The following is a 287,319-nucleotide window of genomic DNA, read 5'->3' on the forward strand; positions in this document are numbered from 1 at the left end:
GTTTTTTGTGTGTAAAGTGTGTTGTGTTGCATTACATGTCAGGTAAACTTTAAGTTAGACAGGGACCTACATGTGTGTAGTCAGAGCATGTGAGCTAGGTTTTTGTTTGTTTGTTGTGTGTTTTGAATAAAAGTGTGCAGAAGTGCTTAAAAATCTAAGTTATTATCTCTGGGTCACGTTTTTAAAGGGGCATGAACCCGAACTACAGCCAAGCTTGGTCACAATATATTTTCTCCTTTTGTTGCCTTATAGCCTGGAATTAAAATGCATTAAAAATATATTTTATCTACACATCCTACCCCACAACTTCCAAGTGAAAAAAATATCCTACAAATTTGTAGAAAATGAATTAAAAATAAAAACTGAAATAGCTTGGTTGGATATGTATTCAACGCCCCTTGTAATAGCAATCCTAAATTAGCTCAGGTGTAACCAATCGCCTTCAAAATCACGCACCGTTAAATGGTATCCACCTGTGTTAAATTGTAGTGATTCACATGATTTCAAGATAAATTCAGCAGTTCCTGTAGGTTCCCTCTGCTGGGTAGTGTATTTCAAAGCAAAGACTCAACCATGAGCACCAAGGCGATTCCAAAAGAACTCTGGGACAAAGCTGTTGAAAGGCACAGATCAGGTGATGGGTATAAAAAAAAAATATCAAAGGCCTTGAATATCCCTTGCTGCATGGTCAAGACGATTATTAAGAAGTGGAAGGTGTATGGCACCACCAAGACCCTGCATAGAACAGGCTGTCACTCCAAACTGGATGACTGAGCAAGAAGGAGACTTATCAGAGAGGCTACGAAGAGGCCAACTTTGCAAGAGCTACAGACTTCTCTGGCCAAGACTGTCAAAGTCTGCATGTGACAAAAATAGCCCAAGAACTGCACAAATCTGGCCTGTATGGGAGGGTGGCAAAAAGGAAGCCATTACTCAAGAAAGCCCGCCTTAAATCCTGTTTGAAGTATGCAAAAAAACACTCTGGAGATTTTATTGACATGTGGCAAAATGTTTTGTGGTCTGACGAAACTGAAATGGAACTTTTTGGCCTTTTTGGCACAAACCCAACACAGCACATCATCCAAAGAACACCATCCCTACTGTGAAGCATGGTGGTGGCAGCATCATGTTATGGGGATGTTTCTCATTGGCAGGGATTGGGGCACATGTCAGGATAGAAGGGGAAATGAATGGAACAAAGTGGAGAAAAGTCCTTGAGGAAAACCTGCTGCCCTCTGCAAGAAATCTCAAACTGGGACGGAAGTTCACCTTTCAGCATGACAATGACCGAAAGCACACAGCCAAAGCTACACTGGAGTGGCTAAGGAACAAAAAGATAAATGTCCTTGAGTGGCCCAGTGAGAGCCTGGACCTAAATCCAATCAAAAATTTGTGGCATGACTTGAAGTTTGCTGTCCATCAACGCTCCCAAGGACCTAGACAGAGCTTGAACAGTTTTATAAAGAAGAATGGTCAAATATAGCCAATTCTAGGTGTGCAGTTGGTAGACCTATCTCAACAGACTCACATCTGTAATTGCTGCCAAATATGCTTCCACTAAGTATTAACTCAGGGGGGGTGAAGACTTATCCAATTATGATCTTTCAGTTTTGTATTTTTAATACATACTTTTTTTTCTCAGTAAAACCCTTTTTCCCCTTAACAGTGTGGAGTATGGTGTGTAGACAAGTGGAACAAATCATCATTTAAATGCATGAAAATCTGAAGCACTGACACAACAAAATGTGACAAAAAGTTCAAGGGGGTGTAGAGACTCTGCAGTGGCTTGCAAAAGTATTGACCCCCCTTGGCATTTTTCCTATTTTGTTGCCTTACAACCTGGAATTAAAATTGATTTTTATTTGGATTTCATGTAATGGACATACACAAAATAGTCCAAATTGGTGAAGTGAAATGAAAAAAATAAATTGTTTCAAAAGATTCTAAAAAATAAATAACAGAAAAGTGGTACGCGTATTCACCCCCTTTGCTATTAAGCCTCTAAATAAGATCTGGTGCAACCAATTACCTTCAGAAGTCACATAATTAGTTAAATAAAGTCCACCTGTGTGCAATCTAAGTGTCACATGATCTCAGTATATATACACCTGTTCTGAAAGGCCCCAGAGTCTGCAACACCACTAAGCAAGGGGCAACACCAAGCAAGCGGCACTATGAAGACCAAGGAGCTCTCCAAACAGGTCAGGAACAAAGTTGTGGAGAAGTACAGATCAGGGTTGGGTTATAAAAAAAATATCCGAAACTTTGAACATCCCACGGAGCACCATTAAAGCCATTATTAAAAAATGGAAAGAATATGGCACCACAACAAACCTGGCAAAAATCCCAGTGGTTAGATGTGCCAAGCTTATAAATACATACCCCAAGAGACTTGCAGCTGTAATTGCTTCAAAAGGTGGCTCTACAAAGTATTGACTTTGGGGGGGTGAATACTTATGCACGCTCAAGTTTTCTGTTTTTTTGTCTTATTTCTTGTTTGTTTCACAATAAAAAATATTTTGCATCTTCAAAGTGGTAGGCATGTTGTGTAAATCAAATGATACAAACCCCCAAAAAATCCATTTTAATTCCAGGTTGTAAGGCAACAAAATAGGAAAAATGCTAAGGGGGGGTCAGTACTTTCGCAAGCCACTGTATAGGCACTCTGTGTGTGTGTGTGTGTGTGTGTGTGTGTGTGTGTGTGTGTGTGTGTGTGTGTGTGTGTGTGTGTTATGTATATATATATATATATATATATATATATATATATATATATATATATAATGTGTGTGTGTGTGTGTGTGTGTGTGTGTGCAAGTAGTTTTTGTAAGCACTCCAAGCTTTCTCTGAGCTTGGTAAAACTGTGCACTTTATGTTTATAAATAAGAAAGACTACATTGGAAGAAGAAGAGTGGAGCTACAGGATTAGCTATGGATTTACACTTTCAGGGAGAATAGTGTGGGAGTGTGTTTATCACAAACAAAGTGCAGGGAAATAATCATTTTGAAAGAATGACAAAAATAAATAAATAAATAAAACACATTTTAAAATGTTCTGCTTGAGGGGCCCATTGTCACTAACTGGCCCATGGGAGTTGAAATCCCTTTTGAACATTAAACACCACAGCAGAATTAATACACAGCAAACAATTAAACTGATATATTAATATGCCAACTGTTTCCCCACATAGTTTCTGCTAAATCCTATTATAGTAGCACTACAGTAAGCAACTGAAATTGAACACACAGGCAAGGTTGGAATAACCCTAAACCTGACAACATCTGGCTTGCCTTTCTCCCTTAGGACATGCTGCAAGAAAAATAGGGTCCTTTCAGAAAAATAAGACAGCAAAAAACAGGCAACAGCCGTCTGCTTTGAATTACCACTGTGTGTTTTGTTTTCTTGTTACCATTTGTCTGTGGAATAATAAGGTAATAGACCACAGTCAGATGTCAAATTTAACCTGTTATTCCAGTCCCCTCCTGTTAAGACTGCTTTATACAATAAAGCAGAAAGACCAGAGCAACGCATTGTAAAATTAATAATAATAATAATATCTGTATTTTTATATGGCACCTTTGATAGTGGACCACCATCACAAAGTACTTTACAGAGGTAGAACTGTGCAGTATATGCAGAGTCACTTATAACATTGATTTAACATCTCATCCGCAGGACCTGAACTGGTGACCATCAGTGGCAAAGGTGGGATTTGAACCGGTGACCTTCTAGTTACAAGCCCTGAACTTTAACCACTGGACATTGTGTTACTAAAACAAGCATCACAATAATCATCTGCTGTAAAACAATTGGATTTACAGTAATAGTTTTTGAGACTGCTCCTCATGAACCCTGACTCATTTGATTAATTTGGCTTCTAGCAAATCTGCTATCTTGCCCCTTGTGACTGAAACTAAACTGTAACAGGCAGTGGTATTTTTAATGTGAAGATTGATTCAGAAGCAGAGGAGAGAAAGTATATATTATTATAGAATGTGTGTCTTTGACACCTACCTAGACAACCCAAGCCATTGGATAGGTTGCAGAGAAGAGGCCTCCAGACTTGATGCCCTTGTGGGGCCCCCCTGTCCTGAAGCCAGTAGGCCAGAACCATTGTCCAATTGCAAACATCACTCCTGACATTCTAGAAATATCCCAGACAAATGACTGCACTCCATTTAATGGTCTTTATTAGTTATTTATTTTTCTTCTGATATGGTGTATTATCATGAATCACCCAGTATTACAGAATGCATGTTAGTGACTGCCCTTTAAAAAAATGTTTTTGTCTAACCATGTGAACAGGAAACTGTAACCTGTGAAAGAGTCACACCTATATTACAGAACGAAAAATTGTGCAACTTCAGTTAATTTGGTAAGGAGTGTAAATAACATACTATACAGCACTGTAGAATTGTAATAGTTTTCTTCATTACATGCAGGATGCCAGTCTTGCAGTTTGCCAAACTATTCTGTTCCTATTTTCCTATTCCAATAGAAAGGTTGTCTGGAAGCACCAAGATCCTCTGTACTAATTTTCTAGAAGCTCCTAGCAATTCAAACAATTAAATCTAATTTACCAATTCAGAATGTAATAACAAATAAAGACCAACAAACCAGTCCTCATAAATCAATTATAAAATAAACACAAATGCAAATTAAACGAAATAACCCCCAAAACCAAACTAGGAGATACACTCTTTATGATTAATTTAATTTAATTTGCAAAGACCCTGAAATTATTTTAATTTGGTTGGCCAGTATTTGTTAATTTCCTGAGTTGCTACATTTCTTCTGTTTTATTGCAACATACAATCTCCTAGAGATTTTAAATACAGTACTGTACTGTTAATAACTGCAAAGTTAATAATAATAATAATAATAATAATAATAATAATAATAATAATAATAATAATAATAATAATAATTTTAAAAAGTGTAGTGGGATGCCTTTTGAAGTATGCGATTAAAATTGTACACGGAACATTAATAACAATAGTAGCCTTTCTGTACATGGTAAAAATGCACACTTTACAGCTGACCTTTGAAGAGAGACCACCTCTTACAAGCAACTACTACTGCTTACTCCCAGAGTGGTCTCTCTTGGCAGGTTTTACTGTAAGTACACACTTGTATCAGAAAAAGGTTATGGTTAGGTTTAGGATTAGGTTGAGAGTTAGGGTTAGGGTTTAGGGATACAGTTAGGATTGGGATTAGGAGTATGGTTATATCATGCAAAAAAAAAAATATATATATATGCATAAATTACATTGCAATTATGTGTAAGTACAGATGTATTTACTAAGTAACTATAGCGTTGCCTCTTTTTAAACGCAACCTGTTATAGTCCGGAATTGATAATAACATGGTAAGGTGATGGTTCTCATTTCCTCCCATAATGCAATTTGATTTGTGAACGTTCCAGATACTTCAAATGATCCTGGTAATGTTATCATGAATTATGCTGGGATAAATTGTAATATAAACTTATTAAAAAAAAGAAAAGAAAACCGACAACACTGTGATTTTGTGTTATTGTTTTTACATTACCATAATGAAATGTATTTAAGTTGAAACTGGGACATATAGTACTGATGAAGCTCCTGTGCTTGCACTGTATTTGTTTTGTTTCTAAAAATACAAACTGTCCGTTAATGTTACAAAACAAGTTTGAAACAATACAAGTGTGTATAAATGTCCTTGGATTCTGTGTTATTTATTTGCAGTTTACAACATTTATTATACAAAATATACAATTTAAATTAGAGTGGTGGAAACTTTAAACTGGTGGAACAGCAGTTTCTATTATACTGTATATATTGTAATGACCCAGGATTTATACTGTTGCAGGACTGGTCTATGGACTCTCTTGTTTGTGTGTGTGTGTGTGTGTGTGTGTGTGGGGTGTGTGGGGGGGGGGGGGGGGGGGTATTTGTATTCGAGTACCTGCAAATTGTGTGTCTCCTTCCTTCATTTTCCATTGTACACTACAATATTAATTTGGCTTGTGGACATTGCAAATCATTTCAGGAACAAAAATGCTAATATGCGTTATAAGGCGAAAAACAAGTAATGCAGTCTCTTAATTTTGGACCCCGACCACCGCATTATATCAGGGTAGGATTGTATTATGTAAATACACAGTAATTAGAGACATTTAATGTGAAGTGTTACCGTAAACTCTTACCTGAACTGCATGGTGGGGGGGGGGGGGGGGGTACTAATTGTATTAATACTGACAAAATATACACTTACTTGTTTACAAATAGCTGTGCTGCAATTTGATGACAGTGCTATTGAATACCTCAGTGTTGCTTCAGTATAGTTTTACATTGACACCAATTATTGAAGCAGAAAATCCACATACATTCAGCTACCAGTCTCTTTCCTGTTCTCTCTCCCTCAGTCAGACCACCTAGTTTCTGGTGTATAGTGATTGCACTGGTCCCAGACACGATGGGGAGTAAGGTGGAGGTGCCACAGGGACACTCGACCCCTTTGGAAACTCTGCAGCTCACTGTCCTGCAGAGGGCTTTAGAAAACAGGCTGGATTTTGGGGGTCCAGCTGTGTAAATGTTTTTGGTTTCTCTGCCTGGGCCTTGATTTTGATCAGCTGCCAAAACAAGCCTTGCTTTAGTTGTTTTTGGCAGGCTCCACGGACTGAAGAATGTCAGCATGACTTTAAAAATCTGACGGTTTGTAATTTGGACCACAGAATGAAAGCTGAGCCTCTGGTACATTTTGTGATCATCTAATTACCAGGTCCTTTAATACAACTCCAGGAATGAGGCTTCAGAGCCGAATGCACAGGAAGGCTATTTTCATTTTAATGGCTTGTGTGTTGTGGTGAATTCCTTTGAAGAAGCTACAATTCGCTGGCCAGAGGAGCTGTATTAAAGCTACATTTACCGAGCACAACAGCATATAATATTAATGCTTCAAATCATCCTGACACATTATATATATATAGAGTACATGTGAGTCAAATTGTAATCACCCGCAGAAATCAAAAAGCATGAAGCTGCATATTCGATTTAACTGCTGCTTACTCTTTACACATTACACTCTGATTACACACTTTAGGGGATCACTCTGTTTATCAGTAACTACTTCGATAATAATATTGTGACATGTATGTATCTATTTTCCTCTGGAAACTATCTGTTCTATATTTCTTTCCTTCTCGAATACAAGGCGATTTACAAAGCCATTTTCTCTTGAATAAAAAAAAAAAAAAAAAAAAAAAAAAAAAAAACATTAATGCAGAGCAATCCATTTACTGTGGAATACTTATCAAATGATAGTAAATGCTTTTCATGGTACACATAGTAGCTGCTGTGTAAAATTATTTAGCATTAACTGCTTATAATGTTTGTATTTGCATGTGTGTGATAAGCATTTTTGTTCCCAAATTTGCTTTCAAATTTTGAAATTTGATTTTTATACAGTGATGTCTTACCTTTACACAGACGCATGTTGGGGGTCTATGATTTAGCAGGGGAAAGAATTATGGCAACATTTTAGTTTAGGTATCCGTTATAAGTGATTATAAACAATCTATAAACATGTAATTAATTATGCTGTTAACAATTATAGAATATGATTAGAGATAATACAAATATTATTATACACGTTTGCCATTTTTTTTTGTGTTTTTTTTTGTTTATAATCAGTTATAAGAGATATAGTCTGTTTGTCTTTCTATCCCTGCCTGTCTGCCTGTCTTGTCAGGCTCACCAATTGTATGGGGCTGCTTCACTTTTGCAGTGCAGGTATTATACTCTCTCTCTCTCTCTCTCTCTCTCTCTCTCTCTCTCTCTCTCTCTCTCTCTCTCTCTCTCTCTCTCTCTCTCTCTCTCTCTATATATATATATATATATATATATATATATATATATATATAATTTGTTTTTGCTATTATTTATAATCACTTATAACAGATACCTAAATAAAGTTTTACCAGAGTTATAGGGTGCCAGATAAGGATTTGTTGCTGTGTAGAGCAATAAAATAGTGCTCACTGCGGATAACCCTCTGGTATATAATCATCTTGAGCCAGGGCTGGTCACTAGATGCTTCTCTCTTCCCAGGCTTCTCCAATAACAACATAGTGTACCATAGCTTATTGCACCTGGAGAGATCAGATTAGAGGAAAATGATTACCTCCATGAGTTTATTAAGCCTTAACTCGATCCTGGTATTTGCACAGTTATTTCTGTTTGTCTAAGGATATGTTGCTATTTAATCACACAGACTTGACATATTAAAGATAAATGACAGACAGAACACTTAGCACTTTCTCTCATCCTGTCTGTGTGGAAGGAAAGAATCTTTTTTTTTTTTTATTGGCTAATATTTTCCTATTCCGACAGGAAGTGTCGGAATATACTGATGTGGTCACATGACCCGGCGACCTCTGGCACTACTGCTCAACTGTCAAGTTGTCGGACAGTTTAAGATGAGTAATTTGCCATGGATATGGGTTCTGGGGTCCACATTGATTTAGTGATTTGGTTCATACACAGATATTTTTTAATTTTGAAGTACAGCTATGACTGTCAGTGGGGCACTGTAGGCCTTTTTCTTTAGTTTTTTTCTCCAAGACAGGTGAGGGGTGTTGACTGGAGTAACCATTAAAGTTTTCCAATCATCAAAGCCAGTTATAAATCCATCGAATAGTCAATTGATTGACAGCTTCTTAATATAGTATGTATGGGAGGCTTTGTGTGCTGCAAGAAAATAGATCTTAGCCAAGATCCTTGGCTCTTTCTGCAATGCCATTGACTTGATATGCTTGGGAGGGAGTTGTTGTTTACATAATTATTACAATCATACTACTTGTAATGCTGTCAGGGACTTTATTCTAGCAATAGACCCTGATTGGAAGGCACCTGGATGTTTGGCCATCTTTTATTGTGTGCTAGTGCGCAATAATGGAGTTTTTTGGTGGATTAAAGTTCTGTGAGGGACAGCTGATTTAAACAAAAGTGTATGCTTTTACTGCATTCTTCAGTGGCGCTTGGAGTGGAATACTGGTCACAGCACTGACTATTTACCAATTAGCAGGTGCTGTAAAGCATCACTCTGCAGAGGAGCTCACTACTGTATTTCCCATTTGCATTACAGGGTGTTGAGGTCATGTAACAGGTTAACCCTTCTGGGCTGTTTGCTTTTCAGCCTACATGTGTAAAAGAAGCCCTGGGAAAAAAAAAAAAAAAAAAAAAAACAACTGTCCCCGCGATATAGCATGTTATCGTAAGTATCAGATCAAACTCGGGATCACTACACGAACTTTATCTTGCGTATTGTGGTAATGGTTTTAGGTTACCAAAATCCAATCTACCTTGTTAGATTTTAACTACCAAAATTGGTTTTGAACTCGTACACTTGTATTTGATAGTGGGGTTAAGGTCCTGAAAAGTTTTCACGTTGAATTGAAAACTTTCCATTTTCCAAAGGTAGATGCTATATGCTTTTTTTTTTTTTTTTTAGTGCTTTGGAAAGGTCACTATAATGAACTGCCACACTCCGCTTGCATACTATTACATGGGAGACTCAAGCCCATCATCTGATTGTAATAAACGGCTTCACGTGTGAGTCCAGTTTAATTCCGGTCTAGTTTCCACCAAAAATCCACCAAACAGCAGAGGCTCTAAATGTGGACTTTTGCTGCAGAGACCGGACATGCCTTATTTGCAAGAATGACTTGCTGTGGGATTAGTTGTGTGGTCTGATTATATTGAGGATCAGTTACAGTGACAGGCTTGGGCACCCATGACGGGTATTAAAATTCAGAAAGCAGGAGACTTATTTCCAGGCTCTGATGGCAACAAATCGCACCTTGTGCGTAATCTGAAGTCATTTAGGTACAGCACGCCACAGCAAACAAGAACCCAACAGTCTAATAAAAGCTGCAGTTTACAGCTGAACTGGGAGATCTGGCAAGCAGCCCAAGTATTGGCCAGTGAGGCATATGTTGGCAGCTACGCTGGTGGAGGATACATTTTTGTTTTAAAACACTTGATACTTCACTTAATGGCACCCACTTCATTTAGTTCCCATTCTATAGTCCTGGGATTGTCCAGAAATGCCCCCCTCATCTGTCTGTAGCACCGCCCCACCAAACTGGAAGCAAAGGTTGCTGGGATAGCCTGTTCTGTACAATCTCTCCAATAGCTATCACTACCTGATTAGCATATTTATTGCTTAATTTGCATTAGAGTATGCAAATTTATGCAAACAGAAATTCAGAGAGTCAAAAATAGCACTGAGCTTTCAAACTGCTCCTCTCTTTAATATGCCAAAAAGAATGAACACAAGCGTGTCGTTTATTGAAACAGCAGCAATGTCAGCATATTGCTTCTTTACTCACTGTACAATTTTAGCTTATTCCTCCTATACACATAATGCTCCAAAGCTAAGGAGGGAATTGAAAATGAAGCTGTTTATATGAATAAAAGAGTGTGTATAATTCTATTAATTTTATAAACTGCCAAAGGAGCTTGTATTTCCCTGCCTGAACAAGAAATACATAAACAGCAATTTAGTGCTGATACAAAATACAGTAGAATGGCCCATTAAAATCTACAGTTTTAATATGTCCTTCCTAATCTTTTATGAATTCATTTGACAACAGGTGTAGGCTGAATTGTGTTATTTTGGGATGTGCAGTTTTAGACTGGACAAGTAGGAGAAAGCCTTTTATTGGACCCTTTTCAAAACTTTTGACAAACTTTTGTTAAAGTACGTTTTGCTTAATGAAATTGTCTGTTTCAGAAAGGGTTATGCTTTTCTCATTTTTCACATCTATTGGACAGCAAATATTAAACAATGACACAATTGCTCCAAATTTATTTTGTTATCCACCAAAACCAGCCAATCAATACTTTGCACCAACGGAAGCAACCAATCCTGTACCTACAACCACCGAGTCAGCCAATCACAGCCTGTCAGCTCAACTGGATCTCAGAAATATCGCTCCATTCAGATATCTGGCACTGTCCAAATAAACTACAAGCACCTCTGACAAGTAAAAAGTTATTTGTTTTTTCTCTAATTATGTATGTGATTGTTCATTAATATTTTCTGGACTATTTTCCTAAAACTCAGCAGAAGGGCAAGAAATCATTACAAGTTCAAGGAAAATCTTGATTTTAAAGTATTGTTTTAAATAATGAGAAGACTAGACTGTTTATTATAGTCAGTTGCAATTAAGTACAAGCACTAAATCCTGCAATCATCTGCATAATAAATAGACCATCAAACTTGTATTATATAAATCTATTATCTGAACCAGTGGGTGTTTGTAACAAATTGAACTGTAAAGTGTATTGCATACTTAATTCCCAATGGAAAAATCTCCATCTATAATTACAATGCAACTAATTTTCTGTGATAGCAGATGAACATTGTAAGCAGCATGACAGGCTACGAGGGAGCTGTCTGAATAACCAAGGTATTCATAAAAGCAATTTAGGAACACTCAAGGTGTGGTCGGGTTGCAGCGCATGATTGCATGGTTATCGCATCATTATTGCATGGTGTAATCAGGCTTGATCGGATTGCATCCTATCGCAAGCTATTGAGCCAGGCTCTATTTTCATGCAATCAGATGCGATCTCCCTGGACAAGTATCCAATCAGTGTGCAAGGAGGAGTCACATGACAACATCTACTCTGACAAGAAAGAACTTGAACTTGACAGGAGAGAGCCAGAGAAGCAATTTTCCACTCTGCTCTTGTACTCATATTCATACACATGAAACTGTGCTAAACTGGGGAAAGTTTTTAAACTTTTCTATGAATGGACAAGTTTACAAGCACCTGGTCAATTTAAACATTTTAATAAAAATAATGGAATGGGCAATAAAACTACAAAGTAATCAATCAATTTAAGTAGGTAACCAAGAAAATGTTAGCAAATTAATACAAGCAAAGTATGAAAGGTACGTTATTTGTGGGGTTTAATAAAGTGTGTACGTGTTGAGTGTTTAATGTTTTAAACTTAAACCCCCACAAATTTCACATTTCGTACTTCGGTAATATATAAAATAACAATGAAAATAATATGTCCATCAATAAATGAGATGATTACTCCTGTTTAGTACGAATAATATGCTTATATATGATTTATATACGATATATATATATATATATATATATATATATATATATATATATATATATATATATATATATATATATATATACACATACAGTACTGCGCAAAAGTTTTAGGCAGGTGTGAAAAAATGCTGTAAAGTAAGAATGCTTTCAAAAATAGACATGTTAATAGATTATATTTATCAATTAACTAAATGCAAAGTGAGTGAACAGAAGAAAAATCTAAATCAAATCCATGTTTGGTGTGACCACCCTTTGCCTTCAAAACAGCATCAGTTCTTCTAGGTACACTTCCACAAAGTCAGGGATTTTGTAGGCATATAGTCAGGTGTATGATTAAACAATTATACAGGTGCTAATGATCATCAATTCAATATGTAGGTTGAAACACAATCATTAACTGAAACAGAAACAGCAGTGTAGGAGGAATAAAACTGGGTGAGGAACAGACAAACTCAGCTAACAAGGTGAGGTTGCTGAAGATAGTTTACTGTCAAAAGTCATACACCATGGCAAGACTGAGCACAGCAACAAGACACAAGGTAGTTATACTGCATCAGCAAGGTCTCTCCCAGGCAGAAATTTCAAGGCAGACAGGGGTTTCCAGATGTGCTGTCCAAGTTCTTTTGAAGAAGCACAAAGAAACGGGCAATGTTGAGGACCGTAGACCCAGTGGTCGGCCAAGAAAACTTACTGCAGCAGATGAAAGACACATCATGCTTACTTCCTGTCGCAATCGGAAGATGTACAGCAATGCCATCAGATCAGAATTGGCAGAAAACAGTGGGACCCTGGTACACCCATCTACTCTTCCGAGAAGTCTGGTCAGAAGTGGCCTTCATGGAAGACTTGCGGCCAAAAAGCCATACCTCCGATGTGGAAACAAGGCCAAGCGACTCAACTATGCACGAAAACACAAAAACTGGGGTGCAGAAAAATGGCAGTAGGTGCTCTGGACTGATGAATCAAAATTTGAAATATTTGGCCGTAGCAGAAGGCAATTTGTTCGCCTAAGGGCTGGAAAGCGGTACACGAATGAATGTCTGCAGGCAACAGTGAAGCATGGTGGAGGTTCCTTGCAAGTTTGGGCTGCATTTCTTCAAATGGAGTTGGGGATTTGGTCAGAATTAATGGTCTCCTTAATGCTGAGAAGTACAGGCAGATACTTATCCATCATGCAATACCATCAAGGAGGTATCTGATTGGCCCCAAATTTATTCTGCAGCATGACAATGACCCCAAACATACAACGAAAGTCATTAAGAACGATCTTCAGAGTAAAGAAGAACAAGGAGTCCTGGAAGTGATGGTATGGCCCCCACATAGTCCTGATCTCAACATCATCGAGTCTGTCTGGGATTACTTGAAGACAGAGAAGCAACTGAGGCTGCCTAAATCCACAGAAGAACTGTGGTTAGTTCTCCAAGATGTTTGGTCCAACCTACCCTCTGAGTTCCTTCAAAAACTGTGTGCAAGTGTACCTAGAAGAATTGATGCTGTTTTGAAGGCAAAAGGTGGTCACACCAAATATTGATTTGATGTAGATTTTTTTTCTGTTCACTCACATTTTGTTAATTGATAAATATAAACTATTAACATGTATATATATATATATATATATATATATATATATATATATATATATATATATATATCTATAATTATATGCAAATGACGTTTACACGGTTTTATTCTTCCATAATAGGACCAATAGGACCACAATTACCTGCAGTAGCCTATATTACTTTTTTGTAAGGGATATACCGAAACAGTCCTAAACTGAAAGTATGAATGCTCTGGATGATTAAATATATGCAAAAATAACAATTAATTATTATTATTTTTTTTTAATGTATTTACTAAAAACAAAAAAATAAACCCTTAATACATTCTGTAAAATAAACACATTCAGACATGTTTACCAACACAAAAGTACACATGCTGTATGTTCTATGCGCATAGCAACATCAAAATACAAAATAGGTGTATACAAACACTCTCATTTCCACTTCCAAACACACACCATGTGTGTGCATCACATCCGACTGCACCCAGACCGATCAGCCGCGACTGCATGCAATCACGCAATTGGATTGCATGCGATCGGAGAGCACCGAAATTGCATAGTGTATTGTGGCTTTTAGGTCTTGGTTCTAACAATGGTATTTTACCCTCATCAACATTATAAACAATGTAGCCTCGTAGCCTCGTTGTGGATTTGTTTCCTATCCCTTTCTACAAGATTGAATGTAAATATTTGTTTGCTTACATTTTAATGATTTTTTTTTTTTTTTTTTTTCAAGTAAGAAACGTATACCAGTCAGGTTCAGAACACAATCAATATTTCTTAAATGTTGTATTAACTTGTTTTTTACATTCAGTTTTTTTTTTTTTTAATGTACACAGCAATGTTGTGTTGGATTTGAAAATCAACCCGGCGACCATGAACCTCTTCAAATGAACCCTGTATAGCCTCATGGCACTACAGGCTGGAATCCTAATTGTATCTCTTCTCCTCTACATTGCATTCTGTTAAACCCCAACCAAGTTCCATGTGTGTCTATTTCTCTTCAGAGCAGATGCTAACAATTTTGCATGAAGAAGATGTTGAAGAGTTAAAAGTAAAATATTTATTCTCAGGTAGCCCTCAGAAAAAAAAAAAAAAAATTTTTATTTTGAAATGAAAAACCTATCGCATTGGTAGTGGAACAGACAGATTTGCTCATTACAACAGAACATGTAAGTACTGTTATCACAGAATAGATTAATATCTAACGACATGCTTCTGAAGCACACTAGTAGTTACTTTTTGATAAGCTATTGATGTTAACTTCACACCCCATGCATTTAAAAATAAAACTTTAAAAACTCAAACTTTCTGAAAAGAAAAGCAACAGGAACAGGCATCTGTACCTTTAAAATTATTATTCATTTATCTACTGCTTTAAATTATACTGCAAACATAAAATGGTATGTTCATTGACTCATATTTTCAATAGTAGTTATAACATCTATTCTATTTTGGTCTGCCGTTTATTCAATTTTCCGTATGTGGGGGTAATTTACTCTATTAGGCAGGCTAATTGGTCCAGTCGGGTCATGGTTTGAACTTTGTTTTGACAACAATTAAGTGCAGGTTAATCTCAGATGGGGAAAAAAGACTCTGCATCTATGCAGATTCACCAAAACATGTTGCATAAGACTAAACCTGGCATAGCCTCAGAGAAGGACAAGGGGATAAACTGATTAGATTTACTGTGCAAAGTTACAGTATCGTCATTTCTTTTCAAAAAGGAAAAGATCAATGTTAATGGTACAGACTGTTTTCAGTCCATTTAAGCGAATGTTATACAAACTAGTGCACATGTTGCACAAGAATAAAAGAAACACTTAGTGAACCTGGTAGTTTATTGAAAGGAACCTGGGGTGCCTCATCATATTTGCAAAATGTAAAGGCTAATCCTATATGTAAAGCATGCATCCACTGGGTGATGTTACAACATACAGTGACGACAAGTCCAACGTAAAACTTTTTTGTTGTTTTTTTGTTGTTTTTTTGTTTTTGTCAAATATCGGTGCTGAAAACTATGAACCACGTGAACTATCTAATAAAATCTAAAGATTCATTTTATAGTTCTGTGTGGGTCATTTGGTTACTTGATCAAGAATCCGAGGCAGGAGGCAGTAGGGTAAGTTGGTTTTGTAGTTTCCTCTCTCTCTGTCTCTTAGCGCTATGAATGAGACACTAGCAGGCTGCCTTGGTGGTTAGTGATGAGGTTAAAGTTTATGAGGCCTCCCCCAGTGAGTTTGCAACATGCTGTCTAGCAAAAGGTCAAGGGTCTCTTCTATTTTTGTTTTGATCTTGTATTAATGGCAACTAATTTAAAAGCCAACCAGTGCATGCACATACAGAGGGTCCTCATTATGGCATCTTAATCATATAATACCTGATAAGTTTAATATGTCTGTTTAAAATCAAGTTGATGAGATTATAGCCAAATGCAACCCAAAATACCTATCAGTGTCCAGGAGTGTGTAATAAAAGTTTGGTGGAAATCGGTGAAAAATCAAGGAATATTGTGTTCACCATGTAAGAGGTGACAGACTGATGGCAGACGGACATGAATACTGCATAAGGGTCTCCATTTTTCTTTTTAATCTAGTCAGCAGATAATTTAATTGGGCAGCATGCTGCAGTTTGTCTGTGTTGTGTTTTAAACAGGATATGCTTTTTTTGTTTTTGAAGATTCACATGGGTTAAGTTTGAAATATGAAAAATTAGAACAAAACAAATTATTGCTAACCTTTCCGACAACACATTTTGATCAAAGACACAGTGAAAAATGCATTGCCTGCATTGTTATTTCTGAAAACATACAGCTGGCATTTGTTTTGTTTGATCTTGATTGGGGTGCCTAGCATCCAGACTCATTTCACTTTACTGGCTTGTTTTCTAGGGAATATAATATTTGCTTCTACTTTGGAAAAAATGTCAAGAGAAACAGTAAAACTTTTTGGTAAGTTAATGGTTTCTATACAGGGTTATTTTACAAAAATTAAGTGAATACCAAAAAGCTTAGATATTATCACAAATCAACATTCAAGGCTTAAATGTTTTTTTTTGTTGTTGTTGTTTGTTTTTTTTTACTTTCATCTTAACATGCTGCTGTATAATAATGTAAATATATAAAAATCTGAACAAATATATAAAGAGCTCTTTGACTTGATCACAGGCACATAGGCTTATATTTAAAACCAAACTGTTCTTTCGAAGACAGTGTTGTTTTCACCCATGCATCTAATTGTGCAATTCTTCTATAAATAAGCAAGGCCAGGCGATTTACAGTTGAACGCATTCCTATTATTAAATAAGTGCTACAGATAATGGAGCATTAGAAAAGGGGCTGCTGTCTCTTTAAGTTGGGTTTTTAGTGATCAGAATTGCATGGAAGGTTGCCATTTGTGGTATAATGTTACGCTTCCAGGGTTTGTTAATGGGTCACATGTGTGGAAGCAAGGCGGTGTGGAGGGCTGTGAAGGCCTGGCTGTGGAGAGGAGTGCAGTAGTGTGGAGCAGTGAAACCTCTCTGGGGATTGCAGAGGGCCGCCATATGAGATTACAACATTCCTCAGAAATGTGTCTGCTCGGGACACTTTCTATATTTTGGGAAGCTCTCCAATTTTTCCACAGACAGCTTATTACATTGCAGCTTGGATACAGCCATGTTGAGTCAAAATGGAAAAAAAGTTTTTAAACCCTCCCCCACAACCACCACAAAAAAAAAAAAAAATACATTGATATTCTTTACAGCATGTGTATTAAGCTGTTTATGTGCACGATATTGAATTCATCACAAATGACAATTGCTTCATTGGAATATGGAAAAATAATACTAAAATGTTCATAAAATGAAGCATTCAGCATTGTTTGAGATAATTGATTCCTGTATTCAGCAGTTAATGCAATATCACTTAAAACAGTCAGCTACAATGCCTTTATATGACCATTTGTGGTCTCACTTGCCAAGTTTCATTGCACACAACAGCAGCACAAAGTGGCTAATTGACTTGATTTTCACCAATGGTTATACGTGTTATAACATTAATACCGTGAAACATCTTTATTAAAGCCAGTCAAGGGACCAATAAAATGAGCACTTACTATCAAAGGAAAACAGTAAAATGTTATAATGTTTTTTTTAGTATTTCTACACAGAATGTAACAACTGTTTATGACTTTATGAAAACATTTAACGATTGTAGACATTGGTAGTTTGCAGCACGTAGTTCTTATTAGAGAGGTAATTTAACAGAAGCTTAGGACTGCTGATGGTGGGCTTAATATTAAAGGTGATTTTTCACGATATCTCTTTAAAAAGGTGGCCTTAATTGTGAAATTGTCTTTGTACTGAGGTGGTCTTAAAGCTAGGGTTTACTAGTTTAATTCAATTCAAATGTAGGGCTATATTTAATTATGGTGGCTCTATCCTACCAAATAACAAAAAAAAAAAAAAAAAAACTGTGATATATATATTGCTATATTAAATGCACAAAACAACTGTTGTTTTTTATAACAGTTGTTTTTTTGTTGTGTTATTTTGTACTTTAAAAATAAAACCACACTAAAAACAGCGCTAGGGTAATTTAGCTCAAAAGCACTGGGTGTTGACCCGCCACACAGGCATGCAGATTTAACACTAGAACAGCCATGGCAGTCATTTTGATGTTTTTCACTTTTAAAATGTATATTACTCTGCGTGTGTGAAAGATACATACATGGTTGCCCGTTCTTGACTTTTCCTAAATACATGTATTAAATACCCTGATGGCATTTGAAAGGCAGGATCACAATATATAAGCCACGCTACCTAGAACCACCAGAGCAGTCATTTTGACTGCCTTTTACAATAAATGTTTTTTATTTTGAATATAACCTGCAATATTCTATTTTATTTTTATATACAAGCCTGTTGTTATCTTTACTGGACCTAGCAGCCATCAATTCTTTCATTTTGTACAAGGAATGCACTGGGGAAAATATCAGTAGGAGAGAATTCATCTTGAAGCTAGCCACAGCACTTCGGCAGAAACATTTCAATCATAAAACTGTAAAGCAGCAGAGTGCAACAGCTCAGCTTGCATTCTGTGTTGCACCGAGTGACACACACAAGAAAAAACATATTACTTTCGTTTTAAAATTAAAAACTACTTTTGTTTTTACAGTTTGGTATATACATATACCTGTTTACATACTAGTTTCTTTTGAAATGTTTATTTTATTATAGTTTTTTATGAGTTAGGAAAAAACTTTTATGTTTAATTGTTCATTTAACTACGGTGTTTCGGCTGTACAGATGTTTGATTTGGTGTGCTTGAATAAAACTTTTGAGTTGTATCTAATAGTTGTCTTTCATTTTAATATTGATGTTGTTTAAAATGTAGCCGTCATAATGACTGGCGGCGGTTTTAGGTTTGAGTAAAACTGCGGTGGTTCTAGTGTTAATAAACACAAGTGCCAACACTAGGGTAACTCCAATGATAGTCCTAGTGTCCCATTTAATAAAGAAAACAAAACTAATTCTCTCGACTCCTGCCTCTTCACACGGCCTCAGCTGTGCAATGCCTTCACGAGCATCGTCTTGCAGTTGAAGGGTTCCATAGTAGTTAATCCTGCAGAGCGGACAATCTCCTGGGTTGTGGACGTGTGCAGGGGTAAAGGCCCCTGGAGTTAGTACTAGCTCCATAGCTTCAGCTCCCGGGTTGATACGAATCTGCAACACAGCATAAAACAAAACAAAGCAATCTTTCGCTCAGTAGTAGCCTCGAGCTGTATCTCAGGTGCCTTTTGAGTGCTGCACAGCTTCCCCGGGCTCGCCCCACAGCCAATCCAGACCTTCCGATCAGCTCAGTGCCGGGCAAGCCTACCTGCTCAATTATCTCCTTAGCAACGCGTCTCCTATTGTGTGTCCCAGCTGCTTCCATAAAGGAACACTTGCACTCCAGAACCAGTGACAGGATCTCCTTGTCACACAGATGTAAGAAAATTGGATTGAATAATGCTGTAGACAGGATGTAACACACACCAGAAAACAATGCTGTATTTATTTATTTTTTTAATTAAATCTCCCTGTAAAATGTATTGCTACTACTTAAAATGTTTTTATTTAGTTAGTTATTTCATGTTCATTTCAGTGAATTAACATGTTTGCCAAACTTTGTTGAAATAAGAATATGTGTCTTTTTACCACCACATTGGAAAAGTGCTGCCTGTAACGCTGATGGACAGAGCTGCCCATTCTTATTATTTAATCTGTTACAGAGAATTGACCCTTTTCCTTATAAAATCTTATCTCCCTTCCTTGCACATGGACCAGATTGCACTGAGCCTTGCTCTGGGAGATCATTATCAGCTTTTATGGACACAGATTTGAAGTATCAATGGTGTCCCTAACATGCAGCCCACACATAATAAATCCTATTACTTTCATCCTTAACTAATACAGGACCTATTGGTGCTGCAAGGCGCAAGTCACTGGCAATAGACAGAGTTTGTTTTTTAAGCTGTTCAGTTTCTGTCTATAATTATCTCTTTCAAATAGAAATAACAACAGTAATTGTAGGTTCCACCAAATATCAATATTAAAACGGTTTAGTACATGCAACTGTTTGTACTGTATTATATGAGTTGACAGCTCTTAGCTGTCTTGTGGTGCAGAAGTGCAGGAGCTGTTGGTTGACAATAGTACAACAACTATGTCTTGTATTTCTGTTGTAAACTATCCACCGTACGATCACATATTCATTTGTACATTCAAACTAGTGTAAAGCTGTAAATGCTCACTTGCACAGTGGACTAATTCACTTGCCTTTCATTCCTTTTATCTATAAAGACCCATAGTCAGATATGGCTTAGGTCCCAAGTGAAATGAGTTTGGGGGTCTCAACTTTGACCAAACCAGAAAAGCACATGATTCAGTACAATTGACATTCTTTGAATGGCTGGGAGTGTTCAGGTCAATATTGAGATGCACCCTTTAACTCTATATTAATCCCATTGGTGCTTTACCCCTGGGATGGATAATTGACCCTTGTTGACATTACTAAATACTATACAAATACACTAGAAACCAGTCCAGCTAAGACTGCTTTGGATCCTTATCTCCATTAAATTGCTCTCAAGTCCTAACAAGCTTTAAGTTTTAAATGCTGTATGATAGAAAGCCCAACAAACAGTATGCAATGCATAAGGTATAATGGGGATAAGCTGAAGGAACTGAGCATGTCTCAGGGTTGAATGAGTTATTAGGAACCTGAAGAGCATTAATATGCCTCTGAATGGCCTCCTCTTGTTTGTAAGTTTTATCATGTTCATTTCTCATTGGAGTAAGCAAATACTCATCAATATGCTTTTAAGGAAATGATAACTTGCCTTAGTATAACTGCTTGTAATGCTGTAAAGTGAGTGTTGCCATTCAAAAGGAGAAAACAACAACTGATAAAATAATTTTTTTTTGTATTTTTCCTGAAACAAGTAGTTAAAAAACAGAAGCCAACAGGTCCAAAAAAGAACAGGCTTGTGGTGAAAAGGCCAATGTTAACTGCAGCAAAACTGCACCAAACCTCGGAACCCTCAAATAAATGTTAAGAGACACATCTAAATGGAAACAGTATTATCGAAAATTGCCTCCTCTCCATTTCTCTAATCTGTGTTGGCTTTCTCTGAAGGATTTCTGGGCAGCGCTGGGAGACTAGCTTCACCACAGCCAGTGGAAACACAAGGGATGCTGTCTCATTTGGGTTGTTTCACAGCATTAACATGTGTGGTTTTGAAAAAATGACAGCTCATTTGAAAGTATTTTTCTTGGTGGCGTTAAAGCGTGCAAACCATTTCCCATTTTATTCCAAACCTTTGCTAACTCCCTTGTGTGATTTAGCTGGAGGTGAACACAGATGTAACACTTTTTCTTGTATCGTTTTATGGCAAGAATCCCCCAAGTTTTGACACCAAAAGCGAAAATCACTTGTTTGGTGTATTTATGGAAATTATATTTTTTTATGTAAGGTTTTTAAAATATTGAATTTCACAAAGACTTTAACCTAATTATTTTAAATGCTGGTCTAAATAATACAAAACCACTAAGGAGCACATATACCAGAGCATGTACCAGAAAAAAAGAACAAAATAAATGTAAGATTATTCATAAATAACTTGATTACATTAAACAAATTAGCTCTTTGATGTTGATGACTTGTTTAATGAATGTTACCAAGGTACTTTCTTGATATAGGATCAAAAAACATGTTTGTACTGTGAACTATTTAAGTATCATAATCATGCCTATTTAATTAAATCAAATCCTAACAGCTCCAGTGGACCATTTCGGTTTTTTTTGTTGGAAAGCCCTTGAAACAAGCTTTAAATTATATAAATGGTATTTGTCCTCTACATTGAGAATAATGGAGTTTAGGGTTATCAAATGGGGATAAAAAATGTGCAGTTCGCGTATCATCAACCACTGTTACTCTAATATTTTTAACATGCTTGTCGAAAAGTGCAAAAGATTGCTTGTCTTAAAATCATTAGTATTTTTTTTTCTGTATATGTTGTATGGTCTGGTGAAACAACTGAAGATGTATTACTTGGAAAAATTATGTTCAATTTTACATTGAAAGTTTACTGCAATGAGAATGGTTTCACTAGCCCTACATTTCTTCTCTCGTCTTTGCAGCTGGCTGACTGTGACCTTGTTTCAGGGGTGGAAATAGCTGGTGGACAGAACGTATGTAAAATCAGCATTGTCACTTTGTAAATTTAGAGATAGCCTGGCTAGTAATAGCAATTTGCAATGCAATACCATGATAAATGCAATGCACATGTATGTATTTGTGGCATAGCAGAGCTCTGTCCTATATAGATTGGCAGGGATGGGGTTAAATTCCCCTACCTGCCTGGGTTTATTGTGTTCAGGTGGCTGGGGTTGATTAGTTTAATTAACGGTCAATCAGCGCCCAGCCACCTGACATAAAAGGAGGCCTCTGCTTCCCATTAGAGAGGAGGGAGCTGAGGAAGTAAGTTGGTGGTTTTTCTCATCCAGTGAAGGCATCGCCCAGCCTGGAAGTCTTTATTTTTGAAGGTTTTGCTTTTTGTTTGGTTATTTGTGTTTAAAAATCTTTATTTTTGCCCTTGTGCAGAACTGCAGTCTGTCTCTGGGCCTCTATCCACTCAACAGCCTGTCACAGTATGGCTTGCTAAAAAGTGAAGCAGCTATTTCAGTTTATCTGCTTTGAATCACATGTAAAATAAAGTACTGTGGATAATGCAGCAGTACTTTTTTTTGTTTTCTTTTGTCTGAAAGAGTAGGGTGCCAATGATTTGTTTTAATTCAATTCAATAATACTTGTTTGTGATTGGAGAATAAATGTTTTATTGATATGCACTGCAAACAATCTCGCTTACCACGCTGCCAGTGAACTTCGGTGCCAGTTTAAAAGACCAGACGAGAGACGCGCGTTTACGTTAAAAACAGAATTGTTTTTTTTTTTTTAAATACCAATTGAAGTTGAAAATGGCAAGCGGTGGCAATTGTCTTCGGGTTTGTACTATTAAAAATTGGATTTCAGAACTCGATGCCGGAAATTTCTGGCTGAAGTACAAAAGCACTGATGGGAAGTATGTTGACTCAATTTTTCACAAAATATGAAGGTAAATTAAGGAGCTTGCGGAATTTTAATGATTCTTTTATTAGAGGAATCCAAGACTGTGCTCTTAAAAAAGGACAACATCTTAAAGCACTTGTGGCAAAGCAGCTGGTAAGGGGAACAAGTGTAGCGGTGATGCGATGCAGGAGTGACAGGCAGACAACGGTATTTCAGTGAGAAAAAGGGTGCTTTAATTATAATCCAGGTCTGGTGACTGTAAAATAATAAATCCCTGTCTATACACAACAATGTGTAAAGCACGGGGATAACAAAAACAGGGCACAGTCCCGAACCAAAACACAAGACGCGGTCACCAGTCCTGGGTGCGTGAAGACGTGCAGGTGCTCGGTGCAGCCACACTTGTGTGGTGTGTAGTGGTGCTCCGGATCATGCTGACCCTGGCGACAGCTCCGGAGGTGTGCTTAACTGTCTAGTGCTGAATACAAAAAAACAGACAGTTACCCGGACAGACACAACAATACAAAACACGAACACGATCCACTCTGAGAGCTCCTCTCTCAGTCCTTCTCTCTCTCCAATCGTTTAACCCAAACAAAGGAGAAGATCAGCGTTACCCTGGCCCCTATATGCAATCCCGCATGATATCTAGGTAAACGGCTGCAGCTGCCTTATTACTTGCAGCTGCTTCTCGTTTACCTTTCAAATTAATAAGGTCTTACAACAGAGTCACGCTTCTTTCCAGGCTGACTCACTTCCCTGACCCGGAAACGAACTGTCAGGCCAGCCCTTCCAGATACTTCTCCTCCCGTTCTTTAGCGCCCTCACAGGTTGGGAGGAAGATTCATCACCAGAACTCATCTTTCCATCACAGCACTCTAAATCAGACTGCCATATTCAGGCAGGGAAGTTAGAGAATAAGCCACAGTCTAGCGAAGAAATTTTTAAGACCACACCATTAGGCCGTGCATGGCGTACCGGGGAGCTGCAGGACAGGCAGCGAGTTTTTCATTTGATTGACTTAGTTTACATGCTTGCAAAAGAACAACCTCCCTTTGAAAAATTCGAAAAATTTGTGGATATGGGTACAGCCTACAGCAACAGACAAGGGTGCAAAACATTTTCCCAAGCAATCGGTGAGGTTCTGGAGTAAAATCTTGTAGACAAACTAAAAGAAATAGACTTTTTCTGTTTGCTGCTTGATGGAGCAACAGATGCTGGAAACACAGAGAAGGAGTTGTTTTTTGTGAAGTATATATAGCATTGGATGGGTGTGTGAAAACCAGGTTATTGGGGTATGTTTACTTTAATTTAAAAAAAATTACAATATCGAATTATGTATTGCATGTAGTCTATTATAAGGGGGATTGTGTAATATTTAAGTTTAATAATTAAGTACTGTATGATGTGACTGATAAGACTTATATACCGTTTTACAGATTTAAGGATAGAAAATCTGCATCTGCGGAAGGGTTACACATGGCAGTTCTCGAAACATTTAGAGAATTAGGATTACAAGGGCAGTTGGAGAGCAAGTTAGTTGGCTTGTGCGCTGATGGTGCGGCAGTGAATCTGGGTGTGAAGAAAGTTCTTGCTGCTTGTCTAAGAGAGGAGAATCCGTGGCTTGTGGCAATCCATTGTCTTAATCATTGATAAGTGTTTTTAAGACAACACAGATGAGATAGTACAAATGCTGGTATTTGGAAACTCTTCACAGCCATTTTAATTTGTGTTTTACAGACTAGACAGTGCTGTTAAAGATGCACTGAAGGTAACGTACTTTGATGAAGTGATCAACGTTTTGACAGACCTCTTCTATCTGTACCAGAGGAGCCACAGAAAACTGAGAGAGCTGAAAGAATTAGCTGACATTTTAGAAACAGATGTTGAAAAACCCAGGCATGTTGATGGTATGCGATGGCTGGAACATAAACGCAGAGCAACTGAAGTTCTGTCGCGGCCTTAGTGTCATAGTGCAGCACTTCGAAAACGAGGTTAAACTGGAAGCAGAAAGGAAAGTTCAAAATCCAAAGGGATTTTGAAAACATTAACATCTGCAAAGTTTATTTTGCATTTAATGTTCTTTGAAATTCTTTCTCCACTAGCCAGGCTATCTCTAAATTTACAAAGTGACAATGCTGATTTTACATACGTTCTGTCCTATGTTGAAGAAACGCTTGCACAACTCAATCGTAGTCGTGGTGATAAACGTGCATGCAAAGAACTACGTTTGCTGTTGGAAAATGTGAGATGAGATTAGAGAGTTGGAATTCAAAGCAGTTACTCTTACAAATGTCAGAAAGGGTATTGATTTTTTTTAATTGCACAAGGACTTTTATGTAGACGAAATAAAAAAATGTATCACAGACAGATTTGTGGAATTACTAAAAACTAGACATCCAATTCTGAGCTGCTTGAAGTTGCTGGACCTGTCAGCATGGCCTAGTAATACAGAGCAATTGCAAATGTTAGGTAATGAGGAGCTGAGCACTTTACTTGATCAGTGTGCAGAACTTTTAGGTGTGCATAAAACAGGCTAGGGGGGAAAGATTCTAGAACATCTGCTCAGAATCAAATTGGAAGGTCCAGACCCTAAAGAGTTTGATCCCACTCCAGTCACCGAGTGATTTTTTGCACTCTCAGTTAGGCGACCTTCTGCAAAGCCTTCTAGGTCTGAAAAAAATCCTCAAAAGAGACCATCAGCAGAGGTTTTACACTTTGATAGTTCAGATGAGTGAGAAGCTATTAGTCTAAATGGAAATTTACCTGGAAAGAGTTTGCCCACAAGCAGTGATGTATAAAAACTTCTTTTCAACTTAAAATTAAGTTCGGCTTAGTTAAAAAGAGTTGAGTTGTTTAAAAAAAAGAACACAGGTAATAAATTAAAAAATTCAAATAAATGACAATTTAAAACAAATTTTAAGTGTCATCATTGAGTCTGTTGCCATTACAATCAGCAGTGATGGAACTAAGACTCCCACTGCATAGCTGTTGGATGTATTTTGGGTTTTCTGACCTGCAGACTCAAACCTGAAATGTACCAAACTGCTATGCATTAGGAGTCTTATTTCAAGCCTGCAATGAATAAACAACATCATGAAAAAATAAAATAAAAATAAATAATTGCTACACAAATCCCAAGTTTTGCTACTCAAATATATTTTGAGTCGTAGAATTGCTGTACGTACAAAAAAGTTATTTCCATCCCTGTTGTTTACACGAGAGAAGAAATGTTTAAAGTGTGCTAAATGGCAGCAATTATGGTACTAATTCCTATTAATTTTCCACAGATAATTTCAGTCTTATTTCCATGGTAATAATGCCTACATACTTTTATAGCCAAAGGATCTGATACTGCTGACATATTTCAGGATGCTTCAGTCCCCTGCTTTGAAACAAATTCCTGACCCAGTTGACAAGAGGCCTACTTTTTTTTTTTTAGTCAAGACCTGTTGTTGTTTATTCAGGGCCTTCCACTGCTTCTTTGACCTTTTTGAACTGGCACATTCCTTTTAATTGTGATTGGCAGCTTATGCAAAGGCATCGCAATGATTGGCAGCCAAAGCAGTTGTCCACCTTCCCACAATTCACCGGGTTCCTCCCCATCAATAGACGCAAAGTTGGCTACTTTGCTGGGATAAATAGCAACCTTTGACCTCTTTCTTTGTGCAGCCGAAACCATCTTGCCTCGCTCTTTTGAAAACGTGTTCTGGAATGTCTCTGAAAGAGGCTAAGTAAAGGAGGCATTTTTCTTGTTTTTAGAGGACAAGGTGGGAGGAAAGCTTTTGTTTGGTTTGTAGACAAAGGCTCATTAGTATCACTTCTGGTTTTTATTACAAAATAAATGTATCACTCCTGGGTAAAATAAACTAATTTCTCTCTTGTTTCTTTGTTGCACGCCTCCTCAAGAAACATTCCCTCCAGGCAAAATCTAAACTCAGCACTCTGCCAACCTAGACCCAATGAATTCAATGCAACAATGTGTCAGCTTCTAAAGTTCTGCATATTTCAGATTCTTTTTTTTGTTGTTGTTGTTTTTGCTTTTATTGATAGGAAATGTTCCAAAATAGGTCGCATTGAAATGTAAAGTGTTCACAGTTATTTTTTATTTACATATTTGGATGAAATCAAAGGTGTTTTAATTAACAGTTACAATGCACCATTTTCTGATATTAACTGCAAGCACCTACATGTAGAATCAATTCTGTCATTACCAAGTTATGCAAATAAATATGTACTGGAAACAACATGTACTGTATGAAACAAATATGTACAGTAACTAACAATTTGTTGTGTTGTAGTTTATTTATTAGCATGTGTTTGAATTGTAGTATTTGATTTACTTATTTATAATGTTAGCTGGCATTGCCAAATGGTTCTTCACTTCTCTTGATTCTAGCTCAGGTTGAAGTAATTACACGTTTGTCATTTCTTTTCAAAAAAAGAAAAGTCTTCTGTTTGTAAAATGTGATCTGATAGATGCCCACATCATAAAATAAACACAGTCTCAACTCAAATGACACTAACTGAGGCATTTGTTGGCAGTTTGTCAGGATTAAATAGGAATAGTTGTACTTTTTTTTTTTTTTTTACCTCCCCTTGGAAGTTAATAGAGTTCAACAGTAGAGACCAGCTGCAACCTTTAGAAACCAGATGTAGGTTCACCTGGAATTTACCGACATTTTTGAAGTAATTTCTCCTCTTACAGTTTGGCTATTATTACTGCTTGTGCAGTATATTAAGCTTACTTTTCAGGGCTGACGAATGTACTACTTAAAAATGTATACCCCTTCTGCTGGCTTCCTGTTTTTCTGCAATGCTAACACCCCATAATAACAGCAATGAAAACAAATCTTGTTGCTAAGTATTTGCTGTTGTGTTTACTTTGGCCCTCCTTCTGTAATACTGATATTGAATTGTGAAACTGCGGGACACCGACCTCCAGTAGGACATTGTATTCCAGAAACGAGTTAATGAATTACTATAATGTTTAAAAAAAAGTGTTAGATTGAGAACTAGGAGACAGAGAAGGCTGCCTCCCCCTTACCAGGATAGACATAACAAATAACGTTACTCGAGTAACTAAGAGTTAGAAGTGCACTATAGCCCTGCACGGGTTCTGGTTTTCAGAGCTCCCCATATTAGATATATTATTGAAGTCATTCATGCGTTTGATCTTTTCAGTTATATCCCCTGTAGTAGGATCCCAAGCAACTTGACTTGACAAACAATTTTCTGTTATAAGACTTTCCAGTGTCTTCAACTTAATTTGACCAAGTTTCTTTCAGTGCATTTTAATAACATACTGAATTGAGGAATGAGAACAGGAAAAGTGTTTCAAACCCAGCTTACAGGTAGCCAGTTTTAAAGTGTAGATTTGTAAGTAAAGCTTTCACTGCTGCTTGCCTTCTTTAAATCTGTATCCTGATGTGTTGCTAGTGGTTCAGTGCTTTTGGCCAGCGTTGTTCTACTTATCATTTGGCAGCAAGACACTCTAAAACAGTCTGTTGTGACGAATCACTAGGCAACCAGTGCGAAGTGGCATCTTAAGCCAAAGACATTCATATGGTGTGCTCATGTCTGCCACATGGGCACATGCCACCGATGGAAGAAAAACTCCCTATGGCAACCCACAGAGGGAAAGAGTTCATCAGCACACCACGTGGTACAATGCATTCATCAGGGTCTGCAGCTAGCCTTCCTTTTACTTGAATCTGTCTATGATGGAGGACAGTCATTAAAGCTAAAGTGACAGAATAGGATGACACCTATTAAACCCAGTATAACATAATGCATGCAATGTTATGTACACAATCTAAAATATATACTGTGTAAATACTTTAGGAAGGATACTGGAAATAAATAATATTGGGAATGTAAAAAAAAAGAAGATTTTATAAAACACAGTTTACTTGGAACCAGCAAACCTATATATTATGAACACAGACAATGTATTTATTATCTGTCTACACTGTTTAGAAAGGTCGATCAAGGGACTGTTTAAAAAGAGATTTCTTCACAAGGTGGCCTTTAATAGAGGTTTGCATAATGAACCAATCCTAATTTCTTTATGGATATATATGAAAAAAAATACTCAAACTTTACAAAGTAACCAATTTAGAAATGTTTGTCAAAAAGCAACACAGCATATGTAAAGAAATAAAATCTATAAAAAATAGATTTATACAATAAATGTATACTGCATGGCAATATTGCTGGGACAGTGTCGTCTACTACTTAAGTGTGGAAAGAATAGGAAAATGGTTCACAGCTGTACTGTTTATATAATGTGGACTGTGTTTTTTTTATGTTTTAACAAAACTAGGTGATGAGAAAATGGATCTGAAAGGTAAGGCTTAGTAGTTGACAGGATATTATGACAAAATACATCCCCTGAATCAAATGTGTCCACTGATGAGATTGCTCACTGAACTAAGGTCAGGACATTGTAATGTGTTCATGTATACACACGTTACAATGTCCTGATTACAATGGGCCGGTTTACAAGTTTGTTTGTTTTTCATTGAAGTGGCCATGTGTGTGCATGTTTGGAAGAAGAAAGTGCCTGTGATTGGGTAACCCACTCCCCTGGCTGTATTTTGGGTTAGTTTGTATAGTGTGGGTTATGTAACACAAGTGATTTAAAATGTATGTTGGTATGTAAGCATGGGGAAGTCACAATTAGTTCACATGCAGACTGTGCCAGGATTCAATTGAATGATTAATTAGCAATTGAGTCCCGGCACAGCTGTAGATAAAAGCAGCACGAATTTCTCACTTGGAGTTGGGTGTTCAGAGTGGAGAGAATGGGAGAGACAGTCAGGATAACAAGAATAATAACAATTGCTACTTGTGCTGGTTCTACACCAGCCCACAGATGATGTGTGAAAAGCAGTGTGGGCAACAACACTAAAACAAAGTATTAAAAAACAGGCACAATCCATCAGCAAATCAGAGCTTTATAACCATTTACTTCAAACACAACGTCACATGGAGTTTCCTGCTAAACTGCACGAGAATCGAACTTATGCATGGCTAATTTAAATATCAATCCCTCCCTCTTCCCCATTCATTTGCATAACATTGGGGTGGAAGTGGCCTTTCCCAGGAAAATGAAAGGGTTCACATGGAAACTCAAAAGGTACCTAGGCCATGTCTATTTCACGAGACAGCAATGTCTTGAGTAAGAGTAAACACATATACAAACTAAGCCAATGATAACATTCAAACAGGTTTTTGTGAGTACTCAGTTCAGCCTAGATTTTATGGATTATGATCCTAATGACGTGGACATGAAAGTGGAATAGTATACCGACACTTAATATTAAATATTTGTCACAGAGAAACAAGAAAAACAACTAGAAGAACATTGTTAATGACAGAACATTTGTTAAGCTTTGATCCCTGGTGAATTAATATGCTGTGTATGCTTTATTTTATATATGCAGTATATCATTTTTTTTAAATTATATTTAAAAGGATAGCTGTGCATACTACTATTGTAAAACCTTTATGGTTACCAACCAGTTTTATGATTACGGTCAGTCTGTCTATTGTATCTCTGTATCTATCTGTCTTTCTTTACATTAATTACATTACCACATGGCTTTAATATTATCTTCTGTGAGAGGCAAAGAATAGTCTCTCACATAATGCACCACAAAACACAGACGCGTCGTCTCCATGGGGACATGTGAAGCTTCTAACTACTTCAGTAAATGAAGGTCTCCCCAGCACTCTGAAAGACCAAGCAGACTGGTCCTGTGGAGACACATTGCTAAACGTTCCCAGGTGTTACTGTAATGGGACTCCCTTTTCCCACACTGTTCCCTTCTTGTTTTCACCATCCAGCCCTCCCTCCCCTCCTTTCACCCAGCCCAGAGAAAAAATACTACAGCTCAATGGTATCCCCAAATGGTAATTGTTACAGAACGTCTTCTTGTGGAATTGGAATACTGGGAAGGGAGGGGAAAGGGGGGGGGGGGGTGCTTTCACAAAGAATAACTAAAAAGAACTATTCTTTCCTTTCTTGGCTGTTGCATATTCACAAATTTCTCACAACTACTGGGTGGCATGGAGAAGAAAAAAACATTCCAGAATCTGAACGCAAAGCTAAGAAAAACACAATTTCAAAAACTGACCTTTCAGTGTTAAAGGTGACTCCTTGCCTCTTACGTTAATAAAATGGACTACTTAGTTTGGTTCAGATATTAATAAAAATGGTAGTAAATCAGAAGTGACATAATATAAAACATAAGATGGTAAGCATTTTACAACCAAATTAGTGGTCAAATTGGATTAACTAGTATAGAAAGAAATGGTCTCATCTGGTAAAAGAGAGGTTTAGCAGGGCATTTTTACAACAATGTGTTTGGCAAACATATGTTTGAAGATGCATTTAAAGATGCCTGCATGGTTTGAATGTCTGGTACTGTGTTTTGAACAAAATAGGTAACTTGTATTGTATTAGGCTACTTCATTTATAACAGATAAATCAAGCACCAAACAAAAGGAGTCTAGAATTTTAATGCTGTAAAAAAAAAACATTTCTTCATTGCAGCAGCAATTTTATTATACCCTGTACCCTGTAAGAATGTGGATGTATGACTCCTGGGTTCAATATGTAGAAAGACTACTTTGGTTCTTTTCCAAACATAAAGGAGGGTGGCTCAACACCAGAATCATGCCAAATAAATTAATAATCAACCCCAGCTTTGATCATAAACTGCACTGCATTTCCAAAATACTTTGCATAACCACTAGAAATAGCTGCTGGAATTAACTGCATACAGTGCAGATTTTAAACACAGGCATGGGTTAATGTATCAGACAATGATATTTCAGATGAGACTGATGTCATACAATCCTAAACATGTTCATTTATCAAGAATATTGCACAGCAAGGAGTACTCAAAGGGGCAATTTCCAAAGAAAAAGAAAAATCAGTCTCACCTTTTTCTCAGTCTATTTTGGTAGTACTTTCAGGTTGTGTGTGTTTCCATGTAGTTTTCTTTTAGCCTGAGAAATTCTTGTCCCAAATGAAAATAACCTTGTGCAACTTATTGAGAGCGTACGTGCTTTCTTAAACTGGGTTTCCATGAAGTTTTTAGGTTGTCTTAAAACACAGCATGCCTCATTTGGCCAAAATAAATAAACCCAGACATTACACAAAATAATGATTGTACTAATTGCTAAACATTTTTTGACGGCAAATGTATTTATTACAAACTCATTATACACATACATATAAAAATATGTGCAGTTTTCCTACAGAACTGTAGCTTCAGCAATTCTGATCAAACAGAGCTCACCAGCATTTATGTTAATGATATAAAAACGATCTAGTCCAGATGTTTATTACAGTACTTTTTTTTTTTTTTTTTTTTATAGTCGTCATATAGATCTAGAATATGGGTCTACGAACCAGATGCTTGTATTTCCCTATAAAGATAAATAATATTATTAATAATAATAATAATAATAATAATAATAATAATAATAATAATAATAATACATACAGGAATCCAAATTTCACAGGGATGGTCCATAGATTAATGTTTCTGAACACTTGAGATTTTGAGAGATTAGACAATAAAAAATAGACATGCTCTCTCAAAACTCTACATTTTTCAATTTTGTAAAAGTTTAAATATATATTTTTTTTAAATATTTGTTCTCGAATTAGTTAAGTATTCCATCTGAATGTTAGGAAATTGTGGGCACGTTTTTCTTTTAAAAATGTTGATTAGAAAACGCTTTTTGCATTTTTAATATGCTCTTTGATCATTTAATTAATGCCACCAAAGCTCTGAATGACTTCTATCGAATGCTGGCTGCAAACTTCAGGAAAGGCATCACAAACCCCTACCCCTTGAGGGTAGGTCATCCGTTGAGTTTGATATTTCTTCTTTCTTTCTTTTTTACCTAATATTGATAAATTCATTTTTGTCTTTCTTTTATGAACAAACAAATATATTTACCCTTGAAGGGAAGGTTAATTAAAATTAAGGTTTTACTTTTGACAGATGCATAAACCTACAATGCTAATCTACAAAACTTTACACTAATAGGCAGGAAATTAAATTACTTCTGGACTAAAATAAACTTTTAAAAATAATGTTTATGATCAATTATTCATATTTGGTTTAAAAATACATGTTCTTACCACTTATTACCAATATTACCCCACATTTTGTATATATGTTGAGATAGATAGAGAGAGAGAGAGAGAAAGACAACTACTTGCAACTGGCTTTTGGGTGTATCATAATTTGGGAGTATATGGAAGCTATCTTTCTGTCTGTCTCTACGATTCTCTGCATGTCTCAGTTAAATTTATATATACTGAATATCTAGAGGAACACTTGTCCAATTGTCATGATAAAGTCTAAGGACATTCTTTAACTTACCCAGTTAACATGCAGTTCTACACAAGTTATTATTTATAGTATCCAAATATTGTGGATAATTGAGGCTAGATTTAAATTGAAGATGTAAATTGATGTTTATATAATCTAGAGAACTGTGTAGTCAATTGTGAAGTAAGCTGTTCTGGACATACTTTAGAAGAAGATTAACAATATATTGTGGCAGCAGGCGTCTGACTATTCCAATTCACAGAAGCCTTCTACACTGGATAAGACACTTGTTTCCATCTGAATAATATGCTGGGAGATACACAGTGCTGAAATTAAGGTAAGTAAAAATGGTTGTAATGTGTATACCAAGAGAATACATACATTGTATATCTAAGGGGTTTTCCAATTCATGTTGACTGCTGCATGCTGTAAATTGTTGCCCATTATCCAAATGTTATTGAATGAACTGCAGGGGTCAGAAAGTACATACGTTTAGCAAGAGTTGGCTGCCCTCTGATTGTTTCAGCTGCCACACTGTGAACAAGTCCAGCCTGTGTTCGGGACTTCTCAAACTGTGGTCTGGACAGATGGGAAAACAAGTGTACAAAGAGGACTGGACGAACGACACAGCACCCTGTGTGGCATGGTGAAGAGAGGGGTAATGGGTCGTGTGATGCGACACTGTGGAAGAGTCAGGTCAGCCATCAGTCTTTAGGGAAACACTGGACCAAATATACTGACAGGTGGAAGCAAGCATTACAAAAAAACAGCAATGCAAAAAAGGCATGGTTAAGTTTTGTTACAAACTGTAGTGGGATAGCAAAAGCCAGCAGCATTTCTTGGATTTTTTGACTTGGGATATCAATGGTTTTCTGAGGGGTTTGACAAAAATCCTAAACAGAATTGACAAATTTAACCCTGGCCAATATTGTATGCACTGTAGAGACATAGAGTAGAGAATGTATAGAACAAAGTTACCAAGCACTGTTGTTATACTGTTGCTGTGAATTATTGGACAGGTTTTAGGACCTGATTTAGATGGCATTTTGGAATAAATCAGGTAATCGGATTGCCTTTTCTTATGTATGCTGGGTCATCATTTTATGTGAAACTAATGGTCCTACATTAGCCTGCTGGGCTACCTAGATCACACTGATCTTAACAGTCATTACAGATACATAAGTAACTATTTACATTGGCTTATGACTGCAAGGTCCACAACGTATTTCTTAAGTTCAGCCTCAAAAGATTGCTCCACTTATCCTGTCCTTCAGTGTCCAAGATTGTGGTACTCATTTTCATCTTTCCTCTGGTTTATGGAATGCTCTGCCTGACATTATTACACTTTTGAGCTCTCTACCAAAATGTAAGACTAAACGCCCTGCCTTTTTAAGATCCTCTGTTAGTTGTCATTAGTATTGATTACTGTAGCTGTCTTGGGGTGTTTGGCTTTGTGTGTACAGTACTGTATTTAATTTACTGTATTTTTTACTATATTTAAAACGATCCTGGCATGCAGGACACACTTGAAAAAAGCATGATACACTTTAAAATGACTCCGCTGAGTTCTCATTCTTGGATTCACCTAGCAAGCTACCTGTCTATAGACCTTTGTCGTCCAGCTGGTAATAGGAACATGTTTTTTCCATCACAGCACTTAGTTTAAGCACACTGCTCCATCAACGCTCATTGAAAATTATAGTGCCTTCAACAAATCAGTAGCTGATCCAAAATGTCTAGAAATTAAACTAGTAAATCTTTACTGCAGGCAGTTTGGATTGAGGAGTTCTACTTGAACAGGATACATGAAATCACTCATCAGAGATGGAATAATTATCATTATATTAGCGTTTAGAGTTAAAATGGGTCTATATTCAACATTTATTTGGTTATTTGGCAATGCAAGTAAACAATTGAAGTATAATATTCTTTAAATATTATCAGATTTCTTTTTACTATATCAATATTGGCTGATCCACGGTACAGTCTGTGTGTGATTGTGCAAGTACTGAATTGGCCTTGTCAATGACCTTGGTCCTAACTTGAAGTGCATGATACACAGCAGGAGTATTACTACCTTTATTAGGTGGCCCTTTATACTGCAGAGACACTTACAGTGATTCATAGTTGTGGCTCCCTTTTGCCCCACAATGCCATTCCACTGGCACTTTCACTCTTGTTATAAGGTAGGACACAAATAGCACAGCCTCTTAACTATGGCTCCCAATGATAGCATTAAATATTCATTCTTTTGGTAAAGAAAACTAGGTTGACATTTGTTAAATTTTCCACAATGTTAAGCCACTCAGAATAATAAAGCTGTATTCCAAACTGAGAAAAAAGTTTTGTTTTTGTTTCAAAACACACGCTCAATATACTTTTACTTGCGTAGTCATGTATCATAGTTACCCTTACATAATTTTTCTTTGTTTGAGTTAAAACGCATATTGATATACACTGCCTGGCAATACTTTAGCAGGACCTGTATCTAACATAGCCTTGACACAACATGGTGTAGGTGATGGAAAGGGTTTTGATGGGTGCTAGTCCAGTGAGTCATTAATATTTCCTAGTGCACAGTGCTCAGCAGAGGGTCATTATGACCAACGCTTCGTGAATGTTTTCCAAAAAATCATGGAATGAGATCCTGGGATCATGGTGGCCATGACATTTCTGTCATTCTCTTTTGAACCATTTGCACACAATTATGGCACAGTGGATGTGGGCATTATCATCTTGAAAGTAATAATAAGCATCAGCGTACAAGTACAGTATTGTTGATTTGCAACAAAGCTTAAGTAAACTAAGCCATTTGTTCGGGCTTTCTGGAGTAATCAAAGGACCCAGGGTAAACCAGGAGGATGTGCCCCACCAGGGCAATGCCAATTGGGTAAAAAAAAAGTCTTAATAAAGTGGCCAGGCTGTGTACAGTATATGTAACTTTGATACTGAAGAGCAGAACCCTGGTGGTGTATCACCAAGAACCACGACACACATCAGATTTATTTTTAAAATGAACTAAACAGAATGTAATATTGAAGGACAATAGAGATCTCCAGACATATTTTTGTGGTCAGGATGATGAGCAGCTCAACTGATGTATTCTTTCCAGATGTCTGACCTGGATTTCCAAACTCCAGACAGGGAGCATTCAAAGAAGGATGCAGCGCTATTGTTGAGGGATGTGCAAATACAATCAAACAGGGTGGTAAGATTTTTAAAAAATGTTTGATTGCTGTTATTTTGCATGTGTGTCTGCATTGTTTCCATCGTTGGGATTTTGAAAAACATTTCACGTACACTTTTACTTCAAAACTAAATTTAACAACAACATTTTCATAAATATGAAACAGTATTTTTTTGTAATATAGCAGACTTTTTTATTTTATTTTTATTTAAAATAACTCGGGAGTTAAATCTTTGTAAATAGGGCACAATGAGACATTTCAGCCAGATTTATTTGCCGTATTTTTGTATGTTTCTCTATTTGGAAAAAGTACTTTATGACTATGCTCTTTGTTATTAGTGTTTACTTTTTATGGAGCGATGTATCAAACATTTAAATATGTGTTACATATTTATTTAATGACACAGATTTTTCGTTGAAGCATCAATACATCTGTTATAGTCGTTGCTCAGCTACTTCATACAATAACTTTCAGTTTATTCTTTCTGTTTTCACACTGTACTATAAATCAACAAGTCAACAGAGAGGTCATACTATTACCTGATTTCTGAAGTAAAAAAAAAAAAGATAAACTACACAGGAATGCAAGCAAGATAGCAGTAGCAGAGAACACAATATAAAACAAAAGAACTTGGAGCCTGTCAAAATGATTGCCACCTTAGTAAAAATGTAAGGGAAGGGTAAAAGAAATATGTAAATGAGCTGTATACCTCTATATGTACTTTAAACATGTTCATTGCATAATGAAATGCTATTCCTGTGTGACTTGGTGTGTACTGCATGTATCTTTAGTTTACACTTTTGTGTATATCATAAACCATATTGGTTTCCTAATTGTTTATATTCCCTAAGTTGCAGCTGCAGACATTAAAAGCATCCCTCCGTATAGAATGTGTTGTGAACTCTGTGAATTAAACGGGCATTCACTAAACATGCATGAACTAAACATGCATACAGATGCAGGGGGGCATACATGTCACATGCAAGGTCTGCTGTAGCTCAGCAACAATAAGAAAGGACAATTATATTTTTCTTAATGGTGTTTTTGTACTATAAGTTAGTAGCTGTGTGTAGGACAGGGGTGTCCAGTTATGGTCTTGCTGGAACATTCAACTCCAGGTTTAACTGGTAAAATTAAGTCATTAACTACTTCATGGTCTGGATGGGGGGTGTGATTGGTACAATTAAACAATTTAGAACAGAAACTGCAATTAAACATCAACATCTGTTTTTTAAAAACAAACAAACAAAAAAAAACATTAGAATTGTGCCATGCACATTATGACATCTGTCCACAAAATATGATGAACTATAGTTTTGAAGCATCCTAACGACTGATTTATCATACGTGAGTTGTAATTTGAAATGAATATGTTGGTACCTTAACATTTAAACGCACACACAATGTCTCCAGCCACAATTAAATCTCTCCGAAATGTGTGAGGAGGGAGAGAGATTCTCTCCCAATTCAGATAGCGAAGTTTATAAAACTGAATCTGCCTGTTCTATCTTTTTACCAATATTATGACAATACATCATTGGTACATTAAGAGAGGCAGTAAAATGACAAGACCTCTCTTCAAGGGAATCATTAATACTGGTTGTGTTCTGTAACTGTCACCTGGATCTGGGTATATATGGTGTACAATGCTCAGACTGTGGGCGTGTGCATACACAATGTGCACGGTTTTTATGCAGATTAGATTATTGCATAATTGATGACTGAAGATCCCATTTCCAGCTGGCATCAACCAAGCTTCTTAAAATTAAGATCTTACATTCAATTTGATTATGCATGCTCCTGAGGTGTATGCGAAATGTCCCTATTAAAAAGATCACTGTGGGAATCAAGTGAAATATGCACTGAATCCCACAAGATGGGATCATTTCAATTCTTATGTGACCCGCTCATCACCATTCATCTGATTATTGTCTCCGTCCCGTAAGCATATACATAACAAAGCAAAGAGGCACAAGGGGATTTACACCCAGCTAACCCTGCGCTTCTTTTATATTTCACTGAAAAAGGAATGATCACATGGGGACGATTTCTATAGCAAATTGTAAGCATGCAGATTTTGATCATCCCTGATCACAGCTTAGGAAACAGCTTGAGAATCAGGAGAATATGCAGCACTGTCCAAGAGCCATTCATTGTTGAGGGGTAGAATGCTCTGCTGTTTGAATACAAGGCAAAGATTGTGCACTATTTGTGAAGCAAAGGCGTAATCCATTTTTCTAGTTGCATTTGCACCATATTTGGGGAGACAGTGTGCAAGGAAGCCTGATTACATAATTAATAAGGATGTATATTAGTATATAGGAAAATAGATAATTTGGGTCCAGTATAAGAAAATAATTAAAAAGCCAGGGGTTTCAGAAACATTAAGTGTTTTCTAATGATCCTCTTTAAGTTATACTTAATGCTGCTTTAGATATTTTCTTAAGTAGATTGCTGTGACATACTCTGCATATGAGCCACTGCAGCTCCCCTGCACATCTCTATGATTTTATCAGACAACAACGTTCTTTTGATCGGATATGTTTGGTGTTTGAGTTTTAGTTTAACATTCTGTGAACAAAGATTCCACATGATAGTTCCGTTAAAGGTAAAGCAACGTCCATAGTAAATATTTCATTTTTGGCCGTATCTTAGATGCACAATTCCCATATTAAAGGCTTGTCCTTTGTGTCCTCTCAAAAAGCTCACTGTTTCTTTAAGAAACCGAAAAATAAACTAGTTGTACTGTATAATGAGCATCTATCTGCATTCCCCCTGCCTGTCAGCCCATAGACATTCAGCACACATCTCCTCCAGATAATTTTTGTTTTAATAGAATCGCTTAAAACAATTAATTACCAGAGTTTTTTTTTTTCATTTTGGCTGCATTGGAAGAGATACGGTGGAAATAAAAAGGCATTTATTCGGCGGTTTCTGGAGGCCTGTTCGTTATTAACATGTAAATTAAATCATCACAGCTGTTCCATTTTCAATCAGAGTATGTGAAGCGCAGGCCCAACCACAGACCAAAGCAGCTGATTTTATTACATGCACATTCATTAGGAACAAGCTGGGCTATATGGCGCTGGCAGAGTTTAAAATGGAACTTGCTTTGAATATATTCTTTGTTTCATAAGATTTTCTTAATCTAAATGATGAGTGGGGTAATTTACAGCAGGGTGTCAATCAAAACCCAGGGCTCTCATTTTATCCTAGATTGATTCCCTGCATTAAAAATCCTCAATAAATGTATTATTAGAAAGAAAGCAAGGTTTTTAAATACATCTTCCAGTAACAGCTTTTGATTAGTTTGGTATTTGCTGAACCATGGAACACATGCTAGACAGGTGCCTAAACGAATGGTATAGATGACTAGAAATGGTAGAATATATCTATAATGTATTATTATTATTATTATTATTATTATTATTACTATTATTATTATTAGTAGTAGTAGTAGTAGTAGTCGTAGTAGTATTTTTATTATTAGTATTATTTATTTATTTAAAATGTGGTTTCTTTAAATTATCCAATCTTGGTCACTTATCATCCATATCTGATTAGGTAATTTTAAATGGAATGATCACTACTTCTTTGCAAATATGTAACCTATAAATGAAGTAGCCTTGTGAAAACTTCCTTGATTTATAGAAAATAATTTGAAACACCCCCACAAGAGTGGCTTTTATTTAGCAGGTGAAGATCCTGTAATGTTGAACTTTGAAACAGAAATATGTCAAATCACCAGTGCATAGAAACCATCTGCTTTAGAAGACATGGAGGACTCAGTCCCAGCTGAATTTACAAGGTTTTGGTGAGAACCTGCACAGCAGGACACCACTCCGCTAAGTCAAGAGGTGACTTCTCAACTCCCTAGTGAAAAATACAACAGAGATGGTGGATTTTGTTGTACAGTGCAAGCCACTGTCATGCTGACCCCATACAGGGTACTGATCTGTGCTGTAGCTGAGAGGTAGCTTGAGGTTAATCCAATCTTGTCACCCACAGCAGGACTCGTTGTAGGTGACAGCATGTGAAATACCTTGTCAGGGGAATTTGTTAAATAGGGTAAAAAAGACACTGGAATGTAGTCGTATATGTTAGAAATACATGACTCTATTATAAAGAGCTGACAAAGTAATTCCTATACATTTGACTTCATGAATCGCTTTGTATTACAGGTTTTGCGCTTCCCTATATGAAGGACACATACATTTGTAAATGTGTATTTAATTAACATTTTTTGGTAGGATTTAGAAAAAATATGCAGAGCGCTTTTGTACATATTTCATCCCAGCACTTATGAGAGAAGTCATCTAAAGGGACATTGAACACACAGGAGTCAAAGGAAAGACTCTTAATAAGGAGAGCCAGGACATGGAGGAGTTACTGCTGAGTTCTTCTAAAAGGAAAAACAATCAGAATGTTTCATTTTATTAGAACATAAAATATTTACAAACCATTCGGCCTGTCTATGTTCATTCGGTTCCTGGTAGCTCTTTAATCTCAAAAACGTTGGGTCTTTAAGGATCCCAGTGCTTCAGCATGAACAACATGGCTAGGTAACTCATTCCACATACTCACCACTCTCTGTGTAAAGTGTTCCCTTCCCTCTCTCCTAAATTTATTTCTGCGTAATTTCCAACTGTGTCTTTCTGTGTTGCACTTAAAGCATTGGATAGGATTAACTTTGTCAACTCCTTTTAAGACAGACGTGTCCAATTACTGTGCTGGAGATAATTAACTACTTTGGGGTCTGGATGGATGTTTTAATTTATTCAATTACACAATTTAGAACAGGTTTGGAAGACAGACCAGGAGTGGAAGGGCCAACTTCTCCTCAAGAAGAATACAAACACAGCAACATTGAAACACGTGGATTTTTGTTATTTCTTTCTTTTTAAGGGAAGCATGTGATTTCAGTGTAGGTGTTTCTTCCTGTGAACCAGAATAGAATGTCAGTAAATGGAAGTAATTTAAGACAGCAATTAACTCACACTAAGGAATTCCAATGTGTTCATTAAACATATGACATTAATCAAAATGTACACACATAGATTACTGTATATCATATTTTTGAAAAATGCATAAAAATGTATGGGTTACTTGATGGGTAATAGTGAGTTATGTCAATGGGTTATCAAAAAAATTCAAATCTAATATACAGGAACCTTTTTCATAGACCCCCCTGGGGGACAATCAAATTAGTTTGTGTGAGAGGTCTATGCTTTATGAGATAAGGCTGGCTGTTGGCATTCTGCTGGATTACAATTAATATGAATCCCCGCCCTTAAAAAAAAAATGATGGCTCTTCTTAAAATATAGTAGAAACCAATTTAAGAAATTATTCATATTCTGAGCAAGTATTCATAGAATAGACTGCAATTGGTGTCTGAAATATAGTCACACATCTGTAATAAGAAGCAATCAGAAAAAAAAAATGGTTAATCCTTTCTAAGATTCACAGTAATAGGGTTCAGTACAGCCGTATAGGTCCGGCGGGACTTGCACACTAGTCAACATTATCTTTTCATCTTATCAAAATTTAAACTAAAAAGGCGGTTGCCCTTTGAGATAATCATGAAGGATTTAGCTAACAGAGCAAAAAAACAAAGAGCAAGTTCTTTAAACTGGTATTCTCCCTACACAGCAATTTGCATTAAGTGTGGCAAACACTGTTGCAGCAGTAAAGGTCATTCAAAATGATCTAGACAAGATTCAGAACTGGGCAGACACATGGTAAATGACATTTAATAGAGGAAAGTGTAAGGTACTGCACACAGTAAATAAAAATGTGCATTATAAATATGATATGGGAGATACTGAAATTGGAGAAGGAATCTATGAAAAAGACCTAGGAGTTTTTGTTGACTCAGAAATGTCTTCATCGAGACAATGTGGGGAATCTATAAAAAAGGCCAACAAAATGCTCGGATACATTGTGAAAAGTGTTGAATTTAAATCAAGGGAAGTAATGTTAAAACTGTACAATGCATTAGTAAAACCTCATCTTGAATAGTGTGTTCAGTTTTGGTCACCTCGCTATAAAAAAGATATTGCTGCTCTAGATAGAGTGCAAAGAAGAGCGACCAGAATTATTCCGGGCTTAAAAGGCATGTCATATGCAGACAGGCTAAAAGAATTTAATTTGATCAGTCTTGAACAAAGTAGACTACGTGGCGACCTAATTCAAGCATTCAAAATTCTAAAAGGTATTGACAATGTCGACCCAAGGGACTTGTTCGACCTGAAAAAGGAAACAAGGGCCAGGGGTCACAAATGGAGATTAGACAAAGGGGCATTCAGAACAGAAAATAGGAGTCACTTTTTTACACATAGAATCGTGAGGGTCTGGAATCAGCTCCCCAGTAATGTTGTTGAAGCTGACACCCTGGGATCCTTCAAGAAGCTGCTTGATGAGATTCTGGGATCAATAAGCTACTAACAACCAAACAAGTAAGATGGGCCGAATGGCTTCCTCTCGTTTGTAAACTTTCTTATGTTCTTATGTTCTTCTGTTATGTTCTTAACGTACTTCAGCGCAATGCAAGGATCCGGCCACTTCCAGTAGCATTGCTGCTGGGGTAAAACCATTCAGGGTTCACACAACAGCAACGAATAGGCCACAAGATTCTAAATATGTACCAAGGTAAAGTCTGGAATACAAACATTTCATCCTAATGTTCTACCACCGATTGCCATGTGGATGCTGAAGCCAAGGATTATAAATGTAATTACATTAACTACACATAATCTTCAAATATTGTCAGTCATCAACACTCATGCAATGTGTGCAGTATGTGTAGTGCTTGTGTGAGAGCTACAGCTATGCGTTTCAGAAGCATGCATGAGAGTTAGTAGCAATGTAAAAAAAATAAAAAAAACAGGTTTAAACAGTAGTGCTACCTTTACTCTTGTCAAATATGTAGTAGAAACATTGGTAAAAGTCCTTAAAAAAGGCCCATTACTGCAGGGCAGGGAGTCAAAGAGGCTGGCAGCCCTGATACTCAGTTATCTCATTGCTGGATAATGGAATGACCCCTTGCCTGCCCGCGCTGTATGACAATATAATAGCGTAAGCAGGGTGAATAAAGTGGTTATTTTTGGAATCCAATTGAAATGGTAGAGGAGCCTCCGTGACAGGGAGAGGATTGAACAAGATACAATGTTCCGGAGGAGGGAGGGAGTGAGGGAGGAAGAGAGTGTGCAAGGAGAAGAAATTTAATTTGTGAGGAAGCCAGCTTTGCCAGTGAAGTGTGGAAAAGAGAGACCTCAGACCAAGTATCTGTGCAGACAGAGAGTGAGATAGTAATGCAAGAATAGTAAGTTATTTTATCTTTATTCAATCCCTTTCTGTCTTTTAGGTTTGAAATTATGATATCAAGCAAATGGCGTTGGTCTTCCCTGGCCTACTCAAAACAAATGGTCTAGTTCTCAGGGCATTAGGATACTTCAAACTTCCTGTAATGACTATTAATACAGAATGAGCATAAGCATGTGCACACATTGCTTAAAGGCTGGTCAGCTAGAAAGCATGTTAACAATAACATAGTAAATGGCAACAGAATATTTAGTTCACTGTCACACTTCCAACCTTCAAGAATGGAGATGTGGGAACCACATAACCAGTTCTCTGTTATAGAAAAATGCAGCCTATAGTAATCTACCTGGTGTCCCTAAAATGTTGTAGCATGTTGTAACAATAGCAGAGTAAAGCATATACAATTATAATGCAGTGCCCGTTCACATGGGTCTTGGATCTAACTCTTGCCACTATTTTTAAACAATAATTGAATAAGGGTCATGTTTTAATGATTTAAGCAACACCAGTGTTTTAATCTGCTCCGGTTTCGATCAATTGCATGGTCTTTAGGGGGGTACATTTATCATGAAAATGTAACCCTAATTTAATTATTATTTTAGTGAAGTTTCCTTTTCTAATGTACAGAAGCGGACATAAGTTTTAAATGCAGTTTTGCTTTCCTAGATGTCTATCCTGGTCAGCGGTGCTGAAAGGTTATAGTATTTCTTTAGAGAGAAGGGTTATGCAGCTGGAGAATGTGCAGTTAAGCATGTCTGGCCAGTTACTACTCATTTCCATGCCTTTTATTAATTTCTGTAAGTTCCTTTCAAGCTCTGAGAGAGAAACAATATATAAAACCCAAAGAGAACTCATCTCCCTAATTTGCAAATTAATCCATTTTAATTAGCATATATATTTAAATGAGGATTTAGAGGCTGCAAAGCCTACTTTAATTATTTACACTATAACCAGAACCCTGATCTCTAAAAATCTAGGTGGTTTATATTTGTAACATTTAATAGGTTACGCTAATTACAGCTAATATGGAAATGCAAATTTGCTCAATTAAAATAGACTTTTAGCTGCAATTTTGAAAGGAACTATTAGAAATGAGCCAAATGAGTGTTTGTTTAACAAAATCTATGTCAGGGTATGGGCTAATGGTAATCTAGTGCCCTTATTTCCATATAAAAATGTTATTAATTTATTTCAGCCTATTGATATTTACACAAATGATAGTTTGTCTGATTCCAAAATGAACCCTAGTTCTATTCTGTGTGACATTCGTAGTGTGAGATTAATTAATCTATTAAAGATAGGCAATGACTTACCATTGCTCATTACCTCTCTTCAGTGGGAATGGCTTCTGAAATATAAAGGCCTAATGTGTAACTTTAAAAGGAATCAGAGTAAAAGGAATATGGAAAAATTTATGACTTACATTAATGAGAACCAGCTACCCAGTTGTACTGTAGAGATGCAGCATTTGATTGCTTTTGCAAACCTCAAGCAAGCATCCATTGATCTACACATTGTTTTGCTTCTTGCTTTTGAATAAGTATTCTCAGTGCATCAATTATTATTGATTATTATTTTTCGGATATTCGATTGATCATTGAACCTTTGCTGTACTGTATGTTATCACTGTTCATTTAGAGACACATACAGTGTTTGTCTTTATGAAACCTGTATTGTATTACAGCTTATTAGGGCTCATAGTCAATAACCAGAAAGTATCTGATTAAAACACAATGGTGTTTACTTGATAGATTTTAACAGCATAGCTATCATTTAAATAATTAAAACAGGACCTTCCCTGTCATATTTAAAGACCAGAATACTCTAAACTCAGATGCATTGCTAGGTACAGAATTAGTAAACGTGTACTTTCTAGATTAGAATACCTTAGTTAAACATAGATTAATCCTTGTTTAAAATGCTAAGGGTCAGATTTACAAAGCTCCATATAAACCAATTGTGATTTAATTGATTCTATGTGGACTACATCATAAAATCATAGATCAGAATTGCACTGTTCAACTGGCACTGGGTAAATGTAACTTTTAATACCTAAGAGCCAATGCCACCTAGAGAACTGGTGCTAAGGATCAAGTTTTTCTGTGAAGAAGATGTAGATGTTCTAACCAAGGTTACACAAGTCTTTGGCAAGCAACCAGATCTGAAGAGCAGCTACTGAACACAGGTCAAAAAAAGCATAACACAGAAAATATCAAAACAAGCTGACCAGTGTTGTGCTGTATCATTTATTCATATCATCCCTAGGGATGTATGAAATAGATCTGACACCGCTTTACCCCAGTCTCAAATTAACTATTATTCATTTAATTATTGATTTCTTTTTTCATTTCACAACACTATAATCAGCGAAGCAATCACTTAATCACTCAATGTATTTGTTTCCCAGTTTTAACTTGAACGTGGAGTTAATGAAAGCCTTCCAAGTTCCATGTCTCTGCATTATTGAAACAAGTGGACTTTCATTCCTATGAGATTACATCAGCACAAACCGTCAGTTTGCCTTCAATCCCTAGAGGATACTTCGCATTGTAACTCTTCTGAAGTTGCTCATAATATACTGGTCCAAACCTTCACTATTGAGGAATTCAAGTGATGATAAAACATGTAATCCCAATGGACTGCTCCTCAATAGAACAGCTCTCCCACAAGGAAGCGTTCCAGACCCTGCACAGGTTTTGTCCAAACTTTGCTTAACGCCTTGGGACTTAAAAATAATATGAAAATATAGTATTGTCCTTTTTTTAAAAATTGAAATAAAGGTCAATAAAAGCATAATAAAGGGAACTGATTTCAGCTCTAATATTCAGATTACTGTCCATTTCTAATACTATCACATTGATGTTGATGCGAAGTTGGATATGAAGGTGCAACAGGCTGTCCGGCCCATCAGTTGTCGTCTGGTTGCTACTAGCTGATTTATCTCCAAATAAAAGGTTAATGAAGCTGCTGGTCAGATAATCTAACGATATTAATATAGCCACTGATGTAAAAATGTACATTACAAGTATAACAAACAAAACAACCAAATATAACACACAGACACTATTTTTACCGTTAGAAGTGTATGACAATGTTCTTTGTAACATGAGGAAATGTAAACACGTATTGCTTTATATCATCACTCTTACTGTTGTATTTGACCAGGTGCAAATACCTCTCAGTATGCCATTTTCGCAGTAGGAGCTGCACTCCTGAACTGAAGCTGTATCATTAGAGCAATGTTAGTGGCCCTGCTTACCATTACCAAAGCATGTGGTTAACCAGAGAAAGCCCATTAACATTTCCATTTTTTTTTCTCTTGCTCATGTTAGCATACATCACACTGCCTACCCTCCAGCTATTGTACATATGTAAATGTGATAATGGCAACCAGCTATTTATAGCTAACACCACCTTCCCGCAGTTGCTGCAAATGGTGCTCACTTAAAAGAAAAATATGTCAAAAAAAGAGCTGAACCCACACACTTGGTATTTTCTCTCTTATATCCCAGGGAAATAAATTCCCTGTCCCCCGCCACCACCAAGCCTGTGGCATGCAACATTGATTGTCTGTTATATTACATTTATTAAGGAGTGATAACTTGTAATAATTGGATGTTAAATTAAAGAACTCTTTCCCCGTTATTGCCGTCTCAATTATAATTGTCATTCGCTGGCAGTTATGATGATATATGAGGGTTGTATTTTCCGCAGCCGACCATGACCTGATGAGTAATATTCCCTGAGCTGTGGGGCACCGATGCGCTGGCTGCTTCTTAATGCAGCGCCATGCGAGCTGATTGGAATATTAAGTGCCAGTTAGAGGAGAGATCGCAGAAGGACGTTGCAAACTCTGTGTAGATTACTGCTCAATTGAGAGCCAGTCCTGGCCCTTTATTCTCTGCTTTTCCTCTCCAGTGGTGCTTACTATATAACCAACTTGTTCAGCTTTTGGTTTATATGGAAGTGTCCTTCAGTCTGCACATCCATCTGTTTGTATGCATCTTGAGTACAGAAGACGATGTACTGCATACTGTAAATCAATTGTTTTAATATATTTTACCATGATACTGACACCTCATTTGCTTAAATACCACAACCGTTCGTTACTTAGTGATATGAGTCAAGGCCATCAACTTTTTTTTTATCATATTGATCATACTGAATTTAAAGCTGTATCAATCAGGGGATGCTTGCTACTGGCATACTTGTCTATTTTCAATTGTATTTCTACTGGGGCTGAGTTGAAGACCATGAAACATATTCACTTGTGATATAAGCCATATACTAACACTCATAATATAAGGTACGAACTGAGCAAAAGTTTGGTTGAAGAATAGTTCAAGTGCAATATTCACGCTATCAAAATATATTCTAATTCACAGAATAAAGTTAATTGACATTTTTAAATGGTGCAGTTTTTTGTTTGTTTCTTGTTGCTCTGATTAAGTCTAATATAGGCTTCAATATCTTCACATGTCAGAGTCCAACAGCAACAAGAAGGGTAAGCTCAATGCTTTTCATTATTGTTTTTATTTGTTTTGCACTGAATTCTTGCAGCCAGACGATCCTAACAGTTTGCCATCTTTTCTGAATGTGGAAAGTGAAGGAAAATATCAGCCATGCAGATTGTAGGTTAAATATCTGCATGGCTGATATCAATTTAACCGATTTGTTCACTCCAGTTGAGAGACAGAAGCTGAATATATATGTTTTAAAGAGAACAGATTTCTCAAAAGTTGTTCACTCTAGTAAGCAATATACATTATGAAAGATACATTAAAATGAGTATTGTTAGATTCAAAGGTGTGGTTTTTTTTTTGTAACACATCATTTTCCTTGAACAAAAGACACAGTGCAAATTGTTCTTTGGAGGAAAGGCCTTGATACATCAACCCTATTACTCATTACAGGCTTACTGTACAATCATTCTCTGCTTTGCCATCGGGGGAGGACAGAAAATCTTGCAGTTAAGTTGAAATGTTTAGCTTCATCCTGATACAACCTGAAGGAGTCTTGGATTGGGAAGTGTTTGTTTTCTGTGGTTTCTGGCTCTTTTTCACTGCACCCGTTGACCTAATTATGTCACTGTTTCATAATGTTATTGCTAGACAGAAAAAATGGCAGCTGTTGAAAAGACTAGGGCATTGGTCAGGTAAGAGGGTTGGGGGACATCGAAGAGGGTTAGGGTAAAGTTAAATCTACATTAGAAGCGAGCAATGCGTGAGATGTGAGCAATTTTTTTTCAAAAGCAAATATTTTAGCAGACCATAACACCACTCACGCAGCACATAGACTACCGAACAAGCAAGCGAAGCCAACACACACCAGAGAGAGAGTGAAGTCACCAAATACCCAGAAGAGAGAGAGAGGTCCCGCTGACAGGGGGAAGAGGTAAAATACACACAATCACGCTTGTAGTAATTCAACACAATACACCCCCCGGTGCCCCCAAAACAGTACACAAACAAATATTTACATAATTTCTCCTTATAGTCCACCCTCTCCCACGGTCCCAACAGTCCATACTGCATTAAAGCTGTTGTATTGTGTATTGTGTTGTGTCTGTTTTTGTAATTGTCTGTGTTTTGCACCACTAGACAGTAAACCCACAAATCCGGAGCTGTCGCCAAGGGTCAGCACGATCCGGATCACCACTGCACCAACCGGAATACGAAATATCCATGTCGTCATTCACCACAAGCATGTCTGCACTCACCCAGGACTGGTTTTTGTTCGGGACTGTGCCCTGTTTTGTTATCCCCATGATTTACACATGGTTGTGTATTGCCAGGGATTTATTATTTAAACGGTTACCAGACCTGGAATACAAATAAAGCACTTTTTCACAAGACTACATTTGTCTGCCTTTCACTCCTGCACCGCATCACCGCACACCTGTTCCCCACTTACTAGCCACTTTGCCACACGCCTCAGTGAGACCATATCAGTACACAGGTGTGCTGCAGCATCAGAATGCGTTCCAAATCAATTGTGTTGCCAGTTATGGTGGACCTTTATGACCCTTTTAAAATAATTTTGTAACCAGACCCTAGGTGGCCTGTTGGTGTTGGATTGACATCATCTAAGTGGATAGTGCCTAGGTTTGCCAGATAATCTTAAGGCATTTGTGACAACACAGCAGGCGTTCAACATGGATGCTGGTGACACATGAGTTAGCCCAGGGTGTCTGAGACAAGATTTTATTTTTCAGGTAACATAGACAAGGTGCCAGAACGCCTGGTGGAACTCCATGGAGTATAGGGGATGAAACTGCCACATGTGTTGAAATCAGGCCACTCACTAGTTTCTAAGAAATTCTACAGCAGTGTTTCCCTATTGATCTTTTACTGATGACACTGGAGCAGTTGAATGTGTGGAAAATGGCATCAATGGAAACCTCGGCCACCTTTTTCTTCTTTTTTATTTTTTGAATCTGTTGAAGTAGGATCCATTTTTTCCACTCCTGTGTTGTTTCCACCAAGCTGTAATTTCTCGCCCGTTCGGTGGCAGTCAAGTTGCAGGGGTTGTTTCTAGCAGAGGTGACCTCCCTACCGTTAGATTGCCTGTCACCGTTTGAAGAATATACTTGTGTTGATGGGTAGGCTGTCTGCCTCTAGTGACCCCGATGGTTTTCTCACTGAGAAGAGCTGCTGGGGAACGGGCTCCTGAAATAATGTGTTTCAATCTCCTTGTGGAAGGAGCAGTAATGGAGGTTGCCGTGTTCACTGACAAATTCATAGTACTTACAAGCCATGAACGACAGTGACTCCAGATACATTTGATATTTTTTTTCTTTTCAAGTTTGCACTGATTTGGGTCCACTGCACCAAGACTTCATTTTGTTTTCCTTGGAGATTAACCACTTCAACTCTAGATGTAAAAATGAAAACCCCTCCCAGGTACCAGATTTTGAAAATAATAATAATAATAATGTTTTCAAATCTGTAATTTCTATAAAATGTTAACATATGATGAATAAAACACAAATAAATGACATAAACTGGGTTTTTCATTAACCCTTTATCTCCTGTGTACTACATACTCATGTTCAATATAGACATAAAATCAAATAATTTATTGAAATTTATTAAAATGTTCAATACAACAGAACCCGAGGTTGCCTTTGCAACCACTGCACATTTTTCTTGTGTCCTTTCTTTTGTTTTCATTTTCTTAGCCGACCATGCACCATTTTTGCAGGTCTCTGCTTCCCTTGTGTAGCAGGGATAGTCACAAATGCGTGTACAGGGCTACTTTGTACAGGCATTGTGATGGATTTGGCTGCCGCAGATGCCCGCATTGCCTTGTACCTAGTATTGTATTTCGATAATATTTTGTTACAGCACTGCCATTTCAATCCAAAAAGCTTCCCGTTTGCAGCTGGATTACCTAGCTGCATGCTCTTTTGTTTGTACAGTCACAAAGGTAAGTGATTAGCTTTTTGGGAACAAAAGCCCCTGTTGTTCTTGGCTCCACATCCTCTTCATTATCATCGCTGAGTGATAAGTCAGCATCACTGTCACTGGTATCGAAATCCTTCGAACCAACTTCGAAATCTTCATCACTCCCGTTGTCGCTCTCCGCGTACGTTGCCATGTATAGCTTTTGCTAAAAACTATATAAACTACAACTAAACAAGTAAAATCTAATAATAAAATATATATATATATATATATATATATATATATATATATATATATATATATATATATATATATATACTTGTAAAAGTTGAATGGCTTCTTGCAATATATCTCAGTCCTTTAAATGCCCACATGTAGACTGGAATCGCTACATGACACGCAATTGGATACAAATGTCACCTGACCCTCCCCCGACTTTCATTGTACATTCCACAGTACCAACACTGCCTTAGAAAATGAAACCTGAAACGCTAGACTGAGAAATAGCTCATAGAATAGAATGGGAAACTTGACTTATGCACGTAAATGCATATGTCATGGTGTTGAAGTGGTTAAGGGTGAATTAATCATAGTAATTGTTTGGAATTATTTTACTTTGTATTGTTATCTACTGAGTATGGTCTACTTAGGTCTCAATTTGTATTAATGCTTGCACTATTAAAATGCAATAACATCTATTAAGTACAATCTCAAATAACTATAGCAGTCTTTCAGTAGTAATACTCTATACTATTTTAACAAAGGTAAATGCCTAATAATATTCAGCCCCCTTTGAATAAACTATGTATGCTGCTGGTAGTTTTTATCCATTACCAAATGGTCTACAGTGGCAATGCAGACAGTGCCAATGCAGTGGTTCTGTACCATCAGGCTAATAGTAGCACAAAGTCACCTATATTGGTATTATATTGGCACATATTTTTAACATACGAATGGTATCACAATAAAAACCAATCCAGAATGTTAATGAACTGATGAGACCTCATCAGTAGCATGTTACCATTGTGCAATATATTTGCCAAGCCAATTGTGTTGCCATTGCTGGTAAAGCTATAGTTCTGCTAAGGTTTAAACTATACAGACTTAGAATTCAACAAAGATGTATCTTTTACAGGGAGTAATTTTGTAACCAGACACTAGTTGACAGTTAATTCCAACTGAAAACAGGATTTATGCAAAAGTACCTGAAGAGTGGCACAGCCTGCTAATGGTTTGGACTGAGGATTCAGAATAAGCCTCTTCAGCTGGGGAAGCCTGACACTGCATTCTGATTCTGATGCGTATGGAGCATCCGTCTCCAACACCTTCACCTTTCACACTCACTATATTCATCACCCAAAATAGTTGTAATAAATGAGATTAGAGAGTTCTTCCGTCAGTCTCAGACTCAACTGCCATCAATTCAGATTTATAGACCTGATTTCACCAGTTAGAGAGTGTCAGGAAAGCAGTGACTATGACCAGACTTTTTTCTTTGGCAAGTTCTCAACACCTCCTAGAGCTTCAGTCTATGAGAACTATACAGAATTGTTCATGATAGTATTCTTGTTAAGGATACAGATCTGCCTTTACCTGATCTATACCTGGTGAAACAAACTAAGGACATTGTTTATTGTTGGTTTGAAAACACAAATGTAAACCCTATCAAAAAAAGAGCTTAGGGTTAGGTTTATCAAGGTCTTTATACCAAATTGCATTTTTTTTGCTGTAGGAAAATACAACTGATACAAAACTGGTAACAAACATCTGAGTCATACTTTTGACTCCTAAATAACCCTCCTGTTGTTTAATATACATTTTGTAATATTAATAGTTTTATTTTCCATTTTAAAGAGTTAAGTAGCAAGGTTTCGGAAAATATTGCGTTATTGTGTACCTGACATTTCTCTTTTCATTGTTAACATCCTGACATTTGAAACAGACTTTAAAGTTCTAAGTGTAAAAAGTCGTCAGGATGTTAACAATGAAAAGAAAAATTACAGGTTTGGTATTTGGTTATAGCAACACCTGAGGATGTGTAACACTATATTGCTCAGAACCCAGCTACTTAATCTTGAAGGGGGCGATTTGTATTATGGTGTAAAGGACTTTATAAATGTGCTCAATTGCTTATTGTTGCATAATTTGTTGGTCTACATAACAGTATTTTTTATATTCAATATTTAGTTTGGGCCATCTAGGGGTCTGTTAATATCTGCACTTGTATGCAGGACTGTTTAAGAAAAGAGTTGAAGAGGAAGAGAAAGCTGTTACAAATCCAATTAAGGCTTGAATACAGTCTTTATCAATAATACTATCACAACTTGCCATGCTGGTGTATAGTAATGTAGACATTTATAAAGATCTTAGCCCTCAAGCCATGCATTTGCACTTATCTTCAGCTGTAGGAGAGCATGTACTCAGAAACTGTGCAAGTTTAAGCTGATGTGTCCATTTGCTTGATTTATATGGTGACATGTTATTTCATACTCATAATCAGTACTATTTGTGCATAGCCAGGACAATAGCTCATATTAGAGTTTGGAAGTGGATGATTTACTCATGTTTTTTTTTTTCTTTTTTAAACAAATGCTTATTTTGTACAGACAAGCTTTACTAGGCCTCTCCTAAAATATCCAGATCCATATTTAGAATGAATAGCTTGCCAGTAAATTCCAGGGCTTCAGATTGGGACGGAAAAGAGATACTTCTATCCTGGGAGGATGTCCACAGGTGGTTAAAAGAGTCTGTGTAGAAGAATGGAAAGATGGAAACAGCAGAAGCTCTGTAGAGCTCAGCAGACTGGGAGCTGGTGCACTCACAAGGAAAACCATACTCTGGCACTGCAATTTCTATTCCTGGCAAGAGATTGCAACTTGGGACAGATCTGTAATGAGTTTCAGGTTTTCGTCTGCGGCAGTTATGAAGCGGGAGTTGGGGGTGGTTGTATTTTATTTAAATTGATCTTATTTTTACCAGTGAGTAGGGCTGTTAAAAGAAGCCCTGAGGGGAAAGCAAGTGAGATGAAGCCAGTTTACAATAAACAATTAACAAGCAGCACTTGAGAGCAAAGGAGCTAGCTCACAGATGCTCTGGTCTCTCTCATCCCAGCAGGTGTCACTACAAGCCAGAGGTGTCTGAGGAGGAGGGAGAGAAGGCGAGGATGTGATACTGTTTATCAAAAATAAAGGTATAAATCCATTGCCTTATTAATGTAACAAACCATGATCCGAGTTAAAAGCTGCAGCTCTGACACCCAGGAGAAAGCTCCCTTGCTTGACAAACATCTTTGTTTGTCCCAGCAGTCAACTCGCACTGCATGCATACCGGCAGCCAGAGAGCAAACAGAGTCTGAAGCCTTCTCTCATTAGGCTAATTTAGGAATAAATTACCATATGTAATAGCCTGATTTTTCCTGCTCCAGACCCATGATGGGAAAATAATTATGGAATTTTTTTTATATATATACAAAATAATAATATAATATCGCGTCTAATATTATAATCATATTATATTTAATATTATATTATTATTAATAATATATTAACTGAATGCCAGCTGAGGTGCCAGAACATGTCTTGTAGTAAATTTATTTTGCTGGCTGAACCCCGGGTTTATATATATATATATATATATTATATATATATATATATATATATATATATATATATATATATATATATATATATATATATATATACACACACACATTGATTGTTGTTTTTTTCTAGAAGAAAATATAGTCGGTAGTTCTTTGTAGATTTTCCAAACAAGTATGCCAACAATATGTACAGAAAATATAGATCTATGAAGAATGTAAAGTGTAATATACGTATATAAGACCTCCAATATCTCAGCTGATGGCTTTGCCTCCTCCTTCCCCTCCAAAATCACTGACATCTGCAAACTCTTCAATACCTCACCCTCTGCCTCTTGCTCTTTTTCTACAGGCATCACACAAGGCTCAGTCCTGGGACCCTCCCATGGCTTTTCATATCATTTCTATGTTGATGATGTGTGTTTCAGCTATTTCCTCCTGGATGCACTTGCATCATCTTAAACTCAACCTCTCCAAATCAGACCTCCTTTTCTCCCACTGCTGATAAATAAATAATAATAATAAAATAGACCATTCTTCTCTGTGGGGGATAACATACTAGATGGCTAGAAATTGAATAATACAATGTATTCCTCTTGTGAATCTGAAGGAATGCATTGTATTATACAATGCCATACATTGGATGTGTATATGTACTGTCCCAGTACTTATATAAGTACAGTACAGTACATGACTGAATAATTATGCAAATCGATTGGTATTATATAAAAGATGCACCTTCCTGTTACAGGTCTGTTTAGTGGGCAAGTCAGCAGAATCTTCCCAAAAAAATTAGAAGTAATCACTGATAAACGGTAACATAACGCTTTGCTGTACCATGCTGGTGGCTGTACATGGATGGTGTTTCTCCTTGGACATCTATATAAAGAAATGTAGCGCATACTCTACACTGTATAGCCCAGGCAGCTCAATGCTTCCACAGGATCCTCCACCCATTCATCTTGATCTTTCACTTCAGTATGCAGTGCTTGAAAAACAAACACGTACCACACTGACAGCGGAAATAAATATCGCTGAGATGTTGATTAGCATTTGATCCCAGCTGGGTCCGGGGAAGCAGAGCACTGGAATGCCTTTGCAGCCTCTAACGCTGAATAATTTGATTAGATCAGTGGCTGTGCCTTCTGCTCATCGTGAGATAAAAACATCCCGTGTTCTAAACCCTGCCCCTCTCCCGCCTTTATTATTATCACTGTCTGGTACTCCTTTATTTCACTGGGACTCAAACACATCACTTAATCAAGTCAGCAATTTCAGTTTAGCACAGGTGTTCAGTGGCGCTGTGAAGAGCTTTTTGAGGAACCCACAGGCTCATCATAGGAATCAGAAAGTGCCAAGGCTGCTTTACTGTTTGTTGCCAGCTGAAATGTGAACCCATATCAGCCAAGGCTATAACCTTTTTGGGTTGGCTTCTATACACACACAAAAGGAAGACTATTCTCACTCTGTAATTATGTATGCAGTTTTGGCTGCGATTAAACCCTGACAGATATCTCTAAAACACAGGTACTTGAATAAATAGTTTCAGTGTCTACTATTGAAAAACAAAAATAAACACTACATGAGTTATGTTTTCTTGCAATGGTGAAACTATTGAGAACCGTGGTGGAATGCATCTGTTGGCAGTCTACCACCTAACAAAACTATATGGGATTGGCTGGTTGGGTAGTAGTGGTACAACAGTATACTGTTGTGAATAGACAAATCAATACGCCTGTGGCAGGATGGAAAAGGCCTGCACATAAAGAGGGGGCAGGGCAAAGCCCTGCTTGTAAATATATGTATTGTTTTGGTGTTCTAATGAGCTAATTTGTGTATGTATTTAATTAATGGCTGTGGTGTATAGTATTGTTATTTAAAACAAATGTATTGCCTGGTGGGTTATTTAAATGGGGGATGTTAGTGTGTATGGTTTGAATGTATTTTGTGTTTTGTTCAAAACACAGAGTTTTATTGTTATTGTTTGGTTTGGATGTGGTCTGGCAGATGCGATGATAGCAGCTTGTGTGAATGCATGGTCGGCAGACTGTGGTTATTGACTGTCGGCAATGCAAACTAAAGTGCAGAAGGTGACCATCTCCAGATTAATTAATTGACTCATTTATTGCTAGTCTGGAGATGGGCCCCAGTATAAAAGCCTGCAGCTTCTCTTGTTCAGGGAGAGTGTTCAAAATGGAGAACGGCAGAGACGGGAGTGAAACAGAAACAGAAAACCTAAACAATTGCTACTCGTGCTGGAACTACCAGTACGATACTTGTTAGAGTTATTATTTGTCTGTTTGTGTTTTTGTTCAACACCATTTGTTTATTAATTAATAAATGCACCACAGCGCTTCCCTACTCTAGCAATGTTGTTTGTGTACTTCCTGGCTTGATATCACTACTCTCGGCTACCCTGGCACAATCCCATATCAAATAATTAAGATCTTAAGAAAAGTTTTGGCCCATCAATGCTGATCTTATACCACATAGCTGAAAACTTCTCAGAGCTTCATCAACAGCATGGCTTGTTAACCCATTTGTTGCCCTCACAATTCTTTGGGTAAAAAGGTCTCTTCTACCTCTCTTTGTTGGAATTCAGTGGAGACAGACTTTGGAGTCTAGACTCTCCGTAGGTAAATTAATGGAATGGTTTGGTGCTGAGTTATTTGGATTGTTTAAGAGCACTCTAGATGTTTTGGAAATTTACATTGATTGAAGTTAATCAAGGTTTATCATTCTGATTGGGCACTAGTTGTGTCACTGGGATTAGATTATAAAGAATAAATTGCATTTGTAGAAATAACAAATCCACATGTTTCTTTGTTAAAGAAAGGGTAATTTATTCAAGACATGAATTCCTTGCTTATCAGGAAGTATACATGTAAGTGGAACAAAGATGGTATTGCCTGTACAGTATGCTGGTTAATTGCAGCAAAAATATAATTTCTAAAGGTCTGCATTTTCAACAGTCGTCACACTATACATTGTAACTGCTTTAGAATAACCATGGAGTTTTAAAACAACAAATTGTGAAAACATACGATGGCAACAAGTAGTTTGATCATTTGGAAATCTTGAAAAGGCCTGTCAAGCCGTCTATCAAACATTCATGTTCAAAAGAGGGCAGATCTGTTTCTTCCTACACATTCTAATGATGCAAATCTCAAATGCAGAGAATGCCGTATGTGATGTGTTAGAAAGCAGCCGTCATTATGTTTTTACATCCTTCATGTCATGTCTTTGAAACACCTTCTTCGTGATAACCCATCCTCTCTTTGATGCAAAATCAATTCATGCAGTTTAAAAACTTCCTCACAAACGTTCCTGAGGTTTTAAATCCTTCTCAATATAGCATTACCCGGCCCAGACCGGCACAGAAATAAAAAAAAAAAAACAATAATAGCAATATTAGAAAAATAATAAAATACACAACAACACACAAATGATCTTACCTGAGGTCACATTATTTCTTCATGTATTTCATTACAGTAATGAGGCATCACATTTTTTTATAGGCCTAATGTACTGACAAAACCAATGCCAGTGCCGAACTGAGTACCTTGAGGAACAGGGGTGCTTGTTTTTTGGTGTTTTGCCGTTTGTGGTGTAAAAAAATGTGTAATTTTCTTAGGCGCCACATCCAAAAATATATTGTTACAGTACACATTTGTCATTCAGTTCATGGAACAGGAAAGCGTTTTTTGCTGGTTTGTTTGTTTTTTGTATGTTATATATATATAGAGAGCTCTTTTTGCAAACTGTGTAATTCTTGTCTGTCAGACAAAAAGGTACCAGATCTGGGATCTGGCACAAATGAACCCCTGTATACATAAATTCTTAAATTCTTGGTTATGAAAGAACCAGAGTTCATGGAAGTCATTTATATAAAGAGACTATTGTTTGTCATCAGTGCAACTTCATGTGAGGAACTCTTTTCAATTTAACCCATGCTTTGCCTGCAGATTACCTGGTTGAAGGGGCTAATGTGTATTGCTCAGTTCTGCCTCGGCCCCACTCAGCCATTGAAAGGTTTTTTCTGCTTTTTCCAGAGAAAAAACGACTAGAAACCTGTGCTTGACGTCATTTTGATGATGTCGGACAGGGTCAGACATAGGACCACAAAGGGTTAATAGTATAAAGCACCAGTTTTAATTAAGCGCCACAAAAAGTATTAGTATTAAATGGAAAATGATTTTAAGACACTACAGCTGTAAAATATGTTTACAATATTTTTGTTGTTCATATTTACCATTTACTTTATTTAATAACTTGATTCAAAACTGCTGTCACAGATCAAGGTTCAAGAAAGATTGCACACACAAAAGGTCTTAAAAGAGCTAACTGACAAGCTGACACATGCTGCTGTGGCTCTGGGAAACATTTGGAGCAGTTGTTAACTTGTTAGACAAGAGCTAGATTACAATCATAAATAAATGATTTGCTGTCTTCTTACATTCAGACATGTTACTTTTAAAACCTGGCTGTCATGCCTCCAAATCAGATTTAGTCAAATGGCAGGTAACTGGCGCTGCACAAAAAAAATTCTCATATTCTTACCTTTTTGATTCCGCCCATAATGGACATTTAAATTGGATTTTCAATTTTGAAGTGCATATGTTTCTCCAATCCCTCTGGGGTTGATATGATGTTATATTATTTTTTGTATTCCTTTCTCAAGGAGTGCACTAATGTTTGTCATCAGCACAGGGATATTGGAATTCATGAGGGAGCGTCTATAAAAAAATAAATAAAAATAAAAATGTTTGAAATAATACTTGGCAGTCTCAGGATGAAATCAATTTCTTGTTTTATTTACAATTTATTTGCTTTTTTTTGTATTATTATTTTTTCAGCCTGATTTATAATCTGCTCACCCTCTTCTTTTGCACTGCTTATCAAGTTAGTTGATGGCAGTGTGCTAGGCTGTTTCACTGCCCTTGCATTCTCCTATAACACAATTCTAGGCGAATACTAAATAACAGGGTATTTGAAATTCTCGGTACTTGCTTACTATACACCCCTCTGTGGGCATATCATATTCTTTTTATAACTACACCATCCCTAAGATAAAAACATATCACAATTATTTTGACCCATACATACTCGTCTGGTTCTTAGTAGCCAAGTGATCGCAGAACTTTGTCTAGTTTGTCCTTAAACAATCCCAGTCCAACCCTTAACAACGTAGCTTGGTAACCTATTCCATACCCTCAACGCTCTCTCTGTAACAAAGTCCCTCAGTCCCAGGTCTGTCTCACCAGTCAGTTTTCAGCTGTCTCCTCTGGTCTTGATTACAGCACTGTGCTGCTAGGGTAAAGAATTATTTTTTTAAACTCAAGTTTTCCCAAACTTCTTTGTTCTAGGTTAAATTGTTAAACGGTTGCATGGGCTAAAGAGAGAGCCCCTTTGGTTATGAAGTCCATGGGAGACTTTTTTTCTGTCAAAAAGGTGAATTATTTAGCAAGTAGGTACTGCAAACTTCTGTTGCCCTGAAGACCAAATTGATCCTTAATAAAATGAGTTTCAAATAATTCTATCCACTGTTGAAAAGAAGGCTGTGGCTGAAAAGAAGGGCCATTTTTTATTTTTTAATTTCTGTAATAAATAATATATTTTACCAGCAAATTAGACCAATAAATGGTTAGTGAACTTTGGAGAGGTCATGTTCTCTGTGCCAGGATGTGGCAAAGTTGTTAACAATGTGCAGGTGATCAATGAACAGACAAACAATTATAATCCAGGTGCAATGTTGGTCATTTTTTTTTTAAATCCAATGGCCTGATGGCAAAACAACAGTAAATAATAACAATGGTACTGAAGCAATACAGCAGCCTGTATTGCTTATTTGTAATCCGCGGATTGGCTCCGAAATAATAAGGCCCGTTTTTAGTTCACCCACACATAACACATGCACAAACACAAATACCAGTCCACAGTGTGTGCTCTAGTGCTCATGGTGAATACAGTTCTTTAGTGTTAAACAAAAGTTCAATGTCGTTGTGCTGTTGTTGTAATCCGTATTTAGTGCTGGCCTTTGGCTCGATCGTGTTATCCATCCAAATAACCACAAACAACAAACCACAAACAACAAACACAGGTTCTCCTTCTGGTCATTTAAGTTAGCCATTCACAAAGGAAGAGATCACCCCACTACGTCCCCTTTTTATAACGTCACCCATGACCCCTTGGTCAATGAACGCATCCACTCCTTCAATCCGTGGATGCCACATCGTTTCCTGTCCAGGTCATTGGTTTTGTGTACTTTACACAGTGCCCTTGCATGTTGGGAGGGAGATCTAACACCAAGAATCATTCGACCTCTGTCACACATGACTACTTCAGTATTCCTTATGTTTAATCAAAAATGCAGTTCAGACTAGTCTCTTGTTCTATAGATGGTCAGGCCAAAAAAATGCTTTGCATGTCTAGTTTTTCACATATATTGTAGTCATTTACGATTTGTATGATTTGTTATGTATAGCACTCCATTGTTGGCTCTCAAGATGTGTTTTCTGGTTGGTTACAAATATTGCAAGCATGCCCAAGTTTAAATGTGCTCACCTGTAAAGAATTACTAACACCCCTTGTCAAGACATATAGCAATGGGCAAGAATTAACAACTGCTTTAATGACTCATAAATGTACCTACATTATTCCTTACTGGTATTACAAAATTGACATTTTGATTTACCATTTCTGCAAAAAAGAAAAATGGCGCATATGCACACTGAGGGTGAAAGACCTTGATAAATCTAGGTGAGTGCATTTAAAATGTGAGTGCATGCTTGATTACTGAAGGCTCACATAATGCACTGTATACAGACTACTCTAAATGCCCCTTGTGCTGACAGCTGCATTCCCTCTCTCTGCCTCTCTGTGTGTTGCAGGTATTTTGCTGCCTATGCCCTTAGGATGCCGATTACCTTTTGCACCCCTGTGCAGGTTAGAATGTGCCTCTGCTATATTTAGAAGATTCCCTCTGCAGCTGCTTAGGTGATTGGGCTTTAGTCACCTGGAACTCCAGGTGTTGCGTTCAACTTTATCCTCTCCACCAGCAGGAAATAACTGAGAGCATCGTCTCCGACACCACCTTCTCCTTCCGCTGGCATGCAGCGACACGCCACACCTGCCAGTCAAAGACGTGGCAATGAATAAGGCCTTGACATGTTAGCTTGGAAATACTATTTAACTGTTTGGAGCCTGTACCAGTTGTGTTGCTGTGTTGGGTTTGAATGTTCAATCCTGAATCGCCTCCAGTACGTGCCACTATAGCACAAGTGTTATCCCCCCAGCTGTAAGTAAGATGCAGGGGTAAAACAGTCAATCACATGCATATTGCTTTTGAGTGCAGCTTGGTACTATTACATCAAAGGTTCCCCAAAATACTACGGGGATGTCGCATTACCCTGAAGAAACCCTATCAGAGCAATTACTAGACCATTGTATTACTAGCAATTACAAAACAATGATTTCAGGCTGGTACCATGGAATAGCGGAGAGGTGTTTATTGGTTCAAACACAGTGTTCCACATGCTGACCAATCTATGAGCTCCAATAATTAAAGCAACAATAAAAACCATGAGAAGCCATGAGAAGAATTAAGGCTTCATGTTAGAGGTATGCTAAACCTTTTGTTTTTAACTGTTTCCAGACTTATATCTACAGTTTTAGCTCACTGTCTGTCATGCTTATGATGCATTCCACAGATAAAGAAAGCAGGACAGATTCATCCAATTTGCACCAATAAAACTGTTTGTTGTTGTGTAACTAGAAACAATGTCAGCACACCTCTGAGTCCTTAAATTAATAGTTTGCTTTATTTGTTGCTTGTTTTGTAAGATTAGCAGTTTTATTTTACTTAAACACAAATGGAGCAAAAAGCATTGTGGTATGAATTTGACCCAAGGCTGCACAAGGGTATATCCAAATTGCTAACAAAGACAGCAATACTAATATTGACAGTAGATAGATGATTTTCTAACCACACATAATTATTTATTGCAAGCAAATTATATTATGCATAATCTAATTGTAACTGCGCTCAAACATATGTATCCTGTTAATATACATTCTCTGAGATCACTTTCTGGTACTGGATGTATTTTGAAGGGTACCCGTTGAGTTGTTTGTATGAAATGGATAAGCAACGTGTGGATGTGAGCTGTCTTTAGTTGTCTCCTTGGACAACTTTGTCATCAAAACAGTTATCTCAAAGGTAAAATGTTTTAAATATATGTACAAGTCATTGAAGGCAACCGGTATGTCACTGAACTGAACATTTTGCTTTCCAGAAGGTTAACTTTGGCAAGGGATAGAAAACAAATAAACAAGCAGACAAGTACACATGGGACCACATATTGGATCTGACATGTTCGGAGTTAACTCATAAAAGATTCACAAGATACAGCAACTTGAGTATAAAGGGGAGACTTGCACAGTCTTGTGCAGCAAACATGGTTGGATTGTTTTTCACACTTGAATTTAGCCTTGGGTAAAGGAATTGAAATGGTGAGGCCTGTTCCAGCAGTGGTCAGCATTTGTTTTAACCCTTTCAGGATCAAGCATTTTTAAGTGGGATATTCCCCAGGTCCAGATGTTTTTTTTTTTTTTTTCAATGTAGACCCTCTTCCTATAAAAATTCACGACAAATCGATTTTTACAGTAGCATCTTGAAAATGGTGTTCTTTTTTCAGAACACTCTGGAGAACATTATACTTACTTCAGAAACCTGAATTAACATTATAAGTACTTCAGAAACCATACAAACTTTTTGTTGTTTTTTTTTTTTTTTTTTCTCAACACAGTATTTATTTATTTGTTTATTTATTTTTAAAGCAAAGCATTTTTATAATGTATTTTATGACCCGACGGACATTACAGTACTTCCTGAAAGTTTTTTTGAAAAATATTGATGTTTGCGCAAATTACAATGCATTGTTTCATCTAAGTGATTGCAATGATATAATACAAGTATATTCGGTAACAATTTATATTAAGGTGCTGCTTATTAATGTTTTATAAATATACAATATATGCTTAATACCTATGTTATAGAGTATTAATAAGGCATTACAGATGGTTAATAACCATGCGATAGCCACAGACTGAATTATGTTTAAATATCCCAAAGTACAATGTACTTTATAAAATGTAATTCTGTCCACGGCCTATTGCAGGGTTATAAATCATCTATGATGCTTTATTAATACTTTATAACATAGTTATTGCACATATAATATATTTATAAAACATGTATGAATAAATTATCAGTAATAAGGAACAAAATTACCTGTTAACTTTGGTTCATATCTGCTTATTTCCACTAGTTTCTTGATATTTATAAATGTTGTAGAAACACACACACATACACACACACACACACACACACACACACACACACACACACACACATATATATAAAACACACGAATCAATGATCTAATATAACTGTGTCAAATACATTGGATTTACAATGCTTTTCCATGTCTTTCTTACCTTTCTTAGAGGTTTCTCTGAAGCAGGCTGTGATGTCTTTTCTCTCCGCACTGCCAAACCTTTCTCCACCCTTTAGACACTAAATGCTCTATGGATGGGACGGTATAAAATTTGCACAGTATGATAACCATTAAAAAAAAAAGCAATGTAGTAACCCTAATATCACTGTATACAGTACATCATGCAAGTTCTAAAATAAAGGCTTAACTGAAGAAAGACTAATGTAAATTGTTCAAATTACTGTAATTCACAAAAATAAAACCAACAAATCACACTTGCTTTTATGGAATGATTAAACATTTGGTATTTAGTATTTTACTATGCCAAATAACTTGCTGTGTTTCTTTTTTATAAAGCCAATCAGAATTTAAAAACAAAAACTTAAAGTTGTACACTCTCAATGTTACACTACAACAGTATTAAGATCTATTATTTGCTCAAAATGACGTGGTGCTGTAGTTTGTTAAAACATTTTAACGTCTAGAATTAAATAAATAAATACTTTGTTTAGCTGATGGCAAATAAAATTGAGAAATTATTGGTCTTATTGCTTAAAGCACAAACATCCTCCCCTAATTTCTGGATGATTCCACAGTGCTGTAAAATGATTTAACAAAAACGAAGCTGTGGCTTATTCCATTACAGTATACTTTAGGTTCAACTTTTTATTATACAAAAAACCCTTGCATATTACTGACATATATATATGTACATCACTTTTTTTTTTTCTTACCAATGTAAACATTGCCATATAACATACACAAACACACCTGGATTACACACACTAGAGAGAGCAACAGTCATCAATTATTGATTGTGATGGCTTTTATTTTGCAGACCTCAATTAAACATTTCTAAATTGATTCAATTGCTCTTCTGACCTATTTAGAGCCTCAAGCCTTGAATACAATCTATATTATAATACAGTACTAGCACATTCATGTTTTCAGTTATATTTCAAGGCTTTCTTGAATCTATTTTCTTGCTTTTGAACAGTGTTATAAATACACAGATCAGTACCTGTGCAATATTTCATTAAGAAATGACTTCCTGATTGCACACAAACGCCAATGGTGCTTCCCAGTTTTTCTTAAACAAAATGAGGGAAACTGTCTGATTGTAAACTGTCTTGGGGTACTTCATTTCAACCTTACCGGAATGCAAAAAAAGAAAGCGCATATTATTCCATAGCATTGCTTTCATTTCATGCATTTTTATAACCACTTATAATCAAGCAAGAGCTTAACAAACACCACATTTGGACTCTAAATGCTTACATCTACTGTAAAATGCAATTGAAAGATAAACGCAGGCAGTGAAACTGCGAAACAGTAGTTGAAGGATTCAGCTCGAGACAGATAGAAATGCTCTTGACTCTGTATCAATCACAGATGTTGACACATACACACCAGTCCATTCTTTTTACCACCAAGTTGGTTATTGTAGCTACCCAGCAAGATGTGCCTTAATTGGACATAACCCTGCACTATTGTAGACAGTGCTGTTGAACTGCACTAACCACAGTGGTATTGTGTGGTACTAAGAAAGTATGTTCATTCTTTAAATTGGTGGGAAAACAATAAATAAACAGTTCATTCATTTAAAAATAATTGAAAGTCCTTAATAAGAGTAAAAATCCATACAAGCTTGCCCTATATGGGGTATCTTAATGAATGCAGATTTGAAGCCTAGCAGTGTTGTTTGTTTTGCATTTAATTTGTTCCTGTAAAATATATATTCTTTTTAATAAGCATCCACGCATCCTGTTGTGTCTGATTCAACTGCTAGTTGAACCTGTGCAAATATTTCTTTTCCTTTAACCCTTTCAGTGCCCATGCAGAATCTTATTTTATTGATACAACTATAAAGATGTTGATCTCTTTGGTGTTTGTGATCTCACGACAAAACAAAGGGTAAAACACAGGTGCTGCTGGACACAGCAATGCTTGACCTGAAGGTGATGTTCCAGAAGTCTGCTTCAGATAACCCTTAGAGATGTATAAGACACATTTTAGACATCATTGCTTTTACTCTGCTTTCTAATGTGTTATATACAGGACTGCAAGGATTTCCAAGTTTATTTTTTCATTTATTCATGTATTTATTTTTACAAAATGTCCACCTCCTCTGTTGTACTGCAGCGTTTTATCTTTAAATGCTTCAATACGTTTTCTTGATTTTTCTCCTGAATTGCTTGTAGATTAATCTCTTTTTGATTTTGAAACATCAGTAATTTGTGTATATGTGAAAGCACATTTGTATCTCATACTATCAGCTGATCTACCAGATCTGACAGACCTACTGTTTCTTCCCATTGGGGCTGAAACTAGCAGCAGGGAGATGCAACTTCCATATCTACAAATGGCTTTTGCATAACAAAAGAATCATGAAGTAATAGTACAGTATTACTGTAGCAGATACACAATGTAGTGTCAATGTACACTGTTGATTTCAGATTTGAAGGGTCCCTAATGAGTTTTCCCCAGCCTTATATTCTTGTGGTGTCCTTTGCACAGATCCGTGGGGCCACACTGTTCTTTACATTAATTTACAATATTTATGAGACCCTTCCGTCTAAACGCACAGTCCCATTCTGTGTGTTTGCTTGCTGTTTTTATTTATTTTTTCTCCTGTAATTTTGATTTCCTCCTGTGTGTAACGGCAGTGGATACTGACAGGAACAAGTGACAGCTCTCTAATTATGCCCTCGCTGCAGCCGCCGCTCCTGTTTGGGACATGTTGCTCATTTTCCTTGGCTCCAATCACTGAATAATGCATGGGGGTCCGTATCAGTATTCATAACAGGACCGTCGGGAGCTGCCAGGCTAACTAGCTGATAACTGATTTATGTTTTCCACCAGCACCTCTGGGAGCAACAGGCAGAGCGAGCGGATAGCAGATCTTAGGTTTACTGTTCCGTCTCCTATTAGATGAAAATAAAGTAAACACATCAGTTACTGGCTGCTGAAAGTCCACATTGCAGACAGAGAGAGCTCTGTTTTGATTCTCATTTGTTATTTAAGAGCCGGAGAGTTGGTTTTCAGCACAATCCTGAATTTTTATTTATGGTCAGCCTGCTTTACCACTGTAGGCATATAAACAGTATTCCATATTAATCTTTCATTCTTAACAAGATTTACCGCCTTGACACTTTATTAGGACCTGCACCTAACATTGCGTTAGGGCGTACCCTGATCACAGCCTTGATATGACATGACAGACTTCACAAGGAGCTGGAAGGAACCTCAAGGGATCATAATTCATACTGCCATTAATATTCTACAGAAATCATACAGGTAAGCAGATGATCATGATGGTGTTTATGTTGTTCATATTTATCCAATAACGTGCTCAATTGTATTGAGATCTGTGGATTGCAGTGGCCATGAAAGATGTCTGAAGTCCCAAGCATGCTTCTCAAATCATTCACACACAATTCTGACACAGAATTATACTATTGAGGACAATGTCTGTAGTTGTTCTCATAATGCAGGCCACATGCCACCCCTTGCTATCTCTAAATAAAATGTATACTTGATGTTGTGTCTGGTTTTCTATTACTCATAGTTTGTAATTGTTTAACCATCCTTTAAATATGAAACAATGACTTTTAATACATGTCTACTACAGGAACGGTTTGCGGCTTGATTCAGTGACTTTATTTAAAGGAAAGTATTTCATTAAGCGTGTGTGGGGATTGAAAGCGATTATAGTATGAGACTGTGGCCCTATGTTTTAGGCATGCATCCCTGTGAGGGTAGCTTGTACAACTTGCAAATCTGTTGCTTCTATAACTGTTAAAAATTCATAAGCCATTTCAGCATACAACTTCATATTTTCGTTGTTATGGAAACTCTAACAGCACTTTGACGTGCTATTTAACAGATCATTTTGAGGTCATGTGTATTTCTGCTTTCCTGATAATAAAGAACGTTTAGAGGTCCTGGCTTCAGACTCAGTACCCAGTTATATTCTGTGATTCTTTCAATAACATTGCAGGTGGTGTCCACAGAACACTGTTTTCATGTCACAAAAAATAAATAAATAAATAAATAGAATACTTTCTTGTAGTTCTCTTATATGGATCCACATTGAAAATATCACTATATAGGTCTTTCATATAAACTGTTAATTGTATAACAAAGGCCCCATGTGAAAGATATTAATTTCTGTTATACAGCAACAGAGCTTGTGATGTGCCTTTGATAACCTCTACTGCTGCAAGTAGCAAGACGATCAGTTTTGCTGAAGTATGCGGTTTATACCAATGTGATTTATAAAATTAAATAAAGGATTTTTTTATGCTCAGACTTCAATACATCTCCAGAATCCTGCAGTACTGTTACAGTAATGTAGCCTGTATCAGTAATGTCATAAGCCTAAGAGGATCACAATTATACAGAATCTTTTGGGAAGAAGGGCTTTTATTGCTGTAGGAAATTGTATCCCACTTGCATCAACTTCCTGAACAAGCAAGATCAACAGCTTTAATTAGTTGCCCCATGGAACAAAGATTTACACATAAAGATAGTGTTTAATAGTTTAAGCATTGTGGGATTGTGCTTCAAAATGATTACCTGCTTAAAGAAAAGGAAACCATGAAAATGAAGCGGAAGCTTAGTTATAGAGAGTTAAAAACAATGAAATCGAATCGGAACACAAGGTTTCAAGGAACAAGAACCTCAATCAGTGTCACTGCTTGATAAATTGAGAATGACAGATTTCGTATTGCACTGTAAAAGACTCTCCAACCCGTGCCCTTCATGAAATGTGAAGCAGGGATCAACAACAGTATGATTTTTTTAAAGGGTATATTTAATTCAATGGTTGACTAACCCAACCTCAGAAATGATATACATCATCTGGTGTTGCAATTCTTCTTTTTTTTTCTGGAATGTGTCTGTAGAAATAGTTAGATAAATATATAAAATACATATTTATTATTAAAATAAATAAAAGCAAAAATAAGAGACAATTTTACTAAAATAAAAGTTAAAAGAAAAAAAAGAAAACATCCGTTAAACATTTAAAGTTGTTTGTCAGTGTCATTCTGAGGGTCCAGCAAGCATAATGTATTCTCATGTGGGCATGGTTTAAATGAACCTATATAATCACTGTGTTATAAAAGGATATGAATATGTATAGTTGTACCGTTCTCCTATTCACAAAGGTGGCTAAAGGAGCAGCACAGCTTGTTACCGAACTTGCAGGTGCCTCTTGTATGTGTGTAAAAGTTTATTTCATGCACACTTTTTGTGTCTTACAAAGAGTGCAAGAAAAATATAGAAATGATTTTAGGTAGCCACCGACCACTTATAAACACATTAGACGTCATTAAATCAAAGCAAAAGAAGAAAAAAAACGAAGAGCTGACTGGGTTTTTAAGCCGTTTATGTAGAGTAGGTTGTGGTTTAAAGGTTTATTTGATACAGCAATATATATATATATATATATATATATATATATATATATATATATATATATATACACACATACATACATATATACGGTATATATTTACTTAAAACAAATCTTTCTGCTGACACTTTCAGGCATGTCAAAGTTTGTAGATGTTGCTGTGCATCTGACTGGTATCTTTTAAGCAATTACAGCCATGTGTCTATTTGGCTAAGTCTCTACTAACTTTGCACATCTGGACACTGCAATTTTTGCCCATTCTTCTTTGCAAAATTGCTCAAGCTCTGTCATGTTGGATGGGGACCTCCGTCAAGTTGGATGGGGTAAACAGCAATTTTCAACTCTTTCCACGTATTCTCAACTGGATTGAGGTCTGGGCTTTGACTGGGTCACTCCAGGACATTGACCTTTTTGTTTTTAAGCCCTTCCAGTGTGGCTTTGGCTTCTAAGTCCCAGGTCTTTTGAAGACTTCAGCAGGTTTTCCTCCAGGGTTTCTCTGTACTTTGCTGCATCCATTTTTCCCTCTATCTTCACGAGCTTCCCAGGCCCTGACGCAGAGAAGCATGGTGTTCTCAGGATGATGTGCAGTGTTAGGCTTAGCGTTGAGGCCAATAAGCTCTATTTTGGTCTCATCAGACCATAGAATCTTTTTCTACTTGGTCTCGAAGTCTCCCACATGTCATTCTGGCAAACTCTAGCCATTTGATGTGAGTTTTTTTCAGCAATGGCTTTCTTTTTGCCACTCTCCCATAAAGGCCAGTTTTGTGAAGCACCCAGCCTATTGTTGTCGTATGCACAGTGTCTCCCAGCTCAGTCATGGAAGACTGTAACTCCTTTAGAGTTGCCATAGGCCTCTTGGTGGCCTCCCTGACTAGTACCCTTCTCGTCCAGATACTCAGTTTTTGAGGACGGCCTGTTCTAGACAGATTCACAGTTGTGCCATATTCTCTCAATTTCTTAATAATGGACTTTACTGTGCTCCGGGGGATATTCAAGCTCTTGGAAATGTTCTTATATCCTACCCCTGATTGGTGCTTTTGAAGAACCTTATTCCGGATTTGCTTTGAATGTTCGTCTTCATGATGTAGTTTTTGTTACAAAATGTACTAACCAACTGTGGGACCTGCCAGAGACAGTTATATTTAAACTGAAATCATGTGAAACACCTTAATTGCACACAGGTTGACTCCATTCAACTAATTATGTGACTTCTAAAGACAATTGGTTGCACCATTGCTTAGGGGGTGAATACTTATACAATCAATTATTTTCTGTTTTATATTTGTAATTAATTTAGAACAATTTGCAGATTTTATTTTTCACTTTGACATTATGGACTTTTTCTGTGTTGATAAGTTGCAAAAACTCCTAATTAAATCAATTTTGATTCCATGTTGTAACACAATAAAAAACAAGGGGGTGAATACTTTTGAGAGCCACTGTACATGTGTGTGAGGTGGGGTGGGGTGGGATGGCAAGTACCACAGACAAGAGGAAGGGCAGCGTGGCACAAAAAGTTTGAGAACCACTGCACTAGACAACATAATTGACTTAACGTAATGTAGTAGCCCTTCATGTCAGTTTAAACAGGTTTTAATTGACAAGACGTAAGGTTAATTTCACAAGGTCTCAAAATGCCTCTAATGTTTTGTCCATAAAAACCTCTTTTAATGAAACATTAACAGTAAAAAAAATTATGAACATGAAACAAATGTAAATTGTTTGGGCTTTTTTTACAATTGAGAGCAAATATTTAACATATTGCTTATTCTTCACTAAGTTAGAACTTTTTTTTTATTTTCAAGTGATTCTATTTAATGTGTGTGTGTTTTTAAATTCTTCTCAGCACAGGAGAGAGAGAGAGAGAGAGAGAGAGAGAGAGAGAGAGAGAGAGAGAGAGAGAGAGAGAGAGAGAGAGAGATTCTGAAAGATGTTTTATCAGCCACATATGTCACAGGTGACACCGTGGTATTTGTACCAATTACACTCATTTTGGTGAGTTTCCAAACAGGTTACAGTGCAACTCACAACTCAATTCCCTCTAGAGCCAGAGATATGAAAAGTTAAACTGTGAGGTAATAACAACAGGAAACCATGAGTCTGCCTCCTTCCCCTGATATCCAACCAGTCGTCACAAACAGTGAGTCTATATACAGCATGTCCTGTATCACCACAATCTGTTATGTTTGTGCAAGGCTCTGGGGAGCCGCTCTGATTAATGGCTATGTACCTATTTCACCCAATGTTTTTTGTAATTGTATTGTTTATTTTCTTCACATCACTGCTGTAGTTTTATGCAAGGTTTTTATCAAACTTCCTTATGCCTTCTTCTTGTCAATACAATAATATCAAATAATAAACCCAATAAACCCTTTGTACCAGTGGAGGATCCTTAGAGGAGGCAAGGGAAGAAGTGCTTACTCAAATTACAAAGTGAAAAAAAAAAAAAAAAAAAAAAACGTACAAAAAACTGCCCTAACAACTTTGTTTAAAAATATTTTATGCAAAGTATTTAGTGACGTGGTCTTGAAATCGAAATGCTATATCAATGTTGCATACAGTGTATGACAGTTAAGTATATAAGAATAAACTATGATGGGCTACTGTTTTCTTTTCTATGTTGGCTAGTGGAGAAATTGCATTTAACAGCTATATTGGGGTAAACCTGTTTAGACTGCACTTGTAGATATCTTGATCTACCCCACCTACTGTGCACTGGACTTCTCTGATCTACGCACCACGTTACTGTATCTTCAGCTAATGCACTGTCCTCCTTGCACTATTGCACTACTATTGCTGCTGGAAGCGTAAGGAGTCCCTAAACCCTCTGCCTTTTTTATGCCTCCCCATTTTTTTTTTTGACCACCAGACACCACTGCTTTCTACCCTTTTTCATGTTTGTACAGTGCTTAGTGCTATCGACAAATATTGCTTTGGGTGTGGTTAGCTCTAACGGGAATGGTCATGTTTATACTACAGTTATGCCATTCAATGTGTGTATTACAGATACAGTGACAGGTATTGTGACCCATCGCTCTTGTCACTACAACTCACTCACACTTGACTAGGAGATATTGTGATTGACAGAAACTAGGATACACAAAAGAAGGGGTATACATTGTTTGTGTTCTAGATTCTATGTTTATATTCTTAGTGTCCTGGGTGTGATATTGAACACTGGTGATGGAAACATTTTTAGTCCTAATACCTACAGGTATTTGTAAAGCTTTAAGGAGGTTGAGTGGACTTTATCAGTGTCCCCCTGTTTATTTTGATTGTCCCAACACACAGCTTGCTTATGGTACCAAGAAGCAGGAAACACTTTTTTTTCCTTAAAATTTGGACTAGCCAATCTTTTTTTTTTTTTTTTTCTCATTTTCTCCGCCAATTTGGAAAGCCCAATTATTTATTTCAACCTGCTCACCACTGCCACCCCCGTACTGGCTAGAAAGAGACGAAGGCAGACACACGTCATCCGAAATGTGTGCCGTCAGCTGGCTGCTTCTTTTCACTGCAGACCTGCCATGTAACCACCTCAGAGCTACAGCATCGGAGGACCACACAGCTCCGGGCAACCTACAGACAGGCCCGCAAGTGCCCGGCCAGTCTACAGGGGTTGCTGGTGCCGAGAACACCCTGGCCGACCTGAGCCCTCCCCACCCGCTCGGCCATTTGTGCGCCGCCACCTGGGAACTCCCATCCACGGTTGGCAGTGGAACAGCCTGGACCTGAACTGGTGATCTCCAGGCTATAGGGTGCATCCTGCACTCCACGCGGAGTGCCTTTACTGGGAGAGCCACTTGGGAGCCCGGAAAAACTTTTAATCTAAACATTTGTATTGTACAGGTATTTGAAAAACTTGCATATCCTGAATTAAAAGCATAAAACCACAAGCAAAGAAGCAAAAATCTTCAGAACATTGATAAATAATGTTAGTTGGGGAAAAAAGTTTGAAAGGGAAACAAATTTGTCAAGAGTATGTTAAGGTAAAATACAGTGCCTTTGACTTTCTATGGCTATAAAGCACAAACCAGTATAACATGTGGTAAAATACATTTGCTTATGTTATGTTTTATATGTATGCTTTTTTATAGTTTAGTTTCTGTGTGCATGGATTTAATGAGGATCATTTGAGAAACATGATTGAGAATAGGAAAAGTTTATTAGACGTGAAATATGGTACAATATGCATATTTACCTCTTGGTATCTGTTGTGTCAAACTCATGACTTTTTTTTCAGATAAGTTCTTTAATTTGAATAGACCAAACATATTAACTATTTTGTCAGCCATTTAATGAAAATAATTAGAATATGTGGCTTGAAATGCATTAAAGTAATTGGAAACCAAAAGTTAATGAGCACAGCGATATAATTCCAATTTAAAATGTAATTGTACCTTAATTTCTTTCATGGTTCTCAACCTTCCCTTCACCCAGCGATAGCTAAAGACCTTTGAACAGTATCATCACCATCAAATCTTTGACACTCCTGGTCCTGCCTGTGGTAAATATGAACCATGCTCTTAATCTGTGAAGAGAATTGTACGATAGAAATTAATCCTGCAATGATACAGCATTCATTGTGTGGGGTTAAGACCACACAGAAAAATGTTGAACCCTGCAATATATCTGTCGAATTGTGCTATTTTATTGCTGCTTGATTACTTTACTGCCAAACCAATGTGGTAATCTGTGAGCCTACCATAATGGGAGTGTGCAGCAGAATCTTCACTACTGCTGTAAAGCTGAAGCCAAGATATATTGTAGTCACAGTTTAGCAGCTTAGTTAAACTAGTATATAATTACAAATATATATATATGTTCTACTTTTACTAATATAGGTGCCCTGTCACTCAGGCATTAGAGACAATATCCTGCAGTTTAAGGTCCTGGGTCTGGGTCACTATATCATTATTACATGCAGGATAGTGATAGAAAATGTGAAACATTTTGGAGTCCAATGTTTTTCAGGAGATTCTCTGACCCTGTGAATCTAGTACAGCCTGTTCTATTATCGCCTGAGGGTTGTGCCAGCAAGTCTTTCTAAAAGCTTTACAACGAGTCACACTTGTAATCGATAGATATGGATCTGGCAAAGTAGATGATAGCATTTTTAATAGACTGGCTCACTTCCACTCAGGTACAACACATATCCTTGTGGAAATGTTCCTCCCTAACTTTAGATTCTTTTTTCCTGTTAAAATGAATAATATTTCCAAAGATTTCATCATAAAGGGGTTATGTGAAAGAAAATAATAATAATAATAATAATAATAATAATAAATAATAATAATAATAATAATAATAATAATAATACGGTAGTGCAATGAGTCCATACATAGGTCCTGGAAGGTCACTCCAGGTTTAATAAGTGGATGGGTCTTTTTTTGGTTCTATTAAATTATTTAGAACATGGTTGGACTAGAAGGACCAACTTTGCTAATAACTACACTAACACTAACCAGGATGTTTATCTATTTGAATTGTTTTTTTTTTTTTTTTTTTGACTTGGATTTTTTTTTCTAGAATTTGATGTCATCATACCATTCTCTTACTGTTTTGTTCTAGATTTGGGGAATGTGAGTTTAAATTATGGTATGTATTGAAGCTGGTATTCCAGGGCCATTTTGTTTTGGCTAAACATATTGTAGTACCATAAGTAAAATATGTCAATTTTCGATTTTCATTAAGATCACCTTCGTTTTGAAGATGAAAAGTCAAACATGTCTACCCTTTATAAATATGCACAAGAAGTGTGCTTGAAAATCTGGTGCTGAAAAAAGCTACTGATCATAATAATCTTATAACAAGATCCTGTTTAGTTAGTCATGTCTTTTCTGGTGCTCAGTATATGGTAGGAGGCCTGAATGCTTGCTAAATGATGTCCACATCGTAACACTGTGAATTGTTGCTCTGCAATATTAACCTTGTAAACATTGGCATGAGTGTATTCCTTTATAACTAGTTTCAATATTTGCTTTCCAGCCTCAGCAGCATTTAATCTTCATCAGATCACTCTGCATATCATTGGAGATGATTTATGACTTATTTTCAATTATCTATTGACGTCAATCACAAGCTAGAGAGGGATTTAAAATAAAGGGCTAGGAAGGGCCTTAGGATGTCAGAACTACATGTATGGAAGAGCAAAGCAATTGCTTTTAAGCTCTAGACAATTCAGGTATAGCAGTATACATCTAACTGGGTCATCTTAAAATATCATTTTAAAATTAAAATAAGGTTGTGATGTCCTTAGTAAATACATACAACAACCCAAACACTAAACGCAGGTAGTGAACAAGACATACTGACACAAACAGGTGATTACTGAGACTGTGTTTACTAAGTGGGCTTATCATCTAATGCCAAAAGTATAATTAAATAGCTTGAAGAACATATATATATATATATATATATAGGTCATCTCCAAGTCCTGGAATATGTGTTAATATGATTGATGGTTCTTGTGAGGTGTTCTTGTTTCAGTCCAAACAGAACTGTGTTCCGTATCATAAACTGCCACGCACTTCATAACTGTTCTGGTACATTTTGCAATTTAATGGAGGCCTTCAATTTAATTGCCATGGGAATGGTACGGTATGCGCTCTTACTGAATTAGAGGAGTTTATCGGTACTTTAGGCCTGTACAAAGATTAGAAAATAAAAAATAAAAATATCTTACCAGAGAAATAATAATTACAGTAAATCATTTTACATGAAACGTTAGAGTGTTAATATTCCTATCAAAAACAAAATCTGAATTGGCTGCACCTATAGGAGTACACTAAATCAATCAATCAATGCTATATCTGTTGATTTGACAAAATAACAGAGATGTTGCGCAAATGCAAAGAGACATCCGCATGATAATGGAGTTGATTCCTTATCTAAAACTGGAATTTAAATTCTGCCTGGCAGCATATGATAAGGGGAATCGCTTACAAATTAAAAACAGAAGGATGATTTTCTTCAGTTCCAAGACTTTTAAGAAATAGGTTCCATATACCCCCTGCTTCCCCTTGCACCTCCACCCCCTCCTCGCTGCTTGTTTTTTCTCTTTCCTGAGGATCAGATTTCAGACAGCCACAGTGCATTGCCCTGCAGTCAGACTATTTAGTCTGGTTTTGGTGACCCAGTCTGACTGTTCAGGAATCCACTCTCACGTTTCTCTGCATTCAACACACTTTTTAATTGTTTTAATTTTCTCCCATACAACACTGCAGTGTTTAAGTATATGGAGTTCCCGGGAGGGTAGGGAATGTAGGGGAATGGGAGTTAAGGCAGACTGGAAGAGTTCTCCTGATTATTTGAACCAGAAGTTAATGATTGACACCAGCTTTTGAGAGATAACTCTTTTGTGTTTAACATCAAAGACATTCTTAATTGGAACATTCAGGGGAAGAACATCTACATGTGCATTCTGAGCATTTCTGAAATATTCATTTCAGATTTTATTTGCTTGATACAATGTCCCAATCTCTATTATATGAAGGTACTATTTTATAGGTGCAGTAGCAGAAGATAGCCACCAGATTGCGTATATTCAAAAATGAGCTCTTACAACTAGATTTTCAGTTTAAGAACATAAGGACATAAGAAAGTTTACAAACGAGAGAAGGCCATTCGGCCCATCTTGCTCGTTTGGTTGTTAGTAGCTTATTGATCCCAAAATCTCATCAAGCAGCTTCTTGAGGGATCCCAGGGTGTCAGCTTCAACAACATTACTGGGGAGTTGATTCCAGACCCTCACAATTCTCTGTGTAAAAAAGTGTCTCCTATTTTCTGTTCTGAATGCCCCTTTGTCTAATCTCCATTTGTGACCCCTGGTCCTTGATTCTTTTTTCAGGCTGAAAAAGTCCCTTGGGTCAACACTGTCAATACCTTTTAGAATTTTGAATACTTGAATTAGGTCGCCACGTAGTCTTCTTTGTTCAAGACTGAACAGATTCAATTCTTTTAGCCTGTCTGCATATGACATGCCTTTTAAGCCCGGAATAATTCTGGTCGCTCTTCTTTGCACTCTTTCTAGAGCAGCAATATTTTTTTTATAGCGAGGTGACCAGAACTGGATGAGGTCTTACCAGTGCATTGTACAGTTTTAACATTACTTCCCTTGATTTAAATTCAACACTTTTCACAAACTGTATCCGAGCATCTTGTTAGCCTTTTTTATAGCTTCCCCACATTGTCTAGATGAAGACATTTCTGAGTCAACAAAAACTCCTAGGTCTTTTTCATAGATTCCTTCTCCAATTTCAGTATCTCCCATATGATATTTATAATGTACATTTTTATTTCCTGCGATTTCAACTTAAATTACTTTTTTTTTTTTGGCTGTGCCATTATTATCTCCACTTTTTTGTTTTCTTCTTTTTAATGGTGGACCTAACATTATTTAGGAGATAACAGTGCCAGTGTGATTTCTAGAGTATCATTTACATTCTCTGCCTACAATGCACTAGGACACCTAATTACCATTCAAATTAGTTGGTATTTCCAGCCACAAGCAAGCTTTCTTGAAGCTTTGCAACTCTTTCCCTCTAAACTAAACATCCATGGTGCTGCCATACCTACAGCAGCAGATGGTCATTCTAGAGATGCACGCTCCTGTGTGCAGGTCACTGCAGTCCTGTCAAGGCTCATTCAAGGGCAATAAATACATTCTAAAGGAATTTAGAACATCATATCTTTTTGCATTACTTGAGCAGGGCATAGGTGTTGCATTCATTGGCAGTGAAGTGTTTAATGAAGCCTGACTCTCTTTGCATCGCAGACTGTGTGTTAAGTTATTTCCCAGTAAAAAACGGTGAACTTGCTGCTTTTACAGTTTGTTACCTTGGTGTCTGTACAGTATGTCTCAGCATAACCCGGTCATGTGTTTTGTATTTGTATATGGTATAGCTCTCTTTCCACATAACAAAAAGCTGAGAATATGATAGCATTTTGTACTATCTGATCTGAAACAGAATCAATCTGTTATCATTTATAATTTTAAAATAAATGTTCACACATGGTACAGTATAGGATTCAGGCTAAGCATGAGACAAATATTATACGTAAAGGGATTCCACCAGGGTGATTAATAGTTTAAATCAAATATAACAGTGCTATTAGGTTAATATATGAGTTTGATACATTAAACATGCCTTCTTTACGCTTTCTTTCTTTTTTTCTTTCACAAACTGCGAAGGTGAAATATGTTGATGGCCCCCCTGCCATTTTTCAGCTTACTTTACTGACGGAATATAATTAACTTCCTCCACAAGTTCTTAATTTGAAGTAATGACAATCCAACAGCGTTTGCTTTTTTTATTACTTTATCAAAATTGTAATGATGTACCAGCAGTGTTCTGTGTGACGACTGCAGCTGTCAGTATTCTGCTGCCATGCCAGCCTCCCGTCAGCACCCCCTTGCAAATGTTGTCACGGTCTCAAATGGCTTTCCCCATATTGCCCCACATGTCCACACATATAAATATATTGCTTTGATACGGATCACAAGGGATACATCAGAAGTAAAGGAATGTGTTTCTTGTAAACACTTTAGAGATTGTTGCGTGTTAAAGATAGTTTCTATATTTGTTATTAATGCAGGGGTGGTTTGAAAAAAAAAACACTTTATAAATAGCAAAGCATTACATTTTGATGCCAGTGTTCCTTCAAACATTTTTTAAAGAGTGTCTCTCCAGATTAAAATATCGCAGATTTTAGTTTTCTTTTTTACATGCTGAACCCGTCACAAAGCTGCATTTCTTCTTTATTCTGCCAATCAGTCTGTCAATGAGGTGAAATCTTTTAAATAAAGTGTCATTGGATAAAATCAGTTATGAAACGGCTCGGGAAAAGCCAACAATATGCTGTATAATGAGTATTCAGAGCTGTCTGGCTACTGTGTTTTGGATTTGACTATTTTAGAAGTGCTGTATAATAACAAGCATTAATGTCGTTAGTTATTTTTTCTCTGTACTGCCTATCACATTTTTTTCTTTTTATTAAAGCACAAGAAGCAATTAGTCATTTTGTGTTTAAATACATTATTCCCGATAGTCTTGTTTTAGTTTTATTCACTGAATGTGTCTCTCATCTCTTTTTACCATTGGCATAGTAAAAATTATTGAGATTTAAAAAAAAAAAAAAAAAAAAAAAAAAAAAACCTACATGATTTAATTGAGCTGTTATTAGTTTAGATTCGCTGTAGTAATTTCAGTGCAACATTAATATGCTTCCCTACATCGCTTCAGTAAATTAGTCAAAACGAGTCTTTGCAGAAGCTGTTTTTTTCTGGAACAGTTAATAAGCATGGGAGATGAAGATCCAAACAAAAACATTTGTAAGTCCTACATACAACATTAAAGGATGTAAAGTATCCCTTTTTATTCTATGTTAACTTGATAATAGAATGTTTTGTTGCAAGAACTATATGTTTGTATTCATAGGTTCATGAAAAAAACATACTGTAATATATGGCTTTCTGTTTGATTATGCTTTCCTATCTAACGCTTTTATTAACAAACTGGAATAATTTTTTTGCTCAGTACTAAAGGACAAAAGCACTCAAAATAAAACATTGAAATTCAACTAAGGAACTCCAAAACTACAAGGTCCATACCAATCACAGAAACATTCAAAGAAAAAATACATCTTATTTAAGGGATAATAGCATTTCCGTGGCATGTTACGATGTAATATTGGAATAAGGGAGTTTTTATTATTAACGAGGAACATGCCACGGAAATGCCATGATCACTCCTACAGTATTCTACAGCGTTTTAAATGTATTGATTGATGTACCTTTGCTTGTCTGTAATAACACCGTGTAACAATTTTTTTTTTTTTTTTTTTTTTTTTTTGTTCCTGGATAGTAAGTGTTATTTCCTAATTGCTTATGCCTCAAAAGTATAGAAAATGGCTATTATTCCCCACAAACTTTGCTTTTGTGACCAGGACAGTGATATTTCAAAATATCACTATTTCCAATGGGAAAACGGGCAAATGTGTGTCTTTTCGTTCACATAAAGTCAGAAAAAAACAACATATGAATCCAAATTAACATGTATTTATACTAAAGTAATACAAAAATGACTACAAAAGATTTAGAAGTGAGTAGTTTTTCGAGATTTACGATTATACTGTATTTACAATTAGGAATAGGAATAGGAATTAGCAATTAGGAAATAACACTTACTACCCAGGAACAAAAATTGTGTAATATTGGATCAATTTTATTGGAATATTTACATATTTACAGTATAATCATAAATCTCAAAAAACAAAAATTGTTGTGAACGACACATTTGTTGCTGTTACACTGCTATCTTTACCTTCCAGGAGTCATTCTCTTGAATGTCCCTCCATTTCTAAAACATAATTTAACGAGAGTCAGGTTGTATCCAGCCCCAAGAGAATATTGATTGGCTGTAAATCCCCACAGCTGAAGCATATTGTATCGTTCTGAAGACAGGTCAACATGATTTTTAATGATATGAATCAGGGACTGAATGTTGCTCTTAAATTCAAAGTGGACGAGACCGAATACGTGATTTTTGCAACCACTGACGTGATAAAATCTGTGAAAAACTTTTAATGGCACAAATACGTGTGGGTTAAGATTAGGATAAAACTGTTTCTTTAGCAAGGCTGGATCATTTTTATATTTCTAAACAGCATTTTTGTTTGTTTATTAAGTGGTTTTTTTCTTCCACCAATCTTTCTGATCACAGTTAACATTGTGTTGCCTTTTCAGATGCCAAAATGATCTACTGGCATTTTAACATTTAACTGAAAAATGCTCATTTTAGGAAATGTTTGACATTTTTACAGAACAGGTGGAGGGCAGAAGTCTACTTTTTCTTCCCTGGCTCAGTGGTGAGATGTAGGCAAGGTGCAGGTCAGGTTGTTATGTCAACGGGACACTGCTAACGTTACAAAGAGGATGACTGAGACTCTGAAAGGGCTGGAGAGGGACATGTTAGAGCTTCAGGGAGCTCTGCAGTCCAATCCCAATAGTAGGATGATTCAAGACCTCAAAAGTAAAAATCAGCAGCTGGCTGAGCTGCTGAATATCAGTGCAGGGGGCGCTGGTGAGGCCTAGAGTGCAGTACCTGACAGAGGCTGATGCCCCAACATAGTTTTTCTTTAGCATGGAGAAGACTGCACAACGCAAAGTTATTCACTGCCTGAAGACACTGTCAGAAGATGAGTTGAGGGAGCCCAGAGAGCGCCAATAATGTACTGTGGACTTCTATACAAATCTGTTCACAATGGAGGCCGGAGGACAGCCTGAGGAGATGCGGCATTTCTTGGAGGTTCTGCTGAGAATCTCTGAAGAAGAGAGGTTTTTTTGAATGAACCTCTAACATTATAGGAGCTCTCTGGAGCCCTCATAGGGCTGAAGAGAGGAAAGACTCCAGGATTGGATGGACTGCCTGTTAAGTCTTTCTGGACATTGTTTGGGAATGATGCAGTCTATGCAGAAGGTCTGGAGAAAGGGGAGCTACCTTTGAGTTGCAGAAGGGCAATGATAACTTTGCTACCAAAAAAAGGGGACTTGTGCAATATTAAGAACTGGAGGCCTGTGTCATTGTTGAGCTCCAACTACAAAATTATATCAAAGGCCCTTGATAATAGGTTAAGCACTGTAATGGGAAATATTATTCATCCCAAACCTACTGCTTGCCTACTAGATGCATCTTTGACGGTATTTTCTTAATTCAAGACACATTGGCTGCTTCTGAATCTTTCAGTTTTCCTGCAGACTTATCCCTCTAGATCAAGAGAAAGCTTTTGACAGAATTGACCACAATTATTTATGGAAGGTATTTGAAACCTTTGGATTTGGCCCAGGATTTATATCCTACATGCAGTTCCTGTACTGTGACATTTTGAGTCTACTGAAGATCAACAGGGCCCTGAATGCACATTTCCCAGTCCACAGGGGTATCAGGCAAGGCTGTCCTCTCTCAGGAATGCTCTATTCCCTATCCATTGAACCTCTTATTTTCAGGCTTAGGCATGTTCTAACGGGGCTCTCTATCCCAGGGAGTCTGGCTCATCGAAGAAAGGTGTTCATCTGCTAGAATTAATTGGCTAAAGAGTGGGATTTTTTTATTTGAGAAATGAACAAATCCTGGGCCTCCAGTGTTGCCCGGTGGATTGCTTTGGAGATGGAAAGAGTTTAAATATCTTGGGGTGTTTTGGGGTAGTTTGAGAGCAACTGAGAGGAATTGGGAGGGAGTGTTGGAGGCAGTAAGGGGGCATTTGCAGAGGTGGCGCTGAGTCTCAGCTCTCTTATAGGGGAGAGTTTTAATAATAATAATAAAAATAAAAAAAACGTGTCAGCTTCTATGCTCTGGTGTAAGTGCATAATTGTAGAATCTGAACAGGCTTTTTTTGAAAAAGATCCAGAGTGAATTTTTAAGTACCTGCCTCTGAATGAAGAGGGTCAGGGGCTGATGTACCTGTCTAGTAGGATTGCTGCTTTTACACTACATACAAAATGTCTCTATAGTAGTGAGAAGCCTCCCTGGTTTGATTTCGCTTTACTTTTTCTGCGTTAAGCTGGAGGGCTGGGTTTTGGGAAACATTTTTTTTCTTTTTAGATACTGCTCTGGTTGTGTTTTCCAAACAACCAGCCTATTGTCAGAGGGTTCTGAAAGCATGGCAGAGTCCGAGGGTGGGTTTTAAAGTGGAAATGTTAGATTTTCCGACTTTTACAAATGTAATGATAAAGGTGTGGGTCATGAGGTTACGCCATGTTTTAGATCTGGAGAATTTTACTTGGAGGAGTCCACAGAGCTTGTCCTTAAACTTGGGGTTGTGGTCTATGAGGTTAGCTGGGGTGCTGCTTTCCCAGATTTGTGCATTTTTATCTAATGAGCAGAAAGAAACTCTAAGAAGGGGCTTTACTGAGTGTATTTCTTCCCCCTGTGAAACACCTTTCCTCTTATATAGATTTCCCCAGCTATCAGTCAAGACAAGGAAGACAAAGAGCATTTGTTTAAAATTGAAAACTTGACAGATCTCCCCCTGTCAAGTGTGAGGTGGGGGGTAAATTGATTGAATTGTGTGTAAAAATAAAATAGGAGAAGCAATTACAGGGCCTTCCAGGCACATCTTGGAGAGAGCGGTTGGAGGTGGAGGAGCAAGTTAAATCTTGTCTTGTAAATATTTAAAGAAAATATAATGTGATTGTTATTGTTCCTTTAAGCTTCACAGAAAATAATAAAAATGTATGATCATATTATATGGTACTAAAAAAATAAACCTGAAATTTCACCTGAAAAATGCCCACTTGGCAGTAATATGGTATTGACAGTTATTAATTAGGGTGTGTCATACAATAGAGGGTGGAGATGATCAGCAACATCATGTTTTGTAAGTCTATGCAAGTCTATGCAAGATTATTTTTTCTAGTGACCTAGTAGACTACCAATTTAGCTTATTATTAAACCTGCCAAAATATCTGGTAGCCTGCATTGATCTCAAAGATTGAAGATACAGTCATCCACATTAAAACCCTCTGGAGGTTAAGTGGATAGATCTAGTGAAACAAACTAGTACAGATTTGAGGGTGCTTTATGGCTTTGAAAACAGAAAGAAGTGCTGGAAGACCCGATCAGATAGCTGTGAGGGACTTATTCAGCCCCAAGGCATTTAGTTTAACACCACTGATCTAAAACCTACATCACTGGGGAATGTGGTCTAAGTGCATTGGGCTTCAAAGGGGCTTCAGCAGTTCATATTCATTCTGGATCATACCCAGGTTACAATTTCAACTGAGCCTCTGATCCAAATCAGATTGGTAACACTTGATCCAGCTGCCCATAACAAAGTCAAGATTTAAAAACCAAAGCATGGTAAAGATAAGAACATGCAGTATTTTCCATTGCAGATATGATTGTAAGTCAGTTCACCCAAGCATATGAAGTGGTATTACACCTTGTGCTTTCTAATATCTATCTGAATGTACTGTTAATCAAAACAATACCTGATTAACTTTGAATTACAATAATATATTTAGTAAAGAAAAGATTACTGATAAGTGCTGATACCCATTCAGAATATTTTGCATAAGTCTTGAAGCTTTGTGATATAGAACCTTACCACATGGTAACAACAGGTAGAGTAGTGCAACATTAGGGCTAATCTCAGTGCCTGAAACCAGACGATAAGGGACTGTATATCTGAATATCTGAATTCAATAGATGCAGAACAGGTCTTATTTTATTTTATTTATCACTATTGTTTTGAAAAAAGAGTCCTTTTCGGACCATCAGTGCTCGTCTGGTTCCTCGAAGCTGTTTGATTCTAGAACTCTGTCTCGTCGGTCCTTAAAAGAGCCCAATAATTCTGATTCCACAATGTGGCTTAGTAACCCATTCCATGCCCCAACTCTCTTTGTAAAAAGAGTGTCTCCTCATCCCTCAGTCCTGTATCTGCCTCCATTCATTTTGCAACCATGTCATGTGGTCCTCCTTTTAAAGACTTCAATGAAGTATCCCCTTACCTTTACTGTTTCTCTACTGAACAGACTGTTGCTTGCACAATGCAACAGTCGCATTCTTCGCATTAAACAAAATACATTTAACAGGAACTCACAGTACTTTAGTATTTGCTAAGAATCAATTCGTTTTTTTTTTTTTTGTCAACATAATGTAACTTCTTGTTTTATCATTGTATTGAACATGCATTAAATACCATGAAGTAATTCCAAAGTGCATATCGGTGAGTCATGTTTCTGCGAATGATATAATACATGAGATAATTTTCTTTGAACTATTTTATAAACATTTACATGTATCTATGGTAAAATGCACTTAACGCTGAATAATTATATATTATAATTGTAATTATATTATTATAAGATGGTATGCAGTTATTCTAATTTCTTATCTTATCTATAAATTTCTGTCTTTGTGCAGTTGTAATTATTTATCAGTTTGGCTCATTTCCTACCTTATATTATAGTATAAGAGCACACGAGGAAATCAGATTAAAATTAAACGATAAACTAACCAAATGAATAGTTCAAAAACTTTCATGGTCATTTCTTACTGACCTCATTACAGAAATTCCACTTTGCTTCCCCAAAGGTGCAATTTGCTGGTGACAAATACTGGCAGAAACAGTAATACATTATTTATTTATTTATTAGCAGGCGCCCTTATCTGGTACAATGCAAAGTATCACATTACGCAATATCGCATCACAGATAAAAGCAGTTATAAAGTACAGTAAAATCAATAGAAAATAAGATCAAATTCAAATAAGAGCAAAATAAAGAATAATTAAATTTGGTTTACTGCATCATATGATAATAAAGAGATGTAATAATGTAATGTAAATTATTCAGATATTTACAGATTGTTCCGATCAGACTGGACCCTGCAGTCAGGCTGTAACAAAACTTTTTGGTGCATAGATAATGTTAATCCATTCCTCAGCAAAAGCTATTTAGGGTAATGTGTAATGAATTATGAGGCGATCTTCACTTTATCAAAGCATTACCAACTTGCTCTTATGAATTTTGTAAAAATATTTATAAAAAAAAAATTTGTCTTGCTGATATATATATATATATATATATATATATATATATATATATATATATATATATATATATATATATGTGTGTGTGTGTGTGTGTGTGTGTGTGTGTGTTGTGTGTCCTATATATATATATATATATATATATATATATATAATATATATATATATATATATATTTTAAAATCTTTTTTTATCGCAGTGTTTTTGAAAAAAACAACAGCAGTAGTTGTGAAGTGGGTAGGTTTTATAAAGGGCTCCTTTGATTAACTTTTATTAACATTTTACATATACTAATTAAATTACCCTGGTGTGTGTGTGATTGTTTTCCTAACCCAAACTTCTTACCACTCCCCTGAAGCCAGATATATTTATAACAGACCACAAACTACCACATTTATATTTATATCTCTATGTATGAAGCAGCAATCAATCTATGTAATATTAAAGTGTTGGTGTGATATATTTTCTGCTTTTGAGGAAATTAAAGCTCAGCTGAACCCAGACTGTGAAAATGTATTTAAATCCCTGCAGCATTTTAACATCATTTGAAAAAATGACTTTGAGCAATTATCAAATGTGTGGTGTACAAATACAAATCTTGATGACAGTGACAGTGCTACAGCTTTTCTGCCTCAGAACATTGGAAGACTGGGCCGAGACAACACCAATTACCTCTGCTGCATTACACCTACCATACATGGTATAATGTTAATAACTAAGGGGTTGAAACAACCAGAAATCAGTGCTGAAAGAAGAAGCATGGATTGTATACCTGTTCAAGCACATTACAAAACATGTAAAAATAAAACGTAAATGTCACGTTGTAGGCTGATTGTAATTACTTTACAAACGTTTTGAGTAGGAATACTGGGGTGGTAGAATGCTAGTACATATCATTATTTTAATGTTCAAACGACCAAAGTTAAAACAGCAAAACAGGGCTAAGCTTTCAAACCTATCAACATTTATATTAAAATCAGCACTCAAGTGTATCAGTATTGAGTATCTAAGAGTTCTAAGCAGTATGGGCTACAACATGCACATTTTTTAATAGTGGAGAGTCTTAACATTTTCTGTTACAAGCTAAGGTCACCTTTTTTATTAGGAGTAATTAACATTAGGGGAATTGAGCTATTTAAAAAGGTGCAACATATTCCAATAAAATTGATCCAATATTACACTATGTAACACAATTTTTGTTCCTGGGTAGTAAGTGTTATTTCCTAATTGCTAATTCCTATTCCTATTCCTAATTGTAAATACAGTATAATCGTAAATCTCGAAAAACTACTCACTTCTAAATCTTTTGTAGTCATTTTTGTATTACTTTAGTATAAATACATGTTAATTTGGATTCTGACTTTATGTGAACGAAAAGACACACATTTGCCCGTTTTCCCATTGGAAATAGTGATATTTTGAAATATCACTGTCCTGGTCACAAAAGCAAAGTTTGTGGGGAATAATAGCCATTTTCTATACTTTTGAGGCATAAGCAGTTAGGAAATAACACTTACTACCCAGGAACAAAAAAAAAAAAAAAAAAAAATTGTTACACGGTGTTATTAACAGAAAATAAATAAGTTAAACAGGTTATACTTTCAAACAATCAAAACAATAAAGAAAAAAAAATCAGATTATTTTTTTTTTAAATCTTAAGCCACCTTCAAAATCCCAACTAACAACAGTGAATGTCAGTACCACGTAATTGGTTAGTGTAACTATTCTTATATTGGTTCACTGGCATTGTGGTTTGATGCAATTTTACAAAAAAAAAAACATTTAACTGCATTTTATTTTCAATCAGAACACTCCGCGAAATACCTACCAAACTGAAATGCAATAACTCAGGTATGGTTCTCTGTACACAATTGTGCAGTTAGGCAAAAATAAGGCATTGCCACTATTGATCAAAACATTTCTTCTGATTCCCAATTCACAGTCTACACTGCCTCCTGCATGTACTGCTAAATGGGGGTCAATTTTCCTTATGACTGATATAGGGAAAATAACTAGAGTGACCTTACTTCCAAAAATGGAATACTGTCTCTTTAAAAAGCGTATCTTAGATTATTATTGAGTCATTATGTCTTTAAGTCTCTCCATTCTATATGCAATCTTCTCCACCCCTCACCACAGAAATGTTTTCAAGTGGAACAGCCTGCAGCGATAACAACAAACACCTCTGCAGCAACCTGTCCTTCATTTGCATACGAGCAGCTTAATTTTGATGAAATATGCAAATACATGCAAAATGAAATCCATCTCATAATGGCACAAGGCGATTAAACAATTTTTATGCTTAAATATTCTGTTTAATGAAATCAAACAGACCCACGTGTGTGACAAATTCGCCCCAGCATGCTAACATTTGCAAATATTAAAAAAAAAAAAAAAAAAAGATAGAAACTCTAGTCTGTAGTCAGCGTGGAGAAAATATGCTTTCAAATTCCTCTTAAAAAATTAGGAGGTTTCCGGAAACTACTGAATTGCAAATTATACATTTTAAAAACTTTATAGCTCACAATGGTAGCCCTTTGCGAGGCAGTGGTACCATTGTAAACTGAAGCATGTTAAGCTAGAATAGTATACACCCAACACAGACAGACACACGCACACATGTGCACCTACCAAAGGGACACTTGAGACACATTTAGCTATTTGAATCCATATGCTGCATGCACATAGTATGACTGTTTAGTATTTATCAGTGCAATTTATGTAAGCTCCTTTCCTTTTTAATCAGAGTAATACTGCACACAAAAAATACAAAATACAACTCCACAGCTTATTTAAAATGTATTTTTGCATATGATTTTAATTGCACTTGATGTCCAGATTTTATTATATGAATCATACTTGCACTTTTGTAGATGCACCAAATAGTGTGTAGTCTAAAGGGTTATGAGAACCAGATTCATTGCTTGACATGGTCAGGCTTTATTTTAATTAACTGTTATAAATTGTACGTGTAACACATGATATCAATGTTCTGTTCTTGTTTTTTAATGAACAGTAACGTATTTATTAACTATTCAAATTAAGGTATCGCATACAACCTAATGTTCCTTGCAGAATATTACCACAGATTAAAACATAAATACGTTTAAAAAGTCTAAGCCATGTTTAGTCTTGTTCAACAATCGTGCTGGAAGGTACAATCTGCTGTCATGTTTGAGGTTTCGCAGCCTTCCAGTGGTGAGAGGTGTCATAGCATCGAGATTCACGGATGCAGATATTACACCTCCACACGTGTGACACACATGTGAGTGAGAAAGCAGTTCAACAGTTTCAGTTCAAAACCCTTGTGAAAACAACATGCACTTCCAATGTAGCTTGTATCCCAATAAGCCAGCCACTTTGACATATTCTGGGGTGGATCTCATCTTCTATTGTACAGAAACCTAAACAAGGTTTGGGGTAAGTATGTACCAGCTTTGCACACAGTGTCGGAGTGATTTTGGCCCATTCTTCTTGGCAGATTTGTTCCAGGTTGTTCAGGTTGGTTGGATGATGCTTGTGGACCGCAATTTTCAAATAGTGCCACAGATTCTCAATGGGATTGAGATCAGGACTTTGACTGGGCCACTGTAGGACATTCACCTTTTTGTTCTTGAGCCACTCCAATGTTGCTTTGGCCTTGTGCTTGGGATCATTGTCCTGCTGAAAGGTAAATTTCCTCCCAAGCTTCAGATTTTTAGCGGACTGAAGCAGATTTTCTTGCAGTATTTTCCTGTATTTTGCTCCATCCATTCTTCCTTCAATTGTAACAAGATGCCCAGTCCCTGCTGATGAGAAGCATCCCCACAGCATGATGCTGCCACCACCATACTTCACTGTAGGGATGGTGTTTCTTGAGGCATGGGCAGTGTTAGGTTTGCGCCACACAGCGCTTTGAGTTTTGGCCAAAGAGCTCTATCTTCGTCTCATCTGACCACAAAACCTTTTCCCACATTGCAGCTGGGTCACTCTCATGCTTTCTGGCAAACTCCAGACGTGCTTTCAGATGGTACTTTTTGAGTAACGGCTTCTTTCTTGCCACCCTCCCATACAGGCCAGTGTTATGCAGAGCTCCTGATATGGTTGACTGGTGCACCATTACTCCACTCCCAGCCACTGAACTCTGTAGCTCCTTCAAAGTGATTGTTGGCCTCTCTGTGGCTTCTCTCACAAGTCTCCTTCTTGTTTGAGCGCTGAGTTTTGAGGGACGGCCTTTTCTTGGCAGTGCCTGGGTGGTGTGATGTAGCTTCCACTTCCTGATTATTGATCCAACTGTGCTCACTGGGATATCCAAACACTTGGATATTATTTTGTACCCTTTCCCTAATCTATGCATTTGTATTACTTTATTTCCAACATCTGTAGAATGCTCTTTGGACTTAATTTTCCTTCAGATTCACAGCCTTACCAATGATCATTCAACAGTGGAGTTTTTATCCAGAAAATGTGACAGCAGCTTTAATGGTTCACAGGTGGAGGCCAATGGTAAGGTAATTGTGTTCTCGTTTGGGCAATTTCTTTCACCGGTGCAAACTGAGAGCTTCCACAGCACAGGGGTTGAATACTTATGCAAGCAAGATATTTCAGTTTTTTATTTTTCTTAAAAATATTTCCCAACATAAAACCAATGTCACCTTACAATAATTGATTCTGAGTTTCAGTGTTTAAAAATAAAATATCAAACAGAACGAAATTTCAATGTACCATTTGTAATTCGGTAATATGAGAGAATTGGTCAGGGGTCTGAATACTTTTGCAAGGCACTATATATATATGTGTGTGTGTGTGTGTGTGTGTGTGTGTGTGTGTGTGTGTGTGTGTGTGTGTGTGTGTGTATATATATATATTGTATATGCCTTATATAAATGGTCATATTGTATATGAAAAATGATAGTGAAATGTATAGGGTGCTGTTTGATACTGTATGTTTAAAATATAGTGCTGCAATACCGACAACACGGGACACAGCAAAGGTAATGTAGCAAGTTGTTTGTTAACACTGCAGGGTGTTCTGCAACACCAAGACAATAGGATCTAGGAAGAGGGATATCATAAAGAGTTAGCAGCTTCAATGTAATTTCAATAAAGTCCTTTTTATTGCATGGTATTAATCATTCTGAGTGGTTCTGGGTTCTGTTGCTCCACTATTGAGTTATCATCATGTTTCTTTAAATCTACCTTTATATCTATTGCTGATTAAGTTTACAGGGTGCTAGACCTTTTAGAGCGATGTACCACGAGTGCTCATAACACCTTGGAACAAGTTCATTGAGAACAGTGTGCTGCTTCTGCCTCCATGCTATCCTCACACGCTGCGTGGGACTGGCTTCATGTCTGTGTTACAGCAGCGGGAGCCAGGGTAACATCTACATAAAAGAAATATTTGACAACCCACAAATATTAGCCCCAGGCGTTCATATTTTAATATGTTTTATTATCATTTTGGTAATGCATATAGTTATTAAGAAAATGGAAATGATGCTGATAAAGAAACAGCAGATGTTTTCTTGTTTTTGCTCCCGCATTGGCATAAACAAAATCCCTGATTATTCTTGGTGCCACAATTATAGTAAAAAGAGAGACAGGGTTGACAGAGATGGACAGTAGTAATAATACAACAACATATAAAAGCTAGGGTGATTTTAAAACCTTGCCTATTTACCTTATTTACCATTCATTCATTGATATTAATGGAAAGAAAATGGAACAGCCATTTGGAATATTTTGGATTTAAATTGAATCCAACTGAAAGACCTTCACCTAAAGTCAAACCTGCTTTCCAATTTTTGTCTTCTTTTTTAAAGAAAGGTAGGACAGAGGATTCTGAATGTAACGATTTCACCTGAAGGCAGGTCAATTCTAATTAGTCCTTCTGAAGGAGTACTGCATCTTTAACTGTATCGGATCAGAGTCAGCATTGATTTCCATTGATTTTGTTCCCTCTCTCGCTTTCTGGCTCTCGACCTTCCGGAATCAAGGTGAGAGCTTATCCACTCCATTAGCGCAGGGCGCCCCTGAACTGCACTTTCACGTCTCAAGCGTCCCGTTCACACAAAATGCAGATGCTATCGCTAAATTGTCAATGAGATGACGCCACTGTTTTCACAGAACACTATTCCTGTACCCACAACTCCAGCAGCCTGCTCCCAATGTCATTGAAAATAGGGTTCAAGTATAGTAATATGTTAAACCCCATTGTACAAGTCTATAGGGAAATTGTACCCATGTTGCTAAGTGACATCCAAAATGAAATATATGCTATGGAAGCTGTTTCTCCTTTAATTTAACTACTATAGGGTATGTTTGCAGGACTTGTCTATTACAACATTCTTATTTATTCCATCTGCACTGCATTCTATGTAGGCCAACTTGTGCAATTTTGTTCATTTTATAAGGCCATTTTTCCATCCATTTTGTAATGTGCGTGCATCCTTAAACAGTATCATCTTCCACTATTCATAACATCTTACAATGCTAAAAAAAATTCTGAACACTTCAGTTGTTTAACCCTTTGCGGTCCTATGTCGGACCAGGTTTAACGTTATAGTTTTCCCTTTCCAGTCCGAAAAAGACATAAAGCACAGGTCTCTAGTCATTATTTCTCCAGAAAAAAGCTGAAAAAACCTTTCATTGGCCAAGTGAGACCGATAGGAGCCGAATGAAGCCGAAAAAAAGGGCATATCTGATAGCCCCATGCACCACATAGATAACACGGATATAAACAAAGGAGATAGCTGCTTCTGCATCCAGCACTCAAAGAATATCACAGATATTTGTAGAGCTTTTTGAGACATTATAGTAATAAAATAATGACTTGGATCGCATATTGAGAAGCTTGGTGATAAAACGAGTGATCAGTAGAGGATTTATCAGTATGCACGTCCTTTTGCGATTCAGTGCCTTTTAAACCTGTTTTACTCAGAAAAAAAGTATTTTATTATATTTTAATGATATTATTATGGTAGTTCCATTAAGGTGAACCACCTTCCATAGTAATTTTTTTTTTCATTTCAATAGGCAAAATTCCCATCCTATAGACTGTTGTTCTTTGGTAAAATGTGACTGAATCGTAAGATATGAAACAAATATGTGTGAAATCAGTACTGTAGAATCTACTGACCTGGTAGTTCAAAATTACCTGTATTCTGATCCACACTATTATAGTGAAATGCATGCTGACAGCAGCTGTAGAAATGTCAGTATCATTTATAGCTGTCTGTACAGTATATTTTCCAAAGGTTATATCACTGATTTGATTAAATATAATATGAGAGGCCTTTTTAGTATGGTTTAGATTGCAATCATATCTAATTAGAATTTGGTCCAGCTTTGAGCTTAAGTTAGTGCTAAGACAACCACGGAAGATGAAGCAAGATCTAATTGCAAGATCTCTAGGCTTTTCATTACTATTTGCCTTTTCAGTATAGCACAGCCTTGGTAAAGTTAAATACCGTAATTTTTAGGGGCTCCCGAGTGGTGCATCCAGCAAAGGCACTCCATGTGGATGTGCCCTATAGTCTCACCCGTGTCTCAGCTGCTGATTTTCATTAAATTCAATATTTGGGGGATAGGTGGCAAGGCGCCACCTGGAGCATGTTAATTATTTATTATTATTATTCGTTCATTGTTTGGTGGCTTCGTCTCTTTGGGGGGAGGTTGCTATAGCCACTTTCTATCTGTGGAACTGGGATGCATGCAGCTGTTCATGTATTTCCAGCCAGTGTCGTGCAGGTAACAGTCGGGCACCAACGGCGAAGCCTTAGCCAAATTTATTTAGTCATCGGCACCTGAGCACCCTTCACAGTTCATAAATCATCTGCAATTGCAATCATCATCATCAATTGTAAACTTGGTTGCTTTTCTGCAAAGGAGAATCCGCCCCTAACCAATACGTCATAAGCCATCATAGCCATCATAGCTACTTCCTATCTGCGACACTGGTGTGCATGTAACTGTTTATGTATTTCCAGCTGGCCTCGAGCAGGTAGTCGTCGGGCACCCATGGACGAAGCCTCTAGGCAAATTTATCTTTCTCTCGGGCCCTGAGTGACCACCACAGTTATCAGGCCCTGAGTGCCTTTCACAGTTCATAAATTATCTGCAATTGTAATCATCATCATCCATTCATTGCCATTCATTCATGGTGGACTCGGTGCTGAAACGGCGATTTGGAACAGTACAGGCTACAGAAATCTGGGATGTCTAATAAAGTTAAAGCAAAAATGCGGACGTTCCCTAAGTCACATACGAACCACTGTGACACTCAAAATGAGAAATTCCAAGAAGAAATAACCTGAGCATCAGAAGAATGACTGTTGCTCACCATCTCATGAAAATGATTTGCATGCTCTGAGGCTGTTCAGGGGTAAGAGACGAAATCGGCATCTTCTATGGGCCAGAGAACATCTGAGGTGGCAGCAGAAAGAGTGGTGGAGTATTTTATTCACAGATGAATGCCGTTTTCCCCTTGACAGACCTGATAGAAGACAACGTGTGTGGAGAACGTCATGGTGAGTGTCATGCTGACTGTTGCATTGTTCAAGCCAACCAGTGGTGTGGTGGAAGTGTGATGATGTGGAGAGGAATCTCCTTTAACACAAGAATGCCTTTGGTGCCGATTGAGGTCAGTCTTATTGATCAGCGATACATTGGCAAAGTCTTTGAGGCAACAGTTTTTCCATTCCTGGAAGCTAATTAGGAAGTGTTGATTTTCCAGCAGGACAATACAAGACCACACACTGCTAGGATTACAATTGCTGGACTTCAAGAAAACAATCGCCTGTGCCATCCACAGGAGACAACCTCAACCAGCTAACCTTCACCAGCTGGCTGCAGCTGCACAGGAAGAGTCGCGGAACATCCCACAGCAGTCTATACTGGCTGATCAGGTCTATGCGTTAACACTGGCATGATTGTATTAATGCTCAAGGAGGTCATACCCGATACTAACTTTGTAATGTTTTCATTTGACACACACACACACACACATATATATATATATATATATATATATATATATATATATATATATATATATATATATATATATATATATAGTTCTATAATATATATATCATATATATATCTGTAATGCCATTGCACTTTTGACTGCTTGCTTACACACCATTTACTGGGCAAAAGGATGAACTATTTTAGGTCATGTGACTGTACATTAGCCTATTCAGATGTGAGTTTCAATATAAGGATTTAATAATATTCTATATATTTAAGTATTCCAATATACTCAAAGGATGTAATTCAAAAAAGGAAAGCACAGGCTACTGTGCCGCCTCTGAAATGTTTTAACGGGTATAAAATATCCTTTCACACAGCATGAAATTGCGTAATCTATGCTGGTGTAATACCGTCATAACCCTTTCCACAGCCAAAGGGATCGTGCAAGTACAATTTTCAAACCTGTCAAGATTGTTCTCATGGCAACAACAGATTGTTCTCGTGCAATCTGAAACACTGACAAGACCTAACATATGCACGCAGTACTTAATTTGTAAAGAGATGCCAGGCGCAAGCAATGACAATAATACCGACCCTAAAAGCTCAAATTCAAAATCATAACACGTTTATTTGAATTGTATTGTAAGTACTTGTGATGGATGTTTACAATCATGTATTCTACATCATATACAAAGTAATAGTACGAGCAGAAAAATTATTAAAAGGCAACCACAGGACAAATAATAAAAACAATTTTGAATACAGTGAAGGCATTGCCCAGACTGGAAACCTTATTTTTGTAAGTTTTGTATTCTTTGTTTAGGTATTTGTGTTTAAACATTTTTGTTTTGCCCTTGTGCACGTTTATTTTGCGTTAATTTATAATAAAAGTATATATTTTTTTGAACTGCAGTCTGTCTCTGGGCCTCTGTCCACTCGCCAGCCTGCCACATTTGGTGTCAGAGTGGGATAGCGCCACCTAGAGGCTCAGAGTATTTATTTATTTTTTTAATTTTGGGGATTTTTTTTTTTTTTTAAAAAAAAAAAAAAATGGGAAAGAGGAGCAGACAGCGGCAAAGGCAGGACAAGCAGCAGCTGAAGAAATGTAAGCTGCTGCAGCCACCGCTGGAGGACCCGGCCAGCCTCTTCCCTTGGTGTTCCTGATGCGGGAAGGAGGACCATCGTTGGAGGTCCTGTCCAGATGTGCCACCGGCAAACTGGTGTGGCCGGTGTGAGGAGGACGGCCACAACTGGGCAGGATGCCCCTACAACTAGGCCCAGGAAGAGGTGCAGTATTCATCCCGGGCATCAGGGTCCACCCCACTACCTCCAGCACCACCACCTTCACCACCGTCCCAGGAGATCTGGGACTGGTTGATGCACCCTGAAGCAGACCTCGTCCACGATCTCCCCATAGTTATCAACACGCTGTGGCGTCGAGATGGGGAGAGGTGGGAACAGTGGGAGGAACAACACCACCCAGCGTCCTTCCCAGAGGTTGCCCTCATGGTGGTTAATTACCTGTCGGTCGACATGGGAAATGCCCCGGTCACTCCAATAGAGAGGGGTGAGCCCTCTTCCCGAGAGCCTGAGAGGGGTGAGCCGCCTTCCCGGGAGCCAGAGAGGGTTGAGCTGCCTTCCCGGGAGCCAGAGAGGGGTGAGGAGCTGCCGTCGCTCCTAGAGCTAGAGTGGGGTGAGGAGCTGCCGTCGCTTCCAGAGCCAGAGAGGGGTGAGGAGCTGCCGTCGCTCCCAGAGCCAGAGAGGGGTGAGGAGCTGTCGTCGTCCCCAGAGCCCGAGAAGGAGGATCCGCCACTCTCAGAGCCCGAGAGGGAGGAGCTGCCGCTCTCAGAGCCCGAGAGGGAGGAGCCGCCGCTCTCAGAGCCCAGAGGGGAGGAGCTATAGCCCAGGGATGACACATTTGGATCGCCTGGGATTGCCTGCTGCTTTGCATCGCCTGGGGTTGCCTGCTGCTCCGCATCGCTTGGGACTGATGGTGTCTCCTTTTTGTTTTCTAGGGTTGCCAAGGGTCCGCTGCCGTCGCCGTCGCCGCCACTAGAGGGAGCCGGGCCGCCTCTGCCACTAGAGGGAGCCGGGCCGCCGTCGCCGTACTACCTTGGAGATCCGGGGCCCCCTCAACCAAAGAAGGCTTGGGGGCTCTGACATCAACCCCGCCCACCACCACCCACCATAACAGCCCACCCAAGGGACATAATTGGACTCTTGGGGTAGGGAGGGTGGGGGGAGTTGGCCAATTGCGGCCGGTGTACGTTGTACTTGGGGGGAGGTGTGTGGCAGAGCAAAGCTCTGCCCTTTTTAAATTGGCAGGGATGGGGTTAATTTCCCCTACCTGCCTGGGTTTATTATGTTCAGGTGGCTGGGGTTGATTAGGTTAATTAATGATCAATCAGCGCCCAGCCACCTGACATAAAAGGAGGCCTCTGCTTCTCATTTGGAGGAGGGAGCTGAGGAAGCAGGTTGGTGGGTTTTTTAGTGGTTTGTGGTTTTGAAATTTTGAATCCAGTGAAGGCATTGCCCAGCCTGGAAACCTTATTTTTGTAAGTTTTGTTTTCTTTGTTTAGGTATTTGTGTTTAAACATCTTTGTTTTGCCCTTGTGTGCATTTATTTTGCGTTAATTTATAATAAAAGTATATATTTTTTTGAACTGCAGTCTGTCTCTGGGCCTCTGTCCACTCACCAGCCTGCCACACTTGTATACATATTTTTGTGAAGGTTTTGCATTTTTTAAAAAAAGCAACCCCAACAACATTGGTTTGACCCATGGTCTGCGCTATTATTAACGATGTATAAACAAAAGAAGCTGCTGGTAGATTACAAAAACAATTAATTAAACTTAGACTAGGTAGTTGTTAACTTAGTATATTTATATTCTTTATTAATTTAATTATTCATTGAAAAAGGCAAAAGAATTAGATCATTATTATTTTTATTGTTTTGGTTTAATATAATACAGCAGGCTAATGTTCCTACTGCAGTAGGCTACAATATATTTTTCTTTCATTAAAAAGTTGCCGTTATTATTTGTTGAAATTAATGTTCAGCTTTCATATTTTGTTGTGTACTACTCATTCAATCAAACAAAGTAGTCTTAGAAGTTGCCTGTTTCGTTCATGACGTTTTTCAATCAAGTAAGCTTAATTGTGTATAAAACAATTGTTGCAGCCAGTGTCATCTTACTTAAAGGCACTGAAGCTGAAATCAATTTAAAGTAGGCTACAAAGGTGGCAGTGGACTGTCTCTCTTTAGTGTGCGCACGCAAGAACTTGCAGACTTGATACAACTGCGTTGAGATTTTAAAAAGAAAGCATTATGAGATTTTTAACTAGAGGTACTGGCACTATGACTCTCCACGCCCAGAGGATCTGTGGCTATGTCTCAGCACTGCATGCACGCCCCTTACCTACCTAATCTATAGTGATGTACATGTTGTCTTTGAAACCACACCCACTATAGCGCTTCAGTTGTGGTATAGCCTTTCACACAGCCAGTTATGACGGTTCAGTGCCATCTCCCAACCACATCGCGGGGTCGTTCGAATACGGCATAAAATATGACTGTTCTGTGGCAGTACAGGCAATTCACATTGACCTATAAGCCGCTTCAGAGGCAGTTGTGAACCGTCATAACTCCTCTGTGTGAAAGCACTTTAAGACAGATAGATATTTAAATATTATTCATGTTAGAAGTTTTGCTAGGAGGGAAACGTGCACCATGAATTGTGTCTGTGCACTATAAGAATATACACAGTGCTGTCCACTAGATAATTCACCAATGTCACTTTATATACCATACTGGGTTACTTTCTGTGCTGCTGTGGAACAAAAATGTAAAATGTAATTTCAAGTTAGAAATATATTGAAATAGGTTGAATATTTGAAACTTTCCAAAACTCAAATACTTGTATTTTTTTGTTCCGTAATTCACTAATTTTCGTGTATGAGGGCACTTCAATGCTGCAATCCCACAGGTTTCGAAAGTGACGGCAAAATAAAGAAGTGTGATTTCAGTGAGTCGCAACCAGGTCTTTAAATGTTTGTGAGCAGCGTTTCCATTGCTCCCTATTACAATAAATAGCTATTGGTTCAATGTTTATTTATGACTACTGCTGCTTCCTGGTCAAGCTATCTTATTGAAGAATAATAATAATAATAATAATAATAATAATAATAATAATAATAATAATAATAATAATAATAATGTTACCAGTGTTGATATGTGTTCTCTTTTGTAATAAGAACTAGGCGACAATAAATCCAGTAGTTAAGACACAGTGTTTCTGTATGTGAAGGCACAACAAATCACTGATCTCCCAGATTTGAACACATTTTATTTATTTTTTTACAGATTGCTATCAAACCCTCTAGTGAGTACCAGTATGTATGTTAAATGCATGGGCGCCTTACTGTTTGTGCTGTGTGAGTTGGCAATGTATGGACAGAGGCCTTGTTCTCTCAAAGGGGAAAGCAGTAGAGGAAAACAGAAAAAATAAACACACACAGCATAAATTCCCCACTATACAGTGTCTCGATAGACACTGAAAGAGTTAAAATCTCCGGTAATAAGAAGGCTGTTGAGTCGAGTCTAATCCCTGGGATCCTGCTTCACAGATCGCTCCTGCTGTGACTGTGGCGGAGGAGAGCTGCTTATTGTTGCACATCAATCCTCCTGAAATTCCTTTAGTGTGCTTCCCTTCCCCTGGTGCCAGAAAGTACACAGAACTAGGAGCTATCCATTTCAGCTCTGAAGCACTGCACCCTGCCAGCACTCATAACACAGCCATGATGTAAGGGATGAAAAACTTGACAAGAGAAAATGTAGGGGAGGTGGGAGGCTGGGGGTTATACGCACATTATTAACCCTTAATACCAGTGCTAATCCCTTTTCCCTGGCAAAATAGCTGCACAGAGACTGCTCTTATTTGATCTTTGTTAAATCCACAGACCTTGATGGTCTAAATCCTTTGTCATGCTGAAGTTTATATTAGAATTTCCATTACTTCAGTTTTGAATGCTTTCGTTCTCCACCTTTTTAACAAAGAGATTTAATCTTTGTGCAGCATTGGAATCCAAAGATTACAGAGTTATTGCAGTATAAAGAGCTAAACTGTAATATTTAATGAAAACGGCGTACCTTGTATATAGAAATCTGTGTTCTTGCAAAATGCCTCGCCTTCCTGAAACTCGCTGATAACCAGACAACCCCGGAGACAGCATAGAGACTTATATTAGCAAGCAGACACATCCTCCTCAATGCCTGAATACAAGTGTCTGTTTAACTGGAGCAGAGCCTGTCTGAGTCTGAGGGGAGTAACAAAAAGAACATGCTCTTTAAAATGAGTTAAACTAACAGAATCCATGGTGGTCGTTACTGGTCAACTAAATTATTTAAAGTCTGACCATTATCAGCTATCAGCTTTTTTTGCTTACAAATATCTCAAATCAATGTACTCTCATTCCTATAGCACATATGATTCTATATTCTGTAATTGTGGGTAATTAGAACTATCTAATGCCAAAGGAATGACATCTTCTCCCCAGACAGGATTGGATGTAATTGTACACATTTCTTTTTGTGTTTGTTTATTCTGCTGCACGGCTGCTCTTGCTGTAGACCAGTGGATCTTAGAGTTCTGCAGAGGTTGCCCTTTGGGGTCCCCAGACAAGCTTGTAAACAGTTTTTTAAAGCAAAATACATTTAATGTGGAAAACTTTATCTTTTATAGTTATTGTGAGAGAAAGGCCATTGCGATATTCAGACAGGATACATTAAACATTTACTTTACACCATAGTACAGTTTCTTTCATGTTTGCGATTGACTTTTCCTCAGTTTTCATGTGAGGATCCCTATTATTAAATGGGTCGCTAATTTGCTAATTGAAGCTCATGTTACTTACAGATTTTTACATATATATATATATATATATATATATATATATATATATATATATATATATATATATATATATATATATATATATCATTTAGAGTTGTACTTGTTACAAAGAAGTTTAAGCTATTAATTCAGTTAATTTCCTGTTGGTGTTTGAATGATTAATTCTGTTGAAAAAGCTACCTGTCTTCATGTCCCAAACACTTAATGGTGCTATGTAAAGAGTATAAAACAACTGTTGTGATTATAGGTTATGAACTCTTGGATCTTAACTGCCACAGTGTATACTGCACACCCTATGACACAGCATTGGCCATTGACATGATTATGTCAATTGGAGATAACTCACATTAACCCCTCATTGACTAAAACTTCTGTGATTAAAGTAACAAACACATTCAGAAATCGCTTGCAGTCGCCTGGGTTATTTAAAATAGTTTATTGGCATGCTTGAAGTGGAAATAATGGAGACTAATTAATTTAGATCTACTGACATTGGTAATGCCTCTTTTTTTTTTGCCAAATAGGAATAATTAATAGCATACTTTACAAAAGAGATTAGGCTGTTCTAATTATATAATTATATTACATTATTTATTTATTTGAGTTATTATCAAAACGCCCTGGAGACAAAATAAACAAGTGCTTAACTTAATATGATGCACTCCATGTGTTAACAGCATTCGCTGGGCACATTTCTGTTGGCAGTATTTTCTGAAGTGAGTGAAATACAGCACGTTCAAATCCACGGGTTTTGTATAACTGAGATGTATTTTTCGTGTCAATTAAAAAAGGTTGGCTAAAGCTTTGTGTTAGTGGGCTTATCTTCTGGCAGCACAGAGTTCTACTGAAGCCAGAATGGAATGCCTAAATCTGCTTTCCAAGGGGGGGTTATTAGCCAAGTTAGATATCCTATGGGCAGACAACCAAGCCCAGACTGTTTATATTAAACTAATCTCCAGATTGTGTCTATTCCAATAATCTAAAACAGTGGCAGATTTAATCACCACCATACTAAAACTACTAAATGAACCTTGTTTTAATTATATGTGTGTGTGTTCAAGTTTATTGTACTGTGGAAAACCGGTGCAAGGCAAAACACATTATGACAATTATTTCTAATATTTATCAACTATGTAATTTACAGAGAACACTGATGTGGCTTTTTGCCTTCAAATTCATGCGCAGCAAGGTTCGTTTAGAATCTTTCAGATTGTTTCCCCGCCACACTAAAGAAAATATTTATTACTTCATAATAATCAAAAATACTCCAGACCGTTGTTTTCACGTTGCACTGCTAAGGTCTTCTCTCACTGATCAACAAATGAACACTGACACAGTGTGAAATGGGCAGAGATTTGTGACACATGCTAAAATTAAGTCCGTTCAGAATGAAAGAATGTAGTGATTATACTTATGTTAATGGTGGCCAATAGGAGCTTACAGAAACAGAAACAGTGTGCAGAAACATGCAAGCAGCACAAACTGCGCTAGTGGAGTGTGTGAGTGGATAGAATGGATCCTCACTGGATGAAAAGGCAATTCTGGCATCAAAATACAGCCCGGTATGGACTACCGGTGACTAATCATAGAATTTCACTCTGATTGTAGGACATTCTTCAATTGGGATTCTAAGTCTATAAGTGGGGCTGTCAATTATACTGTTGTACTATATAAGGATATAATATAGGGAGTTAAAGGATATTATTATTATTTATTATTATTATTATTATTATTATTATTATTATTATTATTATTATTATTACTATGCATTGTTTGTGAATAAGGGTCTCCTACCTTCTGTTTCAGATATCCAAAAGTAGTTTTCAAACTTGATTACCTTCCAATCTCTCATGATTCCAGCAGGTAGTGCAAACGAAGCAAAGGAAAAGCTAAGGCAGTTGTATGAAGCTGATGATCTTTAAGAATGAATGTTTCTGTAAAATATTTAAATACTTTAATGGTGTTTTGCTCTTTAAAAAAAAAAAAAGGTAATTGATACAATCATAGTTACTAACATAGCATTCTGTGTAAAATGGATTACTTATGTGTGGTTTTATCCTTTAAATTGTGTATCACAAAAATGTGTGCAACCTCCAAACATGTTTGGATGTCCACAACCAAACTGCAATAATAACCTTTACCCCAGTATATTTAATTTCCACGTACAGTTCATTGTTTTATGGAGCAGGTAGTTTGTATCTTAAAAATAATGTTTCACATTTTTCAAAAATTGTACATAATACTTTATTTCTAATTGAAATAAGGCCATGGGGTAGATATTATCAATGATAAAATAATGATTTATGTATGTTTTAAATGAAATCAACAAAGAACAGAAATCCTATAGTACTAGCTTTTCCATGTTAAAATGTAGGCATACATTTTGTAGGAAAACTAATACTCAGTCTATACTCAGGTATATTTCAGACCACTGAATCTGAAAATATTGGAAAGCATGTACAGTGCACTCAGTTGGTGTCCATCTCTTGCCATTATGATATATATCTGCCTGTGAAGTGTAGTCTGAGGCATATGTAGAAACATCAGAAGATGTATGAACGAGAGTTGGCCATTCAGCCCCCCTCTGCTCTTGATTGATCTCAAAATCTTGTCAAGTTGGGTCTTAAAAGACTTGTTATCCCATTTCAACCCCTCACCACTCACCATGCTTCGTGTGAAGAAGTGTCTCCTACCTTCTGCTCATTTTTAACTGTATTTTGGTTTCTGTGCTGCACTTAAAATATTGGTTAAGGCTAACCTTGTCATTTCCTTTTAAGAATGTATAGACTTCAAACCAGTCCAATCTAATTCTTTGTTCTAGGCTAAACAGATTCAGGTATTCCTTTAAGCCATGGGATTAGTCTGGTTGCTCCTCGTTGGACTCTCTCCAAGGCAACAATGTCCTTTGAGGGCTGTGGTCACCCGGATTGAGCACAGTACTGTAGACTGTATACATGTTAGACAGAACAAAATCACACATTGTAAAGACTAAAAGTATACAGATAAAATACTGTTTTATGAACATGCAGAAATCTAATAATGATATGCAATATTATACCTCACCCACCAATTAGGAAGCTCTACCAATGATCCATAGTACATGAAGATGACCACGGGTACTTCCGACAGAATGTCTGGCTTTAAAAAAACAAATGAAACAGAAGGAAAAAACGGTTATTGAAAAGGTAAAACAAAAAAAAATTTAAAAATGTAAAATGTTTAAAATAACAACAGTTTACTGGCTTCTAATCTCAATAATACTATAATTATCAGGCATTACAATGGTAGTTGACCTTGCCTTTATTGTAAGCACCCCCACCTACTGCTTATCTTCCATGCGAGGTAATTACAAGCTGGTAATGTCCTCTGATCAAGGCACTGTTAGGGATAGAAGCATTACAATGCAGAGGGCTGTTCGCCGGATATATTAGAATTAGACAAAACCAGGGGTACAGGAGTTAACATCGTTAAAAAAACGAAAAAAAAGAAAAGAAAAAAGATAAGCCCTTTATATTAGAAGCCTGTTGTCCCGTTACTGTTTGTCTTTGCATTTGGGATTTCAAAATGTCACAGCATGAACCTCTGAGAGTGCTAAGATATTATACAAAGTTAATAATGTCCATTAGACATCTGAAAAAACAACCCTATTTACAAGTAGGATGTATTTAGATGTCTCCAATTCACCAACATTGTTAAATAGCTCAATGGATTTGTAAGAAGCAGCGATAGTCCCGGTGATAAAGTATGACCAGCATATTAGATTTATATCAAGAACACAGATCAAAGGGGACTTGGTTGTATAAAAGTCTTTTGGCTTGGGGTATCAAAGAATTCCTTGCTGAGCTGAGACCTATAGGAGATAACACCCGGTCTATAAAAGCAGTGAGAGATAATCAAAGGGGACACTGTTTTGGATGTTTGGAGGAAAAACCTCACAGTTTAGAAACCATTTATGAAACGTATAGATAATCGCTTAATGTTCTTTGGATTGTGAGCCTTTTTGTTCATTTTCAGAATGTTAAATAGGCATATTGGGGAACGGAGAATAACAAGAATCTTCAATCATATAATATATATATAATATATATATATATATATATATATATATATATATATATATATATATATATATATATATATATATATATATATATGGTATGTTTAATTTTCATACCACATATACTACAACAAATAATCATTTCTGGTAGCAGTATGCATAAAGTATGATCTGCTGCTTGCACTTTTTGATTGGTATTCATCAAAGCCATTGTGTATTATTAAGCCCTCCAGGTCCTGAGGCAGCAATGCAAAAGTTCTACCTTTGACTCTTCTGTCCAGAGAACATTGTTCCAGAAGTCTTGCTTTCCTCCTAGCTATCCTTCTATGAACACCATTCTTGTTCAATCTTTTTCTGTTAGTTGAGTCATGAACACTCACATTAGCCAAGGCGAGAGTGGCCTGCAGATCCTTGGATCTTACTCTGGGGTTCTTTGTGACTTCCTTGATGATTTTCCAATTTGTTCTTGGAAAGATTTTGGAAGGACGACCGCTCCTGGGTAGAATGACTGTGATCTTTAACTTTCTCCATTTGTAGACTATGACAGTAGATTGGTGGAGCCCCAAATCCTTAGAAATGGTTGTGTAACCCTTTATAGACTGATGAGCATCAATAACTGTTTTTCTGAGGTTCTCAGAGATTTATTTTGATTGTGACATGAGGTGTTTCCACACACCTGTATGGTGAAGACCAAACTCACAAAGTTTCTGATCTTTATATAGGGTGGGGCATCCCAAACTCACCCCTGAAGATCTATCCAATTATTTAAACACCTGATACTAATTATCCCCTTAATTGAGCTCATAAAACCAGGGGTTCACTTGCAGCTTGCAGCTCTTCATGTAATGCTGGTAGTGGTCTATAAGAAAAGCATCTGGCAATCTTCTATGAGATTGCTACAGACTCATATGATCTTGGCCATAATGTATGAAACTAATTAGCTTGCACTGTGTATATGTGTGTGTGTATATATATATATATATATATATATATATATATATATATATATATATATATATATATATATATATATATATATATATACTGATGCACAAAAGAAACACAACACTCAGGTCTAATGGATTTAATCAAATATTTTAAACATAGATATCAAACAAAATGATACAAAAATACAGATCAAAGAATCATGATAAGTTTTCAGTATGAAACGTGACACACTGTCAAAATGAAAACATTGCAAAGTTAGTATCGGGTATGACCTCCCTGAGCAACACAATCCTGGCAGTGTTGACACATAGACCTGATCAGCCTCTGGATAGACTTCCTGTGCAGCTGCAGTTAGCTGGCGAAGGTTGGCTGGTGGCAATTGTCTCCTGTGGATGGCACAGGTGATTTGGTCCCACAGATGTTCTATTGGACTCAGGTCAGGAGAAAAAGCTGGCCAAGGCAAGACCTTGACATTGTTTTCTTGAAGTTGTGCAATTGTAATCTTAGCACTGTGTGGTCTTGCATTGTCCTGCTGGAAAATTGACACTTTCAGATTGGTTTGCAGGAACTGAAAAACTGTTGCCTCAAGGACACTGTAAATGTATCGCTGAGTCGTAAGGTTGTCCTCAATCTGCACTAAAGGTGTTCTTGTGTTAAAAAAGATTCCTCCCCACATCATCACACTTCCACTACCCCACCAGTTCGCTTGAACAACGCTACAGTCAGCATAACGCTTACCACAACGTTTCCACACATTGCCTTCCATCAGGTCTGTCAAGGGCAAAACGGCATTCATCTGTGAATAAAACACTCCACCACTCCCTGTGCTGCCACCTCAGATGTTCTTTGGCCCATAGAAGATGGCAATTTCGTCTCTCAGTTGTCAAGATGTCACCCCTAAACAGCCTCCGAGCATGCAAATCATTTTCATGCAAATGACGAATTACAGTCATTCTGCTGATGCTTGGGCTATTTCTTCCTGGAATTTCTCATGCTGTAACCACTGCAGTCTGAAAATGATTACACAGATGGATCAGTCAGATGTGACGGTCCTGGACCAGTGTGGTGACCCTCTGCCTTCCAGGATGGGGCCTGTCCCTCACAGAGGCAGTTTCCGGACAACTTCTCTCAGACATGCCACCTTCAGTAGCAACCAATCGATCTTCATTACTCAAACGGAGAATGGTCAAATTTTTCGCCGTTCTTGCGTTAATTAAAATCATGTCTTTTCGAATGGCTATTTATACAGATTATTTTTGGCAATTTTGGCCATTTTAACTCAACTCAAATACCAGACACTGAGGACCTAGTGTTTTTAAGAAATCACATGACTTGAGCTCAATATTTTGTTATCCCAAGGAAAAATATTACTCAACCAATCAACAAACATATCTGCTCACTATTTAAAAAATGTAAATAACATCATATATGTGCCCAATAAGCTATTGATGTAAAACTTAGGCTGTTGTGTTTTCATTATGCATCACTATATTTCAGAATATGCATCAGGGATGTCATATGTTTCTCAAATGATTCATCTGAGTGACATTCCAGTTATAGAGAAGTGTGTACAACAGACTGCAAGGATTTCACAATGTTGCCTCGTATTTCTGTCCCTTTTTCTGTAAATTATCTGGTAAGCTAGCTAAAAGAACTGAGCATATCCAACCTCCCCACTCACAGTGCAACACAACTGTCCTATTTGCGAGGCTTCTGGTGATTTCCTGTTAGATCATTAAAAGGCAAGCCATTTCATTTATCTACATTAGCAAATCTTAATTCATTCTTTCAGCTTGAGTTAATCAAGATATATCCATGAGCTGCAGTCATACCACCAGTTGTTGGCCCAGAAGAATGAACAAAGTGATATCAGGAGATTGCTGCTTAATTAAACAGTTTGGTGTTCATGCCATTGTGAGGTAGGCTCTTTAAGCTGATAACCCATTTAGCACAGCTCTCACTTCTGGGCTAACATCATCTATCTGTTCTTGAGACTAATACATGTGCTTGTTTCCAACTGAAGAAATGGTGTTACTTGGTTTTCACCATGTATACTGTAAAGAGTATAATATTAAATCTTACACAAAATGTAAATCTTTTTGTTTTTAAATGACTAGTTAAGAGCAGTTTTATAAGGACAGTGACCCCCTCCATGGTGTTTGGTAAAACTGCTTGCAATTTTAGGGTGGTTGATGTGTTATGACATGCCCAACCATGTTAGTGCTCATGTATACTAACTAATTTAAAACACCATGGTGTACTATATTGAATACTGTCACCTAAGTGTAATAAACATAACATGAAATCTCTTTCCTGGCTCCAAAACAGCCGCTGTATGTAGAACAGGTGCAGTCAAATCAAAAAAGGTGGTAACAATTAAAACAAGCTGCAACTGGTAGATACTATAAAGTCAATAGGACTGTCTCAAACTACATACACATGTGTAGTATTTACGTAACGCAAAATTCTTTAATGATTTTAAAAACTTGAAAAGATAATGAGCTTCATGGTCATTTCCCTTATTCTAAACAGCCCTCTTGATTAGACATCTCCTTATGGAATAACTTTGCAGGATTGTATTAGATTGTATTACCGCGCCGCTGTTTCACTGGCTGTTAAGCATGTTGAGATGCTTTGTTTCTTCCAATTGGTTGCAATATAGAAGGCTATATCTTGGAAACTGCTTCGATTGCTCTTTTAAATGCACAACAATAACCAAGTCTAAGCTTGTGTATTCATTGCAAAACAACTATTAGTGCTGGTGGTCTTAATTTAACATGTATCTATTTATGTATGTATTTTTGTGTCTACAAACCAGGATTCATAAAGATTGTATCTATGGTAACAAAATATGAGAGGGTACCAAGATTGGAAAAAGTGTAGTGTTGATTTTGAGACACCGCAGCTCTAAGTAGGAATGCTGGATTCACTGCACTGTTTAGCACCTTTTTTACAATTCCATTGGGGTCACCCACAAGACAATTTAAGAGATATTTAAGGAAGATACGCTTTGTTAAATTCCATTGAACTCACAATTGTGACAGAAACATTGGAAGAATTTGATGAAACATCTAAGACATTATTGGTCCCTTCTGTGAAAAAGTTTGTTATGATTTGATACGCTTTGTGTGTTTCAACAGCGTCTTAAAACCCTGTGCTTGGCCTATAGTGGATTCCTCTTTTCTAATACACCCCATTTACATGAAGCAAACTTGTCTACTTGTTATGACACACGACTGTGTATAAGCATGAATTAGTATTTAAAAGTGCAGCCATTGAAATTAGCCACGCGGGCGCATGGACAGCACAGCCTTTTTCAATCCAGTGTGTTGCAAAAGGCAAATACCAAGGTGTCTGTACAGTGAAGCTGCAAGACACCGCGTATTGATTTAGAGTGTGCAAACATGATCCTGGACTTTGCTGTGTCTGGCCTGTTTCAAATACTTGCACAGACAAGATAAGTTGATATCTCTCTCCCATATAGTCAAATTCTTGGTCTATTAGGTTATGCTTAGATTAGAAGGGGAATTATAGTTTAATACAAAACGTGTTTGGAATGAGAAAAGGATGTTCAATCTGATTGTAGTTTTCTTTTAATGTACATGGTGTTTCACTATCCCTACTATTACACTGTTTCATTCATATCTTCTGTATATAAACCCAGTGGTTTGCACATTTATTAGAACACCACATTGCTTTTGTTGTTTTCATTCATTGTGCGTATGAATTCAAGCAACAGTTCTGAAAATATTGGAAAATTGTCAAAATAGGCAAGTTAGTGATTGCCTAATTTAATGGACGACTTTAATAGGGCAAACATGCAATTCATTTAAAATAGTGAGAGAAAAGGAACACATAACTGCAAATGGTCAAATGCAGGAACTTTTTAGAAGTTGTTTAAGATGCCTAATTAAAGCACGAAGTGGTCTAATATTTTCATATGTTATTATTATTATTATTATTATATTATTATATTATTATTATTATTATTATTATTATTATTATTATTATTTATTATTATTATTTATTTCCCAGGGCAACTTACAGTTGTATACAAAACAATACATTAAAAAAGTTACAATACAATTAAGAGCAAGACACAAAATTTAATGACTTCAGTCCTAATATATACACAAGTGCCATATCACTGATTACTGAAAGCAAATTGAAATTCTCACCCCCCCTGAGGTTTTCATGCAGAGACGTATATAAAGGATATATATGACACATCTTCTAATAAAGAGGCATTCTAATACATGGACACGTTAATATATATATATATAGATAGACATGGGACTGTTCTGATGTTTGAACAAAAACCTTCATAAAAATTGAATTCATTATCAGTTTAAACAGAAAGGCTTAGTAGAGGACACACTGGAGAGAAAACGAGTAGACAGTGTGTGAACCTGGCAGTTGAAAGGTCGTACTGTCACAATATTTGATTAGAATGAGGAAGGCAGTTTAATCCCAGCACTGAGACAAGCTAAAAACAGCTCAAAAGCCACTCAAAGCCAGGTAAAGGCTGATTTAGAGAAAAGAGATAACCCAGTATTGAAGGAACCACAACCCAGAACCAAACAATAGCAAGGGGGATGTAAAAAAAACAAAAAACATGCCGTTTGAAGCTACTGTACTAATATAAAAATCACTACTAATAAAACAGTACAGCACTGATTTTTTACTTAAGCAAAATAATACTATTTCAATCAACTACATCAATAAACTATCTCCATACACACAAAACAGAATACATTCTGCACTTCTGGAAAATGTACTTCTGTGCATACTACCATGCAGGCATCACTTAAATGAATGTTTATGTCACCCAGCACATTAAGCATCCTTATATTTTCCTTTCCTGTTGGATGTTAATGCCAGTTAGGGCCTCCTATGTACTTTATTGAAAAAAAAAAAAAAAAAAAAAAAGAAAGGCCTGGTGCCAATTACTTGCTCTGTAGGAGCAACAAGTAATTCAGTATGAAATGAAAACAAAGCCGTTGCCAAGGTTTCAAGTAAATAGCCGTGCTGTGTTGGTGAAAGTTTCCACGCTCCCAGCTTGGTTGGGAGGTTTTTGGCTGTGAAGAGCGGAGCTCTGGGCCTCAGACAGCACACAGATGGGATATTTTTCTGATTACTATGGATTGGTTAATCCATCTTTTTGTACCAAAACTGAGATTTTATTTGCCCTTACCCAGTACCTGTGGTGCTGCTTATCCCATAAGCCACTTCAAAGCAAACGGTCAATTTATTCTTGCCTGGAATCTGTTTTTCCTAAACAGTATGATATGTTCTTTTGGTTTGTTTTTACTTTTATAAATCCAACAGTTTTATTCAGTTTTGGCTCAGCACAATGTTTTACTTGACGATGAGACTGCCCAGAAAAACCTTTCGTTCAGATAGTATTTTGTCCTCTTCTCTGGTACTTTTATGCCACTAATTGATTATGTGTACAAAATCGATAGGTTTTTCTCGTCCTAAATTATTAAAATAGAATAGAAATCAGAACCATTTAGGTTAATTCTTAAATTCATGAAAGGAAATGGAAGGTGAGCAAATAAATAACAAAGCATTTGAAGGTACTCTCCCTTGCAAAGAAGCTGGTATTATTACAGCTTCTGGTGTGGCATCATTTGGTAAGAAAATAATCAAATAGAAATGATGATTTAGAATGTATTTTATTTAACCTAAAGAGAGTAAAACATAATACCTGAAAATCGGAAGGTAGGAGATGGTAATTGTCATGTTCTCCTGGGGGAAATGATATCTTTCTCTCTCATTATCCCCTGCCAGGTATTCATATCCCTGTCTGGGATATAGTGAAGTTGTACGTATGTATATCACACTTTTCGGTTTTGCATATATCTGAAGAGCCTTGGTCAAACTGTGATAACACTCACTAAGGATTTTGTTTAGAACAAGCTTGAGTGTGTGTTAATCTGGTGTATATGGAGTCTGTCTGTCACTCCAGTGTGGTGTTGTTCCTCCCACTGTTCCCACCTCTCCCCGTCTCAACGCCACAGCGTGTTGATCACTATGGGGAGATGGTAGACGAGGTCTGCCTCAGGGTGCATCAACCAGTCCCAGATCTCCTGGGACGGGGGTGAAGGTGGTGGTGCTGGAGGTAGTGGGGTGGCCCCTGATGCCCGGGGTGAACACTGCACCTCTTCCTGGGCCTGGTTGTAGGGGCATCCTGCCCAGTTGTGGCCGTCCTCCTCACACCGGCCACACCAGTTTGCCGGTGGCACATCTGGGCAGGACCGCCAACGATGGTCCGCCTTCCCGCACCTGGAACACCAGGGGAAGAGGCTGGCAGGGTCCTCCAGAGGTGGTTGCAGCAGCTTACATTTCACACACAAACACCAACCTGCTTCCTCAGTTCCCTCCTCCTAAATGAGGAAGCAGAGGCCTCCATTTATGTCAGGTGGCTGGGTGCTGATTGATCGTTAATTAAGTTAATCATTTAATCAACTAATCAACCCCAGCCACCTGAACATAATAAACCCAGACAACCCCATCCCTGCCAATTGAAAAAGGGCAGAGCTTTGCTCTGCCACAGCATCATTGAAAAATAAATGAAACAATATGGATTATTTGCTTAATAATTCTGGTTATGTATATATCATATGTAATGATTGTAGCTGATCTACTTTATATACATTCAGCATGTTTTGGTCAGATGACAATGGAAAGAAAACAATGAATTGTTATAATCTGCAATAAATACACCCGATGTTTCATTTTTAAATTATGATTGTGTTGTTATATACAGTTATTTTAACTGTTTCAGGGTTATTTCGGCACCAATTAATAAATCTGGAAATCTGGTAACCCTACTTATGGCCCACTGTGTCAGGAGGTACAGCTGTATGTTAACAAACAAATATCTACTATCTACTTTTGGCAGCTTTCCTTAATCAAACACATCTGGTATATTCTAAGGTATCATTGTAGTTAATTTGTTTCATGTCTACAATGCTTGTGTTACAAGTTTTACTACACTTTGTTTTGCGATAGCATATCACAGTAGCTTTTTATAAAGAGAACGACCGACGCAAGGGGTAACCAACAGACTGATATGGTTTTTAAACTCATAGTTAGTGTCTAAAAAATGTTCTGCAGTCTGCACTGCTCTTTTCAACTGTCTTTTTAGGATTACCTCTAAGACACTGCTATACTTATTTCTTATATCGTTTCAATTAGCCACATTGCTGTTGGAGGCTTCTTCTAATTATTCCATTATTCTTCAGCGAGAACAGTAGTCATGGTTTTTTAATTAGTCTGATTCACAATGACCTGTTCAAAATATATATGTTTTTTATTTTGAGTGTAAAAAATGAATGCTTACCATAACACTTAACGGGGCCGCTTCAAACCTAGCTTATTTTGAGTTTGGTGGACCTTTGAGGACTAATTTGCAATAAGACCACAAAGAATGATTGTAAACATCATGCATAGGGTATGCTTTACCACATTATCCTGTAGGGGAACTGCTACAAGGATGTGCAGTTTTGAAAGAAACACATTATTTTCAGGTGCCTTTCAGTTTCGATGCCTTTATTCTTGGCTTATCTGTCTGCATTTCCTGGTCAATTTCACCTCAGTGGTATCTCCAAAGCATATTAATTACTGTCTGAAAGCATATCAGTAAATAGTGGGAGCAACTTGTTGGCTAATGACAACAAAGGAACCATTATAAGGGAGGGAACAATTTCAAAACTTTGGAACAAATTTGTTTCAAAACTGAAAACTTCATACTTACATAATGCATTCCTATCACAAACCTTGCTCGAGTTTATCGCAGTAGCTCAGACATCAATTAAAGAAATCTGCCTAAGTTAATACCAAATGCTAGACAGCCCTAAGCTATTTTTTTTTTTTGGTTTTTTAAAGTTCGTACTCTTGTAGAATTTCACAACCAAAATAATATGTTTATAGAGTTTGTTAAACAAAGTGGTGACAATAGGTGGACAATCTGTTTGTGATTAACACTGCTGCAGGGCTCTGATGCCAATTGCCTGTAGTTATTAAAGCTCTCCAGAGCTGGTGGGGAGGGTGTTTGGCTCTGTGGGACTGACAGATGTTGGACAAGGAGCTTACACTGAAACTGGAGGATCAGGAACACTCCACCAAGTCCATCGCCTGCCTGACGGCCACCGCCTGCCTAACCGGTGAGCTTAATGCATTTATTTTAAAAAGAGACCATTCTTAGTCTAGCAGATGAATGTCCTGATCATTTTCAGTGGCAATGATTTTAAAATTCTACTTCTGTTATTTCCGCCCACTTTTTTTCTGAATGTACATTATGATTTTAATTATGCAAAACTAGCAAGAAATATGGAGGCAAATATTGTAATTCCTTTAGCTAGGACAAGCTACACAGCAGAAGAAAAAGGAAATTGAAATGTGTAAAAGAGTACGCAGCTATTTTAATTGCTTTTTGCTTTGCTGTTTCATCGTGCTCACAATCATTCTGAGTGCATTTGAGTTTTGTGTCTCAAGTCCTTTTTATTTCTCTAAATGTGCTTTCAGCTGCTTTGAGCTGGTTTGCACAATCCTGTGTGCCAGTACTGAACATCCTTCATCATTCCATTCAAATACAATATGTATAATGTGACATGTGATCTTTAAACTACCGCCTATACTATTGACAGAGTGCAGTAGGCGGGACTGGTTTGAAGCTCACATTGTCAGATATGGTACTTTGAATTTTTCAGACAATCTCAAAGCCAAATAAAGACAGAAAAGTAATAATAACTCTAACATCGGAGCATTAAAGCTACTCAAAAAGGTTGCAAACATCATAAAACATAAAACAAAAACAGTTGAAGCTACTTACTTTTTTAAAAAAACAAGCCATTTAAATAAATGACTTCATTCGCATTTAAAGACCAGAAATGTAAATAAATGGTTTAGAGTTGTTTTCAAAGATACAAATAGCTAGAAGACATATATTTTCTTCCTCTGTGCTAAGAGAACTTCTGTCAGTGGCTGAAATGGTTCATCTTTTCATTTTTTTTTTTTTTTTGCAGCGTTCATAAGCTGTCTTTTAAAGGTCAGTTTAACATAATGTCTTTATACAGCATAGACTAGGGGATGCTGCTGTCTAAATTTGGGTAATAATTATAGGCAGATGAAAAGGGCCCTAATCTTCTGCCAGCCTAACCTGCTGACCGATAATCACTTCTTGGAAAGCAAATGGATATCACTCAGACACGGCCATTACTGTTTCCTGGAACTGTTTGAAATAGCAATTTGTTGCAATATATATATATATATATATATATATATATATATATATATATATATATATATATATATATATATATATATATATATATATATATACAATGTATAAGATTGTTTTTATGCTCCTTTTGTTCAGTTTTCTTCACTGCCACTTCTTGAACTATAAAAATCTCATAACCCTTTTTAGTTTGGCTTCACATTGACCTGTGCTCCCGTTTCCATCTGCCAAATCTATTCCCAACTGGAGTTGAGCTTGAGTTTCCCAGACTTGGGCTGAGAGATATAGACAGCACAGATGAACTTTAGCCTGGCAAAAGAACTGTCATAATCATTCTGGGATTTTGCCTTCAGTTATCACCCTCAAAGAGAGGTGAAAACACCAACTGTGCCAAACTGTGAGTTGGTTTTGTGATATGTTGGGTCCACTAAACTAATTCCACTAAGCAGAAAAGGGAATGAATGCAAGGCAAGTGAATTATCTAAATGTGTTCTGGAAAGATATTCAAATGAATTGACTTTAGCTCCGTCACAGGATCAATCTGTATCCTTGTGCTTGAAACCTACCTTTCCAAGAAAAAGTTTAATACATGTACAGAATATGCATGTCTGTTACCACAGGAAGCACAGTCTGAAAATAGTTATACAGTAAACTTAATCTAGGACAGGACACTTACTAACTGTAGAATGGTAAAAAAATAAAAATAAATCCAGTGAATCTGTTCTCCTAAATGATTACCTTTCTCCTAGCTCTCCAGCAACTATTCACTTCATTAACAGTCTCTCTCTCCTTCTGAGAGCCATAGCTGTTTTTCTGCAATCATTATTCTTTGATCTCTATGCTTTATCAAAAAGCACAACACAGCCAGCACTATACTAATTCTTCAGTAGCTGGCATTGCCACCAACTGATAATTCGCAACCTTACTTTGTGTGAACCTTTAGAACACAACCTTTTTTTTGTTTTGTTTTTTGTTTTATAGAAACAAACCGAAGCTGAGAGTTTGAGAAGTCAGACAAACTCAAGTTGGGAATTACAAGTGGTAATGAGGCATAACATTTCACATTAAGTTATTTTAAAATAGACACATTTCCACTTCTCATTCCTTCCATCTCAAGGAGATACTCTCCTTGCCAGCTCTGATGTGAGTGCAGCTTAAGTGTGCCTTGAAGTCTGTGTTTATATTTGTGAAAAAACAGTTGGAGGAAAACTAGTTTTTCCCTTACTTAATATTCTTCAATGTTGATGCATTGGCACTACAATGTCAATGCATTGGTTCTGTAATATATTTTGACTTCAATGGTTTCACAATAGTATGAAAAACAATATGCATTTAAAAAAAGAAGAAGAAAGACATGATCGACAGTACATTTCTTACTAAACCAAATGATGTAGTGATTTTTCTGTGCTGTACTGTATGTATGTTTGGAGAAGGACTTGGATGTTGACAGAGTTATCTTGGGATAGCAAGAAGTGTCTGCAATTAATTTGTCAGCCGGCACAATAAATCGTGCTTGCTGAACAATGTGCTCTATGAATGCCAAGCATAAAATTCAGATAAATAATCTGAAAAGTTAGTTCAACAATTCTGAAAAGCTGCAAATGAAATTTCATGAAATGCTTTCCTAAAACTGTTTTCATGAATTTTGAAATAGGAATTACTTTTCAGAGAGTCATAAAAAAAAAATCTACAGGATTTATTGTGTGAATAAAAACTCACTGTATGGTTGTCTGGATCACCCCAATAAGCAGTTTGCCATTGAAAGACCTGCAGCTTACAGGTGAAACGGGTTGGATAACTCATGGAATGAGTCTGATTAGCTCAAAGCAGATTTAACATGTGTGTGGTTGCAGAGATTACTATCACATCATTTTTGCTAACAGAAATGGATCTGCTGGGTTTAGAAAAACAAACCTCATTCACAGAAACTATATGAGGCACGATCATGTTCTGCCTGTAGGTAAAATGTATCTGTAAGGACAGCGTTCTGTTTTAGTAGGTCAGGTGCATGTTCACCATTTAGGTCTTGCAAAACAAATAAAATGTGTAACCCATACTGATCCTGTGCATCTGTCAACTCTTCAGTGTGACCATTGACAAGCAACCAGACCATTTTACCAATTCCATAATCTCCTGCTTGTGATACTCGTCAACTTTAAATAAGTATTCACGTCTCAGCTGGGCTGATGAAGGAATCACTTCACCATTTGATACACTTTGTCTGATGAATTTCCGTAACTTTTGGTTGTCCAATTTTTCAAAAGGGATATTTGCACAAACAAACGCCTCTGTCAGGTCAAAATTTAATAAGTGGACTTTTGGAATATGGAAGTGTGGCAAAGTGGTTGGTAAGAGGAACAGATGTAGCGGTGATGCGGTGCAGGAGTGATGAACAGACAACAGTGATTCAGTGAACAAAGTGCTTTAATTTGTACTCCAGGTCTGGTGACCGATAAATAATAACTCCCCGGCTATACACAACAATGTGTATAGCGCGGGGATAACAAAAACTGGGTACAGTCCAGAACAAAAACGCAAGATGCGGTCACCAGTCCTGGGTGCATGCAGACGTGTAGGTGCTCGGTGTAGACAAGGGTTTATGTGAAGTGCTGTGGTGCTCCAAATAGTGCTGACCCTTTTTCGACAGCTCCGGAGACGTGCTTTAACTGTCTATAGTGAACAAAACACAAACAGTTTAACAAAACACACAGAACACGTATTTATTGTATTCACTGAGAGCTCCTCTCTCGCTCCTTTGCCCTCCACTCGTTTACAAACAAAGGAAAAGATCAGCGTTACCCTGGCCCCTATATGTAATCCCGCATGATATCTAGGTAAACGGTTGCAGCTGCCTTATTACTTGTAGCTGCCTCTCGTTTACCTTTCAAATCAATACAGTCTTACAACAGAGTCTCGCTTCTTTCCAGGCTGACCCACTTCCCTGACCCGGAAACGAACTGTCAGTCCAGCCCTTCCAGATACTTCTCCTCCCGTTCTTTAGCGCCCTCACAGGTCGGGAGGAAGATTAATCACAAGAACTCATGTTTCCATAACAGGAAGTCACTGTTTTTTGTTTCTTTGCAAGTAAAGCAGTTGAAGTACTGCTCTGGATTTCTGCTTTCCTCTTTTAGGTGAATCTAAATGCCTGTCAACAGTCGAGTTTCGTCAGTTATCTACAATAACATTGCAGGACATACAGAACAAGAGCTTACCTCCATCACTGTGTAAAACTCTTGCTGGATACTGCTTTACGTGACCTGCTGCAGACACATTTTTTGCCTTTTGCCTTCCATTTTCTTGTTTACAATGTGTAGTATTTAATTTCCCGCTTAGACTGCATATACACCTACAGGACATGACATAATCATGCACAGCACTGTGTGCAGGACGAATATTACACGCAGGCACACAGCAGAGCTGTACAGTCTTGTTAATGTGATTTTTATTTCTTAAGAATATTGTAAAAATCGCGGTATTGGGCAAATTTCACAATTTCCGCGCAGCCAGTGAAATAGCAATTTTCACAGCGCCTTAGTCATAGTGCAGCAGTCTAAAAGGTTCCTTTAATTTAAACCTCTTGCATTATGAAGTTGGATAGGGAACATAAATGGAAGTAGACCCTTTTTGACTGCGGCATGCTGACACACTACCCAGCCACTAATAAGGGAATAGTTTGTTCTTCGAATATACTTTTTAAAGTCTGTGCACACTTAAGTGTGGAGCAAGCATTAAACCCTATAACAAAAATCCTCCACTGATATCTGTGCTTCCTAACTCAGCCATTACTGTGCTTTTAAAGTGATGGACAACAATAAAGCCTCTTTAATCCACCACTCTTTAGGTTTAAAGCCATTACAAAGTGCTTAATTAAGTAAGCCTCGCTTAATCACTAAACATTTGAATGCTAAGTGAGTACTTGTGAAGCGTGACACTTGACATATTCTGTACAAAAATAATTACAAGCGGGACTGCTGGTTTCACTGAGCCTGCAAACATTTAATTTCCAGGACCTTTCTCATTCATCACCCAATGAAAATGAAAAGCCTAGATGAACCTGAGTAATGGGAGAACTCCCTCATTCCTGCTACGTGACTCACACAGGCAGCCAATTTCACAGCCAGAGAACTTAAAGATACAGCAGATACAGCACAGACTGGCTTTACTGCAGGAAATATACACTTATATTATATAATATTGCATAGTCTCTGAAACGGCCATCGGTAGTATGTAGATTTATACAACGTTAATTGCATTGAGACCTCCATCAGGATGCCTACCGTCAGCGAAATTTGAATGTTTTGAAACCTCTGTGTAAGATACCAGCTGATTTTTACCCAACAAGTAAGCATTCTGACCACACACATTATATATATATATATATATATATATATATATATATATATATATATATATATATATATATATATAATATATATATGCGATTTGATTGGCTCTTGTAATTCTGATATTTGTATAAATCCTGATTACCCATAATTACCCATAATTCTATAGTTACTGCTTCTCTCACCTTAAAGCAAAGCTTCTTGGCAAAATTGTTCAAGCTCTGTCAAGTTGGATGGGGATCATTGGTGAACAGTAATCTTCAAGTCTTGCACAGATTCTCAATTGGATTCAAGTCTGGGCTTTGACTGGGCCACTCTAGGGCATTCACATTTTTGTTTTTAAGCTGAAAGGTGAATATCCGTCCCAGTCTTAGGTCTTTTGCAGAATGAAGCAGCTTTTCCTCAAGGATTCCTGTATTTAGCTCCATCCATTTTGTTGTCTACCCTGACAAGCTTCACAGTCCCTGCCGATAAAAAGCATCCCATAGCATGATGCTGCCACCACCATGCTTCACAGTAGGGATGGTGTTACCTGGGTGATGTGCTGTGTTGGGTTTGCACCAAAAATAACGCTATGCATTTAGGCCAAATAGTTCCATTTTTGTTTCATCGGACCATAAAATCTTTTGCCACATCTTTTCAGTCTCCCACATGCCTTTTTGCAAATTCCAAGTGGAATTTTACATGGGCTTTTTTCAGAAATGGCTTCCTTCTTGCCACTCTTCCATACAGGCCCGTGGAGTACCTGAGCTATTGTTGACACATGGACAGTTTCTCCCATCTCATCCATTGAACGCTGTAGGTCTTTTAGAGTTGTCATTATTTTTTTCTGACCAATGCCCTTCTTACCCAGCTGCTCAGTTTGGGAGGACAGCTTGCTCTAAGCAGATTCTGGGTGGTACCGTATACCTTCCACTTCTTAATGATCAACTTGACTGTAATCCAAGGAATATTCAATGACTGAAATATTTTTATGCCCCTCCCCTGAGCTGTTCCTTTCCACAACATTATCCCAGAATTGTTTTGAAAGATCCTTGGTCTTCATGGTAGTATCTTTGCTTTGAATGCACTACCCAACTTTTGGACCTTACAGAGACAGGTGCATTTAATCTGAAATCATGTGAACCACTTTTATTGCTCCATTTAACTTATTTTGTGAATTCTGAAGGCAATTGGTTGCACCTGAGCTTATTTAGGAGTGTCATAGCAAAGGGGGTGAATACTTATCTAATGAAGACTTTTTAGCTTTTTATTTTTAATTGATTTGTTTTTTCACCCCCATTCACCATTCAGCAGTTTTGTTATCCAGCCATTTTATCTTGTTGTTTAGGAGTGCAGGTGGAGGGCGTTCCTTTGAAAAGGGGTGGGACTGACAGTGATGGGAACCAATCACATGACAGATGGAGACTATTGCCTGGAGGTGTAAGGATTTGAGGGCAATAGTTAAATCTATTTTTGCTCCTATGACATGAAATATTTTAAAAATAAATTGCACATGATCATTTATTGTGAATTTTTTAATCGAAAGTAAAACGAAATTTTTTTTTGCCTAACTCTTTATATACCACAATGCTTTCCACGCAGTGAGACGGAAGTCTCCATTGAAAATCAGGACAGTCGAGTATCTTTTGAAATGCCTTTCTAAATATTATTGGCTGAAGCAGTTTTAAGTGAGGCTGGATTTTCATTGATTAAAATATTAGTGTGTGCTCCCATTGGCTAGAAAGTTTGCAGTGTTTTCTGCACAGTGCGAGATTGACAGTTGGAAGTTTATCTGATTGCTGGGAAGTTTGTCTGGTTGATTGGAAATTTGCAGGTCTGTACAGCCTTTCGCATTAATAAATTGACAAATTAATTAATTAATTATTAGATGAATTAACAAATATGTTTCCGAATTACAGTATGAATTGACAAATTTATGGACGAATTGCTGGACAAATTGACCAATTTACAAATTGACAAACAAATTGACAAATTCACAAATTGACAAACTAACGGCTGGATAGTTTTGGCACAAATGGTGCTCCATAGCTGTCGATAAAACAGAACATGTGTGCGCATGCATACTGATGTCTATGGAAAGCTGTCTGGGTCAAAAAAGAGTGTCAGAATCTCAGGGACAGAAAAAGGTAAGCACGTCATTCAGAAATGGTGCACTTAAACAGTGCCCAACTTGCTGAAAATAATGTGTATATATGATATATATATATATATATATATATATATATATATATATATTTTGTTGCGACTTTCTGTTATGTGGAATGTAATAAACGAGAACCATAAATAAATACAGTATAATCGTAAATCTCGAAAAACTACTCACTTCTAAATCTTTTGTAGTCATTTTTGTATTACTTTAGTATAAATACATGTTAATTTGGATTCATATGTTGTTTTTTTCTGACTTTATGTGAACGATAAGACACACATTTGCCTGTTTTCCCATTGGAAATAGTGATATTTTGAAATATCACTGTCCTGGTCACAAAAGCAAAGTTTGTGGGGAATAGTAGCCATTTTCTATACTTTTGAGGCATAAGCAATTAGGAAATAACACTTACTACCCAGGAACAAAAAAAAAAAAAAATTGTTACACGGTGTAATCACTTGCAATGCAGCAACAATGTATGAAGATGGAAAGATTATTATTGTGGCGCAATTTGTTATTAAACAGTTAAAATTATTACCCAGGTGGGAAAAAGGTGTCACTTTCCAATGGATAGTTATCCTACTCTTACCTGATATCATAAAGTAAAGTGCAAGCTGTAGTCAAGGACTGGGACAACAGTTCTGACAGATGGAACTAATTCCATTGGAAAATATTGGACCCCACAAAAAATATCACCTGTTCAGTATTTAGAAAACATTTGTTGTTGCTTAGACATTGCACGCCAGTGTCTTATTAATCTGTTATACATGATTTATGAAGCTGCAGGACTGGAAGCATGATACTCTCCCCACTAGGTGAGGTCAGTCCTAAGAAGAGCTTTGGGTTGATGTTCATCCCTAGTCATGCACACTGGGTTATCTCAAATGTGGCTCTGTTACACAGCCAACAACTGAGACAGGGAGGACAGCATAGCTGCTTCACCCATAGGGGTGGTCTATGTGGTGGGGAGATGGAGAGAGCACCACAGGTGAGTTATTAAGGATTGTTCCATTAGTAGCTAAGAAGGGGCAAATGTTGCCCTGACTGTACTGAATGTCAATCATCTTCAATAGCAATATGTTGCACATCTCTAGTGGCCATGTTGCAATGTTGGAAACCACCATTAAGTTAGAAAGGGTTAAAATGTGACAGTGGAAGGCATGCATAATAAACCATTGTCTTTAAACACAATGTTCTGTATTCTCAGACACACTAATAGCTACATGTGGTGTACAGTAAAATTAGAGTTTCCTTTCCACGGCTAATTTCCTTTTGGGTTCCAGGACTGAATTTAAACCAGATTGACAGAAAATCAAACAGACCCTCTCTTTGTTTAAAATTAAACTGTAAAATGATCCTGATGAAGCAATTATAAAGGGCTAATTTGTGGGCTTCCAAATGACACACATGGGGAAAAAGGATACAACTGGTTTTGAGTTGCTGTGAAGAAAGTGATGCTGAGTCCATGCAGTTTGATTAAAAAGTCTATATTCTTAGGTGATGTTTTAGAAAACATAAAAAAAAGACTTCAGTGCTTGTGTAAATATTCCAGTGTACATACCAGTTAAGAATGGAGGCTACTTTCCATGATTTAATATCCAAACACGGTTGCACTAATTGCACTTTGTTAAACTGTAACCTCACAGTAAAATAAAACAGGATGCATTTGGATTTGTGTAGGTTTTTTTTTTTTTTTGTGTGTAATTGCTGTACTCATAGAGTTTTGAATTTGGTGCAAACAACTCCATTTCAGGGCAGGTAAACTGTACTTTAATTAGAAAGCATACTACTATTCAACAATACAGCCTTACACTTTTCTTTCTGAGCTTGTTCAGATTATAGGTCAATTTGAATTACTGGGATCAGATTAGCAAGGGTTTCATTTTACTGTTTAATTACACTGTATTATAGACTCAACTCATACTGATGATAGCCTTCTACATTTTAGCATTAGGTGTCCTTTTCAGGGATGTGTCGCCAATATTGTCTCTACGATAACAGATATTAAAAATTATATTATGTCACAGTAGGTGGAAGATTTCTTAAGATATGAGGTTGACTGTAGTTCTGTATATTTTCTTTTTCCATGAGTGTTTACCTTTTGTGTGGCAAACTGTTTCCTAAATGTCTCATTTTAACATCATAAAGGGAAATTGTGAATTTTAACACTGTTTTATTTGTGTTTCACATAAACACTACATTTATAACTGAATAATTTAGAATTTAACAGAGAGATAAAGGGTCCTAGATCTCCCAGACTAACTGGTTTGCTTAAAATTCCATATGGTGCACAGCACTGTATTGCCAGCAAGACTAAACGAAACTTGTGGCCGATCATGAGACGGCACTGGCTTTTACTTCTGTAAAGACACATCTGCTGCTGCCAATTAGAGCTGGAGAGCAGCTCCAGAACTCAGGTGAAAGCACCTTGATCCAGCTTTAACCCAAACTCTGCCCTTAAGAAGCCTACACTGTTTGAGAATGGGCATGTTAATATAAAAAGAGCATTAGCCTTCAATGTCAATGTGTAGTACACTATCGTCAAAGACAATGTAATAACAATGGCAAAGTTTAAAAAAGACCAATTCGTCAATGTCTTACACTGGCATTAATCCAAGAATGAATGGTGGAGACAGAAGCGGCACCATTACACAACAAGATCCATTTCCACCAATGTTGTGCTACCTACCACCTACTTAGCACCACATTTACATTATCGTCATGCAATATAAAAGGGTTGCTGAAGATAATGCAAATTGTGTTTGAACAAAGCTGATAGACTAAATGCTAGAAAACTCTCAAAACCTAATTCTTGTAAAAACATTCTCATGCAAACAATGAAAGTAACAGAAAGGTGTTTTTATTTGGATGGGGTTTTAAAAGCAGCTCTGTAGTGTTGGATGGGAGCCCTCTTCCTCAGTGAGCCTCAAGCTGATAGCATCACTGTGGCGCACACAGTGCATACCCATGGTTGTGCTGACAGAACTGCTCCCTGCTTATACAGTGGAAACACCACTGGTGTGTGAATATCAGGTTCCGATAAGATCGGTATCTGAAATGACTTTTTGCTGCATGCTAGCACACTGGCATCAGTGTGCAATGGACAGTGCCAGACATCATCCAGTATAGCATGTAATGATTGGATGGATGCTGCCTCAATACTGGAGGCCATCTAAGCGCAGTGAACTTATGTCTCATTTGCTTCCAAATATCTTCATCTCTTGGCTTTAAAAACCAATTAACTTCTCTGTTGTCTTTATATATATAATAACTTGTCAAGTTACGAAGCATGACTGCATCTCCTTCCCATTCTTATTGTGTGATGATTCAGAGTTACAGATTTCAATCTCCTCTCAGAAAACACTGTTTTCGGACATTACTTCCAAAAATATGCTTCTCCTGGTTTGCCCCATCAGAATTAGGTTGGTTGTAATCTTTCAGAGACGATGTTCCGATGTCCGAATAAGATGTTAGAACTTCCTGCTCCACTCTGTGGAAATATCCCATTCAACTTTTAACCCTTTTGTGGTCCTATGTCGGACCAGGTCCGACATTACAATTTTCCCTTTCCAGTCCGATGTTGGACCCTGTCCGACCTCATCAAAAAGACGTAAAGAACGTTTTTCTAGTCGTTTTTCTCCAGAAAAAGCTGAGAAAACCTTTCAATGGCCAAGTGAGACCAATAGGAGCCGAATGAAACCGAAAAAGGGGTGTATTTCATAGCCTCATGCACTGCAGAGTTAACACGGACATAACAAAGCAAATAGTTGCTTCTGCATCCAGCGCTCAAAGAATATCACAGACATTTACAGAGCTTTTGTTTGATGTTATAGTAATAAAATAATGACTTGAATAGCATTATTGATGAGCTTGGTGATAAAACGAATGATCAGGAGAGGATTTATCAGTATGCACGTATATAAAAAGGTATGTGAAAAATACAGCAAACAAGGGGTGGGGCTTAGCTGGAGATGCAGTACTGAGTGTCCTTTTGTGACTCAATGCCTTTTAAACTTGTTTTACTCTGAAAAAAAAAATTTTAAACAGCATGTGTAAATTAAACAGTGCGTGTGAAAATAAATTTGACGTGACACGCCCGCCAAGCGCTGAATAAATGGTCTGCAGTGGGTTAAAGGAGAGCAGGGTTGCTAAACCTCCTCACCCCTTTCACACTCCAATAATCACCAATGCACTTAATTTGTTTTGTTAAATCCCATTGTTATATATTTTAATGCCGCAATTGTAAAGCCTAGTTAGGATATGTGATGTTTTAAGTTGTGTCTAAATATATTTTTGAAAAAACAATGTTATCAAAATGATATTAACCAATCCACAACTTTCTACAGTATTGAACTGGCTTGTTAGCACATCAGGACCAGTGTGCTACTGTATCAGGACCACTAAACAATGTTGGTTTACAATCCGTGGTGTTACCATTGCTGATAATGCTTTCTTACTACACTGGTATTATAGTTATCCTAATAGCATTTTTCATATGGCTGTAGGATTCATTGTGCTTTACTACACTTTGCAATACAGGGAAAGTGGAATCCTTGTTCCTACTGAAGTTATGTTTTCATTTCCAAGTGGTTTTAGTGAGAATCGGGCTTGGCAGGGGTAGGTGGATTGTGAATAGTCAGTATCACCCTTGGAGCAGAATGCTCTGTCAGCACCTTGTAAATCACACCTGGAAGTAAAAATAAAACATTTGTCCCCCAAGAGCTTGTAAAATAACTAAACTGCCATCAAAGGCTATTCATAGCAGGGGGGATGAAATATGTAATCAGCATGCATTTGTTAAACTACTTATAGCACAAACATTTCATATCATATGTAACATGCAGGTCTTATCAACAAAGGTGTTGAATGATAGTATAGCCGAGATATGTACTGGAATCAGGCTACATTATTTATTATGTTTTTGTGTTAAGGGTTGTAGGCCAGTCACGGACCTGCAGGTCAATTACATAAATGTACAGGTTATAAGTTAGTGTTTTAGAACACAAATAATAACAATTTAGCCAAAGGGCAGCTACCATGGTGTGAGACATTAATGGAATCGTATTATAACCAATCGTATGACCATACTACACAGTGTAATGTTTGTTTTTTAGGTTTCCAATGCTGGTAATGCTGATGTTTGCTTGGGTCACTTTAGCGCAGCAGTATTTAACTACATTCTCCGGCGGGCCAGATAAACCAATGTCCAAACCTTGGGGGCCATAGAACACTCAAAATGTGTGTACCGGTGGGGCGGGGGCAGGGCGGGAAGAGGTTGTTTAAGCAGTCATGAAAATCTGACTATCCAATCACACTTTACATAACAGAACATTGCAACACTACACTTGCACCAATCAAGTAATGCCTCTCGGAGATAATCACTTACAATGGTATAGTTTCTGGTCGCCATTAACAATAAAAATAGAAAGCAAATATATTTTTCCTGAAAATATTCAAAAAATCTCTTGCAAACAAATAATTAACAAAGCCCACTGTAATGCTATTAAAACAGCAAGCTTTTAATCTTTTATTTCCCTTTCTTATTGCCTAAAATTGACACTCCCTCATGCAGTCTTTGTTTTTAGAAAATGACTGTGCATCAAGAATTCAAGCTAATAAAAGCATGTCAATTATTAATCGCTTTATTTATCTTGCATAAGCATCTTTATGCATAAGCATTGATTTAAAAACGTAGCACTGTATCTAAATGTGTATCAACATGTTCTTACTCCAATGTGTTTAAATGTAAATAAAAAGTTTCTAACTTAAATGCACGCCATGACAGTAAACAGAGGGAAAATTAACTTAAGTGCATATTTGACGTATCATCTTTGACAGGCATTTCTTTTTTTAAGCCCAAATAAAAAATCTTTGACAGGCTTTTTTTTTGGGGGGGGGGGGTTCAGCTAATTTACCATGCTTGAATAGTTTTTTGTCATATTTTCTCTCGCTCTTTGTTTTGTTTTGTCTCGCTCGCTGCCTGGGACTACAATGTGCATGTTTAAAAGAAAAAGCGTAAACGTGGTTCTCTAGGTACCCAAACTAATGATGTTTAGCCCAGTAGGTCTTGTGAATATAAACTATTGATTTATTGACATGAGCGTAGTTGCACACCTGAGTTGTAAACAAGGAAGGAGAAGGATTATTAATAGATAAAGTGCAATGATTACTTATTCCTTTATTATGGTATAAGAAAAACACACACCACTAACGTGTAAAGGTATTAAAAATAAGGTCTAGTTTATTGTAGTAATAGAATACAAACAGAGCAGTGAGCTCTCAATTGGATGAACCTGAGCCCCAGGTGCTGGGTTGCATCATCCTTTATACATAAAAGAGTTTCATCCCTCAAGCACAAGACATGCACAGCATTTGAAGTACAAACAATGTCTGTATATGGTTGTTAATAAGTAGTTTCATTAATTTCTACACGTGTAGCTCTCAGAAATATGTTATTATTAAGCAGATGATATGAAAAAAAAATACATCTTGATCTTTCAATGTTACGTATCTGCTATTTCAGCTTTTGTAATGAACGATTACTGACGCTCGACGAGCCAAACGGAAGGCTCTCACGGCTGGATTGGGTCGGCGGGCTGCTTTAGTGCACTATATAAATATTATAATTATATAATCAATTTTTTTAAAAGTTTTTTTTAAGGGTCACCTAAATCATTCAGTTGACTATCTCTGTGTCATTTAAAATTATGTTGAAAGAAAATAATAATATTTAGATATGTTGCTTTTCATAACCTTGTTAAAGTAAACAAAATACTGGTATTACTGTAACGCAAACTTCAAAAAAAAAAAAAAAACAACATTTAATAAGCTACAGTACATGCTTGTGTACATGCTTGTGTTACACACGATTTGTGTGTAACAGTTGCAGTTCAAACGTGCATCCCAATTCAACACCATGTTTGTAGCATGGTTCAGTTCAAACGCAGCACTTCTGTTTCGTTACAGTTGTCCCATCGCTGCAGTGGTGTAGCCTCCTTCCACCTGAGCTCACATTATTTCACCTTTCTAAATCCTCACAGATAGAAGGAACACAAACTTCAGTACGCAAAGCGTTGTGTACATGAAATGATCGATCAGCATCACCTTGTAACCTCGGGAATAATTACACTCACCATCAGCTTGTGGTTACTATGCTGACTGTGTGTAAATTCTCCCTCTGTAACCAGAAACAGCTACTTGATTATTCCGTATACAGCTGAACACTCTCCCACTGCATGGCACAGCCTTTTTACATTACCTGGCTATTTGATTTCACTCTGCCCACAGACTGATAGCTAAGCAGACGACAGGCATCTTTGCTGTTGCTTTTAAAATGTCATACTGAATATCAAAAACAATAAAGATTATGTTTAAGCACTGAAAATTTGATATTTCCCTGAAGTCTCACAAGCTTTACTTATGTAGACCATTTCAGTTTGTTCCTGTACTTGTTTTCTGACCTCTGTTTCCTCACACAATAGTAGCATTATGTTTAAATATAAATCTTGAGGGCAAAAGGTTGTCATTTTGAAGTTCAAAAATTGTGATTTGGATGGTGTGATTTTTCTCAGCTAGAAGATTATGGCCACTCAAGGTAAATACTGTTTAAAATGTGAGGAAACCTATATGGATGTTGGTATTCAAGCAGAGCATGTTGACATTGAAGCACTGGGATGAGATAAAGCATTACTCATTCTATGCTGTATAGATACATGGTTATAAGTACAGACCTGCACTTCTATGCAACGCTGTGTTATTTCTGTGGGATAGACAGTTTGTTGCGTTGTTGACCCTTTGGGTAATTGGGACAGGGCAGAACTGTGATTTTAAGAAAGACTTGCAGTATAAGATGTCTTCTAAGAGCCCTAAAGCCTATTTAGCTGGGTGAACATAAAACTTTTTTGGGGGGAAATTATAAGATCATGTAATAGAGTATAGAGCCATTGCAAAACTCCTATTTGTTTTAACTGAAATAGCACACCATAAATGATGCGGAAAGCAATTAAAGTGGTTAGAGCTAATGACATAATTGCATAAAATGTACCTGCTGTGCAATTCCATTCCCTTTGTACAGTGTTTTTTCCACCTGTAGAGTGCAATTATCCCCACTATTTCACACCTTCTTTCCTGCAATTAACCAATTGGCTGTCTCCCCCTGTGACATGCCATTTGCAACCAGTGGCAGTTCTTTGACCCCAAAGACACTGACCTAGAAAGTGAAACATTAACAGATTGCCTACAAATAAGACATGCAAACTAAGAGCTTTAATTAACAGTTAATATAAAAATAAAATGAAAATGTTGTACATGTTTGATGAAACATGCTTTTTATTTTAAAAATGACAGAAATCTACATTGCAAATGTAAGGAACTGTTTCCTATATCCACTCTAAATAAATATTGAACATTGGATCAATGGGTACTGAAAAAAAAAAAGCATAAAAATAACAAACTTTTTTATTTCTTTTATTTTTTTACATTGCCTCATTATTACATTTTTGTATGTCCGATAGTCTACAGTGTTTTTTTTTGTTTTGTTTTTTTTGTAGAAGAACAAAAAGAAACTCAAATTCAATGTTTTAAAGACCTTGGAAAAGACTTCTTGTCGAAACGTTTGTCATAAGTTTCTTCTACTATTTCTAAACTGTGGTATAGTAGACATATACAAGATCTGCATACTGAACACTATTAAATGTGAAAGCAAAGTTTATGCAAAAATACAGTCATTTATTTTATACAAAAGTGCAGGCCAAAAGTACTAGACAGGAGTGCAGAAGTGAAAAAAGAGCAAATGTTTTGGTCAATTCAAGACCATCGGTATACACATGATTCCTATACTGAGGTGCTACAAGACTTTATATGGATAAGATACTCCTAAAATGAGTTTCTTCCTTATTTAGAGCACAGACGTACAAATGGCTGTGCTCTTCATTTCTGTCTTGTGCGTGTTAGTGGGCCTGCCAATTGCATCCCTCTATTAAACAGATGGTTTGCTAAAAATAAACCGCTTTTCTTCTTCTCTGTTTAGACTGTTCAAACAAATACCATAACCTCTTCATAAAAATGCAACTGGTATAGAATGTTGAATTTATAGAAAACTCATTCATTAGTACTCACTTTTTCCTAATAATTCTTGTAAAATGTTGATGACTGCATCATGAAAAACAAGCAAAGCAATTTCCATATTTACATTTGAGTTCTGTGTTCATCTGGCAGGAAGTTTGTGGAGCTTGGTCAGGTGTACCTGTCCTGGCATGGCAAGTATGTCAGAAAAATACATTTACAGACAATCTTTGCGCGAAACAAGGGTGGTCAACAATAGATCACAATGTAACTTAGCTAGTATGTGATTACAACACAGTACAAAAAGCTGAAGGTAAATGATGCAGGTGCACATTTTCTGGAAATCATTTTATTAGTAGTAAACCAAACAGAAGAGTTTACACATTTGAAGCTGGCAGTTTAACTGGAAGTCCAGAAATATCTCATATCCTGACAAATTACAAAGCCACGGAGAAAAAAACACTGTTTTACAAATCAGTTAATACATGACATGTAAAGCCTGTTTGAAGAAAGATTTGGAGATGTTTCATCCTTTTGGTTTACTCATGTCTGAAAATGACGGCATCACTTCATCACTACGTCCTTCTATGTAGTTATTAAATTAAGTACTGAGTGTCTTTGTCAATATTACAATCCAGTGTACGGATGCCAAACCAGTTCAAGACATCCTTGCTGTAACTGATCTGTGGAAAGTACCAAGAACAAAATCTCAAAAGGACTGTTTCATTTCATTTCACCTGCCCCATCCTCCCATTAAAAAGAAGATGCCAAATCACATCATGAGCACAGTTGATACGTTATCCCGTCTGCACTTCATGAACACTTGTTAGACGTTAAAAAAAAAAAAAAAAAAACAACAACACCCCTTTCTGGTGTTTATAACACCTCCAGAGGTGTTTACTCTGTAAATATTATTGTACCATTAAATCCTAAAACAAGGCAACTGTCAACATGTGGAATTTGTAACGGCCCCTCAGAGAGAGACGGCTCAGCACATGGGCCAAAAACCCTGTGAAGCGAGGCCAGAGAATGGCAGCCAAGAACGCGGTTCGAAGTGATAAAGCACTTTATTTTGATGCTTTAAATCTCTTAGCACTCAGGTCTGCTTAATGTAACAGACCCACTGAGATGTTTAGCTTGGGCCTTGAGTCAAAAAAGCCACAGGGAACCACTTACTGAAAGAAGCTTCCCAGGCAGCAGGCATTGGCAGTTTAGCCCCCATAGTCTAGTGCTGTGTGGATTAGCAGCTTTGTGGAACTGAGTGTGTGAGAGAGAGAGGTGGGTTAGAAGAATGGTGCCCTGCTTGATACTATTTCTGAGCCTTGTAAAATACATGTTGACTGTATCACTCCCGAGATGTCTTTTAAATACATTTATTTTAACCACAACGTGTCATATTTATAGTAGCAAGGTATTTACACCAATTTAAATGTGCAGCTTTATTTTTTGGGAAAGTACAATAAAACTGTTAATGCTACAAAACAAATAACTAGGAAAATCAGTTTGACCCAAAAGATTGCCTAAATTGTTTATTTATGGTATTTTGTATGTAAAAACAGTGATAAAGCTTGACTGATATGGTCTGCTTGTACATTTTAGTGCATACATTGTTACACTAAACCTTCCGTCATCCTGACAAAATGCAATTGGACTAATTTCTTTGTTGTAAGTGCTACAGTATATGGTCAATTTAATCTCCCTAGATATGCTTAATTCAGCTAATGTTTACAACAGTCAACCCAGAGTTCGATTTAAATATAATGGTATGCATTTAATTGTACTGTACATCTATACATACAGACATTTACAATGGTATATTTCCATGTTAATTTTGCAATGATTTCCCATGTGTATCTAGGACTGTATTATGCAGTAACGTGTTTTTACGAAAGCAATGCCACACTCCAGAATGTTTAACCAGGGTTCAATATCTGCACACCTAGGGGTGTTGTTCAGCACTAGGATGTCAGACTATATTTGAACACCCTAGAGTGTATTATTGCACTTAAAAAATACACACACACACACACACACACACACACACACACACACACACACACACACACACACACATACTACTGCAATATATTATAGTACTACTACAGTATACTATAGTACTTTTTTTTTGGCAGGGTGGCAATAGAGTATTTATAGAAACTAGTATATGTTTTACGCAAATATGCCTTTCAACAGATAGCTCTAAAGTTTTTAATTATTTATTTACAGAATTAAACTACAGTACACTGGAATAGGAATATGATGTTTCAATATGTAATAAAATACATACATATAGATATGTGTTGCCTATCTATTTTATATTGCGCCTCTCACAAGTGGGAAAAAAAAGCCTAGGGCCAGTGAGAGAAACTGTTCTCAAATCTGACAGATTTGCAATCACATCATTGCTTCCCTGTTTGGTCAAGCGTTTTACATGTGTCTTCTACTGGCATGTATTACATTTAAATCAACTCCATAAAAGAGTTATTAAAATGTTTTGACATAAGGCTATCAGTAAATAAAAAGACAACTTTCAGAAAAAACATCCAAATGTCATATGTTTGGTTTGCATTTATTATTGGCACCGTTGGATGATCAGCCCAAACGTAATTTTTCCAGCGGATTGTATAAAAGTGACATGCAATATTACTATATATATATATATACTATATATATATATATATATATATATATATTATATATATATATATATATATGACATGTGTGCCCTCCTGCAAATATGTGATCTTCTGCTACACTTTGGGGGGGTGGGGGGGTCACAATTCTGTTTATTAAAATGCAATTACAAATCAATCAATAATTTCAGACTAAAATGTAAGTCAAAATTCATCTGAAGTGAACATCAGTGAATGATACATTAATCATTAATTGGTATTTGCCCTGTGCCTGTTCATAATAACCATTACTTAAACACTCAAGAAAGAAAGCAGTGATCCTCAAAGGTGTGCCCGTAAGAACAAAGCACTGTGCCCGAGATGCCATCTGACATGATCAGAAATATTGCAATAGTGATGTAGTAGCAGAGGACCTAAAGTCATTCTCCTAATCTGAGCTCTCAGTCTCTGCTTGTGCACAATTCCTACAGTGGCTCTCAAAAGTATTCACCCCACCCTTGGACTTTTCCACATTTTATTGTGTTACAACATGGAATAAAAATGGATTTAATTAGGAGTTTTTCCCACTGATCAACACAAAAAAGTCCATAATGTCAAAGTGAAAAATAAAATCTACAAATTGTTCTAAATTAATTACAAATATAAAACAGAAAATAATTGATTGCATAAGTTTTCACTCCCTTTGCTACAACACACCTAAATAAAATCTGGTGCAACCAATTGTCTTTAGAAGTCAAATAATTAGTTGAATAGAGTCCACCTGTGTGCAATTAAGGTGTTTCACATGATTTCAGGTTAAATACACCTGTCTCTGGGAGGTCCCACAGTTGTTTAGTGCATTTCCTAACAAAAACTAGATCAAGAAGACAAAGGGAACATTCAAAGCAAATCCGGAATAAGGTTCTTCAAAAGCACCAATTAGGGATAGGATATAAGAGCATTTCCAAGGGATTGATATCCCCCGGAGTACAGTAAAGTCCATTATTAAGAAATGGAGAGAATATGGCACAACTGTGAATCTGTCTAGAACAGGCCAAAAGACAAAAGATTTAGAAGTGAATAGTTTTTTGAGATTTACGATTATACTGTAAATACCGTATAATTGTAAATCTCGAAAAACTACTCACTTCTAAATATTTTGTAGTCATTTTTGTATTACTTTAGTATAAATACATGTTAATTTGGATTCATATGTTGTTTTTTCTGACTTTATGTGAACGAAAAGACACACATTTGCCCGTTTTCCCATTGGAAATAACGATATTTTGAAATATCACTGTCCTGGTCACAAAAGCAAAGTTTGTGAGGAATAATAGCCATTTTCTATACTTTTGAGGCATAAGCAATTAGGAAATAACACTTACTACCCAGGAACAACAATTGTGTTACATAGTGTTATCGACGTTATGAGAAATACACACGCGTGCCTGTGACCAGAAACATTTCAGGACCTTGTAATGCCCAGTGAAGTGAATGGAAAGGCAAGCTTTGGACGTGAACCGCTGACCATATGGTTCAAAGACAAACAATCTTACCATTCAAGTAAAGAACAAGCTGTGTAATCAAGAGGCAAGTACGTGTCTATTTGTCAGTATTATTAACTCAGCAGCCGCGAGGGAGAGAGCCATTACAACCTCTGAACTAAAGAAACTTCATAGTCGATTAGTGTATTTTTCAGTCTGTGTGTTGTCCATGTTTATGATGAATTGAAGCTTTACATTTCCATACAGACCTACCCATTGGCTGTGTGAAATTGTTGCAGATCCAAAACATGCTGTATAGAAATGAAAGGTTCATGGGTGTGAACATGCTGAGGAACCAGTGTGGCAAAGTGATGAGTAGATACAGTGAGTGCAGTGCAGGTACAAAGGTGCAAGGGTGTTTATTGAAATGGTGTACAATGTCCAGAGCCTTATGGCAAATACCTCTAAATAATAAATGATGGAAATGATACAGCGGCTTGTATCAATTCAGTTTGTATAATCCCCCAGGTTTGACCCGCAACCAAAAGTCCAGTTTTATCACCCACACAAAACTCAGACACAGACACAGTTCCTACGGTGCATGAATTAGGTTCTTGTGGTGAAAAGACAATTCCTAGTGTAAAGTGAAGTGCTGGTGTCCGGGTTTAATGCTGGCCTGAGGCTGCAGCTCTTGTTCATACTAGTAATCTTGAAAACAGATGAAACAAACAAACAACGTTTACAAGACAGACTAACAGAACAGTCACAGTTTTTTTAAATGCAGGGACCCCTTTTTAGGTTGTTTTCTAACATTTACAAAGGAACAGATTACTATGCTATGCCCCTATTTTATACACTCGCTCATGACCCATTGGTTAACGAGCGCATCCACTTCTCCAATCCATGGATGCCACGTCGTTTCCCGTTCGGGTCATTGACATTGGGTACCACAGCTCAGTCCCTTTTCTAGCTGGTCGACTTCCACCTATCCATGGAAATAAAGTGTCATGCCTTTTAGTCCAGGGTATTCTGCTCCCTTTATCTAGTACCCTCTCAGGTCAGAAGGGAGATCTAACACCAAGCGTCATTCGATCTCTGTCACAACCAGACAGACACAATGCATGGAAAACATCTGCTCCAAAACAAGATGCCATATTCTTCTTTGTTCTAGGCTAAATGGATTAAGTTATTTCAGCCTATCTTCATAGCTCATTCTTTTAAACCTTGGGGTTAGTCTGGTTGCTCTTTTTTGGACTGTTTCCAGGGTCACAATGTCTCTTTGATATCACGGTGACCAGAAATGGACACAGTACTCCAAGTGTGATCTCACTAGTGTATTGTATAGCCTTATCATAACCTCATTTGATTTGTACTCTACACTTTTGGTTATATACCCAAGCATTCTGTTTGCCTTTTTGATTGCTTCTCCACACTGTCTAGTTGCTAACAGCTATGAGTTTATTACAACTCTTGATGAGTCAGTTCTAGTTTCATACCATCCATTTGCTATTTGGATGTTACATTTGATACAGTATTCTTCAATTGCCAAGGCATGATTTGGCCCAAGATGATCCTGCTACATAGATTCTCAATGGTGGTTCATGTCCGCTAAAGGCCAAAGCAAAAATTCAGCAGCTCAAAGAAGGAAACAGACAGACAGAGGGAGGATGGGGTTTACATACCCTTCAGTACAGAACTAAACTGTAGAAGTTTACAGTACAAAAAATCAGATAATCTATTATGCATTTCAGTGCTTATGACCAAGACTAAGCTTTCAGTATGCTGCCACATAACCAGATAGGTTTGAATTTGTTTCCCAATCAGAACTGCTTGATGTAAAGTCGATCTATTTCACAAGCTCTAGCAAGCAGTTGCCTCGTTGGCTCTGGATGTCTTGACGGTTGTCTGGTTGGTTGAGTGAGTCAGGACTCACCGTGAGCCTGACTTCATCTTTCCAAGAGGGATTTTTCAACCACAGTTAAAGCCTGGATAGCTAATAAAATCATTTAATTAATCAGTCACACTTTTGTTTAACATTTTGACTGCTACACTAATAGAGTTACTGAAATTACACTTTTACGTTGGTTACTTATTGTAAATATAATCTAAGTGAAAACAATCCAGTGCTGTGATAACATATAGATTGGGATGGGAAATTGTGAATCTGTGGCAACGTGGGTGTTTAAGGCTGCACGAGTTTAGCATGGATGGGGAAGTTTAACCCTATCCATCCTGTAAAATAATTAACAAAAAACATTGTGTTTTTACACACTAAACCATACATTTTAAATAATGCAAAATACAAAATACACACAGGGTTGGGGTGTACACCATCACAAGATCATTGGATGTAGTTAAATTGGAAATCTGTAATTGGAAACCAGTCTGTTGGTTATGATGTCACCCAAGATTTCAACTTCAAGAAAATCAAAACAGGACTACACATGGCCAGATAGGGGCCACACTAGTTTTTTTCAGGGTGGTTACAACCTTTATGTTTAACAATACTTTAATGCCAAGAACGCTCATCATATTTTTTTTCATGGAAATAGGTATGTGAAGATATTCTACAATTAAACATAATATTTATTAAAGCAGAAATACATTGTGTTGTCACATTCAAAATTGATCATTTTCTCCAGTTATTATACTGTACAACAAATGTTCCTAAATATTTAAATGCTTACCTGAAAAAACAGTACATGCTAAATTGTAGACTATTTCATTTTTTTGTGTCTAATTTTTAAAGCCGTTCTACAATGTTTTCATCATCAATTAATTGTCAAACAAAATAAAAACATAAATACATGTAAAAATAACAGACATGTGAAATGTTCTCTTCTGGTACTGGACAGAGTGATCTTTGGTTAAAAAAAAAGTCTGATCTTTGATGCAGCTGGAGTCTTTTCTGTTATAGAAATTTTAAAGAAATCTCGCAGATCTATGCAGTGTGTTCAATTAACCAGAAGCAAACTAAACTGGCTCCCAGGTTCCTAAATATAGTCTAACAGACAATAAGGCAAACATTTGCTGTATTTCTTTTTATTTCTATTCACGGGGGAACTACATATTCCCTGGAAATCGTAAAATCTGTGATAGCCTTGAAAACAAATAAAGCTTTAGTAATTACACATCAGCTGGGACAAAGGCACTGACAAGGTTAAGGTACTTTATTAGGCATCTATGAAATAATTTGGTTCTGGTTTCAAGTGTGAATTCCCTACAGAATACTTTAAACACTGAACTGTTTCATTATTGCATAAGTAAAGTACAGTTTACCTAACCTGTCTCCTGACAAGCTACGGTGACTACTGAATGAAATATGCAAAGCCTGTACTACAAAGCACAAAAGATAAGCAAGATCAAATTTTTATTAAGTTACACCGCTGCTTACTCTACTTTCAATAATGAAACTTGGTTAAAAATGACCTTCACAAAACAATTAATTTTAACCCTGATTTCGACTATGTACCGACGGCAGAAGATGTGACAATCTTCTGTACAATTCCTTGTGATTTCCGCTAAGGGAGTACATTGTATGCATGTAAAGAACACAGTCTAGAGAGTCACTCTAAGAGTTAAAGCTATGTAATACATATTTACACTGAAAGCCGGTATAAGATCCATTTTCTTGTGTTTGCTTCCATTGCAACCCACCGTAAAACATGACAACTATGATTCATTATGTGATTGAGCTTCCTCCAGGTTGGACTGAACCCTAACTAAGGCATCAGTTGACTTGAGTTAACACTGGATGTGGGCAATGTACTGTGTGTGGTTAACCCAGGAAGTGGAAATGGACTAAACCTTGGTTATCCAGTTGAGCTAATCTCCATCTGTATCCCTGTGTTCTGCAGTCTGTCCGTCCCCTCAGCTGTATTGAGCTGTTACCTTCCATCAGACCTTCTCTTTGGGTGGTCTGTTACTTAATAGTACCTCATTCATGGGGGATCAGGAAGACAAAGATTCTTTTCTTTTTGCGAAGCTAACCTGCAAACCTCATTTCGTCTGTGTGGTATTTGTTGCTGATATTTTTCCGACTGTTGCAGTGAGAGAGGTTAGTGGTTACAATCTGGTGTATCACCTGTAATTAGAGAACACATTTGAGAGCTACAGGGGGTGCTTTAAACATTTTAAAGTCATCAGGATGTGATGACTGAGACAAGAAAATAGTATATAAAATGAACAAAAACAAGGAGAAGAATACTGTGAGCGTGGTATTGATGACCCATACCAAGTTGTTAAATGATGTAAACCAGTGGTTCTCAACTGGGTGTCCACGGCCCCCTAGGGGATCTTGAGTAGGTTTCAAGGGGTCCTCCAAAAATAATCCAGAGAATGTGTTATTTTCCCTGTATGCTTATTACACTGTAACCTATTTCCTTCAGCATACCATAAGCATGTGCAGAAATGAATGCGTTTTCAGGTTGCATAACAAATTCTCTCGTTAAATATGGTGTAATAGAGCTATTTCAGCGGGAGCACGACAGATTACAAAGCAGAGGAAAAAATCTTTGGAAACACACACAATAAACACCAGATATGGATACATTTTTTATTCGACCATCAGCTTCAAAACAACAAAACCCACAGAATGATGATACAGAACTTCATCCGTAAGGGCTGAAGAACAGCGAGGAAGTGGTGTTGTGAGAAAAAACATAAAGCCATTATTAACCCTGCAAAATTAGGGAAATATATGAAGACAGCAACTTGAATTTAGGTTTTATTTGTACTGGAAGTGGAGACATACCTCAACCGCAGTGTGTAATTTGTGCAAAAGTACTGTCCTACGAATGTTTGAAACCCTCCAAATTACAGAGACATTTAATTACAAAGTATGAAATATATTAAAACAAGCAACATGCATTTTTTGAACAAAAGGCTGAAGAATTGCTTGGTACTAAAGCCATAATGAAATCCACAACTACCACAGAAAAAAAGCTTGTAGTGTCATCTAACATAGTGGCAGAGAAAATTGCTAAAGCAAAATAAAAACACATATGGTTGCTGGGGAGTTGATAATGCTGTGTGCCACTGAAATTGTAAAGGAAATGTTTGAAGAGCAAAAAGCCAAAGAACTGGCAAAAATTACAATGAAGTGTTGGTCCCATTCAGTACAATCGAATTATGTGAAACCGGATTTTCAGCCATGACATCGATGAAAACAAAGTACCGAGTCAGGATGAACACTGGCCATGACATGAGTGTGTGCTTGGTGAAGATGCCTTCAAGTCTTGACAGAATTGTTACTCAGCACCAGCAACAAGTTTCACATTGAGTAAGTAAAACAAAAAAAATAATTATATCTATATATATATATATATATATATATATATATATATATATATATATATATATATATATATATATATATATATATATAACAGAGGCTACCTTCACTATAACGAACTTCCATGGGACCGGGAGAAATGTTTGTTATATCAGGGTGTTCACTGTAATAGGGTTTGGCATTTTTCTGTATCAAAATAATGACAAGACAGCAAGGTTGAATTGAACATTAATATGTAGTACTTTTATGAAGATTATTTTACATTGATCAACATTTAAGCAGTATTGTGACAAGGTACTCATGTCACATGTGTGGGTAACCGCATTGCAAGACAGAGAGACATGGAGTTGAAATGCCGGCACAGGTGCGCAGTATTTATTAAACACAAAACAGAAAGTAAACAAATGGATCATGGGATGCTACCAACAATGGTAACGCACAGAGGACACATACAGAAGATGGTACAAAAGGCAAAATAAAACACAGTACAAAATCTACAAATAAAAGGTGCCACACAAGACGAGCGCTAGCCTTACTGGATGAGGCATCCCGCTCCAGGAACCTGCTACACCTAATTGAGGACTGGCATAGCCAATTACTCGCTGCCCTTCCTCTCAACCAAACGTAGCAGGCAGCAAGTCTCAATCAAGCACCCATCTGTAAACAATCATTTGATCAAATATAACAACTCCAAAAAGCACACAAAACAAACCCGTTTCCACATATAAATTACACCAACACTAATTTTCCTCTGTGCAAGGCAATCACCCTGCTACAGGTATGTTTAAAAGAAATGAAAAAGAATGTACACTTTACATGCTGAATACTGTAATTACCAGTCCTTTCTCTTAAAAAAAAAAACTATCCAGCGTAGATTGCACCTGGCGCCCGTTGCCTGGTTGTAGTTTTTGTGGAGGCTTTTGAGTAAACTGTTGATGCTCATAATGCATCAGAGTCGAAAAATGCAACATGTCTAAGACTTTTGTACAGCAGTGTGTGTGTGTGTGTGTGTGTGTGTGTGTGTGTGTGTGTGTGTGTGTGTGTGTGTGTGTGTGTGTGTGTGTATATATATTATATATATATATATATATATATATATATATATATATATATATATATATATATATATATATATAAATCAGGGATGGAAATATGACTCCCATTGCATAGCAGTTTGATCCATTCTTGGTTTTAGTAGTATAAGTTTAATAAGACAAACCTGAACTTGATCACACTGAGGCTAAATAAGCTTGTTGTAGAACCTGGAATGGGTGAAACACAACAGGAGTCTTGATTATAGAGTATATATATATAGTGGGCCTTGGAATTTTTATAGCTGGGGGGCCTCAGAAGCAAAAAAGTTGAGAACCCCCGCTGTAAACTAAGCTATTATTTATGGGTTTACAGTATAAAGCTACAGCAATATATTGTTGCTAATTTTATAACCTAAACATACATATTGTATTCCTCTTTCAGAACATTGCACTGGTGTGTGCATAATGTAAATTTGTCAGTACAAATAGATAGACTTCCAAGAAAAGTATTTTTGTTATTTTCTGCCTATCTGATTTTAAGAACTCTTCAAGAAATGCTATAGAAATCAATAGAAATGTAACTTGTTGGGCCTTTTGTGTTCATATGCTAAGTTAAATGAATCCAAGCAAGTTTATGTTTATTGAACCAAGATGTGTCTTTTTCTTACTGACAGTTGTCACCACCAATAAACAGTGTCAGTTTACGTCACAGCTTGCAATTTGATGGCAGCCAGCATTATTTTGATTGAACCCATCGCTTGTCATGAACGACTGGTATCAACATGTAATGCTGTTATAGAAATTGACAGGGGGGTGCCCAGCTAACATGATTAGCTGTGAGCTGAGCAAGGATGCAATGTTTAAATCCTTGTGATATCACATGCATCAGTCCCAATAAATGCAGCTTTAACTGATAACATAAGGAGTATTGTGCACCCAAATGTACACAATATGGCTGTAATTCCTTCTGTGACCATATGGAAAGCTTGGGAATGAGAAAAGGTCATTGCATAGAACAAGACTCGCCCCTTCATAGCACATAGCCCCTACTAAGGGGATCTACTTTAGTAGCACATAATCTATTTTTTAGATTCTAAAGTCTAAACTATTCCTTGGGTCTCATTTATGAAAGGGCACGAAATCTAGCTGTAAAGTGCACATTAAGTAGTGAGCCTAAAGTGCACCATAAATCTAAATCTATTGTCCCATTTACGAAGAGAGAACGCATTGCATGCACACTATTTCGCTAATTTACATACCATAGTATGCACACTACATGTATTGTAAGCGATAGTTTAATGTGCACGACAATGTCCAAGTCTTACCCATGACCGCCATGATATAAAAAGCCCCAGCAGTCCAGGCGTATCTTTTGGTCAGTGGCTTATTGTGAATGGTAGAGGTGGCTTACATTGACTGAAAAAATTGATCGACAGACTCAGCCCTCCGCAGGGGACAGGCAGAGTCAGTGCAAACTAAAACTGCACGCAGAGGAGTTATACATTCTAGTAGAAGAGGTTATTTTAAATTATAATACCTTGTTTGGTCCAGTGTTTTATTTAACCACTGTATTGTTTGTAATGAACTGTAAAATTAAATAAAAAAATTATAACATTCATTCAAGGTTATGTACAGGTAATTTTCACTGATCTGTTTGAAAACTTTAATGCAAGTAATGCTTCTATGATGTCAGATAGATTTTAGCCCTGAAAGATAGGTTTAAATAGTGTGCCTATCAGTGGTTAAAGCCTGGTTTCCAATCAAACTAATTATCCCTCACTTTAAGGTGCACATTACGATTTTCACGGTTTAGTAAATATGGTGTGAATAAACCCAATCTCATTGTTCAGAGTGGGGTGCCTCATTTAAATACATTATCATGCATTCCCATACAAATCACATATTCATTCTGATTACCATAGTGTGGCTCAATAAAATCAGTGTGCACCATAATATGCTCATTATTTTGCGCGATAATGAATACAATTGCAATAGTAAATACAGAAATCATGAACGTGCACAGGAATTGCAATTATGCTGCACCATAATGTTTAGTACCCTGTAGTAAATGAGGCCGTTGTATTTTAAATGCTACTAATTCACCTGGTAGGCTATTTCATGCAATCTATAACTTTCTGTGTAAAAAGGTCTTCTTACCTGTTTTAAACTTATTATTGCTTATCTTATGTTTTGTCTCGACTTGGATTAACGTTATCTATACCATTTAGGATTTTATAAACTTCAATTAATAACCCTTTGCTTAGCTCCTGGCTATCCTAAATACATGTGCAGTCATGTGAAGCTGTCAGTGTCATTTTATTATGGTATTGGTGTGAAGTAGGGATCTTAACCTTGACATTTTCTATTAATCAATTATTGATCCAATCTCTGATCGATTAATTCCACCTGTTTGTTACTGATATGAAATTGTATTGAAAGATGATTGCAAGTAATCACTTTTAGTGCCATAATCTGTTGTTTTCTTTTGCGCTGTAATGGTCCTTTGCTTTTCTTTCAGCCAAATGCCACGTCTAAAAGAAAAAGATTCAAACTAGATCCAAATTGTGTATGTTACCATAAATTACCAGTTGCACTACATCCTCGAATACTGTATTTAAGCTTTCAGGTTTGAGACTAACAAAGGTAACTTACTGAGTGCAATCTCAGGTAGACAAAATTAATCAAACATTTTTTTTTTAATCAACAACGTGGTCACATCGTTAAAACAATGTGGTCACATTTATTAAGGACTTTCAGAGGTTATATAAAAAATTGGGTTGTCTGTGCAACTGTCTTTTCTGTCCTTTTGCAGTTTTACATCATAACACATGTGGTCCAATTGTGATAGTACAAATTATTGAGTGTATGATCATTTTGGGAGAAATGGAGGCCGGCTTAATTTTTTATAACTATCTAAAGAACTGCTTATCCAATTGTGATGAAACTTTCTAACTCAATTTATTGGTTGTAACACAATTTGAGTGTACATTAAAATTGTATTGAGGTCGTCTCTCTGACCTGTATGCCACACGTTTTTACATCAAACTTCTTATCCAGTTGTAATGAATCTTCCACATTACATGGTGTAGTTTCAGTATGAGAATCGTGAGGTATATGGAGGCACTTGTTTGTTTTTACATATTTCTAGATTTACCTGCAAGGGTGACATGATGGAGGTGGTGGTAGGTACTTTACAGATTTCTCCATAAATATGGAGAACCGCTTTTCCATTTGTCATAAAACAAATTAGCATTAATATTATTAAGCATGTTATTGACAATATCAGATTCTTGAGATATAGGGGTACACATGTCACAATTACATTTTTGCATATACCTGGTTAATCGCTTATCAAATTGTCATGAATCTTGATCATTCTTGTTCTATACTATTCTGTACATAATGGTAATACAAGTCATGATCATCAGCTTTTACACTGAATTTTCAGCCATGGCAGGGGATTATGCTATGGATGGACTTGTTCCATTATTATTGCGCTTGGTGCTGATATACTTTAGCACAAACAACTGTTAAAAGAACATCATTCCGGGTTGCTATTGCCAAGAATGCTGCTGCTAGGCAGACTTGCCTTTCAGATTGGTTTGATTTCTGGTGGGAATAGTTATCTGAACACATCTTCCCTTGGGGAGCACAGGTTTCCTCACTGTATTAGACCAAACAGCTTCCCCTGACAAACTTGTCTCAGCAAACAGCATCAGTTTGTCTTTCAGTCAAAGAGATACAGGTTGCTATTTTATTCTTCTAACAAAGTCGTTTTTATCATAACTTAATTGTCAACAAATTGACACCTGCAATCCTAAACAAATACTTCATACCAGATGAACATTTTAATGCCTTTAGATTTGTTCAAATTTTATGATGAGTGCTTAAAGTTACTGACAGATCCTGTAAGCACACTTGTTGCAAAATGCCATTAGACATGATTTGAATATGATCTTTTCACATCTAAATCATTATACAAGTCACTGGGCTTTCAGCACATTTTCCCCAGACATTACTTATCATTCAAGCTTTAAAAACAACAGAAAACTGCTCTGCTCAGCATTGTTTTTAATGCCTTATATTTTATGATCACTGTACTTGACTGTGGAGCATTGCTCAAAAGTGTTTACAGTATTGTTACTTGTTCAGTAATTGTGTTGGCTAAAATTAATCAGATGTGTCCCTCGTTAAATATGTTAATAAGTTCTATGCCACGCAACAGCAATGTTTAACCAAAAAACTAAAACAAATGACTTAATTAAATCTAGAATCACAAGTAAGTGGTGAATGAGTTTGCCCCTGTGTTTATGCTTTCCCAATAAGAACCATTGCACTTCCTCTTTGTGTGTAGGGGGTATCTTTGTACAATTGTTAAACAGATGGCATCTTGTGGAGTTTGGGCAAGAACTATTAATCTCTGTGATCCAAAACTCACATAACGTATTGACCGATCAAATGAGGGTCCTAAGCAGGAATTAAAGTGCTTTTTTTTGTTCTTGTTGTGTTTTTATTATTTCTTTATGTGATTTGTTAATGTTAGAAAATCAAGATACAATGCTAAAATGTGGGTAACATACCAGAAATCAGACTTTGTTTACCTTCTCTACCATCAAAACTGGTTTTCCACTGCATCATTATATGTGCTAAACATTTATACTTCTGCAGCTAAACTAAACACTTATACTCCCCAGGATATGTATTATTTAAAATAGTCATGTAACAAAATCTAACTGTATAGTGCCCTGGATTAAATATCTCTCTGTCCTCACGGTCAAACTGCGATGGAGTCGTGAAGAAAGAGTAAATCTGATTTAAACAGATTTAAAACAGAAATCTAAAATAGAAATAACTAATATTGAATTAGCACATTCAGTTTGGGATAAAAGGCAGTCTGGTTTGCAGCTCATGTTAGTAGCTTTAGAACAAGCATGTATTTTTTCTGTGTGAAACGATACTGTATTACAGCTGTTAAATAAATCTGTGAGCCTAAAATAGAGAGCCCATTGCAGAGCAATGTTTTATCTGTGCTTTCTAGACCATTCATTTTAAACAAGTCCTGCTTCCAATAGGCAACTGCATCAACTTAAAAATAACACACAGTTTTAGGGAATCGGGTTCCAGACTTCTTGAAGAATTGGCAAGCTATGGCTTCCTGGGTCTATTTATCTGGATGTTATTTGATAAGTGCAGCTTGTATGAATGCAATTAGGAGGAACTCTCTTCATCAAATTCTATTTTAAAATTTAACAAGGAACAAAACTGATGTTAATTTCCCCCATGAGTGCAGATCTTACTCTCTGTCTAGCTAGTGGTGAAAGCTGAACAGTATATTTAAAAGCCATTGTGCATAGGGCTAATGAGAATCAAGGAGCTGAAAGTCAGAACTATAGAATACTACTGAAGCAAGTAGGTTACTTGTTAGAAGACAAAGTAATGGATAATCTTAGCACCTGACATATATCGCTTTAATAATAATAATCATTATAATAATAAAGTAATGGATAATAATAATAATCATCATAATAATAATACTAATTATACTACAAGGGCACACGGTTATGTTGATGGGTGCATGTGCTTGTATGTGGCAGAAACCATTTTAGAAAATTGTTGAACTGAAATAAATCTATTAAAAATCTAATTACAAAAGCTTTAATGTGGTATTTATCAATATTACTAGCTGAACATGCCATGCTGATGTACAATAATGCATGTTTTAAACATCTTAGTCAAGCCTTACATTTGCAGCTTCAGGGGCCGTAAATTCAAAGGTAGTGTCTATATATGCAATCAAAGGAGTCACATATCCAATGAGCCTATTTGCAAGATTATACTTCTTCTTCTTCTTCTTCTTCTTCTTCTTCTTCTTCTTCTTCTTCTTCTTCTTCTTCTTCTTCTTCTTCTTCTTCTTCTAATAAGAATGTAGCAGTAGCAATAATATAGATATAGTAATACAGTTAAGGTATATGTGCTTTACTGGAGTGGATTAGCCAATCTGAACTGATGATTATAAAATCAAATCCATTATGGCAATTGATTAAAGATTGTTATGAAATAAGATATTAAAAGTTTCATTGTGGGCACGTTAAGTAGCTAGCTAGTGGGATTACAGGTCAGATAAACTGGGGCTGGAGGGAGGTCTCCTTGCTGACACTGGTGCTGGGTGCCACAATGTAAAATGTGTGCTACTGATCGAGCTCCCCACTTCTCTCATGTTTCGAGAGGGCTGTTCTCTGTGTGCTGTCACTGTTTTTGGCTGTTATGCTAATAAAGGCAGCAGCTAAATGAATGACCTGTACTCTGCTTATAATGTGAGATGACTTGTTATTTTCTCCAGCTACTGAGTAGTAGCAGTAATAATAATAATAATAATAATAATAATAATAATAATAATAATAATAATAATAATAATAGGTAATCTAACAGTAATGAAAAATGCTGATACAACTGAACTTGTAAGTGGGACGCTGATGAAGCTGATATTAACAGATCCATACAACCCATTAGCCCCTCTGGATAAGTTGTACTGCAAATTAAGACAGAAGGGTGGAGAACATTACTGACAACCTTACATCTCTCCCCCTTTGCTGGCTCTGTGGAAGTCTAGAGGGAGAGACCTTGTCCCACTTTGAGGATCTTTAGGTGGCTCATCTACAGCAGTGTCCGCCACTGTGTGTGATGTAGTTCGGCTGTATCTTCAAACAGGGATCCAGCTGATACATGTGTGGGGTTTTTTGCCTTGAAAATAATACAAATTAATCTTTTCATCATCTTTTTTTTTTTTTTGTTTCATTTCCATCATGAAGGCTTCTTTATCTGAATCATGTTCGCATTTTTCCCTCTAGCAGACATCTGCTGCAGTTCCGCTGATTAAAAAACCTCAGTGTTTCATTGCAGCTGATTTGCATAGTAATAGCGTGCATATTAAGCAACTACTTCAGAGGGTGGGCGGGCTAATGAATGCAGCAATCTCCTCCGTTTTAACTCAATTTTGCCTCATCCATATTCAGATGACCTCGGGGATCGCAATTCCGTTTCCATTGAAATTATCCAAGTCAGACCCAATTTTCAGTGCCCTTCCATTAATCCAATTAATTAGCACCATTGATATGTAGTGTCTTCTAATGCAGCTGTGTTTGGCTCTGCCACTGTGGGCAGCCTGGCACAGTCTGGAGGAAACAGAGGCTGAAATGGTGGATCACAATCACCCCAACCCCCCGGCGCGTTGAAATGATGCTGCTCATTCTCTTGGCCCCCACATGACATAACTGTTACGTTCTATTTGGTTTGCAGACAAATAAAGGAGCTTGGACCTTATTTTTAACCTCAATAATATATGCGTGACCCAAATTATACATTGGATGCTTGATGCCGCTGTTTATGACTAGCCATGGGAGGTGGAGAGGACCCTCACAACACATTCAGGTCCAAGGAGTAGACTATGGATGACAAGAAAGCCATGCATCTGGAACAATGGCATGAAAAGGGGATGAAATATGCTGTGGATATATATATATATATATAGAGAGAGAGAGAGAGAGAGAGAGAGAGAGAGAGAGAGTGCTGTATGTTGTGGATATATATTAACAGTGTTATATGCTGTGGATATATATTAACAGTGTTATATGCTGTGGAGATATGGGTGTATCTGTCCGTCCATTTGTCCATCTGTATGTCACACGTTTTACGTTTATCTTTATCCAATTGTGATTAAACTTGGTAATAACATTATTTACAATAAGTTATTGAGAGCAAGAGAATGGAATAAGTTCCAGGATGAAAACACAGATCACTGAATGGTGAAGCTATTTATACAGCACTAGATGCTTTTATTCTGAAGACGGGGTGACTGATTGAGAGGTATTTTAAAAAAATGACCATGTTCATCTTATCTCATTAAAACACCTTTCAAGTGATATGCACAGGATTCTTGTATGAACAAGACACAGAATAATTTGCAGGTGAGTCTAATAAGATTTGATGTATTGGGGCTGATAATAAAGCAGACTTATCTTTTGGCTGGGATCTATAGCAAAAGACTTACAAGCAAGTCATAGTCTGCCTACTCAATACATTTTATAGTTTTAAGGGTTTAGATTGTTAGAATTCGTTACACTGTTTTCCCTTTCTGCTCTGTATGACCATTTTGAAGTTGATGTCACTAAAGCCTCGTACACACATACTGCGACAGCGCGACAACCGGATTTACAAACGGCACTCGCTGCTGTTGTTTGATGTACAAACACCTTTCATTGCTGAAATGAGTTCACTCCCTGTTTAAACTAACAACTGATCTCGGACTACCATTACACAACATTCGTTAGGTTTGTTTGGCGGCAGCATGGAGGCTGTGATTTTGTTTGTTTTTGGAAGGAATTACAGCACGTAATCGATCGAGAGCTCACCTCAGCAATGCTCTTTTCTGCTAAAGCAGAGGAGGTGCCATTTTGGATTTTCTGCACTGTTAAATAGTGGTTACGTTCTGCAGTGTGGTAGATCGAAACATTTGGGAGATCTGCAGACCAGAAGGCTGGTGGGAACGACTTGAGCAGACTCCCAATGGCTTTGTTAAAATGTACTGAGTCGTATATGCATATTTGTCATTTACTGAGACCTTACCCGGAGTAGCAAACGCACAGGTGAGACGTTCGGTATCGATGGAAAAACGACTTGCGGTCGCACTGTGGCGTTTGCGGATGCAAATTGTCCCATATTGTTTTATTTAAGTTGCAAAACCAAAAATACATTTTTTTTTTCTTACAACTGAATACATACAACTTTACTTTGATTAAATAAAAAAAAAAAAAAAGTATATTATATGTATGCACTATTTACTATTGTTATGGATGTATTATTTGTTGATATTACAAAATCAGCTTGGCTGGCCCCACACCGTACGTGTATGATTGGATATGCTTGAATCAGTAATGCACCTGAATGCACTGTACTATTAGTTAACCACTTGACTGCAACTGAATGCACAAGGTACAGCATATCCTACAGGAGTAATGCAAAAAGCTTGTCTGCTACTTTAAAGTATAATTATTCAATTTGAATTAACCTTGACTGATTTAATTAATGTGTAAAGGGACTGGTGATGGTGCAATGGATTCACCTCTGTGCTGCTTCTTTCCTGTTAGTTCAACTCTAACATTGCACAGCTCATTTGCATGTGGGCGGAGATGTTGCAAGTAACCATCTTTTCTGATCATCAACTAATTTTTAGGGATTGAGTTGGATTACCATAGACTGTTAACAGAATGCCACCACCTGGCATAGTAAATGAAACCCCATGTGTTTTATCTATAGTCGTTTTTTTGTTTTGTTTCTTTTTTTGCAAGAAAGCGAATTCGTGTTCAGCCTTTTGTTCCACCTCTCACTTTGTTTACAATTTTCATTGGTTGAACTAGCTGCAGATTCACGATGCCCCATCTATCAAAGTTGAGTGACAGATGACTTTATCAGTCAGAGCCGTAAATAATGAGAAATGTTAAGTCAAAGTATGAATAATCAGGAACTGCTGTTATTTAATATGCTTGATGGTGGCATTCTGAGCTTTTTACACAAGAATGGGGAATTCATCTTGACAGATTATTTTCAACTGCTCTTTAACTTACCAGCAATATTGGAGGTACCAACATTTTTACAGCCCCCATTTTAAAACATGCGTTATACACTGTCCAGAGTGACAGTACTTGACAGTGAATGTAAAGTTTTGTCAAACAATAACCATTTTCCTAAACATATGATGTATATCTCAGTTCAATAGCTGCTGACAATCCCCTTTTAATAAAACAAAGCCATAAAATATATTGCATTAATATATCTCTAGCTCAATACATTTCTCCCATTATGCTGCATGTTTTCTGTGGTTCTCAATTTTCTGCCTTCGCAATAGACACCTGAAACCCATCCAGAATGCATTTACCATGAAGCACACTTACAAATTACCATAGAAAAATGAATTGCCTTGACAATATCTAATGTTTTGTGACACAGCGCAAATACGCACTCAGATCTTGGATTGAGAGAAAGTAGCTCATTGGAAATATTAAATTAAGTAGTGTAACAGCTGAGAATAATTCAGTTTTCTGCTCTGCTGCCTACTGTTATCCTGTAGGAGACGGCGAGGGTAGTTTCTCATTGGGCGACAGGTCTAAGTCAGAGGAGAGTTGCTATATGTGACAGAGAGTGTGCCCACTATGCTGCTAACAACAATGTACAGGGCCTTTGGCTAGCTTGTGCAGAGGACTAGATTACCTATCTGCCGACATGTTAATCACTGAGGTAAGTTATAGCATTCAGCCTTCAGCTGTAATGGGGAGACCCAGAGTAAACCAAGACAACATGCACCACACCAAGGCAAACTATTAACAGACTGTGTTCATACTGTGATAATTCACCAACTGACTCTTGCCCAGCTGCCAGCTTACTTAATGGTGAATTTCACATTAAAAAATGGGCAATTGTTCAGTGAAATTTTATCACCAGCATGACCATTTAAAAAAACAGAGCAAACTGAAATTTCCAAAAGGGTCAACTTTTTTAATTATCGCATGTGTACCAACTTCATCCCCCGAGGGGAGAGATTTTCTTCTTTAATCCTGTCTTAAGTTGCTGGTGTGGTTGTCGCAGCGTGTAGGGACTTGATCAAAATCACAATCCCCCTATTTCACTTTTAGTCCTCATTATTTTTATTTTTTTTGTATCAATCTGTTGTCTGAGCTGCTATCTATGTCTGGTTCATACCTGAATGAGCTGGAAATTGGAGACGGCTTTGTCCCGAGGGGAATCTCTGAGCAAAGTGTTCTCCTTTGCTGGGATGCAGGAGAGCAGAGAAGGATTGAAACTCAACAAGGTTACAATGCTGTGACATCCAAGAGAAATACTGAGGGGTTGATTTCATCCATTTTTAACCTGCTGAAATTAGCCCCCTCTAGATTTTATTTGAGCATTTTACAGCACTGAGAAATTGTATTGGATTTCATCAACCATTAGCAATAACCCCAGGATAACCACAGGTGGATGTTTTTACCTGTATTCCAGGGTGATTCCTCAGTGTGAAAATGGTCCAATAAAGTTAAGATGTGGCGTATCCCAGCTTGGTATCGGTTTGGCCCATTAGTGTAATTAACCAGGGTTTGATCAGATCTTATATAGGCCATCCATACCAAGTGTCTCTCTTTTAAAATATTTTTAAATTGATTGTAGCTAACAAAATAATGCCATAAATCTTAACTGTTGTGCGCTTCAATTCATTATATGCTGTAGGTCTCAAATGTCCAGTTTTCAAAGAACCACAGTTATAGTGCACCAGATTTTTTATTTTTTTTAATTAGTATTTTATTTTATTTTATAAAATGATATATGGTACTGCACTTGGTTAAAGAAATCTCTGTTTGCAAGCCCTGTTTTCAGTTAGTGTTGCACTTGCTTGGTCATTTCACCTGGAGGGTGTCCCCACCCTCCAATGTCTTTTTCTCTGGGTACGCCAATGAATTACATTTAAATTGAACCTGAGGGTTTTAAAAAGATCATGGTTGTGACCACACGTATCTTAATGTCTCCAACCTTTAAATATATTAAATCCAACTTTTCTCCCAGGGTGATATATTAACCGACGCCATCGTCACTAAATCTGAAATCTTGTGTGCAACAGGATCAAACTCATTAAAAAATAAATAAATGTAACAATGAAAACTAAAATAATCTCAAGAAAAAAATGTTTAAACTATTCAAAACGGTCTTACCACTTAGTTCCAATAATGATATGTAGAATACCCTGAGCAGTAAGGCCACCCCCCTATTTAGGACACATGTTGTTGGTCCTTCGACTGGATTAATCCAAAGCTTTTACTATAAAATGCAAAGGGATCTATACAGTATAGCAGGATTACATATAGACGCCATTAAATTTTAAGCATGCTGTGTATGTCCCAAAATTGAAATAATATTTACTTGCCTGAGAACAAAAACTTGAAACAAAATGCCCAAACAGGCTGCATGCATGTCCCTTTAAGAGACAACAGATAGTAGACATAGTATTGCTGCTCTTTGTATTTTTGTGTATTGATATTTTTTTTGAATTCCCCAAAGGGATAAAAAGTATTTGATTGGTGAAGCATCCTCACCTGAAATCTGGTACGCTACAACAAGTCGTTAGTAAAATGTGAGCACTCACTGTAATAATTGTTTAGGGTCAATTATTCCCAAGTCGGGAGCTATCAGACTGATGCGCTCTAGAATGCTGCTATTAAGCTACTGAACGGTGCATTAGCATAAAAACAGCTAGCCAGCGATTTCCTCCTCTCAATTGATGCAATTTTCTCTTAAAGGTACTATTTTCCAAAATGCCATTAAAGGTTTTTTAGTTTACTAAGTAACAAAGAACCTTTTGCTTATGTATTTTTTTCTTCTTTTTCCTGCCTTGAAAGACCTTTCTAGATAATGACGTCTATTAAAACGTTACCTCTCCTGTCACTTACACCGTGTCGACATATGGAAATGAATCAGGATTTAATGGCCGCAATTACCAATGATTTGTGCAGTGCATGGATAGTGTCTTAAAAAGCAAGTTTCTTTATCTGTCTAGTTTTATGGTATCTTCAAGCTGGTAGTAGTTCATAGATAGTACATCACCAGATCCCTTTGTTAAATAGTTGTTCAATTTCAATTTGGGACACCATTATAGGAATAAAAAACCCTTAAACCAAAGTGAATGAATTATATTGGTTTACTTAATTCAACAGTAAATTACTGTATAAAAGCCCTTTACTAATTCACAAATTTCACTGTGTAGGTAAATAGACAAAATGTAGCTACACTACTGTCACCCAATTGTAACAATATTTACAGCATGTAGAAGTCTATTCAAACATTTACTTAAATGGGTGCTAGTAGCTGCTCAGTGCACAGCAAAAAAAAAAAAGGTGTCTATTTTGTATTGTTTACTTTTTTGTATGGGGGTTGTAAGGGGTCCAATGATCCCACAGTTCATTTTCAACTGCCCACAGTACATTTGATCAAATGTGGCATTATATTTCTATTTCTAAATATAGTTTAGACCAGTGGTGTCCAATCCTGGTCCTGGAGGGCCAGTATCCTCCTGGTTTTTGTTCTAATTGTACCCTAAATTAATTATTTAGCCAATTAAGCTTCTAATAAGCAATCAGTTGGTCCAATTAAGTCATTTAGGGTACAGTTGGAACAAAATTCAGGAGGGACACCAGCCCTCAAGGATCAGGATTGGAAACCCCTACTTTAGATGATAAAGTCATAATACTGTGTTAATAAAGTATACCTTTACAGGCCTAGGGTATTGTATGTAATAATTCTAGCCATTTGAATGGACATTTTCTCTGCTAAATTTAGAACTGTCACACAGTTTAGACAAAAGACAAGTTCTGCACCAGATTTTTTGTTTTGTTTTTTTCCCTCAGAAAAACTTCCACTTTATCTTTTAGGCTCAGAATAGCTCTTGCTATCCTGTACTTTTGTGTTTGGTGTAAAGCAATAAAACTGTTATCTTGAGCATCAACAAAGAGACTAACCTTCTAATGTTTTTTTTTTCTTTCTTTTCTTTCTCTAAATTCCAGTAGCTAACAGCTTCCTCCTCTTATCAGGCTTCTCTTCCGAAGCTGACTTCAACTTTAGAGCGCAGTAGTTTCCTTTTTGCCATCCTCAAGAATAACGCTGAGCCTCTGTATTCCTGCCACGTACACCCCAAAGGTTACATGGCCCATTTCTTATCAGCAGCAGGCACTCCGAGCATTCTGGGATATCACCAACTCAGTCCTGTCTTTTCAAGAGCTATCTCACAGAGTCTGGTGCTGGGCAGCTGACCCCAGTGACCTTGTTTTCTTCACAGAATCTTTACAGAATAAGAATGAAAGAAGAAAACAACTCCAGTTAACTCTCCTGGGAAACATCTGATGAGATTGTTCCAAAAGAGAACTTAAAAGAAATGTTCCAGGCCAGAGTACAGTAGACTAAAAATCACTGGCAAATAATTTTTGTGAATAAAGTTTGTGCATTTAACAAAGGAATGAAGTTCGATATTAATTGTGTATTAGGGTATCTCTATGTACTGAACCTTAAAGGTGAGGTTGTTGGTTAACCTCCAACCACAAAAAGAGGAATTATACAAACAACCGCAGAAGTGTCGGTCACTGTCACTTGACTTGCACTATTTGGAATCTATTTAGAAAAATGTCTAGAAGCCACACAGGTTGCAATATTTCTGTACAAAGCAAAGGGCATATGTCTGTTCTACTGTACGGTCTCTAGCCATACCAATATGGTTAACTGAAGAATGAGAGTTGGTCGTGCCTTTTCATTCTTTCATTTCATTAGCTGGTGTTATCTGACAAACAACTCTGTTGTAGTTCTAAACTCAGCTTTGGTTTACATGGTTTCGCATTCCTCTTCTCGATATGTAGTTCCACAAATTGTGTGTTAAATCGTGGATACATTTAAAAAAAAAGAGTTAAGTTTGGGATTAAATTAAGTTAATAGTATTTACTTAGTGCACTTTTGTCATTATGTCATTGTGAGGATGCTTTTATCATGGTTATCCTGTGCCTTTATTACAGTTCACCATGTTTTTTTGTTTTTTTTTAAATATGCAATACCATACCTCTCTGGACTTCACTGTGCTTACCTTTGCTTTACCATGCTTTCGCTATGCTTTATTACACCTTACTATGCTTTTACTATTGGACACTTTTATAAGGACCACGTACTGTACATGCTGGAGAGTTAAAATCTTTAGCATTTATTTGAAGAGGGGATGAGTTTATTCAGGGATACCATCATATTTATTGAGCATGCATCTGTGTGGGGTCAATTTCTTATTTAGGGGGGACTTGACTGATGTTTTTTTAAAGGAGTTGATGCACAATGTTATTATGCAGAGGTTGCAATGTACTTGACATGTAAATCTTTTTGCACAGTAAATGTAAGTACACAATTGTATCAGAAAAGGGTTAGGTGTAGAGTTAGGGTTAGGGATAGGGTTATGATTATGTCATGCAAAAAACATTACACATTAAGTATATAATGTAAATATGCATAATAACATTGAATTTATGTGTAAGTACACATGTCTACTAAGTAAATGCTATGTAAATACACAGTAATTAGAGAAACTTAATGTAAAGTGTTACCTTACTACAGACACATGTTAAATGGGTGGCAGTTAGCTTTATTTACACTGTTACTGATCCTCTTTTTATTATACTTGGAATATTCTGGTTGTTAATTCAGGAGATGGAGATAATTAACCCTTGCATCCTGTTACCTTGTCTATACGTCATATGGTATGTGTGCATGCATCACATGAAGCGATAAGGTGCCTAGATCATCAACTTCACCTATAGCATTGTCTTTTGAACTATTGGCTTATTCCAAATGTATTTGTTAAAAAGAAAAGAACCAAAAGATTTTTAATAGAAGAAAAGGGTTTATATTGCTAGTGGTAATAACAGGTAAGATAATAATGTTAAAGCCTTGTTGAGCAGTCCTTTAAGCACAGGAGAGATATAATTAGTTCTGTACGTTAATAACATACATGTTTAGTCAAGATTTCCCATCTTTTTCCCACCTTTTATAAACACAGGTTTTTACTATATATGCATTGACAGAAAATCTATTATTTTATTTTATTTATATTGCAATTAAAACTCAAACATTGTCCTGTTAATACCATCAGAGAATACACTTGTTAAAAAGACGCTTGTTAAAATTCCTGTTTGTGAAATTTCACCATTTGTTAAAACCTTGGCAAAGAGTGGGTTATAATATTGAGGGGGAGTGCTGTATTAATAAAGGTAAAAGCTATTTCTGTTATGTACGCTGTTAGGCCTGCATATTGTAAATCATAGCGGTGTTGGACCTTTAGACTATGAGGATATTTTGAAATGTTACCTAAAGATATTAACATCTCCCTTTGTTTGGAATGTAGACATGCATTCTTGGATTCAGCTGCAGTGCTTTATACTGTGTAAGAGCTGCTTGTTACTATACTACCCCCACCAGGGCCACTGTGTGAACTACAATCAGTTCACACCTCTAAGTTAAAGTTCTGGATTCAAGACAGAAAGTATTTAATAAAATAACACTATGGCTCTATATTTCAGTTATATTCTCCAGAGAGCAATTTGCCCTATTTATTTTTTTTGTGAAAACAGGAGGTGTATTTTCACAATTCGTTCTCATTAGTTTTGTAAATGACAGTCAATTTCCCTTTCACAAAAGGTAATTCTAAATAATTCTACTAAATGTTAATTAATTCACATGTATTTGGCTTTTAAACCTTTTTATATTTTTGTGTAGAGTAATCAAATGAATCATACCAGAGTGAGTACCGTTGATAACAGAAGGTGATGCGTCAAAATTAATACGTATCAAAAGAAAAATAAATGTATATTATTAGCCTTAATCAATGTAAAAAATATATATTTTACAGTATTGGAAATCCTTATTGTTGGAATTCAATGCTAAAACATTCTACAAGATGTTGTATGTGTTGTTTCTCACACACTGACCTTTACAATTGTTTGTAATTCTCATTGAAGACATTGAAAAAGACTTCTAGTCAAAATGACTACTACGTTTTAGTAATTCTGTATTTCTCATAAGATCAAAGTTTATGAAAATTCTCCATTTACAGAAAATTCCTACTTATTCCAAAGCTCTAAAATAAAATGACATTACAATGCAGACTGGCAGAGCTTGAGAGCACATGATAGGCTTGTAATTGCTTTAGTTCCTCAATACTACATTACATCAGTATTGTATCCTGGTCTCACAAACTCAGCTCCAATCACAGATTTAGCATGAACGATGCTGTTCTTTAGAGAAATGAAAGTAAAAGCTATTCATGAATGACAGCCTCATCACGGTCATTCATATTTACTAACTGGATTCATACGTACCAGTACCAGTATTACCTCTAAAAATGATGTATTATTTATTTTGCAGTATTTAAAAAGATTTCCTCTAAATCTGTTGCATCATTTTGTGAATAATCATTCAACAACAACCCCAACGTTAGGAATAAGTTGCATAGCTATTTAATGGTAGAATTACAAAGGCTGTAAATGCTATTACCAAATGCAAACATATAGTGAATAGTGAAAATATAAATGCAGAAGTTCTGTTTGATATCGTTAGGAGGTGCAATCTGTAACCGATTTTCTAATCAAGTATCGGTGAGGTTATGATAGACAATAATCAATGCATTGATTATTAAAAAACAAGCAACAAATAAACCTGGTATATTATTCACAACAGCCTTCAAATCCAGCTGAAAACATAAATGACCTTGTAATATAATATATAAGTAAGGCTCCAAATAGGGCATCAGGGTGATTAATCGAACAATGGATGTTTAATTGAGGCTTAATAAAAGCAATGGCAATCAATAATTGATTAGCTGTTATATCTTTAGTAAACGTTGTAAAAACTCTTCTTTATAACACCTTACTCCAATGCACAGTATCATGATAAAAGTGTAGACAATGTATGAAGAACAGGACTATGGTAAAGCATGCTTAAATGATCACTTAACTATAGTAAATGTATAGTATACACATGCTAAATGACCTGTGCACGTTTTTATATTGGCTCTGCCATATTGTTCTCTATATATTTAATTTTAGCCAGTACCGGTAATTCAAGTTCACCTCTCCCAGTAATGACGAAGTGTGGAAGACAGAGGGGTGTAATTAGTTTGTCAATGAAGTGAGCACTGCATTGGTACTGTGAGTGGAATCTGGGAAACAAGACGCAGTCAGGCAAGACAAACCCTGTGTCAGCCCCTTGTGTACGAGGCTGCAGAAACAACAATCTCAACATGTGGCACTGCTTCCTGTTTTTCCTGCTCTTGAATTGTGATTTCATTTTAATAAGGTATGCAGAAGCTATGTGTCACTACTCAAGAAAATGTGTGAACACAAGACATCTGTACAAAAAAGAAATATATATATATATATATAATGAAGGCATTTCCTTTATAATATATGAGCAATACACAATCTACCCTCTTAATTTGTCTTTTTGAAATGGCAACCATCTAAATGACAAAATGATGTCATTTTCTTTTAATTAAAACCTGATTTAAAAGAATTTATTATCTACGGTTGATCCTGTTTCTTATGGTATATGAGTGTCTGCTTGTTTTGCACTTTGGGTTACATTTTTTCTACACAAATGTCCCAACCTCATTCCTCCTGCCCAGCTATTCTCATTTTACCACCTAAAACACTGAAAGCAGTGGTTCAAAAACATGTGTTCTAAGGGTTTTACTAGGTGAGACACTTGGGACCCTGACATCGGAAAGCACAACACTGGCACAATTGTTGCATTATATTTAAGATAAAGATTGTCAGGACTAAATAGGCTTCAGAATGTGCAGAATACTGCAGCCTGGGTTTTAATTCATACCTCTTCTTGTGAGCACATAACACACTGTACTGTATAAACTGCACTGGCTCCCTATGAGGTATCGGGTTGACTACAAAATTCTGCTCCTTAACTATAAAGCCTTACATGGTGTTGCCCCAGTTTATTTGAGAGATCTATTGAAAGAGTACATTCCAGCATGCAATTTAAGATTCTTGTCTTATTCAACCTAGGACTCGGCTCTGTACTATGGGAGACCAAGCTTTTTGTAGTGCTGGCCCGCGACTATGGAGCATGCTGCTCAGATCTATTCGAGATTCTGATTGTGGATATTTTTAAATCATGCTTAAAGACGCACCTTTTTAAGACAGCTTTTGCTGATTTATTTTAACTTTTGATTTGTTTTATTGAACTGATATTTTATCTGTACCTTTGTATATTGTGTACATTTACATTACAGATTTAACAGCCACTTCAGGGTTAGGCTATTTGTGATGTATATTACATATCATAGCCTCTAATGTTTGATCAAACCCTTGTTCATCTCAGGAAGGTGTTTTTTGGGTAAAATGATGCACACAATATCCAGCAAAAAGAAACTCGCAAGTCAAACCACAGCACGTAAGTTCAAGTCTTTTTTTTTTTTTTTTTTTTTTAAATGAGTTGCTTGGCACACACCAATCTGTAAGTATCAGCAGGAGAAAAGAATATGAGCCAATTCGCAGCTCAAGGTAAATACCCAGAACATATTGCTTTCACACAGCTCCCTCTTCCCTCTCCATTTTATACACTCCATTGCAGCCTGAAATGAAATAGGGTTAAACTGCGATCCACACATTTTTTTTAGTGGGATGAAAACTACCACTGGGAGACCCAGGACAATTTTTATATAGAATTAGAAAACAAAAATCAATATTTAATTATCTGTGAGCTTTTTGTGTCACTGCATCTTTAGATCACTAAGTGTGCAAGTGGGCTGCCACTGCATAAATAAGTCATTAAAGGAGCAGTATCTTTTTACAAGCCATTTATTGGCCTGTGTTAAACCCTAGTGCACAAACCTGTGCTTTTTTTGTCTTGATATAGAACCTCTGGACTTGCTTCTCTTTCATTTTACAATGGGTTCATAAACAGAACCCCGGAAAATTACTTTCTTCACAGCAAATAAGATGTGTAACATATTTCTTATTCTGTAACATTCGAATTTAGTGATATAAATATTGCTTTTAACTCATGTAAAGGTATTGTGCCTCACACAGTACTAGAAGACAGTTACATTAAAAGTTCAAACTGCTACAGTTTAACAAAAACACTAACTTACTCTAGTATTGTGTGCGTATGGTTATGGTCCTGGAGGGCTAGTGCCCTCCTAATTTTTGTTCCAACTGTACCCTAAATTACTTAATTGGACCAATGAAGTGCTTATTAGAAGCTTAATTGGCCCAATTAATTAATTTAGGGTACAGTTAGAACAAAAACCAGGAGGACACCGGCCCTCCAGGCTAAGGATTGGACACCCCTGCTTTGGGGTCATTCCAGGTCAAGTGGACCAACAGAGGTCACTGGACCTCTTATGCCAATTTGTTATTTTTTGTTGATAGGGTATTATTTCCAATTTAAGACTTGTTCTGCGTGGTCCTACGATGCCTTAGTGGCTTCATGGAGGGCTTGCAGTGCGAAAAAAAGCAGATGGCTGACGGCACGCGTTTTGGAGGACGCGAGTGCTCGTCCTTGTCTCTCCTGAGTTAGTGCGGGGGTTGCAGAGATGAGACGGGTTGAATAATTGGGCATTCCATAACTGGGAGAAAATCGTGGAAAAGTAATTGCAGATTCCAAATTTAAAATAAAAAAAAGTGACAGTCTGCTTTAGAAACTGGTAGTTGACTAATCACACATAGCATGAAGATGTAGTAATTGTGAAGAGTGTGGTATTACATGGACAGAAGAGCATTTGCAATCCATTAATATATAAATTACATTTTAGAACATTAATAAAATAGTTAAAAAATCAGACACCTAGCATTATCAAATACCTGACATTAATATTAGTAGTGTCAAATTAGTAGTCATTCTACACCTACAATGGTACGTTATTTACAGGCTTGCTAGACAAAGTCCAGTGTTTCTATAATAATACATTGTATTTTGACTCTATATTGAGCACTGCAGCCATAAAATAAAAGCAATCAGACTAAATTTAAAAAATATATTAGACAGCAAATTGCATGTGATAGGATATTAGCATTCATCCTTTTCTATTTTTCTCTTTCTTTCAAATTTAATTAAAGATAAAAGCATTAAAGTTTATCACGGCATACTTGTCCTCCTCCAACAGGAAACATTAATTTCATTTTCGGAGAGATTTAATTGCTTTATGGTATTAACTTTAAAATCTGAATACTGTTCAATTTCACCTCCTGTTCACATTTTTCTACACTTCTATGTGCTGAGATTACAGCTTGTTTTAAACTTAAGATAGTATGTTAGGGGGGAATTGAAAGTGGAATCACATTTACATTTCAGATTAAGTTAAGGCAGATACAGTATCCAATTTTTACTGATAACCAACACACTCAATAAAGGGAATCAAACTATTTTAACAGCAGGAAGAAAAAAACAAACAATGTAGGAGCAGTTTATTGTTCTGAGTCGCTAGTTATTAGTAGTTATAAGAACTTCCTCCTCATTGATAAATGTTGCGGTACTGTATGCAATTCGAATCCGTTACTGCAGCCCTGCACTTCACTGAGCATTTGATTCATAGCAAAATTAAATCATGGGCCTGCAGTCAGGAAGAGTTATCAGAGTTGGCTCTATACTTTTAGAAGGATTGGGCAAAATTTTTTTCTTTTTTTAAATGCTCTAAATCACAAGGCAAGCTCATCTGAACTGAACCACACTGTGTGGCAGGCTGGCGAGTGGATAGAGGCCCAGAGACAGTCTGCAGTTCAAAAAAATAACAATTTTATTATAAATAAACAAAAATAAAGTGCACAAGGGCAAAATAACAGATACTCAAACACAAATAAAGCAAAAACAAAACTCACAAAAATAAAGTTTCCAGGCTGGGCAATGCCTTCACTGGATTCAAGTTTTCCAAACAACCAAAAAAAAAACCAACCTGCTTCCTCAGCTCCCTCTCTCCAAATGAGAAGCAGAGGCCTCCTTTTATATCAGGTGGCTGGGCGCTGATTGATCGTTAATCAACCTAATCAACTAATCAACCCCAGCCACCTGAACATAATAAACCCAGGCAGGTAGGGGAAGTTAACCCCATCCCTGCCAATTTAAAGGGCAGAGCTTTGCTCTGCCACACACTGATTCACATTTAAGGGGAACACTCCTATAATGTGAGGGGCTTGCTCATGCAATGTAGACTTCTACAGTGCAGGCCAGAATCATCATTGGAATTGAGTGTGCTACAGAAGGATGATACTGGAGAGGGTAGGAGACCCAGTGTTAATATTCTTACACACACTGGGCAACAACCCAGACCCTTAAAAGCTTTCACACCAAGTTTCAGAGTTTACACCTTTCCCTTTCTCCTAATTCCATCAATCTTATCTTGTTTTTTACTTCCTTTAGCTACACAGATCTCAAATGTGTTTTGAAAGAAGCATGTTGCAGTAAACATGTATTTTCATATGAAAACCCAATATCTGGTACGACATTGGGTTTAAGGAAATATCTGCCTCTGTGCTTTATTGTCAGCAAATCAGTTTGCACTTGCACTTCCTGGGTCGCTTCAGCAGGGTCATCTGGGTAAAAGCATCTTACTGGCTAAAAACATGTAAGTCAATCAGGGAAGCAGCAGCTGGTTGGTTAATGACAGGAAAGAAGCCAGTAAAGGGGTGGGGACAATGTCACCTTTTCTTACATGATTTTTCATGTGTGTGTCTGCTAGCCAGGGGTAATTTGCAGGTAAAGTGCTGGGCCTGAACCCCAATACTGATATTTCCAGACCAACTTTGGAGTGGGGACATTATGGCCCTGGGCTGAATGTCTGGTGTTGTCCAGACCTGCTGGCACACTGCCAGGCTCTATCCAGTGCCTTTGTTCCTGAAAGAGTTTAGTATGTACTGTTCAACTTAATTGACCCTCATGGTATACAATATAGCACTTAGGGCAATGCATCTGGTTCCTTGAGGGATTTACATACCATACAGTGCACATTATGCGTCTGCCTTTTGTTAAATGAACAACTCCTTCTTCTTTCTTTATAGAATGTCAATATAGGATTCACCGCTCTCTTGTAGTTATTTATCTATAATGTGTCATGTTTTCAAAACGTGTTTGTCTTTAATTTACATGTTAATGTTACAAAATGAAAGTTTTATGAGAGCACCGGCTTTGGAATCCATCTAAAGCTAATGTGATTTCCAGGTAGCGTCAAAGCCTGAAGATAAAAAATGGTTCTTTTGAGAAATGTCCTTCCCTAAGAGCCTCTCAAAGCCAATTAGTGCTAATTAGCTAATTGTATTATGGGCAGGTGTTTGAAGTTAGGAGGCACAGGTGAATGTGTGATTAGATTCAAATAAACACAAGGTGTTTTAAGTGAAGGAACTGAATAAATCACAGGTACTGTCTGAATTTAACCTGGGTGGATTATCCTGCACATCTCTTAGGGATTTGTTGTGGCAGCAACTGCAATGAAACTGTGGAGTTTAGCAACATTGCAACTAGGTACAACTCTTTACTTTGCTTTCATGCTTGTTTGAGTCACTGCTTCAGTGCTTTCTAGAAACCTGGTTGTGTGACTGTTATTAGTCTAAAGTGCTCCTGTGCTGACATTTTGAAAAAGCTGGCCATTTTTTTTTTTTTTTTTTTTTTTTTTTAATAGTTGTTAATAGTGTTTTGGTGAATGAAAGTGCTGGATGGATTTAATATCTCATTGATAGTAGTAGCAAAATCTAATGTCATCTTTCACTATAACCACTGACATAAGATGTATGCCATATTGGGGGTCATATAATTATTATTATTTTTTTTTTTAATTTCTGGATGATAATGTCCTAACACTTAATAAGTTAACAACTTAATGAGTTAACAACTGCATTCTGTGATTTTCACAGGTCTCTTACTAGCAAAATTAACCCTTTCCTGCTAAAACTGCCTCCTCTACAGTGTCAGAGCTTCAGATCTCAGAAACCATTTAAAGTAGTGACTTCATATTTACAGTGTTAATGTATATAAACCCTGCATGCTACTGTTGGTGTTAGTGACCAAGACATCGACCTGGCTTGCGTATTGAGGTAACATTTGCTATGAGGAAAATGCTGAAGAACAGTCTAGTCTGCTTTACTTTAATGGAATGTCCTGAATGTTGCTTACAAGTGATTTAACATAATGGCCACAAATGTGCTTGTCAATTGTCATACTATTATCCATGTCTATCGAGTTCTATGAAGGCCCGTTTTCCTACTTTGCATCCATTTTGTAATGTGTCATCTTTAAACAATATCACATAATTTGTTTAATATTTACCACCTCTCACATTGCTTGACATTGAAGTTGCTTAGCGATGAAACTCACTTTTAAAAAAAGAGATGAAAGGTAGGAAAGATGACCTTAAAACTGGCAAAATTGCAGAAGGGGCTGTAACAGGGCGAGCTGCCCTATACATGATTGTTTATTTATTTGATTATTTTTAGAACGGGGTACCCCTCCGCCCCTGTGCAGTTTATTATTTTGTATTTGTGTTGTTGTTCTTATTATTATGATTTATTTATTGTAATTAAATATGATGGCATAGCCATGTTTTGTTTTTGTTTTGTTTCTAGCAGAGGTGATATTAGCCAGCTTGTCCTCTGCCAGTGCGTAAAAAAAAAAAAAAAAAAAAAACCTGTGCATATAAACCTGCAGTGCTCTCAGTTCAGGGTGGGTGTACAGAGGAGAGTACGGGAGAGCGAGAGGAGGGAACGAAAAGAATAGGAACAGTGACAGCAATCTACCCAGCCTGAGTTATTCGGTTTTGTGTTTGTGTCTATTTAAAATTATTATTTTGCTTTGGAGAGGTGGGGTTTTTTTATATTTATTTTATTTTTGTTATTTAAAAATAAAACAGCTCAAGCGCCATTGCACCGTATCTGTAGTGTCTATTTGTTTTTGGTTGCTGCATCTGGCCTGACGTCACCACCTGGCTAACCTGTCACAGGGGCCTACATAGGATTTGATGCACAGTAGATTAGATTGTTTCAGAAAATCTACTCTATAGAAGACAGATTTCACTGGCAACCCATCCTCTACATTTGTATTCTTTAAAGTAAATTAAATATAAAAGGTTTTAGTTGGATCAGTACCTCCTGTTAGCAGCCATGAAGAGTTGTACAGTATTTGAACAACAGTATAAGGACTACTCAATAGTTTTGAGCCTCTTTGAACAGCCAGCTTTTTAAAAGGCATTTATTTATTATTTATTTGAACTTAGCGTTGAACCCAACCCCATGACGTACATTGACAAATGCCAGTCCTTTTATTTTTTGTCCAGCAAATTAAACATCAACCTTTTTTTTTTTCTCAATGAGTTCTAAAGCCTACTTTACTTAAGTAAAAAAGCAAATCCTACACTTTGGTTGGCTCCTGATTCATAATAAACAATGTGGCAGAGATTTCAAGTCATAAACTGCTAAAATGTTCATAGATCCACTGGGTCGTTTAAGCCAGGAAATTGAGCAGCATATGGCAGAATGGATAATTGACATAATTGTTGTTAGTTGGGCTATTAGCGCACTTGAGCCACACCAGCGACCACAATACCGTCTTCAAAAGAGTTCATTTTACTGGGATGCCAAGCTCCGTTTACTATTACAGCGACATTTCCAATTGCTGATTACCTCATAAATAGGTAATTGTAATCATAAACTAACTGAAGTCAAGGAGCATGAATAATGAATGGAAATGGGTTGAGATATTTAAGAGTGTGATGGAAACTTTCTCTCATATGAAATGGCATTCTGATAAAGGGAGAAGGAAAAGCCTTAACCCTCTCAGGTATATTGCATGTTTATACATAACTATCCGATACTAATATTCCCAAAGCCTTGATAGCTAAGAAAGGCACTTGTAGTGCATTCTATAGCAATGTGTGCGGATTGCATCTATCAGGAGAACCACTTATCCAGTTGTTATGAACATTGGTTGGTTGACAATAGCTTCTCCATTCTCCAAGCACAATCTCTAACTGCACTGTATATGATGTGCATGTGTTCTGTGCATCACTTTGCAGTTTACCACATTTGGTGTTGACCACATTGGTCGACCTGTGATATACTATTCACGCAAGTGGAATGAACCCACGTTTCAGCGTCTGTGATGAGACGTGACATTGTGAACATGGAAAGAAACTATAAAAAATACATTTCATAGATAATGGAATTATGGGCTGAGCTGTGTGAGGAGTGGAGGGGGGTGATGCTGGGACGCCAGAATCACTGTTGAGCCCTCTTGAGGTGTCGTGGGCTAGTTCACGAAACACAGAGGATGAAAGATGCCCACTTAAAAACCCCAGAGATGTACCCTACTTAGCGCAATCCAGATGGTTGTCATGCTGATGCGCTGGGAAGACTGCACTTGGTTGATCCCTGGAGCCAGCATTGCAGCCGTTGTGTGTGCTGATGCGCTGGGGAGGCAAAATGAGCTGATCCCCGGAGCCAGCATTACACTTCAGCAATCAACGCCAGACAGAAGGATATCTACATCATCAGATGGAAAACAAATCAAATGGATGGAGATACAGATGGATCACATTAGTTTACTGCAAAGCTACGTCTTAGTTGGTGCTTATCTTGGCGAGAGCCGAGTTCAAATCAACATGAAGTTCAACATCTACTCTCATGTAATGGAAATCATTCCATACAATGCTATGCATTCTAACATGATCCCCACCCATTAGTTTTCTTGTTTTCCCACCAATTTCCCTTTGTCCTCAGCTCTCTTTCCCTTATTTTATTATGGGCGATTACCATGAGGACTTAGAAAGACAAGACCTAGCATGGCCATGATCTAGCAGGCATTACATTCTAGTGCATTGTAAGCATGAAATGCACTAATTTGAGGTCAAACTAAAAAGCTAAAAAATTACCACTGGCCATTGTTACTGTTTTCAAGTATGTGCTGCCATTGAGAACTGTGTTAGTTGAGTCTACAATTAAAAGTGATTGTTGCCATCTGCAGTTAGACACCAACATGTAGTTAATTAATAACAAATAAACATATGCTCAAAGGTTTGAATTCTATGTGCCATTGATGTGGCAGGAGTTTAAGGGCTTTGACCTTCCAGACCCAGCAATGACCCAGCTTCTCCAGTTTACTGCAGTGTAGTGATGAAGAACACACACTCTAGAACATTCACTGTTGCTACAAACTGTTCCATGCTCATAGCCTATTATTTTAAATTAACTGTATGAATACCCTGCATTAACATAAGGCTGCATAACCATTTTCAGCACAACACTATGGGAGCCAGCAATGTTCATAGTAAGCATATGGGATTCCAATGTATTTTAAAGAATGGATGAGCATCTTTTTTACAGACACTCTGTAAATAAGAGCAAACATGACATTGACTGACCTTTTACTGTGGAATGACCCTGGTGCACAGCTAACGTGCAGGAGGTGTAGGCGGATCACACTGATACCAGTGTTGGGCATGTTGTGGAATCTGGTAAACATTCTAGTTGTTTACTGCCTTGTGAATGCACTCACACTCCAGGTGTGATTAATGCAGTCATACACCCAGAGCAGCAGATCTCCTGGAGTCTATTGTTCGGAACTGAAAACATTTATCTTCTTGGGTTTGCTTAGCGAGCTATTTCTATTGCAAAGTATGAAAAGGTTAGGCTAGTTTTTATTTTCCATGAGAGAAGTCAAATGAAAGCCCAGATCTGTGTAAATAGAAGTGTATACTGTAACATAGCCTCTGGACTATCTGGAGAAGTCCCCTGTGAATGTAACCATCCAGTACGAGAGGGAAAGAAAGTTGTCATTTCTGGAATCTGTCAGTCGATTGTACCAATGATAAATTAATACATCCCATGGTCAAGACCCAGACATCTGCCAGTAGCCCTGGGTGAATTAGCAGTTGAAGGAAAGTTCGGCTGACACATTCACCCATGTTGTCAGACGAGCTGTGTTGCCTCTATATAGTCCTGTGGTTGTCCTGAATGCCAAGATCCAGGGGACCAGCAACTATGTACGGACGCCCATAAACATCTGCTGAAATGTCTTGTAGATCGATGAAACTAAAAGGAAAAAAAAAATTCCGTGTACAATGTGTTATATGAGCTCTTAATCAAAATCTGTGTGGATGGAACCTTCATTTTTGTTGTGGTTTTGTGTTGCAGAGCCTGACTTCACCACATTTCAAGGATGCTCATGTTTAAATTTTCATTGGAAAAATATATGAGCAAACAGAAAAGCTGAACAAAAGTGTACTTGGATCCCATTCAGGATTTCTGTATAATCCAAACTGAACTATAAAATACAACTGCATAACCAAATGAATGTCCAACAGAATTAATACTGATAATATTGCAAGTGTGATATTGATTTAAATACCCTGTATATAACTTCAATAACAGAAGCCAGATTGTAAAAACATGTATGTAGAAAGCACAAGATAATGTCAACCCTTGCTGTCACTTGATTTTATTTCTATCATAGGATCCTTAAATTCTAAATGTATTCTCCCCCAATGCTTTTTCATTTCTGTATATAATTATATTGTGCAACACTGGCATTTGTTAAAGTAACAACACCTTACAACACGGAAGACCCTGCAAATACCATAATTTTTAGAATATAGCATGCACTCTTTGCCACTTTTTAAGGATTTCTATGTATTATACACAGGTTGCGCATTGTAGAAGCACCATATAGAATACCAAAATCCAAGGTGTTCCGTATGTGAATATAAGACCCAACCAGCTTGTCATATTGTACGCGTTATAAATAGAGACGCTAGAGAAGATACAGTTACAACCATGACCAGGTATTCACCCGTAGCAGATTCCTGATTGGCCTTCAACACAAAAGTGATGCAATGTTGCAACTGTGTTGATCTGATCAGCTTTGAATGAGGGGCACGTCATTAGTCCTGCCACCAGGCAGGCGGAAATTGAACATGCATTAAAAAAAAACACCAGTGAGTGCTGTGGCCTCCCATTAAATATTCATTGAAGGCAAAGCTTTAGGGACAGAAGCTTTCAAAATCCTAAACTAAGGGGACAGCTTCAATTTGTAGACAGGAAGTTTGTTTTGTTAGTCTTTTTAATACTTTTGGTGTTGAATTGCTATTGTTTTTCATTTCTGTCCCTTCAGGTAGCTAAGTGTTTTGCCATCACTCTAAGGTTTGTTTTCAATGTACAGACCACATCATTGCAGGCCATGCCAGAGTGTATTTGCCGCATCACACACTTAAACTGGAGTGAAAGTGAACCCGGCTAATTGAATTAAATTATGGCCGCTTAGGTTGCCTGTGTGATTCAGCCATCACTTGTTTGTACAACGTGTTTGTATGTTTAACTTGTTCTTTTTTTCTGTTTTATGTAGAGAGCCTGTTTAATTTTACAACACACGATTACATCTCCTTTTCATTCCCTCGTCCAGTGCTGTCACTACTGTAACATAATGCAGTTATCATTGTGCGTCTTAAGATACAACACAAAACCTGCCTGACATTTGCTTCACAATCCATGGACAGTGACAAGTATGAACTAATTACCTATCTCTGATTACAAGGGGCTGTGGGCAGAAAAGGATTTTAGTTCTCGGTTCAGGTTCAGTTGAAAATGAAACCTCATCTTTTATATTTTTTGACTGAGCAGTTGTGTGAATTTCTATTACATTTATTAAATTAACTGTGCATGTTACACGGAAACTTCCCCTACTGCATGTCCTTTGGATCTAGGACAGTATGGCATCCCCACAGGCCCTCTCCATGATAAGGTCTGTTCACAGTCGGCTTCCCAAAACGATTTCCACAGACTTTCTACATGTTCCTCTTTGAGAGGCTGGTTTTCTAAGGCTGATTTCATGAAACAATTTAAAATAGCAAACCAAAATGATGTTTTGCCTCGTAATTACAGTGCTGTAACGTGTGAATCGAGATATTATTTTGCATTCCTTTGAAAATGAAGTAAATCTGTTTAGGGCACCATGTTGAGAATGTTTATAACCGTCACCCTTGTCAATGGGTCTGTGAAGAAGGAAATTACATCAACACTTTCCTAGTGTTTTGAGAATGCTCTCATTTTTTGTTTGTAATTAGCTGCCAGGGTACAGTGGGGAAAACATGAATGCTAGTAAATGTTTTGAAAATACAACTTTAAAAATACAAAATCTGGAGGGGTTTTTTTTTTGAGGGGGGGAGGGTTGGTTGGGGGTTAATGAAACCTAGACTTGTAAACACAGATCATGTACAGCATCTGACAATAAGCATTATACTGTATATAAAGGTATCCACATATAATAATTCATTAATGTAGTCTAATCTTTTTTACTGTGTTCCCTCAACAGCTTGGTGTGTGGCAGACTTGGCATCACTATTACATTTTAAAATAGTCTTTTTGTCCAAAAATCCATGTACAATGCACAAAAAGTTCAATCATCTCTAACCAAGAAAGGATTACCGATTATATGTTTAGTCATTGATGCTTTTCTTGAAATCTTCACTACAGAACATCTAGTGACGGACTAGTGCATAGGTTCAGGTAGCTGATTCAATTGAACCACTGTGATTTAAAATCCTTTTTAAATATAAAAGAGCTATCTTCATGTAGATTTACACTCCAAAGATTTTAAATATATGTGTAAATAAGAGTAAAGGGTAGCTAGTTTTTGCTTAAGAGGTTTATACAAGACAAGTCTGCTTCTCATTCGCACTGTAAAGTTGCTGCAATGCAACATAAGTTTTGGTTGGTAAGTACACAACTCTAGAGTCATGCGTCGGAGTGGAGGGCGATAAGGGGGCTTGGTGGAGGTGTGTTAGGATTTCATGTAGTGAAGTGCGACAGATTCTTAACACAGGTCAGTTGGACAAAATATATGACACTTGTTTTAGAAAATTTACTTGAGGTAATAATGTATTACAATTGGCAATCAAAATTATCTGGAGTTTTTTAAGTCTCAATGGCAGATGGGAGATTTAGCTCTTACATGAGGTTGTCAACTTCAGTGTTGTTGATTGTTAATTGTATGTGGAAAACATCTACCCTTATTTATTTGCCCTTATGTATTAAATTACTTGTTTATGGTCACACTCAGTGAGTCAGTGGCTGAGATTTGAACCAGGAACCTCCTATTATCAAACCCTTTGCTTTAACCACTGGACCACCAAGCCTCCTCAGACACTATGAGCATCTCAAACACTATGAGCAGTACTGTGTAAAAACCCTGAATCGAAGGAAAGACCACGAAACTAGTGGTCATTATATGTTGTCAATACTTGTAAATTGCTAAACTGTCTTGGTCATATAAAAAGACACTGACCAGCTCACAGAAGTAAATTGCACATGAATTAAAGCACAATCAAGTTAGAGGTTTCTAAACTAATGTGATGTTAGTCTTAAAGAAAAGGATCGCATTGATTCAACAACACCAATATGGTTAGGTAACTTATTCCATCCTCTTGTCACTCTCTGTGTAAAGAAATGTTTCCTGCCCTGGTCCTGTTCCGGGTTCATGTGCTGTCCTTCTATAAACTTTGGTCAAATTCCCCCCCAATCATTCTTTAGTCTAAGCATTGTCTTCAGTGTGTTTTGGTGGATGGTGTCTGGCTAGTTATTTATTTATTTTGTATTAGATTCTCCAATGCAACGCTTTGCAGGTTGGCTCTGGGTAAGGAACAACGTTGAATTTTCTTCTAATACGTGTTGCCAGTTTTTGTTGTTTTTGCTGTAAAACCACAGCTTGCATGCAAATTGTAAACTTGGTTGCTTTTCTGGAAGGAGAATCCACCCCTAACCAATAAGTCATCAGCAAGCGTATAAAGGCACAGTGTGTTATTCTCCCATGTCGCTTCTTTTTTTGAGTTCTCCTCCCCAGCCACTACCTTGCACACTTCCTACCTGTGGCACTGGGAAGCATGATATCGTTCATGTTTTCCTAGCTGGCCTCGCACAGGTAGCTATCGAGCACCAACGGATGAGGCCTCCGTCCAAATTTATCAGTCACTCAGAATCTCTAAAACAAGGCTCTTCGGGGGGATAAGGTAAGCCATTAGCCATCTGATTGGGTTCGGCAAATGGAATCTAGTCAACTTCACAGCAATTGGCCAGTAATTCTTTGTGGATTATGAGCTGATATTGATTAACTGCCTCTGTAGACTTCACAGCTGACCCATTCCTGGTCTTTCCAGTGATGTGTGACAATAGGGGAATGGAGATCATTGGACCTCCTTATGGGGATAAAGTAATAGAACAGCATACGAAAGATTGTGAATCTATACTTCTATGTTTTGGCTGACCCCATTGTGAAGTAAAGCATGTTGCCAGGGCTGATATAAACCAGACTTGTGGAAGTGATTTAGGAATGCAGTATGAGCTCTAAAAGGTCTTTCAGAAAAGTGTATCTGCTATACATCTTGGGTTTTGACATCCGTTCTTTAAATTTGTGTTTTACTGTAAGTTTTCTAATCATTTAAATAATATTTAAATAATATTAATATGTCATTTATAATGCATCTAATGTGAAGCCTTCTTAACTCTATAGGATATTTTTTAGTGAATCTTGTAAGAAAAGTTATTGACCGTTTTGCCAAACCTAAAACAGATGAGACCTAAATATCATTGCTAGCAATCGGTTTTCGAGAAATACTCGGGCAAAATGAAAGTGGGCTGCAAGCTTGCTTGAACAATGGTTAAAGCCAGGAAAGAAACATGCTGAGTTTAAATCTAACGTCTGTGCAATTGCTGGAGATACATTAAGTGATAATGAAATTGCTGTTGTTGCTGAACCTGTCCAGAAGATATGTGAAATAAAAATTAAAAGGGGGGTGTTTATGTGGAAATTAATTTTTTGGTAAAATGTAGGGTTATAGAAGGGAGATCACAAATAGTATGCAGTTTTTACCCTGGAATGTAAGGTAGGCATTATAAAATGTGGGTGGAAAAAATAAATCTAGTTCTTGCTATTTAAATGAGGAATGAAAAAATGCAATCTCCCAGAATGCCATAGCTATCCAAGAACACTGATTGACTGGCAATCAGTTAAGCTTATACACCTGTTTGTAATTTAACAATCCAGGCAGGTATAACAGGACACGTTTGAAAGACAACCGCTGTCTGTATGAAGGTGAGGACCTGAATGCAGGGTACGCCCAAAAAAAAGTTGTTTGTGAATAATATATTGTCAGTAAGCCAGATTAATGAAAGTTAGGGATCCTGTTAAGTTTAGTTAGCGCTCCAAAGCAGGAGTTTTGTTTTGTATTGTTTGTTAAAATAAACCGTCCCAACTGTAAAAGGGACACCGCAGAACAAATAATCATCAGATGCAGTTTCAATCCCATCCAAACTGTACTGGAATCCAGTCAGCACCCCCCATATCCAATGACCTATCCAGAACCCCACCTGGCCATCATTAGTAACACAATCTTAACTTTCCAGCACTGTAGACTGGATGATGAAAGCGTTCGGGGTCACTGATTTGTTTGCAAAGCCTCCCCAGATGAGCAGCCATCTACATATATCACTTCCCATTTATTTCGCTTGGTTTGATACTTGCACTTTACTCCCCACTCCACACATTCCATAAATGAAGCTGGGGACCCGTTTTATTGCTGCTATTAGAGATTGTGTCCCTCTTTCCTCAGGCTTTTTTAATGATCATATTAATCAATGTTCTATTTTAGCATGCTGGAATGGCTTGCTAAATTCACACAGCACACCAATAATATAGTTCTCCTGGATTGCACTGGAGCCTATGATGCCCTGTACTGTAAACCAGTGCCATGCAGATGGCACCACCTTACAGTTTCCAGTAATTAATAGCATTTTTATGTTTCAACAAAATCTGCATGTTTTATCATACAGTATGCAAATGTTCAAGGTCCCAACTGGGTGTAAAGAAAGCCTTATTGTCTTCATGCCAAGACAGACTATTCCAAGCAGTGACCAAGATAGGGCCCACCATGACTCACTGCAGCATTCAGTGGCTTCTACTGGTCAGCTTCTCTGGCCTGTAGGGTTCAGTTTTTAACATGGTAGATCCAACATTTTGGGTACCCGAATCCAGGTCCACATATATATATATAAATTTTTTTTTTTTTTGTGTAAACAATACTACTAGAGTGGAAGCGACAGCGAGTGGGAGAAGTACAGGCGTGGAAAAGTACAGAGCAGTTTAGAAGCAGTAAGGAGAAATTGCATCTTGAATTGCTTTAATCAGAAAACAGAGGACATTGGGGAAACACAGCAGCAGCTCAAAGTCAAACAGCCGCGTGTGTTTTTCTGATAACAAACAAGCTGAAACTCGGAGCAGCTGATTCAAATTCAGCGCCGTTCTGAGACACGGGCGAGGGGAGGAGCCAACAGCACAGCAGAACAACGCAGTTAAACGAGGCAGTCTTCCCAGCGACAGCAAGTGGAAGAAGTACAGACGTGGAAGAGTACAGAGAAGTTTAGAAGCAGTTTGAAAGCAGGTTGACGGCTGCAGAAGAAACTAAACTAAAAAAAAAAAAAAAAACCCTCAACATGGTCTTCAAGCCAGTAATCTGTGACACCTGCTTGATGTGGGAAATCCGAGAAAACCCAGCGGAGCTAAACCAAGTGTGCGTAAAGTGCCGCGCGATCCAGGATTTGCATAAACTAGTAAGTATGCTAGAAATGGAGCTGGAAGAAGTGAGACAGCAACAGGATCTTGAGGAACTGGCACACCCACAATTCATGGAAGTCTGCATCACCCCTAACAGACTGAAAGCCACCAGGGAGATAGAAGGTCAGAACAGCTGGGTTCAGGTAGGCAGAAGCAGGGAAAAAAAGAAACTTCGTCAAACACAACCACCAGAAATCAAAACAACCAACAGATTTGAGTCACTTCAGAATTTTGATGAGCAGAACCAACAACAAGAGAATGAAAGGAACAACATCCAGGACCCTATTGACAGTGGTGACCAGACAGCAAAAAGAAGGGAGGTCATGATTGTTGGGGACTCCATATTGAGAAACACAGCAAGTTCAGTTCGTAGTTTGGACCCCCTTACTACAACAGTGTGCTGCCTTCCGGGAGCCTCGGTCAAGCACATCACTGAGAACGTGGACAGGCTCCTAGAACGAACAGGAGACGACCCGGTAGTAGTCGTCCACATCGGTACAAACAACATTGGAAGAGACAGACCAAAATCCCTGCAAAACAAATTCAGAGAGCTAGGAAGGAAATTAAAAGAGAAAACCAAAACTGTGGTATTTTCTGGTATACTACCGGCACCTTGCAAAGGACCATATGGACAGCTGGAAATAATTAATCAAAACGCATGGCTGAAGACGTGGTGCACACGGGAAGGCTTCACCTATCTTGATCATTGGACCACATTCTACAACGAGGACTATCTGTATAGACGGGACGGACTGCACTTAAATAACAAGGGAACCAGTCTACTTGGAGAAAAGATCCTCGAGCAGGTTCAGAAGCATTTAAACTAGAAAGGAAGGGGGGAGAAATCAACAAAAAAACAGAAGGGAGACTGCATCAAAACAAGAACAACAACTCAGGTAAGACAACCATTAAATGTATTTATCTAAATGCTAGAAGTATCAGAAACAAAATTCTAGAACTTGAAGCTACTGCACTAACAAGTAACTATGATGTGATAGGTGTTACTGAAACTTGGTTGTCTGAGAGTGATGGGGACGAATATAATATTTGTGGGTATACACTGTATAGGAAAGACAGGCAGGACAGAAGAGGAGGAGGGGTAGCGCTATACATAAGAAACAGTCTTGAAGCCCAGGTGTTAAACCTGGACAAAGAAAATAAAGCCGAATCAATATGGGTCAGAATAACGGACAAAAATTCAAAGGGCATAATAATAGGAGCATGCTATAGACCGCCAGATTCAGACGGTGAGCAAAATAATCTGTTATACAATGACATTAGAAATGCATGTAGCAAAGGAGAAGCCATACTAATGGGGGATTTCAACTTCCCCCATATAAAATGGGAAAACCCGGTGGGTAGCACGAAGGATGAAATTGAAATGGTGGAAATGACAAATGACTGCTTCCTAACACAATTTGTCAGGGCACCGACTAGAGGGGAGGCATGCCTTGATTTAGTCTTTTCAAATAACGAAGACAGAATAACTAAAACAGAGGTCAGAGAACCACTGGCAAACTCAGACCACAACATGGTCTCATTTGAAGTGTTTTTTAAAACCCCAAAAGTAAAGACTAAAGCTAAGGTTTACAATTTTAGAAAAGCAAACTATGAAGGTATGAAACAGAGACTAACAGAAGTAGATTGGAGTAAAATAGAGAAAACACCCACAGAAGAAGGATGGTTGTTCTTCAAAAATGTAGTACTAGAGGCGCAAAACAATTACATCCCTAAAGTAGACAAATCTAAATGTAAAACTAAATTGCCAAAATGGTTTAATAGATCAATAAAAAAAAATATTCAGTGAAAAAAGGCACTTTATAGAGCATTAAAAAAGGACCAAAAAGAAAGTACGCAGAAAGAGTACACGGAACTGCAAACGCAAGTCAAAAAGGAAGTTAGAAAGGCCAAGAGAGAAATAGAAATGAACATTGCTAAGGGAGCTAAAACCAATTCCAAAATGTTTTTCCAATATTACAACAGCAAGAGAACATTCAAAGAGGAGATTAAATGTTTAAGAGATACAAATGGCAAAATCGTAGATGAAGAAAAAAAAATAGCAAATATATTAAATGATTACTTTTCACAAGTTTTTACAAAGGAAGATACTGACAACATGCCCCACATGTCATCCAGTTCCTATCCAGTTTTAAATAACTTTAGCATAACTGAGGCAGAAGTGTTAAAGGGACTAGGAGCTCTTAAAATAAACAAATCCCCTGGGCTGGATGAGATCCTCCCAGTAGTACTCAAAGAAATGAAAGAAGTAATTTACAAACCGCTAACCAAGATCATGCAGCAGTCTCTTGACACAGGGGTGGTACCGACAGACTGGAAAATTGCAAACGTAATACCGATCCACAAAAAGGGAAACAAAACTGAACCAGGTAACTACAGACCAGTAAGCCTGACTTCTATTATATGCAAACTTATGGAAACTATAATAAGCTCCAAAATGGAAAATTACCTATATGGTAACAGGGTCCTGGGAGACAGTCAACATGGTTTTAGGAAAGGGAGATCTTGTCTAACTAACTTGCTTGATTTTTTTGAGGATGCAACATCGATAATGGATAATTGCAAAGCATATGACATGGTTTATTTAGATTTCCAGAAAGCTTTTGACAAAGTCCTGCACAAAAGATTAATTCTCAAACTGAACACAGTTGGGATTCAAGGAAACACATGTACATGGATTAGGGAGTGGTTAACATGTAGAAAACAGAAAGTACTGATTAGAGGAAAAACCTCAGAATGGAGTGTGGTAACCAGCAGTGTACCACAGGGATCAGTATTAGGTCCTCTGCTATTCCTAATCTACATTAATGATTTAGATTCTGGTATAGTAAGCAAACTTGTTAAATTTGCAGACAACACAAAAGTAGGAGGAGTGGCAAACACTGTTGTAGCAGCAAAGGTCATTCAAAATGATCTAGACAAGATTCAGAACTGGGCAGACACATGGCAAATGACATTTAATAGAGAAAAGTGTAAGGTACTGCATGCAGGAAATAAAAATGTACATTATAAATATCATATGGGAGATACTGAAATTGGAGAAGGAATCTATGAAAAAGACCTAGGAGTTTTTGTTGACTCAGAAATGTCTTCATCTAGACAATGTGGGGAAGCTATATAAAAGGCTAACAAGATGCTCGGATACTGATTGTGAAAAGTGTTGAATTTAAATCAAGGGACGTAATGTTAAAACTGTACAATGCACTAGTAAGACCTCATCTTGAATATTGTGTGCAGTTCTGGTCAACTCGCTATAAAAAAGATATTGCTGCTCTAGAAAGAGTGCAAAGAAGAGCGACCAGAATTATTCCGGGCTTAAAAGGCATGTCATATGCAGACAGGCTAAAAGAATTGAATCTGTTCAGTCTTGAACAAAGAAGACTATGTGGCGACCTAATTCAAGTATTCAAAATTCTAAAAGGTATTGACAGTGTCGACCCAAGGGACTTTTTCAGCCTGAAAAAAGAAACAAGGACCAGGGGTCACAAATGGAGTTTAGACAAAGGGGCATTCAGAACAGAAAATAGGAGACACTTTTTTACACAGAGAATCGTGAGGGTCTGGAATCAACTCCCCAGTAATGTTGTTGAAGCTGACACCCTGGGATCCTTCAAGAAGCTGCTTGATGAGATTTTGGGATCAATAAGCTACTAACAACCAAACGAGCAAGATGATCCTCTCGTTTGTAAACTTTCTTATGTTCTTATGTTCTTACATTTTGAAGTGAACAAAATAATTACTAAATCTCACCTAGTATGTATTACCATATTTAGGTCTTGCAATTCATATGAAAGTTACACAGATCATGGTAAATGTGTATTTGATTTTTAATGGTATTTTTCCATAGCAATTACTGAGCAAAAAAGTGCCCAGCTGATTTATTTAGTCCACCTCGTCCGAGAGGGGTCACATGAAAGTAATGCCGAGACATTTGAAATGCGAGTCATAGGAAAAGCAACAATTGATCACTGAGAATGAGAGACAGTGTGGCGGAGTTAGCGATTTAAAAAATAATTATAATCTTCTTGCAATACTCCTAGTTACTTCCTACTGAAAAAAAGTTTTGAGTTAAAAAAAACACCACAAGACAATGATATATTTTAGTCTGTAACCTCTTTCCTTACAATAACATTTCCCTTGTCTAACAAAATAACAGGATCCTAATTTGCCCAATAACAATGAATGGCGATGGCCAATTATGAAGTACAATACATTGTAAAGCCTCATTATATGACTTACATCTAGCTCTGCTATAAAGCCACAGTTGGATGAATCCTCTGTTTTCATGGTTTTCATTATTTTATTAGTATTTGGTGACTTGGTACTGGGGGGCTGGTGTTCTGCTTTTTGTTCCAACTGTACACTAAATTAATTAATTGGACCAATACAACTTCGAATATTCACTTAATTGGTCCAAGTAAGTAATTTAATCTACAACTGGAAGAAAAACCAGGAGGGACACCAGCCCTCCAGGACCAGGATTGGAGACCCCTGCTCTATGCAGTTTCCAATAATAAATCAATCTTGGCTGTCTTTAAAAGAATGACAGCTATTATCACTAGGACCAGTATTGCTGCTTCTCATCTTTGCATGCTTATTTTGTTTTTTACATTCATACAGTTTAGCTGTTGTATTTTTAAGAACTGCATATCATGAAATGTGTAAAATATGAATAGACTTTTAATAATAGTTGCCGACAGTTGCCGATCAGTAGAGAGTATCTTAATATTAATATATTGTCTCTGGCCTTTACAGTATTACAGTTCTGTTCAGCTTTTTGGGAGATACCTCACTAATTTATTGAACATGTGCAGGACCTTAGTGAAAACTTTCATTCACAATCAACATCTGAATGCTACTCAGGGAAAGGATATTGAAATAATGCCTGTTGGTACATACAGTTGTATGTCAGTTGTAAATGATACATGTTAATAATATTCAGAGTATGACAATAAAAAAAAACAGATTGCTGGAGCTTGTCTACATTGACTAATATTCTAGCCAGGACACTAACAGGAGTGCTGTTAGATGGTTTTGAAAGCACTGTATATGGCAAGAGTGACCAATGCTGCTCCTGGAGAGCTGCAGGGTCTTCTGGTTTTTGTTCCACCCAAGTTCTCAATTACTTAATTGAACCAATTATTTTCTTAATTGGTCAACACTAACATGTTCCCTGGTCTTTGGCAATTGTTGATTTAACACTATAACCACCACAGCAGTCATTTTGAGGGTTACATTTTAAACAACATCAATATTAAAATGAAAGACAAATTATCGGATACAACTCAAAAGTTTTATTCAAGCACATAATTCTATCATTATTAAAATTTAAATTACTCTGTGTGTGTGAAAGATACGAGATTGTTTATTCTTGACTTTTCCTAAATAAATGTATTAAATACCCTGATGGCATCTGAAAGGCAGGATCGCAAGAATAAAAAATGTTATAATCCCCACTACATAGAACTGCCAGAGCAGTTATTTTGACTGCCTATTAAAATAGATGTTTTTTATTTTGAATATAACCTACATAGCCTTTTTTATTTCTATATACAAGCCTGTTATTATCTCTACTGGACCTGGCAGCCATCAATTTTTTCGTTTTGTACATGGAATGCACCGGGGAAAATATCAGTTGGAGAGATTTCATCTTGAAGCGAGCCACAGTGCTTCAGCACAAACATTTCAATCAGAAAACTGCAAAGCAGTAGGCTGCAGCAGCTCAGAATGGATTCTGTGCTGCACCGAGAGACACACACTCAAGAGAAAACATTTTGTTTTAAATTAAAAACTACTTTCGTTTTTACAGTCTTCTATATACATATACCTGTTTACACACTAGTTTCTTTTGAAATGTTTATTTTATTATGGTTTTTCATTTAAGTCGTGCTTTATATGTGGTAAGTTAGAAAATAAACCTTTTTTGTTTAATTGTTCATTTAAATACGGTGTTTCGTCTGTGCAGATGTTTGATATGATGTGCTTGTATAAAACTTTTGAGTTGTTTCCAATAGTTTGTCTTTCATTTCAATATTGAAATGTAACCATCCGGCAGTTTAGGTATGAGTATAACGCGACGGTTCTAGTGTTAAAGAGACCCAGAAAACCTGCAGGATTGTGGCTTTCCAGGACCATGATTGGCTCCCCTGGTATATTGTATAATATAATCCAGGGTTCACATAACATTAGGTTCTCACATGAGTACCAGCAGAAAGGGTTTGGTATGCACCAAAATTAGGGGTCATCAACCAGGTCACTGTTCCTTCTCCTCCAACAGTTGAAACAATTGGGATGGCAGTGTCAGAGACCACAACAATAGTTTATGAATGTTTAAGTAGGAGTCTGGATTGCTGGTTATTACAATTTTTAAAAAATCATCACACATTCTCTGTTTTTTCAAAATCCTACCACCATATTGCTGCCCGGGCAATTCAAAAGAAAAAACCCAAGCTGTCATTTTATTAGTGTTTATGAACACGTTAGCTTGACGGCACAACAGTATTTATATAAGGATATAACTGAGGGCGAAAAAGCTTTCAAACATAGACCCCTCCTCAACATAGACCCCTCCTCTCACCTCCACTCAGTTTGGGAAATGAAGCGTCAGTGAGCTTCCTTAATGCTACTCCTCATAACCGCATCCCTCTTCTCTGAATGGATGGCTTAATAGAGATCCATGCTATCATTGGTTGTTTCAAAAGAGAAAAGAGAATTATTGATCGTATGAACTGGAGTGGTTCTACCTATCACTCTCCATTGTTTTTTTTGTTTTTTTATAAATAATTGAAGCAGCCAATGATAGCGCTAGCAGGTTGGGACTAGTTAAATTGGATCCCTCCCGGTGATCGTTGACAGAACCCGGAGACACTGAGTCTCTGGGAAAAATTCAGAGGTGGCAGGTAAGGCTCACATTGCAAGCATGAGCACTCTCGATGCCTTTATGAAAAATGCTTTCCTGTTGCAGGTACTGACAGTACACCTTTGCATCTTCAAGAGCAATATACATTTCTTTTTATTGGTTTGCATGCGTACCTGCGTACTAGTTATGTGAAACCTTGAATATAATAGTATGATACTTTTAAAATTACTGTATATAGTATAGTATTTAAAAAGAAAAATGATGAATGACAGGAGAGCATTCAATGTTGAATTTTAGTAGATGACACAAATCCTTGTAGTACACTGGTGTACACCTCTCTTAAGAATGGAGACCTCCTCAGAATGCCCACATAGAAAGACAGCATTGAATAAAACTCATAATAACTGTCAGTTTATACAGATCTGCAATAAAGTCTTAATCAAACTAAATGCTATGAATGTGTTCCAACACCATGTTTGTGTTTCATTTACAATCCAAGCCTCTGGGAGATATTTTGCTTATAATGTTGCAGGGACTTTTCTTGCTGTTTCCATGACAACACAAATCCCCTCAGACACTATTACATCTTGCATTTAAATGACAAACATATCCCTTAAACCCAGTAAGACGTGCGTTATCAAAGGGTGACTAATTGATGTAAAAAAAAAGTGTTGGTGCTGCCTAGATTAGCTAGCGTTTGGCTTGGTGTGAAAAAAAAATCTATTGTACCGAGGAAGTATAAAAATGCAGAAATATTTAATCTCCAGAAGTCAATCTAACTATGATTGTATTTCAGCAAAGTTTGGCAGTTGTAGCCCAGCTAATCCCTACTTGACTTGGTAGTTTTATGATTATACAGTAGAAAAATACCATGGTTCCCTTATGGGTATAGAGATATGCTATAGGTTTTCCTGCATTGGCACTCAGGCACTTGATCCCCACCCCTTACAACGTTGGGGATGACCATATTTAATTTAGTAATGTCAAACATTAGAGTATAACTACAATTTCTGTAATTATTTTCATTTAGCATCCTTAAATGAAGGGCCATTTTCAACACAGCTTAATACAGGAAAGTGGAAAATATAGGCCCCTTTACCCACAGGGCATTATCAAGTTCTCCAAACTCCAATTTGCACCATTTTTTTGTGAATTTATAATATTACATGCTACGTACCCAATTCACTGTCTAAGGTGCTTGTAACTGGTTTTGTAACATTAATAGCTTTCTTTTCCCTTTGCAAATTTCTCTTTGGGAAAGAAGACTTGGCCTATGGTATCAACCCTAGTACCATCCTGCACCCAAATTACACAAACAAATCTGCTGAAGAGTTCCATCTATGGGCAGTTAGAATTCTACCTGTACTCTTACAATACTTATACTCAGATACATGTCGCTTGAGATGGAATAGCCAATACAATTTGAAATCTGTACATTTGTATACTTCTTTTTTTACTGAACCCTTTTATGCTATCGTGTATATGACTGATCCCTATTCCAACTTAACTGTTATTTCACATTAAATGTTTTTGGTCAAATAATATGAGAGGATAGTTGTATCTAAAAGTAACCTTGTGTGGCCACAGTTTAATCAAGTCAAATGTATGAACAAATACTTTACAAAACGGTCAATCACTTGTAAAAAGTTTGAACGTGTTAAATGCTGTCATGGGGACCTTTTTATTACAAATTACAAATGATGTATGCATTTTATTAAACGAAAATCCTATGCTTAACTAAACTCAAAACCTCAGACAAGCAGCACTCTGGATTTCATAAACAGACCTCATTATGGAAGCATTTAGAATAGGATTAGTATCTCATGGCTCTGTCCTTTTTTCTGGTTTGAATTTCTCATGCACATTTTGTCTGTTGCTTATTTTAAAAAGCATTTTGCCTGTAACTAAGCATATGTCTTTACATGGGCCATATAACAGTTCTTAATCGCTAGTGATTCTACATTTTAAGCTTGTGTACGAATCATGTGCACACTGTAACATTGTTCCTTATTTATGTATTTACATCCAATTGTTTTTCCCTTGTTTTCTCCCATGCAGAGCCCTGGTAAACCCTAAACCAGATCAGCCATAAGGAATAGTTTTGCCAACTGCTTTACACACTCTTCATTTCATATGGATTCTTGTAAGTATAGTTCACTGTTTATCTGTGTTTCTGTAGTAGTGTTGTCCAAGAAAGGTAATCCTGAACACTAATTGCTGAAATAAATGGCAATGTATGTAATCAAATTACAGGTTTTAAGTAATTTAACTGATTACAGTAACTCATTTTTTGTAATCAGATCACAGTACCTTGATAATCTTTGACTCTTTGTATTTTTAAATAAATACAGAATGCATACAATCCATACCAGTTTTTCAACAGTTAATAAATATATGCATGCAGTGTGCCCATTTCCTAGTGTCAATCCATAGAGAGTTCACTCTTAATATAAGCTTCCCCTTCTCCTCACAAAGGACATGACAAACACAATCAGCACAAGGAGATTCATAACCAGCCAGCTCGTTCCTTTTGTTATATTTGATCAAAAAGAATAACCAGACAGAGCTGGTTTTCAAGGAGTGGGTTTGTGTTGTTGAAATGTCTTTTAACTTCACCCTGAAAGACGTGAGAAGCTCTGCCCAGCTGTAATATATTAACAGATTTTACACTTGTAAAAATTGCTTTCATGCCTTTTGTGAAATGCCTGCTTTTGATACGTGGCTAGCTGCACCTCATCTCCCAAGTGTATTCGGTTCTATTCCTGTCACCTTTATTATAACCTGTACCCTCCTCAGAAAACGAGAGCTGCTTGGCTCCAAAGCAGAAAGGCTTTGTGTTCTAGTCTTTGAGTTTGGAAGTGTACAGGCTGCAGTAGGCTGGATTCGGGAAGCAGATACTTTTAAGTGCAATTATTTTGTACAAAACTCTATTGAGAAGTTTCTGTGATGTGACGTTTTTCAGCTTCGTAATGCAACTGTTTAAAACTGTTTATAGAAAAGCGACATGATGTTTTTTTGTTAACAACATTTCTTTTTTATCTAGATAAGTTTTGGTCTTGAAAAAAAATGCTACTGCAGTCAAGCAAATGAACAGGGGATGGAGTGTGGATAACTTTGGACCATTAACAATATTATTTTCTTACTTGTGTGCAGTACAGGTGTACCTATACCACACTTCACACATGTTTGCATATATTTGAAGAATCGCTTATCGAATTGTCATGAAATCTGGAATCACATTAGTTATTGGGAATATCAGATTCTGGGATATTTATAATGTCACAGATGGCTTGAGTGCTGCATGTGGGTGGTGACGTCAGGTTCAGGAAGCAACACACAGACAGGCAGTACTGAGGTTGAAACAGATGCAGTGGCTGCGCTCAGCATTTTATTGAATGAAACAAATACAAGATTTAAACAAAAAAAGCACTCTGCACTTGAGGCCAAAATAAACAGACAAACAAAATGGATTAGCACTAAACAAACAGTGGATAACAGACAAACAAATACGGTGAGTCAAAACAAACAAACACTACTCCTTCCAGCATGAAATAGCAATTGTTATTATTTAATTATTATTTTACTTTGTTTTACTCTCCTCCTCTCTCCCGTTCTCTACTCTCCAAACACCCAAACCCAAGTGAGTGAAACATGCAGCTATATATACACTGTTGTGCCAGGATTCAATTACTAATTGATTATTCACTTAAATCCAGCATGTGAACTCATTTGTGCAATCCTTGTGCCTAAATACAATTATATATTTTAAATCACTCATGCTACACCAATAGCTATACACCAACATTAACACTCCACACTCCACACAGAACACATAAATACGAACAGGGGTGGGCACTTGGCCACGATAGATAGATAGATAGATAGATAGATAGATAGATAGATAGATAGATAGATAGATAGATAGATAGATAGATAGATAGATAGATAGATAGATAGATAGATAGATAGATAGATAGATAGATAGATAGATAGATAGATAGATAGATAGATAGATAGATATAGGGCTGGCCATGACATACTGCTCATATACAGTATGTCATGGCCATCAACTGTGTTATCATACTGATAGCTCTTATTCTGTATTCACAGTCATGCAGGGGGATGCATGTTGTATTTACAGTCATGACAGGGGATGCATGTTGTATTTACAGTCATGGCAGGTATTGCAGGTTGTATTTACAGTCATGGCGGGGGATGCATGTTGTATGTACAGTCATGGCGGGGGATGCATGTTGTATTCACAGTCATGGCGGAGGATGCATGTTGTATGTACAGTCATGGCGGAGGATGCATGTTGTATTCACAGTCATGGCGGTGGGTGCATGTTGTATTCACAGTCATGGCGGTGGGTGCATGTTGTATTCACAGTCATCGTGGGGGGTGCATGTTGTATTCACAGTCATGGCGGTGGGTGCATGTTGTATTCACAGTCATGGCGGGGGGTGCATGTTGTATTCACAGTCATGGCAGGGGATGCATGTTGTATTTACAGTCATGGCGGGGGATGCATGTTGTATTCACAGTCATGACAGGGGATGCATGTTATATTTACAGCCATGGGAGGGATTGCATGTTGTATTCACAGTCATGGCGGTGGGTGCATGTTGTATGTACAGTCATGGCGGGGGATGCATATTGCATTTAGAGTCTTGGCGGGTGATGCATGTTGCTGGCATAGTCATTCTGTATTGTTGTTTCTTTTCTAAAAATGACAAGCATTGGATTATTTTACAGTTTAACATGTTTATGAAATTGGCAAATCCAGCCCCCAAATAAGGGTGTTCCTAAAACTCACTGACAGCTCTTGGTATTGCTTATGGCAAACTACCAAGTAAGTACAGTTGTAATACAATCAAAAACAACATCATATCCCTCAGACTTCTAATACTCTGAGATAAATGCACCTCATGTGGTCACTAGTATGTTTTTAAATCTGGAGTTCTGCAGTCCAACAGTGGTGATCTTTTCTCTTCACAGGCTCAATTACACTTGCAGCTTTGTTCAGCTCTGCACTCAGTCATATTGGAATGAATTACCTGACAAATTAAAAACATCAGCACTATTCATACACTTAAAAGCAGGCTGAGCTCATCCCCTAATGACATTTGCAAATGCATCCATCAGGCCTCTTGTCAGCACAACATTGCTCACACTTGCTGTCCCCCTGCTGTTTCAATATCTGTTTTAACAATCATTATTTCCATATCAAATATGTGGCTCTGTTTCCAAGCTTCTTTTTTTCTATTTTAAAATAAAATAGATACTGGTATATTTTTAGTATTAAAGGGATTCTTGATTTGTACTGTATAGATAATAAAGTATACTGGATGAGCTCTTTTATTCTTTAGAAATTGGTGATGAATAATTGGTTTTGATTCAGGTGTGCTTTTTACTGACTACAGTCTTTAGTTTTAATAGTACAAAGCTAGTGGCTCTACCATCATGCGTTCATAAGCATTGCACAGTATAAACTGTCAAAGCAGTGCCATTCTGGATTTTAACAGAAACACATATCTGTGCCTCTCTAACTTCCAATTTGCTATTTCTCCATATATTCCAAAGTTACTGCAATATTTCTTTTTCAGGATCACTATATATCACTTTTATGTCAACACTTGGATATTCAAAGCACACCTGTGCCCTCAGTAGAACTCTCAACCCCTAACCTCTAAGCCTATAGAGCAGTGGTACTGTTCTGACCCTCAAGATCCAGTCCTGGTTATTACTCCAAGCAGGTTCTAAAGTAGTTAATTGAACCTGAAGAGGCAATCAACTAATTTAGACCAGGGATGGAATGGGTCTGGAGGGCCAGAATTGAGTACCATTGCTCTAGCGATAGAAATAAATGCAAAGAAATGAAAAGCAGAGAGTAAAAGTTCTTCTGAGATCCAGGGGGGCTTGATACTTCAGAGTTTTAAAAAGTCACCAGGATGTGATGACTGGAACACATGCAAAACGATTCTAAACAACAACAAGAATACATTAATACATTCTATTTCATACAGTTACCAAGTAGCTCTTAGTTTAATATATGCTGGCTTAGAAACCAGTAGGCCCCATGACCTAGATCTAAATTGATACATTATAATGAATATCAGAGAGGGAAAGTGAAACCGTCATAAAATATATCTTAAAGTTCTACAAATATGGGTGTCTCTTTCCTCTTTATACTGCTTTGTACTGTAGACCTCTTCCTAATTCGAATCCACATATGAAATGGTGCTGTTAGAGTGGGCATTGGGAATTAAGATTATAATATACATGTACAATTGAGCTGACATGATAAGTGCTGCATTTAAAATAACCCCAAGCATCGACCAGCATCAGTCCTGTAACTCAGGTGATTTCTCGATGTCAGGGTCATTTGGGTGAGAATATTTCTGTATGTGCTGCAGCCCCCTGAAACTACCTGGCAGGTTTGGGACTCCCTGCTCCACATTATAAGACCTATTTTTGGAGGCTGAACCACAACCCATCCCATGTTTGTATTAAAAAATACAGCAACACAGTATGTTGAACTATTTAGTTTGACCAATTTCTCAGTATGCCCTGACCTCTTGAGAATTCATTCATCGCCCTTATGGGTTTCCTATATGTATCTGCCCCCCTACGTACCACCACGCCTCCAGTCTCCGAGTTCCAAGGGCTAATGTACTGAATGCCTATATAATGTTTACAGCAGTATAATGGTTTTATTATTATACTGAATGTTTTATTGATACTATGTGATTGTGATTGATGACAAGTAACACATTTTTTTATTTATTTATTGATTCATATTGTGTGTGGTGGTCAACTCCGTCTTAAAGAACACTTCAGCTAAGAGAACACTTCGCTTGCTTCCCGAGGGGTATTGTCTTAGTCGGAAATTCAGTCAGCACTCACATATACAATTCTGACTTCATAATGGTTAAACAAGTGTGATGCATATCTGATTATTTCTTTTTGGCCCGTTCCAACCCTTTTCCATTTTTTCAGGGAATACAAAAAAAAGATACAATGTCAAAAATACATAGCTGAAAGGACTGTGGAATTAAAATAAGTAGGCTTACATTTAGATATACTTTAGTTGGTTTTGTTGGTACAGTACTATATTTTCAACAGAAGTATTTTAATTCAGAATGATATAATTCTGAAAATATCACTTGGACATGTGGACTGTAATACAGTAGACACTTTTAAATTCGGTAAGTATTTTAGCTGTATGTAAAATTCCCCATTAACAACCCAACAGCAAAAATTTAATAAAAATGTTACTTATGCACAAAATTGTAAAACATAAAAGGCAATGCAATTTGGCAAAAGAGTAAAAAAATAACACCAGTGTCCAGAATTAAAATCCAAAGTCAGAATTCAAAATTGCAGAATATAGTGCTCGATAAGACCATAACAGTTTACATACAGATGAAAATGCACAAAAAAAAATGCATCACAGTATCTAAAACTGTTTAAAGATTAACTTTTGTATTACCGTAGCTTGTCTCGTTCACTTTGTTTTTGCTGGGTTTTTTTGTTATGTGAAATTGGAGGAAGCGCTGTGTAACTGCACAATAAAGACAAACTGATTTGGCATGCGAGCAAAAATAAAAGAGAGCTGTGGCGGATAAACAAGTACAGTGTAACATTGAAGAGATGGGCCTTTGTGACAAAGTGTCCGCCTCAGTGTATATTATCTGTTATGTGTTGCGTGTGGTGTGTTTAAATGTTGGTGTATAGACATTGGTACACGGGATATAAACGGGTCTGTGTAACACAAGTGTTTAAAAATGTATATGTGTATTTAGGCACGAGGATTGCACAGCACTTCACGTGCAAGTAAAATGTAGTAATATGTGAGCACGGGGAATGCACTTTATTAATTCACGTGCTGGGATTCAAGTGAATAATTAATTGGTAATTGAATCCCAGCACAACAGTATATATAGATGCACGTTGTCACATACTCGCGGTTGGGTGTTCAGTGAGTGGAGAATTACAATTACAATTGCTATTGCGTGCAGGTCGGACCAGCATGATACTTGTTAATTTATCAACTCACCGTGTTTGTCAGTGTCTGTCCGTGTACCGTTTTGTTAAGTTTAGTCCGTTTTTGTTTGTCTATTTATTTTGGCGTAGAGTGCCGTGTCCTGTGTTTTCGTGTTTGTTAAACCTGTTTTATTTTTCAATAAACCAGCGCCAGCAAGCGCCACCATCATTTCAACTCATCTGTCCTGTTTTGTTTATTTTCCTGCTTCTGGTCTGACGCCACCCACTCCGGCCGTCTTTGTGACACGTGGTGTCCTACGTGGGATTAACAACGCCTCCTAGACTAAGACCAGGGCAGGGACTGTAGTTTTGGAATATATATATATATATATATATATATATATATATTTTTGTGTGTGTGTGTCGGGGAAGAAAAAATAAATAAATAAAACGTGGAAGGCTGGGACTGGAGAGATGGCTGCCAGGACCTGGAGGAGTTCCTCGGTGGTCTGGAGGACCAGGGCTGGTGTCTTGCCTGTGGGGAGTTTGGGCACCCGGTGGTGCGCTGCCCCTACCAGGAAGGAGAGGAGGAGCTGCCTCTGCATCCGCCACCTTCACTGGCAGGAGACTACACGCCTCCGCCACCTCCATCGGCAGGAGCAGAGCAGCAGGAGCTGCCTCTGCCTCCTCCACCAGCAGAGGGTGAATGCCTGCTGGGTCCCTGTCCACCAGCAGAGGGTGAATGCCTGCTGGTATCACTTCCCCCACCAGCAGAGGGTGAATGCCTGCTGGTATCACTTCCCCCACCAGCAGAGGGTGAATGCCTGCTGGTATCACTTCCCCCACCATCACGAGGAGAGGAGCTGGGGCTTCCTCTGCCTCCACCTCCATCAGGGGGATAGGAGAAGGAGCTGCCTCTCCCTGCACCAGAAGGACCGGGACTAGATGCTGGCAGTCCTCAGCAGCCATTGCATAGGCTGCTGAGGGAAGCACGGGGAAGAACCTCCCGGCCGCAGTGGCCGAAAAGAAGGCCAACACCCACACCCCAGCTTGTCCTGACTGCCAGCCTCGCTTCGCCCAAGGATGCCAGCCTCGCTTCGCCCAAGGATGCCAGCCTCGCTTCGCCCAAGGATGCCAGCCTCGCTTCGCCCAAGGATGCCAGCCTCGCTTCGCCCAAGGATGCCTCTGCATCGCCTGGGGTTGCCCGCCGCTCCGCATCACAGCCGGAAGTACTGTGGCCGGAACCCCACCAAGGGGAGCTGCCAGCGCCGAAGGAGGGGGAAGGTCAGGAGACCACACCCCAAGCAGCCTTTCCGCTGCTAGGACTACCCTGGCAGGAGAATGCTACCCCGCTGTCAGCATTGCTGCTGACAGCATTACGACCTGTGGGCCCCTGGAAGCCTCCGGTCCTGGCCAAGGACTTTGGGTGGGACTTTTGGGCTTTTAGGGGGGGGGGGGGGGTGGCCATTGAGGCCATGTGTGCTTTGCACAGGGGGGGGTATATGTGTTGCGTGTGGTGTGTTTAATTGTTGGTGTATAGACATTTGTACACGGGATATAAACGGTTCTGTGTAACACAAGTGTTTAAGAATGTATATGTGTATTTAGGCACGAGGATTGCACAGCACTTCACGTGCAAGTAAAATGTAGTAATATGTGAGCACGGGGAATGCACATTATTAATTCACATGCTGGGATTCAAGTGAATAATTAATTGGTAATTGAATCCCAGCACAACAGTATATATAGATGCACGTTGTCACATACTCGCGGTTGGGTGTTCAGTGAGTGGAGAACGGGAGAGAGAGTAGGAGAATTACAATTACAATTACAATTGCTATTGCGTGCAGGTGGGACCAGCATGATACTTGTTAATTTATCAACTCACCGTGTTTGTCAGTGTCTGTCCGTGCATCGTTTTGTTAAGTGTTAGTCCGTTTTTGTTTGTCTATTTATTTTGGCGTAGAGTGCCGCGTCCTGTGTTTTCGTGTTTGTTAAACCTGTTTTATTTTTCATTAAACCGGCGCCAGCAAGCGCTACCATCATTTCAACTCATCTGTCCTGTTTTGTTTATTTTCCTGCTTCTGGTCTGACGCCACCCACTCCGGCCGTCTTTGTGACAGCCTTGTATAAAGAAAACTGGTGAATGAGTCAGAAACCGAATGTGATAGGTAAGTGCATTCATATATATATATGGGGATTGATTTTATTCTTAATACAAGGGCGGTAAAACATGACAGACATGTATCTGGGTAACAGATATCCGAGTGCTGACTATACTACTGCATATAAGAAAGCCACTTTTCCTCCATGGGCTCCCTGAATGTATTAGGGACTGTATATAGGTTTTATGGAGTCTCTCATTAAGCTATAAGAACTCTCTTTTGAGTATTCATTTCTGAAAATGGTTTTGTTTGTTCAAAGTAACTTTTACAGCTGCAGCTGGGACAAATGCAATGTGAGTCATAGTGGAATTGTAGGGTTGTGAATGGAACAAGTACACAGCCAGCCTGGCCACTTGTGTTTTTACTAGTTAAAAGCAGCAGACTGATGACGGAAGACATCACTCAAGCTCGTCGGTTAAGGCTTGTGGTCTCAGACTCGAACCTGCTTGGTGCTCCTTGAGAGAGAAGCCTTGAAGCCAGGGGCCCTGCAGAGACATACTTGAATGGAAAACAGAACAGCTTGAGCACCACATGACTGATTGTGTTGCCAGGGGAAATTCTAGCCAAAGAGGTCAGGGATGAGGGCTTCAGTTCAGTCATATACCTGGCGGAGATTTCTGTTTGTGTGGAACAGCCTATGAGAGAACAGAGAGTTATGTTTTTTTCTTTCTCTCTCTCTCACTCTCTCTCTCTCTCTCTGTCTCTCTCATCTGGGATTAAATACAATGCTTTTTGTGATACAGCCAATTTTGGGGGGTAACTAAATATATATTTGCCAGTTCTTTCCACTTTTAGTTGCAAAGTCCCTCTTTCTTGGCAGCACTCGTTATCCATGTTCTTAAGACGCAGATGTTCCATTTTTTATTATACAAACAAACAGAAAAATCTAAACACTTAACCATGTTACTGTGTGGAAAATCAAGTCTGTGTAAATGATGTCTTGTCTATACGCTTATATATCTGACTCTGGTCTGTATCTACAAAATGTCTGTTAGTGTTTCATTTTCTATGCACGATTTGCTGATGGCTAACCATAATTATAAATACACTGAGACATACAGACGCATTACTTTTGCTGGGATGGGTAAATAAGACAATCATAATAAAGTATGGTATTGTATTTTCTTTGTCTTGCAAAACAAGACATGTACATTACACGTTTCTATAAGTTGATGCTGCAACATTGTAATTTATGCTGTTTCATTTTAAACAGAATGTTCGTTGTACTGAAGTTCGGATAATGCAGTAGGGCAGGAGTGAAATGATGGTACATGCTCAAAGTGTTTAATGCTGTAAATTATTAGTGTGGAAAGCAGCACATTACACCTGGATTTAGTTAACATTAACTTGTTTATCTTTTGATTTGTTAATCTGCATTTACAACAGTAACTCGCAGACGCATGGGGTGTGCATGGTTGTCAGTTTGCTCCCAGCTTCCGCCCTGTTACACAGTGAATGATTAAGCTAAGTAAGTAGTTTTCCAGATTTTGCATTACCTTGACCCACACCTTACACAGATGACTCTTAATTTCTCATTGTAACAATAGGATTTGATTGGTCAGATTATGCCAAGACAAAATCGCAATATGTGTGTATCAATGAGCACATCTTGCAGTGGGCTGACAGGACATAGAAGTAGTATAAATCTTCTTTATTTTCCTCCTCCAGGGTTAATTTGCCCCAGCAAATTAAATACTTTTTTTATTTAAAAAAAAAAAGAATGATTATTTTCAAGTGTCGTGTTAATAATGTGTACTATTCTATGGTGTTGCAATCATTCTGAGAGGTTCTGGGGTTTCTTTTTCTAACAGTGGTTGGTTACGTTTCTCTAAATCTGCCTTCACCTAACTTTGAGCCTGTCTGGAGTACCAGGATGGAACAGCTTTCTTCATTCCATTAAAGTCAGGTGACCAGTAGGTGGCTGGAAGAGCTGAAAGTTCTTCTTGTCACATGATTTGAATGGAATGAGGAAGGCTATTCAGTCCTGATACCTATGATTTTCCAGACAAGTTCTAAGGCAAGTAAAGGCACGTTTCAAGAAAGTGACTGAAACTCCTTTTTGGAGCAGCATAAAATAGTAAAGAAAATTGTAAAACCGCAATTAAAATGACATTTAAAGCTACTTACTCATTAAGAAATTAAGTCTGTGTCAGTTCCTTCAAACATCCCACCTATCTATCCACCCGAATACCAAATGGAGGACTGTGCACCTAAGTGGAAAGAAGTAGAGCAAGCTGTGAAAAAAGCAAGGGCATCATCATCTCCAGGGCCTAATGGAGTTCCATATAGAGTGTACATGAGTGCTTCTAGAGTTCTACGAATCCTGTGGAAATTGATGAAAGTGGCATGGGAAAAACAGGTGGTACCAAGAGCATGGCATCGAGCAGGTGGAGTCTTTATACCAAAAGAAATGGATTCTACAAGCATCGGTCAGTTTTGTCCTATTTCCCTATTAAACGTAGAAGGCAAGATTTTCTTCAGCATTATTGCGCAGAGATTGCCAACCTACCTATTAAAGAACTGCCTCATTGACACTTCAGTACAAAAAGCAGGCATTCCACGTTTTCCAGGATGCTTAGAACACATCAGTATAATCTGGCAACAAATTCAATCAGCAAAAAAGAAGAGGAAGGAGCTCCATGTGACATTCCTGGATTTGGCTAATACGTATGGTTCAGTGCCACATGAACTTCTTTGGACAGCATTTGATTTTTTCAGCGTACCGATGACAATAACAAATTTAGTGAAAGACTACTTTGGAGATTTGCAATTTAGTTTTTCAACTTCAGAATTCAGCACTACATGACAATGCATAGAAGTTGGAATAATGGCAAGATGTACCATTTCTCCACTGGCTTTTACCATGGCAATGGAAGTAATTATTAGGGCATCAAAATGGGTAGTGAGAGGAGAGCGCTTGGCTTCTGGAATATAATTGTGCCATGTAGGAGGCTTCTCCTCCTACATGGCACAAGGCAAGCCCAGCTCAACGGAGGAAGCTGGTAGTCAATGAGGTGCAAAAACAGGAGGAAAGGATCAGATGTATTAAGGCCATTTCCCAGGCCAAGCAGGGAGAATGGATGAGATGGGACAGTGTGATCAACAAGCAGGATCAGTCCTCATCAGATCAGCATATGATGTTCTCCCATCACCACAGAACCTAAACCTCTGGGTGGGTGAGGATCCCTCATGTCCTTTGTGTTCATCACCTGCAACATTAAGGCACATTTTGACAGGATGTAAGGTGGGTCTTAGCCAAGGGCGGTTTACTTGGCGCCATGACCAGGCGCTGCGATGTTTGGCCTTAGCATTGGAAGACAAGCTTAACCTGACCAATAAGTTGCCACCAGTTCCATCAAAGCATTATGCACAAAAGACAATATTCCTCCGTCCAGGAGAGCAACCACCAAGAAAAGGTGTTAAAACTAAGCCTCGCCCAGAACTGGAAGTTGCTAGAGACTGGAAGATGCTGGCAGATGTTGGTCAATGGCTTATTTTTCCACTCGAGATTGCCACCACTAACCTTCGACCAGACAATGTCTTGTGGTCTGGATCAGAACACCTTGTTCATCTGTTAGAGTTAACAGTGCCATGGGAGGATGGTGTGGATGAGGTATATGAGTGGAAGAAATTTTGGTTTGCTCAACTAGCTGCTGAAGTGGAACAGTGAAGATGGAGAGTCCGAGTTTACCCAGTGGAGGTGGGTTGTCGAGGATTTGTGGCACACTCTACAACTCGATTTCTCAGAGACATCGGGTTCAGTGGCCAAGAGTTGCATCGCATAGTGAAGAAATTATCTGAAGCAGCAGAAAGGAGCAGCAACTGGCTGTGGTTGAGACGGAAAGATTCTGGATGGGGATCTCAACCACAATAGAAAGAAAGCAATGCTGATGTACAGGTAAGTAAGCTGGGCTGAGCTGAGTGGGGGATGGAGGGGGTGAATCACTGTTGAGCCATCTTGATGTGTCGTGGGCTAGTCAACGAAACATAGAGGATGGAAGGTGCCCACTTGAAGATCCCTGAGATGTACCCTACTTAGCTCAATCCAAACAGTTGCCATGCTGATGCGCTGGGGAGACCGCACTGGGTTGATCCCCGGAGCCAGCATCGCAGCCGTTGTGTGTGCTGATGCGCTGGGGAGGCAAAATGAGCTGATCTCTGGAGCCAGCATTACACTTCAGCAATCAACACCAGACAGAAGTAGTCTATCATTTTATATTACGTTTACCTACCTCAACGTCTACAGATGTGTCATCAAATGACGTTACTGTAGAATCAAACACGAATAGAACACTCTGCTCAAGTTTAGTCGTACTTGAAATTCAAATGAGCAGTACATTACCTTTAGTAAGACATCAAAAACAATCATTCTGTAGTTTTTGTTTCATGCTAAAGTATTTTATCATTCAGTAATTTACGAAATGCTTTGCCATATTAATATAAAAAATATATAAAATATATATAATATACGGAAATTAATACTTCCATTTATTTTAATTATATAACCTTGTTATTGGAATACAGGTTTCAAATAACATTATTTAGCTGTAAAAAATCAGCTTTTCAATTTTATTATTAATAATGTATTACTGTACATAAAGTGAAAGTATTAGAATAAATTGTTTTACATGTCTTGCAAGTTGAGTTTACCGTTCTCTATTCCAGTGTGGTGATCAGTACCACTGCTAGAGACATGCGACGGAGCTCTTGCCATCAGCTCACAAATCTCATATCAGATAAAGATTGGCCACCAATGGCCTTGAACTGATGAATACCCATGCCTCCCCTGGATGAATATCAGGCTGTGATGCTCAGTCAAGCAAATTACTCCCACCAGCCTAGACATACAGTGTGACGCCGGTAACAATTCATTTTAAGGGAGAACTTTTTTTTTTTTTTTTTTTAATAGATATAAGCTACTTAAATTGAAATTGTATTTGGGAAAAGATCATTTTGAGCTCATCTTCTAAACCTGGCGTGAGGGTCCTGCTTGGTTTGTGTTCAGAAATCTATGTGGGTTGAGTTGGCTGAGTTTTCCACGTAAGACGTGTTAAAGTTCTCTTCATTTAAATTAAATATCCCATTTTTTGGACATACAATATAATGCAGTTGTCATTACAGAAAGTGTGATATAATTATTACATATCATTATAGCACTGTTGAAAACAGGGGACAGTATTCCCTTAGTAAAATATGTTTAGAACTTTGCAAAACTATCCTAAAGAGTTATCCTGTTATGTTTGGTTTTCTTTTGCTTTTGGTTATAGACGTTCATCACTGATGTATAGCCTTTCAAAAACAACTTGGCGTTAGTAAGAAAGATCAGTTATTTTTCTTACTCCTGTGTTCTTGTTGTTTAGAGTCACTTCTGTTTCAGCCACCACATTCTGGGTACTTTTAAAAAGATGTGCCCTCAGTAGAGCGTGCAGGAATCCGGTACACCAGACTGTAACCATCAGCCCGTCACCCGGGCAATGGGGCGTTATCTGAGATACACGATTGGGAATGTGGGTCACCCCCGTTATACTGTGTAACATTAGATATGACCACATTTGTAATCTATTCTAGGGTAACCATGACATACGACAAGAAATTTAGTGCGATATGTTTTATTTTTGCTACAACTATTTGTTACATTATTATTATTAAGCCTGTCCTTCTTCGGACGAGAACATTTGTTTGGTCAGTAGACGTTCATCTGTAGTAGTACATACACCCGACAAATGACGTGTCAAAATTTTGGTCCAATAAACAAGTTACTTGTCTAAGTTTTTATTTCATCCACAGGGTAAGTACCGAAGGTAAAACTTCATCACGTCATAGTTTTGACGAACCCGAGTGAGACATGTAGATATGATTACTAACTTTTTCTGAGTTAAAGTTGTAAAGGTAAGTGAAATACTTACGAGTTTACACGGTGGTGATATTCTCTGTGATGAGTACACCCGACTATAAAGACACCCCCCATGTGGCTATCTTATCTCGATGGGGGGATGATAGAGGGAGCTAAGAACTTGAAAACTATGCTGCAGATGCAAGTCTATTATACTAATATCTACAAGATGTGATCTACACTAGTCTATCGAGCATCGTCCGTATATCAGGCATTTCGTATAACTAAAGAACCACCAACTTCTGGTTATTACTCCCCTGCGAACAGGGGAGCTTGTAAAACTGTGGACCGCCACTCCTACTACTATGTGGTATAAGTATACACCACAACTTCTATATGAAAAACCCCCAGAAACTTTTTGGGGAACAAAACTTCTTGTTTTCCAGATACGAAACTCTAATGCTTTGAGACGTATTGGCTGCATACTTGTGTAAACCCCACACGGGTGTAATCGGAATTCTTGAAAACTTTTGCAATCGTTAGGTATTCATTAAAACATATTAATGAGTTGTGTTTTGTTACAATACGGGAGCCTAAGGAAGCAAATGTGTTATACACTCATAGTTAGTTATGGTTAGACTGTCACAATATGTATATCTGTGGACAACACTAGTTTGATCGACTTTGAAAAAATACTGAAACTAAAAAAAAAATTTTTTTTTGAAAGAATTATACTTTCTTTAGTTATGGTACCTTAACCATGCATCATCTCTGCAGTGAATTTGTGGATTGTAGTCCGTCAGGTGCTATCTCCGCTGACATTGTGAGATTGTAGTCCACGATAGAGGCTATCTCCGCAGTGACTCTAACATGGGACCCGTTCCACGATAAGGCGTCACTTCTCCACCCTGAACATCAGGACCCGTTCCCCGATAGAGGCGCTATCTTTGTACCCTAACATCAGGACCCGTTCCAGTTCTGAGCAAGCATCACGTTCACCCCTAACATCAACACTCGTTCGTAATGCAAGTCACCAATCTTTACGGCACCGCGATGAATTGTATTAATCGTAAATAACTTGCCACACAATACTCTCTCTCTTGAAAGTTCTAGCACCTTTTATGTCCTAATCGAGAAAAACCTATTTAAGTACCTTCTGTTACACGTCTTTTAGACGACAATTACCGAGATACGTAAACGTAGCTCTCGTGGTTGTGAACCGAAATCACCGTCACTTAAGTTTATGTACGTTCTTGCACATACCTAACTTTTGACACAACTCTCGTAACAAGGATTGCTGCATGACACTAACGACGTATAGGTGTACAAATAAATGTCCACCGCTTGCAGTTTACTTGCAATTAAGATGTTTCTATTGTATGTAAGTATTGTTGTACAGCAAAATAAAAAAAATTAAAATAATAAAAAAAAAATAAAAACTTTCCAAAAATATTTATTTTTTCAATAATTATTCAATGCAATACCATTTTGATGCAGCAAATAAAATAAATAAAAACTTGCCAAAGAAATTATTTCTTCAATGATTCTTTAAATGTAAATGACTTGAGCAGTCATTTTTTTTTGTTTTGCAACCTTCTGCATTTCCATGAGGTCCTGCATCTGCCTTTTCTGTTCCTCTGCAAAGTCTTAGAATTTAAGTACTACTGTTTGTTTGTATTTTTCACTCCAATATGATTTTGTTTTTAATGTGCTCTTGGTTCGATAGTAATGTAACACTGCAAAAGTACTTCATTTTAGTAAAGTTCTCTTATTCTAATGTCCCTTTCGTGCCACTTTAAAAAAAAAAAAAAGGGTTTAAAGTTTTCAGTGTATCCAACTGCTGTGTTTTTTCAGCCGAGATACATTGTGAAGCCTAATATCGCAGAAATATCCAAACTATATAAAAAAAAAAAACAGCGCTTCATATAGTTCACCTTTAACAATGCGCTATTCGTCCATTATAAATGCAGTTAAGACAATATTCCTTATGTAAGGCCGACTGAACAAACAATAACGTTTCAAATGTTGCATGTAATGCTGAAGATTAAAAGGAAAAATAGTCAAACAATTACACTGTTAATTTAAACGCACACAGATATGTCCAATATGTGGGGAAATTACACCACAGTTACTTTATTACACCTCCGCTACTTTTGAAATGCCCACCGAATCAGCTCCTCAGAATGTTAGCTAACGTTACTAAGCGCTCTCAGCATGCATGTCGTTCAATAGAAAGCACCATGTAATGACCTGCCTATTAAACACACCCAAGGTGTTATCTCTGCAATGAATTCTAGGATTATAGTCCTGGGCAAGGTGGTATACTGGACAAAGAAATACAAATACCAGAGGTTTAACAAAAGGTCATGGTTGCACGACTAAACAATTGCATTTGGTAGTTTGCACCGTATTTTAAGTGTCAGAACTGCAATAAAAATGTCAATCACCTGGATGAGAGAAAAATCAACTTCCAATAGGCTTTTAAAACAGTCAGTGCAGAAGTGAATTGCCCTTGATTGGTACTCAATTGTAAATGTGAGGGAAGGGCAGCTTTTCTTTGATTTATTTAATACCTGCCGATGAATACTTTTTAAAGGTACTACTCAGAATATACAAGTATCAACAGACCCCTAGTACACATATGTATTTAAATCCGGAGGTCAAGTTCGATATAGTTTTTTGTACACAATATATAAACCCTTTCCTGCCGTAGTGTCAAAGGGACTTCGTATCTGCAGGGTTATATGAACATTGCATGCTGCGTGTGTTGGTTGCCATGACATTGACCTCTAACCTAATATGGTTGCCACACTGAGGTCATCTGACCTTTGAAACTATTGCATAGGAACAATACATTTTTAGTTAATCTCTTAATATTCAGTACACAGCTGTATTCTTAATCTTGATTTTCTTAAACTCCTTTACCAGTCCCCTCCAGTAAAAATTAACCTGTTCAATACTGGAGTGCTTTAACCTCTGGCTATGTCAATGGCACTACAATTTTTGACATAGGGTCTTTGTTGTTGGTACACAGAACTGTTATATGATTCTCTCAGTAAAGTTCCATTAAACATTAACTGCTTCAGTGACAAATTCCTTTAACCTCATATTAATGATCACATACTTTCAGACAGTGTCTTTACATCTGATATGACATAGCCCTAAGATTACCGGGCATGTTTTTATTTACGCTTTATGGCAAATGTGATAATTTGTAATAAAGTGTACTTGGTATGCAGTTAAATATAAAATGTATGAAACCTAATTCATTACAATGATGTTCTAATGAAAGCCATATGAATTCCTGGATTCCTCAAATTGTGATGATATTTCCTTGAAATGTGTTAAATGAAACTTTGAAAAAAAAAATACCTTTGCCAAAATGAACAGGTGCCCAAATACTGTGGTCAGAACATTTTCTTGAACAAAAACAAGATAAAACAAATCATAACAATGATGTGGAAATCAAAACAAACCATAAATGACTTTGTTCTTTTGATTCTTAACTGTTTACATGTGTCATTTTCACATTTGTTTTTCATTCGGCTTTTTGGAAACTTTTTTTTTTCTTTTCCTGTACTATTTTAATTAAAGAGACCATTAAAGAGATTATATCTGAAGAAATAATTCCATAAATATTTCTTGTCATGCACTTCCATTCGCTATATAAGTCTCACATACACTATGCAGGTATGAAAGAACTATACATTCTAACAAATATGTATTTTAAATACAAATATTAAAATATTCATTTTTTAAAGCAGCACACACAAAACAACTGCCACAGCTGTGTATTCAAAATGAGAGATGTCAGCATGAAAAAAGTTGGTGACTGACATATATCAGCAATTTGCACAGTTTTATGGAACAAGAAATGGCAATGAATTGTTTCATCACAATGTGTGGTTTACCAGATGTCTGCAAAAGTTTGACATGCCTACAGATGGATGTGCGAACAGACAGACACCATATATTCACTTTTGCTTTAATTTTGAGCTGTAAAAATATACCATGCTACAGTGTCAAGATCTGACCAGCTCAAGTCCCCTCACTTGATTGTGCAGGAAAGTATAGCAGGGTGCCAGTCTTGAAGTAAAAGAGACTCTTGCATAGAGAACTACTGATATATATCTCCTGAGAAGCAGAGGAGACGGTGCCTTGTAAACTTGTTTAGGTGTCAAGAGGGGGAGAAATTGGAGCCACAACATCCCTGAGGGAAGCAAGCCCCACAAGACCCTGAGCATTAGTGTAATGAATCATATTTCCATCCTTTGCCCTTGCAGTGTTTTACGGTTGAAGGAAGACAGTAGCGGTGTCACTGCTGATCTCTCTCCACTCACACTTGTAGTTTATTGTTTTAGACAAGCGGCCTCCACATCACGACAGGCCCAAGCTTCAATGCTTACTTTACCGGAGGGAAAACTCCAGTTGCCTCTTCAAGCACAAGGCCTGGTTTTGTTTATGGCAGGAGGAGGATGCATTTCGCCTTCTATTTTAAGCTCAAGTATCCCCTTGTGTTATCAAGCCTTTTGAGTCCTTTATTAGTTCGGGTTGATTTAAGAAGTGACCTCTGCCTTTAAATGAGCCTTTTACGAGGCGATGTGAGTCTGAGGGGAATTATTATAATGTGACGTATTTGCTTTGTGGGACTGGTTTTACACACTTTAGATTTTTATAGCAATTTAGTGAAGGAATGGATCAGTTGTGGCATTTTGTACTGCAGAATGGAGAGTGTGTTTGTGTATTAAAAAGCAAGTAGCTTTGAATTACATTGTTTTCGACAGTCCCCTTTCATTTTCATGACTTCTGCAGGTTTTATCGCAATTATTCAGATGTATTTTAACATTTTTAAATATTCTTTGTGTTAATGTGCTTTGAACTGAGTTCAGAAATGCTCTGCTGTTCTAGTTGCTATATCAGCCAGAAGTGTCTTTATGGAAGTAAGATCCTCAGCACCATTTGGTGCACAGCAGCATATTGCCAGTGGAACAAAACAATACTTGAACCTTTATACCGTATATTTCAAATAGATGGCACTGGCTCTTACTTTCATAAAGACTTGGTTATATGGCAGGCATCTAGAACAGAAGAGCAACCCCTGAGCACAGATGTAAGCAGGTGACGGGGTACACCCCACCCCTGTGTGTTTGTATTTTTACATTTTTTTGGGCGGAGGTATGGAAGCGCTGATGCGCACATTAATAGCAACATAAAAGATTCAAACAAACAAAACACTTATACACAACAAAACAGCACAGTGGCCAAAACAAACACACACAGGAACGAAACAAATAGCAAATGCCTCTTTAAGTTTCAATTTTACTTCTTCTACGACTCACGTTTCTCATCCCACCTCTGAACACACTAACCCCATTTAGACAAAGCTCCTTGTTTTTATATTGTGGCTGGGGGATTAACTGGCTCTCAATTACTTAGTTTGTACCTCGACCACATTCGGCACGGGGTTTCTCATACAAGTGGTCAACAGCCAGTTTGTCAATAATTACTTGCTGTTGACCACGCATTCTCACGATTTTATCTGGACTGGACATTTTAGCCTCATCCAGGCTGTAAACAATAATAACAATAAATAGTGTTTTTTATCAGACCAATCCATACATTTAAATAATAGCACAACACTAATGCAAAATAATACCTTGCCACAATATTTAATAATTGAAAAAGAACCACTTAGAATCATTGCAAACAGTTAGTACAGTAGTAGTACAGTAAAATATTTTCTACAGGATTACCATAATAGATTTCAATCTAATGCTGTGTTTTGCATATTAAATAGAACACCACACTGACTGATACTGGCACTGTGGCAATTAATGCAAAATGTATTAACATGAATGATCTATTTTTATTATGACATTGCTAGCATAAGGATGACTGTGTTGCAATGTCTTCAATTCAACTTCAAAGAAGCAGGATACATGTGTTCTATTGTACATATAAAGTGACCACATTTCTGGTGCCGACAACCCTGATGTTATATTATTCCCAGTCTCCTCTTGCAGCCGGGTCCGTGAATTTGATCCACTTCATTTCTCTGTTTAAAACAATGTAACTCTTGATTGACGGCTTCACTGCCCCCCATGGGACATCTTTAGCCATTCATATTAATAGAGGAGCAGTCAAACAGGGTTTCTCCCTGAAAAGAATGCACTGCCGCCTCTAATGCGCTCTACTTCCAAGGCTATCTGGGGGAATATTCATTAATGTGGTTCTCTATTTATGAGAGACTCAAATCAGGGATGCCCTTACCCTTTGATTCCCCGAAAAACATTTAAATCAACTCGTGCATTTTTGTTCACATTGCAAAACCAAAAACAGGGTGTTCATTCTTCACCAGGACTGGAAGAATCAGAAATGAGTGTGATGTACAGTATTAGGAACTGAGTTGAGTAGGGATTTGATCTTTATTGATCTCGAGATATAGTAACGAGAGCTTTAGCAGCAAGTGATTTTCAAATGAAATTTGTTAATAAAATCAGTCCGATAATGTTTTGAAATTGAGTCGATGAGGTCGTTAATGAACAAATTTCTCGTTAAAAAGCAGAATTGTCGCAGGTCACATACATCACTTTCTGTCTCAATGACTAGATCAGGGGAACCCGTTATGCATGTTAACGAGATCAAGAAGAATGAATGGAAGCATAATTTGCAGTTATGGAAACTAGCGTACAGGGAGATGGATCTCTTACCAACAAGCAGCAGCCAAATGGAAACAAAAAATAATGGGAATATCTATTTTGTGAATAATTTGTAAACTTAATTTCAATGTATTTCAGAATTTAATTTTATTTAGAACACTTCACATGTAAAATGCTGATTTACAATAAAATCTGGCGTGGGTAAAAAAAAAGGATTGCAGGAATTAAAAAAAAAAACATAACCTTTTTGCTACAGCTTATTATATCCAATTCTTTTAACATGAATTTTGCAATCTTTTTTTGGGATAAGTCATCTATGTAGCTTGATCAGAATTTACTTTTGTATGTATTTTAGTGTGCACAATTGCTATATTATACATTTATACCATGTATGTAACTTTTCATTATATATTTATTAAGCTTTTAAAATTATCAATTATGCAAATCTGCAATCACCTGTAAGGAAACTTTATTGTAATAATATGCCATTTTCTATACCAAGATTTACTTATTTAATCTTAAGTTTTTATTTGTATAATTCAAATAACATCTACAGTAGAGGTCAATTGTCATGTAATGTATGAATCCACCTATAATGTACGTATCCAGAGTTTAGATGGTAGTAACATTACACTGGGCGCAAATAACAGTATATCATTTTAGCAATACAACAAGCATTCCATAAGGTTACAAATGGTTAAAACAAGTGAATACATATGATAGCATGGTGTTGAGGTGAGGTCAATATGTGTGCAATTGATGGCTCCCTTTAAATATTTTGTAGCTGCTCCTGATTGAGTGGGATACTGATATACTCATTAACCCTCTTTATCAAGTCACATATGACCCTTTGAAATGACCCGGAGACATAGAAGGACAATGCTGCCAAGCCGTAAATGGTATATACAGGGCTGAGGCATGGCCCTTTTTTGTAGGCAATTCAAGGTTTTCCCACGGAGTTTGAAAGAGGTTGACAAAATGTCCTATAAATGAAGAAATTAACCCTGGTGCTGTACCCCCTCTCTCTGTATCATCGACGTCACAGCAGGGGTCTGTCAGTCTCAGGATCGCATTCAAGCTCTAAAACTGCATTTGCTGCTACTGCTGCTACTCCCAATCCATACTGTAGTTTGTTTATTCTGTTTTTGTTAACACCAAACGTAAATACCGTTTCAAGGTGAGATATACTTTTTCGATAATTAAAACCCTCCTTTAAATAGTCACAGGAAGCATTGCTCGTTATGATATTAACACTATTTTGGAAATCAACATAATTTCAGAAATTGCATTAGCATGATTAATTAATAACAAATTAGCCATAACGACCCCTTGAAAATGCCCAAATCAGTGCTGCATACCAAAACTTTCATAAACACTGGAGTTATCAATTACAAACTTTTGAAAATCCCCTCCAGTGTCCTGGTGAAGTAGTAATAGTATTACAGTCGCCACCATTTACATCATACAAGGTTATTTCGGGCAGCTGTTTATATCAGAAAAATAGCATTTGCCATTCCCACTGATTTCAATAACAAAGGCATCATTTATACCGTGTTAAGCACACTGTATATTTCGGGCAAACTCAGCTGTTTGGATCTTGTTATGTGCCATCCACATAGATTTAAATAATAATCGCAGGGGGCTACCGAGTGGCACATCCAGTAAAAGTGCTCCAAATGGAGTGCAAGATGCGCCCTATAGTATGGCGATCACAGGTTTGAATCCAGGCCATGACCAGGGGTTCCTAGGGGCGGCGCACAATTAGTCGAGCGCCGCCTGGGTAGGGAGGGCTTAGGTCGGCAGGGGAATCCACGGTTCACCGTGTGGTGTGGTTCTGCAGTGGAGCCACCAGATCTGTGTTGTCCTCCAGCACTATATGTCTGGTGGCCTCGCTGTGGATCCGGGGTGCAAAATAAGATGGATTGGCAGGAGCATGTTTCGGAGGATGCGTGTTCCAGTCGCCGTTTCCTATGTCGGCGGGGAGGGGTTGCGAGCGGTGAGCCGAGGATAGAGATAATAATTGAGCATACAAAACTGAGGAGAATAACCAAGGTAAAAAATTGGCGATGACTAAATAAATAAATAAAATAACAAACGCACTGCTTTATACTGTAGTAGTCACTTTTACTAATTTTGTTTTCACATTGTTACCTTCACATTCACATATATTTCAATAAAAAAGGTAGAACTTTAGTGTAGTAAAAGCTTGACAGATCGATCAATCAGCTGTTTGCACCTCGATATTGAGCGATTACCTCTGTACTGTACCTTCACTATTTAATCCCTGTACGCAGTTTCAGATTTATTTACACTTTAAAAAAACAGCACTGACTGGAACAGCAAGCAAGCATGGCTGGAAAGAGAAAACCGATGAGCGTCAGTACAAAAGTTCAGTGCAAATAAAATGTCTCATTGGATGTTGTACGCTTGCTAAAGTATGCTTGGAACTCAGCTGTCAGTCAGCAAGCAATGCAGCATTGCTTAAAGAAGCTGGGGACAATGTAGGAATGGATCTGATTATGGACTGGGGAAGGGGATGGGAGTACTCTGTAAATGTGTGTTTGTAAACTGTGTTATTGTTGTTCAGATCTGTTAGCATTCTCTGTGTGTTTTGGTGCTTGTGTGACTACAGCTGAAAAACTGCCTGTGTGTGAGTGTGTTACTGAGGGGAGTGGGAGCAGGTTTGACACGAGCAGTCAGAGATAGGAAGTGGGACCAATGAGTGAGGAAGGGGGCGGGACTTGGGTGCATGTGCGGAGATGACAGTCTGAAAGAGAGAAGTGGATCTGGCGGCGGGAGAATTGAGAGACAGTTAAGAGAGTTTGAGTTTGTAAGTGAGAGGAGAGAAATGAGAGCCATTGTTTACTAAAAGCTAAAAGAAAAAAAAAATACAGCAGTTTCCTACTTCTTTGAACCGCAACTGCTGTCTCATTATATCCTGGAAACCCTGAAAACTCTGTCATAAACATTAGTACCCTGTATCTTTCTAAACAAGGGATTTAGGGGAGCTCCCTAATAAAAGCGGAATCTCAAAACAATAATAATATAGTACAGTAATTGTTACAGCTGTGTATAGTGGTATTTAAAACAGGATTCATATAGCCGTCTTTTTACATATCCATCCTTACTCTGGTCCCACCGCTGTCGGATATGCGACAGATTTCTGTACTTTTTATTACATTCGTAGGTTTTAATGCATATTTTTTAAAAGTGATGAGTGTCTTAATATATATTTTTAACCGCGTACATGCCTGTTTGTTTTGAGTACTGTAGCCTACTGGTGATTAGTGGACATTTTGGTTGTCAGCTTATTGTGTGGGAGTTTATACCGGCCATCGCTTACTGCGGTTGAATCACGTTACGCACCTGTTGTACGCGGTGGTGACTGTAGTAATATTATTAGGTTTAACATTGTAATATGTATTATTAATATCCATAGTATTATTATTATTATTATTATTATTATTATTATTATTATTATTATTTATTATTATTATTATTCTTTTCCAATGCTCAAAAGTGCCATTGCTTCATGTTCCAGCTTTTTATAGTATTTTTGTCCTTTCTTTTTTCCAACAAGCCTTTGAAAAGTGACCTCTAACCCATGGCCAGCATCTCTGTGTGCTAAGTATGATTATTTCACACAATGGAGCGCTATTATGCTGCACTCCTGGTAATATCGTTGTGACACTTCAGGCCTGGAGAGCTCTCAGAGATGATGCTTTCCCTGCCGCTGGCACTCGTTCAGGATGCCTGGTGAACTAAATTGATTTTTTATAGCTGCTCTGGTGCGACTTTAATGAATCTGTTAGTAGCTGCGCTCCACTTAAACCCTTTTCCACCCTCACATTTTAGCGTCTTCAAGATTTTTTTTTTTTTATATATATATTATTAAAAGGAAAGAACATTGCTTGTAAAAAAGCAATACAGGAAGGCAGTCTGCCAGTGTGTTCTTGCTTATCATGGCTCAACAGCATTGCAATGGTCCTCTTAGTGCTCAGAAGCTGCAGCAAGTCTGTGGGGATCTGGCATCTCAGTAGATTAATGTACTGTTTTATTGTGATTTCCTTTTGCCTCTAGGGCACAGCCTCCAATCTAGCCCAGACTAATGTGTCCCAGCACTGTTCCATCCCGATGACTGTAACATGAGTTGCCAATAGATACCAATTAGGGGATGCCAGATAGATTAAGGGCCATGCACTTTTGTAGACCTCTTTGTCAGATGTTTGGCAAACAGTGTGGACAAAATAGTCAATCATTTCAGCAAAACTGCAGCACTGTTAAGCTGCAAAAATTAATTACAATATCCTGTATAGAAAAATATACTGTGAGGACCTTATTGAATAATGAATGCTTACCTGTCATGTGGTAAACCCCCTCCCCCTGCATATCTATTGATCCTGTAAATATTCTGATACAGGTTCAAACCAGGTCAGAAGTGAAAGGAGTCTCAATAGTGCAAGGATTAATTTAGTGTGTGTGTGTGTGTGTGTGTGTGTGTGTGTGTGTGTGTGTGTGTGTGTGTATATATATATATATATATATATATATATATATATATATATATATATATATATATATACACAATCTCATTGACTTAGAGTGGCTGATGGCAAGGCTGGACAATGGCAGGAAAACACACGCAGGCTGGAGGTTACAGTGTGAAACGCTTTTTACTCACTTTTATTATTTACACAGTAGATAATCCAAACACAAAACAAAACTTGCACAAACCCTAAACTAACACGGGACAGCTAAGCTGTTTTCCTCTCCACAGGTGTATTATCGGCCTCTCTGATTTTGGTTGACTGATGACACCTGGTGGTCCGTGCATTATTTTTGCATGTAGACGTTACACACTATTGTTATGCTTATGTGTATATAATGTGGATCTGCAACTGACAAGCTAAGCTCATCTGAGATTGGATACAAAGGGAGTCCCTTTATCGGTTAAAATCTCCTTGGGGATTCCAACACGAGCGAACATCTGTACTAACTCCTTGGGTATTGTTTTTGAAGCCATTTTTCTTAGGGGAATGGCTTCAAGTTCCATGTGGCATAGTCTACTACCACTAACATGAACTTGTGTCCCCATTCTGACCATGTTAATGGCCCCACTAGATCCATAGCTATATGTTCAACAGGAATGTCAATAATTGGAAAGGGGACTAATTGACGCTGTGACAGAAATATAATGAATCATGGTTGAAAATCTCCCTCCTGTTTTATGAGGGTGCTAAGCAGCGAAAGTAGAGTCCCCTTTGGTCAGGCTGGCCTGACCGTTCTTTCCCAGGATTGGGAAGTTGGTCAATCTGGAAGAAGGCAAGACTCTGTTGCAAGAACGTATTGATCCGGAAGGGAAACGACATAGCAGCTGCAGATTGTAGAGACTGCTGCACTCGTTTACCAAGGGGTCATGCGTGACATCATAAAAGGGGCCGGAGAATCTACTCCTTCGCTTGGTTTTTGCTTTGAAACTAGAAGGACTGTTAGAGACCCAGTGAAAACTATTAATAAGAATATTCATGAGCATTTTGTTTGTTTGTTGCTGTTAGTAATTGTCTTTGTTTGTGAACCACCAGACAGCTAACACGTTTTGGGAGCTGTCACTTTGGGCCAGCACAAAGCACTTCACGTGCAAGTAAAATGTAATAATATGTGAGCACGGTACAGCTGCATGTTTTCACCCACTCGGGGTTGGGTGTTCGGTGAGTGGAGAACAGGATTGGAGACGGGAGGTAATAAATAATAAAATAATAATGTAAAGTTAAAATATCTGCTCACCATGTAGTGTTAGTCCATTTTATTTGTCTCCTTGTTTTGGCGAATGTGCCATGTCCTGTGTTTTTGTGTTTGGTACAACCGTTTATTTTCTGGCTGTCTGTTTATTTATTAAATGCTGTGCGAAACCATTCTCTCAGCTCCACCAAATTCCACCTCTCTCTGTCGTTTGTTTCCTGTTTCTGGTCTGACGTCACCCACTACAGCCGTCTTTGTGACAGGAGGATAACGTGTGTTTATTATTTTGGCTGCAACCCCTGTCTTTTCAATCTCCATGGTTTACGCATAGGTGTGTATTGCCAGAGCTTATTGTTTGGTCGCCAGAACGGGAGTTATTAATAAAAGACCCCTTTTTTCCAAACGGATTACAGTTTCCTGTCTGTGTCTGTTCTTGCACTGCATCACCTCTGCACCTGTTCTCACTCAGCAGCCACTTTGCCACAAGCGCTATGATGTGTACGGGGACTTGTCAATTGACAGTCGGGACAACCAGTACAAAAACATCTCACATCTTCATAAACACCTAGCCAGAAGAAACATTCTAAAATGCGCTGGGTGTTTTTTTCTACCCCTAAGTATGCCCCACACAGTGACTGTGTTAATCTCGTTACAGTAAGCATATGGCTTTGCGGTAGCAGCAACTGATCTACTTCCATTTCTCCCAAACAAGTTACCCGGTACAGTAAACCATTTTTTAAAATATAGTATTCATTCTTTCCCTTGTTTCTTCCCTCTACGTGCACACCATTAATAACAACCACCCCTTGTCTGATAGTTATCAAAGTGGGGTCACTGGTCTGTTCCCTACCAAACCGTAAGTTTAGGATAGGTCCTGGCTACTGCCTCTGTCAATGGATGTTCCCTGGTCTCATCAAAAGTCTCTTGGTCATTACTTTGAGTGCCCACGCCTTTACCAGTAAGTTTTTTCTCTGACACCCACTGGTGTTTCCCTATTTTCTCGTATAAGCTGCCCCCTGTGTTTATCAGGTCAGCGGGCTCTATGTGTCTTCTTTAGTTTTGGGCAAATAAATCATGATCAATAAATAGGAATATTTGCCCCAGGCTCTTTTGAGTCAACTTCCCTCAATGGGAATTTTCCTATGGGGTTAGCAAATTCCCCATGTATATTGACCAGCATATTAAACCTTGGGTAATCTCTACCCAGTTTCATGGTGTGTGGTCATTTTGGTAATACCCTTACTCTCAACACATGTATTTCTCCATGAAATTCAATTCTCATTTTAGTAGTATGGTAAAAAATGTGTATCACCATGCACACATGTGATACCAGTCTTGAGACTATCCTCCAATTCTTTTGGTTTCACAAAAGTAGGGGAAACCAATTTGTAACTCTTACAATAATCCAATTACCTCATTGTGTTCTCCACAGATTTATTGTTGGCACGCTCTGATTTTGGCCAGCTGATGACACCTGGTGGGCGGTGCATTGTTACTGCAGTTTTACATTTTCATCAGGGAATAAGGCTTTGGACAACCTCAAGCTTAGGTATTTTCTCTCTTTGGCTTTACCACGATATATAAAGAATAATATGTGCGATGTGTGCCCTGTGCATTTCCAGTTCCCATTTCCAGAATGTATTTTACCCAAGTTGAAGCTGTAGTGTTCAACAGTCAAGTTTAGGATAAAACTTAAGCGTATAATTCCTTGCTGTCTGTTTTGTTATATTGTTCCTATGCACAATACAGCTCTGGGAGCTGAAGAGCAGTGTTTCAGTGCATCAATAGGAGGTTATGCACAAGTTAATCAGGACTGAAGTGTACAAGATTTGAGAAAAAAAAAAATAAAGTTTTTATGGTTTTATTTAAGTTTTATGCAGCAAATGGAAATTAAAATGTTTTTAGGGAGTGAGGGACACAAATAGTCACAGAAGATGAATTTGCAATCTTTTTAGTCACTGGAAACCATCTTAAATGTTATTTAAATACCTATTATCATGTATAGCTATTTCAGTGTACCAGTATTGATTATTTGCCGGTAAAGTCTTGACTATGATAAAGTAAATATGTTGTGTGTAGTGTGGTTAATATAAGAGGTGTCATTTGGAGCGGTTTGGGTTCTGTGTGACATTATTTCTGTTATAAGAGACACCCTCTCTTTCTCAGCCTCCCAAGAGCTTCTTTTTTTTTTCTTTTTACAACTGCATTGTGTGTTTTATGCGCAAAATGACATCTACTATATACAAAAGAGACATGATTTATAATTGTGATAACAATGGTTTTTATTTTAATGAATAAACCATGGCTTATCTTAATAACACCACTTTCAAATATTACTGACCTCAGTTGACTGTATTTTAAGTACCGGTGTGTAGTAATGTCCTGTAAACTGCACGATTAATATATAATTAAAGAGCATGTTTTGAGGATGAAAATACACCACAGGGTCAGGCTTCACTCTCGGCCTGTTGTGTGAAGGAGTTTCTCATTAAAAGAGTCAGTCATTTTAAATGAGAAATTGCCAGCATCCATGAGGGTGGTCTGGCAGCAATATCACCACACAAACAGCCATCTCTCTCAAATGTCTGCAGCTGCTCGGCTCAAAACTGGGAGCTGACCTCGTGCTTCAGGGACCAACACAACCCTACTGAGCACACTGGCAGTCTGGTGTGTGACACAAATGTTTTCCAACCAGCAGGCAACACACTGATTGGTATAGTCCCTGCAGCGTGGCTCCTCTGGGTTTCACAGAACATGCTCAAGGGTTGTTTATGCCAGAAACTTTCTCCTGCCACTAAACTGAAAGACAAAAACAAAATACCCCTGAAGCGTAACATGGGGTGGTTTCTATAGGCATTGCTGCTGTATAGAAGAGTGTGTAAGTAAAATTGAGTTTATATGGGTGATGTCTAGAAACAGTTCATTATTGTTGGGGTTTTAATCTTGACATCTGCGTGGTTGATTAATCAATTAATCCCGCCTGTTTGCTAGTGATATGAAATTGTATTGAAAGACAATTGCAAGTAATCACATTTAGTGACGTAATCTGACATTTTCTTTTGAGCTGTGCTGGCCGATTGTGTTTGGACTGCCCATGTCTGAAAGAAAAAGATAAAAAATGCATCAAGAGCATATATATTACTGTAAATTAGCAGCTGCACTACAACCTAGAATGCTGTATTAAACAGATCCGTTTTAGTAAGCTTTCAAGTTTCAAACTAACAGAGGTAATATTTATTTAGGTTAGCTGAAGACTAATGTAATTTATTGAGTGCTATTTTATTTAGTTAGCTGAAGGAAAAGCAAGATATAATTTAATTCACTGATACTGTTTGAAAGAAATGCATTGAATAAAAAGAAAAATCAACGTACTTGCGATTACGATGATACAATAAATATGTAGTACTGCTGTGAAAACACAGATGAACAAATGTTGCAATTTGCATTTTTTTCTTCATTCTGAGATATTGTGAAATATTGGGTATACCTTTACAGTTCTCCTTTTGCCATAGTCTTTAGACCCTCTGCTGTTTTTTGATACCACACTCAGGTAGACAAAATTAATCGATCAAAGCCCACAGGTGTTATTCATCGATCAATCCTTACAAAAAATATGTAAATATGTTATTCACTGGACATAATCAAGGGCTGAAAAGAGGAAGAGACCTTGAGAATCAAAAATAGGAGAGATGTGCTTAGAGATGGCTAAGGAGATTCTCCTTGTCTCACAGAGAGCAGCCTTCGCAGAGGTGAGACCGAACCGATCCGTCTCCAATGCTAGAAAGCAACCAGTACTTCCCCCAATGGGGATCTAGAGGTGAGGAAATGGGAAGATGAAAGTGTTAGATAGATTTGGCCGTCGGTCCCCCTACTGGCTAAGAACGTTCCCCTGTGGAGGACAAAGTCAGCTGGGCTTCTAAGGTTGGGAAGTGGTTCACTTTACCCCAAGAGGGGGGCTGTTGCTGAGGTGGCGCAGCAGAATAGAAGAGGAAAGCATAGTGGAGAGGAAGGGAGGATGGTGGAAAACAAGAAATGCAAGACAGAGCGAACTCATGGCTTAGTGTTTAAATCAAGGTTTAGCAGATGTTATGGGTAAGAAGGAAATAATCGGAGGTATAAAACAATACATAGCATTCTTTATTCCTGTTGTCATTGGTTTCCAAATATTTAGTTGAGTGTGTTATGTGGAAAATAAAATAGTATGCATTTGTACCTTATTTAAATTCAGAACTGTACATATCACCTCCATAATAGCTATATAACACTGTATAACTGCATGCATAATCCTTCAGAATCACTTTGAAAACCGACAAAACGTGCATGTACAGTATTTGTTAAATGTACTGGTATCTAATTGTATTAGAAAAAAATTAATGTATCAGGAATTGTAATGTTCATTCTTTAAAGTTATTCAGGGTATAATGGAGAAGTACATATGTATGTCACATTTTAGAGTACGTCTAGAAAACTGCTTGTAAATTGTCACAGAACTTGCTATGGACCTTTAGCACAAGTTAAACAATATGGCATGATCTGCCTTTCTGTATATCAGGGTTTTCCATATAGCTCTTTTCCAACTGTCTTCTGTAGCAAGTTATTAAGCATATCAGAATCTGTGGGTACATGGAGGAACCCTGTCTGTCTGTCTGTATGTCAAACAATATCTGCATACAGTACAGTGGAATAATGATCAACTGTTTTGTGTTACTGAAGGGTTTTGAATGTACAGTTGGGGCTGGTGATGAATGGCTTACCTGTTTGCGTTGTTTTTAAAAAGCAACTTAGTATCCAAGTAATCTTCACTAACATATTGTTTAAAAGGTCAGAAACATCTAGTAAAAGTTTCAGTCATTATTCCTGTGTGTGTGTGTTTTTTTTTTTTTTTTTTTTTTTTTTTTTTTATATAGACAACTGTGATATTTTGACTTGCTTGCTAAACAATGTAATTTAGGTTGTGGAGTTAAGATTGTACCCTTTGCTTGAACAACAGAAAAACAAGTAGACCGTAGTAATAAACCTGCACTTTAAAAGACCTAGCAGTTTTAACGTTCATTAAATAAAAAAAGTCACTGTATCACTAACATTCCCGCAGGAACCATCTGAGCAACTGCTATCTATTGCCAGAAAATACAAAAAAAATAAATATTTAATCTTTTATTATTTTTTAGGCTTTTTCCATAGTATTGTCATGCATGGAACTGTTCTCATCCTCAGAAGGTATGACGTTTATTGGGATATAAGGAAATGAAGATAAGAGCCAGTGGATTCCCTGTAGTAAAAAGATCAGGCTTTGTGGTTGTGCTGCTACATTGACACAGAAGCCCTAGAGCCTGGGAACAGTGAGACAGTGGGGAGCTAACAGGCCTGAGTTTTTTTTGACAGGTCTGTTGTTATTTATAGCCCAATAGCCTGAACTGATAGCACACTTGGGAACTAAACTCCTGAATCACTTCATCTTTAGGACATTCAGTACCAGGGCTATGACTCTTAACTTGGCTTCTGTTTTAAAATTGTTTGTATTTTAATATGCTTGTGAACTTCTGGAACCTGACTTTATTGCCTCTTCCTTGATTTGAGGCCTAGCAGTAATTATTAAGCTTGTTAACTCTTTGTCAGTACAGTATGTTCTCTTGCACGCTGCTGAGTGCTTCTCAAACTTTACCAATGAACTGGTCGTATAACAATGAAAGGATGTCTGTCAACAAGGCAGTGATTTTTCTCCAAAAATATTGAAAATGTTTTCCATGAAAAACATGTTGGGTAGACTTGTGAGGTTAGATAGAGTATTTCTCATAGAGCACTACATTAATCCAAATTAAACATATTTTTAATGCAGAGCACTACAATCTGTCTACAGTAAACTACGTGATGGTCTGTCTCCCAGTGTTAGTTTAATTTGACATGATTATTAGCAGTGGGTAGCCCTAACTGTTTTCTACTGTCAGGTAAAATATTCCCTTTCCTGTGCATTCTATTCCAGTAAAACCTTTATAAAAGGCCACCTCACAATTTAGGGCACTTTTTCTATAGTCCTGATTTACTCTTATTTACAGCAAATTAAAGCTTCAGTTACCATTAAAGCCATTGTATTTGTAATTAGAAACTGTTAAATGACACTGTTAAATAGGAATACAATTTGATCAGGCTAATTTGCACATTGGATTTAGATTAGAAGTATATTTCAGAATAAGCAAACCCATTTTTATCAGTAGTAATCGTACTAGGCTTATTAGTATTACAGTAACTTGCAAGCAAATAGACTGAATACTCATGGTTGATTATTCAAGATGCCTTACCAATGCATTGTAATCAGTGTTTTAAAAATATCCAAAAGTAACTGGGTCTTCACAGTAAGTGCGCTATAGCGGAGTTTTGTTTTCTGCAAAGGTCATTAGTTAAAGCAGACATATATTTGTTTTCCTTTAAGCACAGTTGACTGCCTGGCAGCATATGTAGTTGCCAAGGTAAAAAATTAAATAAAACCATAACAACAAAAGAACGCATGAGACTGTTCTTTTCAAATATACAAACCGCCAAGACAAAGTGGTGAGTGGCTGTATTAAGATGTGATGTGTGCAAAAATTAATGCAGAGGCAATAGGAGCTAACTTGAAGTGAGGATAATGCTGCTTGAGCAACTTAGTAAATGCATCTCGCTTGTACCTTATATATAATGCACATGACAGAGCTGCCTGGGTTGCATCCTTTGTATAAAGCACAGGTATATTACACACACCTCTTAAACGTTTCCATAGCAAAAAGTTTCACTGGACATGTGCCTTTAGATTCAGCAGGTCTGTGCATAAACAAAAAAGGAATGGAATGTTATGAACTTTAGTTTTTGTGTTAGTGTTAATATACAAGTTATACTCCAAGCCCACATACCTTACAGTACCAGCTTTCAACATTGTCAGTCTTAGTACTCATTTACCATTTCAGAAATACATTCTTTGGAGGGTGAATATATTATCCTGTATTGATAATAAACCAGTAGCAGCTCACGTATATCTTCGGCATTTATTTGAAGACGAGGTGATTATCTATTCAGGCACACCAAGATATTTAGTGGTCAAGGGTAAAAGGATAACACTTTAGAGTACTTTGAGAGTACTCATTAAAATCATATATTTGAAGAGGGGATCATTTATTTATGCCAGAAAGTTATTTGACTAAGCCAAAACAGGCCACAATTTATTAGCATTCACTAATACCGATTTAGCAGCTTGTTATTTGTAAACAAGTTTTATTTAACAGAGCTGTGTGTATGAATTATACAGTGGCAGCAATGGAGAAACACATTAAAGATCACTGCTCAAACTACACTACTGATTATTCAAACATGTCACCATCCTGTCCTCCACTCGTACATTAAGTATGCATTGATTCATCCTTTCCCTGTGTTATAAATTCAGCATTGATCTATACCAGATCAATAACCTCATTCAGATGCAAGGAGTCACCTCGGGGCACTGCAGCCCAGCACCCTTTCAATAGATTTTTTACCTGTCAATAGGAAGTCAGCACCTTGGTCAGGGCCAAGCTGAGGTCCCTCTTTCCATGGCGATGGTAGATTAACTTAAGCAGGACATGTTTATGGATCAGACTGATTAAAACAAGGCCCTGATATTGGCTCTTCTGTCGTTGTTGTTGTCTGCTATTTCTGTACATGTATAGTTCAAGCTGCATGCTCCTGATAGAACCTGCAGCAGTGCAAGGTTATAAGAGATACTTAAAATAATGTTTGTAATATTTAAATTCGTACTGCCTAATGGGGAGATATGGTTCCGAATGCTCCAGTTGAATCTGGTTAGTGAAATACTGGTTACTAAATGTATACAGGCCTATGACCTACAGCCATCTTTTTGCACACTTGGGACAATCTATGCAGATATATTACGCAGCAGCTTGTTTCGAGTTTTGTGGTTGTCCCATAAAGTTTTATGATTACAATATTATCTTTATGGGTTATTACTGTGAATATATTTATAACAGGCTATTTTTTATTGCGGCTCCACATAAAATACGGTCTAGAAAATGTTGTAATAGCAACTTTTTCTTCCCTGATAATGGAATGGGAATTTACTACCAGGCTAAAAGAACCAGGCGCTGCTTTTTTTCAGTCTAGTAGTAATTGGGTGTTTCGCTGTGTGCCATCCTTTTGTAAAGAGGAAAGCAGCTTTCTTTTGTTATTTACAATCTTTTTGCTTCCCTCTTTGAATGTATAACCCAGTCAGTTTGTACAAGGTGAATAAGTCAAAAAGCAATTATTTCAAGATATTTATACTGGAGAGAACTGCCAAGCTGCAACATCTTGTGTAAAGGGATGGTTGGGCCCCATTTACAGGGGAGTGGAAATGGAGACTGGTTAGTGAATTGGAGTCTGATGTCATTTATTTTTGGATTTAGCCAGGAGATCAGAGTTCTGTGGAATTTCTACTTTTACGAACTCTTAATAATTCGGATCCCATTATAAACTGGCCGGCAAATAAATCAGTGCTTCTGAATCCCAAAGCACGTATCTTCAAGCATGTTGTTCTTTAAAACAAATGGGCCGGTGGAGTGCAGGATGCCCCCTATAGCCTGGAGGTCGCAGGTTCGAATCCAGGCTATGTCAATGCAGACCTTGACTGGGGGGTTTCTAGAGGGCGGCGCACAATCGGTCGACCGCCGCTACGGTAGCAAGGGCTTAGGTTGGCAGGGGAATCCACAGTTTGACGTGCATCAGTGACCCCTGTGGCTGATAGGGTGCTTGTGGTTCTGCAGTAGAGCCGCCAGATCTGTGTTGTCCTCCGGCACAGAGGATGCGTGTTCCAGCCTCCATTTCCCAAGTCGCCAGGGGGTTGCCACGGTGAACTGGGATTCAAATAATAATTGGGCATTCCAAATTGGAGAGAAAACCAGGGTAAAAACAATTTGCAACGACTACATTTATATTTATATTTAAAATAAAAAAAAAACAACAAATGGGCCAAGCCCTGTTTTGAATGTTTCTGTGATCTGGGCTACTGTACTGTAGTACGTGTGTTGCTTGTTACAATATGCTACGCACTACAGGCTCGATATGTTACAACCCATTTGTGACCAAAGATTCTGCCAGTTTTTGGGACCCATTCCAGGAACACCCGGAACACTCATGATAGACATGTTGTCCATTAGAGCACCCACTTTCCTGTCCTTATTTGAAGTCAGAGAGTTGCTTTTCCATGATTGTTGCTAAACAGTTGCACAGCTGAGCTTTTTTAGGTCTGTCGGATCACATTCCACATAAACAGAGGATAAACCACAAGCATTCATGAAGTACTGTAGATATTCCATAAATGAGGATGGCCGGTTGTTTACCACAGCATTCCATGAACCTTTATGGAGTATACTGTTTATAAGACAAGTACAAAGAATGGAAAATAATGTTTAAACTTAAATTAAACAGCTGCACTAACAGAATTATTTTCCTTAGATCAAGCTCCACATCTGCTTTGCAAAGCTGCATAATTGGGAGCAGGACTCTTTGCCTGGTCATTCTGTTGTTGGGTTTGGATGAATGCAAGATAGATTCAAAATCTTGATGGTAGATCTTCCAAATGTTTATACTTTTAGGTAAGGTAATTCTTCCCCTCGGTCCGTAATAAATTCAAGATGACGTTAGTGTTTACATTCCCACACACAAACCATTAATCTGCTACTCTTAGCACAGTACAATAAGTGCCTTCTTACATGTGTTTTGCTATTTATCCTTCCATTCCAGTTTATGAAACATTGCTCATGCCAGAATTAATCATTTACTACTGAAATGTAACCACATTCCTGATGTAAATGCAATTTTGCCAAGAAACTAGAAATGTTGGCTGCAACTAACTTCTGTGCATATACAACTGTGGACATTTTTGCAGCAACTTTGTCAGCTGAAAAGGAAATGTCTGGAACAGAAAGTTTTGTGGCAGGGAAAATGTCATGTCACCATACCTTAAATACTGTGTTTTACTACTTTAAATGCAGCACTGAAACCAAAACCAGAGGACACAATAGGGACATTTAGTGGAGACAGAAATAGGACAAAGGGTGGAAGACTTGTTTTATACAGTGTGGTGAGGGTATGGATTGGGTTATCATGCCACGTTGTCAATGCTGAATCACTGGGCTCCCCATTGGGATCAGTGAGCTACTAGGAACTGGAAAAGCATTCATGGCCTAATCTCGTTCATAATTATTTTTCTTGTAATACAAGAGTCTTTGCATTTGAAGTAACAGTTTTTTAATATAACTACTTGTGGCAGTGTGCTCCACCCCTGTGTGTATTTGTGTTATATGTTGTGTGTGGTGTGTTAATGTTGGTGTATAGGTATTGGTGCACGGGATATAAATGGGTCTGTGTAGCACAAGTGATTTAAAATATATAGCTGTATTTAGGCACTGGGATTGTACTTCACTTCACGTGCATTTAAAGTATTTAATATGTGAGCACGGGGTTGCACAAATTAGTTCACGTGCTGGGATTCAAGTGAATAATGAATTAGTAATTGAATCCCAGCACAAGAGTATATATAGATGCACATTTTACTCACTCTGGGTTGTGTGTTTGTGAGTGGAGAACGGGTGTGGAGCGGAGAGTAATAAAGTTAGAGAAAAAGAAATAATAAATAATTGCTAGAACGTGTTGGAAGCACCAGCACTGTACTTGTTTGTCTGTTCGTCCAGTTTGTTTACTGTTTTATCATTTCCTATGTCTGTTTATTTTGGCGTCAAGTGCCGTTTTCTGTTTTTGTTTAAAACTTTGTTTTATTAAAACACTGAGCGCAGTCATTGTGTCTCGGTTTCAACCCCAGTACTGCCTGTTTGTGTGATTCTTTCTGGCCTGACATGACCTCTAGAATCAACCTGTTCACACTACTGTATATTTTCTACAGAAACCAGTTAGGGTTCTCTCAGTATTTTAGTGAGTATAGCAATGAATATTCTCAATTAACCAGTTGTGTGGATCGGTGGAAATTCATTGAAAATCAATGGCTATTTCATTTTCTTATTTTACTATGCTGGCTGTCTATTTGTCAATGGCCAAGTTGTCATTTTTTCAGATAGGGGTTAAATATTAAAGCACCAGGTGTGCATTAAGCCATATACTCAGTGATCTGAGGACTGACCTCCTGAGTATATTCATGTAAGGAAACCATGAAGTCATCTAAGATAATAATAAAGATTTGCCGTTCTCATTATTTTTCAGTAGACACAAGAACTGATCTTTTGCCCGTTCATTTAGATAAAGTATGTCTCTTTTAACTGGCCTTTTGCGCACTTTACTGTAGTAATGATTGATTTAAGTGTTTCCTGTATTGATGTATAAATATATGGGGGGAAATTAAATGTGGCTGTAATTGTACTGCATTTTTATTGCAGTTCTTTTACAGGTAATTTGGAGTTATTTGTAAATCACTCTTTATTTTTATTATAACTGAATTTGTAAGAAACCATTTAGATGTCAATATGAACTTTTTAATTGTCTGTATTTACTTCTGAAGTGTCGCAAGATAAATACATATTTTAAAATCGCATTAATGTTCTGACAGAGCATTAAAAGCAAAAATGTAAATCTTTAAATGAAATCTAAATTGTTTCTTGAATACTGAAGTGTGATAATTACATCTGCAATTAATACATGCTGTAGAGATGCTTGTGTCAACTTCCCTTTGCATTCACTATCAAATCAAGGTGGCACTTTAGTGTGTGAGAACATTACTGAGAACACTGCATGTGATTTTTACAGCACCTTTAGCCAAGGCACTTTACAAAATTATAACAAAATGGTACAATCAAGAAAAGTTGGTAAAAAAAGAGGATAACTTTATTGGGCTATGGTGGTGAGATACAAATGTGTTGCTTTAGGAGAGCAGAGAGCCAGAGGCTAGGTTAGGGTCGGGACAATAGGACACATAATAGGTGATCAGTGCAGCCAGATAAGGTGGGGCAAGACCATGGAGAGATTTGTACAGGTAAGGGTAAGAAATTTGAACAGGCAACGATAATAAACAGGGTGCCAGTGTAGCTAAAGTAGGAGAGGGGAGGTACGGTACGCGCAGAGATGTTTTGAATTTGTTGTAATGGTACACAGGCGTAGGAGGGAGTTACAGTAGTCGAAGTGGATGAAGCTGAGAGAGTGGACCAGAAATAGCAGAAAATGAAATAGAGGGTGTATTTTGTGGATCTTGAATAGGTGGAAACGGCAGGTGCGTGTTATGGCCGAGATATGGTCAGAAAGGGACAAGGTAGAGTCAAAGATGACGCCGAGGTTACGAGCAGAGAGCGATGGAATAAGGGAATGAGGTGGTGGGGCAGGGTGGGTTGTGGGGAGCAGAGGGAAGGGAAGAAAGGGATTTCAGTTTTTGATGGGTTGATGAGGAGATATCAGCCCACCATCCAAGATTGGATAGCAACCGAACAAGCTGATATACGGGTGGCAAGGTAGAGGGTAAAGGAGGGAAACAAAAAGAAAATCAGCGTCAGCAAAGAAATGTTGGGGGAAGTTAAATGAGGAAATAAGAGCGTCAAGGGGTGAGGTGTACATGGAGAATATCATGGGTCCGAGGAGAGGCTGTCAGACTGTCACGGTCTCGTTCATGCAGAAAAAATGACCACAGAAATAGGAATCAAATTATTAAAGTCGAAAAATAAAGAGGCTATATGTTCAAAAGTGACGAGGAGCGCCACACACTGGTTTCGTATTTCTGTAAAATGACGCTTCTTAATAATGTTGACCAATAATAATAATAATCACACACTAACTGAAGATTTTATTAAAACTGAAAATCAATAAAAAAAGTATATGAAACTAATTTTTTTGTTGTGAAATATGTGTGTGTGTGTTGTGTGTGTGTGTGTGTGTGTGTGTGTGTGTGTGTGTGTGTATATATATATATATATATATATATATATATATTATATATATATATATATATATATATTTATGATTTGCATGTTAAACTAGATCACATATAAACATTGATGTAAACTGTTAAATATCATTGTGTGTGTGTGTGTGTGTGACAAAGTGCCCACCCCTGTGCATATTATCTGTTATGTTGCGTGTGGTTTGTTAATGTTGGTGTATAGTCATTGGTACACGGGATATAAATGGGTCTGTAACACGAGTGTTTAAAATGTATATTTGTATTTAGGCACGAGAATTGCACAGCACTTCACATGCAAGTAAAAAGTAATAATATGTGAGCACGGGGAATTGCACTTTATTAATTCACGTGCGGATGTACCGAGACTCCAATTGAATGATTGATTAGCAGTCGAGTCTTGGTACAGCTGCATAAAAACAGCATGTTTTCACTCACTCGCGGTTGGGTGTTCGGTGAGTGGAGAACGGGAGAGAGAGGAGGATAAACTATTTACAACAATTGTTATTGCGTGTTAGTGGGACCAGCACGATACTTGTTTATTTAGAAACTCACCGTGTTTGTCAGTGTGTCTGTCTGTCCGTGTACCGTTTTGTTAAGTATAGTCCGTTTTTGTTTGTCTTTTTTATTTTGGCGTAGAGTGCCGTTTTTCTGTTTTCGTGTTTAAACCCTTTTATTTACAATAAACCGGCACAAGCAAGCGCCATCATCATTTCACATCATCTGCCTTTGTATTTCATTCCTTCCTGGTTCTGACGCCACCCACTTCGGCCGTCTCTGTGACAGTGTGGTGTTCCCAGACTATTTTCTTAATTTATTTTATTTTATCCCCCTAAAAGGAACAAAAGGAGACAGTCTTTTCTTTTCATGTCTAGCTACAGTTGTGGGTTTTTTTTTTTTTTTTTGTATGTACTCGTGTTGTATTCCTGTCGTTTGCTTTGCTCCCGGGCTGGGGGTGCATAGCCCTTAAGTCTAGGTCAGTGGTATAGCTGTCAACCATGTGACAAAATCTTAATCCGTCACCAGCACACACACACCCCTACCCCCACCCCCACCCCGACCCTCCATAACAAAATCTAGTGGTCTAGGTTAAGGTTTTTCATCAATCGTAAGGTTTTTCAGCAGGGGTCTCACTGGTATGAACACTTAGGGGTTGACATGTATGTAAATGTTACATGTCACGGAATGGACCTAATACTACACTTGGTCTAATAGTTTGTTAATACCTATCAATTAGACCCTACCCTGATTATTGCAAGAGGTTTGAAATGTCTTGGGTAATAACATGGTTAAAATACAGAAAGGCAGCATTAGCATGGTGTATATTTTTTTCCTTGTCAAGAAAAGCCACAGTACTTGCAAAATGATAGCAATTACCATAATATTAAAGCACTACACAGGCTTATTAAATTTCAATGTTCAGTGCAAAAATTGTCTTGTTTTTGTTGGGGTTTAAAAAAAAAAAAATTGGCCATGAGATTTAATTATTTCTCTTAAACATACACTTATGCCAAGCATATTAAAATAAACTCATGATTCATTTCCAACCCAATAAATCAATATTTTTATGAGCTGAGGTTTTTTATACTGGCGAGGGAGACAATTTCCTCCAAGTGTGCTTGATGAGTTCTTCATGGTCCTTTTTTAATTCAAGTTATTTGGACCTTCCTCTCCGAGTCTGACTTCAACCAAACTAGTGGCTCAGCTTACGACAGGCTGTGAAACGGCACAGCATCTTGTCATCGCAGGGCAATAGAATTTGGAATCCCAATCAAAGTGAATCGCACAGACAGGATTATAGCACAGCGAACATCTTGTATGCGATACAAGTGTCAACCTAACCCATTCACAGACACTCACTGTACTATTAATATATAAAAAACACTATTATATTCTGCTTATAATTAAAATTGATGTTAATCATGCTTCTGATATTCACCTAAAAAGATAAGCATTACTGCTATAAGTTTTTGTATCGCACTCTTCCTGTGTACAACAAGCTTGTCTGGGATTTGTATTTGTTTATGGGGGTGGTAAATAAATTGGACAAGGGAAAGTTACTTAAATTCAGTCAGCCCTCTAGGAGAGAGCAGTGGTTTATTTTATAAAGCCAGCAAACTAAAATCAGACAGAGAACAGAGACAAAACGAATACTAGGTTGAGAGTCACGGTTAATAGGAGTTCAAACATAATTTAACATGATCGTGAGCATTTTGATCTGGTAACAGAAACTTGAATTATCAGCCAACCATAAACACAATATCACTGAATTGCTTGCTTCACTTTACTGATCATGAACTTCATGTACAGTACATTATTTTCGACTGATGGCTTCAATAATCATCTGTCTGCGCAATATGGTATTCAGCACTGGTGAGAGATCTCCAAGAGAAACACAGAATTAATTAGGGCATTGTTCTTCATCATTTAGTCTAACAACATGGAAAGCTAGGTAGTCTTTGATACCAGGTCCCTAACATACAGAAGTAGCTGCTGTAAGGTCACTGACCTAGGCAGTGTACCATTCTTGCCTGCTATGTTAAAAACCCAAGCAACCTGCTTGTTTCTCATTGCCAGGGGGCAAGGCAGGGGAAGGGTGAAGATAGCTAGCTCCCCCAGTGCCTGGGTTCAGAGCTACATGTTGTTGTGCTTCCTAGAGGCTCAGATATTTACATACTTTATATAATTACCATCTGTACTGCCAGAAGCAAATTGCTGGAAATGGGCTGATTCCATCTGTTGATGCATTTGTTTTCCTTCTAATGTTCCAAGATAAATTATATTACTTTCTAGGCAAAGTTTAGTCTTTATAGTGGTGTTGATGTATAGACATATGCACATATCAAATAACAACACACACATCATGTATTGAGCTGGTAACAAAGAAGCAATGTTCTGCCAACTATTCATAATGTGGGATGCCACCTTTTGTGTTATTGTAGCTATGATGTTCAGATCCTCGGTGACTGCAGTCAAGTTCAGCTGCAGTGCTCAGTTTGGAAAGTCATTAGGGCTGTACCTTACCTGCTGGTGGAAAATAAAGGTCATCACAGTGGCTTTGCTGAGAAACTAAGTATGGAACTTGCTCATAAAGCATTCCTTGTGAGGAGCAATCTCGCCACCAAATCTCATATAATATCTGCTGTCAACTTTATATTTGTCTAGTTATGGAAACTCCTCGAGCAAAATTTAAAGGCATCTTTCCAGATGATAGACCTAATGCTTTAATGCTGATATTTCAGAGGAATGCTGTTTGGTTCCTCCAGACCATCTCAAAGCCAAGGTAAAGCAGATTTAGAGAAACATCTAAATAACTCAATATTGGAGAAACAGAATCCAGAATGAGTGAAAACACCATAAAATAGTAAGAGGTATGTGACTAACATATGACTAAACTATGATTCAACATATCTTACCTATATTCTCCACTCCACCGTCTTGGAGTGGAAGGGTTTTGTGTGATGAGTGAACACTCCTCTTTGATATAAACAAACACAAGTTCTCGCTCAACGCCCGTCTGTGTAGCAATGGCCATGCAGCAGCCTCAAACTGTGGCGCAGATGATTTTTGAGCCCACGCAGCATCCCCAAGCACGTCCCCCAAGCCAATCCAAACATCCCGATTAGCTCAGCACCAGATGAGCCTATGCCCAATTAGTTGCCCAGCAATGCATCTCAGCTGCACACACTTGCACTGGAACCAGCTACAGGGCCCTCCCTGTCACAATGTCCTACAGGTCTTTGGAATCCATCAAGCTTTGACCCTTTCAGGGATAAAATATATGAGGAATATAAAGGATTTCTTAATGATATGAGTCTGAGCTTCATATATTTTCCTTCCATTTCTCCATTGTAATTAAGTACTTTTAACTTCTTAATATACAGGATGTATTATCTTAGCCAGAATGAGTATACTCAATGAAAACCTGAAGATAAAATGAATGGAGTAATTAAGATACAGTAGGAATCCTTTCATTGGTATTCAAGTAGTGTATCTCGGCTTAGGATGCAAATGAAGAGAAATCGTGATGGCTTGTCCAAAATTAATTGCTTCAGTTTCATACAATAATGGCTTTGTTTTTCATAACCAGCTCTTTCACATTATATTTTTAGTTATTAGGGATAAAACTATACTAGCTGAAATTAGATGATGACATTTATATTTTCCTGAGGTGCAGTTCAGGGCTCTTTCAACAAGTGAGATACTGATCCATTGAAGTGTATAAATTGTGATTCTGGTGCGGATCCAATGATGTGTGTGTAAATGAGCTATTAATGCATTAAGGTAAAAAACTACAAAGTTAATACAAGTGTCAATAAAAATGTTCATTCTTGCACCTGGGAATGTAATTGTTATCGAACCAGGGCTGGTCTAGGGTGGTTGTTGATTTTGATACCGTCATGTGCAGATGTGTTTTATGAATTGAGTTCTAGCAGCCATTAGAGACAGCTTTACTCTGTGTGATGTCAGTGGTGTTGGCTCATATGGACAAAAGGACAAAAACTGTCGAAGCAACCCAAGGTACACAACCATGCAGGTTATTATTTAAGACTCCCACTGCATGTCTCTGAGTGGGCAAATCATACAGTCAGGGGAGCATAGGTTCATATCCTGGCTGTGAGAAATCGTGATCTTTTCTGGGGATGCCACAGGACGCGTTGAAGGGGGAAAATTCAGCATAGACTGTCAATGGCCCCTACTGCCCATGTGTCCGCTGAAATTAAGTGGATATCTACAGGACTGATCTTTGTCCTCCGAGGGCCAGCAGCTTGCCGGCATCTAATGTTGAGCTTCTGGATGTAAGAGGTTATTGGCTTGGTGGTGTGGGGAACTGTTGCATTGAGAGAGCAGAATTGGAAATTCTAAATTAGGGCAAAAACCAAGGATAAATAATTGGGCTCTTTAAACTGCAGAGCATTTTGAGCCTTTCCAACTTACAATAGAGTGTGAGTTTAATTATACACTCTGTACACTCTAATGGTAGCTTGCTATTAAGGCTCATAGGAAAATCTGGAATGGCTCTTACACAAAGGGAATTTATGTTGTTGTTTTGTTTATCGTGGGTTTATAGGCAATGGTGTGTTTGTGGTGTCCTCTGATGTCTTGAAGTTTGATAGAGTAGCTCCATAAAACAGAAATAACACTGGCCATAAAAATGCACTGTATTTTTGGAAGTGAAGTTAATAAATGGTTCAGCTAATGCGTTCTTCAGTGTATGAAGAGAAAGAAGACATTAATTAAATAGTTTTAACTCAAAATTTTGATTGAGTGTTTTTTAAGGATGTTCAATTTATATTGTTTCCCAAATGTGTGTGGGCCCATTTTTAATTTGTCTCTGTATAAGACTCTGTATAAGAGTTGATAAGCTCACAAAAAATTACTTTTCAACAATTCCATAGCAGTGGAATTGTTACTATTACTATTGTGTTGGAAATAAAAATATCATACAAAGGGCTCCAGAGTGGTGCATCCGGTAAAGGCTCTCCGCGTGGAGTGCAGGATGCGCCCTGTAGCCTCGACGTCACCTGTTCAAGTCCAGGCTATTCCACTGCTGACCATGGGGGGGGAAGGCTTAGGTCAACCAGGGTGTCCTCGCCTCACCGCTCACTAGCAACCCCTGTAGTCTGGCCGGGTGTCTGCGGGCTTGCCTGTAATTTGCCCAGAGCTGCGTTGTCCTAACTCTGAGGTGGAGCTTCAGAGGACAGCATGTGTTCATCTTCACTGCTCCTGAGTCAGCACAGCGGTGGTAGTGGTGAGTTGAGCCTAAAAGTAATAAGCTATTCTAAATTGGAGAAAATGATAAAAAAAAAAATATTGCCAACTACTAAATTTTATATATATATAAAATGTCATAAAGGTTGTTTTAACCAATATTTAAATGCACTTCTAATTAGTGTCTAATATATAGTCAACATATTGGGTTGGACGACCTTAGTGTTATGTCTTTCATGTTTACTAGTCCTACAGTACTTTAAAATTCCGTCATAGTCCAAAAAGTTTTGGCCTGGCTAGGTTGTGTATAATTGAGTTGACAATGGCAACATTCAACAGGAAATCAACTCTTCATCAAAGCATATTGCCATACACCTGGAAGCTATTCTTCAAACAAAACTGCAGTACATGGCACAAGAATGCACCCCCAGTGTAACAACACCATAAACAGGACCAGAGAAATGATGTTCCTATAAAGTAGGAACCAAATGGACTTATGTTCTTATGCTCCTGGAGCCATGGATCTTCTCAAAGCCTTCAGTGGGTGAGCAAATCCTGCACAGAATTTACATGAAGCACATCAAGAAATGTGCTACAATACATCTCAATAAACTAAACACTGTGGAGCAGTGAATACAATGAACATGCCTTTTGTCATAAGAAGATTCCCAGAGCATTCTGTTGCTTGTATTACATACACACTTGCCGTCCAGTATTTTATTTTGATGAAATATCACACACAGAATGTAAAAGTATTTGTTGGTTTGTTGCTCATTCCTCCTCCCCCTCCTTCACCTCTCCCTCGGTTGGCATTCAGCCCTTTATTTTTGCTATAGATAATGGAAACCAGCGGTAAGCACCAGGGGAGCGACCAGGCACCATGCATATACTGTATAAGCAATGTACACTTGTGAAGTTGTGGTCATACTACAAATCATTGCAATGTATTCATCAATCTAATATTGCTGGAAAACAATTTAGTTAGACCGCATTCTCTATCTTAAAAGGCAAATCAGAGAAAAAGATGTACATATTCCAGTTTTCGTTTTCCCGCTTTATTTTGTGTGTGGGGGGGGGGGGGGGGGAGTGTATTACAGGGTGGTGCAGTGGTCTATGCTTCATGTCAAATACAGAGGCACAATGATCAGGGAGGTACTGAACAAGCATGTCAGTGACATTGATCCCTGAAAATTAGCTGGGACTTATCAGTAACATGAACAACTGTCATGATCTACAGCCACAGTTTGTACAAAAATGTATAGACTTTCAATAGCAGGGTTAAAACGTGTTCAAACCAAATATATGGATGGACAGGGTATACTCACTATCTCACTGCTAAAGAATGTCCTTGGAAGGTTTCTTCACAATCCAATAAGCAGTTCTCAAAATATGTGAAAATGCAAGCGTGACATTTAATTAACCTGTATTTTTTTAAAAGAACATAAAATGGTAAGCTTACAAAATGAAAACCAAAACTTGAAATATAGAACTTAGTAGTTTGGTTCTAGTTTTATAAAATTAACAGGTGGTTTACTTTTTTTAAAATAAAAACAGAAGACTGGAGTAAATGGTTTGAAAATATGGCCCATAGCCTCCATATACCCTCGGATTATAATACACTCAATAACATTGTCTTAACAAGTTTCTTCACAACTGGTTCTCTAGCTATGGCAAACTGGTCAGACACCCCTCTCCACTATGTGCCCTGGTAGGGTCGGTGTTCCCCTGTGTTAAAGAGTGGAACTGGATTTTAAAATTAGTCATCATTTTAACCAATTGCAAATGTTATTTCAAAGAAAACATTTGATTATTCATGTTCATTCAAAATGTCCATCCTTATTCATTAACTGTGTCTGTCTGTCACTGTGCATGATGAAGACCACAACTTCCTGAATGTTTCATTATTTCTCTTTATTATAGACTGCTGTGTTGAATATAGTCTGATAACCTGCAGATTATGAGGACTATATGTATGCGCACTAGCTAAAGACAGTGATACAAACCGCAGTTGAGAAGAATCTAATGTAACAGATTCTGTAATGCTAGACGGAGTTCTGACCTCATGCAATCTAATCAAGTATAAACTGCTTAAACTAAATACATTAGTAGTAGTAGTCATAGTAGTAGTGGTGGTAGTAGTAGTAATAATAATAATAATACAAATTAAAACAATTCATTTTATAGACCATATTTATGTATGATCTGTCTATGTGAATGCCCACACTTTTTTGTGTTTTAGCTATATAGTGTTGCATTGTCTTTTAAATGGTATTTCCTAGTGCTTGAGAAAATAAAGCAGCTTCTCAAGTGAATCATGGTTTATTACTGTACTTCATTTAGCACCAATTAGATTAGGTCCTTTTCTATTAATGTGTACCCTTGCAGGTCCATGCTAAATTAAGTACTAGATCTTCATTGAGACTGCAAAGCGATTGATTTCTCCCCTTAATCAGTTTATTTCATTAGTTACACATTCGTTTTTCCATGCGCGTATCCTGAGCTGCGATGGAAAATGACCTATCAAGGCAGGTGACATCACTGGTGAGGGATTTGAATGATAACCAAATAGCTATTACAGTGACGGGGGTGTTTAAAGATCATATGTAAATCAAATGTCAGGGGGGAGAAATTGCTTCGAGGGCTGTCAAAAAACAATTTAGTGGTGGTTAAGGGAACGGCTTGCTGCTTCATGAACTTTGTAAATGAAATCAATGGCTGGTTTACTCCTCCTGTTTCCCGAATTAGAAAAGCTTTTTTTTTTTTTTCTGGGTTTGTTTTGGGTTTTTTTTAACCTGATTTGTATGCTGCTCTCAAAATATGAGGACACCACTGTCCTTGTAGACAAGGCAGGGTTAACTTCACTGAGCTAACTTAGAGACAGGGTCATCTAAGAGTAAAACTAACCTTCAGAAGGAGACAGCTGAATTTCTATTCAAAGTTCAAAAGTTTTGTGATGAAATAAGTCAAAATATGTGTATGTCATATATCATACATATATATGATCTGATTGCACCTAATCAAAATTTCTCCTGTCACTACCTGCAGCAGCAGGAGGTTATACATCTGCAAGATTTTGCTGCAGCTCGGGGAAGCAAAACTAAGCAGGGGATCTAGAAATATATACAAGTGTGTGTGTGTGTGTGTGTGTGTGTGTGTAATATCTTGAAGGCATTCATGCACAGCAAAGCTTTTTTCCAAAAATAGGTGCCAGCCATAAGGCACTATAAATATGAATGTCTCTGCAGAATTAGTAAGTAGTTAACAGCAATGACATGTAAACCATGTATACCCTGCTCGATGATGCTCGTACAGATGAGGTTGGACGCACATTTTTATTATTTATTGAAACAAGAAACAAATACTACATGTTTAGACACATAGTGTGTCTTCATCAGGGGCTGCAGTGATTATCAAATAAAAGACAGTTTTACTGAATTGCATTCATTGAATGATTTGTAAAGCTTTGTAATTGTGTATGCTTAATGTTATAGAATAGGTTACTAGCATCATCTATGTATCATCAGTATGTATTTATGTGCTAAGTACTTGTATGTGTTAACTTTATTCTATACCTTATTAAAGGTACAGTAATTGTTATTAATACATATTCGATTATCCATACAAAATTGATTATGCAAACTAGTATAGTAGAAAATGATTGACTCGAGGGAAGATTATTGTTACTAACAGGGGGCCAGATGCCCGAAGCCGCACCCTGGAGGTAACAATAGTCTTCCCAAGAGGCATTTCATTTCCCACTATGGCTGAGTCTGCAGTAAATATTTAATATATGAATCAGTCAAGAAAATAAGCGAGGATAGTAAATAGACTTTATATATTTTGTCTGATACAGCATACATAAATATTGACTTGTATATTTTGTTTAAATACAGCTGATACAGCATAAGTAAATAAATAAATAAATACTGTTTTTATAGTTCATACCGTTTAGTTAGTAAAGTTGTTCTCTGTCTCCGTCTGGTTTGGCGACTGCTGCATAATAATCCAGTTTATAGCCCACCTATCATATTTATTTTCGAGTTCAATTTGTCTGAATTTCAGAAAGTCAGAAAACAGTGACAGTGACATCTTAATCAACATTTTAGTGTTTGGAGCATCGTTCTTTTATAATATGTTTTGTAATTGATTTTCTGTTAACTCACAGAATCATTGTTTAGCCAAGAGTGCAGGGGAGAAAGGCATACCATTGACCAGTGGTGTAAGGATGTTCGGGCAATAGTTCAAACTATTTTTCTTCCTATGATGAGGTTTTAACCAATCACTGGCCAGGATTTCCAACCACTGCGATATATATATATATAATATATATATATATATATAATATAATATTATATATATAATATATACATGTCTTTAATCTAATGGGGCTTTGCCAAGCAGACAGTGCCATAGCATAGCCACAGCATCTGCATAGCACTTTAACATACCATGCAGTGCCTCCATGTGTCCAACTGTTGTTAGTGTGATAAGTAGCTTTTCTGCACACTCTCAAAATATCAAGATTTGTATATATTTGCAGATTCCTTGTTTAGTTTTGCTTTCCCGAGCTGCAGTAAAATCTTGCAGATTTTTAGGTAGTGGTAGGAGTAAATCTGATTTAGTTCCAATCAGATCATGTGACCTACAGCAAACGAACCAGCATGGAGCGGTTTGTCTGTAGCGTTGTATTTGAAATGTTAGCATATTTTGAGTCAATTTAAGAAATAAAAATAAAATAAATTTAAAAAGTAAGGGAATGGAAAAAAAAAATGTAAATTGAGTTCCTTGCTGTTAAAACATATACAAAATTAAATATAATAAAATAGTAGATGACAAAGCCTCCTCTTTTTGTCTCTGGTCTGTCTAGTCATGTTTTCTGCCTTCATTTGAAACAATAACTGAATACACAAACATTAATTATTTTATAGACTCAGGGATGCTAAACACTGCCCATTTGTTTGACTGAACTGTGCGTGTTTCCTTTGATGACCCATTGTGGCTGTTTTAATGTATCTCAGGTAGTGGTTTGGCTAGTCATTAGACAGAATGGCAGTTCCAGTTCTTCTTTGGAGAATAAATATTTGTGAAACAGGCCAGTTTGCTTCTGGATCTAAGTATCTGAAGATTATTGAAATGCTTTATTTGGAGACATAAGGGTAAAAACTCAGAAGTTAATATCGGGACAAATCCTTTAAAAATAAATACTCTTGTCAACCAAATGGACATTAATTCTACCAGTAGATTGACGAAAGAAACACAGTATTATTCTCTGACATAATGTAACTATTATTCTCTGACACAATGTAAGGTCACCTGGTTTCCCTTGGGTTTTTATTCAAACTGATACTCTCAGATGTTCAAAGGGTTCAGCGTGTCCCCAAACCAGAGAGAGAAGGCGGGCGGGGGGGGTTGGCACTTGAATTACATTGTGAAAGGTTCAAATGTTCGATATGCATATTTCATATTTTCTTATAATATATTTTTTGTTTCATGGTAATTGGAATTCGTCCATAATCTAGAACATGAAACACAATTCATTGTTTAATTCCTCTATACAGAAAGACACCATCATTACATTGAATTACAGAGGTATGTGCCTCCTTTTTTCCACTGTATGGAATATAAAGTATATGTAAATGCTGCTAGTGGAGGCGAGGGAAGGAAGGGAAGCAGGAGGCGCATTAGATATTCTGTCGGTGTAGTCGAGAGCCAATTAATCAAGCCACGGCGAGAGAAGATGCAGAAACGATGAGTTTGCCCTTCATGTTGATGAGGCCGGTCCGGGGCAAACACTGCTGCACCTGAGCTCGCAGTTAGGCATGCAGAAAGGAATTATGGGAATACCTTCACGCCTTTGTCTTTTTCATGAAGGATGGAAAATGTCAAGCTGTTGTTTTCAGGGCTGGAAGTGAGACGCTCTGCTGTAAAGAAATTGCATGTTTGCTCTGCTTTAACCATTTCACGCCCCCACCCCCACCTCTCTGTCTTCTTTCAGCTCCCTGCAGTGCTGCTTTGCCTCACACTCTGTAAAAACAGAAGGTGCACATTTTCTGTCCAACACTAATGAGGTTACATCCGACATCTACTAAGAGATGCCAGAGAGGTATAATTAAGGGAATTTGTGAAGTGGGGAGGGGTTGTCCACAATTGTGCTTTAAGGAATTCTTTCTTTATGTTATTATTGTATTACCCAATGTACAGAAAAACATTTTCTACAGTATATTGTCTCATAATCTACTATAGTTGAGGCAATGCAGTTGTATCTTTTATTTGACCAGTTTTACCAGTACTTAACAACAGCTGTATGGACTTGGACAGGCTAAAAGGGGCAATAAGGTGTCTAGTATTCAAATGTAGTTTTTTTAAACTATAAAAAATATAGTGTATTGCACATATTGTATTAACTATGCTGTTCTTTAAAATGTTTTATAGTTTTATTGTATTAAATGGAATCATAAATTGGGAAATTTTATCTGGACAGGGTTTAAAAACTTTAAAATGCCTATATCATATATTGTTGTTACAGTAACATCCTTGACACTGAGGATGACTGTGATCTGAAACTTAATGACAAACATTTCCACTAAAAGTTATTTTAATATTATTACTGGAACAGCTTACCATTTAGAATCATGCAAAGCAAGGATCATAATTTTAATATGAAAAAGGAAGAATAATGTCTTCAGACAGTGGCATTGTTAATTACTTTGCATACACAATACAAATCCCTGTTTAAGGTCAAATAGGTTTAACTAATATGCAAACAAAAAAGTACTGCTGTAATCTTTTAACAATTGAATTATTTCCCTACCATGTACAATGCAAATAAACACGCACATATTGCATGTCACATATATTGAAATATGTCTGTCATCTGCATAATAATAAAAATCAATGACTGAATCTTTTAGCCCAGTGTTGTAGGTAATTACATAAAGGGCAGTTTTTATTTTAAAAAGTATTTTTCACTACCTCTTTAGTATTTTAGCCAGTTTAACCAGCTTTGCAACACACATGTAATGGCCAAACAATTACAATCCCAGTACAGTTAACAGTTTAAAACAGATAACTGGATAGGAAGTCATTAATATAGACTGCAAACACTGCAGTCACTTCAGAAACCTGCTCATGGATTTTATAACTTCTCTATGTTTTCTTTCTCAAAAATGAGTCTAATATCCACCCCTTTTTACCAGTCTTTTAATATTGATTTATATTTCCCAGCACTGTATTAATTCATTATTAAATGTGGCTTTTGGATTGTAAAGCACTTAACTGATGTGACATTTCTGGATGCGGGAGAAAGCAATTTGGCAACTTCTATTGCCTCTTATAAACGTTAACTGCTGTATCCTATGGCAAAAAGAAGAGAAGTGAAATAAAACAACAAAAATGGGACACTCTTGACATCTTTAGTAGCTGCCACTACGTTTTCAGGGAAAGTTTTGAATATGCTAAAAGGATCTGACAAAGTTAAGAGACCCTTTTTTTTTTTTTTTTTTTTTACAGAAGTGAAAGTGTGGAATGGGTAACCCAGACACGTTGTTGGTGCAGGGATCCTTTAAGATCCAACTTGACAAGTTTGGGGACCAATAAGCTAACTGGGCAAGTATTGATGGGATGAATGGCTTACTCCCGTTTGTACATTTTCTTATGCCCTTTTCCAAGGCTCCAAAACCTAGAAAGTAAAGGTATACTGTGCATCACATTCTCCAGTACATTAAATTGTCATCACACACCTTTATAGTATTATATTCCAAGGGCAAAATGGTTAACGCAGACAGGGCTATATCATTTTCTTTGAATCCAGGGAGATGAATGTCCAAGCCTACTCATTGCATACACAATCACACGGAAATGTTTCCAATTTTCACCCTCTCGCCCTCAAAACCATGCAGGCCTGCCAGATTGCTTTAGAATTAAAATTCACCCAGAGGCTTTCACCTCGTCTGTTTGTAGCAACGTACAGAAACCCCACACATAGTATACTTGCTGGGTGACTGATAATGAAACGCTGCACACATTTCAATTTGTGTCACAAAAAATAGCATGAAACAATTTTTTCTTAAATGGACAAGGTTTTCTGTTTCTTCTGTTCTTCATTGTTTAGGAAAGAAAGACCATTGCCTCCTAATACAAAAATGATCATATTAATACAAACAGCATAGCTCATTATCAGGAACCTAAGATTGTTATTTTATTTTTCCTTTATCGAGCCCTATGTTGCAGAATCGCTTGCCGTTTTGATTTATGTTAATAACTGCTTTGCTACCTATTGCGTGTCAGTTAAATGTTAAAATCTTAATTGCCTCAAAAGCATTGACTACAGTGACATTATAGTCTTATATCAATATGCAATTGCAAATTGACTCATCCTTGATGTACAACAGAGGGAGCATATTCTATGTGAGATGGACATCTAGTGATAAGAATCTTAAAATGCAGTTAATTGCCTCATTTTGAGACGTTGCAATTTAGCTGTACAGTATGCTCTATACAGATCAGAGATTGAAATGTGTGCCATACTGAAAATATTTTGTCTCGGCTTATGTTTTTGATATATGTTCTGGATACAATACAACATTTTACTTAGCTCTGTGCTGTTTGCTGAGAAAATGCAGTTATTCCTATGGTTTCATATATTTGGTTTCAAGCCCATGGTTGAAAATGAGTGCAAATGCAAGGCAAGGGATGTTTTAAAAACAGAACTGCCTTTGCGCTCTTTCAGGCTTGGGTTGGTTCATCTCACCACGTCTCATCACCAGGGTTCAGTAGCCTGGCTTTGGTTTGTCGTTTGCAAAGAGGTGATTGGCTTGACATTTGGAAGGCCGCCATGTGATCATGAACAAATTGTGAACGAAACTAAAAATGATTGTGAGATGAAACTATAATATTTTAAGGATTCTAATCTGTTTTGACAAGGACTGAACATTATCTAAATGCTAGTAATTAGTTCCTATCAGGGTTTGACAGTATTGATTCTTTCATTAACAAAAAAGAGGAAGTTCAATGTATAAAGACAATGCTTATTGTAGGCAAGTGTATTTATTAACCAGAGGCAAACTGAGTCATTCCATCAAAACAAGAGTTTTACTGGGTTTTACACTATTATCAGTGAATCACCTCAATGAAAACTAGCTCTTATAAAAGTTTTCCATAGTAAAAGCATTGCAACATGCAATAAAGCCAAGTGAAAGCATGGTACGAATGGTAATGCTCAAAAAAACATGGCAAACAATTGTGAACTATGGTAAATGCAACATATAAAGGCTACAAACTTACCAGGCAAGTTTAATGTGGTAAACCTTTATAAGGGACTTCTTCATAAAGGACTTTTTTATTCTATAATTATTTTAACATGTTAGGTTTACTACAAGGTCCTGTCGCATTTTTTTGTTTCTGACAATATTAAATTGACTGCCAGTGGGAATTCTGCCGTCAATATCCCCAGGGATCTCCTTCTAGCAATGGCTTTGTCATAGCAACCATTACAAAAAGAAAAGACTTCTGCAAAGAGAATGCCTTTTTAATTATTTTCTTTCAGAAGGGGAATATAATGTATTAGATCGAAACTTTTCAAAGATTACAGACGTCCAGCATACTTTACAATTGCATACTTGAAGTCGCAGTACTAATACATGGTCATCTTGATAGGAAATTTGTATAGCACTGGAGATTAAACTGTATAATAAAAAAGGGGAAGCAGGGGGCAGAGGAGAACGACGGTGAGGTGGAAAATTCCTACATTTCTATTGGAGGCTCCGCTTGCGAGATTTAAAACGAGATTACAATCAGGAACGGAGGCCTGTTTGCGGGATTTAAAGCTGTATTACAGTTAAGATAAGGAGGATTTAAAACAGAATTGCAAATAGTGGCAAAATGTAAAAAAATGCCTCCACACAAAAACCTCAGAAGAATGTGCTCATGACCATAAGGATTTCGTTGAGGAAGACAGCAAAGGAAAGAAAGTACAATTTAAGTGTTGATTTACTGTTCTACATACTGCATTTTGACAGAAAAAACACCCAAGCATTTTGGAAAACACTAAGCTTATACAGTATATAAAAAGCGAAAGCCCCGAAAAAAACAAATTACATAAAACTTGAAAATAGCTACAAAATAAGCATCAACAAATGATATGAATAAAGATAGAAAAACAGGGGGGGGTGATGTGTATTGGGGGGGGGTGATATGTATTTGTAGGGGTGTGATGTGTATTTGTAGGGGTGTGATGTGTATTTGGGGGGGTGTGATGTGTATTTGGGGGGGGTGTGATGTGTATTTGTAGGGGTGTGATGTGTATTTGTAGGGGTGTGATGTGTATTTGGGGGGTGTGTGATGTGTATTTGGGGGGGGTGTGATGTGTATTTGTAGGGGTGTGTGATGTGTATTTGGGGGTGTGTGATTTGTTTATGGTAGTGTAGTATGTGTATAGTTGTCTTATAGTGCATTATTTTCTTAGAATATGAGCGAAATAATAAAATTCCTGTACAGCTATGACAGCACTGCATTATCTATTAGCAATATCAAGTTACTGGTACATGTGACATTTATTTAGTTACATTTCACCCAGCGGGTTTCATACCCCATTAACATACTCTATTTGCACGGCTAGTTTGCACATCTTCACTTGTTAGCGTTGTCTACACCCGCTGCACTCCGCTGTCTCTTCCTCCCCTGCACTTGAAAGTTTTCAGCTTTGCAGACAAGGTGTCAGGGCTTTAAAAAATGGAATGGACTCCCTTTGAAAATGAAATCATTTTGTTCAGTTCCGAGCGATTTTGTAATTTCATGCTTGTGTATGATAATTTTATGCTGTCCTGCATCGCGTAACTCAGTTCTGCCAAACCCTGACAGGTGATGAATATGATCTTTTCCGCTCCACATGCGAAAAAAAAAGAAAAAAAAAAGAAAAAAGGTGCCAATTTCACATCTGAGGCCTGAACAACTGGAGCAAACTGCAGGGCCATTCTTTCATAATTTCACGCCTCAACTCAGGCAGACGCCACCCTGTGAAGTGCCTGGTGGAGACAGAGGGCAGTCGCACAACCCTGAAATGAGAGTTTGACACAGGTTACCTGGTTGTTTATTTGGAGAATAAGCTGTGTACTGGCTGATCAAAGCACAGGAAACAAAAGGTGTTTTTTGTGCACCCTTGACGCTCTACTCAACAATATTTTTAAAGAGGTTGCAGCTAACAAATTATTCATATAAATCTTAACTTTTGTGACCATACATTTTATATATATATATATATATATATATATATATATATATATATATATATATATATATATATCTATACATATGTATGATATGTGATGATATTTGATATGTATATGAGACGCCAGCGGAGAAGGCTGGTAAATATAGACCAGGCATGAATGCCATTGATTGGAATGAGCAACCAAAATCAGGCAAGCACGGCTAAGGAAGACAGCCATCCTGAAATGAACCGACTATTAAAATATATGATTATGTACCAGAGGGGACGTGTGTAGTGATAGAGGAACCTTGGCCACCCCAATGTTTAGTGCACAGCAAAGTGTAGGATGCAGACCCAAGCTGATCTGCATAGTGGCAGTGGGGGCACTGTGTAAGTTGCACTTTTGTTTTGTAGTTTTATTAATGTGTTTTATTTTCCCTTTTTCTTTCACCTTTTGTTTTCATTATTCTTTTTGAGCACCTGTAAGTGCACCAGCACTGACCTGTCTACCTGTATGGGTATTCCAGTGGACCTGTCTACCATCAGTGGTATTCAAGCCATGGACAACAGCGCCCTCTGTGGGCTGAAATAAATCATTGCAAAAAGGAGAAAAAAAGAAACAAATAAATCTGGGCATCTGTGCAGTGTTTACAAATACACTTCTCTCCCATGTCAGTGAATACCCACACCCTTTCACAATAGATTACTTTCAAAACTGAACATTTGAGAACTTTATGGTGAATAGATGTGCATGGCTTGGGAAATCATTTAAAAACTCTGATGGCTTGCTGTACAAACATGGTGTGAGAAGACTAAATGCACATACTGTACCTTGCTGATCTTATATTTGCAGGTTGTATCTATACTGGATGCTTTCAAATAAATCATAAAATCGAACTTCTTTGCAAACCCTTGTAAGTAGAAATACAATTTGCTTTTGACCCTCATTTATTCTGAAGGCTTGGTAGTATGTGTAGAGGTGCACTGAATGTTTTGATCTGCTTTTTCCAGGTTAATATAAGGCTGCAGCTGCAGTTCGCATGGCAATTACTAGCGTTCACTGGGTACACTTGTCGTAAGGCCCCCAGAGAAACAATGACAATGGATGAGAAATCTCATCCCATGGTACATCATATGCCTCTGTGGAAACACCTTAAATTGAAAAGTTTCAAATTGACCTCAAGAAGCTGTTGATAAAAAAAACTCTCCACAGTACCATCAAGTAAAATTGAAAGCAAGCTGTAAATGTTGACTTGTTTGTGGTGGATATCATACAATAGCACAGTGAGGTAAAAGTATAAAGTCAAGCACGGAACTCTAGCTACTTATGTTTAATGTACCTTGCAAGAGCGATCTTTACTTTAGTGATGTTATTTAAACTGAAATAACATGTTAGGAAGGCAATTACTAATAAGTTATAAATGCTTGTGCAAAAGCAGGCTTGTTTTTAAGAGAACAGGTGAAAAGGTACTGACGTAACTGCACAGGTCTGAGGTGTGCTGTGCTGATTTCTAATAAAATGCTTCACTTTCCAATGCATGGGGGTTGCTGCGTTGCTCAATTTACTATGTTGTGTCTACACTCCTCCTGCCCGGGCCCCAGCCCCACATTAGAAATGTCTCCAGGTTCCTCTCGCATGTAGACTGCAGCTGATCATGGCTAATGTTTTTTTTTTTTCCTTGGCTGAATCAAACCATTACGGTCTTTATTACTGATTCAGCATGCAAAGGATCTGATTTTTGTTACACACAATGCTAGCAGGGTAATGAATCCAATGAATCCAATCCGTCGCTTCACCTCTACTGTCACTGCTACTATTTCATAAACAATTTCAGCTGATTAAAATTCCTGTACAAAATCTAACGGCACCCTGTTAACAAAGATGGCTGCAATATTGAGGTTGTGTGACTTTTTGCTGTCCAGATAAAACCTAATGCTTTGAGGTATTGGAGATGCATAGCTGTATTCTGTTATTCTTTCAGTCAAATTCAATCGTCGCCATCTGTGTCAAAACCTCATATCATCTGCAGTTGGGATTCCTATGTGCACACTATGTAAACCTTGTCGCCATTGAGTTTTTATTATTTTTATTTTTTACCACTGTCAATGCCTGTAATGATTTGATTGTACAATGCTCTCGCAGATCAGTAATCACTGGTAAGATTCTATTCTATAACCCCAAGGACTCTTTTGCCATCAACAAGGGAAAAGGTCATGATCCCTATTCCTGTTACAACAGGAAATTGTTATAAATGTACTTTATATTTACTTTACATTTACATAGACCTCTTTAAACCTCATTAAATCCTATTAATAAATCACTTGCACAACCCTCTGGGCTAAAGCTTTATCCATGGTACAATATGAAAGGTTCATCATTACAAATTGTGTCATGAATAATTAACATATAACAGTTATACCTACACTATTATTTCTTTTTATGTTTCCTAGTGTTCCTGTTGAAATGCAATAAATAAGGACTGCCCTTATAACAGGAAATACAGCTAGGATATATATAAATATATACTGCTGTTGCTACAACGACTATGGACTGTGTGCAGTACATTTATACAGAATGAGAGAGTATGTGGGGCTGGCAGAGCTGAATGATCAAACCTTCACTTGATTTGAATGAGGAAAGCTATTTAGCCCCAGCAATTAGGATTTTCTAGACAAGGGCAAAGCCATAAAAAGAGTAACAGAATAAAAATTATAATAGCTCAATATTGGAACAAAAATATTCAAAAACAACTGTCCCCTTTATATTACATCCCAAACAACCTATATCGGTCTGAACATCATTCATGAGTTTAATAAAGCCATGTCGGAGCTCTTTTACTGGCAATTTGAGAGTCCGCGATTCCTTGAACTCTGAAAGACTGTTGTAACTCCATGGACAATTACAGCAAATAAATGGTAACAGCTTGTATTATAGCCACCCCGAAGGGATCGCAACAAGATGTGCTATAACAAAGACAGTGCTGGTATGACAGCAGAGCATCTCAAGGGAGATGATTCTACATCAGAAACAGCTACAGTTATCAGCTCGCAGGAGTTGCTGCTTATTGACTCGGAAACTTAAGCCCCTGAGGGATCAATGTTGAATTATGTAGGAATTATAATTCTGATACTAATAATCATAACTTGTCATATATATATATATATATATATATATATATATATATATATATATATATATATATATATATATATATATATATATATATACGACCAATCACAAATATAGATGGATATGGAACCCTACATGGTGCCACCATAATAACGATAAACCCCTCCAGAATGTGCTGCTGAAATCCAATTTGACTTCATGCTAAAAAGATTAATCACATGTGTTCTACAGTATAAGACTGAACTGTAATCTGGCAGGAATTTGTTTCGGTTAACCGGCACTTCTTGGATCTTTTCACGTGGGCGGTGAAATTGTCCCCACCCCTTTGGTTTTTTATTTCATGTCATTAACCAATCAGCTGCTTCCCCTAATGAATGGCATGCTTTCAGCAAGTAACATGCCTGGACCGAAAATACACTCTTGCTGTAAAATGAAATTACTTTCTTTAATCTAACGTGGACTGATAGTTGCTTATCAGATAGAATAATCCTCAAAGCAGAAATAACAACAGACTATCATACAGAACACATATAATATGATATTAACATTTTAAGATTTCTTAACATATTAAGAAATCAAATATTCGGAACATGTTTTGTAAATTGTTATACATGTGTTCAAGATATGGTGGATCAGTGGTAACCCAGCAATAAGTTAACAAAGAAAATAAGTCTGTCATTCTGACTTTCTGATGGTCAAAAAATAAAAGCATAGGAACTTATTTACAAGAAGCATTTTTGTTTAATGTAGTTTAATTTTTAAAGTAAACGCAATAAAACCACTTTTTTTTTTCATTTTGCAGTAAAGTTAGATTTGCTTGTTTGTTTGTTTCTAATAAGAGGTATCAGTCTGTATAATCCAAAACCACTGAATCCAATCTCTTGTATCTGATGCTGGAGACTCCGGAGGATTGTGCTGTTTTAACTGTTGAGGGTTGCAGTTAAATATTATTGCTCTACAGCTGACTAGTTTTATCAATTCTGCCAGTGTGCACAGAAGAAAAGTCTGTCTCTAAAATGAAAATGTAACTTTAAAAGTCATTTGACTGAAATAAACATTATGAAACTGGACTGGGCAAACTCAGTTTTGGGTAATAAAATGTGTATCCTTTTAGCAATCATCATTAATACCAAGCTACTGAATATCTGTGTAGGCTTGTGTTAGGGGGTAAGGCAGGTGCTCATTAAATGTCAGCATTCTGAATGAATGATGGTTCCCCCCTTAAGAAATATGCAAGACATCCCACAAGTGCAGTGATGCCCCAAATGTTACCCATTGACAGCTGTGTAAAATCATGAAGACTGTATAAAAGTGCAGAGCTCTGTGTGACCCATTTAGAAGGCCCTTAGGATTCTGTCACCAGATTGTGACTCTGACACTGGAACCCTAATGAAAGCTGAAGGAAATGGGAACCTTTTCAAAAAGGTCATGCTGTCAGGCCCAAAAGCAACATTCTGACTCCAAAACCTCAGTTGAGATTATTGTGCTTTTCACTGTGGCATTTGTTCGCAGCTCAGTTGTTTTTGTCTTCCTTTTCATTTTTCTTTCATTTTAACCTTTTCACTACCAGGCTAAATAGAATGCTTGTTCTCCAGCTTTTCCACTGTAAAAATGAAAACCTACACAGTAACATGTTACATTGTCTACTTTTGGGTTCCCTGAGTAGCTCACCTGGTAAAGACATGATCATGTTGTGCGCAGGGTGAGTCACACAGTCAGGGGAGCACAGTCCTGGTTGTGCAAAGCTGCCAGCTTTGCTGGGGATTCCACAGCAGCGTTGAATTGGCTGTGGCGCTCTAGCAGGTCAGGCAGACAAAATTGTACAATTGATCTTTGTTGAAATCTTTTACAACAACTTTCATTCAAACTTCTCAGAGAAAAAATATAAAATGATAGATTTCGGACAGGATTTAAGGTTTTTCAAACCATGAAAAACTGCACTGTCAAAACTCAATCACTAACAAGTAAGTATTGAAAAATGATATTGAAAGAAAGATGATTTCTAAAACGCCTTTAATAGATTAGTATGATACCACTGTGTGACAGAGATCGAATGATGCTTGCTGTTAGATCTCCCTCCCAACCTGAGAGGGTACTAGATAAAGGGAGCAGAGTACCCTGGACTAAAAGGTATGATACTTTATTCCCGTGGGTAGGTGGAAGTTAGCCGGCTAGAAGGGGACTGAGCTATGGTACCCAAACTCAATGACCCGAATAGGAAACGACATGACATCCACGGATTGGAGAAGTGGATGCGCTCGTTAACTAAGGGGTCATGAGCAAGGGTGTAAAACTGTGGCGTAGCAAAGTAATCTGTTCCTTTGTAAATGATTGGAGTTAATCTAAAAAGAGAAAGTATTGCTGAAAACTGTGAGTGTTTGTTTTGTGTTTGTAAAGTGTTGTCTGTAACTGTTGCTTGTCAGTAACATGATCAGGAGCTGTGGCACAAGCCAGCATTAACCCGGACATCACTTTTCACCCCTGCATTTCACAGAGTACTGTAATCACCACTAGCACTTAAATTCACTCACTGTCTTGTGTTTGTTTGTTTCGTGTTTAGTGTGGGGTGTGTAAAACCTAGACTTTTGGTTGCGGGTCAAAGTCGAGGATTACATTTACGAGTGATACATGCCGCTGTATCACTCCAGCATTTATTATTTACAGGTGTTTGCCTTAGGGCTCTGGACATTGTTATTATTATCAATAAACACCCCTGCACCTGAAAGTAATTGTCTGTGTTTTGTACCTGCATGGCACTGCACTCACCTGTATCCACTCACCACTTTGCCACACACTGTCACCAGATCTGTATTGCAGTTCCATTCTGCATCTGTATTTTAAACCTGCTCCTCTGATTTGCTGCAGCATTGTACAAGATAATAACCGAACAAGAACAATTTAGAAGGTCAAATTATTACCTTAATCTTCACAGCAGCTCAAAAGAAGGTTGATGGGTGTCCTCCAACACTAGGATCAAGCCAATTGCCTCTTTTCACCCATTACTTTTAAGTATTTATTTTACTTTGCCCAGGGGGTCAAGAAGAGCTACTTCCTTGTAGTGACCCATGGGCAACCTCTCTGAAGGCAAAAAGCTCTTCAAATTGAACTTACCATGCAATGCTTAAGCAAAGAAATGTTGGGCTTGGTTAGTACTTGGATGGGAGACCACCTGGGAATACTGAGTGCTGTAGGCTGCATGTTAAGCTCATATGAATATATATATATATATATATATATATATATATATATATATATATATATATATATACTTTACCCAAATGGTTACAAGTGTGCCCCATATGTGCTGTCTTCTGTAAATTGTTAAATTACATTAGGGCAGGGGTGACCAAATTTGGCCCTTGCAGTCCTGGTCTGTGTTCCAAACCTTTCAAAATTGTTTAATTGAACCAATTAAACCTCCATCCACACCCTAAAGTAGATCCATTTTACCTGTTAAACCTGGAGTGGAAAGGCCTTCCAGACCATGATTGGACACCCCTGTGTTCTAGGGTCTGTGTTGGTATACAGTAGACACCCCTATTATAGTACATTTCATGTACACACAAAGGAGAACTGTAGCCTTCAAACATAAAACACCCAATTTAAAATATAAAGGTAGTTCATTTTGTGTGCAGGGGGAACAAAGATGACTGGTATTTTTTAGGCATTTCATGCAGTTTTGCCAGAATTCATTGAAAAGTGGACAAACAAAGTGTATTTGTAAAGAAATGTAAAAAATTAAGACAATAACATTTAGACTTAAATGTTGAAACGAACTTTGATTCATATAACTATGTTCTTACGTGACTGAGTGACTCCACTCCAGGCGATACAGTGTGAAGGATTCCTTAATGGTCCCGTTAAGAGGAATGTGTGTAATTTTGTGTGTATTAGGCATTTACCTTGCATAGATGTGAATGGTGCTAGTCACAACAGATCACCTAGAACGAAAAAGTAAGATGTGGACATTTTATGAGAGAAAAACAAAAAAGAGGGATTGAAGGTTTGTTGATTGCCTAAGTGGAAAATATATGTATAATGGTGTTATTTTGTTAATTCACCTGTTAGGCTATCTGTTATTAGTCGATTGTTACTCCCTTAGCTTTCATTCCTGCAGTGTTTTGATTACATACAAGACTGATATACATGCAGTTTGAAATTCTGGTTGTGTTGATTAGAGTGCAGGGAGACTGGAGTGGGGCTAGAATCTGGGTGCTTGCAATTCTATATTTGTTGTGCAAATCTAGTGGCCACTGATTTGGTAGTTTCACCAATGTACTTTGAACACAGTTAGTGGTTTGGCAGTCAAACCCAGTGTACAGTTTGACACTATTTCGTTTTTGCTGATGTAATATTGTTTTCAACCTGATTTTGCATTGAGTATTAATAATTACAAAGAGTTATCATAGTTTTTGTTATTTGATGCTTCTTAAAACGACTGTAGCCGTCATTAAGCAACCAGCTGCTTCCCCTACTGCCTGACATGCTTTCTGCCAGTAACATGACCCAAAACACATTGCAAAGGTAAAATGACCCAGGAAGTGTTTCCTGAGAGAGAGGCATGGAATTTCTTTAAACCAATGCACAGTACCAGATGTCCTGCTTTAAAATGAAAATACATGTTTGCTATAACCTGTTTATTTAAACATGTGAAACTTATATACTCAATGGAAGTGCACAACAGGTAAGATTCATGAAATTATTTTGTTGACGCCACTTTCAGAGTAGCGGCATCATGCATAAAATGAAACTGTTGGTATGTTTTGATAGTTTTACCTCTTGATATAGCATTAACGTTTCCACTACAGTTCACACTCCCTTCTCAGTTTGTATTGAAAACTGACCAGACAGGTAGCTTTCCAAACAAAATGGAAAAACAAAGCATCAACCAGGCACCTTTGTCCATTGATTCTAGTCTGCACTGGGAAAAGGTCAAGTTGTTGTTATATTTTTTTCAGTTTTGTTTCAGCTGATATTTAAAACAAGGTGAATGCCAATGCTGAGAGCAGCAATCCCAGCCCACAGAGTAGAAAGCAATTTCTTTTGATGCCTATTAAATGGTCCTATAGATGAAACTCTATATTCCGCCTGGAAATGACTTTACCTCTAGCTGATTGGATGTTGTCATGGGCGCTCTCCTTCTCCACTGTCATCCCTCTTTCCCCAGCTGCAATACATTACATTCGCTCCATTTTTCATTTCCGCGCTGCCCAAAATGCAAATATCCCTGCTCCTGTTTATATTAGCTTTTTAAATATATGGAAATTCAAATATCTGGAGGAAAATGTCAAGGATATAATAGGCCCCTGCTCTACCATTATTTCTACTTTGAAAAAAAAAAATTGTGAATTATGAAAAGAAATGGAGAAAAGAAAGTTGTTTTAATATTGTACTGGCTAGTCTGGACTATCATTAGTAGCTTGTTTTAGCTTACATGTTCATTTATTGTACTGTCCCCTTACCTTTGTATGGTGCTTACAATCATTCTATGGGTTACTTATTGCAGTCACTCAAATATTGGGTTTGTTTTCTTTTTTACTTGTTTTATGACTTTTTGTAAGTGCTTTAAACTGAGCTGCTCTTCAGTTCCAGTTGGCTGCCATAGACATGTGTAATGTTTGCTAGATTAGCCAACGTGCTTTTATATTAGTAAGTGCTAGCGCCACCTAGTGAACAGCTGTGAATTGCAAGCAATACAAAATCTGTAACAAAAGTTAACAGCAGGTGCTGAAAATTAAACAAATGTTAAGTGGTGTTGCTAGTGCTTTTAAGAGGCTACTTTCCTGTACTACAATAACAGCCTGCAGTTTTGAGTGGAGTTCACTTTCCTAAACCTCATCACCTCAGTGTTGAAATTCCCTGGTATTTGTACTTAAAAAGAAAGATGCAGCTACAGTAGCTTGAACAGTGTCTTGTAAAGCATCAGTATTTTCTGTGCCTTTGATTTGGACCACAAATCAGTAACAACCACTGTGCTTTACACCTGGTACTCTATTTGAAATGAAATAGTCACAACAATAATGAAAGGGGATCTGAAAGCTCCACTCACTTGTGAAACACCCTGATTTCTGAGAATATAAATAGCATTGTAATGGAGATATATATACCAACATATCTTTAATATATTCAATGATAATATCTTCAGAAAAAGTGGGGCAGTGCTACAGTTGATAATGCTAGTAAGAGGTATGAAGACACCCTTTTAAAATGACTAAAATCAGCAATTATTATGGGTCCTCAGAGAATGTCAAGTTGTAATACAAAATGTAATTATCGAAATATAGTACAAGATTATAGTTCTATAGGATGTTACCTTTGAATATAGCCAACTCTTAAACAACATACAATGTTAAGCCTCAAATTGCCCCCATTTGATATCTTCTTCATTGACCTTGAAGAAGATATCAATTCTGCTGTGTGGCCAGTCTGGTTATGGAAACCCTATAACTGTTCATATTACTGTGCAACAGCAATTCAGGTGAGGTCTCAGTCATTACATTCCAATGGGTTTTCCTTAAGTATTTTGCTGGATGAATATAACATGTTTTAATATTGTATTCCAGAGCCTTCAAACCGCAGATCCTCCAGTGACCCTTAAGACATGTTTCTTTATGACTCTCCATTAATGGAGGATTGGAGCGCAGATAATGAGTGATCCTACAAGGTGATCCTTTTCAAGGACACGTCTCTCTCCTTGATGCAATGTATTAATCCTGTGTGAGGTGCCTGCAGGTTTGAAGGCAGATTGTTATTGCACCTTTTTTTTTTTTTAGCTGCATAAATTAATGTTTCATTTGAAAGCTTAGTGGAATAACCATTCATAGCAATATGAAAAATACGATTTAGTGAACGGAACAAAAAATAAATAAAGACCATTTGATGGAAATCACCATCCTTTGATTGATTTGGAAATTGTTTTGATCAACCTCAGCTAGAGGTGCAACCAGTGTCCTATTTTACAGCATTTGGAGAATCACTCTGGACTGAATCCATATCTATGGTTATTCCAGGATTCCCCCTAAAAATAAGTGGCTAACCCAATCTAGTCCCTGCTGTTATAGGATACTCAAATCCAGCCATGGCTTATCCACACAGGGCATCGGTTGATCAAACTATCACCTTAGCTTATGATTTTGGGACAACACAGACACTTTATAGGCACTATTTATTCAATGTATCTATGACATCTCTTATCCAATTGTGAGTATTAGATTGTGTGGATATATGGAGGCGCCACTCTGTTTGTACAACCACCTGTCTGTATGCCACACTTATATTTTTACATCTCGAACACAAAGTTACTCCACATACTGTTAATCAGTCATTGTATTATCTGTATTGAATACCATCAATTTTCATGAACCCATTCATTGCCATGTCTTCTATATATGATTCTGTATATGCTGTTTAAGTCATGGTCACCACCTTGTTGTATAATTTTGTAGTTTTAAGCCTTGGTGCAGGGTCTGTGTTACTGGCACCTGTTGATTTTATGTAGTTTTTCATTTGTCTTTCTTAATCTGTGCATTTAATTAAAGGGTAGAAACAATCCCACTGGCTACAGTAAAGTGTAGGCAGGTATCAAGAATACTCTACCTAAATACTCCCCAACACCCCATGCCTGCCATTCAGTCCTTGCCTCTCTCAAGTGCAGTTGTAATGAGTGTGTACTGGGTCTTGAGACCACCTCATTTCATTTATGATCTGAGAAAAATGAATTATTCAGCTTCACTGTTAATGTGCCACTTGTACTTCATTACTTTGCACGTGGATTTGCATTTTTTTACAATTGCTTTTTTGCAATGCTAATGCCAAGAACAAATTAACCCTGAAGGAGTGGCTTTTTAGGTTTGCTTTCCTGCATTCAAATGTGTGAAGCCACTGGGCAGTCACAAGTGTGGCCATGTGTATCCAAAATAATATTTTTCAGTAGGGAAAAAAAAATCAGATTCAAACTAAACAAAGGTTATAGTTCTACTTTTCATTTAGTCGGACATTTTGGAGCATATAACATGAAACATTGTATTAGCTTTAATAGCAGTTTTCTGCTGAACATTGTGTAGCTAAACATTTCAGTCAGTGTATTTTCTTCTCTAGAAGTATATTATGTTAATGTATTAATTTTTATATTTAGTAGTTACTTCCCAGCTTGACTCTACAGGTTGCACTTGTACTGAGGTTGGTATTTAGATATCGATCTTGGACACCACTTTATCATTGCTTATACACTCCTTGCTACTGTGACACCTGCTCAATGTGCACCTACTAGTATGGCTCTTTTGAATGCTGTTATATCTTTCCCAATTTCTTGCAGACTGTTTGCAATTGCGCTGCTCTTACAGCTTCATAGTGCCAGAGGAATCACATGATCAACCTAAAGATGCACCTCTAATTCAGGGCGATACACAACCCAATAGGGTCTTAATAAAGTGGCCAGGGATTGCATATGATAATGGATTACCAGTGTGTATTGTGTACTGTTATGATGCTGTTAGTATATGAAAATATGAAACTGTACCATTGTAGCTACCCTGTGCTAGTTCATTGCACTGGAGATGGTGTTGGTGATAAAACTTTTTGTGATTTTTTTTTTTTTTTATTATGACAGCTAATGAAAGTAGAGTAGCATGAAGGGACCTCGGAAGGTAACAGCAGCTCTCACACAGCCGGAGAAGGCTACAAATCACAGTACAGTTCCCGAGGAAGCAAGCTGTGGAGAGATCATTTGCATTTCCCCCTTCTGAGTTTCAATTGAATTTCACATTACATGGGCGAATTCCATTACTCGTCTCATTGAGAATTATAGCAGTGCATGACATATAACACACACGGCCCTGCAAGGTGCCTGCGGATTGTCATGTGTATCCGAGGAAGTTACGGCTTAGGGCCCTATGAATGGACTGGGATCTTTACCATCAGAGTGTTGTTTCCAGTGCGCATCAGCATGAACTTTTTAAATTGCCTTGTAAGTTGCCTTCCATGGTTGGCGGTCCTAGATACTAACTACTCTCCTCCTAAGGATACTTTCAGACATCTCATTCATTCTGTATAAACAGTCTGTCTCTATATAATGCTATGCAGTTGTACTTCATTCTTGGATTTTTAACAGCATGGTCAGTCGGCAATATTGTATCAATATATACAATATATATATATATATATATATATATATATATATATAATATATTATATATATATATTTCCAAAGGTTGGAATATTCACCTGTTTATAATTCTTATGGAATTAAAAACATGATTTTTTAAATTTATATATATATATATATATATATATATATATATATATATATATATATATATATATATATATATATATATATATATAATGCAAAAGTATTTTAGAAGTTAAAATGTTTTAGTAAAACCACAAAGGAAATGATTTCTATAATTTCTAAATGTTCTAATGAAAGTAGAGATTCCGCTTTATAATACAATTACACATTATTACATAACATGCATAAAATGAAAAATAATGTGCAAAAAATAATTTCATACTTTGACTAAAGTATTTATGTACCATTGCATTAGTATTCTGTGTGCCCATCCTTTGCTTCCTTTACAGCTTGTAGTCTTTTTTCTTTGTATTTTAAAATCTTTTTTGCCCATTCTTTAACACATTCAGCTTTAAGTTTTGCAGTCAATTTTGGTTTCCTGTTTGCAACAGCAGCCTTCAAGTCAATCCATAACATCTTAATGGGATTCAAGTCTGGGGACTGAGATGAACAATCCATAACTGTAATCTTCCTTCAGAAATTCTTTTGTAGACTTTGCAGAATGCTTAGGGTCATTATCCTGCTGGAATACAAACTTCCGTCCAATAAGCCTTCTAGCACTGGGTAACAAATGATAGTGCAAAATTTCTTGATATTTTGCAGCATTCATTGATCCTGCAACAATACAGTGCCTAAGGAAGAAAAACAAGCCCATACCATCGCACTACCTCAACCATGTTTAACACTGGGCATAATGAACTTTTCATTAAATTTCCTACTCTCTTCCTCCAAACATATTGTTGATTTCTTGGTGAAAAAAGGTTATTTTGGATTCATCTCATCATAACATTTCAATGGAAAACTCCAATTGCTTTCTTTTGTGTATTGTTTTTATCAAAGGTTTGCATCTTGGTTTTCACCTATGGACATTCATCTTGTTAAGGTATCGTTGAATTGTTCGCTCGTGAATTTCTTGACCATCTCTTAATTCTTGTGTCAAATCTTTTGTAGTAATCCAAGGATTCTGCCAGGCTGTTCGAACAGTTCTTATTCCAGATTTTGCAGAATTCTTTCTTGGTCTTCCACAACTGCAGTCTTTCTGCTATTTTAGAATCTTTTAGAATTTAAATGTTTGTCTAACATTTTTATATAATTTTATACACTACGTTTTTAAAAAGGAAATATTGTGAAGACCTGTATGCTTACTGTGAGCATCTAAACAAATCTTGACATTTACTTTGTTTGTTTATATTCTTTGTGGAGTATAGACTTACATCTTCCCTCAAAATAACCTGTTTGAACCCAAATAACCAAAATAAAGATTTCTTGCAATCACATCAAAAGATAATGGGACTCTGACTGGTACTTCTCAATAAGAAACAGAGCATGCCTTTTCAAATGTTAAATAATTGCAGGTGCAATTTTCTTTAAAACATGCAAATTGCATAGCTTTAGGTACAGTATATAATAGTTATAATATATGCCTTCATAAACTTGTTAAAATACAGAGTGATTGTAACTAACAAAATAATGATTTCAGGCTGTGTACTTCCATTTATTTTAAAAGAACCGTATGTTATTGTAAACATAGAGGTTTATTTTAACATAAGAAAGTTTACGAACAAGAGTAGGCTATTTGACCCATATTAGCTTGTCCATTCCTAGATGATTGATCTCACAATTTTGTCAAGTTGGGTCTTAAAGAATAACATTTCTTGTGCCTTGTCAACTTCACTAGGTAGTCCAGCCCAGACAGTCACCACTCTCTGGGTGAAGAAGTTTCTCCTTCCCTCTGTCCAAAGTCTAGCTCCACTTAGTTTCTAATTGTGTCCTCTGGTCCTGGTTTCTATACCATACTTAAAGTAAGGGTTTGGTTAACTATGGCTTGGTTTACATCCATATTAAAATCAACTCTGCAGTCATGACTGTGTAACATTGTCAAGCGAATACAGGACATCCTTTTGGCAGTGTGATTTTACCAGCAAGGTCAATCGCTTTCTCAAGAAAAATAGCTGCAAAAACCCATGCAAACCAGAGTAGAAATTGTGCTTTTGGCTCAGATTTCAGCAGTCAAGATCCTGTTCTTCTGACTTAATCTCACGTAATCTCCAGCAGAAAATCCATACAAAACATAGACACACACACACACACACACACACACACACACACACAGATATAAATTCTAAGTAGTAAAACTTGTACTTAGTAGAAATTATATTTTATATAATTTTGTGTGTGTGTGTGTGCTGGAAAGGTAACCTGACAAACAAGTAGCTAATAAACAATGTAATTCAGAATGTGTGCAGCAACACATGAATTCGTTTCTCTTGTTAAATGTTTTTATCTTCATGGCAACGTATGAAGCTCTCCTCACGATATTCAGAGTCGTTCTTTTCCTACTTAGTAAGCAGACACTGACATTTTAATATCCCCTCCCCTAAGCGACTATGAATTGAGTAATCTGCATTGTTAAGGCCGATTTGTTTTCCTAAATCAGAACTGCATGGCAACACATTTCCTGAAAATGACAGCAAACACGTTGTGAGGAAAACTGTCATGACTTGTGCATGTAAACACCGCCTATGTCAACTCCTTTTAAGATTTTAAAGACTTAAGTCATGTGCCACCTGATTCTTCTTTGTTCCAGGCTAAATAATATGTAGTTACTGTACTGTATTTCATCCTTTCTTTGTAGCTCAGTCCTTTAAGTCCTATGATTAGTATGGTTTCTCTTCTTTGAACTCTCTCGAGGGCCTCATTTGAAAACATGATATCTGATACTATACTTGGTTAAATAAATGTCTGTCTGCAAGTCATGCTTTAATTTAGTGTTGTACTTGCTTAGTTATCTCACCTGGAGGGTGAAATTGTCCCCACCCCTTCAATGGCTTCTTTCCTGTCATTAACCATCCAGCTGCTTCCCCTATTGACTGACATGCCTTCAATCAGTAACATGTTTTTACCCAGAAGACACAGCTAGTAGTACAATATAAACAATTTCAGCTTGTAACGTCATATTTTCAGTGTTAGCTTCAAATGATGTTTTCTTCAGGGTTTTTTGTTACTGTCCCCTTACCTTTTTATGATGTTTGTATTCGTGCAGTGTCGATTCTATTGCAATTACTCGGATACACTGCTGTACAGTAGATGGTGCTGCCGCTTGCTAAAATAAAGACACAAGGCTAATCTAGCTTACATAGCAGGTGTCTATTGCAGGCAACTACCATAGAACAGAAGAGCAGCACCTGAACTCAAACTAAAAAATGAGCACATTATTGGAGTAATTGCAACCACTTTTCAATTAGCATGCTGTTCAAAACCTTGTGTCTCTGTGTAAAACACCTCTGTAAGATACTTTACTCACAGAAACCTGGGTTGGACTGATATACCTCAGCCCACCCTGAAGGGAATACACATATTCCTCTTCACAGCCCCACGTTGCCGTTTTTCTGGTTTTTCGTTTGTGAGCAGCAGCCACTTGGCAGGCTTTTTACAAGCAGATTCGTTTAAAATCTTTAAGACCTAAAAAGGTTAAATAGACCTGGGTGGGGGGCAAATTAAATTAAAAGGAGAGTAATGAACATTAAACTATTAATGAGAGAACAAAATGGGCCTAACAAGACATTATTGCACCACCAGGATAGCATTAATGACCCTTCTGAGAATACAACCACAAAAGGCTTTCACTGTAATTAATACACTAATGATCATTTCAGACAAACGCACTGCTTGTTTTGGCTTCATTTCAAGGCCCAAACTTCTTTGACAGCAGAACATTAAAGCACTCGATATGATTGCTTTTCCTCCCTGTGCAGTACACCTTTTTCCCTGCTGCCTCTTCACAGCACTGGCTCCAGGCCAGTGCTACTGAAGCCCCCTTATTTTTAAATGTCTCTCTGGGACCCTCTCCTCCAAGCAGTAATTTGTCAACACTAACTTGGTTGCTGACACTCTATATAAAGTGATAGGGCCATCAGGCTGAAGCCAAGCTCTTTACTTTTACAAACTCCCATAAAGTCTACAGGCAAATGAAGTTGTATTAACTTGTGTTGGTTTCAAGCAAGAAGGCCCTGCTGAATGCCGCTTTAAAGAACATACCAATGCTTAAAGCACAAACAGCAGCAATTTCACTCAGAGTAGGTCTTAGTATTGTGGTATTGCTATTATCATTCACACACTCTACTGTGATTAAATAACCAATGAGGAAATACTGTTTTTAAAATGACAGGCAAACCAAATAATGAACAGGTTTTATGTGAACGGCACCAAAAAATGGATATCTATGGTCAGCATATACAGTATTAAGATGAGTGTATTGTTGAACAGGAAAAGTCAGTGTTTAGAAACGACACTTGAGTGTTGGTGCTTACTTAAGTGTGTATAGATAAATTTTTTTCCAAATTCACAGGACAGGGGGCTCCCGAGTGGCGCATCCGGTAAAGTGCAGGAAGTGCCCTATAACCTGGATGTCGCCGGTTCGAGTCCAGGTTATTCCACTGCCGACCGTGGAGGGGAGGGGGGGTTAGGTTGGCCAGGGTGTCTTCAGCTCTCTGCACACCAGCGACCCCTGTGGTCTGGCCGGTTGCCTGTGGGCTTGCCTGTAAGCTGCTCAGAGCTGCATTGTCCTCCAGGTGGCTGCATGGTGGGCCTGCAGTGAGTAAAGCTGACGGCACACACTTCGGAGGATAGTGTGTGTTCTTCTTCGCTGCTCCCGAGTTAACGTGGGGGTGATAACAATGAGCTTAAAAAAAAAAATTCAAGGGACAGGAGCAAGGGCTGCATGAATGAAGAGCCTCGGGAGTTGAAATGGGAGGAGAGTGCTTGTGACTTAAAAAAGAGGACAGGGTCTCCCCTTGGCTCACGGAGAGCCATCCCCGTGGAGGTGAGGCTGGACTGACCAGCCTCCAAGGCTAGGAAGTGAGCTTCACTTCCCCCAAGGGGAAACAAAAAAATAAGAGTGAAGGAGAAAAGATGAAGAAGTCTAGCATTCTCATCGGCTTGCTGAGGGAGGTCAGCACCAAGGCTTCCAAGGCGAGTAGAGAGCTTCACTTTAGAGGCTGGGAACAAACTTTTCTCTCCAGAGAGGAAGACTGACATGGTTGATAAAGAATAGTGCAGGGGAAAGAGAAAATGAAAGAGAAATAGGACAGTTTTGACAAGGGGAATCTTCCTTGCAGAGGACAAGGCTGAGACAGGGAAGTGAGTTTGAGGGAGTAGATGCACTGCTGGAGGAACCCCGTGGTTGCAGGGTTAGCTGCAAATGATTATTGAGAAGGGTGTCTATCCGCAGGTAAGAGAAAGCTGAAATAAATTAAATTATGGAACTGAAGCTGTAACTGCATAAACATTTTTTTCCCCTTTAAAACATTTAAAAGCAGTGGCAGATTTTACAGTTGTAGAATCAAACACCTAGAACATCACAGCAAGATGGTACCTGGGTCTGCTGGTGGCATGGCCTTGATTTGAGATTGATGGTGGGACATGCCATATAGGCTGCTTACATTGTGTACTAGTATAGTATATTGGTACTGTTCTTCTGTCCATCTGCTTTTCAAGTCCAATATAATCTAATGGTTTCCCTTAATGGTTTGTTGACATTATTTCCTGCCATCAATCTCATAACCTGCCATTACAAGGGGTGAGAAAATGGTATTCTCTGCCAGATTCATTAGACAAAACACATTTCACATTATCAATACCAAGGAAGACGGGCCATTTTTGCATGCAGTGCCTTACTACACAGAAATCATTATCCTGAGCCAAAAATGGGGTGAAAAAATCATTAAAACAAACACTGAAGCAGCAGTTTGTTAAATCATGACTAATATGCATCTTCTTCGGAAACTTGTGATGTTTCATGGTCCCATGATGCCTACACATTTAAATATATTTTATTTTATATATATATATCATATTACACTGTTAACCTAAGTATTTTCTACCATCATTTTGGAAGATTTCATTTCTTACCTGTTTAATAGTGTATTATGTGTGTTTTGTATAATGTTGTATTTCTGTTTCTGCTTAGATCAATCTTTACTAGGCTTACTAACTAATGTATTTTAAGTATGGAAGGAATTCAATATTCTGAAAATAAATGTTTATATGCTCCTTTTGTCTGTAAAATTATGATTATAAAATAGTTTAATTTCTGTTTTATTCTAATTACGCAAATCAGTTCTGGAAAATGTTGATCCTTCTTTGACAATCGTTTAAACTAGAAGTCTTTCTCAACAAAATGGCTCACAAAATACAATACTAATACACCAATCACCTTTTAGCATAACATTTATTTATTTTTGTGATGTTTTAAATTATGTGGAGTGGTTCTGGATTCTGTTGATCCAATATGTATTTATTATCATTTGTCTCTATTTGTCTTTAGTCATCTTTGAGCTTGTCTCAGACATTCTTACTGTCTAGGACTTCATTTCATTCAACCCCATTAATATTACATGGTTATAAGCCACCTACAAGGTTATTATGCATAGTTACAGCACACTTCATGTGTAAATATTTGTGCACACTATAACCTTAACCCTATTCCTAATACGTTTCTGATACAGATACAGATACTGTGCATGTAGGTATGCATGTATTTACTAAGTAACTACTGCGTAAATACGTAGTAATTAGATAGACTTCATGTAATGTGTTATCGAACCCTGACCACTTTCATTGATTGCAAAAATCATAAGAAACTTGGAACAAATCAATAAAATGACATTTGAAGGTACTTGCTTTTTAAGAGATGTTGGGAACAAGGCTGTGTTTGTAAGTGTGGCAGGCTGGCGAGTGGATAGAGGCCCAGAGACAGACTGGCAGTTGAGTGGATAGAGGCTGGCAGAGACAGACTGCAGTTCAAAAAAAATAACTATTTTATTATAAATAAACAAAAATAAAGTGCACAAGGGCAAAATAACAGATATTCAAACACAAATAAAGCAAAAACAAAACTCACAAAAATAACAGTTTCCAGGCTGGGCAATGCCTTCACTGGATTCAAACTTTCTACACAACCAAAAAAAAAAACAACCTGCTTCCTCAGCTCCCTCTCCCCAAATGAGAAGCTGAGGCCTCCTTTTATATCAGGTGGCTGGGTGCTGATTGATCGTTAATCAACCTAATCAACTAATCAACCCCAGCCACCTGAACATAATAAACCCAGGCAGGCAGGGGAAATTAACCCCATCCCTGCCAATTTAAAAAGGGCAGAGCTTTGCTCTGCCACACACCTCCCCCCATGTACAACGTACACCGGCCGCAATCGGCCAACAATAGATCCTCCTCCCTCTCTGGCTCTGGGAGCGACAGCAGCTCCTCCTCCCTCTCTGGCTCTGGGAGCGACGGCTGCTCCTCACCCCTCTCTGGCTCTGGGAGCGACGGCAGCTCCTCACCCCTCTCTGGCTCTGGGGACGACGGCAGCTCCTCACCCCTCTCTGGCTCTGGGAGCGACGGAAGCTCCTCACTCCCTCTCTGGCTCTGGGGACGACGGCAGCTCCTCACCCCTCTCTTGCTCTGGGGACGACGGCAGCTCCTCACCCCTCTCTGGCTCTGGGAGCGACGGCGGCTCCTCACCCCTCTCTGGCTCTGGGGACGACGGAGGCTCCTCACCCCTCTCTGGCTCTGGGGACGACGGCGGCTCCTCACCCCTCTCTGGCTCTGGGGACGACGGCAGCTCCTCACCCCTCTCTGGCTCCCGGGAAGGCGGCTCACCCCTCTCTGGCTCTCGGGAAGGCGGCTCACCCCTCTACTGCTCTGAGCCTCTAGGTGGCGCTATCACACTTCATGTGTAAATATTTGTGCACACTATAACCTTAACCCTATTCCTAATACGTTTCTGATACAGATACAGATACTGTGCATGTAGGTATGCATGTATTTACTAAGTAACTACTGCGTAAATACGTAGTAATTAGATAGACTTCATGTAATGTGTTATCGAACCCTGACCACTTTCATTGATTGCAAAAATCATAAGAAACTTGGAACAAATCAATAAAATGACATTTGAAGGTACTTGCTTTTTAAGAGATGTTGGGAACAAGGCTGTTGTTCTATAAGGAACATGTCTTTTGACATATAGTGAGCCTGCAAAAATCCAGTTTTAAGGGGAGAGGAAGACTGTGTCTCTACCAAGAAAACTGAACAGTGTTCAGAAAAAGGAAGAGAGAGCTAAACCACATAACAGTGCATTGTATTTTAGAGTAAAATGTAAACTGATTGTGGAAAACTACAACTCTAATAGTTTTTTGTAAATTGTAAATAAGAGTCTACCAAAGGCATGCCGAGGGTGGAAATGACAAAAACAAAACAAAAAACAATATACTTTGCAAAATAAAGACATTGATTTACTTAGGAATTTGGTAACTTTTCAACTTTTCACTCTATATATTAAAGTTTAAACTGCAGCTGCCTGGTACCTAATTACTTCCTGTGCTGTAGGTCACCTGTGATTATGTATTGCATACCAAAATCTGAGTTTACATTCAACATCCGTGTAATTGATTCAACGTTACACTGTACATAAAGAAGCTTTGTCACAATGTGTAATTATGAAAACCTTTTTCATGCACACTCTTAGTTTAGAGTAACAGGAACATGCTTACCTTTTAATTTGAATAAGTTTGTTTGTCCGATATGACCACCAGAATTTTATTCCTTTGAGAAATTTACAACAATATCCTTTTTCATTAATGTCTGTTTAAATACAGCTGTGGTTTTGGTATAACAAGATGTACAGTACATTAAAAGTTTACTTTTGATATGATGTCTGTCATCCCTGAGCACATTTTTAAAATATTAGATAGAACATTCTGCATTTACACTGTCGACAGGTACTGCTCAGCACCACAGGGCAACAACTGCAAGAGCTGGAAATTAGGGTTTCATGATTCTCCAAAACTGCAAACCGTCCTCCTTTTAGGTTTTGCATTATCAGTGGTATGCAGAGGTATGTTTGCTGCACAAAAGGCTTTGGTTAATTTGTTTCTCCTGTAAAGCAGCATTCAAACGTAATGACAAGCCAAATCCGTAAAAGTTAGAATCTGTAATGCCAGTGTATCACACAACACTGCACGTTGCATGTATAATGAAGCTCAGCATTACCTGGCGTTTGCTTTAAGAACATAAGAACGGCCCATCTTGTTCGTTTGACTGTCAGTAGCTTATTGATCCCAGAATCTCATCAAGCAGCTTCTTGAAGGATCCCAGGGTGTTTGCTTCAACAACATTACTGGGGAGTTGGTTCCAGACTCCCACACTTCTCTGTGTAAAACAGTGCCTCCTATTTTCTGTTCTGAATTCCCCTTTAATCTCCATTTGTGAGCCCTAGTCTATGTTTTTTGTTTTTTTTTTCATATTGAAAAAAGTCCCCTGGATCGACGTTGTCAATACCTTTTTAGAATTTTGAAAGTCTGAATCAAATCGTCGTGTAGTCTTCTTTGTTCAAGACTGAATTGATTAAATTATTTTAGCCTGTATGCATATGACATGCCTTTTAAACCAAGAATAATTCTGGTCACTCTTCTTTGCACTCTTTTTAGAGCAGCAGTATCCTTTTCATAGCGAGGTGACAAGAACTGAACACAATATCCTAGATGAGGTCTTACTAATTTCTAAATTTTTTACTTTACTTTCCTTGATTTAAATTCAACACTTTTCATTATATATCCAAACATCTTGTTGGCCTTTTTTATAGCTTCCCCACATTGTCTAGATGAAGACATTTTGACATTTCTGAGTTAACATAAACTCTTGGATCTTTTTCCTTCTTCAATTTCAGTATCTCCCATATGGTATTTAAAATGGACATTTGTATTGCTTGTGTGCAGCACCTTATACTTTTCTATATTAAATGTAATTTGCCATATGTAAGCTCAGTTCTGAGTGCTGCCTAGATAATTTTGAATGACCTTTGCTGCTGCAACGGTGTTTGCCACTCCTATTTTTGTGTGGTCTGCAAATTTAACAAATGTGCTGACTATACCAGAATCTAAGTACTTAATGTAGATTAGGAATAGCAGAGGACCTAATACTTATCCCTGTGGTACTTTCTGTTTTCTACATCTTAACCACTCCCTAATCCATGTGCATGCATTTCCTTGAATCCCCACTGCATTCAGTTTGAGAATTAATCTTTTATGCAGGACTTTGTCAACAGCTTTCTGGAAATCTAAATAAACTATGTCATATGCTTTGCAATTATACATTGTCGATGTTGCATCCTCAAAAAAATCAAGCAGGTTAGTTAGACACGATCTCCCTTTCCTTAAACCATGCTGAGTGTCTCCCGGGATACAGTTACCATATCGGTAATTTTCCTGTTTGGCAGATCTGGAGATAAATCTGGTGCATTCTGCACTCATGAGCACTAACTTCATCACCAAATGAAAGACAGTGGAGAATAAGTCCCACATTTGCATAAAACTATACAGAGGGATACTACCTTAAAAAATCCCCAGATCCCATTAATCCGCTAGTTAGGGATTGGCACCATGAATTAACAGATAATGAAAGCTCCCAGGATCTGAAACCTATAAAGCCAACACTCTGCTATTCACTGGGGCCAAATCCTTTCAAATGGGAATTCCTTTCAAATCTCAATGAATCTTTTGTTAACCACGATGTGGGATGTAAATGGATGTTAGCCCTTTGATCAGAATGTTGTGTTCAGTATATTCTCCTCCCTCTAAATATTAGAATATTTTAACAATATTTGCCTGAAATCGCTTATTTAAAAAGGTATATGTGAGGCGAGAGTGTATTAAATGGAATGTCCAGACAGTAATTTATGTGTACAGAAATAAAATAATTTATTTTTATTTTCTATACACAACAAAAGGATTAAATAACAAACGAAAAACAAAATGGTGTGAGGGAAGGAGTGCAGGGGTGGAATCCAAAACAAACTGTGATGACTCGTCTTTAATTTGTCTTCGTGGTGACCATACATAAACAAAAAAAAGACAAAAGAAATGTTAGTGTTTCAAAAATCCCGCTGCACAAAACCAGACTCTCCCTCCACCCGTTACTCCTCCTACTTTACTTTCGGACCAACCCCGAACACAGTAGTACGTTCCCTTTAGTATGTAATGTCCCGCCTCTGTAGTCAGTGGAACACCAATCCCCAACCGACACGTATCCTTATCCTTCACTTGACTCCAGTGGCTGGAAGTTACATACTCGTACTTCCGCCCCTCACCAAGGTGCCGCCCCTCAAAAGATGACTTTTGCCATGGTCACGAGATCTTGGTAAGGGAAGTCCCGAGTTGGTTTGATGCCATCTACTGTCGGGAGGCTGAATCACAGACCGAAATCCCTTTGACTCATCACATATCCCACCCCTCAGAGTGGAGCCGAAGGAACACTCGGAAACCTCTAACCCTTCCCTTTTACCTCCCTCCCGGGAAAAAAAATCAGCATTTTGATGTAACTTACCCGCACGATACCTTATTTGAAAGGCGAAGGGTTGGAGCGCCAGGTACCACCGCGTAATCCTAGCGTTTGAATCCTTCATCGTGTCTAACCACTTTAAAGAAGCGTGATCTGTGATGAGTACAAAGGGTCGTCCCAGAAGATAGTATTTTAAAGATTCCACTGCCCATTTCACTGCCAGGCATTCTTTCTCCACTACCGAATACCTCTGTTCTCTGGGCAGTAACTTCCGACTGATGTATAGTATCGGGTGTTCTACACCATCTCTCTCCTGGGACAGAACCGCCCCCAGACCAGTCTGCGATGCATCTGTCTGCAGGACGAACTCTCGGCTGAAATCCGGGCTTATTAATGCTGGGGCCTGACTCAAATTAGTTTTAATAGATTCAAAGGCTGTCTGACACTCTGCACTCCACTTAATTTTATTTGGAGCGTTCTTTTTAGTGAGATCAGTGAGAGGGGCGGCTATAGTGGAAAAGTGTGGAATAAAGCGGCGGTAATAACCAGCCAACCCTAACAGTGATCTCACCTGGGTTTTCGTGGTAGGTACCGGTGAATCCAACAAAGCCTGGACTTTTGAAACCAACGGTTTCACTCTACCCTTACCCATTATGAAACCTAAATATTTAGTTTCTTCTTTTCCAATAGCGCACTTTGCCATGTTCGCTGTGAGCCCCGCCCTCCTCAGAGACTGTAAGACGGCTTCTAATCTAGTCAAATGTTCTCTCCAGGAAGAACTATAAATGACTACATCATCGATATACGCAGCTGCATACTCTCGATGAGGTTGTAAAACCCTGTCCATTAGTCTCTGAAAAGTAGCAGGCGCTCCATGAAGTCCGAACGGCATAGTACAAAATTGAAAAAGACCCTCTGGGGTTGAAAATGCCGTTTTCTCACGAGAGGCTTTCGTTAATGGAATTTGCCAATATCCTTTCGTCAGATCCAGAGTTGAAATAAACCGAGCTTGCCCCAGTTTGTCTAAGAGTTCATCTACTCGAGGCATGGGATATGCATCAAACTTGGAGATAGCATTCACCCTCCTAAAATCGATACATAATCGTAGTGACCCATCTGGCTTGTCTATTGGTACTATTGGGCTACACCACTCACTTCGGGAAGGTTCAATTACCCCAAGTTTCAACATACACTCCACCTCCCTTCGAACAGAATCTCTCCGACTCTCTGGAATGCGATACGGTCTCTGTCTAACTCTTAGACCTGGCGGAGTGATAATAGCATGTTCGATCAAATGCGTTCTTCCAGGCACGTTAGAAAACACATCACTGAACATTTTAATTAGATTGCTTACCTCTTCACGCTGATCAGGAGTTAATTGTTCCCCCATCGGGACCTCAATTGCTGACTCTGACTCAATTGAGGGTCCAAAATCCTCTCCCTCCTGTACAGGAGATATAAAATGGACTTCCCGTTCTTTCCACGGTTTCAGGAGATTAACATGATAAATTTGACTTTCTTTCCGACGCCCAGGCTGTCGGATCTCATAATTGACTTTACCAATTGCTCGAATAACCTGAAAGGGACCCTGCCATTTAGCAAACAACTTAGATTCCGATGAGGGCAACAATAACAACACTTTATCTCCAGGTCGAAAGTTCCGAATTCTTGCATTTTTATTGTAGCTTTGTTGCTGCTTCTGCTGTGCCGCTTTGAGATTGTCATGTGCCAATCGACCGACTAATTCTAAGCGATCGCGTAACTGCAACACGTATTTTACTACATTTTTAGACTCCTTTGACTGTTCTTCCCAGCCTTCTCTTATGAGATCCAAGATACCCCGCGGCTGCCGACCGTACAAGAGCTCAAACGGGGAAAACCCCGTTGAGGATTGTGGTACCTCGCGAACTGCAAAGAGCAAGTAGGGAAGCAGTTTAGCCCAATTGCGTTTTTCTTGATCTACAAAGCGGCGCAACATATTTTTCAAAGTCTGATTAAATCGTTCAACAAGCCCATCCGTTTGTGGATGAAAAACTGAGGTTCTAATTGAACGAATTTTCAATAATTTATATAGTTGCTGAATACAGTCTGACATAAAATTAGTGCCCTGATCAGTGAGAATTTCTTTCGGGATTCCCACCCTAGAGAATATTTTTACCAATTCATTCGCTACAGCTATTGCATTCATAGAGCGTAAGGGAACAGCTTCTGGATATCTCGTTGCGTAGTCCACTACTACTAAAATATACCGATATCCTGACTCTGTTCCCTCCAGAGGGCCTACTAAATCTACACCAATCCTTTCAAACGGTACCCCAATAATTGGAAGTGGAACCAGAGGTGCGGGGCGAACTGACTTAGGGGCAGCTAATTGACATTCAGGACACTCCGATACATACTTCCGCACAAGACCATAAACCCCAGGCCAAAAAAACCGGGCCAGAATTCGTTCCTGAGTCTTTTCAGTTCCCAAATGACCTGAAAATGGAATGTCATGCGCCAATCTCATGACTTCTGACTGAAAAGGCCTAGGAACCAATAACTGTTTTACGAGCTGTCCCGTCCCGGGAGCCCGGGTTATTCTATATAATAAGTGCCCAGATACAGAAAAATGCGGAAATACCACCGGTTGTCCTTCCTGCATATCCTTCCCCTCGATATATCTAACCCGTTTCCAAGCATACTGTAACGTGGGATCATTTTGTTGTTCATATCCCAAGTCAATATCTCGGTCCCAATGGTTAGGTACACAGAGAGGAGTGTCTTTTATTACATGACCTTCCACCTCAGTAACCTCGCAGCCCCGGTTACACTGAATACCTACTCCCTTTCCTTGCCGTTTCAGCGATTGGTTTACTTTTGTGTCAGACCCCTCCCCTTGTCGTCTCAGAGTTCCCTCATATTTTTCCACCCGACGCTCTCTTTTTGTTTTTCTTGGGCGGATTTTAGGGTTAAACAGGTCGGATTGCAACGGAAAAATCTCGCCAATTGTTTTCTCCTGTTGCTTTAATTGTCCCCTGGTAGAAACTAAGACCATTTCCCGACCTAAAATACGATCAAAAAACGGCCAGTCTCTTCCCAGGAGAACAGGGTATGGTAAACATTGCGCTACAGCCACTTTAACGCAAGCTGAATAATCACCTACAATAAGTCTAACTTTAGTGGTGGGATAAACCCGAGTTTCTCCATGAATACAGGAGATAGCCACTTTACCCTGTGGCTCCCAGGCTACCCCATCCAAGAGAGCTTGCCGAATCAATGTTTGTGCACACCCAGAGTCCGCAAATGCGTAAGTACTCTTTCCCCCGACCTGTACTCTTAACTGATAAGGGCCCTCCCGACATTCCCCAGTGTTCCTACCTGTTACTGCTGACCAGGATCTTGTCGCCAGGTCCACCTTTATTACTGGACAATTCCTGGCAATGTGTCCAGGCTCATTACATTGGTAGCACACTTGGTTAGGAGGCATCAACGGAGTTAATCTGTCCTGCGAGTCCGCGACCGGCAGGTTAGGGGGATTCTCTCTCGCCCAGGATGGGGCTAACCTCGACCTCCATGGTCTGAAGGTCCGGTTACCCCCTCTGGGCTTCATTGGTTGGTTGGTCCGAGTTAGTTTAGGGGCAGGAGTGGGGTCTGACCCGGCACCTTCGTTTGCGTCTTCGTAGGCCTCCGCCAGGAGGAGGGCATCCTCGAGAGTGGTAGGTCTATTCCTCTTAATCCACTCTCGATTCCCTGGCGGTAGTATAGACGCAAACTGTTCTATAACTATTTTCTGCACCAGTTCTTGGGGTGTATGTTCTTCTGGCCGCAGCCACCGGGTGCACTGATCTAAAAGATATTGTCCCGCAACCCGGGGCCGCATCCCCTTGGACAGCTGGTATTCCCGAAAACGGCGCCGGTATGTTTCCTCCGTGATCCCGAGGCGTGAGAGAATGGCTTCTTTAACTTTGACATAGTCCCCTGCATTCGTGGCCGTCAGGGCTCGATATGCTGCCTGAGCTTCCCCTGTCAGGCAGGGTGCCAATTTCATGGCCCAGTGTTCCCTAGGCCACTCTGCAGCCTCTGCCACTCTCTCAAACGTAATCAAGAAAGCCTCGGGATCATCTTCCGAGGTCATCTTCTGAAGATTAGGCTGAGCTGCAAACATCCGGGCAACCGCTCTCTCTGATGTTGATATTGATAGTTTTTCTACCAGCTGTCCCAAGAACTGGGCGAGCTGTTCCAGGTGCCGTGTCTCTCTCTCCTCTCGCTTCTCCTCCTGCTCCCTAAACATTGTCAAAACTGTAGCTGGATCCATTTTCACTTCTGACACCACGTGTGAGGCGAGAGTGTATTAAATGGAATGTCCAGACAGTAATTTATGTGTACAGAAATAAAATAATTTATTTTTATTTTCTATACACAACAAAAGGATTAAATAACAAACGAAAAAAACAAAATGGTGTGAGGGAAGGAGTGCAGGGGTGGAATCCAAAACAAACTGTGATGACTCGTCTTTAATTTGTCTTCGTGGTGACCATACATAAACAAAAAAAAGACAAAAGAAATGTTAGTGTTTCAAAAATCCCGCTGCACAAAACCAGACTCTCCCTCCACCCGTTACTCCTCCTACTTTACTTTCGGACCAACCCCGAACACAGTAGTACGTTCCCTTTAGTATGTAATGTCCCGCCTCTGTAGTCAGTGGAACACCAATCCCCAACCGACACGTATCCTTATCCTTCACTTGACTCCAGTGGCTGGAAGTTACATACTCGTACTTCCGCCCCTCACCAAGGTGCCGCCCCTCAAAAGATGACTTTTGCCATGGTCACGAGATCTTGGTAAGGGAAGTCCCGAGTTGGTTTGATGCCATCTACTGTCGGGAGGCTGAATCACAGACCGAAATCCCTTTGACTCATCACAGTATATTTGGGCTTATAACTATGTATTAGGGCAGAGAGTAGATTTGCTAAAATAGGTGATAATTAACTTCTTAATTATACGAGCCAAGGGTTATACTGTTCATAATGTTAAAATGTGCTCGGTCTTGTACACTATTTTTATCAGTGATCATAAGAAACAGGAATATTAAACTTAACACAACAAAAGACATAAGATTTATTTTATGAGCCTTGTTTTAATGTTATAAACATAACAGATCTCAGTACAGCTCTAATATGTGTTTCATAGACTGTAGTCTACTTACCTCGTGGACCAGTTTTGGCTCAAGTATATATTTTTGACAGTGTTATAGAATATTTTAGAATTAGAGGTGCAATCACCAACCAATTTAGTAATGACATATAAGACAGGTCAAATACAAAATAATCATTTGCATTGAAAACACTACTATTCAAAAATAGGAAGCACAAAAATTACTCTTGCAAATGCAACTAAAAACTGCATATTATTATATATAGTCGTATAGCATATGAATTGAAGAAACCTTATTATTGAAAAACATGAACATTTTTTTTTTCTTTAGATTCTGACATTTATCATCACAAAACCTATACAAACAAAACTTGTGTTACTGGATAGCTAACTATGTGAGGCGTATTATTGTTATTTCTAGTAGTATTAATAGTATTATTAATATGATTAGTAGCAGTAGTAGTGTGCATTTTTAAATGTTCAAATCCTAAATGGAAAGTGTATTTATTACTAATTAATATAATTTATTATGATTGAAAAGCAGCAGATTGTTATTGACAAGGAAGGAATATTTCATGTATATTAAGATCACATTGCAGCTATCAAATATGCATGTTTGATATTTCAATAAAATTGATACAGGACAATACTGCTCAATTAAAAGTGACAGGGCACATTACTTAGCTGCACTTTGGTGGTGAAATGTGTGACATGCAAGTCATTTCAATTGATTGCTTTCAAATTTGCTTCAGTGAATGTGACATCTGGCATTTGACCACTGATATGAAGGGTAAAGGTAAACGTAAGTGTGATGGTTATGAGTTATTCAACATACTGCTCAAGCTGTTTAAAACATGGAGTTTAACACTGGGACAATCGCTTGAATAAGAGCGGAAAACAAACTTTTGTTTCTAAACTTGGATTTACATTTTCAAAAACTGACAACAGAGAAAATCACCAAACGCAATCATGAAAACAGCAATTAAACTGAGCGTTTAGTGGGTTAGAGATGGAAGGTGGGGGTCTGAGGTTGTGTTATAGCTGCATTTTCTAAATGTAGTGTTGTAATTTATGTGTTTGTTTATTATGTGTTTTATTAAAATGCCCAGTGTATGTATCACAATCATGGACGCAAGCACTATTTAACCCATTCTAGTAAACATTTTCTTATATCTGGGAATTATCATCTTTATTCAAGATATGTTGAATGTGCATGGATTCTGCAGGGTTGTGTGTGGGTTGTGTTTAAAAGACTGGCAACATTATGACGCTGCAGACTGGTACTTCCCCTTAATAGGTTGGTATTCCCTCATTAGACTGTCATTGTCGGTGGCATACCGGCCTCAGTATAATCCTCTGGCACAATTCCACTATGGCACTATTCTGGGACAGGATGACACATTTCCATTCCTGACTGGCAATTTGGCACTGTTCTGGTAATCTGCTTGACCGCTTTTGAAAGAGGGCACTCCACGGCTGCGTTACGCTATCATCACACTGTGACAGACTGGCACCATTTCTTAACTGTTTAAACAGACAGATTGTTTTCCATTACAGGTTGGCGCTGACCATTTACCAGATTGACACTCATTTATTAGGCCAGAGCTGTCCCTTTAGAGAGTGATGCTTTCCCAATATACACTTAAACTTTGTGTTTAACAATAACTACAATAGACTCCAGCTATTCATTTAGAGCCCAGCATACAAAATGAAACATGTTTCAGGAAAGGCATTCAGTGATCTATTTCAAACAACACATAGGGGTAGATGTACTAAAGTGCTGCGTCTGTCGCAATCATTGCAAACCAATGGGAAGTGTAGCGTGAAATGTACTAAACAAATGCAGCGCTGTTAGCATTATTTTAACAAATACTTTGCAACCGCAGTTCTTATTTGCGCTTTAGCCTTAAATTAATATGTCATTCTTCCTGCAGAAATTCACAAAAACAGAGTGGAGATAATGCAAATGAGGGATCAAAAATAATGTACTAATAATAATGCGACACTTACAATTGCGTCAATTTGTTAAGAATCTTTGTTGTTGCAGGCATTTCATAGTCCGATTTTTTTTCTCCTGTGTTGCCAGTTGTGCTCAATGTATTTGAGACGAACACCCAAGTATCTAATTTTCATTAAAGTCAGGGTACACTTACAAGACTTGAAAACAAATTTCTATGACATTTCTGGTTTTCCCAGCTTGTTGGGAGCAATAGACTGCACACATGTGCCACTAACCCCTCCAACTCATTCTGAACATCTGTATAGGACCATGTTAATTGTCTAGGCTACTAAGTAGACCAAGTTAAAAATAATAATAATTAAAATTAAACTAAAATTAATTAGTTTCAATTTAAAATAATCTTTGCAGCAGCATGGTTTATTTTGTGTTACCAGTAGCTAAAGTACAAACAAGTGCGCTAGGTATTCATTTGATTTTACTACTGTACTGTATAGGCCTACTGTACAAATTTATATTTTTACATAATGTAATGTGTAGCCTACCCAAAACACATGAGTGTTGTTTCAGCGCAATATTTAAAATACATCGAGAACTGTAAATGTACGTGTGTGTGATTTTATTGTATTGTTTTTAAACCCCACACCTCCATATGTTGGACAAACATGTCTGGTTTAGCGAGGACTATATATATATATATATATATATATATATATATATATATATATATATATATATATATATATATATATATATACAGTATTAAAATAGGTACAATGAACACGGATCAGAATGCATCGTACAGATGACGTTTACATTGTTATTTTGATTCTTGCACCCTTGCATGTATAGACATTATCCTTCAGGAACCCTCTGCTGCAGCAAACCTCAACTCAACAGCCGCTAATTATTTGAACAATGTCACACAACTCTCGCTAACAAATATGTCATTTCCTACATTGTAAAAAAAATGAAAACAAGAAAAAACATGCCTATTGAATCTATAGGCCACATTCTCAGTGAAAAATACAATATGGCCACCTGGGTTATTTTGAGGTGATTTTTTAAACAATGAGTGGTGTCACTGTGATGATACATGCCTGTGATCACATCAAGAAAGTTATTGGTTACAGCAGCAGTTCCACAACACGCTGTCTTCACTGGGTATTGTCATCTTGCATACCTTCATGATCAGCAAGTTCTAAGGCCCATTCCCCAGAAACATACAGTACTTGTACAGTTTTAACAGAGACTGACTGTTTCCTTAACCAAAAGCGAATTCTCTTCACTTGTACTTATCAACAGCCAATCCCATAACACATTTCTGAACAGGTTTTCAACAGACTCCTTTCGCACTGTAGCAGATCTGTCAGCAGCCACTTGAGTCTGTCACTGAACCGCTGCACATTGACCGAACTGAGACAGACCATGCCTGCAGTACACACACCTACACTCAACAGGGGCTCCCTGCTGCTTCAGATGCATGTCTCATACTAGTGGGGGAGACTGGGGGAAATTAAACACATTTTATACTTACTCATAGATCTAAGATGTTTTTTTTTTACTGATTTCCTTCCAGCCCTCCAAGTCCTATAGCTACCACGCTGTCCATTTCAGTTCAGAAATGTAGTTAAACTGCTGAAATAATAAATCACTATATGTAGGCCTACCATATGCTTCCATGTACATGACAACAGTTTGGGACAATTCAAGCTTTTCAACAAACCCCAATGCATTCTGGCAAGTGGAGTCGTGCGATGAAAGGTACCTGAGACAGGTAAAACATATCAGAATGCATTGGGGCATGAGTTTAAAAGCCTGAACTGTCCTTATCTGTCCTCATCTACAAGGAGTCATATGGTAACCCTAAGTATAGATAATAAGACTACTGATGCATTAAAACTATGATCATTTAGTGTCACCAGAGCACAACCAGACACATCGCTTTAAATTAGACATGGCTTAATCTGACATGGCTTAAAGACCACAGACTGGCTAAACTTGAAATTGGTTTAAACTGCTTAAAGAGCAAGTAATTATTATTATTATTATTATTATTATTATTGCTTGTTATATTTCTCCTAATATATATTTTTTTTTTTCAATATTTTTGAGTGGTTATGTTGCTCCAATATTGAGTTATTGAACTGAACAGACTTCCTCTTTCTATTCACATTATTTGACAGTTACAATGTCACATCGTCACAGAGGATTCTCAGTCAGGTAAAGGAACATAATAACTCAATTTCAAACACAGCATTGACATAGTATGGGGAATATAAAAAAGAAATGTTGACCATTTGAAGCTACTGTAACTATTTCAGTTTGTAAATGTAATTTAATGTGTGAACTCTGTCAATGCTGACATGTGTTGACTGTTGGACTATATACAGTAGCAGCACACTATTATTATTTGCAATCACCCATGAGCATTACATAGAGTATAGTGTATGTCTGCTCCTGGAGTACCTGGGTTGAAAAAAGATCAAATCCAATGATGTAGCTGTTATGTTGAATATGAAAGTTATTAAAATGGGACCTTTCAACAAATGAAACAGTGTTTTACCATCACAGGTACACAGGCTGTGCTATTCTTGGTCGACGTAATCCTTCTATAAAACTGCAATGGTACTGTAGCAGTTTATTAGTGTTATATGTGGGTGTTTCACAAACACCCTGACATTGCTTTTTCGCCAGCTGCTCCAGCACTCCTCTCTGTTGGAAAACAATTAGAGGCTCCATTTTTTTTCCCCCAGTATGTTGAATTGCTGAGCAGGAGAAATATTTACTTAGGCAGTACTGACCGAGAAACTGGTGTTTCAATTGATTATATTGAGTACTCCTGGGAAGACATTGGCTCGAGGCAAGGATAAGATCTAAAAGAATCCCTGGAGTTCCTGGTGGACACCCATTTTTCATGTATTTACTAAAAGTACATTATATGTAACCTAAAGGGGATGTTGAGTACCAGGTCTTTATCGTTCACGTCAATGTCAGATCAAGATTACTGTGTGTGTGTGTGTGTGTGTGTGTGTGTGTGTGTGTGTGTGTGTGTGTATATATATATATATATATATATATATATATATATATATATATATATATATATATATATATTATTGCATGTATGTATGTATTGTATTCCAACCAACCAACCAAAGACATTTTGATAGGACTGACATAGTGTGGTCTTGGTAAAACAACATGGTACCTTATATACTGTAGTACCCTGTTGTAATAGCAGACTGTATCCGAGTTCAGCTACTTGGATATTCCTGAATGGTCAGTGGTGTATTCCTGACAGGAGTGCTAACTTTCATTCAATTTTCTTATATCATATTAACACCAGCAACATTATTCCTGCAACCCCAACCCCCCCCCCTTGATCTTCAACGTGAAACTAATTTTACCACTGCTATAAAAGAATAAGTAGCTTAAAATGTCTTTTTTTTTTTTTTTTTTTTTTTTTTTACATCGCCCTAATATGTGATGTAGTTTTAAATTGTTCTGAGAATCTGGGTTCTAGTTCTCCGATATTGGAACATTACCAGTTTGATTGCAATATGCCTGGCTTTGAGCTTGCTGCCGGTGGCCAGTTCAGGTGTTTTACAATGTATTGGACCTAGCAGCCATTAACTCCTGCGTACTTTATACAGAATTCACAGAGAAGAATGTACCAAGGAGAGAATATATTTTACAGTTAGCACAGGAACTTCGCAAGAAGCATTTGGAACAGAGGGAGACTGCCAAGCGTGTACCCACAGCTGAAGCTGGAAACCCTGCTGAGAGCCACAAGAGATGCCAATGCCAGGTTGGCAAGTGCAATAAAAATAAAACTTCAGACAGCTGTGCTTTGAGTTTAAGTGTTTTAAAATAAAATATCGAACAGAACGAAATTTCAATGTACCATTTGTAATTCAGTAATATGAGAGAATTGGTCAGGGGTCTGAATACTTTTTTGCAAGGCACTGTATATATATATATATATATATATATATATATATATATATATATATATATATATATATATATATATATATATATATTCAGTGTTTATGTGACATACTCAGCAAAAAAAATTACATCCAACTGTTTCTCCTTTCATTATACTATTTACAGTGTTTTGAATACAGCCGTCAGAAAGACTGCTGTGGGGCTTCTAGGTAAGTATATTTCCGGGTCTTCTAGTGTTAAAAGCCAGGTAAAGACAGGTGATGATAACTCAATATTATTATTAAAGCAAAAAAAACAAAGTTTAGAAAAACAAAGAAAAGGTAGAACAATACAATCCTATTACATTTCAGGATACTTGTCCTCATTTGGGTTTACCACATGTTCTACACATAGCATTATAAGCTTGAAATGAACACTCTGTACAGGTTATATGTATAATGTATTCTTTATCATATATAATAAATGCACTGTTGTTCGGTACATGTGTTATAACAGCCTTGTTTTCACCAGGATTTCATTGGCTTGAACTGAGGGCAGGTCCCTGCAGCTTTACTTCCCCTTGTTCCAGCAGCCAGCAGTATATTTTCCAGTCTGCTGCTTTCCTGCACTGTAACACAGCTGCGCTACAAGGCTGCTGATGCACTCTCTATTTAAATTTCAGTTGGGCATGCTGATAAAGTTGTTTAACTGTGTTGGAGGCAACCGGGCCCTCCTTGCAAACACTCAGCTTATCACAGATGCCGCAGACTTAATGAGGAGCACATGGGAAGGTCTGAGGGAGGGGAGGGAGGGGGGTGATGGGGTGCTTCTGCTCAAGGTCTATGTGCTGCATGAGCGATCAGCATCATTTCCATACTATAATTACATTGCCTGATCCTCTCCTGATTTTACTGCTATCTGGTGAGCCGTCCCGGGTGTGAGTAATTTAAAGCAATATGAGATGTCAGACTCTGTGAAGCAATCAGGGCTGGGAGAAATATGGTCACAGATAATAATTGAGAAGTCCCATTAGGTGTCGGGCCCGGTTGTTTCTTACTTGGCCTCATTCGAATAGCCTTGTTGATTTACTTAATGCAGATTGTGTCACTCTGGCGTCTCCGAACGCACAATGGCTTGATGGCACATGCAGAGCAGAACGGGGGTATTATAAAGAGACAATACTCTGTGACAGTGATGAAAACAGGGGGCAGGGGAAGGCTGGTTTCTACCCAGCCAGCGTGCAGTCAGCAGGGAGTCCATATAGAAGCATTAATGGCATTAGGTATGTATACCCTTATAAAAGTGGGGCATACAGTACCATGGTAAAAGAATAGGGATGAGGAGTGATGCATGGTCAAATTAATGTAACGTGCATAGTAAAAAGAATGGGGGGAAGCAAGATAAACTGAGCTGACCTTTGTAAAGTTGTGTAAGTCCTTTTAGATCTTATCATACTTATTATCATACATAGAGTTAGGAGGCCCGTTATGCTGGGGAACAAGTTATACAGTGGCATGTCAGGGCTCACATTTGTCCTATAATGCCATTCCACCAGCACTTTCTCTCATTAGTCCATTGAAATACATTGCAAATTATATAACAACTGGACACGTCTTTCCAGTTTTCTATGGCCAGCCATTCTGTTATTGCTCAATAATGGGTTCAAATAAATATGCAAATAAAGCATGGCTGTGACAACTTAATGACACCTGTTGTAGAAAACTGCTGCTTACTGATGAAACACTTCACAAAGATGCTTCAGCCCTGCTCTGAAAAAAAAATATTAGTGGACTACAATGATTATATAAATAACTTTAAAAGGAGTATAATAAAGATAATGGCATTGCTGTGGTGCGTTTCTCTCTAAGAATGGAACTCCCTCGTTCAAATAATGCCCTTGATTGATTTGGGAGTTCCATTATTGCCTTAAACACACCACAGCAATGCCATTATCCCTTAAATATATTCACTCCTTTTAACCCATTAGTTGGGACAGTTTTCAATCCCATTCATTTCAAGACAATTAACAGAATGTACCCCAATGTGGAACTTTTTAAATGAAAAACCCCACCTAACTCACATTGTTCTGCCTTTATGAATATCCGTGCTAATCTCATCTAAATCAGCATGTCGTTATCTCTATCAAATAATACCCATTTAACTGTCTCAAGGGTAAAAAGAATGCTTATGACGTGCCAAGCAAGCCTGGTCTTACACGATTACCATGTACTCACTTGCAAAGTAACTGATAGTATCATGAAGGACGATGTAATGATGTAATATTTATGATATGTATCTCTTTTTGTTTCTTTCACACTCCAAGTTGCTTCTAGAAATGGAAAGACATTTGTGTTGTTTTTTTCTCATCAGGAGCATACAAAATTAATAAAGCAGAACAGTGAGCTAATCACATTATGTATTAAACTCTCTGCACCATGTGCACTGTGTGCTTAAAAGTGAAGGTCTATTAGAAACCTATTAATGATGCTGAGAGGCAGAAATATTTCATTACAAAGCGTGATGCGTTAATAGAGGATCCTTGCATAAAAATTAGGGTGGTTGAATTGAAGTAATAACTAAGGCCTTAATCTGTTTCCTTACATCTTCTCTGCACAAGCAACCCCTTTGCTTGTTTTTTTTTGCAAGTTCAGTTAATGCATTTTTTTCTATAATAATGTACACAGCCTTTTAACTAATTATCCTCCACAGGGGATGAAATCAGTGACAATGTGGATATAATTGAGACGGTCGTATTTGTCTGTCACACTTCACATTTTTCCAGATATCTGGAACCCAAATACAATTGTGAAAGAACTTGGTATTAACATTATTTAGCATAGGTTATTGAGAATATTAGATGTATGCATCCATGTATGTTACATTTACATTTGTACATGCATCTTGAGAAGCGCTTGTCTAATTTTGATGAAACCTGGTATTCATATTATTATGCATAAGCTATAACTAGTATCAGATTGTGGGGCTAGATGGAGGTGTACACATTCTTTAACCATTAAGAGTAGCTATCTGGTGGCATTGTGCATACACGTCTGCTCATAGATGTGTTACATTATTTTGGGAATCACTTTTCAAGAAATTTTACATTGCAATTTCATATTAGGTGCTACTTTGTACATTCTGTGTGTCTTGGTCAACTTTTCTATCCTGCTGATTTACAGCAGTGGTGGGAGGCAGTTGTTTTGTTCATTTCATCAAAATAATTATAACTATGATATTCAGCTACAAATGGTGCTGTCTACTAAGAAATACAACCATGCATGCTTTTTTAGTCCCCGATCACTAAAATGCATCTAGGTTTGTTAATCATAAAAACAGAGACTGGGGTTAACAATATTTTGAAACATTCCCCAAAGTACAGTACTCCATAAGAAAAGAAATGTGCTCTGTGACAAAGCTATTTTAAACAAACCGTCTCCGGGGAAATACAGCACTTTTTGTTTTATACAATCTTAAAAAAAAACACTGCAGTGCATTTGTCAAAATGCATCAGCTGCAAAGCAGGGATAGCACTCACTTAGAGCAACAAAATATGATACAATATTGTAACTGTGTTGCCAAAGCTGGAATAATATGTGGAAATGGTATCAATAGCATATTCCTGGAGCACATTTCCCTTTTGAGAGTACAGCGCTATCTGCTTGGAGAGAAGCTTTTATAAATACTGTTGTGTCATCTCTGTGATCAGGAAAGCATGCTGATGGGACACAAACATTCCCCATGCAGAGCTTTTAAGAAACCATTAGAGGTTTTTGAACAAGTTTGCCAATACTTATCAGAATGTTGTTTTAGTGTAACTGACAGCGAAAGTAAAAAAAAAAAAAAAAAAAAAAAAAAAAATTTAAAGCACTTTATAGTCTGAAAGAGCATGACACTTTGAAATGTCTGTATAATACCTTTCTTTAAGAGCTTGCTATCATACAGCAGATACACAATCGGTGAGCAAGGAATTTAGTGCCACGTGTCAAATCAACCAAATTCAATTGACCTTCACACTTGGTAATCATTATCTTTTTGAGATAATGTATTAACAGTTGAAGTTTTAATAATTAAACATAATTCAATCACTTGATTGAGTTCCCTGGGATTAGTCTGGTGTGTGGAGACCAGAACTGAATGCATTATTCTAAGTGCAGTTTCACCAATGCATTTTACAGCCTTGTTACTGCATGCAGTATTCTAAGTGCAGTTTCACCAATGCATTCTACAGCCTTGTTATAACATCCCTTGATTTCCATGCTATATACCGAGCATGCTGTTAGCCTTTTTTTATTGTCATTGCAGCTCTTTTCTAGTATAATACCACACTTTTAGTATTTGCATCCTACTTTTTTTTTTTGTGACCGTCATCCAACACTTTCATTTGTTAACGTTACGTTTATTTTTCCACGTTTCTGCCCAATTCTGTCTGATTTCTTAGGCTGCCAGATGCATGTTGGCGACTGCCTCCAGCTTTGTGTTGTATGCAGATTTTACAAGCTTGCTAATTATCCACCGCTGAAACTATAAAGTTTGGCTGAATTGCTTCCTGTATTAAATAAATATGTTTCATATGTACAGAACGGTATATCATTATTTTGTTGGTCATTTATTAAGTCAATAGGATGTGCTTGATTTTTTTTCAGTCAAAATACAATAATATGATACTTCTGCTGTTGGGGGGGTTAAGGGGACTCCACGCCCTCTGCCTTTTTTTCTGTCCCCCCCATTTTATTTGACCACCAGCCACCAATGCTCACTTCTGCCTTCTTACTACAGAGATAATCAGGGCTATACTGAGCAAAATGGCTGTAGTGTTCAAAGCTAGATAATGCACAGCTTCTGTTTACTGAAATCTTCCTGACTCCAACTCCAACCAGTCCACAAGTCTTTTGGTTGTTTTTATTTATTGTATAACAATGGCAACACTCTGGTTGGTTTTTATGGTCTCCTGGGATTACATAATGGACGTGTAATATGCCTTTACTCTCTACGCTCTACTTAAATCGTGAAATGCTATCACTGACTGAAAGACAAAAGTAGCTCCTTCAGAAGATACATTTCTTCCGTAAAAATAAGTACGTAAAGTGGATTAAATTGTTTAGTTTTGCTAATAACTCTTCTTAAGAATAGAGAGAGAGAGATATGGGGAGAAAACAGGCGAAGAAATAAACAAGTCAAACTAAACGCTTTGGCAATTATAGAGATGCACAAATTACTTCTCCAAATTGTTTCTTTAGGGATTCACGGCTTCTGGAAATGAAACACAAACAGATTATAAAAAGGAGCTTCCCGCCGGGAGAGAAACAGTATTTACAAGAGAAGATGTGCCTAGCCGGACCTCTAATTGCTGTTCATTATCTCATATTGATTTAATTAGTTGCTGTGCTCTGGTCTAAATTGCCTGACGCCCTCACTGGGGAATTTCTGGGCTACAGGGAAGGGAGAGAGGGGGAGCCCAGAGGGGGCCACATATAGACAGAGAACTTGCAATATAGGGGTTTGTTGGAAAGTACCCATGTGGCAGAGGGCAGAGCTGCTAGTGTCCTAAGTGTCTTAGTGGGTCTTTTCTGGGTCTTTTTTTCTGCAGTGCCTTTAAAATGCTTATTAGCTGAACTAATTAGAAAGAGAATCTTCATAACAGGGAATTATTGTGACAGCGTGAAGCATAGTTAGATGAATTGTAATTGAATTTTAAAGCGAGAGGTGGCTGGCCAGAAGGGGATCTGTAATTAGACAGGTAATGAAGCTGACTTTGTTGCTTCTAGAGGTCTTCAAGACCAGCTCACAGCTGGAGCCAGTTTAGAAGCTAGAACTTCTGAAACACAATCAGATTCTTTTTTCAAGAACTTTCTTGAAAACGTGGTTGTATTTCTGTAAGGAGAATCCAGCCCTTAATCAAAGACGCATTTATCAAACCATGTATATACCTCCTTTCATCCACGCCTTTTATCGTCCATTTGTTTGGTCTCCCTCCTCCCCTGCCTCCAACTTGTCTTGTCTAGGAGGGAGGTGACCCTCAAGTGTCATCTATTTCGTGTCACTGACATTCATCTAATTCATGCACTATATTCATCATAGCTTTATCACCATAAGGATGACTAACAGGCTCCAATGGGCAAGGCCATGGGCCAAATTCAAATAGCAACGTAATCATTTATGGGCATGTTTATCTGCCAATTCAATAAATCTTTCCTTTCATTCAATTGGTGGTTGTCAAAAAAAAAACATACAAGGGAGTAGGGGGAAGTATACAAAGCTGTTTCCCCTTATCTTTTCTATTGAGTTATGCATCTTGAAATAAACAAAGTTACAGTTTCTAACAGTTCTCACATTTACAAATGTTAATCACATCCACACAGATTTCTGCATTCCTCTCATAGGTAATTCGAAGACTCACTGTTATTCAGTAGAATACTGTGAAACTATTACTCAAAAACAATGGAACCATGACTTTTCCAGTTAAAAAACTCAAAAATACATTACAATGCAAGTCTTTTAACTTTGCATTTAAACTGTCCTGTAACCAGCATACTAGACACTACATACTGTTTTGTTAGGTTTCCTTGAAAATATGCAAGAGAAGACATGTTACTATGGGGCTGTTTGGATCACAGAGGTCTTTGAAAAACAAAAAGTTTGTGTGTGTGTGTGTGTGTGTGTATGTGTGTGTGTGTGTGTGTATATATATATATATATATATATATATATATATATATATATATAGATGTGTAGATAGATAGATAGATAGATAGATAGATAGATAGATAGATAGATAGATAGATAGAGTGGCAGACTAGGTGAGAAGTGAAAAATGTAGTCCAGGATGAATGTCAAGGGAAGTAGCCAGAATGAATGCCACCTGCCTGTGATTAGCAGGCAAATATTTAACAGGAAGAGAAATGTGTGTTCAGGGTAGTCTGCATGAGAAGAAGAGTCTGTCTGTAGCATGACCCAGGTATTGTGTAAAGCGGAGCGTTTTATAAATGTTAAGCTTTGTGTGTATAATTGTCTTGTTGTAATCGGTAAATGGCTTAGCCATCAGAGTTAGTTAGAACCAGAAGTGAAAAGTATAGTGTGGCGAACCTCAGTTCCTGCAAGTAGGGGCTTCTCACAGGCAGAGGGCAGGTGCGAACCTGGGACTTCCTGCTCTGAAGCATAGTGCCGATACCGCTGTACAAAAGAGCCAGCTCCCTTGCAGGAGCAGATATCGGGCTTATGTGTTAATTTTTAAGTCGCGTCACCTACCAGCTCTGACCCCTACACCCATGCACTCAAGTCTGCCCTTGGACTTGCTTACCAGGCTACAGGCTTTCAAGTGCGTTCTGGGGTACCTGCATCCCACTCTAACACCAATGGGACGAACCTCTGTTTCCACAAGTAGAAGCTTCTCACAGGCACAACGCTACAGATGGGAGGATTTATTTTTTGGTGTGAGCAGCAGAAGGATGTAGAATCTGTAAAATTAGCTCTCCTGAGGCAGCTACTTCATGAATCCCAGCAAACATATATTGCCTCACTGAAACAAAAGACTAGGATGGACTTTTTCAAGGTTCTCAAAAGAACAACTTGCAGCAGTGAATTGCTTAAAAATTACTTGCTATGTATTTTGTTGAAATGTAAGTAAAGCTAAAATTAAACAGCAGACTTGTTAATTTAGTTTAAAGTAAAAAAAAAAAGTTTGATAGAATTGTATTTGTTTGAAATCCCAGAAAACTAGCAACACTTAGCTAATATTAATGTCTGGGATAAATGAGCGAATACTTTGTGATATTTCTAGCTGCTAGACGCACACTTAGTTTACAGGAAAACTGTGAGCTCTGATGCGCTGAATAGCTTATTCCCATTATAAAATGTCTTATAAAATTGTAGCTTTGAAGTATTTTTTTTTTGTATTATTTTTAAGCTAGGGAAATAGGGTTGGGGGTGTAATGTATTTTGATTAGCACAGTAACACTGTCAAAGTAAACTCATTTTATTCTTTTGTCTTTGTAATATATTGTATTGCATGCCTCTCCAGTGAACGCATTCTAGTCACACGCAATAGCACTTCATTTATCTACAGATTTCATACATCCGTGGACCCCTGTCTCCCCAAGTAAGCAGATAAACTTACTATCTTGTGAGTTCGAGATTTTGATTTCCATTACATGAGAGTAGATGTTGCACTTCATACTGATTTGAACTCGGCTCTCGCCAAGATAAGCACCAACTAAGACGTAGCTTTGCAGTAAACTAATGTGATCCATCTGCATCTCCATCCATTTGCGCTGTTTTCCATCTGATGATGCAGATATCCTTCTGTATGGTGTTAATTGCTGAAGTGTAATGCTGACTCCAGGGATCCGTTCATTTTGCCTCCCCAGTGCATCAGCACACACAACGGCTGCGATGCTGGCTCCGGGGATCAACCCAGTGCGGTCTCCCCAGCGCATCAGCATGACAACCGTTTGGATTGAGCTGGATTGAAGTAGGGCACATCTCTGGGGTCTTCAAGTGGGTACCATCCTCAGTGTTTCGTTGACTAGCCCACATCTCAAGAGGGCTCATCAGTGATTCTGGCGTCCCAGCAACACCCTCCTCCATCCCCCACTCAGCTCAGCCCAGCTTACTTACTGTACATCAGAGTTACTTTCTTTCTATTGCGGTTGAGATCCCCATCCAGAATCTTTCCGTCTCAACCACAGCCAGTTGCTGCTCCTTTCTGCTGCTTCAGATAAGTTCTTCACTGTGTGACGCAACTCTTGGCCACTGAACCTGACGTCTCTGAGAATCCGGGTTGTAGAGTGTGCCACAAATCCTCAACAACTCACCTCCACTGGGTAAACTCAGACTCTCCATCTTCACTGTTCTGCTTCAGCAGCTAGTTGAGCATACCAAAGTTTCTTCCTCTCATACGCCTCATCCACAGCATCTTCCCAGATGAACAAGGCATGCTAATCCAGACCACAAGACAATGTCTGGTCGAAGGTTAGTGGTGGCAATCTCAGATGGAAAAATAAGCCATTGACCAAAATCTGCCAGCATCTTCCAGTCTCTAGCAGCTTCCAGTTGTCCTGGGTGAGGCTTGGTTTTAACACCTTTTCTTGGTGGTTGCTTTCCTGGATGGAGGAATATTGTCTTTTGTGTGTATGCTTTGAACTGGTGGCAACTTATTGGTCAGGTTATGCTTGTCTTCCAATGCTAAGGCCAAACATCTTAGGACCAGGTTGTGGCGCCAAGTAAACCGTCCTTGGCTAAGACCCACCTTACATCCTGTCAAAATGTGCCTTAATGTTGCAGGTGATGAACACAAAGGACATGAGGGATCCTCACCCACCCAGAGGTTTAGGTTCTGTAGTGATGGGAGAACATTATATGCTGATCTGATGAGGAAACTGATCCTGCTCTGTTCCATTGTCCACAGGTCTTGCCAGCCGATCTTGCGTTTTTCCACACTCTCCCATCTCATCCATTCTCCCTGCTTGGCTTGGGAAATGGCCTTTACATACCTGATCATTTCCTCCAGCTTTTGCACCTCTTTGACTACCAGCTTCCTCAGTTGAGCTGGGGTTGCCTTGTGCCATGTAGGAGGAGCTGAACTGAGACCAAAACCTCCTTTTCCATGCTGAACTTGCCCCATAATATCTTCGATTCGAAGGGCAGCCTTAGCATCATCCACAGCTTTCTTTGCCATCCATTTTCTTCCAGTTTTCAACACAAGTGCTGCCTCCCTTACGCATTTGTCGCATTAATCTACTGATGCCCTAATAATTTCTTCCATTGCCATGGTAAAAGCCAGTGGAGAAATGGTACATCCTGCCATTATTCCATCTTCTAGGCATTGTCATTTCACTAAATGTTTTATTGTCATCGGTACACTGAAAAAATCAAATGCTGCCCAAAGAAGTTCATGTGGCACTGAACCATATGCATTAGCCAAATCCAGGAATGTCACATGGAGCGCCTTCCTTTCTTTTTTTGCTGATTTAATTTGTTGCCAGATTACACTGATGTGTTCTAAGCATCTTGGGAAACCTGGAATGCCTGCTTTTTGCACTGAAGGGTCAATGAAGCAGTTCTTTATTAGGTAGGTTGACAACCTCTGTGCAATAATGCTGAAGAAAATCTTGCCTTCTACGTTTAACAGGGAAATAGGACGAAACTGACCGATGCTTGTAGAATCCATTTCTTTTGGTATAAAGAATCCACCTGCTCGGTGCCATGCTCTTGGTACAATCTGTTTTTCCCATGACACTTTCATCAATTTTTACAGGATTTTTAGAACTCCAGAAGCACTCTTGTACACTTTGTATGGAACTCCATTAAACCCTGGAGATGATGATGCCCGTGCTTTTTCACAGCTTGCTCTACTTCTTTCCACTTAGGTGCACAGTCCTCCATTTGGTATTCGGGTGGATTGATAGGTGGGATGTCTGAAGGAATTGACATAGGCTTCTGCCTTTTTGAATCTGTATGTGTTTCTTCCAAATATCTTTCCAGCTCAAACTTAGATGAATTTAGTGTGCCATTTTTCACACTGGTGAATATTTTCTTTACAAATTTGAATGGATCTTTATAAAAGTTAGTTCTCGCACACTCTTTCTTTTTGTAGCATTTCCATAGTCACTCAGCTCTGCGCAATGTTGCAAGCTTATCTTTTACGACCCTTTGTAACAGATGGAGTCCCTCCTTCTGACTTTGTTCTGCTTTTCTCCATTGCTTCCTCAACTGCCTCCTTTCTCTAACTAAGCGTTCAATCTCCTGCTGCTGTCTAGACTTTCCAGGAATAGTTTGTACTTTTTCCTTCCTTTTTTCAATTCCAAACCTCTCACTTCCATATGGGTAGATGATGTCCCCAAATTTATCCAGCTTCTTTTCAACTGTTCCATTTAACCTTTCCAAAGTAAAACAGAAATCCGTGTTCCCACGTAGTTTTCTCACAAGCTCTTGGCCATTTAACTCCAGGCTTGTGCCCGTTGAGGTTTTTTTTTCTCTTACGCTGGTTCGTCTGACCGGGTTCGCAAGGATCATTACGTTCATCACTAGTTATATCCACGCAAGTCTTCCTCACGTCTATGACATCCTGCTGATATCCTGTGAACTGTGGTTTGCTTCCTGTCGCTGGATTTCATTCGACTGACTTGACTGACTTCATCAGAAGTACTGATCAATGCGAAGCCCTTGTCCCTTCTCCCTCAAGCATTTCATTCTCCCTTGATGAATCTTCAAACCCCTGACTGTTGTCGCCTTGCTCCAGCCACAGACACAAACCTGGAGTTCCTTGTCTTTGCTATCTGCAGATCTTGAGCTTGTCTTTTGTGAAGTACTCTCCATTCTCATATCTGTTTCCATTCCTAAATCATTAATCGTGTTATCCACCGTTGAGTCATCTTCCGCCCCCGCTCTAACAAACTCTAGGGGTATTTTTCTCTTTAATTTCTTAGAAGCCTTGGGCGGGTGTCTCCAGCATCCTGTTTACCTTTGAAAACAAAGAGCAGGATACTGCCGACCAGGGTAGCTAACCCTTGCCAGCCCCAGTGGGGTCCCTTTCCTCCTGTCAGCTGTC

The 287,319-nt window shown here is 37.7% G+C and overlaps 1 long non-coding RNA gene across 1 annotated transcript; it reads left to right on the forward strand.

Annotated features, from left to right (window-relative positions):
- The first annotated feature begins 114,301 nt into the window (after positions 1–114,301).
- LOC121296979 lies at positions 114,302–237,390 on the forward strand. Its single transcript, XR_005947123.1, has 3 exons — positions 114,302–114,657; positions 184,862–184,946; positions 237,299–237,390. It is a non-coding gene; the product is annotated as an uncharacterized LOC121296979 (long non-coding RNA).
- The last annotated feature ends 49,929 nt before the right edge of the window (positions 237,391–287,319 follow it).

The sequence above is a fragment of the Polyodon spathula genome, chromosome 22, assembly GCF_017654505.1.
Source record: "Polyodon spathula isolate WHYD16114869_AA chromosome 22, ASM1765450v1, whole genome shotgun sequence".
Lineage (NCBI taxonomy): Eukaryota > Metazoa > Chordata > Actinopteri > Acipenseriformes > Polyodontidae > Polyodon > Polyodon spathula.